Source organism: Triturus cristatus, chromosome 4_2 (assembly GCF_964204655.1).
Source record: "Triturus cristatus chromosome 4_2, aTriCri1.1, whole genome shotgun sequence".
NCBI classification, from domain to species: Eukaryota; Metazoa; Chordata; class Amphibia; order Caudata; family Salamandridae; genus Triturus; species Triturus cristatus.
This window is the reverse complement of record NC_140586.1, coordinates 66388242-66632034: the sequence shown is the minus strand read 5'-3', so window position 1 is coordinate 66632034 and position 243793 is coordinate 66388242. Positions and strand designations below refer to the sequence as shown.

General features: G+C 46.0%; 1 protein-coding gene across 2 annotated transcripts; it reads left to right on the top strand.

Moving 5' to 3' along the window:
* Positions 1–3957: 3957 nt before the first annotated feature.
* RAB3D (RAB3D, member RAS oncogene family) lies at positions 3958–188297 on the top strand. Of its 2 annotated transcripts, none has more exons than XM_085600527.1 (5): positions 3958–4056; positions 94557–94784; positions 127048–127166; positions 172777–172901; positions 186136–187966. In XM_085600527.1, exons 1-5 carry the CDS (start codon positions 3982–3984, stop codon positions 186321–186323), a joined length of 735 nt encoding a protein of 244 aa, XP_085456653.1. In that variant the 5' UTR covers positions 3958–3981; the 3' UTR covers positions 186324–187966. The 2 variants fall into 2 exon arrangements, with proteins under 2 accessions (XP_085456653.1, XP_085456654.1); XM_085600528.1 differs by lacking the exon at positions 3958–4056 and adding an exon at positions 30166–30481 and having other exon boundaries at positions 186136–188297.
* Positions 188298–243793: the final 55496 nt, after the last annotated feature.

Below are 243793 nucleotides of genomic sequence, written 5' to 3'. Positions count from 1 at the left end.
ATAGGTGAAGGAAGCTGGAGTGGTTCTTGACTGGTGCCCTGGCCTGACAGTTATTTTAAAATTATGCACTGCCTAACGTAAGGGTGGTGTGATACAGTGGAATTTATTTTCGTTGTCGTGTGCTGCACTGTTTGACCAATATAGGCCACAGATGAGCATGTCCATTGAACAACAGTCCCACAGTGTCGAGGTCAGCACAGGATATGTCACGTGTTTGAGCAGTCACGACAGGAGCCATGCTTCGCAGACGCCTCACACAAGCACACAATTTGATTAATTTCATTATAGGACCACTCAATGCAAATACAGTTAGGGGCTCAGACTGGGGGAGAGTTCTTTCCCATGATGGGGTTGACTTCTGGAGCCAGCGAGACTATTGAACTTTACCGGCAGTCAGCATCACAGGTCTCGCCGCCCTAACATGTTTCAGTAATGTGCATGGGTAGGTTGGACATGCGCCATATCATTGACGGATTTCGCTCCCACTGTAGTGCCATTTATAGTCTTGGAATGTCACCCACAGGGGCGTGGTCATTATGAAAATGTCATACATAGCATTATGAAACCTTGGCAGCTAGGGATGTAGGCGTCGTGCCTTGGCTCGGTTTGTCTCGCATCAGGGCCAGTTTGGGGTTACTGGCGAGTTGTTTGCTCTACGGCGGAAGCGGGTGCTTCTAGAACAGGGCAAGATGGATTAGGCCAGGCAGCATGTCAAAGGTCTTTTCGGCACTGGCAGAAGGGTGCAGGCAGCGAAGTAGTGCCATCACAGAACATGGATTTGCCAACATTCAGCTAGGAAATGATTAGCAGCAGGAAGGTATTGAACCATGGTGAGCAATTGCTTCTGGGTTCGTGCTCAACGGGAGCAAGGGAATTGCATTTTGTTCCATCAGGGTACGGGGACCGTCTATAGCACCGGATACTAGGGCGGAGCATGGTTGCTCACTTAGCAGCCCGCCCTTGAGTTTGACGAAACATGCACCGTGATGCGAGTATCGTTTCCGGTTAACTTCTCCCGCCCTCCGGCACTGGCTGGCAGCTATGCAGGTTGTGGAAGTGGCCTTCCAACAGGGGCGTGTGGTCCATATGATCGAGGGAAACACCGGGGTAACACCTTTGGGCTCTATTCCGCAGGAGATCATTTGGCTTTCCCAGTAGTCAATTAGAGAAGCATTTTACAAGTTTTTCTCCTCTGTGGTCACCCTGACCTGTCCCTCCCTGGTATACTAGCAATTTTCGGGAGGGCAAGGCTTACAGTTGAGGGTGACTGATGGAATGCGATGGGCGTACTCCAACGGAGCGAAAGAGGAAGCAAGGCGGGCTTGTTATCTCTTACCACCTCCCGCATGGGCACTGCCAGGCAGGAGTGTCTTGTCAAAGGGACTGTTCTGTAGCCATGCAAAGGGAACCTTGGACCATCGCTCATTTTGGTGTAGGTCACTACAGTCAAATCCATGGGAGAGTTTAAAAGGACGGGGGAATTCGTCCTGTTGGTACACGCTGGCCGCCGGCCCGGTTGAGCGTAGTCTTGTTGGCTGGACCTGGGAGAAGCCCGGTACCGGTATGCTATAGGTATAAAGGCCTACCGGGAGCCATGCGCAGTGGCGCAGAGCAAAGAGGTCTTGGCTTCATCAGGATGGTCTTATACACGCCAAGTCCACAGGGTGCCTGGAGGGAGATGAAGGGCACCCCTCTAGTTTAGGTATGGATGTTCTCCGACTAGACCTAGGGGAAACTTTGTCTGCAGCAGGTTTTAAGTACATAGGTCTACCTTGGTGGGGGGCCCTGGTAGTGACGGTGGCCACTCCCAAGGCTGTGGAGGAGTTACAGGGCGATCCAGGGTCTGCACATACCATGGGGTATAGCATGCAGCAGCACCGTGTGGTGCTAAGCCAGGATACCCAGGGATCTTTAGCGTGTCCACTGGAAGACCTACGGCGCCCCGCTAACCGACAGGCGGTTGTGGGTCTGAGCAACCGGGGGCTGCCATGTATGCTCCGCCCACCCATCACGGGGGGGCGTGTGAAGCATGTGGACTGGAGGTCCACGGATGGGAGGGGGGACCCTCCCAACATTTGGTAGACACCAATTGGCGTTGCCATGGTGACTCTAGGCTTATCAGACGGGCAGGCGGCATGGGGCTGGCCTGCCCTGGGATCGCCCGTAAGATAACCCACCGTGTTTGCATATTTATTATGCTAATAAACCTGCAGCAATATTTCTCCACTTACATTCAGTGTCGTGTGTTTTATTTATGTACTTATGTGTGTTGTGATAACTGTTGCCGATATTGGCACTATGTAAGGCTGCCCGGGGGGGGGGTTGCGCAGCGGCCCGCCCCTTTGAGGGCGGCCGCCTTAGTGCCACAGGAAGGCACAGGGGTGGGAGGTCGTGTCCCTGGGTTTGACCAAGGGAGACCCCAGACAGGTAGCTGCTTCCGGCGGGGAGGAGCAAAGGGGGGTACATATGCTGTCCCCGCCCCCTCCTCGCCCTCTTGTCCGCTCGTTCGCCTTGCCCGCCCATCCGCTTACCCGGCATCCGGAGGGACAAAGGGGGGGGCAGGTTTTTCTAACAATTTTCACTTTGTGTTGCAGGAGGAGTTACAGGGCGATCCAGGGTCTGCACATACCAAGGGGTATAGCATGCAGCAGCACCGTGTGGTGCTAAGCCAGGATACCCAGGGATCTTTAGCGTGTCCACTGGAAGACCTACGGCGCCCCGCTAACCGACAGGCGGTTGTGGGTCTGAGCAACCGGGGGCTGCCATGTATGCTCTGCCCACCCATCACGGGGGGGCGTGTGAAGCATGTGGACTGGAGGTCCACGGATGGGAGGGGGGGACCCTCCCAACATTTGGTAGACACCAATTGGCGTTGCCATGGTGACTCTAGGCTTATCAGACGGGCAGGCGGCATGGGGCTGGCCGGCCCTGGGATCGCCCGTAAGATAACCCACCGTGTTTGCATATTTATTATGCTAATAAACCTGCAGCAATATTTCTCCACTTACATTCAGTGTCGTGTGTTTTATTTATGTACTTATGTGTGTTGTGATAACTGTTGCCGATATTGGCACTATGGTTGTTGGCCCCCCCCCAGTGACCACCTCTGCCATGGATTCCCTCACTAGCACCCTTTAACAGTGCCCCTCAAGTCTCCATAACCACTCCATCTCTCTCAGATGCATTTAATTCGTTGTATAGCGCCACTTATACCAGTGTAGGGTGTCTGAGCACTTTACATCACACGCGCACTACACAGAGACAATCAATCATAGGTGTGCAAATCAGTGTATGGGAAATGTTAAATAAGAGAGAGGACTATAAGGTGTAGGAGCCACATGTCTTCCACACTGGTAGACAGTATAGTTTAATAGCTCACTGTCTATGCAAGGATGTTAACTTATTAACTGCAAGTAATAAAAGGATCTCGCAGACAAAAGCAATGACCCACTGATCTATTTATATTATATGCACGTTGTGATCTGCTGGTACAGGTTCTTTGCAGTAGGCACATTAACCATCTGCGCTACCCTACCATGACTGAAAGCTGCCACTAGACAAACCTCCGATCTTTCTGTAGGAAGAAAATGAATGACGGAGTTATCTTTACATTTTTATTGATGGCTGAAAACTGCTGGAGGCCAGAACGCTGGCCGAAGGTGCTTTTAAAACTATTAGATACTTGCAAACACGACGCCCCCACCTAAAGTCAGCGCCCGGTGCGATTGCACCGGTCGCACCGCCCTAGAGCCGGCCCTGGCCAACATGGTGGCCGCTTCGGAAGCGACAGTCTGCCTCTGAAGGTGCCAGCTCAGGAAATGCAGGCCAGCGGAGTTGTCGAAATCGCTTCCAATAAATACGCGTTTTTTTCTTTTCTTTACAAGGGAAACAAAATATTCAGGAAGGAAACGGGCTGATGTGCAATCCGCTTCTTGTGTGTACCCAGCTCCAGGCGGTTGCGGATGGACATTGGACACTGCAATGAGAGAGGCGAGGCTCGAGTCTCTGCACGTCACAGACGACCCCTGGGAAGAGGATGCGCGAGGACCCCACCAGGTAGGTCCGTCCTCGTGCAAAATGGCAGAGAGGGCGAGGGGCGGTAGACGTCACCTCTAATAAGGGACGCTGGGGGCGCGAGACATCGCATCCATTACAAGGGCTGCAAAGAGTTACTAGATAACGATGTTAATAAAACTAGATAGAGGAGCGTTTAGTGGTCTCTCCTAATTTAGGTTATGTCTGCTCAGCCCCCTCTCTAAGCAGCCTGAAGAGGTGTTTGTGAGATAAACATCTAGGTAAACGGTGAGTGAGTGACATCTTTCTACGGGTGTATGTGACCAATTCTGTTTAGGTAGGAGCGTGGAGAGAGAGAGAGAAAATGAGAGAGAGACAACGAGAACGCCTAACCTCTTCTAGGTACGTGGGACTCACTCTAGGGAGGAATGACCCCTAAATAGTAGTTTGATGGAGTTACCTCAGGTTAAGTGTGTGTGGGAATGATATCCTTTATGCACAGGAATGTGAGTGTGATCTCTAGGTAATTGTGTGAGTGGGACCTCTACTTCAACATTGCTCTTTATTCCGTTTTTTTTACAAATAATGGTACAGGAAACGGAGTGTCTCAAGCTGAAACATTCTGGTAAGGGAAGAAGAGAATGGCAACAGTTTGCTGACTGTCTGTGTATCACGATTGCGCAACATACCCGAAGTATGCTTTACTCCTGTGATGACTATGTCACAGCAGCGGCAACGCACTCGTGCCAGGCGTATAGTGTCTCCAGTTGAGCTTAATGAAGAGCAGCAACAATGGAAAGATAACAAACAATTCCAACATCATTCAAGAACAACACTGCTTGCGGACACTGCGCTCCGCGGAGAGATAGAAAGGACCTACAGCCATCACAGGTTCACAGTGCTGCGGCCACAAACAATTTTAGTTGGGGACTCGGTTTGGGGGGGGGGGGGACTGGTGAGGGAGGTTTTGTTTGACTTAGTTTCCAACGGCAGCACAAATGTGTCCTACAGTGTGCATGCCTGTCCTGAGCCCCACCTACTCAAGGCATCGAGAACGTCCACTTCAGCCCTGGCCAAACCTCAGCAGGTCCCCCAAATGCAAACTCATGTCAAGGGCCTTGGGGGACATCCGCACCGTGGCTTAACCCCGTTTGGCCAAGACAAGGACAAGGTCAATAAACTTCATGAAGTATTTGGATCCCTTCGGTCGGGGCGTTAGGCCCAACAAGGTAGACGTTTGATGGACACTGTACACTGCACCCCTTGATTACAACCAAGCCCGACTGCTGGCTTATCTCAACAGCATAGCCGTGCCATTTTGCCAGTCAGCTCTACAACGACCTCCAGTACTTCTTTCCAGTATTGTGATATTACAAGGCACTACCACACCATGTGGTAAAATCCTGACTGCAGGTGCTGGCAGCAATATGGCCAGGTACGGCATAGACCCCCTCTTCCTATATCCACAATCCTTACCGAATGGCCCCTTCTACTGGTGCCAAGGTTACCGCCTCCCATTCACCCCTAAGACGGTAAAACATTTATCACAAGGAATTTTTGGATTAGGGGGTCGTTAAGCCCCCCGGCCGTATTTATTAAAATTATTAATCAAACAATTTTATAGACATGATTTACACAAATAAGCAGAAAACCATTGAATTACAGTGATTACATTGATAGGTACATATGTCTTGTTTGATAACCTTAACATATCTCTAATACAAAGACATTCCTAGCCGAATTTAAACATACCATAATCAAATAATGTTTCTGTTGGAAACGGGTAGCGTGGTGCAGAGCGGGCGGGCCAAACTCCGGAGGAAATGTGCAAAGCATCCACGCAGTACACACAGGCGACACACAAGGCACACTACAAAAAGAGACACTACACCAGTTTAGGTAAAAATAACTTTTGTATTGTCAAAACCACAAGGTGTCAGGTAATCTCTACACTGCGCCAACTGGCGCTCGGTTAAAATGTACAGGGGGGAATTATATACAGGGCAGGGCCAATCGGGCCCCTGCCGGAATGATTGTGACATAGCAGACAGTAAAAAATAAGTCCATCAGCTGCAACCCTGCAAGAAAATCATCATGGCACAACATTAGCAATAGTCCGGGACACCTGGAATAAAAACATCATGGCATTCCCTTATGCATCACCACTATGATTGACTCCTTAGCCGGAGGCAGAAATTAGGGTAGGCAATGCCTTGACTCATCAAAACCTGGCATCTAAAACTAGCGCTGCACAGAGCAAAACAATAGCGCTTCCCCTAGAGCCTTTTAACATAGCGCTGCACATAGCAAGGCGATAGCGCTTTAAAACAGGCATATACACATAGAGCTGCACATAGCAAGGCATTAGCACTTTAAACCATGGCATTCGACATAGCGCTGCACATAGCAACTCAATAGCCCACAGAACCTGGCATATAACCATAGCGCTGCACGTAGCAAGGCTTTAGCGCTCAGAGCATGGCAAATAACATAGCGCTGCACATAGCAATGCAATAGCGCGTTAAAACAGTACATTCACAATAGCGCTGCACAAAGCATGGCAGTGGCGCGTTAAACTAGTGCATCTATCATCGCGCTGCACAAAGCAAGGCAATAGCACTTTAAAACAGGGCATGTGACCTATCACTGCACATATCAAGGCAATAGCGCTTTAAAATATGGCATATAAACATAGCGCTGTACATAGCAAGGCATTAGCGCTTCAAAACAAGGCCTTTAACATAGAGCTGCACATAGCAATGCAATCGCGCGTTAAAACAGTACATTTACCCTAGCGCTGCACAAAGCACGGCAGTAGCGCATTAAAACAGTGCATCTACCATAGCGCGGCACATAGCAAGGCAATAGCGCTTTAAACCATGGCACTTAACATAGCCCTGCACATAGCAATTCAATAGGGCTCGAAATCAGGCCTAGAAACATGGCGCCGCACATAGCAATTGAATAGCGCATGGAATCAGGCCTAGGAACATAGCGCCGCACCTAGCAATCGACTAGCGCTTCAGGGCAGTCCATCATAGCGCCTTGCTCAGTGAATCATGGGCGCTTTAAACAAGGCAGTTCAACGTGGCGCTTTGCTCAGTGACTCCTTGGCCCTGTCAGTTCCCAAGGACTGGGTTGTCGAAGTGTCCACTTGGTGGAGCCCCCCTTCTGGGACTCCAAAGCCCACAATGGCCCCAGCCGTTGCAGCTGCCCACTGGCCTGCGGGGCAGCTGTGCCGAGTGCACCAAGTTCCTACACTGTGGGGGTCCCCTCCGGGACGTGGAAGGGCAGGAAATGCCTCCTCAGCAGGTACAGGCCCCACGGGGCCCTCCAGGCAGCCAACGGGGCGGGCACCGACTGTGTGCCCCGACTTCGCCCCTCCCACTAAGGCAAGGCCGAACCCCACTCACCGGGCTCACTTGAAGGACTTCACCCGGGTTCCCGCCTGGGACCCGGGACTTCGACGATGCTCCCACTTCACGGCTCCACACGGTGCTTCCCTCGGCTTCACCAAGGCCCCCTCCTGGGACCCGGGGCTTTCAGGCACGGTTCGTGGGGCTCTCCTCACCTCCGGGGAGCCCCTCGCCACAGAGCGACGCCTCCGTCGAGCCTTGGGTGTGACGCCAGCGCGGGGTAGGCTCCCGCCTGGCTCTCGCGTCACTCCTTCCCCTTCCGGGTCGCCGCAGGCAGAGCGGCGGCCCGCTCCTCGTCTGCGCCCTGGTCGCGGCGGTGACTTTCGTCAGTTTCTTCTTGTGGGGGTGATACGGGGTAGGCTCCCGTTTTTAAGGGGAGCGTCAATACGGGGTAGGCTCCCGTTGAATCGGCATCATAACTACGGGGTGGGCTCCCGCTGGTATAAAAACACCACGTGGCGGCAAACACACGGGGTGGGCTCCCGATGTGGTGAATAAGCGCCGAGGCAGGTGGCACTCGCGCCGACGGGCGGTATCACGCGGGGTGGGCTCCCGCTGGCGTCGATTCACCATCCATATGGCGACAGCACAGGGGAGTGGCCAGGCAGCGCCCCCCAGCAGAACACAGTCAATTAGGAATGTAGCGCTCACTAGCTATAGCGCACTCCTTCCATGGGCAGCTTGAATATAGCGCTCTCTCCCTGCAGGCAGCTTGTAAATAGCGCTCTCTCTCTGCAGGCAGCTTGTAAATAGCGCTCTCTGGTTCCTGCCCCTTGGTTGAGGGTTTCTTGAGGGGGGGAGTTGCATTGGTGGCTGCAGGCGGACTAATTAGTCTCTGCCTGTCGTCCCTGGGTTCTCCTCTCGCCGGGCCAAATCAGTGGGCAGTTCAGGATCCCTCACTCACTTGAAAGGCAGCACCTAAGCCCTGTCTCTTTCAGAGGCATAGGTCCCTGACTAAACCCTACCGCCTAAAACTCCTGCGAAGGCTTCTCCAGGTCTGCGTTGCCCCAACTATCGCTTTCCCTCGCCCTGGGGACAGTAGAGGGGGGTAGATAGGCTCAGGGCCCAGCACACAGGCCCATGTGGCGGTAACCCCTGGCAGCAGGTCCCCTCTCTCTCAGGTCCACCCTCTGACTGAGCACATGGTAACCCAGCTCCGCCCTTTATACGCCCCTCACCCCACCTTCCAGACAGTGCCAGAAGCTTCTAGAAGCGTCTGGGGAAACTGGCTCTAACTGGCCTAGGGGGAGGGGTAGAGCACCCTGGGTGCCAGGCTTCCCTCCAAAAGCTAGGGTTGCTGGGAAATAACGACTAGACTGTTAACCCAGCTCAGTCAATTGGCACAACCACACAGCCATGGCATCCATTTTAAAAGTTATAAGTTTAAAATGGGGAACTCGGTCTGCGTACTTTATCGCACAGCATATCCCTATTTGAGCCTACGGCAAGGTCAATGACTGGCGCCAGATCCTGATCAAACTATGACCGCCATCCAACCGGAGTGAGCATGCGCAGGGGGCTCGTTCACCGGGAAGGTACTTCCCCCCAATCACTCCTGTATGCTCCGTAGATTATCTCCAAAAGGGGCCCTTGCAGTTATGCGTCGTTTACTTGTGCCCTTGTGTGCGTGCGGGGTGGCCAACCAGCCTACTGGAAAGCGTAGCTCTGCTCCCCCCGCACCCATCCAGCCAACCGGCTGTAACTGCCCCTGGAGTTCCATGAGAGACCACTTGTCCCTCCCCCTTGGGCGACCCCATTCAAGAATGGCACCGCCCTCTAAGGACCTTAAATTTAATGCTCACCAATCATGACCTTATTACCACAGGCCTGCATAGTTGCCCGGCTATCAGGACCCCCCCCCAATGGTCACTGAAAGGTCATGCCCTGTCTCTAAACCCCACTAAACAAGTGAGCTCCGTGTAGAGAGCTCGTACCAGCTGCTTCGTCTCAGGTCTCAGCGCATCCTAGCCGCTCAGATCAGCGAATTCTTCTCCCGCGCTGACCCTCAGATTCTCCGCTGCGTGTGCTTTCTCGCGGGTCTCCCAAAGCCGCTCCCGGTCCCACGCGCCGATCCAGAGAAACCTGAAAGATAAAGCAAAAGTGGTTGTAAAGCCTCAAACGCGAGGCTGCCCAACTCTCCGATGCCGCCGCTCAGCAGTCCGCTATGATGATCCTCAGATCCTCGATGTGCGTGCCGTGGCTGGTCTCCCCCAGAGCCGTTCCTGGTCACACGGCGCCAATCCAAGTGAAACCTGCAAAATACAAGAAAAAAGGATTGTACAGCTCCCCAAACGCGAGGCTGCTAGTCTCCCGATGTCGTGCAAACCAGTTCCGACGACCTGAAAATATAAAGAAGGAAATTAAAATACAGCCTCCTAGTGAGGCTGGGTGGGTCCTGCTGCAGGCTGTGGGAGCGGCGAACAAAGAGGCAGACTCCGCCGCTCTCCAGCCTTTTATTAACCCCAGACAACCCAGGCCATGCCGGTTCTAACCGGCCCCCGACGTTCGTGGGACGCGCGCCCCGGAATTGATTTTTATCACTTCCAGGGCGCGAACTGGACCAACCAATCCGCTAATGAGGTGTGCCCATCGCGTCACTATTGCGAGCAACAGGCCCGCCTCCGTATTGTCATCGGGGGACGGCACGACCGCCATACATGTGGCGTGTCCGATGCTGGCCCCGCTTTTCTAAGACATCCGTCACCCTCCCCCTTGTACATTCCGGCTATGCGCCTGGGAAGAGGCAAGTCTGGTGTAAGTAACTGAACTGTGTCTGTTTTGTGAGACTATGTGAACAAACTTCAACACTCAAGTCCACTGTCTGTCTGGGGTGTCTGTCCAAATATTGTTTCCAGCTGGCCTTCAAGGCCAATGTTGGGGTACCATGTAGGGTCTGCAGTGAGCTATACAGTATAGTGCAAGCTCTCCTCTCCTGTTCATGGGTAAGCAATGACTGGAGTATGGGGGTCACAGGGGATTCTATACCACCAAAACCCTATGTCTGTCTCAACATGGTCACTACCATGTTATACGTTATGATATGACCTGGCCCTGGTCTGAACTCGTCCCGGAGGTCCTTATAAGTGTGAAGGGTCACATGTATGTAGAGTCCACCAATCTCAGACACTCCAGCCTCTAACCAAGGAGTTTTGTGGTGTGTGCTAGTTAAGGATTGGAATGGTGAAGTGGACCAAAACGGCAGGCCTGGTGCATAAAGATGCCTACAGTCTTCAGGGTGTATGTACAGCCGCCAGCAATATCCTGCTGTCTCCCCTAGTTTGTGGGCCCCAGGTCTCCTCCTCCCCATTCCTATCAATCAACGCAACAACCCTGGGACCGGTAGTCTCCCAAACACATTTTTCCTCTCCGGATCTAGCACAGGGCTCCGCCATCGAGTCACCCACTGCAGCTGAGCTGCAGCATAGTCCAGTTCATAATTTGAGGCCCTCAGTCCACCTGTCATGATCAGATCCTGTAGTTTCCTCAAGGCCTTTTGCCTCCTACCAGACCCCCAGCTCAGAAACAATCTTGTCCTGGTCTGTAAAGATCTTCTTAGGGATTTTAACCGGTAGAGCTGAGAAGTAGAGCAGCCTTAGAAGTATTGAGAAGTAAAATCTTAGATATCGCTATCCTCCCCATGGGGGACAGTGGCAGGGAAACCCAGAATTTCACAGACTGCCTTGTTGTAGTAATCAGTCTGCCCAGATTTCCCTCTATTGGGTCAGGATCCATGCAGTACACATTCACCCCCAGGTACTTGAAGGAGTGAGGCCTCAGTTCAGTCCCTTCCAGAGGAAGCTCCGTGTACAACTCCTCAGACGTGGCTCTGAGGGGGAATAGGCACAACTTGCTCCAGTTGATCCTCAACCATGAGTTGTCCAAGAAGTCAGACAGAACTTCAGCACCACTGGGAGTCCCTCCAGGCCCCCTGGGATGTATATGGGGGCTTCATCAGTATGCAGTGAGACTATCTGCTAATGATCTCCTCGACATATCCCCAGTCTACATCTCTTCTGCTCAGTATACATGTCAGTTCCATAGCTATGGCAAAAACGAGGGGAGATAAGGGTCACCCCTGCCTGGTGCCGCTGCTGACTGGCAATTGTTCAGTGATCACCCTGCCAATCTGTACTTATGCCAAGGGTTTTGTATATAACAGCTAAGGCCGTTGTCTAGAGTTAGGGCCTATCCCCAAATCCTCTAAAACTGTCAGGAGGTAGTGGCACCCCAGAGTGCCAGAGGCCTTCTCGATATCTAGAGAAAGTACTATGTGACAAGAATTATTTGCTTGGGCATTGTCTATCAAATTAAACAGGCGTTTGAGGAACTTATTCCTGTCTGGCACAAAGGCATTCTGGTCAGGATGTAGTATCTCAGTCACCATACTGAGAAGCCTGTTCGCAAGTATTTTTCCCGGGATTTGGGATTTTGTAATCCAGGTTGAGCATCACCAGTGAGTTGAATGACTTTACAAAGGGGCATCTGTCCCAGGTTTCGGTAGAACCAGTATGAGTACCTTGCGCAGCGACCCTAGCAGTTTAGAGATGGTATACACTTGAGAAGTTAAGGGGCTAGAGCGGTTCTATATGTTTTGAAGAATTAAGACGGAAACCCATCCATGCCAAGCATTTTATTCTGTACCATCTGGTCAATAGCTTTCCTCACCTCATCCAGAGGCATGGGTTGCTCCAGTGTCGACCTCTGTAGAGGGTTCTTTTGGGGCATGGCTATGCTGCTGAGATAAGCCAACAGTCGGGCTTGGTTGTAATCGAGGGATGCTGTGTTCAGTGTACACTAGTGTTCTACAAATACAGAGTTTATGTGGAGCTGGGTGTTGGTGACAGTTCCCTTGGTGAGTCCAACTACTCCTATTGGTTTCCTTTCAGAGTAATTTCTCAACTGCCAGGCCGACATCTGCCCAGCTTAGTCACCCTCTGCGTGCTGTTACGCCACATACGTTTTGTAGTTCGCCTTTCCCAGCCTCAAAATCTGATCCTTACGTGACTTCCTAAGATCGCTAAGGACCAAGGGTCGGCGGTCCCCTGTGTAAGCCTGATCTCCCTGCGTATTGCATTTTCGGTGTCCAAGATATCTCTGGTAAGGCCTAACTATTGGTGGCGTTTGGTGGGTGTGGCCATGCCCTGCACATTCCACGTCATCACATGATACGCCATTGGCACCAATCTTTGTCTTATTCACATCCAGTAGGAGAATACGTTTCCAGACACAGTATTCATGACCCCATAGGGTGCCAATCCAATAACCCACACAGGGGGCAGCGTAATGGCGGTGGGTGGGGGGAATCAGCAGTAATATTAATCCAAAACGACAAGCCACGAAAGAAGTGGAACAAGAACCGAGAACTAAGAAATGCAATTGTTTTTCCCCATACTCCCACACCCCAGGCGGAGCAGCAACCAGCTACTTGCCATATAGCAACTTCAATCAAGCATGCAGTACAGATGTAATTAGATTTCGTTTCTGTCCCTTCCAAAGCGCAGGGAGTGGTGGGTATGCCACTGTTGGAAGGGGCGATCTCAGGGGGGTTACAGAACACGTTCCTGACCACCCCGTGACCCACCTCTCCCAGGCTCAGGCCGAGCACCGGCGGGGAGGCCCTTCCAGGAAGGGGTCTCATACTTTAGGATCGCACTCGCTGAGCTGGCACTACTTGACAAAGGGACACCACACAGTAGGGTTCAATAAACGGAGATCTTTAGCTAAGATTCTTTGGATCTTTATGATCCGCAAGGTAGTCTTTGGTCAATACAACAAGCTCGGTAATTTCTTGACAAAGGGGATTGGGGTAGCGGGACAGTTCTAGGTTCAGAGTCAATGCCGAGTATCCTTCGCACAGCTCTCAATCCTCGAGCCGGGGGACACGGTACAGGCTTGGGTCCAGCCGGACCAGGGTATTCTCGAGCCGCGACCACGTCCGCAGGGCTCCGGTAGGAAGGAACTGTCAATCGGGAGATCTTCGGGGGGCCGCGATTCACTCGGCCGGCTCAGCTGGTCTTAGAGTTGGGGGGAGCCGCGAGTCTCTCAGCGGGCTCCGATGGTCTTAGAGTCAGGAGGAGCCGCGAGTCTCTCAGCAGGCCCCGATGGTCTTAGGGTCAGGGGGAGCCGCGAGTCTCTCAGCAGGCCCCGGGGTTCGTAGTGTTCTCAGGAGCCGCGACGACGTCAGCAGGGCTCAGATGGTTTCCAAGGATCAGGTAGCGTCCTTCTTTGCAGTTTCGTCGAGCCGCGACCAGGTCCGCAGGGCTCTCTTAGTTCCAGGTCTTCTCTACCCCAGTCCCCTCAGCACCCCCTGTTATACGCCTCATAATCTTTGAAGTCCGGCGTCCACACAGAGAGGGGTCTTGGCTTCTGGGGGCGGTGTTGGGATTTCTTGCCGCTCGGCTGTTTGAACCTTTCAGGTTGGCCTGGGAGGGACTCCAGACACCCAGCATGCGGGGAGCCAGCTCCCTGGGGGTCCGGAGGGCGATCGAAACCCTCTGTTGAGAGGAGGACAGAGGTGTGACAGAGACTACTCCTCCCTGTCTTGCTTGGGGGGGGGTTCCCTCTCCCTTGGCCGGGCATGGCGCGTTCAAAGTCTAGGTTTCGCAGGGGCCCCGGGCCGGCCATCGGGACATCGGGACATGGTGGCCAGGGGTCTTCGGTGGCTACGGGGTGGGAAGGACGGGCGGCTATAACCAGGGACCAGGGGTGGTGTATGGGTTGGGTCTGGGGGCTAGTGGTCAAGGAGGCCCACGCCACGAGGCCGTCAGCGTTGGCGTGGTCAGTACCTGGGCGATGCTCTACGGTGAAGTCCATCCCCTGGAGGGAGATCGACCATCGCAGCAGTTTGGGGTTTTCTCCTCTCATTTGCATCAGCCACCGTAAGGGTCAGTGATCTGTTTGGACTCGGAAGTGGGTTCCGAACAAGTAAGGCCGTAGTTTCTTTAGTGCCCAGACTACTGCGAAGGCCTCTCTCTCAATGGTGCTCCACCGTCGTTCCCGGGGTAGTAGCCTTTGGCTGATGAAGGCTACAGGCTGGTCTAGGCCCTTCTCGTTGAATTGTGAGAGGACGGCCCGATCCCGTGCTCTGAAGCGTCCGTCTGGACTACAAACTCCTTGGAGTAATCGGGGGCTTGGAGCACGGGGGCCGTACACATCGCGGTTTTTAGTGCGTCGAACACCTCTTGGCAAGGGGAGGTCCATTGTACTCTCTTCGGCTGTTTCTTGGAGGTTAGCTCTGTGAGGGGGCCTACTATGCTGCCATAGTTTTTAATGAATCTTCGGTAGTAGCCGGTGAGGCCTAAGAAGGCCCGGACTTCGGTCTGTGTCGTCGGGGGCTCCCAGGCCAAGATGGCGTCGATCTTGGGCTGGAGGGGGGCGACCTGCCCGCTCCCGACCTGGTGTCCCAGGTAAACCACGGAACCTTGTCCAATTTGACATTTGCTGGCTTTGACGGTTAGGCCCGCTTGGCGCAGGGCCATCAGCACCTGTCGGAGGTGCTGTAGGTGTTCGGCCCATTGGGAGCTGAACACCGCAATGCCATCTAGGTACGCGGCGCTGAACTCTTCCAGCCCGGCCAGGACCCTGTTGACCAGCCGCTGGAAGGTGGCCGGGGCATTTTTCATTCCAATGGGCATGACTTGAAAGCGATAGTGCCCATCTGGGGTGGAGAAGGCGGACCGCTCCTTGGCTCCCTCGGTGAGCGCAATTTGCCAGTATCCGCAGGTCAAGTCGAAGGTGCTGAGGTAGTGAGCAGCCCCCAGGCGGTCAATGAGCTCGTCTGCGTGGGGGCTAGGGTGAGCGTCAGCTCGGGTGACCGCATTGAGCCCCTGGTAGTCCACACAGAACCTTAGTTCGGGGGCGACCCCCGGGGCAGCTGCTTTCGGAACCAGTACCACGGGGCTAGCCCATGGACTGTCGGAGGGTTCGACCACCCCTAGGGCTAGCATCTTGGCTACCTCGGCCTGGATGCAGGTCCGGACCCTGTCAGGGACGCGGTAGGCTCTGTGCCGTACTGGCGGGCTGTCTCCGGTATCCACGTCGTGGACACACCAGTCGGTGACCCTGGGGGTGAGGGAGAAGAGGTCTGCGAATTGTCCCAGTAGCTGGCAGCAATCGTTGTATTGTTGGGGGGTGAGGGAGGAGGAAAGTCTCACTCCTTCTATGGAGCCATCCTTTTCTTTCGCGCACAGGAGGTCCGGGAGGGGCTCGGTATCCTCCTCGGCCCCATCGTCGGTGGCCAGGAGCAAACTCAACTCCGTCCTCACGAAGTGAGGTTTGAGGCGGTTCACGTGGAGGACCCGGAGGGGGTTCCGAGGGGACTGGATGTCAACTAAATAAGTGACTTGACTCTTTCGCTCTACGACCTTGAAGGGTCCAGTCCATTTGTCTTGGAGAGCGCATGGTTTCACCGGGGCCATCACCCAGACCTGTTGGCCCGGCTGGAACTCGACCAGAGTGGCATTCTGGTCATACCAGCGCTTCATCTCCTCCTGGCTAGTCTCGAGGTTTGCTTCGGCGAGCTCTCGGAATTTTCGAGTCTGGTTGCGGAGCGCCAGGATGTATCGGAATACATCTTGGGGGAGCCGTCGGGGGGCGGTTTCCCAGCCCTCCTTGACCAGGCTCAGGGGTCCCCGGACGGGGTGCCCGTAGAGCAATTCGAATGGGCTGAACCCCAGGGATTTTTGGGGAACTTCCCGGTATGCGAACAGGAGGCAGGGGAGGAGAACGTCCCACCTGCGACGGAGGGGCTCTTCGAGGCCCATGATCATCCCCTTCAGGGTCCGGTTAAACCGTTCCACTAGACCATTGCCTTGGGGATGGTACGGGGTGGTGAATTTGCACGATACCCCGCATTGCTGCCATAAGGACTTCATCTACTTCGAGATAAAGTTAGTGCAGCGATCACTCACGACCTCGCAAGGGAACCCCACGCGGGAGAATATCCCCATCAAGGCCCGTCCCACCACTGGGGCCGTCACGGTTCGGAGGGGAATGGCCTCGGGGTAGCGGGTGGCATGGTCCACCAGTACGAGGATGAACCGGTGGCCTTGGGTGGTCCTTGGGTCCAGAGGTCCCACGATGTCTATCCCCACCCGCTCGAAGGGGGTACTAACGACGGGGAAGGGTTGTAGTGGCGCTTTGCGCTTTCCGCCACTTTTTCCGCTGGCCTGGCACGTGGGACATGACTTACAGTGGGCTTCGACATTAGTTTGCATCTTGGACCAATAGAAGTGGGTGACTAAGCGATGATAGGTTTTGTCTTGGCCCAAGTGTCCCGCCAGGGGTACATCGTGGGCTAGGCCCAGGAGGAAGTCTCGGAAGCGCAGGGGTACCACCAGTACCCGGGCCGATCCTAGCTCGGCAGACTTCTGCTCACTGTACAGGAGGTCGTTTTCCCAATACACCCAAAGGGTTCCGGACTTGTCGCCCACCGCCTGGGCTTCGGCCTGCTGCTGACGGAGTCCGATGAGGGAAGGGCAGGCAGCTTTTTCTCTGCAGAACTCTTCCTGGAAGGGGCCCCCCTTGGAGTGCCATTGCGCCAACTCGGGCAGGTCACCTAGCTCCGTCATTTGCTCGCAGTTCTGATATAATGGCCCGTTGTCGGGGAGGGGCTCCCCTTCCCAGGGGAGGTCATCGGGCTCGGGTAGCCTATCCCGTCCCTCGGGGATGGCGGCTGGGTTCAGGGTTTGGGCCTCGCCTCCCTCGAGGGGAGGCGATCGGGCTGACATGGAGCGCATGGTGGCGCACACCCATTCGGGTAGGCCCATCATTCCTAGGTGGGCCCTTCGTTCCACCTGTCCCCACAGGGAGCTCTCGAGGTCGTTGCCCAGGAGGCAGTCTACGGGCTGGGAGGTTCGGACGGCCACTCTCAATTTACCGATTACTCCCCCCCCATTCGAAGGGTACCAGGGCCATCCGGCAGAGGCTCTCGGAATTGTCCGAGGATATAACTGGACAGAAGATGTCGGGAAGTATCTGGTCTTCGGCTACCAGGTGGCAGTGGACCGCGGTGACACTCGCCCCGGTGTCACGGAGGGCCTCGACGCGGTGCCCGTTGACCGTCACCTGCTGTCGGTATTTCTTGGTGTTGGCGGGTAAGGCAGTTCCGGGAACCATTTCTCGGTCTCCTAGGGAGACCAGGTCCATGGCTACAGGCTCCCACTCCTCGGTGTCGTCTATCTCCTCCCCTAGGGCCACGGTGGCCATCTGTCGGGCTGGGGGAGCGGTCGCTGCGGCCCGTTGGTACCTGGGACATTGGGGGTCACTGGCGTAGTAACCAGTCTGTTGGCATCGGTAACATGTGATCTTGTCTCGGGGTCCCTGCCTCCCCGGGGGCCCCGTGCTGGCTGGAGGTGGTGCTGGAAAGTGCGGGGGTTGGTTTTTGGGGGGACTATGCTGGGGGCCTGCCTGGAATTCCCTCTGTCTTCCCTGGTTTCCCCCACCCCTCTGGCGGGGAGGTCCCTGACTGTGGCGGCCATAGTCTCCCACGGGGCCCCGGGGGGCCCGGGTGTTCACCCAGCGGTCAGCTTCAACAGCCAGTTTCCGCGGATCTGTGAGCTTGCTGTCGAGGAGGTGCTGGCGTAACTCTACAAAGCAATTCGCGGACAAGTGTTCCCATGCGATCAGGTCGAACAGCTCCTCAAAGGTGGAGACCTTGCTGCCCTTGATCCACCCGTCTAATGCTCGGCTGTAAAAGTTCACGTACTCCACCCACGTAGTACCGGGTATCTTTTTGCAGTCTCGGAATCTTTGCGGGTACATCTCGGGGGTGAGTCTATATCTCGCTAACAGGGCCTCCTTCATGTGGCTGTAAGAATTTAGCACAGTGGAGGGCAGGTCCAGCAGGGTGTCTTTCCCCTCGCTCAGGAACCGGCCCCACAAGCCAGCCCCCCAATACTTCTGTGGGACTCGGTGGGAGGTCATGGCGACCTTGTAGGCCTTGAACCATTGCTGGATGTCGTCGTTCTTGTAATATTCTTTCACCACATCCTTGGGAATGTGGACCTTTGGTTCCACCGGGGGAGAGGTCCCTTGATTCCCCGGGGGTCTGGATTCCTCATTCTTGGCCTTGAACTTGATCTCTTTTAGGCTGCGCTCATGTTCCAGTTGCAGTTTTTTTTCTTCGTGCTCTCGCTGGCGTATCTTCTCTTCAAGTTCCCCTTGTAGGCGTAATTGTTCTACAGCTAACTTTTTCTCTGCTAATTTTAGCTCTCCCTCTATCTTTAGCTTGGCCAGTTCTAGTTCGTGGCTGCGGCTCCTTTCCCGGTTTGCTAGTTCTTCTGGGGATAGGCCACCCTCTGGGACGTTGCTCCTTACCGGGGTGCTTCGAAGCTCGTTCGGCGGCTCCATCCGTCGACCGCCTCCTTCAGTTTGGGGAAGGGAATCTCCGGACTCTACTCTGGCCTTCAATGCTTTCTGGAAATCTTCTTTGGTGCTTAATCCGGTGGTAGCGATTCCAAGGTCTTTGCAAAACTGTTTTAATTCTCGGTGCGTATACTCTTCCAACCGGTCCTCTCGGAACGTAGAACTCGCATTGGTTCCTGTAGTACTCATGGTGGTTCCTTCTTCCATCTTTGTTCGGTAGTGCGTCAGCCGTTTACTGTACGATCTCTAGGTGTCGGCTCGGATCCCATCGCTGCCACCAAATGTTGGAAGGGGCGATCTCAGGGGGGTTACAGAACACGTTCCTGACCACCCCGTGACCCACCTCTCCCAGACTCAGGCCGAGCACCGGCGGGGAGGCCCTTCCAGGAAGGGGTCTCGTACTTTAGGATCACACTCGCTGAGCTGGCACTACTTGACAAAGGGACACCACACAGTAGGGTTCAATAAACGGAGATCTTTAGCTAAGATTCTTTGGATCTTTATGATCCGCAAGGTAGTCTTTGGTCAATACAACAAGCTCGGTAATTTCTTGACAAAGGGGATTGGGGTAGCGGGACAGTTCTTGGTTCAGAGTCAATGCCGAGTATCCTTCGCACAGCTCTCAATCCTCGAGTCGGGGGACACGGTACAGGCTTGGGTCCAGCCGGACCAGGGTATTCTCGAGCTGCGACCACGTCCGCAGGGCTCCGGTAGGAAGGAACTATCAATCGGGAGATCTTCGGGGAGTCGCGATTCACTCGGCCGGCTCAGCTGGTCTTAGAGTTGGGGGGAGCCGCGAGTCTCTCAGCGGGCTCCGATGGTCTTAGAGTCAGGAGGAGCCGCGAGTCTCTCAGCAGGCCCCGATGGTCTTAGGGTCAGGGGGAGCCGCGAGTCTCTCAGCAGGCCCCGGTGTTCGTAGTGTTCTCGGGAGCTGCGACGACGTCAGCAGGGCTCAGATGGTTTCCAAGGATCAGGTAGCCTCCTTCTTTGCAGTTTCGTCGAGCCGCGACCAGGTCCGCAGGGCTCTCTTAGTTGCAGGTCTTCTCTACCCCAGTCCCCTCAGCACCCCCTGTTATACTCCTCATTCTCTTTGAAGTCCGGCGTCCACACAGAGAGGGGTCTTGGCTTCTGGGGGCTGTGTTGGTATTTCCTGCCGCTCGGCTCTTTGATCCTTTCAGGTTGGCCTGGGAGGGACTCCAGACACCCAGCATGCGGGGAGCCAGCTCCCTGGGGGTCCGGAGGGCGATTGAAACCCTCTGTTGAGAGGAGGACAGAGAAGTGACAGAGACTACTCCTCCCTGTCTTGCTTGGGGGGGTTCCCTCTCCCTTGGCCGGGCATGGCGCATTCAGGGTCTAGGTTTCGCTGGGTCCCCGGCCGGCCATCGGGACATCGGGACATGGTGGCCAGGGGTCTTCGGTGGCTACGGGGTGGGAAGGACGGGCGGCTATAACCAGGGACCAGGGGTGGTGTATGGGTTGCTTCTGGGGGCTAGTGGTCAAGGAGGCCCACGCCACGAGGCCGGGCCCCACAGCCACCAATTCCACCTTACTGAGTGAGCGGCATGGTCTCATTCCAACCCCTGTTCGGTGCAGCAATGACAGCATGGCCCTTGGCCCGGTGCCTCTTGTCAGAATCTTACCTCGACTTCAAGGGAGGGGCCGGTGATAGGGTGCCACTCCATGCCGGGAGGTCATGGTCTCAAATCAACGTGTCCACTGACCTTGGGGTCAAGGCAGGACCGGCCCCCGCTTCGGAGTCTGATTTCCCAGTGTCCTCTTCATCTGTATCAGTTATACTGTCATGTTCTGTGCTTGGGTCTCAGGCATCAGAGTCCCAGCTTAATCCATCCATCGTTCAACCTGTATTCCTCTCACAATGTGAAATTGTGAAGAAGAGGGTCTCCCCATCTCCAATTACTTTTGGTTTGGCCACATACAGAAGTGCATATTTCAGCCCCATCTGCCACAGATACCTCTTAACCTAAACATATGTACTTCATAGGCGTTGTACTTTCATTGTGCAATTTAGAAAGATGATAGCAGGATTTCCATTCATCTGCCAGGGGCTCTGCGCTCTTGTACTCTGGAGTATCAAATCCCTGTCTCGATAATTAAAGAGTTGAGCCACCACCAGTCTGGGGGAACTAGCAGTGTTGTGGGCGTCACGAGACACAGTGCGCCCTTTCAATGGGGAAGAAATGGAGGTCCTATCCCGCTTGTACCGTGTCCAGAAGCCATGTGTCTAGGAAAAGTTCCATGCTGGGGTCCTCTCCCAGTTCAGGAAGACCAATGATCCTGCCGTTTTTGCAGCTGGAGCGCAGGACGTTAGGACCCGGACTTATTCTTGTAAAGCCGCCATGTGGGTCTGGAGCTCCTTGACTGTTGGGCATGGCACTATGAGGATGGATTCGTTAGTATCCGCTCTGTTCACCAGCGTTCTGTGATCTGCCTGCCAAAGGCCAACATCCAGTGCCACTACATTGAACCTAGCCTCGAGTGTGACCTTAGAATCATGGATTGCTCAAATGTGTCTGTATTTTCTTCCAGCAAGAAGCCCACTTGTAGCAGGTGGTCTGTGGGACCAGCGGGCCAACCCATAATATCGGACAATCCTCTGTGCACCTCAGGCATTATTGTTTTAGGCTTTATGATAGTGTCAGTCACATGTTGTAAGAAGCCCCACAAGAAAGATCATGTGTGGTCCATCGCCCAAGGGTCAAGCACCGCCATGAATGGGCCAAGCAGTCCTGGCCCCCTATTGTTCTTCATCATAGCCGACAAACCCCTGAACTGTGAGTTCAGTGGTGATGCTGGGCTGTAGGAAAACGTCTTTGTGCAGCGATTGTGGGCGGTCTTAGCTCTGCACCTCTCCAAGTCCCCGAGGAGGAGGGGATCCGCAATTAGATCCAGGTCGCCCTCAGGTTGTGTGGCATGGAATCACTGGGTTTGTCAACCCGTTCTCTAAAGGAGGGATTGTCCATTGTTCTGAGGGTTGGGGGCCAGATTTTCATAGAGGATTTGCACCTCCCAGCATGCTGCCGATCAATGGTCTCTGGTAGTTTCTACGTCCATGCAGGAGATATGCTCTCGTACCCCAGCTCCCTCCTTTAAACCCAGTGTCTTGGCCAAATTGTCCTGCTAAGAATTGATCAGGACTCAAGAGCGTTTAATGTCTGATGTTAAAATGGGCCTGGTTGCCCACCAAAGGTTCCCAGGGAGCTCACTCCCCACCCAATGGGGCTGATTGGGAGGTCCACACCGCCAAAAGGGAACCACGGCAGGAGCCCAAAAACAGAAGTACCTCCTAACTTGGGCGGTCCGAGCAGTTTCAGTGGCCATGCATGTTCATGCACCTCTGGTTCTTGGGTCTGTCACAGGTGGATCGAGGGTCATCTCGTCTCTCCTGCCGGGCCACGTAATCACAGAAGAGTCAGTGGGACCTAGTCCAGGCTCTCCACTGCAGTAAGCTTCACTGCCGCCAGATCCACCACACCCTTAAGCAGGTAGGACCGGCTCTATCTCGCTGCAACCTGGCAGTGCCAACAACGATGACAGCACTACAGCGACAGCTCCTGGCTTCACCCACACTGAGGAGTCAGTCTAGGCCTGTCCATTCGAAAGGCTAATTGCAGTATTCTGAGGGTTGTGCGGAGCTCAGAGTTTATGCGTCTGACATTGTCACCACTTTGAATACGTCCCTCTTGAACCTCTATTTAAGGTTATATAAAATAAAAATAAAACTAAGTGCAAAGGGAGCAGCTCTAAGCAAGGATGCAGGGGTTAACTTCCTCGGCAGAGGCGCTGGAAAAGACCACAAGTTAGAAGCGTGTGTAGCTGGGTTTGGAATGGTTTCTAGGCCGAGGAGTGCTGGAGTGATCTCCATTAGGTTAGGGTGTGTAACAGTGACTGGATCAGGGGTGTAACACAGGCCCCCGCATCCCCCGCAGTGCAGGGGGCACCCAAGCACCAGGGGCCCCCTCAGCACTGCACTTCGGCCAGGGAACTCCTGATAGAGTCCTGAGGGTGCCCCTCCACGTACCTTGAAGGGGGGCCCCCCTCAATTATCGTTACGCCACTGGACTGGATAGATGGGAGAGAGATCTAGCAGGCACAAGTCAGAGTATTTTTAAAGCTAGAGGTGGACTGAGATCTGAACTAGCTTCAGGAGAGTTGGCTCAAGAGTGAGATGTCTGGGCAGGGCCTGGCTGGCACATCTCAGGATGTCTATGGGAAACTCAGGATGCTCTCCTCATCTCGTCTTCTAGAGAGATGCCCTCTGGTCTGGAGGCCCAGACCTCTGTCACTACAGCTTGCCTAAACTACATTTTGTAAGACATAGCCTGGCCAGAGACCCTAGAAGAATGTCCTAAACTCGGACTCTGGCTAGATGAGGTGCAACTAACGGACTTCTTTATGGGAAGATCAGGAGAGTATCCTTTGATAAACCGAGTACTCATCCTAATGGTAGATGGGACTTTGGGATCGGTACTGCATGCAGAGACAGATGTTGGTTACCTGGGACCTTTCCAGTCCGAGACCTCTACTAGAAAGAAGGCTTCTCTTGCTGAGCTTAGTATGGATGTAAGCACTACAAGGGAGCACCAAGTTTCCCATGTTTGTAGTGCCCAGGAGTCATGAATGTCAGTCACCACAGTGGAGCTATATGCAGACATCTCCTAGCTCCCCCATGAATAGACATCTATGTCTACTGAGTACACCTGAATTTGCCCAGTTTTGGGCTAAAATGGGGATTTGGAATATTTTCATTCTTTCCCCTCTTCTGATTCTTGCAGAAGGCTAAGATTTTGTCCTTTCTTGGGAATGTTTTGTTGCAGGTCAGTCTACAAGAGGCTCAAAACGGGCTGTCCCATTTTACTCATCACTATTCCAATAGAATGTTTATCGTTAGGGAATATTTGACACTCTTACTCAGTATTATAGAGACGATGATTCTAAGGTACTGATGAGACGTTTCTGAGGTATTGAGACGACGCCTAATCCATCACCATAATTAATGTGTAAAACACAAGCTGTGGGCATGGGACAGGAGGTCTGGTCAACAGCCCACAGTATGAGGTTTGAGTGCCCTAGTGGAACTATACATAAGCCACATCAAGCTTACTCAAATCTGTAAACCTTACCCCTGCTAACAAATAGTAAAGTGCCTTGGCTTCTTCTTTAAACATGGTTGAATTGGTATACTCGTAATTGATATATTTAATTTGCCTATAAGTCCCTAGTGTATGATACAAAGAATACCCAGGGCTTGAAGCTAAATGCGACCAGTCAATTACAGCACCTATTGTGCCATCCACAACAGTGGCAGTGCAGAGATGGCGTCAGGACTACCCTGTGTAGCTTGAATAGAGGAGTGTAAAATCTGCAATTCAACTTGTCAAAATAAACGCTTTTGACAGGTCGAAACCTCCCTTTTAGATATAAATAAATAACTGCTGTGTAGGCCTTGTAGCCCACAAGGCCGGGCGCATGGTTTTTAAAATTGAGACTAGCCAGGTAGAAAATAATTAAATAACTTTTTTTAACAGTAATACAAATCGAATTCAATTTTCTTTGGTATTTTAATTGTTGCATTTTGTCTTTATTACTGTTTTGGTACTGCATGAATACTCTACACATTGCTTTACGTTAAGCCTGTCTACTCTGTATCAAAACTGCCAAAGGGTTGCACTCAGGTTAATTTAGTGACTTTAGGGGTTCACCCTGGCAAGGTTTGTGACTATTCCTTGAATCACCGACCCCAACTAATAATCCAATTTTTACACTAGAGAGAACAGACTGGAAGGCTGATCAATAAGTATCAACACTGGAAAACCTAAGGCCTGGGTGGACCTGTCATCAACCACGCCACACTGTGAAAAACAAAGAAATGCTGGGTAAAATCCCAGTCAGCCACCCTCCATACGAGCAAAATTCAAGGAGAACTGACAGAGGTCGCGTCAACACCCCAAAGTGCTGGAGACCCCAAAAGGAACTAGGCAGGAGCCCAATGTGTCTCAGTACTGTGGGAGCACAAAGACATCAGGAAGGAGTCTCTATGAACCCTTCTTAGTACTAGGGGAAGCATAAGTGAACTGTGTGACCGGGGTTCTACAAAGGATCATGAAAATAGATGAGGCTCCAGCCTTTGCCATCCGGCTTCACAGCAGAGACTCTGCATGCAGTATAAAACCCATCACAGCTTAGGTGAGAACCATGTGAGAGAAGTGTAGAAAAACTCTTTTTTCACATGATTTTAGTCTTTTTTCTCTGTTAGATACTGCTGGTATTTTGACTTTGCCAATTAAGAAACCACTAACTGGTTTCTCAGTGCCTGTGTTGTTTTTACAGTATACAAGGTCATTGTATTTAGTTTCTCAACTGCAGACACACATCCTGACTGTTGTTGGAAGGAGCAAGCTGCAGAAGGCCTGACTGCCTTGGCATGACCTCACAGAGGTTTATAGTCTTAAGTTGGGGAGGCCCTCCTTGCTAGGCATGTGAGATAGCAAAGGAACGCGTGTCCCGCTCCTATAGTAACGCGTCAAAGAACACAGAGTGGAATGTAGCTCTGGCTATTCTTTCATGGAAGCCTAAGGTCAGGCATCACCACACGAGTTTGTGTCAGACCAGCCATGGTTGTCCATGGGATGAAATTGACGTAATTGAATTTTAAAAAAAATATTGTCAGTGTGACCTTTTGGAAGCTTTGATCTGACCACTCACTCAGAATTTTCGCCATAAGTTAGAGATTGTAGCAAAGCTGCAGAGTAAGAGCACCCCCCCACACATCTGCGAGGTACTATATTGAATGTATGATGTTACATCGCGTTCTTTACACCGCAATACGTCTACAACGCAGTCATTACAACGCAAGTCGTTACAACGACTTGCGCTGGAGGGTGCTGGACTTAGGAATAGTATGATTTACTATTCCAGCTCCAGCCTATATATCATAGGGAAGGTGTTGGAATAGTAAATCATACTATTCCTTAGTGTATAGCGCCATCCAGCGCGTCGTTGTAATGACTTGCGTTGTAATAGCCACGTTGTAAACGTATTGCGGTGTAAAGACCGCGTTGTAACGGATGTCTCCCACTATATCTAATGGTGTTTCAGATTGAAATGTATGACTTTACACATGCATACTTCACTTGTCACCTGCAAGACTGGGATACAGACCCCTTCAGCAGAAGGACCATTGATGGATCTTCTGTGTGGCCTCTTAACCACAGAGCCCAGCCCAGTGAGGCTCACTAAAGAAAGAACACAGCTGAACGTCTAAACCTGAAGGGAAGACAGACAAACATGTGGTATGATACATGGAAGTGCGTGACAGAGTGCAGAACTGTGGGTGAGAATGTTACCCCGCAAGACAAAGAACTGTGTATTTGCAAAAGGATCGGGTGAACTGGTCTCCTGGTAACTCCCAGGGACATAACTGAACACCCAAAGACTTCTTGTAAAGCACTCCAGTTGTGACTGGTCTGGTAATGGACATAGTGAAGGCTGATTCCTTGTTTAAACTTGGAAATGACTGACGGTCCAATTTACACTCATTGCGGAACAAGAGCTCTCCGGTGAAAGATGAGGATGGCGTTGGCACCAAGGACTAACTATGAGATTAAGCACAAAGGGGACTGTCTCCTGGCAAAGCCAGATTTGGGAGGACCAGAGAGACTATGTCTGCTCTGGAAACACAAGCCGGAGACACCCGCAGGGGAAATCTGTGAAGGTTTGGAGACTGTAAATTTTGCTTGCCTGGCAATTCACTCTCATCTAGCCCTCAGCAGTGACTGAAAGCAAGAAGGAGCCTAGAGCTGGAAGTCTTGCTCCATGACTGGAGTGGGAAGAAGCCTCTTGTGGCCACTTGAGAGTACTGTGCAGGAACTTTCATTGACTGCCTATGCAGAATTGAGAAGCAATGTGGAATTGTTTTTACAAAATTGCGGGCCTGATTCACAAACTGCACTTTGTAGTATGCTTTGTGCTACAAAACATACTACAAACTGTAAGATTTGCCTGCACTTATATTTACTCATTTCTCAGCCCTGACTGGAGTGCTGCAGTAAACAAATGATTGACGTAATGCTGAATGAATCAAACATTTACCCGCAGTCAGGAGATCTTGGTTAAATCCATCATTCTTTTGCTCACTAAGCCACCCCAATTTGGACCCAGCCATAAGCAAGTCAGTCTTGACCCTGCTCCTCGTGGGAACAGTCCAGCCCGAACTGCCTATCTGGGTTCTCCCTGGACCGGAAACAAGCATCCTGGGACACGTTTCTGTGTAACACCCCTCATCAGCCAGGCCAGCTTGAATCCAGTGGCACAGCGAGCAAGTGCCTATGTCTGGGCATACCCATCCCACTTACAGTGAAAAGTGCTGCACCAGCAAATGATGGACGGAATGCTAAATGAGTCTCTCCACATGTAAGTATAGATTTTAGTAGTAAATATGGGAGGGACGCTGGGGAGTGGGTGGGAAATGGGGAAGATTTACTATTAAAGGGGATGGGATTAGGGAGGAGTAAAAGGGGTTTAGGGAGGGATTATGGGGGCATTACCAACCCACACAAAAGCCATTAGCTTTACTCTTTGGTGGAGAAATGTAACTTACACTTTTGTAGTAAGTTGCACTCGGAGTTTAGTAAATTAGCACTCGGAGTTTGTGAATACTGAGAGTAGTAAACTTACTACAAAGTGTAAATTTACTCAAAAGTGTAACACCTTAGTGAGTCAGGCCGTATAACTTTGCAGTGATTGATACAATTATTGTCGTTATGACCTTATATTAATCATAAAATACGTTCGATTTCACTAAATTTGTCTGGGAGCTTTACTGAGTGGTTTCTTAATCCAAGTGTGCTGGTACTACTAACCCGTAGAAAACATTCTATGGCGTATCCAAAGGTGAAGAGGTGTGGCGCCGCTGCCAGGGCGACTGACTCCGGAATCTGGGGATCACGGTTCGATCCCCGGCGCCAGTGGCAGATTAGCCCAGCACCATGTGACTCTGGGCAATAGCTTGCTTAATCTTCCCGATGGCCCCCAGCGCCTAGAGACCCTTACGGGTGATTGTTCGCGCTTTACAAATGTGGATTTATTATTATTATTATTATCCTCCCATCTCGGTTTTGCTCTTGTATGAGGTAGACAAGGCTTTCTTAGACAAACAGGGTTTTGCTGACTAGGAGCAAGTTTTGCACATTGGTGGGGGGATGTGTCCCACCCAGCAACCCAGCTTTCTGATACATGTATCTGAGGCATATAAGGCCTACTGTAGCAAGGGAGCCATTGTATGAGTAGACTCTCTCACCTGTGCCATTGCTCACATTGGTACTGATGCAGGCCTCCTGCTAAAGGCATGTTATACTGGCTTGCTGTTAAAGCAACATCCTCTGAAAGCATTCCTAAGGTGAGCTCTGAGACATTCCTCTAAGGTGAGCCCTGAGACAACAGAGGCAGAGATTCAAGTATTTGGGAAAACTGAGATCCATCTATTTGTATTGCATAGACAGTGTCTTTGAACTGCATAGAAAGGCATGCATAGTAGGAAAACATGACCTAATAGAGGCGCCATGATACAGAATCAAGCCCTACTCAGTCAACAAATCTGAGGGCAAAGGGGCAGGTTGCCAGGCGACAGAAAGCATCATGGGGGTGGATTATTGTTTATGGTGCACCCCACAAACTGAATTGTTTCATGGATTACTTCGAAATACGTTTTTGATAACACCCAATTAATGGTTATCATGTTATTGTTCTCTGAAGAAATAAAACGGTTACACATCCACAAACTCCTGGACTGTCTTATTGGCTGGTATTCCATTTCTGGCGCACACTGACAGTGGGATTTCTAAATCTGCAGCAGAAATGGGCAGGATGGTAAAGCGCTCCCCTGTTCTGGTCTTCAGAATAGATATAATGGGGAGTAAAGAGTCTAACGGCGCAGGCCTTCTTGGCTTAGACTGATTCAGCTTTAGTATTATTCCATGTGCTGTCCACATGGTGATACTTTCACAGCACTTTGAGGGTTGTCAAAGCAGGGTGTATCTATGGCAAAGGGATTGGCAGAGTCAGGGAACAATGTTCAACAGCAAGGTGCAGGGGGAAGTCTGATATGGCCTCATGTAAGTCAAAACTTGACCGATTGACTATTTTATATTCTGGATTATGGAACAAAAGCAAATCATGCCACGTGCGGAATGAGGGTGAGTGAGGCTGGTTGCAGGGGTTGGGGAGTGGAAGGTAGATTATGGTTTGTGGCTCTTAGCGGAGGTATCGCACCTTCTAGGCAGTGGTCGGTATGTGAAGTTGTGGGATGGTTGCATATGTATAACAGAGACAAGATGGATATATTTAATGCAGTTGAGGGGGGGGAACAAATGAGACATTTGTGTATTGCTGGTGGGAGTGATCAAGCGGGTGAAGAGTGAGCACTTCCAGTCATGGGGGGGCATGAATGAGCCATGGTGTCCTATGAGAGCCCCATCAGATGCCTTAGAGGCGAGCGGGTGGGCCCCCTGCTGCTACTGACGCTCTGACTCTTACCTGGGAGAGGTTAGATATACCTTGAAATACTGAAGCTAGCGCGGGGAAGAGAGACATCCCCCAGGGGTGCGAGGTGAATGTTCACCAGATTGTGAGAGACAGAAAGGCGGATACAGCTCCTTTATTTAAAGGTTGAAGTCGGGGATACCACACCTTTCCGCAGAAAGTCGGACGACAAGAGACAGCCACTTCACTAGAACTGATCTCCGACCTAGGCACAGGGGGGAGTGGATGTCTCACAAGCACGCTGTGCCCTCTCCCTCCAGAAGTGGAGGGGTGAAAGTCACGCGGGGGGGGGGGGGGGGGGGGGGTAGACACTGCACGATGCCATGGCACAGGCTCGAGGAGAACTGACAATCCAAGCAGGGCCAGCGAGAGCAGGGTCAGAACATGCTCTGGCTGGGCCTGGGGTAGAGAGAAGGCACAAATGCCCCATAACAGGACTTTCTCAGAGGTGGACTGGACCAGGGGCAGAGCGCAATGGTGAAGCAGTTGTGTCAATGCAAGAGAGGACATTGCCCCCCCAATCCCTTGTCGGTAATAAGAATCGGCTACTATTTGTGGTGTTTGTGGACACTCACACTTCTGTGCCCCGGTGCCACTGCTCCTGCTGTACTAGTGAGCACCATGCAGAGGGAAGCCAGCGCCAGCCATGGGTGGAGAGAGGAAGGGGTAGCCCGGGGTGGAAAAGCAGAGGACGTCCCCAGGGGTAGAGAAGAGGGGCAGGAGTCAGCCCGGCGGCAGGTTTGAGCAGTAGGAGGAGGAGGCAGGCCAGCCCCAGAGAGGTAGGCAGGCAGGGCCGGGCCTGCCGAGGAGGGCTGGGCCTGCGGGAACGAGGGCTGGGCCGCGCCGGCTGCCAGCACAGGAGGGCCGCAGTGGGTGGATGCTGCCCAGGGTTGATTGTTGAGGTCTGCTGTGAAAACGACACCCCTCCCCTCTCGCGCTCCTTCCCTCCCTCCTTCTCTCCTGCACTGGGCTTTCTCAGCTAGGAATTAGAGATCGGTAAATAAGCGAGATCCGGGTGTGGGGCGAGAGTCGAGACCTGCGTGCTGAGGGAGAGGCTGAGTCCAGGGAGAGACAGCAGAGAGAGAGGCGGACGTGCCCCCAGCTGCGGCCCGAGACAAGACCCCTGCAAGGTAACATGTCACCGTCCTTCGCGTGGGGGCTGCTACCCACGGCCTCCCCCGCCCTAGCTATCCGTTTGGTTACAAGGTGGAATTTGCTTCATTTCCTGGTATTTGTAGTTTTCTTTAAAACTGTCCTGATCCACAGACGCGGGGTGTATTTTGTGGGTTTGGGTGTTATAGAGACTGGGGCTCAGTTTCGTAAGCTGTTTTGACCGGCTAAGAAGTGCGTTTTTCGTCATTCTGCAGAACAGCTGGCGCTAGTGAGATGCTACAGAGGTGTCGGTGTTTAAATGTAGATGGGGTGGGGTCGGGGGCGGGGTCGGGGGCATCTGTCTTTTATACACAATATCTTAATGAGTTGTCAGCGGGTGCATTTGCGCGTTCAATCTGATTTAACATTTACGAACATATAACAATGTTAACAACACTAGCAGTTAAGTTAGCTCATTGGGTTGAGCGCTTCCGCCGGAGATCACAGTTTAAACTTCAAGTCACAACTTCCAGGACTGGTGTGATAGCTTGAGGGGTTAGTGCGCCCGTAGCGAAGTCTGTGTGTAATTTGGAAGTCATCTGTTCGTTTTATCTGGCGTGCACGCCCATGTGCTTTAAGGTGCGTGCAGCAGACACCTGGGTGATCTGCACATCACGAATCCCGGAAAGCTGGACTCTGCCTGTCATGCCGACTATTTAAAACCAGCACTGCATTTGGTTTCTGCGCGCGCTGTTATAAAATGTTCAATATATTGTTCGCTCTGTTGGATGTTGGGTTTCAGGTTGTGCCCGGGGCTGGGTTTTCTTGTGTGCCTGCCTGGGTGTGGGGAGCAGAGAGGCGGTGCACGTCCAGGAATGCCAGCCGCGGGTAAGGCATACGTGTATTTTCACCGCCTGGTCATAGTTGCTGGCGCACCAGGAACAGCGGCCTGAGCTGTGCCAGAGCCCACCCTAGCTGTCACTTTACAGGGACGGGTACTCACAGGCCGCCCTCTAGGGGAGCGGGTCTTCGCCCACAGACCCTCACCCGGCTGTCATTTGATGAGGTGGGGGCTTTATTCACAGCCCCAGCGTCTCTCTGTGGGGCACGCGCTGCTCCATTAATCCCCCCGCCCTCCACGTTTAATAGGATTGTCCTATGGGTGTAATAGTTTTACAGAGGTGGCCCTCTGCGGCGGGGCGCCCCTACCCAGATTGTACGGGAGATCCCTTCCGCAGCTGCCTCCAGTAAGGGCGGAGAATGTCTAAATGTTTGGGGCTATTTCCAGACACCCCCTTCCCAGGTGCCGCGTGGATCCTGTACCCCTCACAGCGGCCCTCGCTGGCGACGGCCACTGCTGATCATGACCCGTTTAATAGGGGCTGCCCCCAGAAACACCGGCTGGCCTCTACAGGGATGGAGATAGGCCCAGAGCCCCCGGACTGTCCTTTCACGAGGGTGGGTGGCGGGAAGATCTCCTTCACACGGATGTTGCCCCTGGAGGCATCGCTACAGTGAGCCAGCCCCCACAGGGATGGGGCAGCTGGGGTCCCGTATCTCCCCAGATTACACCGAGTGGCGGTGAGCTGTCCACACGCTCTCCTCGGCTGTTGACTGTGGACAGCCACCAGCAGACTCCCCTCCCCCACAGGCAGCTGCCCACTCCCCCCGCATCTCCCCTGCTTGCCCTCCTCGGGGACTGTTCTCCACTGCACTCCTAGGATACGTTCTGAGGGGTGCGGCTTCTCCTCCCTGAGATTCACAGGTCTGTTAGGGGTGAGGTTGATTCCCACAAACCTCCCCTCCTCCAAGGCCGCCCTAAGCTATTGCCTCAGAGCTGGCCTTTTCTCACCTGTCCGCTTCCTCCTGTTTTCCAGTAACAGGTTCTCAACTTTTTATGGGTCCAGGAATGGCAATTTAACATATCCGATTAATTCTGAGTGCCTCTGTAAAAACCCATTTAAACTCTCCCAGACAGCCAGCAAGAGAGGTTAAAAATGATATGGTTTATTAAGTAATGTAACCTATATGATGAAAATTCAGGGTATGTGTAAAAAAACATGTAAGCTCTCCTGAAATGCCAGCGAGAGAGGCCAACAATGATAAAGCGCTGATAACCGATCTGATTAGTACCTGGAGGGAGGAAGGGATTTTTTTTGTACTGGTGAGGCCGAGTTCTGAGCAGCGGTGAACCCTTGTTTATTGGTCGCCACATGCTATGTCGAGTAGCCCCCGTGCTAGCAGTGGTTGGAACTGGAGTGAGCTGTGGATTGGCTGGGTGCCGGACAGTTGCTGGACTCAGGGTTGGTTGGACCCAGTTCTGAGCCCTGACATGATTGTTTGCTGAGCCTGGCGGGACAATATGCTGCACCATGGTTGGACCACAGAATGAGACGTGGCCCAACCCACTGCTGCGCTGTGACTGGATCCGTTGCTGAATGGTGGCTATCGCATGGTCAGCGGGTGGTGGACCTGAGCTGAGGCTTGGCTGGAGTTGCTGTTGATCTGTGGCAGTAGCGGCTGCTGACTCTGACTGGAGCATTACTTAATGGCTTCTACCCAGCTTTGGGGGGAGGGCTACACACTGAGATCAGACACCAGCATTGGCAAAAAGCATCATTTAGACTTTGTATGTCTTGTTGTGAGCTCTTTATAGAGCACTGTCGGAACCCCTTTCAAAGGGCCTCGGGACAAGCCGAAGTTACCGGGCCCAACCGTGGGCTTTGAGGTCTTTTACTCTTGATGTCCCGGGGTCCGCCCACTGTGGGTCCTGAGTAACTGGGCCAAATGCTGCCCAGTTTAGCACTTGACTGTTAGTGGTAGCGCGAGTCAAGCGTTCCAAGGCTCTTCTGATGGAGGTAGGTGTAACACTTACACAGGCTCACAACTCAAAATACAGCCAGTAATAACAATAAGGTGAGTGGTGCGGCATCTGGCCTTTAGGAGTCCATCTGTCAATGCTGCAGAGGACATTTCTAATTTACATCAGTAACACAATAAGTCCAGTTTTTTCAAACTAAGTCTGTACACTTAAATAACGGCGAACACCAGGTTGGGAGTAGACCATAGCACCAGGTCTTTAGAGAGATTACATATCTATGTCAGGACAGAGGCTTGAGGGCTTCCAGGATCTGGGACAGTGAGGTCTGTGCTGATTTTATTAGGGACATTTTGAGACACTGGGTGAAAGCCAGAAGACTGTGGTAGACGCTGAGGAGGAAACATTTCAGGAACCCGGGAGGAGTTCACTGTGGAGTAGGGCTCTTGTGCCCCCTATTGCAGATCTGTCTAAGACTCATGCCAAGTGTGACCCCCTAATGCACTTTTCAGGATTTCCCCGGCACAGTACCTCCGTTAATTTCCAGAATTTCCCCAGTATGTACACCACCTCTAATTTCTAGGCAACCACTGTCACCAATTCCACTACTAAATCCCTTGGGTGGATTGAACCTAGCAAAGACCATAAGCTTACAGTAGGCTCTCCAGAAAGCTAAAAGAGAGCAGGGGGTGAAGGCTAGAAGTTTGAAAGGGAGAAGCAGAGAATGGCTCGCCTGGAACAAGAGGAGCATAGGTGGGAGACACAGGAGGGATGAACCCAGGAACAACATTTGAGAGCGCTGAAAGACAAATTAAGAGAGGAGACGGAAACAAAGGAAAGAGCTGGAGAGGGAAAGGATTGACCAGGAGAAGCATAGAATAGCAGCAGGTGCAACTCCATCAGGGAGGAGCGACTACATTTCCAATATGGGCCAGGTAATGGCTAAGACTCCAAGAGCGCTTGTACATATCTTGGAATGATAGATAGATAGATAGAAATCTTTATTCGTTTTTTCAGACAGAAAGAACCATAAAACAACAATGACAGATAAAAAATAATGCACAAAAGAAAAACTTGATGTACAAAGATAAAATATCCAAGTGTTAAAATATGTATTAAAAACAACAGACACAATTAAGCATATATTATAATAGCAGCAATTCTAGACAGTTAACTCGCCCTGCTGTTTCTGAGTTTTAAGGCAGTTTTTAGAAAACCAGTCAAAAATAATGTACTTTCGGGATTTAACATTTGTAAATAACAAAGGGCTGGTCTAACCTGATTAAAATTCTGTTTTTTTAAAAGGGGCTTTAGATACAACCTCCGGGGTAAATCGTAAAAGGGACAAATAAATAAAAAGTGCACCAAATCCTGCGGAGACTCATTGTCGCAGCCGCAGTTTGGTAACACTTGACCATGATGACAACCCCTTGGAACAGTTAAAAGAAGATGAAAATAGTCCAGCCGGAACCTAATTAACAGGTATCGCTCAAAGCCCGACAAGTGCCATGATAAATAAGGCTCCATTAAAAGTGTAGTTTTCAACATGGCATGTTTTCGAACACTCGGTTTGTTTAATTCCACCTCTTCACGATTCATTTGTCGTGATAAGAAAAAGGTTTTCCTCACAAACTCGACATCAGCAAGTTTAATCGACTCAGGATTAAAAAAAAGTTCTGAGCGCCCCATAACAGAAAAGCAGTCTTTCAGATAGTTTGGAATGGTTTGTGAGCTTTGAAGTTGCAGGCCTTGATAGAGGTGTCTAAGGCAGGTGCCTTATTTGAGTGCTTGTCTTTGAAAGGTACAGCCGTTCTTGGAAGGATGCCTGTGGCAGATCAGATGGACTACAAGAGCACGAAGAAAGCTCTGATTAGACGGCGTGGGATGTACCCAGCTCAGAATCTTCATAGGTTTTGTGATTGCAAGATCGCGGATGGTGTTCCATTTGAAACATGGATTCATGGTATATTGTCTGACTGGAATGAGAGGGTGAGAGGGATAGAGGTCAAGGGCTTTTTCCCTTAACCGTTTGATGGTGACAAAAACTTGCAGTGTTTGCTGATAAGTGGTTAGCTAATAGTTAAGAAAGGGGTAGAGTAGCTTGATTTTAAGCAACAAGGATAGTGAAATACTCCACACACTCGTTCCAGACCCAAGGGTAAAGCCAGGGTACTTCCCAAGGGACCAAAGGAAGGTCCCGGTGAAATGGGAAGGGTAATGATGTGCTAGCTAAGGAGCATCGTGAGAAGGTGGGACAGGAAGGATCTTCCATGTCTAAGTTGTTGATAACAGGTGGGACACTACACAAGAGACTCGGGTGAAAGACCCTGTTCCTCCAGCACCAGTGACAGTTGTTGTGCTTCATTAGGGTGAAAGGAACGGAGGGGGCCCTGTTGCCCTCAATAGAGTTTCTATGGACATCTGGGAGACGGATCCAGATGCTCTGACGTACATTCATCCTAACATGATGGAGTTTGTGTAGGAAGTTAGTATCATTGAGAGGCAGATGCCTGCCCTGAGAGAAATTGGTGCTTCTGGACTGTGGTTGAGAGGAAGTATCTCAAACCTCAGGGAAATTCTCCCTGGTTCAAAGCATACAGGTTTGGTAGCCAGTGGTGAGGACATGGAGAATCTGCTTTTATGGGTTGAGATAGAAATTAATGGCAAGGTGGACATTGTAAATGTCAGGATGAGAAAGAAGGAAGGTGTGGGTTGCCTCTTGGGCAATGATTTGATTACTACTGGCTTGGCGCCAGGACCAGAAGCAGTCTATGTGGCTTGGACAGAAACAGCTGCGTTGACCAGAACACAGGCTGTGCAGCAGTCTCAGAATGAGACAGGGACCGTTCCCAATTTGCAGGACCCAGCACAAGGTTGTTTGCAAGAAAGGGCAGACTTTGGGAAGGCACAGGCTCTGAAGGTCATCACCACTGCATCGCTATTGCTCCAGAGGGAGTGGCAGAGGAGGCTGCCAAAGTGAACCAGGTGCTGAAAGTTGAGCTGTTTCCAGAGCTGCAGGGTTTGCTACCTGCTGGGGGGCTTACCTGAGATGATTTCCGCAAGGCACAATAGGAGGGACTTTGGAAAGCATCCCAGGACCAGGTCAGCAAAGGCATGGTCGGAAATCACAATCTTGGATAAATGGATGGCCTACTTTATAGTGAGCCTTTGGAAGCTGAGCTGCATACTAGCAAGAGGCCAATGGTTCCATTTGTGCACAGGAATTTCTTGTTGTCACTGGCCAACAAAGTGCCCTTGGCAGGACACTTGGGCATCAGAAAAACCCACAATAGGTTGGATCCTCTGTTCTATTGGCAAGGGATGCACAGAGAAACAAAGAGGCTCTGTAGTACCTTTCCCACTTGCAAAGTGAGTGGTAAGTCAGAAGGGAGGACTAAGACACAGTTGGCGCCTCTACCAGTTGGAGGTGTTCTGATTGAATGGGTGGTACGTAGTAGGTTTTTTGCCCCTCCCCTTCTCTGCCAGGCAATAATTATATCTAGTTGAGGTACTAGGCACCCAGGTAACTAACTTTATCTCATAATACGAGAGAGAGAGAGAGATGTGGTAGCAAGCTGGAATGAGCTACCACATCTCCATGGCGTACCACCCACAAACAAATGGTTCGGTGGAGCAGTTCAACAAGACACTGAAGGGCATGATGACAACTTTGCCCGAGAACCTAAGGAACAAGTGGGATCTTCTCCTGCCATATCTCTTGTTCGCCTACAGATTGATTTCTCTAAAGGGAGTAAGGTTCCGGCACCTTGAACTGTATGGACATCCAGTGCGAGGTCCACTCACTCTCATCTGAAAAGGTTGGGATAGGAATCTCATCGTCTCCACAGAAGGATGTGATGGATTATTTGATTAGCCTCCGGATGTTGATGACTCAATACATGAGTCAGACAAATGGAAAACCTTCAGGCAAACCATACGTTTATGAAGGACTGGTATGATCAGAAAGCTACGTTGACTGGGTATCAAAAAGGTCAGGAGGTGTTGACGCTGAGGCCTATTTATCCAAGGGCTTTGGTGGGCAAATGGAGTGGGGCATATAAGGTAACAGAAGATTTCAGATCTCAACTGCTTGGTGGACACGGGTGCCATATAGGAACCAAATAGGGTGTTCCATGTGAACTGGATAAAGTCCCATCTCTGGCGAGATTACACAGTGAATGTCATGGCTTTGGAAGAGGAGGTCGAGGAAGACAGTGAGCTTATTTCTCATCTACTGCACTGTGGGAGGGGTTCTATTAGTCCCTGAGTAAACACCTGAGCAGCAGAGAGAGTGTCAAGAGGAATTGGGGTGGCTTTCCAACCTCTTCTCGCTGGCTCAAAGGTTGACGCCTGTCGGCTTTGAACAATCTTACCTGACCCAAGGACAGCTGGCAACTCCAGTGGACTAGGACACACTTTTTGAGGCTCCTGTCTCCACATGGTAAGGGCCTGTGACTTCTTGCAAACTGCCCCTAATGTCACATCAGCCTCCTCAGTCCCTGGATGACCACCTTGATGTACGTCGTTCCTGCTCTGTTCCGCCAGCGATCGGTATGTGTTTCCAGCAGTTCCATCATTACAATGAGTCAGGGCAATGGCCCTAGCTCCAAAATGTCTCCCTTCCGGGCACATGGGGTCACACACTTCGGCCCAAGTGCAGACCGCAGCTGTGCCTTCAAAGTGCACCCCCCTTCCCGGAACACTGGGGAGGATCAGTTATGGCACACACATAGGAGATTGTCCGACTTTCACTGTGGCCCCTTCCTGGGGAAAAGGGGGGGCTACAACTGACCAGGCACACTCATGGTAATGGCCCAGATTACACTGTGGCCCCTTCCAATACAAGGGGGTCACATATTTTGGCAGAACTGGGCAGACGGCCCACACGTGGGCAACGTTCATTACCAGACTCAACATCTCACACTTTGCTCAGCAGGATTTCTTTGACAGGACCCTCGCTCCCTCCAGGCGCTCTCTCCTCCTCACTGGGCCCACTAGTCTTGTCAGGCAGGTAGACTCTAAGTGTTCCCCTCCTCACAAGGTACTCTGGTCTTGGCTCGCAGGCAGGAGGCTGGTGGTCTTGGCCTATTGGGTGGTGGCCCATCGCCCAGCAGGGAGAATGGTAGACGTTGGTCCCCAGCCCTAGTTCCAGCGGCAAGAAGTTTTGTCAGTCTTCTGTCTCGTAAAAAGATGGTGCTGATCAACCAAGTATGGGACTCATAATATCCATTCGGCTGGGGGAATAAGGGGAGTGGGGGCATCCATCATCGTGCAGGGAGCTTTTCCATCCAAACAAACACAAAGTCACAATTATAGTGTTTTCTTGGCTCTGACCTACTGAGAGTGGTGATGGCTGTTGAGAAAACTAGTCTCTACTACTGTCGCTCTCACCCTCCATGCATTTCCTTCTGCCTGGTTCCTGTGAGAAAGCCTGGAATGATACCCTTTCAATCAACTGGCCAGCCACCAGCTATTTAAAGGTGGCAGGCCTAAGACTGGGGACTGTTTTCTAACTCCAGTGCCCAGAACATTGGTTTTATATTGGTTTACCCGATTCAGTACTTTAATTCTTTGACCTCTGAACTTGCGTTGAAGAGGTCCTTTGTTCTAGTGAATCTCAACGCCAGGGCTAAATTTCAGCCACCTCAGCTAATGCATCTTTCAAGTTAAAAAAGCAGGTGGAATGCCACTAGTGGAGAGACTCTGCCCCTGAGCCTTGCTCTAAGATCAGAGCATTCACTGCCCTGTGTGCCTCAGGAGGATGAGGAGCTCTCAGGAGCATGAACACTACCTGCTCCGCCCAAGTGTATAACTGCATCTTGCAGTCCAGCATTTGGCAAGCTGAGCTCATTTTCATCAGTGCGCATGTTTCAGTTGTTGAACGCGGAATTATCTCATGAGTCTGCATCCTTCTAAGGTCAAAGCCTACCAGACAGTGCAGCTGTCTGCTTTGCTAAAGACATCTTGGAGACATTCAGAAAGCTGACCTAGGAATGCATTCTGCCCGATGCTTACCATTGGCTTTGTGGATTGTAACTCACATTTTCTGGCTTTCTATTTATTGGCTTTATTTGCATTAGGCTGTCCAGCTCGAGTTCGTCCCTCCCGTTGCCCAAACAATGCTTACTCTATTCTTCCACAAACTCGCTTTCTGTAAACAGGCCTTTAAAACTTGTTCTTATCTTGTGCATTCAAAGACAGAGGTCAAATGTCAAGCTTTCTCTTCCAAGGTAGCTTGGTGTTTACTTTTCTTTCTCTGACTTCAAAGTGAGAGAATTAATGTGACAATCCTGCTGAGGATCCATGTAAGAGGAGCGGGTGTAGGAAGAGGTTTTCTGCATTTTTTAGCACACAATAAAAAAATTAAATAAATGAACTGTGCTGATGTTTCAGAATATATCAGAATTAGTACAAATGAAGCACATTTCTTTTGTCATTATGTGTGATAGAAACAAATATTTGAATACGATCTGAACGCATCAAACACTAGGTGATGACATTTGCACACATTATCATTTGTGTGCATTAAAACCTTTTTTTCGGTGCAAATGTAATGGTCATTTCAATTGAAAATGTGTTGTCTGTAATGACAATGCGCTACACACCATGCATACTCCACACTACGCCACTCCATTCCACTCTATGCCCTCTCACTCTATTCCACCCCACTCCATTCTACAACACTCCACGACATTCCCCTCCACTTTACGCCCCTCCACTCTAAGACACTCTACGACACGCGACTCAACATCACTCTTATCTATGCCACTCACTCCTCAACACAATATGCCACTCCACTGTTCGCCCCTCCACTCCACACCACTTTCCCCATTCCACTCTACCCAACTCCATGACACGCGACTTCCCGCCAGTCCATTTATTACACAACACGCCAATACCCCAATCCACTCTACCCCACTTCATTCCAAGCTATCCCACTCCAGTGAACCCCACTCCACTCCACTTCACTACAATGTATCGCAATCTACTCCACTCCAATCTACCCCACTCCAGTCCATCTACCCAACTCAACTTTGCTACAGTCGACCCCAATACACCCCTCTCCAATCTACCCCACTCCACCCCACCCTACTGCAGTCTACCCCACCCCATTCTACCTCACTCCAATAAATCCAATCCGATCCAATCTACCCAACTCCACTCCACCCAATCTACCCCACCCCACCCCACTCCATTCTACCCCACTCCAATTCAATCTACCCCACCCCATTTTACCCACCCACCCCACTCTACCCAACGTCAATCTACCCAACTTCAATCTACCTCACTTCAATCTACCCCGCTCTAACCCAGGCTACCCCACTCCACTGCAATCTGTCCCACTCCACTCCAATCTACAGCACTCCACTCAAATCTGTCCCACTCTGCTCCAATGTACCTCAGTCTACCCCACTCCACTCCACTCTAGCCCAATCCACCCCATTCCAGTCTACTCCAATCCAACTCACTCCACTCCAATCTATCCCATTCCCCTCCAATGTACTCAACTCCACTCCAATCTACCCCACTCCACAATTATCTAACCCTCTCCAATCTACCCCACTGCACTCCAATCTACCACACTCCAAACCACCCAATCTACCCCATTCCACTCCACTCTAATCTACCCTACTCCACTCTACCACTCTCCACTCCACTATACCCAAATCTACACCACTCCATTCCATTATACCCCAATCCAAACTACCACACTTCACTCCATTCTACCCCACCCCACTCTACACCTCCCCAATCTACCCCACTCCAATACAACCCACTCCAATCTACCACACTCCACTTTAATCTACTCCACTCCTCTCCAATCTACCCCAGTCCACTCCTCCCCCACTGCAATCTATCCCACCCCACCCACTCTACCCCACTCCACTCCAATACAACCCACTCCACCCGAGTGTACCCCACTCTACTCCAATCTACCCCGCCCCTAACTACCCCACTCCAGTCATCCCTCTTCAATTTACCCACTAGAATCCCACCCACTCCATTTTAATCTACCCTAATCTAAATTGTCAAATCTACCCCACTCCACTACACACTAATCTACCCTACTACACTACACTCTACCCCACTACACACCACCCTAATCCACCCCACTCCACTCCAATCTACCCCCTCCATTCCACTTTTCACAAATCTATCTCACCTTACTCCAATCTTGACTCCACTCCAATCTATCCAACTCCACTCTACCGCACTCCACTCTACCCCAATGTACCCTACTCCTATCTAGCGCACTCCAATCTACTCCATTCGAATCTACCCCAATCTATTCCAATCCAGTCTACCTCAATCCACCCCAATCTACCCCAGTTCAATCTACCCCACTCCAATCTACCACGCTCAGAGGTGTTTTAAGGCATGGTCAATGTAGGCTCTGGCCTCGGCCCCATCCTTTCAGGGGGCCCCCTGATAGAGCCAGCTCTATGCCGCAGAGTATTGCCTTGAGGATCTTGAATAATTCTTAAACAGATTATTTTAAATACCATTTTCCTTTAACTCACTTTTAACGTGAGTGATGTGTAAACGTCTATCACAGACATTTTACAGACTAATGTGTTTATGTTTCATGCAAAATCCATTAACAATTGTTTCTTTTAGATCACAATATGACCTCACATATGAAAAATGGGAGGGTGTCACAGAGATTATTTGCAATAATATTAGTTTGCTGCTGCTGTGTTACAATATTGAAAACACGTGTCACTATCACAGAATATAAAATGCAAACGCATTTAGAATTTGGACAAATGCTCCTGTGCACAGCCAGTGACCTGGCCAAAGAGAGTATGAAAGAGCTGAAATTGTATCATAAATTCACAGCTGTTCCTAACAGGAGCCCCCAAAATCCTTAAGATGTCCCTGACCACGCTATTCTACCCAACTCCCCCACTCCAACCTACCCCACACTACCCCCACTCCACTCTACGCTAATTTACCCCACTTCACTCTACCCCAGTCTACCCCATTCCATTCTACCCTACTCCAATCTACCCCACACCATTAACTTTTAGCCATGCTGAACAGCAGCCACACTGGTGTACATAATGGCTAAAAAACATTGCTAAAGCCAATAGCTGTCTCATAGGAAGACCAATTGGATTTGCAAATTCTTGTTTCCTTACGAGGCCTAGATTCTCGTAGCAGCCATCTGTCCGAAGGGAATACTAGGATAACACCCTTGCAGGTGCGCCTCTTTGGTTGTGGTCTAGTATACGGGCCCGGTTGTGCTGAGTTCATGACCATTGGTTAATCTCTTTAGGGGCAGCAATGCTCGAGATATTGCAGATACTTTCACAGGCCCCACCACCAGTGGTGTGGCGAGCTTTGGGGACTGTGGCCTTGCCCGCCCCCTTACATTCGGCAAAAGCAGGGGCCGCCACGGGTGGCATAAGGCCTTGCTACGCCACTGGCCTCCACCTATATCCTAGTACGACACATCCCACCCGCGCTAGCTCTGCGGCTGTGGAGGTCCCTTGTGCGGACCCTAGGCCAAAGTACTTTGACGTTCCCATTTTCACGTAAGGTTTCCTTTAAGTTTAAAAACATAAAAAAATAATAACTTTGGCTTAATATGCTTGTCTAAAATTCCTGTGGCCCAGCAGTGACCGTAAAGTAGGTGCGCGTAGTGTTTCTTCAGTTCGGCAGGTTTGCTGGTGATATTTGGGTGTTTTCACAAACCAAGCTTCTAGCACTGATTCTGGTTTCTAAGGGACCTGGCTGTGAACCCACCCAGATACCTGATAGCAGCCCCCTGGTGCAGTTCTTTGCTAATACTCGTGATCACTGAGCCTAAAGTGACACTCTGGAACTTGGGATCCTTCCTCTTGTCTCTGAGTGAATTTCTTTTAGGTATTTCAGTGGACAGAATCACAGTCTAATGACCCTGACGCATTGCCAACAGATTGTCCCTTATAATCAGCATGTCTTTAAACTTGACGTCACCCACAGGCCTCACTCAGTAATAGCATTTATAGTGCCTAGGGGTTGGCAGCATCATAAGCTTTGGGATTCTATCTGAGCCCTGGTGCAAGGACATTCTGTTTTGCTTGTTGAGCCTCATTTATACTTTTACAATAATTACTTTGTAGTGTAAATGACCTATATTTTGTCTAAAGTGTGTGTATATATATATATATATATATATCGGTGGCCATTGCCTGTAGCAAGTGTTATCTGACTGCCTTATGCTGAGTTTCTAGCCCATAAGCATCTCTTAGATGGTTGACTTTTCGCCCTCACTACCCCAAGAGTATCAAGTTCAAATAGTACTCTCTTGCACTTTAGAGCAGTGTGGGAGTACTCAAAGCCCTGGCACGCCATTAGTTTAGCGAACAACTAAGTCGCTGAGCACTTAAAAATATATCATTCGGTGAATTCAGGCACTTACTGTTGCTAATATATCTGTTGTTATATCACTCCCAAATTGATCCAGTGAAAAAAATGCATTCTTTACTGTTCGTCATCATACAGTACGAAGTCCAGTTTAAAGTGTCATAATGTGCATAGTGTAAAGAAGAAAAACAGGGGGTGGCAAGCCACTAAGCTAGGGTTTCACCCACGTCTGAAAGCTTTGTCAAGGTCATGGGGGCTAATCACATACTCGCTTTTATCCCAGCATAGCACATTATTCACAGCTGCCATACATGAACACTGTGACGTCACAGGAAGTTCATAGTACAGCTATATTTCTGCATTCTGGGTGATTGAGTTTCCCACTAGAGTACGTAAGAAATTATCATAAAAGGTACAAACCAGTTAAATGAAAAGTCCTAACCTACACCAATCAAAACAATTTAAAGATAACAAATTCACCCTCATGTTATAACATATATAACTATTAATGCCCCAAACATACCCTGTACAAATCCAGAGTAAAGCAACCATTGTTTGAATGATTCTCACGCCCCTGGAGTGCCATGGGCGACTGTTTGTGAGGCCTGTTCACAGAAGCCGCCTTACTAGTCAGCCTTCTTTCTTAAGCCGTCTGCAGGTGTGCTGAGAGAGGCGGGAGTGCTAAAATTGGTGATTGTCTGCATAGTGCAGGCATAACTACAGAACGGCCCGAGCTCTTTGCTAGGATGTCCTTCAGCCGAACAGCTTTCAGATGAACTAATATATTTACTTTCGGTGCTTCGACAGACCAGGTCAAATATCTGAGTACAGCAGAGTTGAGGGACAACACTTCATGCCCATAAGTCAAGAAATGTACTTCAATTATTAACACAATAAGAATGTTCACCTCAGTCAGCTTTAGTTCCAAGACTCTGTGTTCCATCCAGACTTTGAAGGGAGCCAGGTTTGCCCTGAGTTGGGTTGGATTGTAAGTGGCAGGTGTGTATTATGTGCATCATTCAGAAAGGAGAGTTGAAAAGAGCGAACGTGATCCGCAGTGGAGCGGTGGTGTGGAAGAAACCCCCTGGACGTCCATAGGAGGTGGAAGGGTTCAGAAGGGTACCTCTTCAGGAGCACAATAGGGGTGCCTGTGCCAAACCCCAGGAGTCTTTACGGCTGGACCCTGGAGAAGGAATCGTCGGCGTCCCGCTAGTCCTTCGGGCGGTTGGAAGCCTGAGCAACTGGGGGCTTGCCTTGCAACGCTCCGCCCTAAAAGGGCGTGAGTAAAGTAGTGGACCAGTGTACATGGGATTCAAGGCGTGAATCCTCTCATAACCGGTAGAACCGATTAGATTGGCCACGGTGTAATTTGGCTCTTCAGGCGGGCAGGGCAGCGTAGGTCCGTTATCACTGCCTGCCCTTAGATCGCCTGTAAGTTAACCCACCATTTGCATACTTTTATATGGAATAAACCTGCAACAATCTTTTCCCAACAAAGAATTGTGTATTTATTTATTCCATTGGGCATTCTAACTTTGCAAAGGGTGGGGCGTGTTGCCTATATAGGCACTATGTGTTTACCCTACGTGCATGGGCTGAGATTGCCTAGTGCTCTACCCTTGGCTCCTGAGAACCGGTGCAGGAGTGTCTTTCGGTTACTGAAATGTGTCAGAGAGAAAAGGAGAAGCCAGTGAGGGAGATTTAGGACTGCTGGGAGGAAAGCCCGTGTTTCAGGAGGGCGTGTCCCTTTCTGCTGGTTGCCACATGCATCCTGAGTCATTTGCATTAATCCCATCTTCACTTTCTACGCCCTGACCTTTTCGTAAATCATGTTTCACTGAAGAGTCGGCAAGGTGGGCGTCGGCTGAACACCGGTAACTGTTGGCACAGAGGGTGGATACCGGAAAACAACTCCGCGTGCACGGGTGATCTGTCGTGAAAACCTGGAAACACATTCTACTCTTTCGGATCGCTTAGCAGGTGTTCCTGGAGGCTAGTGTCGTTTTTGCTTCACACATGTTTTTTGCACGGGCCCCGTGCAGTGTCAGAGAACCCATGCAGTGGTGTTTGCTCACACATGGCTTTGCCAGTTTATCACTGGACTGCAGTGACAATGGAGTACCAGGTTCCCCAACGGGGGCGCTCCCTGAGGTCCTTGGAATCCCATTGTCAAGGCAAATCGGTTTCCGTAAGCCTCCGTGGCTCATATTTCAGCGCTCCGCCTTTCAACAGTGTCCAATACTCTGAAGTCATTCAGTGGCCAGTGCTTTCACGGGTTACCCTCTGGTTTGGTCTAGGGTGCTGGAGTAAGGGTCTGTTCTTCAAAGGCGGTTCAGTGTTAAAACGGTTGCTTCTTTATATGACCCGCTTGTTTCCCAGTTTGTGGGCGCGTGTCATTTTCAGTGCTTCTTACACTCCGGGACACAACAGTATAGTTTGCGGTGGTGGTCTCAGAGGAGCATTAGTGCTTCGGATGCAAAGTGACCTCAGGATGCTGCAGGCACGAGGCACCAGGAGACAGAAGGTTCACGTTCTAAGGCGGGGTTCCTGATCCTGCCTGCACAGTCATGGACCAAGCTGTCTTCTGGGGTGCTGGCTTGAACTCTCTTGAGTTAAGAGATGCGCCTTGCCAGCTAATTACTAACCCTGGGCGTATTTCGCGAAGTAGCACTACGCGAAGTGCACTTCGCACTACGCGAGCTACGCGTAGCACTTCGCGAACTGCGTAGTACCCTGTTCGCACTGTGCAAGATGCCGTTTTCAATGATTGCACAGTGCGAACAAACATCCAGCACTGTGCAATCATTGAAAACGGCATCTTGCACAGTGCGAGCTGTAGTTTTCTGCTGCTCGAGTAGATTTTTACTCGAGCGGCAGATTTCTCAACGCGGACTGGTAGTTTCTCATCGCGAGCTGTCGCGAGCATACGCGACCACTCGCAATGAGAAACCTGACCTTCTCGCGTTGAGAATCTCGCCGGGATGTTTATTTTCCATGCTCGCGATCGGCAACTTGATGTTGTTGATCGCGAACAAGGAAAAAGTCTCGCCGGGATGTCATTTTGCTTGCTCGCGGTCGCCAACTTGATGTTGAGGACAGCGAGCAAGCAAAAAATGACCGCTGCACTACGCAATGCTACGCTACGCATGTTTGCACTGTGCTACATGCAATTCGCGTAGTGCGAAGTAGCGCAAACTTCGCAAACTACGCGAGCGTAGCGTAGTGCTTTGCCCAGGCTTACTAATTACCTGAAGAGCTTGTGTAGTTTGTCAGACTTGAAGAATTGCACAAGAATGGGTTGAACTCTATGTTGATGGTTTCATTGCACCATCAGGATTCAGGCAAGCCGGGCCGACGAAGGCTGTGATGCCAGAAACCGGTCCCCGGAAGCTTGTTTCCTTCCCAGTATAAGAATTGGCTTGGTAGTTTGGTTTGCCCTGTTCCCATCATGCACTGGGACAGGTACAGACTAATTTGCATGTAGCCAGGTTCTGAGCTGGGATGGTGCAGTGAGCTAAAAAACGGTGATGGATTAAAACCATGATCTCTTGACTTGGTAAGAGTATTCTGCATCATTCAGAAACTCTGTCCATCACCACCCCCTTTTTCCCAAATCAATGGTTTTATGAGATACTTGTCTCCTCGATGGGCGCTTAATGCTGATGTGAAATATCTGTCTTGTGAGTTATGTTATATGTTATGTTATATGTATTTGTAAATCTCAGTTTGTATAGCAGTATGGCCTCTTGCCTCTTTGGCAGTGAGCATTGGCAACATTACTTCAACTGGGCTGTTTTTAGATCGTTTCTAAACTCCAAGTCGACTGAAATCTTTCAGGCACTCATGAGACGTCCCATTAAATGGAGGCTTGAACGGAGATGTTTTGGGCTCAAGTCTGGTATTGGTTACATTGATGTGTTTGCAGGTACCAGTAACTGGAGGAAGATAGGGGTCGAGATTTACATGAGTTCTGTGCACAAGTTGTAACTAAACACAGGCCCAGTTCGGTAGCAAGTCCGGTGTCAAAAGAATGGGCCTTGAGTTGCGCGACCCCAAGTAGACTTACTCTAGACGTGGCACGTTTCTGTCACCCACAGGCTCTGTTCTTAAAGGCTGGCTTAGGTGTTCAGTTTAGTGAGTTTGTACCATCCAGTGGTGTGCACTCGAAGGGCAAAGCGTGCTGGCCTAAACTTCCTGCTAGGTGAGTTTTTGCCCTCCTTGTGGCAGCTTTTTAAAGGGTGTATAATGCCGGATACTTCTCTCTGCACAGGTAGTTTTGGCCACTCTAGAGTGTTTGAAGTGTGCGCAGTGCTGTATTTCACTTTATGCCTGTGAACAGGACTTTAAGTGGGATGAAAAAACTATGGAGGGGGGGGGGGTTCTCAAAGGGGCATAATGTGCCACCCTACTTTTGCTGTTTCTGTCATGGCATCCAGATATATGATATAACAAGTAACAATATACCTACAACAAGCCGGGATTACTGGCTTTGTCAATGGCTGTTAGTTTCATAAGATACATTAGCTACAGCTATGGCTTCGTTGTATATAATATTGAAAATGCTTCTGAAATGATGAGACTGTGAAAGATCTATAACGAGTCTCTTTGAAGTTCCATGAAAGGCAGTGAAGGGTGGCACTGCTGAAGACTTGAGACTATTTCTTCACCCTGCGAGTGAGGGCAAAAATTAAGAGCCCGATAGGACCCGTTTCGGCACTTGCTTTTTAGAACTGCCAGTGCTGAGACCCGGCAGGACCCGGCCCACTTCAAACCCTGCCTGTGAGGTTTGTGGATTCTTTTGCCCTGCCTTCCGTTTCAAAGCACACTGGGGAGTGTTAGAGTTCCTGGCCCTGGGCTTTGGCCATTCTTGTGTTCCTGACCAGCTTGCAGTCATATATTGAAGTTTCTGCCCTATGAAAGTTCCTCATCCGTCAGTCCTCAAAGGGCATGTTATGTTATGTTACGGGGATTTATATAGCGCGCGATTACCCAAGGGTGTCCTGGCGCTACCCATTATTCCTAAAGGAGGGGACAAAAGCTTTCACACTACCTATTAAACAACCAGGTCTTCAGGCTCTTCCTGAAGGCCAGAAGATCAGGGCACATTCTAACATATGAAATGCTGGTGTGCGCATTGTGCTTTCTGCCATCCTTGTCCTGTCTCTTCGAAGAGCGTGCAATGCTACATTTAACCCCGACTTTGGTTAGTGGCAAAGGGAAGAATTTTGCGGTTTTACTTGTTCCCGAACTGATGCAACGACGAGCCTGAGAACTGGTCCAACCAGTTCACCCTGTGGGCCGATGTGGTGACACCGCGTTCCTTTGCGTGGAACTCTCTTTGTGGTGTCTGCGCCCATGCGAGGCAAGCCATTGATGGGGAGTACATTCCTGGTGTGTCGTGACAGGTAGAAGAGGGAAGAGGCAACCTCCAACGGAAGCCGCTCAAGAGCATCATAAGGGCACCAGTGCCAGGTGCCAAGAGCTGCCTTTTCTATATTGTTTTCTTATTAAGCACAAACCGGTCACCCATCGTCCATGCCAGGGTTCTTTGATACCCTGAGTTAAGCAAACATATTAGACAAAAGAGGTGGGTGATGATGAAGATACAGGGGATCAAAACTTTAATTCAACACCGCAGATGTTAAGTGCTACATAGGGGCATGCTGGTGGACTAGTCCATCTGATGGGCAGTTAGAGCCGGCCCAAGAGAAGGGCTTGCCCTGTTACTGTGCTTCATAGTACATATTTACGCTCAAGGAGCTTCTTTGGAAAACCTCAGGGTGGAAAGGTTTCTTGAGATCAGGTAATTTCAAGGTTGGCTCAGTAGGGATGCAGCACCTGTGGACCTGCAAGATACCACCCAGAGTCTGCGGCTTCATTTGCCATTGAAGAGTTAAAATGTTACTGCTGAACCTGTGGTTCCTTATTGTATTAAACGGAGAGGCCATCGCTCCAGGGTGGGGTTGGCTGCACTGAACCAGAAACCAATGGACTACCTTTAAGGCAGGGTTTATGTGTTATGTTCTCTTTATATGTTCAGGCTTAGCCTGGACTCAGTGTTGCACGCTGATCAGTGTTTTGCCAGACTAATAAACATGATGGTTGAGCTCTACTCAAAGACTCGTTTGTCCGAGTAGACGAACCTCTGATAACATGTACAGTTAGAAATTGACAACTCTGACCACCGCGAGTGAGGCTGGAAGGTCAGATCTTCAGGAAGGCCCGCTGCTGCATCGGTATTGGGGCCGCTCTCATAGTTTTGTGCCAGGCGACTGGTGCCATCTTCTCCTCCACAACAATCGGTATCCAGATCTCTGTTTTGGATCTTTTGGGGCTGAGACCATTTCCTTCATTTAATAATAGAAATGTGCACACACTGTGAAAACTGCTGGGTTCGATGGATCGTTCTCCAGGTGTAGTCGTACACCGGTCATCTGTGCATATTTTGAATCGCAGTGCATGTGGTCTGTTTGTATTGTTTGTGCCAGAGATTGCCTTTTTATTTATTCGTTTTGGAGTTTTATACAGAAATAGCAGGTCTCTGTTTGACCGCTTCAGAGTGGTGGGGCAAAATATGGTGGCCCGTGTCAGTCCATTAATGCAACAGCTGACTCCTCCAGTGGAGGTGTTGTCTTCGAAGCGTTGGTCTCGTGTTGATGACACTAAGCTATTAGAAGGTGTTTCTGAGAGCTCGTAGGCGAGGGGTCCTTCTGGAGATCGTAGATTGTGATTGGACCTTATTTCTCCCAATCAGGATCAATGTGAAGGATCCCTAAGTGGTTCAGTTTTTTGTGTGAGCAATACAAACCAGGGAAGAGTAAAGGAGGTGGAGTTGTAGGCCTGATCTGACATGAATAATTCAAAGACAGCTATAGATAGATGATCCACCCGCCTTCCTTGAACTTGCTTTTGAGTGGTTGGCTATAGATGTTGACCAGCAATGGGGAGGTAGCTTGTGGCACACTGCAGAACACTTTACTGGGAGGGTTTGAGCATCTAAATAGTAATAGTAGTCTTTGGTCCATTTCTTAAACCCTCTCATATCTGCGAGGTAATGGAACTAAGGTCCCTAGTGTACCGGGCTAGGAGGAGTTAGTCTAGGACACATATACAAGCATGCAATTTAAGACCAAAGCACCCCTGTCCTCTTTTTTAAGAGAAGTGCACCTTTCTTACTGGACATTTTAAATAACAGCGACCATGAGACATCTCATGACCTTTCACATCAACGAGGTTTAATGTTAAGTGGGTAGCCTGCTCCTTTGTAATATTGCTTAAGGGCTGCCACCCCACCCGCCATCTTATTTACCAGAAAATACTCTCTGTGACCGAAGGATAATGGCTGGTCGTGGAGCTCTTCTCCTACCTCCACAAAACTTGTTTGCACAGGGACTGCAATGATATGTGGCACGCACCCAGTAATTACTAGGCGTGATAAAGATCGAACCATCAGTTACATTTCGTTACTAGGACATTGATATTTTGGAATGTTACCCATAGCACTAAAGTCCGCATGCTATACCCCGTTACTGAGGAAAAGAACAACTTGCACTCAGTGGCGGCTGCCATGTACCGAGGTCGGTGAGGCAGGGGGGACTAAAAAAAATAAAAATAAAACACTTGCCTTGAGGCGCGGCGCAATGTCTTACTCCACCAGTTGTCTCTCTTCTGCGGGACCCTGCCAACTCCCTTAACCAATCCTGGTGCTGCTCTCACCAACATGAGAGCAGCGCCAGGATTGGTTGGAGCAGCCTCACTCCGCAGTCTCAAGAGCACTGTAGGTGCGCACTTTCTATAACCCAGCTGGATTAGAGAAGTTTAAAATGCTCATGGCTCGCTGGCTGTCAAAAGATGGTGGGCCAAAGAGACATGCGCATTTTAAAGCGCTCAGCTGCCTGCTGCCACTTGGCAGCATTGGCCCCGCCCTGTCCTGTCACTCAGTTCAGGACCGGTCGGTTGCTAAAAAATAAAATGGTAATAAATAAACTGCATTACCATTTTATTTTTCGGCTGTGGTCTGTGGGGCGACACTCCTCTGCTCAAACGGTGGAGCCGCTCCTGCTGCATTGGATACACTCCATATCCTGTGGTGTCCGATTTCACCGGTTGCAATAAATACTGACTACCGCACCCGGGCACTCATGATCAGGCACTTGTGTAAAAGGCCAAGCTGCTATCAGGGAGGATGTAAAACCTGGCATTATGGCACCGAGGTACCCTTGAATTGGACTCCCTCCTTATTGAGGCGCGAGCTTGCCTAGAAGATTGGATCCTAAATAGAGATGATACAAAAGAACAATGACGGCCAATGGGAATCTCTGGATTTGCCTCCTTGGAATGGCTTGACATGGCATGGAGGATGCTGCCACGTGTAGCCTTTGTAAACCTAATGAGCATTTTTTAACGCTAACCCTTATAAATCACAACATTAGAAGCTAACTTACAAAATGACTGCTGTCTTGTTTGCTTAACTTTCGGCTCCACAGCTATATACTTCAGACTGGACTCCTGTTTGCAGAAACAGTGTTATCTTCACTTCTCTAGTGCTGTATAGAGGTATCCAGCTCCACCTCTGGCGCCGCCTGCAGGAATCCAGGGCGCTGCAAGTTCATTGTTCTGAATTCAGAAAGGCATGTCTCTACTGTCTGCAGAAGTCCTGGAGGATCTCTTATACTGCCCGCACCTCGCAGGACGCTGTTCCACCACCATGGGAGCCTACTCTAGCTCCATGCTTTACCCGTAGGAAATGTGCTCCACCTACTTGTACCGAGAGAATGAATCATGCTTCACCTTCTAGTAGTGTCCGTGGAGGTCCTGCTCTACTTCCGTTAGCGAGTGCTCACACCATGCCCCAACCTTGTACTCCTTGGAAGAACTGTGCTCCACTTCATTGTAACTAGGGCATGAATGGCGTACTGCCTCTTTGTACCGAGTGCTTGCCTGAACACGTGAACAAGCCATGCTCCCTCCCCGTGCACTTTCTGCAGGACTTGTGCTGCAACACCTTGTACTACCTGTGTTAACCTTGCTCCACCTCCTAGTACTAAGGAAGCCAACAATTCTGAACTTTCTTGTACCGCCTGCGGGGACCAGGCTGCACCTCATTCTACTTCCTGCCAGAGGAGCACTTTCACTTTTTGAATGCTGCCTAAAAGCTGTTCTCCATTGCCATGTTGAAGCTAAGCAGACAATTTGAAGACATGTGATGGTGCATTTGTTTCTGCCCTGAAGGGCTGCCCACCCCTCAAAAATTGAGACCAGCAGAGGGTGTTGATCTGCAGACGCTTCTTTTTAGAAGCTTGAATGGGCAACTGATGTGCAGCCTGTTTGAGCAGTTGTTTCTTCCTATAGACTATGCAGGCTTCTGTAGGACAGGAATGCGGGAGAGCTGGTGTGGGTGGTAGAAAGGTAAGACTTTGTAGTAGCTTGACACCATGAAGAAAAAAGTTACTTCTTTAGAATCGATATTTCTGCTGGATACATAATCTTCCCTCAGATTCCCTAGCTTATGAAAACTCATTCCTTGCTTCACACTGGTCCAGAGATCTTTCTCCCACAGCAGAAGCTCTCCAGTGCTGCCAACTGGTGCTATGTCGCTCCATCAGCAACTCCGGGTATGATGTCAGCGGAGACTATTAGATCGATGACATCAGTCGCGATATTCATTCTGGGTCCCATTGAGGTGTGCGGTTAGAATCCAAGAGAGCAGTCACAACAACAAATATAGCGCATAATATGTTTGCATACCTTGCAGTCTTATTAGCACTAATTCACCAGGGTAGGAGTAAGGGCTGTGAGGAATCTGTGGTATTGCTAGTATCCTCTAGAATTATCATTGCTAAACGTAAGTAACTTTTTCTACTGTCGTTTAATATCTTCCTGCTGATACCTCAACTTATGATTGGGTCCCAAAGTAGTATAACACTGGGAGGTGAGACTGAGTGTGTTGAAGAAACAGGAGTAGGTAAGAGACCGTGTAATTGATACAAAGACCCCAGCAACCAACAACATCAGATGAAGGGAAAGACTCCGCACCAACAGTGAATGCTTTATTTGAAAACAGTCAACGTTCTGGCAGAACGTTCACGTGCCTTAGTGCGGTGTACGAGTTGTCCACCTAGCACTTAGACAGAACACCACAGAGTGGTTTCGGTTAACCTAGGAAATCATGCAACACAGCTTGGGCAAATTATCCATCGCTGCATGCTTTCGACGTGAGACGGTAGGGCTTGCCAAAAGAAAGAATTCGAACCGGGCAGCTGGACATCAACTTGAATGGGAAAATCATCAAGGAAAGCCAACGTAGGGTTCATTTTCTGCTGAGGATCAATAAACAGAGTGGGACGGAATAAGTAAAGCAAACTTTTCTGAAAATGCTCCACTATTAGCGATCTGGCCAGGGCAGATAGAGCAAGCCAGACACATGAAAGTAGACACACCTGCTATATAGCTTTTGACTGTAGCCACTGCAGGGCCCTGTTTAGCAGGGGACAGTGCAAATCACAGATTCTCGGAAAGGCAAGTCTTAAAGGGGTTGGTGCCTTCCAGTGTGCACTACTGGACAAACTTAGTCCAGCAACCTGCGTCCATGTATTGAGTAGCAGGCTTTCTGGCCACCAACATTACATCTGCAGCCTTATCAGAAAGGCAGAAGCACTCTAGCTGGCACCGTCCAATCTCCATCCAAGCAGTCACAGCATTTGGGGATTGGGGTGGAGGACTTGACCATCCAGATGCAAGAGAAGGTCTGCTCTGCATGGGAGAGGTAGGGTAGGCCAAATTCTGAGGGCCAACAGATTGACATCCTCGTCACCTAGTCCAGTGTGATCAGAATCCGCTGTGTACTATCCCCTGACAGGACTCTTGATGGGGACAGGATCGGCAGAAAATGCGCACAGCAAGTCTTGAGAGCACGTGAACCTGAAGGCATCCAATGAACCATTCAGAGGGAAGTATATTGAGTATAACTGACAACACTGACTGTTTTGGCCATGTCAAAGAGATCCACAAATGGAAAACCAAATCTGGAGAAGATCGCTCCAGGAAGTAGCTCCCACCTGTGGTCCTCCAGCAAGAGACACCTGAAAGTATCTTCCCTTCCATTTAGGGAGGCTGATAGCTGTTGCTGCTGGGAATATTCTTCGTCACTGCACCTACCTCCACTAGCCAGTCTCTTTCCAGCATAGAGTACATGACCCCACCTTACCCCGTCTCTTGGTATAACGGACTGTGGTGGTATATGACAGAATTTGGATGTTGCCTCCCACAATGTAAGGGAGAAAAGCTTTCAGAGGAAAACTGACTTTCTGTAGCTCTAGCACATTCATGTACAGATACTGCTTCGTAAATGGAGCATAGACCCTCGCCGTCCTGTCACCCAGATGAGCACCGCAGCCCAGCAAGGAGGCATCCGTGACCATGTTAGCCTGGAGGACTGGCTGAATGCCCGCTCAAAAGACTGCAATGATCTATCCATCACTGCAGATCCTCATGGACCAACTTGAAGACCTACACCTGAGCCAAGAGCTTTTGCTGGTGTAAGAGCCGTTGCCTCCTTAGACACCACAGGAGAGCTCTCATCCACCATCCATCACAAAAATGAACGGGAGGCAGTCAGGCCTAGGCGCAAGAAATGCAGGATGGGAATTTGAGCTTTAGACAGACACATCAGAATAATTGCCCCAGTATTTGCGAGTCTCTGAAAGGGAAGGGCTTAAGAGGGTTGTGTTGAGCATCGCCCCAATGAAAGTCTTCCTCTTTGTGGGAGCGTTGTGAGACTTCTGGATGCTGATGGCAAACCCCCTGCTGTGTGAAAGAACCATTGTCCGCTGGAGATGTTCCTGGACCAGCCATGGGAACTCTGCCTTCACCAGCCAATCATCCAAATATGGATATACATGGACTCCTGTCCTCTGCAGTGAAGCCGACCTGACCAGAAACACCTCCATGAAGACATCACAGACTGCTTTCAGCCTGATGATGAGGACTGCAAATAGATTGTTGGGAACCCACAATGAGCCTCAAGTAGCACCCGTGGGTGTGGAGAAATGGAAAATAAAAATATACATCCTGGAGATCCAGGGGCCACAATCAACCTCACAAATTGAAGGCAAACTTGGCTCAGTGACAACTTCTTGAATGTGGCCTGCTGGATGAACTGGCTTTGTCCTTCTTGGTCAAAGCTGTGCTCCTCTCTGTTTTCTTCCAGTGGCACCTTTTTTCAGTAACAAACAACAAAGTGATGAAAGGTATTCTTGAGTTAATCTCAATCACTGGCATTCACTCGGAACACATTCCAACCCATCATTTTTCGCCCACTGTTCCATTCTAGAGACTAGATGTTTCCCAATCAGTCTCAGTCTTAGTTCTACTAGTCTTACTTCAATAAGAACAGTCCAGCCTGAACTGCTAAGCGAAGTCCCCTCCAGATGGAAACAAATGTAAGGGACCATAAGCCAGTTTCAGCAAGGACGCCTGCCTCCAAGATCAAGGCGTGAGCTGGCGAGCACAAGGGGTGCTATGGTGGGGAGGATAGAAAATGGGGATTAGCCACAATGTATCAACCAGATCACCCAGTGTTCTGTCGCGATCACCTTCAACTAAGTGATAGACCCGCAGATCCTACTCCCCTCAGGACGATGGTGTTGTGAGGTGGGATGTAGAGGGGTTTGGAAACAACAGTGTCCTTAGATGGTGATGGAGACTAGATTTGCTGCAGCTGTTGACACCTTCCAGATGTGTCCGTGCCTCAAACAGAGTGCTATATTTGCTGTGGCATTTGGACTGACTGAGCCAGTTCCATTGTTTGGGTTGCACAGCCCCCGAATAGCCTGCCATGCCATGGAGGCCAGGCCAAGGGTGCAAGCCATTTCTCTGCTGTTTTTGAAATGTTCCAAGGAGGAGTTGGCCTTCTCATTGAAAAAAAATTCCTTATCAAAGAGCATGAGCATAGTCTGAACATCTCCCGAAAATCCAGTGCAAGAAATCCAAACATTCCGACTCAGCGGGGCAGCCCCAGCATAAACTGAGCAACGATGTCCGAAATGTCAAAGCCCCACTCCGGGATCTGTCTTTAAGATATCTGTTCTACGCCATCACACACCAAGTCAGAGAATGGCTTTGTCATGTGACCTAGCAGACTGGCAATCCTAAATGTCACCAGTTCCCATGAGGCATGGACATATCGGCCCAAAAGGCAGGTGGTATTAGCTGCGTAGAGAGCCAGACCACCGGAGTCAAAACCTTTGCGACCCAAGGTGATAAGCATCTTGGACTCCTGTCCTGATGAGGATAAGAAAGGTGACAGGATATGCTTTAAAGACACAATTTGAACAATCAGAATCACTGGTGATAAAATGTGTGGATTACTTAGAGAAAGCCCATGAACAGCTCATTTCAACCAGTGGTTACTGTGGTTAATCTGGCTTTAGGCTTTGGTTAATATGGTTTTCCACTAGCACTGGTATAATCCCAATACATTTTGCAAATGTTAACATCTAAAAAAAAAGTAGTTATCAATGCAAACAATTGCATCAATTGCCCCCCCCCCCCCACCCAAGGACCTTCAATCCCATACTCTCCTCATCTGCTCACTCCAAATCCCCACTCTCCTTTTTTAGGGTTGAACTTGTAAGCGCATGATCTAGCCCATGCGCCTCGCTTGCAAAACTCTGTAGTTAACAAAAAGGGCTTGGAGACCGCCCGCTGCTCACCATTTGTTGGCTTGCATGGCACTCTTTTTACCACCTCGTCAAGGCAGGACTTAACATCATTTCTGTTCATTTTTGTGGAGCAGGGACCAAGCACTGATTGATTCAACTTAATCAGTCCCTGTCCGCTGCTCCTGACGTGACTGAGGTACTATTTTGTTCTGTTTAACTTATAGTGTCTTGCAAACAGAAGGCATATGACTGGCAAAAACATGCCCAACAGGATAAGCAAAAATGCAAAGATTTATTTTCTATAGTTCACTTTCTTTTATTTTGGCAAGTCTTTTCTCGCTTCGCACTCGCGTTTTCTTTTGTTTTTGCTCGTGGGCGCAGTTCTATGTTGTTTCTTTCTTATATGTAGTTTCTGAAAGCATTCCAAAACAATCTGCCCCACTCTAATCTGCTCCACTCCAATCCAAAACAGTCTGTCCCCACTCCAATCTGCCCCACTCCATTCTAAAACAATTTTCCCCACTCTAATTTGCCGCACTTCAATCCAAAACAATTTACCCCACTCCAATCCAAAACCAAATACCCCACTCAATCCAAAACAATCTGCCGCTCTACAATCTGCCACACTCCAATCCAAAACAATCTTCCCCACTCCAATCTGCCCCGCTCCAATCTGCCCCGTTCCAATCTGCCCCGCTCTTATCTGCCCCACTCCAATCTGTTCCACTCCAATCCAATCCAAAACTATCTGCCCCACTCCAATCCAAAACAATCTGCCCCACTTCAACTCGTTTCTGTTTTTGTGCTTGTACGCACTTTGTTTTTTTATCTTCTACTGTACCTCTCTAACTGGCCATCAGAGTTTTGGAACAGTTAAGCAAAACAGCCCACATGGCAGCCGGTGCGTCATAGTGCCTGAAAACCATCCCAGGGATGGCAGACATCTTGGCTGTTTGATTGAAATGGCTGACCGGCATTTCAGAACAGCGATGTAAAAATAAACAAGCATTCACAAAGCCAATAAGTCGATACTTGCCTTTTAAAGGCAAGACCTATTGGCCTGCCAATGTTTCCTTTACACTTTAGATTAGGTGGACTACTATAAAAGGTTTATACCCTTTCCAAAGCTTGTTCACTCTGCAATTGGTTGATTTTGTGGATCAGTGCGCTAGCACTAGCCTCCCTGTGCCGAGTCTGTGCCTGTTATTACTGCTAGATTTCCTACCACCACCCCATACTCTCTAAATGGGTTTTGGCTTTGGTACAGTCACATCAATAAACACACAGGAGAGAGATCTTTGTTCTGAGTAGGAGAGGCACGACGACCTGCTTCCCACCACAGCTTCCTGCCTTGTTCCACATATACTTTTAGCATCTGTCTGCAGAAAGCTTTAGCTGTCTTTTTTAAGTGCTCATGTTAGCAATAAATAGTTAAAAGTGACAAGTGGAGGCAGGACTCAAGGCAGCTAGGGCTTATTTGGGGATCAAGGGGATGCCTCCCAGATGAGGTTCATGGCTTCTCCCGCTTCTGGTCCCTTTGGTAATTTTGCAGATTGCATGCAGCCCAATTCTCCATAGATGTGGCAAGGGATCATGACTGGATTTTGGATTATATACAGTGCGTCTCCTAGTGGGTTGTGAACAGCAGCAACTGGTGAGTTCATTTATGGGCTTCTGCTTCCCCTCTACCTCCATACCCTTTCTCCCGTTTCCCTTCCCTTTCCCAGATTTCCATTGGGTTTTTAAAGATTTTTGCTTTGTTTTGACGAAAGTGATGTTAATTGTTAAAAAGCATTAGCAAGCCACTATTCCTTGCATAGCTAATGGGAGTGCGGAGTTGTTGGCTTTGCCAATGTTTGTCTGTAGATTATTGTTTTAAAAAGTTAAAGAAAAGCTTTTCAAAATACTGGAGCAAAAACAAACGCATATCTTATGATATCTCAAAACTGTACATTGATATTAGTGTTGTACATTTTTACAAATGCATAGTTTATATTTTCATTCAAATATTTTTCACTAAGGAAACTCTGAACAGATTAAAACAAAATAGGGTCGTGTGAGAATGTAAAGGAAAATGCTTGCCTAAGCCTAATTTACTTTCCACAAGGTTTAGCCTTTGGGTCTTTTTCAGTAGTTTAGGGAGTAGATTTATAGGTTTCCATGAGAAGTGTCATGCTAAGTACACCTTCCACTTTTGGGTGAGTGCTGCAGATGGCCCTTACCCCAGCACCATAAAAGTCTTTGTGGGACAAAGCTTTTTCTTTCATGCAAGATGTAGAAAGCTTGTGATAATGCAAAAACAACTCTCAATTTCTGTTCTCAAACCATACTCCAGCAAAACTCACTCTGTTGCTGTGCTTTTACAGACAAGCAGGGAGCAGTAACACAGGGTGCCAGGGGCTGCAGTGGGTGGAGGGCAGAACAAAAGGAAGAAAGCTAGAAAAAACAAGTGCCCTCAAAGTGCTGAATGAAAAAGAAAACAGTTAGTTCCCTAAATGTGAACAGTGGAAGGATCCAAGTCAGCCAATCAAAAGGATCGTAAAGAGGTTATGGTCCAGGTGAGGGATAAACACAAGAACAGGAAGGCCAGCATTAAATAAGAAGCAAGCAAATGAGAGTTACAAACAAGCAAAACACTGGTATGCAATCAGAGTGCTAAAAAAAAAAGAATATCGGGTGAATTGTTTTTGTATAATTATGAAACATGCTACATTTTACTGGAACTACTATAAAAACGTTTCATGGGAACGTCCTTAAATATTTCCATAACTACAATCACAGAAAAAGTGCATTTTTAAACCTTTGTTTTTTTTAATTAGACGCATTTTAGAGTAATTAGTCGCTTCGAATTCATGTATCTCAAGTATCTCAAGTGTATAATACTTTGAAAAATAATCCTATCACAAAATAAGTGGCTCTGACTTGGGCCTCAAAATTTCCTGCTTGCCCAGAATGTTCCTAAAAGGTGTCAATGTGCGGCTTACAAATGTCACCCAAGTGGTATTCGATGCAACCACTCCTTGGCAGTTCACATTGTCCACTCCTGTGTAGCTCACCTTGTCTACACTGAACGCGTAATGTTGGTAAGACTCTTCTCAGCCTAACCATCGTAATATACGAAAAATAAGTTCTCTTTCTGGCAGTCTAATCAGAGGGGCGAATTAATAAGCAACCTTCAAATCCATACAAGTGGAAGACAGCAGTGTGGGAAACTGGCTTGTATGTAGAGAGATACTGGCTCCAGTACTCTCAATCTCTCACCTGCCTTAAACTGCAAATCGACATCCTAAATTCTCTTCAGCAGTCAGAGGTGAGGCTTATGGCAACGTATGCGATACAAGGAAATTTGGTAACCTCTTCATTCGGGCCTCAAGTCAGTAAGGTATTTCATCGATTACCACTGCCCTTTCTTATAAACGGAATGCTAAACCCGTTGTTGTATCCAGAGTGGTCCCTTTGAACTGAGTACTTCTGGATGACTGCAAGGGTGGAATTCGCTTAATCATTGAGAAACCTGTATGGCGTGCCTATTGTGTCTAGAAATACTCTGGGGCTCGGCTGGGTCTTCTGAGGAACCTGGACATTAATGTTCATGTGAGGCTCTGCCCATGTCCCTGGGAGATCATGATGGGTTATAAGAAATACCTAGACCTTGGCCACGATCTGTGATGTTTTGGTAAGATTAGATGCTAGAGTCCTCTACTGATAATGGTATTCTTGGCCCACAAACTGACATGTGCAAGAGACCATGTAGCTCTGCCAAATATGACATGTCGCTTTCCTGGTTGAAGCTCACGTTTTAGTTCACAGTAACTACATTTCTCCAGAATTGGTATCCTTCATAGATTCACATGTTTGAATCATTTTGTCATGGAGCTGAGTGTCAAACAGTGATAATACAAGAGAAATGAATTACAATTTCTTTGTAGAAACATATAGGAAACATACTTTAGTAACCCATTCACCTGATTAAATAAAACGCGAAATCCAGCCAATGAGATGGTAGCCCACTGAGCTACACTTTCTCAGAGGCAACCATACTTCAGATATTCGTATAGCACAAGGTTGAAAGGATAAAATATCAAGCCTCTGACGGGGAAGTTTGGAGGTTCGCATGTGAATCTATGACAAATACCATCATCAGGAGTGTAGCTATAGTTCAGTAACTTTTTTCTTCCCCAGCCTTGGATCTTTCCTAGATTCATGTGCGTGAATCAAAATATCAGGACGAACAACACTAGTAGCATATTACAGAGCTATTTATCGTTCATGAAATGACATCAATATTTAAACAGTTACCATTAATTGAGGCTTACATCAGTGAAATAGATGTTGAAGGACTGCCTTGCCCACTACTGAATCTCTGGTTGCTTCTGTATTCAGTAAAATATGTGGCAGCTCTTCCAAGTTGCTGTTCGGCACATGTCAGCTAGGGAAACCGCAGAGCGAAACACTGCCAGCTAGGGAAACCGCAGAGCGAAACACTGCCACAGCTGCCACTCTTCTTGCGCAAAGAGCCAATTCCAAGGTGCATAAATTACAACAAGTTTTGAAGTGGCAGGAAGTAATGGTAAATCCAAGCAGTTGTTCCTTGTTTGAAGATGGGTTGTCCTTTCTGTGGAGGGCTGAAAGCAAGAAACAACTGATGAGCTCTACTGAATGTTTTCATTCGTCAAGCTAGAACTTAGATATGCATTTAGAATTGGTATGAAAGATAACCCTGTCCTTCTGGAAATACAAATATAGTTCCTTAGAACGCAAGGTCTGATCCTCATAAACCTTTCTAGCTGATGTGAAAGCCAATAACAGTGCAATTTTCCAGGTGACGTACTTCATGTCAGCCATATTTATCAGCTAAAAAGGTGGTTTCATCAGTTGGCCAAGGACTGTGTTAAGGTCCCACATAAGCAGAGGAGGCCACACAGGCAGAAATGCTTAAAAAAGTCCTTTATCAAAATGTTTGATGAATCTAGTCAACAAAAAGTAAGTTGAATCTGAGGAACTATGACATCTTGAAATTGCATTAGATGGACCCTTATTGAAGTGCGCTTGAGCTTGGACCTGTCCTGTCCAACAGGTATGTTAACACCTAAAGTGCTTCTGAGGTTACTGGATGCAAAGCTTTGAATGGCACCAGATGCTAGACTGCTTGCATTTTGCTTGATAGATTTTAATTGTTGGCAGTGCACAAGCTTCATGTAAAGTAGCTCAAGAATTTGAAAGAATGTCCAGCCGGGAGAATTCCAGGAGCCACACTGATAAACTGATGGATCCCAGTTTGTGGTGGAAAATCTGTCCGATGTTTGTGTCAGTGCCAACTTCCTACAAGAAGCAAGGACTTCCGACAACTGAAGGAGATTGATGAATTTGTATTGACAAGACTATACTGGAGCCAAAAGAGCTCCAGGTCCCCCTCTTGGGGTGCAAGGGCCTACTTGTAGACAGCCATCATTTCTTGTTCTCCGGTGTTGTGAAGGGATCCGGCGCCAGGTGGTTCCATTGATGGAAGATTATCTCGACAAGGCTGAGGTTGAAGCCCCACTCATGACTGCACTTAGTGTTCTGCTGAGTGCACCCACCCATGTGTTGCTGACTCCTGACAAGAGCTCGGCTCCATCATCAGCGAATGGACACCACAAGCCACACTCTATCCAACCCCACTGCATAGAGTCCTCCTGTTGTCTGCAGTGAGAAAGTAATAGATTATAGGAGAACATCGTGCTCAGAAGTGATCTGAAAGTGCAGACTGTACCACTTGTTTGCGAGAGGTTTAGGCTTGTGAAGTCGGAATTCTTTCCTACAATGGAAAAGGCATCCCCACTGCTTTTTCCAGAACATTCTTAGAAGCTGTACATGCTTCACAGCCTATAAGTAGGATAAGGCTACATTGAGCAAAAGGCACAGCATTTGGAAAAGATATAGACATCCTTCTATTGATGACTTCGCAGTTTGGGATAAATTGCCCTTGACAAGCTAGGTGTCTATACTGGGGACATATTTTATGTCCTTTTCTCCTCCAAAATGAGGACCCAGTTTGTAAAGATTCTTGCTACTGACTTGAGGCCGAAGGGCAGCACTGTGAATTGATGGTGGTACTGAGTTACTTCAAAGTGCAGATGCTGTGTTAGGGATTCACTGGGATGTGGAAATACATGTCCTTCAAATCCTCCTTCTGAAGCAGCTGAATGACCTCTCACAGCATGACCATCCTGATGTATTGGTTCCGCAGGTGCCTGTTGGCCTGTTTGAAACATAAGATGGGCCACTGCCTGCTTAACTTCTTCCAAACAAGAAAACCTCAAGAGCAAAAACCTCTATTCTGTTTGTATTTGTTGATCATTGACACTGCCTACTTGAAGAAGCAGCAGATGTTGATGGGTATTCTTCTGGGCCGGGTAGATGGTGATATTTGAGCAAATTTGAGGTAATGCCCATAGTACACTAGAGCTAATGCCCCCTTCTCCTAGGTGAATGCCATCAATTGATCTTCGAAAGTGAAGAGAATTCATTCCACCAGACTTATTGAGGTAGTGAAAGTATGTGAATTGCGTGGGCCTGCAGCATGTCAATGACTGCATGTGGTTTCTTGTCGTTGCATTTGATGCCACCTCTCTTGTGGGGCTGCTACCTGGTGTTGAAGGCGGATAATGAATGTCACTGGGGTGGGTAATAGAAGTGGCAAGAAATATGGTGCCTACTGAGGTTGTTGCAGTTGAAACCTTCTGGTTGATATCCGCCCCGCAAACTGGTATTCTTCTGGCCCTTGTGCCATGGCTAAGAACTGGACACCTCTATCGTAGCATTTGAAATGATCAAGATGTTTAAATGTCAGATTTCTGTCGACTGTAAGGCCTCATTCATATGTCTCCCGCAAAGGTTTTCCTCATCAAAGGACATATCCATAATACAGTGTTGTACCGCATGCCGAAAAGATGTTGAATGCAGCCAGCTCTGGCACAGCAGATCTCTTGTTCCGCCATCTCGGGAAAATGGGTAGAGGCCATATTCGCTGCCCTGTCATTCATAGCCACGAAGGCGTTCCCCCCCCTTCTTGCAGGATGTACTTGGTCTCTTGTCCTCAGGTTACAGATCTAAACAGGTGGCAATGTCCACCCACATCCGCCTGTCATAGAATCCTGCAGTGTTTAGTGCATTTGCCGCTGCGATTGAAACAGCTGCTAGAGTAAACTCTTTTTCCAATACGGCATATCTTCCTTCCCTTACCTCCCTGTTGGGGGAGCTGTACAAGAGGAGATGGGATTGAAGGAGCGACGCTTGCATTGCAACAGAATTTGCTTACGGAAAATCAGTCATTATCAAATTCACTCTGATGCTCAGCATTGGTTGTTACTGATATTGAGACTCTTCTTGATAATAGTCATCATAGGGCTGGTCATAATGGGGTTAACCTTATCTCCCGTGTGACTCCTGTTCTTCAGCCTGTCAGGTTGTTCCTCACTATCACTAGTTTGATCATACTATTCTTTCTCCTTTTCTTCTTCCTTCTTCCTTGTACTTCACGTGAACTGTAGTCTGACTAGATACGGGCCCAAATTGTTCAGAAATTCCCCCTAGGTGTCAACTGTTTCCTTGGGCAGATAAGGAAATATTCTATCTGAGAAGTATCCTGAGGTTTCAAAGATCTCCAAGGTGTATTGTTGGATTTTAAAACCAACTTTGTAAACTGTCCAGGTGAGGTCAGATGACGTAGTTGATGGCTGTTTTATCAATGATGTCATCAGGGAAATCCTGTCGATGGAGGAAGCAGAGATGTAGCTGAAGTCGATGAGGGCACTGTAGTTGATGGTGCATCGATGACAAAATATACAGTGGCTCTGCTGGAAGCAGGTCAGCAGCGACAGCCGGCTTAGTTATTGACAGTAGCAGTAGACGGTGTCCTAGTCAAACTCATGGTTGACTGGCATAAATGGTAACTTGCATTTCCTTTTCGAAATAAGAGACGTCATAGAAGATATTTTGTCAGCCTCTCCTGGTGTCTATTGTACTTTTTATCAGCCTTTTAGGTGGTTCTCCTGTTGTGGAAGACAATTGTCTCCCAGACTTTGCCTTGTCAGACTGTTCACCTCTCTCCAGATGCCCCTTGAGGGATTTGTCTCAGGGGAAGCATCTCCACATGATGATGGTAGCTCGGTTGCTTTCTTCTTCTGCAGCCACCTCAGAGCCCAACGCTCCTGATCATTGATTGGTTTTGTGGAAAAATTCAAGCATATTTAGCAGTCTTCAGTTTTCTATATCCGCGATAGAGAAAGTAAATCCAGTCCAAATTAGGGTGATTAACATGTAGCCTCTTTTATTACCAGCCGTACAAGACCCGAATAAGCCTTTCTTGAATTCTGCAAAAATTATAGAAAATTTGAATATCCGGTGAACCAAATTCCAGGTACAAGAGCCCTGAAATAAAAAGATGTAGAAAACCAGTGGAAATTGATGAAAACTGGACTAAAGAGTAAACCGGTTCTGAGCAGATACCTGATACAGATTCTCTTCCACATGATGTAGTTGAAAATGTGAAGTATTGTAGTGTATGGGGCAGAAGAGTTCAGTGACTTCACCTCATTGGCTGGACTTCAGATCTTTTCGAATGAAGTGGGTAGGTTACTATAAACAATGTTTTCTATGTGTTTCTATGGAAACCTGACTTTACATCTTATTGATTATGTGAGACTCCCAGCTCCAGGGTAGGGAATGATTTAAGGATGTAAATCTGTGCGAGACTCAATGCTGGTGATCTGTGACGTTCATCTAGACACATTATGCATTCTGCCTCTTCTTTACTGCAAATATCAGAAAAGAAACGTTACCTTTGGCTTCTTTTTAGGTTAAGTGGATCAGAAAAGTGGTTTTTGAAATCTTGTAGCCAAACTGAAGGAAGCACCCCAAATTCAGAAGGGTTTTTGTGAGCTGAATGATGCTGCCGTCACTGGGGAGGTTTACTGTGCTATTTGAAAAGGGGCCTTAGAGCTGCCGCCCCTTCAAAGAATCATCCATCTAGCTAAACTCATAGCTTGTGGTGGTGTTCCTCACTTGTGGTAGCGAATTCCTGTATGGTATGGGCGAATGGATAAAAGATAGAAGGGCAATGAGGTGAGGAGGAAATCATGGTCAAAACCTGGCCATGAGATGTCCATCTAGCACAGGATAATGTTTTTTTATACAAAGTATAAATGATGATAAAGGAAAATGTTGACCTTAAGCACAACCAGTCACAAGCCAAGATGAGGTGGCCACCTCTAGCAGTGGGTTCCAATGTGTTAAAATAAATAGCAAAGGGTGTCCACGTGACAGGGCTGGCGGGGGCTGCAAACCTGCTATCCTAGTGGAGAAGGAACATTCCTCCATGAGCTCCAATCAAATTACAAGGTGGTCTTTTCATACGTGCTCTGGCACAAGGAGGGTGTATTTGACATGCAGGTCTGAGACAGGCAGCACTCACCTGACCGCCGCGTCAGGCTGAACGGCTGCAGCTCTACCTACTCACCGTCCAGCACTGACGTGCTTCCTGTATGGGATCTGCAGACCTGTGTGCCTCATCCGTGACAGCAGATCACTCCGGGATAGAATCTCCTGGCACCAGGTAGCTCGAGCCTCAGACCCCTGGTCTGATTCTGTTTACATTCTTGTTCACAAGGGGCTTTTGGACAGCTCAGGGCTCCAAGCCCTTCTGAGTCAGAGACCACTGCAGATCGCCCTTGGGCTGCCTGGAGTCACAGCAGTCTCATCCCTAGCGGCCAATGGCAGTGCCATGAACCTCATGGGACCCCACACTTTTCTGGATAAAGAATACCAAGTGGCTGTCCTTTGTGTAATAGTTGCCATAAGATAACACAGACACACCATAGCGCCGCTCTTGTTGTTGTGGCATCGTATCCCCTTGAGTTTTTTGCATAGCACCTTTTTATTTTTTAAGGAAGTAGTAAAGGGAGGACTGACCTGGGCCCGAAGAAGAGTGGAGCACCTTACGTGGTAGCATGCAGTATCACAAGGTACCTGCAGGACTGCTTACATGCCATGAGCATGGCGTGTTACTCTAGGGTAAACTGCGAATGGAGGAAGGAGTCAGTCCTAGGTTCACTTTGAGGTCTTTTCTGGATCACTTTTATGCATAAGAGCAGGTCTTTTCGAAGTCTTGGGGGTTTAGGTGGAGACCGCTTGGTTCTGTGTGCATTCTTATTTCGTTTTATGGATCTTGGTTACAGCAAGGGAGGGACTATGCATGTGCTTCTATTACTAGATGGTTTGAGTTTGCTCCCCAGGTTGTATTGTGCAGTATTGTAACATTGGTATAGTGCTTTACATCCCTGTCGAAACACCAAAGCGCTTTCAGGTGAGCAAGTAAAACAATTCTTTAAGAGGAAGTAGAGAGATACTGTGGCATTTGCTTTCACTTGCCCTCACTGGTCATGTGGATAAGCCGCACATTGTTGGAAATTTCACGCGTTTGTGTGCTCAGAGATCTATAGAAGAAGTGTTTGGGGAAGTGTGATTTGCAGGCATTTAAGCATGTAGTAATGCAGAGAGTGATCTAGGTGTGAAGAGTTTAGGTGTTGTGCTTGATGTCTGAAGGGGGCTCCAAACATGCCAGGGCACACTTTTGCATTCAGGTGGTTGTCGCAGGGATTGGGTAACTCGTTGAGTATGTTAAAGGTCTCCGCTGACTCATGTTGGCGGGCTGTGGTGTTGAAGATTGGAGGAATCGCAATAGTTTGATATATTGTGCTATCTTCGGGGGCACTCAATGTTGAGACTTGCAATGTTTTGATTGCATTGGACTGGGTAGAACAGAGCTGAAAGCACGACCCTCCTCCCAGGTGTCATTTATTGGTGTGATGGGTTGATCAAACAGATATAAAGTTGATATGGGCTGGAAGCTGGAGGCTCTGTAATAGCTCCTTTAATTTTTCAAACATTAAGATGGAGTTGATTAGCCCAGTTATGCGTCAAAGAAACCCCACATGAGCTGGGATAGTCTAGTGTTTGATGACGATGCCATGCTTGAACCGATATAGCTTATCCGTCCGCACGTACAGATCAGGTTTATATTTAATCTGAAACAGTATTCATTTATCTGAAGGGTTTTCTGTAGCATCGTGATCCTCATTTTGCATCCACTTAGAATCAATTTACCATGCGGCTGTACATTCTTTGGTCACTGTGGAAAAGGTAAGCATTTTGACTTAGCTCGTTCGGTCTAAGAGTAGGGTTATATAGTGCTTAGTTATATGCATGGTACATTGTGTGGCAGAAACATTTTGAATCATTATTCTCTTCATCATGCACTATCAGCCCTGAGGTCTGGGTGGTTTGATAGGTTCCCTTTTGAGCTTCTTCATGAAAAGTGTGTCATTGGACGGCAATCTTGCAGATATGATTAAGGCATAACAGAGTCCGCTGTCATGCACTCCCTGGGATCTACTTTTGTTTTCTTTTATTTTAATATGGAAAATGTGGTGCTGTTCTTTGGTGGGTGTAATGGAGAGCCTACTCCAGCATGTAACCAGCCAGAATACCTAATGTATTGTGCATAAGACTGGATTTAATCGTGGCCTCCGCCAGAAGCCGTTGAGTGATTATCCGGTGCGATTAAAGTGATGGTGTTTCTTCCAGTACAAGGTGAGCTTTTTAGGTAGACCTGCGAAGATCACATTGCACTAGTCTAATTGTAAATTCAATTCCCATTCAGAGGATCTTCTTCAATGTTCATAAAAACTGAATATCTCAGTCAAGGTGCACAATGATTTTTGGTATTTCTCACACAAAATGAGTCAGTGTTTATTAATTTAATGAAGAGGAGTGATCTTGGGTTTGAGGTAAGGAATTTTCCCCTTGCCTTGCTGCAGAGGAAAGAATGAATCAGGACTTGAAGAGTCTGAGAGGAGATACATGCAGTGTTCATCAGTAATTTCCCAAACTCAGGGGGTTATTTGGGAATTTGCGGACAATGCTTAACGATGCCCATACAGCTGAATCATATACTCTGCTGCCCTGACGGACGACTGCTTGCCATATTTAGAGATATTCACCAGTCTGGCGGGGATCTCTGTCGGCAGAGGGCCACCTGCACAGCAGCCCTGCTGAAGCCGTAATTTTACCCACTGTACACCATGTCACATGCAGCCACTCACCTAACATTTTTTGTTTTTCAAAAACAAACTCCAAAAGTGGGAGTTTTATTTGAAAAAACACAAATCTAATGAACCTAACATCCTGGACGTTTTCTCCCAGGATGTGGGTGGCATTGTTATTTTTTTAGTTTGTTCAAGCACACGAGGCTTTTCCTGGCAGTACCTAACAGGGAAAAAGTATGCCAGAATGTCCACCCTAAATAGAGTGGACGGTCTGATACTATGGCCAGATGTCTGTAGGTCCTTCGGTCTAAGGTTGCCCCCGGCAGAGCCAGCAGAGTTGTGCCGATTGAAACATGACGGGTTGGCTGACTTTGAGTAAAGCGGACCAATCAGGAGTGTGGCCCACAGGGTACTCCAATAGATTTGTGGCAGACTATCCTGTTTGCCAAACTTTAAATAACTATAAATCTTTAACTAACTAACCATTCTGAGCTCGTGCAGTTCTTGATGGCTACTGGAAGCCAATAGTAACAGTTAACATATATGAAGCGAACAAAGTAAGTCCGGCACCTATATTGGGGTATGGCAAACATATGTTTAGGAAGATTATGGAATCTATTCTTAGGAACTTGATTGTTAAACATTGGGATAAAGACAGACGCAATCAGATTTATTCACATGGAAAAAGGCTTACAGTGTGTTTAGTGTTTTTGCGATTATAAGGCTTATGGAGCTAAGAAACCGGCTGTACATAAATATTGAGCTGATGAACTAAACTTTCTCTGCACCTAACTGACACATAGTCAGACAACCTATACCATGATTTACAGAACCCATTTGTCTGGACTTTTCCACATGAGTAATTCTTCATTAAAGAAGGAGAAAGGACAAGTGTGGGTGTTACAAGGCTTATGGTAAGGTACACACAGCCTCATAAACGCCAACAAAGTCCTGGGGTTTTGACTTTTCGCACAGATTTTTCATGATATTTCCCACATTAAAAACAGAAAACGTAATTGCACAGAACACCAGACTACGTGCAGTTTTCTGCTTAGAAAAGGGAATGAAACTCCCCTGTATTGTATTCAGTGGGCTGTGCAGTCGAGGGATCTGAATTCATAAATTCTCGTTCCCAGAGACCCAGAAACCGAATTTGCAGATTTCCACTAACACAAGTCCAGCTACTACTGCAGATAAGGACACATTCCAATGAATAGGTTTATGGCAGTGGGGCCGATGAGGGCAGAAGGTGGGTTTTACAGGATGTTTGGGGTGGCAACTCTAACTCTGAACAGGACGCACCACAGAAGGGAGTGAACATTTATGGAGGGCATTTTGGAGATATGTAAATAGCGTATTGAAATTCTTTCCTTTCTCTCTCCTAATGATAGGACCATGAGGAAGTGATTAATATAGCAGCTCCTAATTGATTTAGAGACTCGACCTTTGAGTTCTTTCCAAATTTATATTATATAGATTAATAATATTAAATGCATCCTTTTCTGCTGACAGGATAGTCTATCCGAATGCCTCTCGCAGCACAAGTTGGTCTGGCCCAATCCATGTTTTTATATTCAGTCCACCTTTGGCCTCTTTACCAGTTCCCCAAATCATTACGATATGAGCAGACACTTCTGTTACTGCACATGTTGGAATTATGACTTGTGGGGATTTTATCACAGTTGGTAAATATCATGTGTGATAAAATCTGCATCCTCTGGATACATTTCAGCAGGTCAACTTGCCGAAATTCACTGAGGGAAGTATTCCTGGAAAATACTGAGACGTAGATTTTGATCCGGTAAGCACCAAAATCTGCGTGTTAAGGCTTCTTGAGCGGCACCGCTGGGTCTACAACTCCTGTCATCCTCCTGGTTTTTTTCACACCCTTAAAAGCGTGACACAGCCCCGCAGCCCGTGTAGCCGCCAACGAGCCTGAAATTGACTGCAGAGAGGGGGAGAGAGCGATGCCTGCTTTTGATCCGCACTGCTGGGAACTACAACGCCCATCATCCTCCTGGTTTTCTTCAAGTGCTTAAGAGCACAACACAGGCCCGCGGCGTGGGATGCACACGGGGACGTGCCCGGGTCAAGGGTGGGCCCGTCTAAACCAGTCGGAGCCCGATGGAGGCTGGGCTGGGCCCCATCTCTTAACATGTGGACCTCTTCATCACATCCTAAGACTGCAAAATTGAAATGGGAAAAAAAAGGTAACCTCACCAGGTCCTGCGGGGGGGAGGGGGGTTTATATCTATGCTAGATTATTTTTGGGTGAAAGCGACAACTGCTGTATCTAATGAGATAGCCTTGACGGAAAGAAGATTATCGCTGGGAGTGGCTAGTAGTACGAAGGGGGCCACATGGTATCAGAAAATCTGCTGTCAGTGAAGGAAATGCCAGACGTTGCTTCTGACCCCCCCACTATGGACCTACTTGCCTCACCTAATTCTACGCCTAAAATATTAACTCTGCCAGCTAAGAAAGCTCTTGCTAAGAGGAAAAGAGATACCACAAGAGAAGCTTTGTCCATCAAACCAAAAAATAGTACGGCATCACCCAAACAGCTTGCTGCAGACTGCCAAATTGAATCACAAGATTTGACTAGTGCAAAGCCCACCTTGATTTTGGACGATTTAAGAGACAAACTAACACTTCTATTACAATCTGTAATGTCACGTCTGGCCGCAATAGAGTGCATGATGAAAGAGATGTTAAATAACAAGGCAGGTTTAAAGACAGCGGAGTCTGATAGAAGCCAATCACCCACAATGCCACTCAAACCTTCTATAGCCAGAGCACGAGATCATGACAAGGGTCCAACCGTGGCAGAAGGGTTAAAACTGACCGCTATTTTTAATCCACCAAAGGGAGTAAATCTAGGCCATGGTATTTCCACTACAGCATGGGGCCCCTAGGCCTTAAGCTTAACCCAAGCCCCAGTGGTTGAGTATGCCATTTGCAGAGAATCGCAGAGGGGGGCTAGTGACGAAAGATCTTCTGAAAATTGTAGAGCGATGCCTTTGAAGCACCACTCAAGGATGGATATGCAGGGCAGATCAAACTACCCCCATTATCTAAACCGTTCTCCTGCCGGGTTTTCTTTTTTTTCTAATTATGGTAAACGTTCCGGTGATGAATGAATTAGAAATTGTACTCATTCAAAAATAGAAATGCTCTAAATATCCTTCTAATAATCTGGCAGTTAGAAATTTGAAATCAGATCGACTTGAATCATGCTCAAATCATTCCGACCTTTTAAAGGGCAGGGTACACCTCATCAATTGATCATATAGTAACATCTACCAACTTTGAATGTGACCCCAATAAGATAAAGATCAAGATGACAGAGTTCAGTGATCACGTGATCATTTGAATTACTCTCCCATGGAAAGATCCAAAAATAAAAAAGCGTGGTACAATTACTCCTAAACCTGTCGTAGCAACAAGAAATGGATACATCCTAGGATAGGATAAAGTAGACAAAAGGAACCTATTTATTAATATCATATCAAATAATTATAATGAGGTCTTGATGTGTCTAGAGCCGATTACAAGTAGTATTCAGGTAACCCATGCATTTGGCAAGATCTTAGATAGTATTAAACTACAATTATCCCATCCAATACCCGTAAGGGACCAACATCAAAACCGAAGGTTGAGAAAAACTGCTCTGAGGCTACTGCCAACCTCCAAAAAGCTTTTAAAATTAAGCCTAGGGATAAGGATTGCATTAAAACTCTTGGGGCCATATTAAAAACAACTAGAGAAAACAGAAAAAAAAACAGTTAAGAAATGAGGCGTGGGAGAAATTAAGGCTAGCCTCACATAGTAATGACAGCAAAGCTTTCTGGAAAGTGATCAATACCCCCTCCTTCAAGATGAGGGTGGCCCATCGCTGGGCATACCTATAGAGGAGGAAACATGGGTTAATCACTTTGAGAGCATCTTCTAAAAGAAAGGTAAAGATACCTCATATGTATTGTATGAAGCTCCGAGGGATATTCTCCAGTTGAATTTTAAAATGGAAGAGATATATCTCACCTTGTCACAATCGTCGAGTTTAAAGGCAGCAGGCTCAGACAGGGGTACCTGTGGATATCTTTCTTGTTAATAAATTGCTATGGGTTCCCCTCCTTACTTTAGTATTCAGCGTAATCATTTAAACAGGCCCCCTTCCTTCTTGGAAACAATCTTTAATCATCCCGGTATTTAAGAAAGGAGAAAGATCGGATCTAACGAATTACCGTCCTATTGCTTTCATAGGTAGTACAGCTAAATTAATTGTACGATTATTATTAAATAGACTGGAAGACTGGGTGGCTGAAAATAAGATCCTTGCAGATGTTCAGTACGGATTTCGGAAGGGCAGGGATACAGTGGATCAGTGCTCTAACCTAGCCTTGTTAGTGGCAAAATACTCGATAGCTAAACAAATTCACCTCTGTATGGCCTTCATGGACTTATGAGTTGCATTTGACTGCATGGCCCATAACAAATTGTGGTCCATCATGGAGGCGATGGGTGTGGATGCCGCAATAATCAGTTTTATTAACCAACTTTATTCAGGAGCTACAGCGATGGTCTGTTATGGAAAACAGGGGAAATGCACCAAACCTTTTACATTTTTAAAAGGAGTAAGACTAGGCTCTGTCCTTGCGCCCTTTCTATTTTCATTGTATACAAATAGATTAAATGAGGCCCTGGCTGAAAAAAGCAAAGATATCCCTTACGCAGTTTCAACTCAACTTCCCATCCTGCTACATGCGGATGGCGCAGTCTTGCTGGCGAGAACTCCACGGTCCCTACAAAATTGTATTACGACTTATGTGACCTTCATGATTGACGTGGATCTATATGTTAATAAAAAAAAGTCCTTTATTATGATGATAGGTGGCGAGAATAAAAAGAAAGCACCTTTCCAGAGAGAAGGTAGGAAAATTGAGCACATGGATATTTTCTCAAATTTAGGTATCCTTTTGGATTCCAAATTAAGATGGAATAAGATGTTGACATGTAGAGCGAGCCACGTGACAAAAAGTATAGCCGCAGTCTTCAGATTCGCCAAACATTTAGGCAATCAGCTTATACAGGAAATGGTCAAAATTTACTTGGCAAAGACAATAACTGTGGCTACATATGGGGCCGCAATCTGGGGTACAGCTCAAGTTGAGATTTTACAAACGATAGAGGATAGGTTTGCTAAAAGGTTATTGTCCGTCCCAGGTACCTGTTCCAACCTTATTTCTCATAAAGAAATAGGTTTACCTTTTATAACGATATTATTAAAATGGGCCCATTATTATTGTAGCTGTCAATTTGGAAAAGGAAAACGGTGCACTTAACTCTGGTCATAAAATACATTATGAATCTAGAGCACACCCTTAAAATCCCATGGTAATCTTATGTTAGAGATACACTTTCTTTTTTGGGATCGGTGGATCTTTATAAAAACCCAACCCATTGTGAATCTTTTCCAAAATTAAGATTAAAGGAACTCCTAATGGCCAAAAGCTCACAAGTCAGTGTGGACAGAAATAAAGAAAAAAGTACAATAATTGCTTATCATGCTTTACCCCCTGTGTCATACGGGTCTTCCTCCTATCTTGTGTTTGTTGAAAATCCACGTCATCGATACATTTTGACACGATTCCTCCTAAACTATGTTTCTTTGATGTTGGGTTATCCAACAAATTCATGTTCATTGAATCAGCTTTTGGTGTGCCCATGTGATGCCAAATCAAAGCAGTCGATCGTACATATATTATTTAATTGCTCGCTCTATGCGAGGGAGAGGCAAACGTTTATTGTTCCACTACTAAGGAAATTCACCCTGCAAAACTGCATGGAAGCACTTCTAGTTCTCCAACAACTAGAAATCCCTTACCTTTGTTTTGTGACTGCTTTCTTTTTACAGGCGGCTATAAAAACCCGAGGGGTTGTTACTTCCCCTGCAGATTAAAGGTAGATAAACAAAATCAATTGAGTGTTACAGGGCAATACTATAGTCCAGTTCTTTATGTATCTTGTTTTTTTTTTCTGGTCATTATGGGGGGTGGTGAATGTCCATTGACAGAATGATAGGATAGGCTGTAACCATAAATGATGACTACCTATAGAAGTGCACTATTGATAATACAGTTTCAAGGTGTAAAGTTTGGTAAGAATTTTTTACGAATTTGATTGTGAATGAATTGACTTTAACGAGGATTGGCACAGTTTTTAGGATATTTTATACCTTGTACAGCATTATTTCAAGCTTTATGTTTTAACTCTAATTTATTATATATTACTATGCGTTTTTATGCATTTTTAATGCGCAATTAAGTTTAGAATTGAATTGATTATGAATTACCTTCCTGCACCAGGATAGCAAAACTATATGATCTTTTTCTTTTTCCTATTCCGAAGAAGGCCCTGCTAATAATTACAAGAGGCCAAAACTGCACAGACGTTCATGAAAACACAAATGTTAACAGACCTATTTTTGTATTTTTGGAAGTTGAGGATCACAATGAAACAGATGAAGGTTTATTCAGGGACATCATACACATACAGATCTGAGTGGCTAGTTTGAATCGGTTTTTACATAGGTATGGTGTGTTCCCAACATGGGAGGGAGAGTATTTAAGTCAAGAAATTGATGAACTAATGGCAAGTGATCTTTATATGTATAGAAGATTACCATTTTTGTCATTTTAATGACTTTTTAATTTTTTTTTTTACAAAAACTGTAAATAAACAGGTTGCATGTGATAATCGCTGTTTGGAAGTGGCGTGTTAAGGGTGTCCCTTCCAAATAGGGAATCTGAATGGTATGTACTAATGTAATGCGACCAAAATGCGCTCGCAAAACATTCTCACTTTACCACTAATCAAAAGTTGATGGTAACTCATTCGCAAATGAGAAGGGGTCCCCTTGGGATGCCTACCCCTTTGAGAATGTGTGTGTTTTTTTTTTTTTTGTTTTTTTTTAATAGGAGGCTGTGATCCCATGGACCACTGCCCACTCTTGAAAAAAAAAAAGCAAATTAAACTGTTCATTTTTCTTTTTGAACAGATCCCGTTTTCCTATGTGGACAATGTTTTAATTTTTTTTTTGCTTTAGATAAAAGAAATAACAACATGGTGGTCGGCCGACCCAAGCAGGCCACCATCCCTTTGATGGCAGTGAATCATAGTGGGCCACAAATTGTGACCTACCTCATTATTATTAAATAGGTAGGTCTACTTGCAACACACTAGGAATAGCTAACATGGAATTCAGGGCCAGATTTCACTTTAGTACATCAGTAATAGCAATTACCAAATAACAATTTGCAAAAAATCGCTATTTGGTGATCTCAATTACTAATATTTGTACATTTAGCCCTAAATTCTAATATTGCACCAGAAGATGACTAGCTTCAAGACTGTAAATAAATGGTGGAAGAGTATAGTAATTTCATACTAATGTGGATCCATGGTCCTTTAAATGAGGATTGTCCTTGGTTACACTTTGTAATTTACACGAGTACACCATGTTTTAAAAAAAAAATCTTATAAAAGTCCAAGTACAGGCGGAAGATGACCATAAGTAAGAGACTTAATGCCTGGGCTTTTCAGAGACATTTTATATATTTCCACCCAGAAGGACATTTGTTTTTCTTACGCGTCATTTTAATTGGTCATTAATAATGTAAATAAATTGACAAAAACTTAAAGTTTGGGTATGAGGATGAATATTTAAAGACAAAGGTAGAGTGGCTTCTGAGTGGCATGATTTGTGAAAGGTATTCTAAATGGTTCAATATTGAGTCTGTTCCTTTCCAACATATTAATAAAGGATTTTTTTTCCAAAACATATTTTATTTGTATTTCTAGCCACATTTGGTCCACAGGGATGATCATACATGGGTAATAGTTATAATATACAAATATGGCACAATTTACTTTTAAATGCGTATATTTAAACAAACAGTAACAAACATGTGTACTAAATCGTGCTATGTCCACAAGATGGATCCCTATGTGTTCCCATTCACATCTGGTTATCATCTGGTATATGCATTTCAAATTAGCATTATGTAGGGTTTATGGTTTGTGTCTAGTGGTAGGGGTGGCAGCAGTATGCCTCAGTAATCTGCACAACAGTGCCATATCTTGGTGTGTTTTAGAGGGCACCCTTGGGCAATGAATACTGGGCATTCCAGGCCCATACAAAAATCCATCTCTTGTTTCCAGACTCCTGTCAGTGGAGGGGTAGGTGCCTTCCAGAGTCGGGCTATTTCTCTCTTGGCTAGGATGAGGCCCAGGAAGAGGAGATGGCGCTTATATTTACTGCCCCAATTTCGTCTGTAATGTGCTGGAGGGCAATTTTTTTTTTAATAGACTTTATTTTCCAAATAAGGAATGCAAATTACATAGCATTGCAAACAATAACAGTACAAATAGAAAACGTTACCCCTAACAGTTCAACCACAGTAGAAGTTACGTTAGCAGTCCATGTGATGGTGTCGCACGTCCCCCCCGCTCCTTCTCCTGTTCGTCACCCGCCCAAACTCCCTTTTCATGCATAAAGGCATAGCAAATAACTTTTCCACACAGTGAGAGCTACTTGAGCACGTTCTCTCCCAATTGGTATCTGCAGAAGAGTCTTCAGAGTCCAAGAACCGCCTCCCTCATCCTACTCCCTCCGCAGGGCCGGCCTTAGGCAAGTGCAAGCTGTGCACCTGCACAGGGCCGCCAAACCCCAGGGGCTGCCACGAGGAATCGGATACTGTACATATTTGTGGCAGCCCCTGGCAGGGATTTGGCACATGAACGACTGAGGCGTGCTAAGTTGGATGGACTTTTCAATTAGTTGCACTCATGCGAATATCTTGTTTTGTTTTTTCTCTGGAACCGAGGGCGTATAGATTCTATAAGTGAAGGCCGTCTGTACAAGTTCCATTTTTTTATTTATTTGGGGGATTACATAGGGCTGAACACTCAGTGTGAAGTAGCGCTTTACAATGAAGATGGCGGACATAAAAAGAATCGCTTTAAAAGAATACTGCCCCGACATACAATTACAACGAGCAAGTAGATGCAACAGAGGAACATGCGAGCAAGTATACACTGCGACCATCTTTTCACATAATCTAAGTGGGGGTGCCAGTTTGGGGTTTCTGTAAACTGAGAAGCGGGTGGGCGCCGAAGTTTTTCCATCGTGTTATTTAACAAGTGAGCATGACATCACACCCGTTCTACTGTCTCCCTGTTTCTCTTGGGGTTGCAGGTCAGGCGCTGTCATTTGTAACATGGACATCTTAATGACCAACGGGACCAGAGAAACACCTTTCTGAGCTCTGCCCCGCCCGGACCCCCTCTTCCGGGGCCCCCTACCTACGCTCCCTGCACAGGGCCCCCATGAGCCTAGAGCCGCCCCTGCCCTCCGGCACTATGCCATTATCTGTCTGGGTGGCGGAAGCCTGCTGAACGGCAGCTAAGTAGTTCCTTAGCGGCCCCCAAATATCTCTAGGGCGTGATGTCGATGGCATGAGGCTGGCATAGGTCTCAGCGTTGATGTTGCAATACACTAAGCTGTTTAGCCAGTCTTGTAATTTAGGAGCGGTTTTCTTGCCCCAGTGGATAGCAATTTCTCTTTTAGCCAGTAGTAGCCCCAACAATGCCAACCTCCTAACTTTTGGGGAGATCTGTACCGTGTATCCCAGTAGCGCAATCTCAGGGAGAGGGTTGAGCGGAAGGCCGATCATCTTCCCTAGTGTTGTGTGCACAGCCGACCAGTAGGCCTCTAATCGGGGGCAGGACCAAGCCAAATGTATGAAGTCAGCGTGTGAGGTGGTGCCTTTTAAACATGTATGTGGCCTAGTGGCGTCAATCCTGTGTGCCATGTCAGGTGTGAAGTAGGCGCGGCAAAGAAATTTAAAGTGGAGCAGTTTATGGCGGCTATTCAGTGAATTTTCCTTAGTTGCTTTACAACATTTTGCCCATTGATCACCTGTTATAGGCCCCCCTATATCCGTTTCCCAGGCTTGTCGAATTTTGGAGACATTCACGGGTATTAGCTCGGCACAGGCCCTGTACATTTTGGAGATGAGGCAAGTTCCTTTCGGATTCTCTATGACCAGAGTGAGTGGGGGGAAAGAGACTGGATCAATGGGGAATGTGGAGATTTCGGCCCACAGCGCCAATCTCATTCGGGTCATAAGAAAACGAGTCATGAAGCTGCAATCAGTGAACCTGGGGTCTTCGTCCAGTGAGAAAATATGTCCTCCCGGGAAAAGATCCCCCCACCTTGACAATATCCAATGCGGTCAATGCGTGCTGTACTAGGCCCTCCCCAGTGATCGGGAACCATCTGGCGTTAGGCAGTGGCAGAGCGGAAGAGTATAGGGCCATGGCTCCCGTGCGTTTCTTCAACTTGCCCCACGCCCAAGAAGTGGTGGACACTGTCTGAATGTCGTATCTATCTCGTGGGAAGCCCCTGGGTAAGAATTCGGCCAATTTGTCAGGGAGTACCAAATCAGCCTCAAGCCTCAGGAACGGAATGCGTGCATCCGGATGGAACCAGGCGAACGCATAACAACACTGCGCCACTAAATAATACATTTGGAAAACCGGAACATTGTACCCTCCTCTGTCGTACGGTAGGGTCAGGATAGACCAGCGGATGTGCGTCCGTTTCCCGCCCCAAATCAAGTGAACAATGTGTGTTTGCAAAGTGCGAAAGAAGCCGTCCGTGAGGGGTATTGGGATATTATTAAATAAGATATAAAAACTTAGGGAGGACCACCATTTCAGTATAGCCACTCGGCCCGCCAAAGACAATGGCAACCTCAGCCATTTGTCGACTTGATCTTCTAGCGTTTGGACAGCCTGCCCATAGTTTAGGCGGATGATGTGAGTAGTATCAAGATGGATGTGTATTCCCAAATATTTCACCGAATCGTGGCACCACTCGAGGGGGAATTCACAGTCCCATTGGACCGTGCTCGCAGTTAGTGGGAATATGACGGATTTGTGCCAGTTTATTCCCAGCTCTGAAAATCTGCCAAAGCGGATAATTTCCCGGATGAGAGGCGACGTGTTGAGGTGTGGCTCCCGGACGTAGAGAATGGTGCCGTCTGCATAGAGGGAAGCCAGGAGTGGGCCCTTATTGAACTGCAGGCCCCTTTTTAAGTGGCGCTCTTGAAAATGCCTGATTAGTGGGTCCATGGCTAATATGAACAGGAGTGGGGACAATGGGCATCCCTGCCTGGTCCCTCGTGAGAGCCAAAATGGTCTGGACAGGGCGCCATTCAAGCGAAGGCGCGCCGTTGGGCTATGATAAAGTAGGGCCACCGTGGCAATGAAACCGAAGGGCAGTCCCATACGCTGCATTACCTCAACGAGGAAGGGCCACTCCAAGGAGTCGAATGCTTTCTCTGCTTCGAGTAATACTGCCGCCACAGGGATGTCCCGTTGTATTCTGTGCATCACCGCAAATAATGTACGGAGATTCAGAGATGTCGAGCGGCGTGGGACAAATCCCGATTGCACCGGGGAGATAATGTATTCTATCAGCTGAGACAGCCTATTTGCGAGTACTTTCGCCAAGATTTTGTAGTCAAGATTCAATAAGGACAAAGGCCTATGCGAGCCGCACTGCCTGTGGTCTTTGCTGGGTTTCGGGAGAAGTACTATTACTGCTTCACTCAGTGTGGGAGGGAAAATTTGAGACTCAAATGATTCCGCATATACCTCAATCAGCTGCGGGCCAAAATGTCTTTGAATTCCTTGTAGAAGTCCCCCATGAAGCCATCAAGGTCTGGGGAGCTAGAGCCCCGTAGGATGTCAATGGCCAGGGTGACGTCCGCAACGGAGATCGGTACTGCCATGAAGTCTTGCATGTGTTTCTCCAAATAAACCAACGCAATTTCTTCTAGGTAGTCTGCCTGAGCCTTGCTGTCGGGATCCTCCCTGGAGGTGTACAGTGTTGTGTAATAGTCTAGGAAGTCTTCTCTAATAGCGGAAGTAGTGGTAAGAGTCTCGTCGTTCACAGAATGAAGTTCAGTGATGTATGTTTTGCTGTACGGTGGCCGCAACATTTGTGCTAGCACCCTTCCTGGCCGCTCTCCCTCTCCATACCGCCGGGCCGTGTGGTATTTCCCCAGGTATAGTATCTGCCGGTCTGCAGTGTCCCTGTATTGGGACAAAAGGGTGAGTCTCTTCGCTTGGTAATCCGAATCCGGGGAACTTGATGCCCTGGAGTCTAATGTGGCAATGTCTCGCTCTATGCGGGTAAGCGTGTTGCGGATATCCCCAAGAACTCTCGCCTGCTTAGAGATGCACACTCCTCTAATGACAGCTTTAAAGCCCTCCCACAGTACTGCCATGGTATCTACCGAGCCAGTGTTAAGCTCGAAATAGTCCTCTATAGCTTTGCGCACTTCTGCCTTGAACAAGTCATCTTGCAGGGCCCTGCCCGGGAAACGTCATTGCCTTTCATACCCTTCGGGGCGTGGGGTTTTTAAATGCAGCGCTATCGGGGAGTGATCAGAATATGTGCTAGTGAGCGTGATGTGGGAGTCAAACCAGTCTGTAACCATGGGAGAGAGCAGCCAATAGTCAATCCTGGTCCAGGTACTGTGTTGGCCAGAATGGTGGGTGTATTTAGTGGTGTTTGGATTATGGTGACGCCAAATGTCGACAAGTGTAAATTGCTCGCAGAGGTCCCTCAGGGCCTGCCTCGCCCTCTGTTTAGTGTCAGGGGCATGAGAAGTGCAGTCTAGCGTGGGGTCGATGAGTAAGTTGAGGTCGCCGCCCAGTAGCAAGTGTGAAGGCACGTGTTTTGCGATCTGGGCGCTCAGGTTGTGAAAAAATTCAGGGGCATCTACATTCGGAGCGTAAACGTTAACTAAGGTGACTCTATGGCCATGGAGGGCACCCGTGACCACTAGATACCGTCCAGCCGAATCTCGGGTCACCTCGCTGAGGCTAAAGGGGAGTCTCTTGTGAATTAAGATTGCCGTGCCCCTGGCGTAGTTGCTGTAATTTGCAAAAAACCTATGTGTGCCCCAGCTGGCGCCAAATCGGGCAGTGTCCGAGGGTGGAAGGTGCGTCTCCTGTAAATATACTATGTCAACGTTGTGTCTGAGAAGATAGTGAAGTACCTACCGCCACTTGCGGGTGTTTTTGAGGCCTCTAACATTCCAAGTCATCAGGGTGTTGGGCGAGGGCCCCTGACCGTTACCTAACCGTGCCATCGGGGTAAAGTGAATACATTCTCCTGTCAGAACTGTGGTGCATTTCGAACATCTCTAGCAATCTAAACAAAAGTGTGTACAACAATAACTGAAGTGTGCAAACCCCCATCCCCCCTCCACCCCCCACCCAGCCGCCTTCTAACCCAAAGGAGGCCAACCCTCAGTGAACATTCGAACCCGGGTGGCGTATAGACCACCCGGATAAATAGTGCGACCCAGGTAACGGGTCCCATTGCATAGAAGAATCAACTCAGTGGATACACCACGGGGGGGGGCAGCAGGAGATCAAACCAGCCATGTGTCGTACCTAAGTAAAAAGCAGAAAATGTCCCCAATATGTTGCTGCGGTAGCGTGATTGCAGTCCAATACGTCACCCAGTTCCAGGGTTGGAAAAGAGCTCTGCACTAGCATCGGAGCTGCTGTGAGGTGGGGAAGCGAGAGCTCCCCTCATCGTGGTCTGCGAATTTCTCTGTCTATATGTGCGACAATAGTCTTGCGCCTCTGCCGGGCTGTCGAATATGCGGGATCTGCCACCCACATCCACCTTGAGTCTTGCCGGATACAGCATGCCATATTTGAGTCCAAGGTTGCGTAACATTGCCTTCACCCCCTGGAATTTACGGCGGGCCTCCTGTACCATCGGTGTAAAGTCCGGATAAAAGGACAACCTTGACCCCTGCCATTCTACATCGCTGCGCTCTCTCGCCATCCTTAGCGCAGTGTCTCGATCCCTAAAATTTAGGAGACGGGCCACGAGGGATCGAGGAGGGAGGCCCGGGTTAGGTCTGGGACCCAGCGATCTGTGGGCCCTCTCTACTACAAACCCAGGTGTGAAGGCCTCGCTGCCAAAGAGCTCCGTGAGTAGCTTTTCTACAATAGGTCCATCCGGCCCATGGCCGTTGTCTCCGGAACCCCCATGATGCGGACGTTGTTGCGGCGTCCGCGCGCTTCCAAATCCTCGTTTTTAATGCCCACTTCTTTGAGTAGCCGTTCCGCCTGTTCCAGCCGTTTCAGTGATTGCGCGGTCCCGTCCTCAATATCCGATATCCTAGCTTCCACCACATCTAATCGTCTGTCGTGTACCTGTATTTTGGCGCCCAGAGATGAGATGGTCTTGTCCAGGGTGTCAAAGCGGGAGTCCAGGGCCTTAAAGCCAGCCTTCATTTCAAGCAGCAGCAAAGCCACAGATGCTTTCGAGGTTGCAGGCAGGACTGCGGTATTCGTGTTGTTAGCCATCTCTGATGTATGCGACGATGTGCCCTCAGCCACTTTTCCAAATGGGAGGGTCCTCTGCCTTGGATCCCTGCGTCCCATAACGCAGCAGCGGCGCTAATGGAGAGGCAGCGCTGGCTGGGGCAGCGGACTGACGTCTCCATCTTCCAACAAACACAGGCAGCAAAGGTCCAGCAGGCACCATGGGTACCCTAGATGTCCGGACCACCTTGACGTGCTAGTGGCAGAAGATGGTCGCACGAGCACACAAAGTGGTGAGTCCCGCCCAAGCAGGGGGCTATGTAGGGTCTCAGGAGGAGCGTCAGAGTGTCACGCAGGCCAATGGTAAGAATGTGGTACGAGGGCGCTAGGTGTCAGCACAGATCTGCATTTGAGTAATGTTGGCGCTCTGTGGGCAGTGATAGAGCACGCGGCGATCACAGGCCGCAGAAATAACCAGCCCAGGCAATGCAATCAGGGCAAAGCCCCGCAGTCCTCAGCGAGTGTGCGCTGGTCAATCTCCAGTCGGATCGCGCCTCGCTGTGCGCGCCCCCCCTCCGCCTCCGAAAAGGGTGTCCGGCCGACATCCGAGCCCCCGATCGCCGCAACGTGTGGGCCCTGTCCCCGTACATGTTCGGGGCGTTCACTCTAGGGACGCGGGGCCGGGACTGCGGCCAGACAAGCGTGGTGGGTGTAAGGAAAGGCTGGGCAGCTGGAATGGCACCAGCGCAGGCTCGACACACATCCACAGGATCCTCCGCCATGGAAACCGCCCGGCTCACAGGGCGGGGCAACGCAGGGCCTCTCCCCGCAGCTTCAGAGGCGCCGCAACTCCTGCCGAGGAGCAGATCGGTGAGTCGCAATTAGTTCGGCGGATACATCGCCTCCTCCGCTGTCCGCTGCCGTGACTTCAGCGCCCCGGTTCACTCGTTATGTGGGGGAAATGGCCGACTGGCCTGGCCGATCCCCGCAGCTTCTCTACCGAGCGGCCATCTTAGCTGCCGGCTTGGCCACGCCCCCCCCCCCCCCCCAGGAGGGCTAATTTCAGGGACATACGCAGATCCTAAGCCAGGACCTTGGCTAAACCTGATAGGAGTCTTCGCCAGAATCTAGCTAGCGCGCAACAAGACCAAATCATATGTAGGAGTGTGCTATCTGCAGCTTTGCAGTGCAGGTAGGTGTGGGAGGGCACCAGGCCTGACCGTCATAGTCTATATTGTGTGTAGTATGTAAATTGAATGAGGTGTAGGCGTGATGGGATGGCTGCACTGGGAGGGGACTCCAGGGCCTCAGTCCAATCATCCTCTTCAATTGGACCAATTTCTTTGTGCCATGTCTCTCGGAGGACGGTAAATGAGGTTTGACTGTTTGTGATGAGGGTTTGATGAATTTTAGTGATTTTGTGGTTGAGCAGCTCTCCCATAAATAGCTTACCTTCGAGGGGATTAAATTCTGGTAGTATCTCTAGGTCTTTGATGCATGGAGCCAGGTCATATCTGGATTGCAGGGTACTTACAAAACTGTGTATGGGGCATATTGAATGTGGTTTGCAGTTCCTGAAAAGATTTAAGTGTCTTCCTGGTATGACCGCCCTCAATCTGGATATACCGATATTGTCCCAGAACCCAATCAACGTGGCCATCTGAGGAAGAAGGCCGTTGCACCATAAGGGGGTTTCCTGTGTTAGTCTATCCCACCTCCCCATTCGTAGCAGCAATTGTTTCCAAACCCTAAGACTACTCTTGTCGCAGGTGGTAATGCCAGAACCTAGGATTCATTATAAAGGTATGTATGAATAGAGGTGTCTCCTTTTGTCAATCGTTCGACCGCGTAAGCTGGATCGTCTCTAGCGCTGTACCGCCACTCATTTAGTATTTGCAGGTGCACCGCCTCATGATAAGACTGTATATCGGCCGCTGCAAGACCGCCACAGTATGTAAACTGATAACATGTGCGTGGTGCTACTCTTCTGGCGTTACAACAAACAAATGATGGACGGAATGCTGACAATGCAGACATTCTCCCCCAGTCAAGAGATCTGGGTTAAATCCATCGTTCTTTTGCCCACTACGCCACCCCAGTTTAGACATGGCCATATGCAAATCAGTCTTGACCCTGTGCCTCATGGGAACAGTCCAGCCCGAACTGCCAAGCCATGTCTTCCCTGGACCGGAATCAAGCATCCTAGGACCGGTTTCTGGCTATCAGCCGTCATCAGCCAGGATAGCTCGACTCCAGTGGCGCAGTGAGCACGGGTCCCACGTCTGGGAATACCCATCCCACTTAGGGCGAAAAGCGTTACAACAAACAAATGATGGACGGAATGCTGACAATGCAGACATTCTCCCCCAGTCAAGAGATCTGGGTTAAATCCATCGTTCTTTTGCCCACTACGCCACCCCAGTTTAGACATGGCCATATGCAAATCAGTCTTGACCCTGTGCCTCATGGGAACAGTCCAGCCCGAACTGCCAAGCCATGTCTTCCCTGGACCGGAATCAAGCATCCTAGGACCGGTTTCTGGCTATCAGCCGTCATCAGCCAGGATAGCTTGACTCCAGTGGCGCAGTGAGGACGGGTCCCACGTCTGGGAATACCCATCCCACTTAGGGCGAAAAGCGTTACAACAAACAAATGATGGACGGCATTTGCATATGGCCATGTCTAAACTGGGGTGGTGTAGTGGGCAAAAGAACGATGGATTTAACCCAGATCTCTTGACTGGGGGAGAATGTCTGCATTGTCAGCATTCCGTCCATCATTTGTTTGTTGTAACGCTTTTCGCCCTAAGTGGGATGGGTATTCCCAGACGTGGGACCCGTGCTCACTACGCCACTGGAGTCAAGCTATCCTGGCTGATGACGGCTGATAGCCAGAAACCGGTCCTAGGATGCTTGATTCCGGTCCAGGGAAGACATGGCTTGGCAGTTCGGGCTGGACTGTTCCCATGAGGCACAGGGTCAAGACTGATTTGCATATGGCCATGTCTAAACTGGGGTGGTGTAGTGGGCAAAAGAACGATGGATTTAACCTAGATCTCTTGACTGGGGGAGAATGTCTGCATTGTCAGCATTCCGTCCATCATTTGTTTGTTGTAACGCTTTTCGCCCTAAGTGGGATGGGTATTCCCAGACGTGGGACCCGTGCTCACTACGCCACTGGAGTCAAGCTATCCTGGCTGATGACGGCTGATAGCCAGAAACCTGTCCTAGGATGCTTGATTCCGGTCCAGGGAAGACATGGCTTGGCAGTTCGGGCCGGACTGTTCCCATGAGGCACAGGGTCAAGACTGATTTGCATATGGCCATGTCTAAACTGGGGTGGTGTCGTTGGCAAAGGAACGATGGATTTAACCCAGATCTCTTGACTGGGGGAGAATGTCTGCATTGTCAGCATTCCGTCCATCATTTGTTTGTTGTAACACTCTTCTGGCGTCACCTCCATAATAAATTACTTAGTATGGCATTGATTTGCCGAAACCATGTGACCAGGCTCGGGTATGGGTCGGTTTGCAACTGATACAGTAGACTGGGCAGAGAGACCATTTTGAAGATGGTGGAGCGGCCAAGAAGGGTAAGAGGTAACTGAGCCCACGATTTTGCTTCTGTCTACACCCATTCCGTCAATGGAGCGAGTTCGTGTTGCCACACAATGAACTGCGAGCCGGACAAGAAGACACCTAGGTATTGTATGGCCTTCTGTGGCAATAGTAAGTTCCTTCGCCCATGTTCCTACTACCTGCATGCCCAGCAGTGGCAGTAAACCTCGTTTACCACGCATGCGATACAACGCATGCCATTACAATGCGATCATTAAAACAACCTCGTTGTTATATCGCATACCATTACAACGCAAGTCGGAACAAAAGACTTGCTGTAGGGGGCAGAAGATGTTGGATTTAAAATCCAACACCTTCCCTACCGTTGCACAATCTGGAGTTGGAATAGTAGATGATACTATTCCAAAATGTAGCGCCCCCCACAGCAAGTCGTTGTAATGATTTGCGCTGTAATGTTATTCGCTATAACAACTCGGTTGTTGTAATGACCGCGTTTTAATGGCGTGCGTTATAAACGCAAGCGATGTAACGTGGCCTATTCAGCAGTGGCTAGAGGACTGATTTCTTAGTATTCATGTTGAGGCTAGATGTCTCTTCGAACACCCCCCATTATGCGGAGGAGTCTTTGCCTGATATATGGGAGTCGGTTATGGAGAATAAAATATCATCTGTATATATTGCGATCCTGTCTCAAAGCCCCGCACCTGGGTGTCCATCCTCACTCATGCCACCAGTGGCTCCATTGCTAATGCAAAGAGTTACAGCGATGGGGGGAGCCTTGGCGGGTGCCTCTATGAATGAAAAAGCGAGGAGAGACCTAGCCAGCTGCTCGTACTGCAGCTGTAAGATCTGTATATAATAAGCTGATGTAGGGTAAGAACCTTGGCCCAAAATGTAGCCGTCGCAGGAGCATGAGGAGATATGTCCAGCTGACAGAGTCGAAGGCCTTATGGATATCGACCAGTAGTAAGGCGTCCGGGGCTCCCAGGCGATCAGCAGCAGCCATGGCATTGTGGGCACGTCTGATATTGTGGTGTGTAGTGCACTGTGGCATAAAGCCAGCTTCATCCACGTGGACTAGGTCCGTTATGTAGGGCATAAGTCTATTCGCTAACACCTTGGCAACCTATTTGGCTTTCAGGTTTAGGAGGGAGATCGGGCAGTATGAGGAGTGGAGTTCCAAGGGATGACCCGATTTGAAAAGCGCCACTACCTCGGCGTTCTCCAGTCATAAGGGAGTCAACCCTCCTGTCCTTCAGTCTGCAATGCTTCCAAATAGGGGGCCGCTAATTGTGGCATGTACATTTAAAAAAAGTTTGCATGGAAAGCGATAGGGCCAGGGGCTTTACCCGGGCAAAGCTTGGCAACGGCCACTGTGAATTCTTCAATTCTGAGTGGAGCATCAAGCTGCACTCTAGCAGTGTCTGTCAGGGCCCCTCGGAGGAAGATCATCGATAAATATTTCAATAGTGGCTGCTGGCAGTCTATATTGCTCTGTATATTGCTGTCTTTAGTAGTTGGCGAAACTGCATGCAATTAATGTGGGTTCTATCAGGATGTCCCTGTTAGGGCCCCTAAAACAGGGTATGTGGGTTGACTGTGTGGCTTGTTGTCATCACCTATGCAGTAGTTTGCTGAATTTGTCCCCCCATTGGTAGATTCGGCTTGTAGATGTGAGCCAAATCGTCTTTGTTTCCTCCATTAACTCTCCATTGTATTATTGTTGCGTGTGAACAGTTTGACGCCGCGACAATGCTCCTGCTTCCCACCGCCCCTGCCAGTCCAAGGTCAATATCTAGGCATCTATTTGTATGAGTTTCTCACGCTGTTGTTTAATTTTGTATGCGCAGAGGGAGATATTTACTCCGCGGAGTCGGTTTCAGGCCTCCCAGAGGATCCCAGCTGAAGCCACTGTCTCAGAGTTTGAGTCAAAGTACTCTGTTAGGGCCCGATGAATGTGTGTTCGATAGTGCTGATCATGTAGGTGCCATGAGGACATGCGCCAGTGAAGAGGGGGCTGACTCAGCCCCATCCGAAGGCTAAGTGATATCGGTGCATGATTTGAGAGGCCCTTGGGTAGTATCTCCGTGCCCAATACTCTGACTTATGAACCTGCGAGAAGAATGTGTAGCCCTGTTCAGTTAGATGGAGTATGTACCATGCATCCCTCCTTCCCATACCTTCAGACAGGTCCGGTAAGTGTGGTTCCCATGCATTCCCTGGTCCCCAGGGGGTCGCCATCTGTCTTGTTGTGGGTGCATTGCATCATTCCAGCCCCCGCAATGGCCATTAGTCCTCCTGGTATATCTAACCAGATGGTCATTAGTTGTTCAATAACGGGCTGGGCCAGGGGTGTGGGTGCATACAACCTACCCAAGGCCTCCTCTCCATATATGGTGTCTGCCACAATAACATATCTCATATCACCAAGATGCAGCATAACTATGCTGCATACCCATTCGCACAACTTCGGAAAAATACGTTGCAAGCTTTTCAACTTTTCATTCATTTTATTCAGGGATATTCGCATGTAATCCAACTTGACTTTATTTGTACACGATAAAACTGTCCAAATATCCTTATGCTTCATGTAAAATAGTTGTGCCAATCCAGGCCTCTTGCTACTTCATGTCAGAACATTTAATTCATGAATTGCAGCACACATCATACTCCCAATGCATTTCGGGCATCCTTTCTTGCCCTTCGTCAGGGGAAGCTGTTTAAATAAAATAAAGCCCATGTTACTCTTCCACATTTCTACTCCATGATATAAATTCAAATTTACATACTGTAATCCCAATCTACGTGAATGTCCTTTTCGAGCAACTAACGCAATCACTAACCCTCAAACCCCTTCTAACTATGTCCAGAGTTTATTCGACGCGGTAACCTCCCCCTCTCCAACCTCGCTGTTAAACCTGCAAAAACTGTACCCGCGTTGTTAAATAAACACTCAACCGCCCCAGTGCATTAAATGTAACCTCAAAATTAATAAAGCCCTATTCCCAACTATCCAACGAAAATTAAATGTCTATATTCTGTTCCTGTGCCCTTTGGCAAAAAGCCTTCACGGTTTACTGAATTCTAATTTACCTGTTTAAGGACGTTGCTCGCATCTGCTCTGTGTTCTCTCTTTTGCCGAATGCTCAAACAGCCCTAACGTTGCTCTATGCGCTATTTAAACTATTCCTTTCGCGCCACTTCTACCCGTGACGTACATTGACTCGCCCTGAGATTACTCAATCAGAAACCATCAATCCGTTCACCCTTGCTTCCCAGCCCTGTTCTTCCATCCCACTCTCAACTCCTACAGATCCCATAATCCTTCACAACGGAACAGATTTGTGCTTCCAAATAGAACGTGAAAAGTTTAGCTTACAAAATATAAACACCACCAGTTTGACATAAAATCTAAACTGCCATCATATAATACAAGCAACTGAAAAATATCCATTTTGCTTTAAACCAACTTGCAAATGTCCGAGTGATTACAGTGAAGTGTTCCGATGTAGAAACCCTTGCGTGAGGAAGAAAATTTCACAAGTCCTTTTTATTTCTTCATGAATGGTAGCAGCTTTAATCGTCAAGATGTTAAGATATTCAACTTTTCATCATTTGTATCCAGTTCAATGTCGTGTGCAACACAGCTTGTGAGGCAAGAATTTCATTTCTGATGCACATGAGGAAAGCCGTTGCACACCTATTCATCAGTTTACTCTTATTTTGGATTGTTATTCCTTTTTATTAGGGGAGGGCGGAATTTGCGAAATTCACTTTCGCAAATTATCGCGAAAATGTTAAAAATCTCCGTAAACACGCGGAAATATCGCGAAGATGCGGAAGTTTTTTCCCCACCCGTTCGCGGTATTTTCTGCGTGGTCGCGGCTCGCCAACTTACGCATGCGGTTGCTCGCGGGCGCGGCCATCTTGTTTTCACTTGTCTCGCGGTGCATGATCGCGAGAAGAAAGACGTGATCGCGCGACGCATGACGTTACTGTGGGCGCGAACTGTCGCGAGACAGCGCAAATGGCTACCAACAATCCAACATCTCGTGGAGAACGCGACCGGATCGGGAAAACTTGTAGGCGAACGCGGGGATTCAGGTAAGGCGATCGCGCGCACGCGAGAATGTATTATTTTACAGCGCGAGCAAGAAACAAATTATCGCTAAGCTGCGGAATGCGGAAATTTTGACATTTTTGCGCTTTCCGCGGAACGCGAAAATGCTAAATTATCGCAATTTCCACGAACGGAACGGAATTTTGGCCCTGGCCTACTTTTTATGCGTGCAGTCTGGGATCGTGCCTCGCCTCATTGCACGTACAATAATTCATATCAGCAAGATGCAGCATAACTATGCTGCATACCCATTCGCACAGCTTCGGATGCCCGAAATGCATTGAGAGTATGATGTGTGCTGCAATTCATGAATTAAATGTCCTGACATGAAGTAGTAAGAGGCCTGGATTGGCACAACTATTTTACGTGAAGCATAAGGATATTTGGGCAGTTTTATCGTGTGCGAATAAAGTCAAGTTGGATTACATGCGAATATCCCTGAATAAAATGAATGAAAGCTTGCAACGTATTTTTCCGAAGCTGTGCGAATGGGTATGCAGCATAGTTAGGCTGCATCTTGCGGATATGAATTATTGTACGTGCAATGATGCAAGGCATGATCCCAGACTGCACGCATAAAAAGGAATAACAATGCAAAATAAGAGTAAATTGATGAATATGTGTGCAACGGCTTTCCTCGTGTGCATCAACAATAACATATCTGCCATGTGTATCTATTTAGGATTGTGTAAATTGGAAAGGGATTCTACGGCGTATCAAGAGCGCTATGCCTCTGGAGCCCCTTGTGAATCCAGAGTAATATACAAGATCATAGCCGAATCTGGAAAAACATGGGACCTTAGTTCCCATAAGATGTGTTTCTTAGAGCATTAGGACATCTGCACCTAAGCGCTTGGCCTGTTGGAGCACCACTCCCCATTTGACTTTATCTAGAACGCCTCTGAAATTCCAGCTGATGATATGGAGCTTGCCCTGTGAGATACCAGAATTACTGTCCATTAACTGGGTATGATGTGCACGTTGGGAGGTTGCAATTGGTGTGTGATCACCAGGAAGAGAGCAACAGTGATGGTTATGTGGGACATAGCTTGCAGAACAAGTAAACATTTCCCATTTCCACCGACCACCCCAATACCTCAGGAACGTTGAAGTATCTATCACGGAGGGCAAGTCAAGCCTACCCCAACCGGGTTTGGTGACAGCGCCTCTCCAAAGGATCACCCAAAATCAACTCGCGAATATAGCGTTTCTCTTAGTGTTCAGGTAATGTCTTATTTAGGAGCATAGCCTTAATATAGATACCCATCCATATGCTGTTAGAAGAAAGATAAAAAAGATATCAAGTTTAATTGTCAAAGGAACGTGCCTGAAGTTGACAATTATTCCAAATCGTTTAGGAAGGTATAGATCGATCTTCGTTGTGAGCCCGTGAACCCCACTAAGATCCCGACCTGTGGCGCTGCTTTCCTTTATGTTTGGATTGTTGGCATAGAGTGTCGCCAGTGGAGGAGTCTGACTCAAATGGTGGTGGGGTGTGGGACTTCACATGTATTTCTTCATCAGTGCGCTGGCTGGGAAGTAGGCCCTCGACCGTGCAGAGCATTAATGTCTGATAGGGCCTCTACATACCTTGGGAAGGTCAACCACCAACGCCTTCAGCAGAAAATGAGGTCGGATGGGGGATCCGCAGCCCAAAAACTGCCTCGGGACCTGGCACAACCGCCTCCGCAAGTGAGAGCACCCCCACACCGCCTAGTGGGCACCTTACCTTTAGGTAGATCACAGATGTAGTCTTCAGTGGCCAATTCTCGCCAATCACAGCCACCCGGAGACATACCTATGCAGGAGTGTGGCACTTGCCACCAAACTGCCAGGCCCACAGGCTTCGTAATAGGGCCTGTAGGTGCCGTCTTTCTTTCTGTAGCTATTGTGAGTTTGAACTACACCTATGTTGATTGTCAGCGGAGCCCACGGACAAAGCCCAGGGCAGGGATGACCAGATCAGGGCCCCCGCTGTCCTGCCTCTAGTTGAACTACACCTATGTTGATTGTCAACGGAGCCCACGGACAGAGCCCAGGGCAGGGATGGCCAGATCAGCGCCTGCGCAGTCCCACCTCTAGTTATTTGGTTCCACGGCTGGCATCCTCCATATGCAGGGTGTGCTCCAGCGGGCTCAAGCCAAAGGGGACAGCAGGGTACCTCTACGAGGAGTCCGTGGAGGCCGAGTGGTGCCGCTCCATCCGCTGGAACACACCACTTCTCTTCCGGCGATGCACGGCAGCCATGGCTCACGTCCGCTCAGATCTCAGCTCTGGCGGGCTATGGCCCAAGTCCCAGGAGCGGCCAGCCCCGTATAGTACGGCGGTCCCTGAGGATAGTTCGATTCTGGCAGGCCACAGCCGGGAACCCCACCGAGTGGTAAGTGGGTCACCGTTGGGGGGGGGGGCGGTTGCCAAGCACAAGCCACCAAGTCTGCTAGGCCGCAGGTAGGCCCCTACTCCAGGCCCGGCACGTCTCTGTCGCTGTTCACTGTGGTGTCTGGGTTTCCCTGCACAGCATCCCTGGTTTCGCCTCACTACTCCATGCCGCAGTGCTCCGAGGACGGATGGGATGTGAGTTTGGCGAAAGGTAAAGATTGGGCAGGATATCGGGAGGATATGTGATTGGGCTACCAGAGCTTGTCTAGCATACATCCGCCATGTCGGATTGCCAGTTTAATAAATGTATTTGATGCAAATGTGTGAAGTAATGCATCAAATTTGCTGATAATGGAAAACTGAGTAGGATGAAGGGTGGGGAAACAGTGTTGGATGAGCATCAATGGCAATAAACGTGTGTTCATGGATTTGGGTCACAATAATACAAAGGCCAAGTAACTAAGCTTGTGGTACTTGAAAGTACATCCTGAAAGGATCTAGTAGTACTGGTAAACAGCAAGCTAAATACCTGTGCACAATACCATACTGTGACTATTAAATCAGGGTATGTAAACAGCTGTATAGAAAGGTCATTTTAGCTACATGCAAATTCTTTCATGATGATACTGCCATTCTGTTGAGCTACTTGTGCAGAGTGGGCGTGTCCTAAGCAACAATGTTATCTTTTTTTGACACAGATGGCATCTGCAAACGACTCACGGCAGACTCCCAAGGATGCAGCGGATCAGAACTTTGACTACATGTTCAAGCTGCTGATCATCGGGAACAGTAGCGTAGGCAAGACATCCTTCCTCTTCCGCTACGCCGACGATTCTTTCACCTCTGCCTTTGTCAGCACTGTCGGCATTGACTTCAAAGTGAAAACTGTCTACAGGAATGAAAAGAGAGTAAAGCTGCAGATATGGGTGAGCAAAAAAGCTGTGATTTTTATGTCACAACATTGAATTATCAGCAAATCCAGTCCAGCCTTCTGTCCTTCAGAGGTCAGAAAGTTGAGTACGATCAAGCACTCCATTATAAGGTGCTTGAGAATACTGCTTTGGTAGTCACACAAAAAGGCCAGAGGGGAGTGTTTAAAAGACTAAATGTGCATCCCTCCACAACAACCAAATCAAAGCGCAAACAGATGCACAAGGTCTTAGAAACCAATTCATTTTAATGTCTTCAAATATGTCTTGATGTTCTGCGTCTGTCAACAACAACTTGTATTTAGGACGAAGACCCACACCCACACTTAGGTGGCATGCTTCATCATAGGTTCCCTCCTCACACCACAGACTGACATTTCTGGTGTCGGCTACAACTCCCTCCAAAATGAAAAGGAGGGGCTCTTGGAGTGTTTTATAATATGACTGAGGTGCCTAAGTGGGCAAGGGGTGTGTGTGGTTGAGGTGTGCAGAGTAGTGTAGTGAATTTAAAGTGATGAAACTAATAAATAGCTTTATTAAGAGCTAAGAGGGGGTGAGTACCTTCAACCCAATCGAAAAAAAGGTATCAATATGTATCTGCCCATCAACTGACCTTATAAGGAGGTTCTAGGCATTCTTCAGCACCAGGTAGTCAGTCTCTTATGAAATAAAATCTCGTACCAGGAGGAGTGTCAGTCCAAAAAGTTGCTCAAAAATCTCTAATGTGAGGGAGAGCGTGCGCAATAGGCAGAGTAAAGGCCGCTTACCTGCTATGGTCTGCTGGTTAAAAAGACTTTATTGTCAGAGTGAGTAGACTTTATTTCATGCCATGTAAAACTGTGAGAATGTTTAGACACAAAGCTTCCACTGCCTTCATTTAAAACCTTACTGAAGGTACGGTTGACATCTTGGGATGCACGTATAGATACAGTCCTTCCATTAATGTTACTCAGTTAAGACTCTTCTTGTTTACATTAGTCTTCTTGATGACTTGTGACTCATAATTTCTCTTTGTCCTTCTTTGTGTCATGTAACTTTTTAGCCTTCATCTGGTCTGTCAGTAAAGGCTAGAGTTGAGGCCATGCACTTGTCTTTTGCGGGTGAGCATAGAGAAATGAAAAGAGCATTTGTAAAATATTTTCACTCATGTGTTTTTGCAATGATCTCAACATATACTACTGTTGTGGGTGTACGAGTTTTCTGGTGCTGTGCATGGAATACACCACTTAATATCTGTTCACTCAATTTGTGCGGCGCTCTTGAGTGGGAGATACACCCCGCTCCACCCGATTATCAATCCAATGATTGAAACAAAAATCAACCCAATTCAAGGCACACGCATAACCCAATCCCAACTGTAGTTCGTAGTTATCTTGTAATCAAACAACAATGCTGTAATTCTTGTTCTTCTCTTTGTCCTTTTATTTCTTTATAGCCTTGCGCCAACGCGTTTCGTCGCAGCTGGAGTGTATCCCTTACGACTTCCTCAGGGCTTCTAGGCTTTGGGTGCTAAACTCAAGGTACCCTCCTGGTATCGTGTACAAAAAGGAGGATTAATCCAGCCCGCTTTTGTGCTCCAATCGAAAAACTGTTCCTTTACTATTAGTAAGCTGTGAGATTCCAAACAAGATATCCACAAGTGAATGTACCGTATTTGGTACTCCACACGTCCTTCTTCCCACAATAGACTGTTGCTGTGCGGAGAAACTGATCCCTTCCTCCCAATCCCGGGTCTTGATGCCGTGAGTATATCCGGCTCCTAAAATAAAACGTGTCGCATTTATTTATCCTCCTTTTTGTACACGATAACAGGAGGGTACCTTGAGTTTAGCACCCAAAGCCTAGAAGCCCTCAGGAAGTCGTAAGGGATACACTCCTGCTGCGACGAAACGCGTTGGCTATAAAGAAATAAAAGAACAAAGAGAAGAACAAGAATTACAGCATCGTTGTTTGATTACAAGATAACTACGAACTACAGTTGGGATTGTGTTATGCGTGTGCCTTGAATTGGGTTGATTAATGATCTCAACATGCATGATAATTACACGCATTGGTTTGCATTGTGAGCACAAGATCACTAATTAATGATACATAATGTTTACATGTGTCATTTTGCTTTGATCTAGTATGCATAATGTTTCTCTGTCACCGGTCTTTCACATTTTTACAGGTGTTGACGGTGGACAATTACCACACAACCGTGTGTCATTGTCTGTATTATTTGAAAAGTATTCCTTTTTTTTCCCTCATTTTATCACATTGCTGGGTGACTACCTGATAGACTGGGCCTGAAGAATGCCCATAACCTCTATGTAGAGCCCTTTGATAGGCAGAAACATGTTGACTTCTTTTTTAGAGTAGAGCCTGCGAGCGCATGCGCTCGTTTGCGACACTGTTGTATTCAATAAAGGATTTGCAGCCCGTTTATTGCTTACCATTTGATGACTCCATTTTCAGTCTTCTTTACTGCCTCCTAACTGGCAAGCGAAGCCCAAACGTCAGTTCAGTTTGCCTCGGTGGAGCAGGGACCATGCACAGATTAATCAAACTTAATCAGTGCCCTTACACTGCTCAAGACGTGAATCAGATAGTATTTCTTTGTCTCCTCCCCTCCCTTTGACAGTGCTTTTCTCACCTGGCTCTGCTGGTGCTTAAGCTTTTAGCATAGTAACTCGTAAATGCTGTAAAGTGACATGATCAGACCTACCAGAGCCGTGATACCTGTGCCAAAGATACTGAATACTGATGAAGAAGGCCCGCTGGCCTTTCAACAACAAAACATGCTTAAAAATCTAATGTTGGCCACTGAACAGTCTGTGATGTCATACTCCTCTGACGTTAGTAAACACAACACGGGTATGTTTTGAAGCAAATGGCAGGTTGTAAGACCTCCTGGCCTATACATATCGCCTTGATCCCAACGCGCTGCTCTGACTGCCTTTAACAATATGGGTTGCCTGCTGGGGGCAGCATGACAGTACATACCTGTGAGCCCTAAATAATGGACTGCATGATTGACAGTATATGCTTGATTAGAAGGATGTAAAGCATAGCGGGCCTGCCGGCATTCGTACACCTTTTAGACTATTGGAGATCTCCGCAGTGGATGCAGTAGTCCACTGAGCTATCTTACTAACTAAGATATCATTGATGTGTTCCTGCATATGCCTCCTCTCTTTTTGGTAGAAATAATACAGCGCATGGGATTTTTTTTTAATCACTCTTTCACGATGTGCCTCCCACAAGTGTTGATGAACGGGCACATATAGTTCCTCGTCCGTGTTCCAAAATCTCTTAGAAGTATGCTCCAGTGGTTGGCTGGCTGGCAGGTGATGCACATTTTGGCATTTAAACGCTACCCTCTGGCCTTTTTGTGTGACTATTCAAATTATTATTTGGACAGCAGTACAGGGTGTTCTGACTTGTAGTTTCACTTTCCCGTTATACGAATGAGCGATTTCCCAGCGTGCACAGAATGAATAAATACTAAAGCTATGCTGAATAGACTGCACATTAAAACTGTACTGGCCCGCGTCTAACACGGGAACCGTTGACGTCTCTACTTCAGAATTCACGTTTCCGCGTAGCAGATACGTGACATCGCAGTGTTGGTTTTAATAAGGGGCTACAATTGTTGTCTGCAGCTATAAATTATATGTACCTTTTTGAAGTACCAGGGGACCAGACTGTTGTTTTGGGGGAACTGCTTGCCATTTATATAACCCTCCCACCCTACAATGACAAGGTTAGCAGGGCAGAAGGTAATGCAGTAGAACACGAGAGAGTTGTCACCGAAACGAGCAGGTGCGATTTCACACTATTGACCGTGGGTTATTTCTCGGCAAGGAAGGAGTCTCGAGGCCTCGCTGCGTGGAATCCCCGCCACTCCCTCCTGAGCTGCCACGCTGCGCCGCTGGGCGGGGCCTCGCCAAACCCACCCACATAGCTAACAATGAGCGTGTTTGTTTTCACCTCGGGTGGGGGCGCGAGCTCTCCCACTGAGTCACCGGGGAATTAGTTGTACTGTGACATGTATGGGACCCGCTGCTTGCTTAGAGCTTGCGGCTGTCATTCCTTAGGTGAAACCGGTTTTGAAATTCCTACAGTGACGGGGCACAACCTTAACAACCAGGAAGGAGTCCGAGACTGCCCGCATTTTTGATTTCTTTGAGTTTTGCACAGTGCTCCTTTCGGTTGCTTAAGAGCATTGTAGGAGGAAAAGAAATGCAGGTTAGAGTGAGCTTTGCCGGGGGACACGGAGCTCTTGGAGCTCTGACACATGACTGACGAGTCGGTTCAATGACACAATATCGAGAACACAGATATCGTGATGCATAAATGTCGTGTCAAAAATATCGATTAAAATATCGTTACCTATGCCTATAAAGGTAAGTCCAAAAATATCGTAACACAAATATCGTATCGTACTAATATAGTTAAAAAGTAAAAAATATCGATTTTTAACAGAAATATATAGTATAAAATAGTCAATATTACATATTTAAATTTATTACATAACTATACTGTAAAATGCATAAATGTAAGTAACATTTTATACTATATAAATATATATTTAAATGAACATACACATAAATATATATGTTTGAATACTTCTATATACATAACATAAACAAATCACATTTATTTTTTGTTTTTTTAAAATTTACTAATGCAAAACACAAATATAAATAAAATATTTAACAAATTAAATGAAAAAATCCATTTCCCAAAAATAATTAATAGATATATACAAAATTATATTAAATATCAAAATACTATAAAATTAAACAACTAAACAAATAATATTACATATATTTAAATAATATTAAAAAACTAGTTACATCTCTGAAAAATAGATATACTATTTCTACTTCAATGTACACAACAGTAGGGAAAGCCCTGGACTCTGAAGGGATTAAAATTTACTATTCCCACCCCAGACGGAAAACAGTGGGAAAAGCATTAGACACTAGGGTGGTAAAATTTAGTATTCCCACTCCAGTCTATGCAACAGTAGGGAAAGCGTTTGAAACCGGAGGAGTAAAATTTACTATTCCTACTCCAGACAGTGCAACAGTAGGGAAAGTGTTGGACACCAAAGGGGTAAAATGTACTATTCCCACTTCAATCTGTGCAACAGTAAGGAAAGCGTTGGACACCGGAGCAGAACAAATTACTATTCCCACTCCAGTCTGTGAAGCAGTAGGGAAAGTTTTGGACACCAGAGGAGTAAAATTTACTATTCCCACTCCAGTCTGTGCAACAGCAGGTAAAAGTTTGGACACGGAAGGGCTAAACTCTACTATTCCCAATCCAGTCTGTGCAACAGTAGACAAAGCATTGGACTCCGAAGGGGTAAAAATTACTATTCCCACTCCAGTCCGTGCAACAGAAGAGAAAGTGTTGGACACCGGAGGGGTAAAATTTACTATTCCCACCCCAGTCTGGGACACAATAGGGAAAGCATTAGAATCCGGAGGGGTAAAATTTACCATCCCCACTCCAGTCTGTGTAACAGTAGGGAAAGCGTTGAACACTAGAGGGGTCAAATTTACTATTCCCACTCTAGTCTGTGCAACAGTGGGGAGAGCGTTGGACTCCGGAGGGGTAAGATTTACTATTCCCACTCCAGTCTGTGTAACAGTAGGGAGAGCCTTAAACTCCGGAGGAGAAAAATGTACTATTCCCACTCCATTTCGTGTAGCAGTAGAAAAAGAGTAGTTTGCTTTAAACAAATAACATATTTTAACAACTCTATTAACTAACCAAAAATATAAAAAAAATATATAAAATGTAATGTCCGAATTAAAAAAATAAACAAATTACATAATTTTTAACATTTTTAATAATTATCAATTAAAACAAATATTAATGTAATTAAAATGCACACTATATTCCCACAAACATAACAGCCAACAATTAAAATGTAATCGAAATAAAAAAGTATAACACAATTAACATATTGGGTAATAAATTGAACAATTATTAATAAATGATTTTTTTTTTTAATGTATTACTTAACTTTCACCTTATTCTCCTACAAACACAAGAAAGCACACCTAAAATATAAAATACAAATTACATTATTAAATAATTTACAAAAGTATCAATACATTACATATTTCAATAACCATTAATATTTAATTAATTATTACTTAACTTCTCATCCTATTGACCTACAGACTAAACAACCCACACCTAAAGTGGAGCTTAAAAAATATAATTATAGAATTTACACAAATAACAATTAAATAATTTATAAAAAATGTATAATTAATTATTAATAAATTAGTTCTTAATTAACTTCCCACCCTTTACCCCTACAAACCCTACAACCCTGCACCTAAAGTATAGCTTACAATATTGAATAATTACACAATTTACATAATGAATTAGTAATTAAATTTTTTATAATAAATCAATATTTAATTATTAATAAATATTACTTAATTAGCTTCCCACCCCTACAAACCCAACAACCTGCACCTAAAATATAACCTAAAAAACATATTAATTACATAATTAATTCTTAATTAAAAAATAATAATTTTTATAATTATTTATCTTCCCAGCCTGTACCCCTACAAACTTCACTAACCGCTAGGACACTATAAATTACAATTAATTACATTTGAAAATGGCTACAAATTGCAAACTATATTAAAGAACATTAACAACAGTTATCAATATTTTTGTAAACAATATTTATGCATCAGAATATTTCTGTATCACAATATTAAAACTCGATATTTGTGTGACCCATATTTTTTACTCCATATTTTGTCCAAACACTGACTCCTGTGTACCAAGTGATGGGGTGGTTGCTGTGCAAGGTGTGTGCTACTACAGGCCAGTGCATTCTAATGGTTAAAGCATATCTGAAAAGTTCCCAAATCATTATCGCGCTGTGACAGTAAAGAACACGTGACCTAGGCGGATGTCTGGTTAACAAAGGTCTCTGTTTCCATTTTTCTCTGTAGTACAAGAGCCTAATCTAAAGAAGTTTTGAAAATGAGCTCATGATTTGGACATGCACAAGGCTAGTACCCCCCTCCCCGCCCCACCTATATCATGTTTCCCACAGTGTTATGTTCTCTCCCTGCGACCCCAGCTCAAAGACTGTAGCATCTCCCTTATCCAGTCCAGGTATACTGCTAAACCAACAGCACAGAGGGCATGCACATCCTAGCTAGATGACCCAGTGGCATCAAAGAGTGGAGAGCCATCAATCGGTTGCCAAACAATCACTAACCTGGCCAGAGCATAACATCACTATACACCTAAATATGTGCACATATGTATACAGAGTAATAATAATATCTCTAAGCACTGTAAAAAGCAGGTGTTGATTTTACCCAATTGAGTAGTACTCTTTCCCCCGACCTTGAGAGGATGGAAGGTTGCATTGGTCTTCCCAGGATTCCAAGATTTGACCTGCTGGATAGAACAGCTGTAAGTGGCAGTTGATTCACCTAGTGTGGGATCTTGCAAGCATATAAGCTGGATTGGTCTACTGACTTTAAGAATAATACCATGAGCCATTGCCCTTAGTTGGAGTACATCCGGATGCTGAAATCCCCAAAACAGCATACGTTTATTAGCTGATTGGCATCAATGAGATCCTCATTTCAAAGTTTCAAAGACTACAAAGACATCCCTAACACTAAAAAAAATCCCTGCGTTCATGACAATGTCTTGGATTTCTTGTAGAGCTACATAAGTAGACTCTCTAACTGATGAGGCATTTCACTAGACCAATACTCATAATATATTGATGTTGCAGATATACTATAGCATTTCGGATCCCCTCATAACGATTCATAAGATACCAACTAAAAGAATTATCAACAAGCCTTGGCAAAGCCAATAGACCTTGTCTATGCAAGAGTTAACGACTTTGCCAGTGTGTTTTAACCGTGTTGCAGAGCATGGCTAAAAGTTATCATAAAGCTCTGTGACGCAGCCAGAGATGGCCACATCATAGCACTTTTTTTGTTATGGCCGGTGGGGGTGGGCAGCATGAACAACAGGAGGGAGGGTGGAAAGGAAGGGGCCATATGGACAACGACAGGGAGGGTAGCTTAACATTGATGGTGTATATACTGTAAAGTGCAATAGCATGCATTTATTTCTATAACAATTAAAGTGGACAAGTGGGGGTGGGGAACAGGCAACACAGACCACAAGGGGGGGATGAGCGGGTAAGAAGCAACACGGACAAGGATGACAAGGGAATAATAAAAAATAAGAAAATACTACCTAAATTACAGCGCGATCAGCGGTAGGACAGCAATCAAGCTGAAGCAATCAGTACTTGATCCTTGCTCCAGCCGAAAGAAGAGGCAGTAAAGCCGGCTGGCGCAGGCCAATTAGAAGGTAGAAAATAAGAGTCAGAATGAAGCCAACACATGGGCAGGCTGCTGGCCCTTTGTTGCATACAATATTTCTCATAAGCGATAGCGCATGCACTATCGCAGGTGAGTCCTAAAACAGGACAAGGATTTGAAGGAGTGCGGTCTGTCATTTGTGAAGTTTAAAAGATACTAGGGAATGCACAAATATTTGGCATAGTAATAAACACCATATTAACCTTTTCACCTATGGAGCAGACAATAACTTGGAGGAAAGGTGAGCCATGGCCCAGGAAGCACAGGAGAAAACAAGAGAGAAATACCAATATTATTGAGCATTCACTTCCAAGACTCCTTGCCTCCTGAAGGACAAACATTGATCCTTTTCATGCTATCAATCTGAATCTCCCTTTCAGCGTGAACACGTGTGTTATAAAGTTTCTTATGAAGTTTGCATTTATTGTTTCTTGAAGCCTTTGATGGCCTCTTTTCCAGACCTCTAATTGTTTTCCCAAAATTGTGTGGTTCTGGAGTCCCCTACAGGTTTCATTTGAAGGCAGATTTGTAATTTCTTGGTACAGGTATGTTCCCTGCATGGTGATCCAGCATGTTCTCCTACCCGGAGTGCCCAACTGCATATATTTCTGGTATCCTGACTTTTTTTTTTGGCCCTGGCGTCACACTTATCTAGCTTGTGTGCATAGGCCTATGCCTGTTCCTGGCAATGCTAGGTCCAGGGCCTGTCCTGTAACCTGGAGGGACACACAAAACATGCCCTCTTAGTGAATCAAGGACTATAGTGCCTTTCCTGGGGTTAGCACCTAACACGATGGCAGCAGTATATCCTATTTTGTGATCATGTATAGTTAACCAGACCTTTTAATCTTTGTGAGTGAGGGAGTAGCCTTATGTCTCCGCTTGTGTAAAGTTATGCTGCTGGTGGAACCCAGAATCTTGTGCTGACAATCTGTGTGTATGTCTAGTACATGTGCACTAGTACATGTGCATGTATAATATGCAAGTAATGCAGGTGTGGTATTAGGACTTTCTGTGTGTGTGCATCAATCTGAGTACAGAGTACAACGTATGTGACAGCTTGCATAGGCAGTGGAAGTGTGTTGCCTGCATGCCTGTCGCTGAAAGGTGAAAATCCAGGCACTTAAGTAAGCAGGAGGGACACCTGGCTACCTTTGGAACATTTACAACAGGCAATTGATTAGTTCTTTCTAAGCACTGTCATCTGGTTGGTGGTAGGTATGAGGGTTGTGACTGCAGTTTCTGTTGTGCAAGGTGAGGACGTCTCTAGGCCAGGACTGCCCCTTTGTTGGTCTCTCATTGCTGTTTCATGGAGGCTGCTGATAGCCGGGTGCAGAAACCTCACAGTTCAGTGTGTCCATGTTGGGCATGCTACAGCTTGGAGACAGTTCCTGTGCTACCTGCCGCAAGAAGTATTACTTTACACCAATGGTCTTCAAACTTTTTAATGCTGTGTCCGCTCTTGTGTAAAACAATTTCATGTGGCCCCCTGAATGACAAACCAATTTTATCACATATATCCTATAAAAATTGGAAGCTCTGAACATATTTAACAAGCCAAACATTGGAGTTATGTTCAGTTATTCCTTTTAAAAATGCACGCAATCAGATACTTGCCTATCAACAGTCTCTTGGCAGCCAGGTTTACCTAGAAGTGTAAAAGTATCCACAATGTGATCCTCTATCAGACATAGAGGGGAGGTTTTTGAGAGTTTTTTGCCTTCCACACACAAGCTTTGACACCATGCTTTCCCAGCATGGTACTGGTGGCCCATTACCGAGTGGCTCGCTGCCAATCTGTTTTCTTTTGCAGTTTTCATGTTGTCTCGCTTCCCCAGGAGCATAATAAATGCTGCTCTTGGCCGGAGCCAGGTGCCCTCGCTAGAATCCATCAAGCACCATTCCTAAGGGGGCCTGCCCCAAAGTCAGAAGACCTTTGCTTTACACAAAGGCGGTTTATGGAGAGCAGCTGGAGAAGGACAGCTTGAAAGAGAACCATCCTAAACAGGCTCTGAGCTGTGCTGCAACTAGCTTGCATGAGCTTCGGCCCAGGCTGGGCTTCTATTGCCTTGATGGATGCATTGGTTTGGCTTGGGCGGCTACTACCTTGCCGACGGCTTGATTGCGATGCAAGTGCCTTGCCGTGCATATGCACTGACCCAGAAGCGGGCTGCAACTGCCAATGACACCAGTCCGCAGCGCCAGAGCTTGCAGAGTGGCATCCGTCTATCCAGGGAGGCCAATCAAGCCAAAGTCGCAAACTGAACCCATCCTTCTCCCAAGACCACAGCAGAGAAAGCAAGCGAGCAGGACAGACGTCCGCCTATGATCGGATTGAGGCTGTTCCAATGTGATACAGCGATTGCTAGGACTTTAATACACTTTTTCTTCCTAGTACAACAAGAACAAAAGTGAACTGGTTACACATTTGAACTTCTGGGGAACGCAATCTGCACCTGACCCTAATCCCTGCTCCTGCCAAAGTTTGCTGAGGAGCTGTTCTAAATAGGGTCATCTGGGTGGGAGAAAGCACAGTGAGGGAGAAGGGGTGTAGCACCCTCAGGGGAATCGTGAATCTGGGAATTACCCTGTACTCTTAAACTGGATTGTGCAGTATGTAATGCTGCTGGTAATTAAAAGTACTTTATTTTACAAAAAGGCAAGTTCTGTGCTGGATATCAAGTTTGTGTGTCTGCTGGTTAATTGTTGAGTTCTGTGCTGTTGCCCCCCCCCCCGACCCCCCAACACTACCTCGCTAAGGAACCTGTGATTGTTTGCCCTCGCTACTTTGAGAGTTCAGTCCAGAAAAGGTAGTACTTAGCTCCGTATTCAGTGGCATAGCAGGTCGGACCCCAGGACACCAGTGGCAAACGATTTCAGTCACCATGGTTGGGGCACAGTTGTCCCTGTCCGCCCTATGCCCTGCCCATAAGAGGTATGAAATAAGTGTTGTTCTTTTCCTAGTCCACCTAGGATGATAGAGCAGATGCTTCAAGCTGGTGATGCAGGAGGGGCTTTTAATTATTGCTTGGCTCCAAGGCAACTGACACACAAACATATGTTGGTATTTTTAATTTGTAGGTCTCTCGTTCCTTTGTAAGGCCCATGCAAAGTGTGTTTTGCTGTCTTTGGGCATGATGAGCAGGAATCTTCTCAAGCTCAATGCCACCAGGACAGACATTCAAATTCGAGCTGGAAAGTTCAGTGTTAAGCAGCTTTTTATCTTTCCTAGACGGGCCCTTCACCATCACCTGCATCAAAATTCTTGGATTTTGTTTTTATAGAGGTGCTTTTAGATGAAATAGATGAATTCATTTCTGTCTTATTGCCTTTGACCAAATGAGGGTTTTGAAAAAGATTCTTCTATTTCTGCTCTGTTCTTTGTGAGGACAAGCGGCAGAAGCGTGTATCCCTTCAAGCTTAGACAAGGCCAACATCTGTTACTTACAGCTGTCTGTTGTGAGGATTTAGAATTTGTAGACTGACCAGAATATGGCAGCAAGACTTTTCTGTGTCTTACATGCATTTGAGAATGTTCCAGAGCCTCAAAGGGACCTCCTATGACTTTCTTTTGCTCATAAATTCCAGTTTAAGCTGTGCTGTAACCTACTCTCTTCAGTGACTCAATGACAATTTATGCGACTAGCCTTGAGCGTCCTGCTTTTTTTTTTTACTGGAGTCGGCTGCATCGACTCTAGAATCCATTGTTTTGCTGTATCCCATCATCTACGTTCTGAATATTAGCATCTATTGATGATTCCCTGCTTTAAGTGTGCGCAACTTAGAGGCAGGGCTTGCCTAGTTGTGGCCCTGCAGCTCAGACTCAGTCATAGAGCTTCCTTCATTAGATTGCGAACCATGGTTTCTCCAGTACAGCTCTCAAGGGCCATTTGTTCTGCTACATTTTTTTACCTTGTTTGCTCCACACTTTTTAGGTTTCACCCGAGACAGCCACATGCGCAGTCTATCTATCGTTAATAAAAAAACGCTTAAAACAGGCTTAGAGCTCGTCCTTTACTTACCACTGGTTGGCTTCCCCATCACTCTTGCTTCCTAGCTTCTGATTGGTCAGGACCTTCTGCTCCTCCCTCCTGAGGTTTCAGTGTTGCCTCTTCCGTGGAGCATGGGCCTAGTACAGCTTCTGCCTGCGTTCAGCGTCCTTCCACTGGGCACACGCCCCTGCATGTATGTTTTTTATTACTTTTTGCTTGCACTTTCAAAGAATGCATGTGTCTGCAGTCCGCCTCCCTCCCCCACCACTCCCTCATGTTGTTTGTCCCTCCGCCCACTGCCATTATGTTGATGCTTCCTCCCTTTTCCCCACATCTCCTTCGTGTTGCTTGTCCCCCCACCCACCTCCCCCTGTTGATTGTTGGTGCTTCAGCCCTCCTCGTTTGCAATTCCCTCATGTTGCTGTGCTACACGGCTTAAAGTAATTATTTTTTAAAGCACTATGAGGCTACAGTGTAACATCAGAATGAGTAATTCAGCCCTTCCTCACTTGTGGGTGCTTGCTCACAGTGTAAACAAATGAGGCCTATTCAACTTTAATTACTTTTCAGAAGGGCTAACAATATGTGAGAAATATGATGCACCCTTGAGTTACCAATATCGTCCTGAGCTTTTAAACGTCCATATAAGTTTTTTTCATTTCAACTATGTTAAACTTGTCTTAAATTTTTTTTGACAAAGCCAATAGACATTGCATAGACGAAACCTATTAGCTTTGCCAATTCTTGTTTAGTTCAAGCGCCAAGATGGTCTTGGATAAACGTGCTGACGATTATGTAACTCGCTCATGGCTCATTTAATGTGGCAATCTCCAGATGAGAATAATTTGGCAGTGTGTTAGAACAGCATTCGACTCCCAGAAGGTCGTACTCAGAGACAGTAATGTGGCTGAATGTCAACACTAATTCTCCAGCACTGGTGCCTTACCATTTACGAGGTAAGACTGAAATTGATGTCTCCTTGTTTAAAGTCCTTTCACATATGCAAACAAATGATGGTCCCTCCCTGCAGATTATATATACACAGTGCTGTATTTACTCTAGCATATTTAGCTAAATCAATATGTTTTTACACAATTTGTGTAAGTGACGCAGAAGATTCGTTAAAAAAGGAATCCGAGTAAGAGAGGGGAAGGCAAGTTATGGGGGAGAGGGGCAATCCCTGGAATTGCTCCAGTTTGTCCTCATTTGGCCATTTGCTTCTTTTTTTTAATAATGCTTTTAAGATCTGAATGTGTTACATGAAATGTGTGTGCCACGTTATCTTCAGCTAATGTACCTTTATGGACGTGATCTTCATATGTTTGCGTTTCATGTTATTTGCAACAGAATTATCCTGACACCCTCTCCCTCACACACACAGACTACTGTTCTATGTACCCCACTTCATATGTCAGCTGAAGCAACATGTTCCAGAGGAAACACACATGTCCTCTCGGGTTGCCAGGGCCTGTATATTTATCCAAATCACCAAGTTCTAGTACTTCAGGAGCTTGTCTACTAAAACGACATGTTTTGGTTTAAGAACCATGTTTTCATTCTGGGCTTCAAGATGGACGCTGATAGGGTTCCATGAGTTATAAAAGACAGGTTGAGCAAATCCATGTATGGAAGACGCCTTGCCCACTTTCTGTCAGTTAGAATAATTGTGACTTTGGAAAGCCTGAACTTCTAGATCACTCTGTGGATAAGCGAGAGATTTGAAAAAGTGAAAAGAAATGTCTTGCACTAGCTGGTCCTGCATACCTCCTCCTTATATCCCTGAGGACTGAAAGCGGATGCCAGGTTTGAACATGTTTTATTTTCCTTTGGTGTAGTACCTTCATGTCGCGATCATTCCCAAAGGCAGGGACGCTCTTCATGAGTTCTATAAAGAGTCTCTGTCGTTTGATTCTGGAGACTAACTGTGGTGCGGTGCCCATTGCTCGAGAAGTTGTGCTTCCCGAGATAACCATTGCTCGAGAAGTTGTGCTTCCCGAGATAACATGATGTATTTTGTTTGGTCTCTTGCTGCATTGCTATGTGAAGCAGCCATGATGTGGTTTCTCAAAATTTTGACTGACGTATGAAAATAGGTGGAGTGCGGACTTCAGGGCTCGTTTTTACTGTGTGGCAGTACAACTGACCGCTTTATCAAAGTCCCATAAAATGGCATACCTAACACCTTTGGTCGGTGGTCCTACCATAACCTTGAAAGGTCTAATCAAGAGTCCTTTCTCAGGGATCCTCTTGTAGCTATACAGAAGAAATTGCTGTCTGCTGCATCAGGTGCTACTCTCTTCATTTAGTTTAAGTTGCCTCAGAATTTTTCAATGAGTGTTTAAGATTCTTTAGATTTTCATTGAGTATCCATTCCAGGAGCATTTTCCCTTATGTTAGATTTCAGTCATATGTGGATACGGTAGTCTTCCCCGTACCTGTCCTAATGCTTACTTACACATTGCTGAAAAACAAAGGAGGGAGTGAAGAGGTGCATTAAAGTCGTGGACTCAGCCTCCTCTACAAGTTATGAAAAAACAAAGTCCACTCTAAATCAAAACCGTACTATCCTTACAAAAAGTGACTAAATCAGGGAGAAATATTGGGTTTCCTAAATAGGAAAAACAACATGTGTTCTATAGTAACCTGCGAGGAAACTGCCCATTACAGTACTTCTTTCTCCATTTCCCCATTTGTATTAATACCAGCTATAGGGAGTATTAAAGTTTAGTTTCCATGCAGCCAGGTATTTTTTAACTCACTTATTTCCTGACCCTTCCACTCTCACTTCAAACACATAATATCACTTCACTAGTAAGTGCTCCCAGGTCTCCGTCGGTCGTAGCACACCCCATCCCGCAGCGGGGCGGGAAGAACCGGATGATGAAGCATGCCACCAAGGGACCTTTTGGTGGGTGAGGGTTATTTTAGAACACATGTTGTTTTTCCTAGTTAGGAAACCCAATATTTCTCCCTAATTTAGTCACTTTTTGTAAGGGTAGTACGGTTTTGATTTAGAGTGGACTTTCTTTGTTTTTTCTTTACTCACACATTGGCCACCACATTCCTGTGAGGTCAATGTAAATCTACAGTTTGATTGGTGGGGACACAAGCTGATGCTGGGCTCAACCAATAAGAACTACATCTTCGAACCATTTTAGCAGCACTAGTCGAGTCACATACCCACAGGCGGTCGCTCCTCCCACGCTGCGCTGCCGCTCGCGTGCCTGCTGCTGCTACCTACTGCCTGACCGCTGCCGCTGATTTGCCGAGATCACCGCTCACCTCTTCTCCGCCGCTGCCCTCCGCATCTTCTCAGGTTCCGCCTTCCGCCCGCAGCCTGCCGCCTCTGCCCCCTGCTCCTCACCTGCTCACTGGCCCCGCTGCCCCGGTCACTTCCATTGCCGTTTTCCCGCCGCTGCCCCCGTAGTCCCGCCTCCCCTACTCGCCCATTGGCCACCCCGCTCCCGCCTGACCCTCCCTCCCGGCTCCTTACTTATGACGCCCCCTCAGCGACCGCGCGCAGCGGGAGCACCTAATGTGCGCCAAAGGTAAGCCCGTCTGCGCCCGTCCGCGCCTGGACCGCGCCCAGCGCCAGACCCCCTGGTCCCCGCGTCCGCCACCCCCCTCGGAGGACCTACGCTGCCGCCACACTCATCGCGCTCAACACCGCCCAAGGCCCCGGATGCCACCGAGCATCCCCGCAACGCACCCATGGACCCTTCGCCTGCAGATCCTGCAACTTCTCCTGCCTGCGCACCTGCACCGCGCCCACCAAGACGGACAGCAGCAACCACCTCAAGTGCATCCTGATCAACACCTGCGCCGTCCACCGACATGCCGTGGAACTCTGGAACCTCATCGACACCGCCGCTCCTGACGTCGCCTTTCTAACGGAAACCTGGATGAACGCCTCCTCAGCCCCCGACATCGCCATAGCCATCCCGGACGGCTACAAAATCATCAGGAGGGATCGCGTCAACCAGACCGGAGGAGGAATCGCCATCGTACACAGACACCATTCGCATCTCGACTGACTCCATCGACGCATTCAACGCCGCTGAGTACCTGCACTTCCAGATCCACACCGACCCAAAGACTACCCTCAGAGGCACCCTCATCTACAGACCCCCGGGGCCGCGCACACAGTTCTGCGATGACATCACGGACTTCATCAGCCCGCACGCCCTCCCCTCCACCGACTACATCCTCCTAGGGGACCTCAACTTCCACCTGGAGAACACCAGCGACCGCAACACCACCGCCCTGCTGGACAACCTCGCCAACCTCGGACTCAGGCAACTGGTCGACACCCCCACGCACTACGTCGGCCACACGCTCGACCCGATCTTCTCGTCCAGCAAACACATCACCTTCCACCACTCCACCGGACTTCACTGGACCGACCACAGCTGCGTTCACTTCAGCTTCAGGAAGAACACGGTCCACCACCACCCGAAGCAGGTTCCCCACAGAAACTGGAGCAAGATCACTGACGACCAGCTTACCTCTTCCCTCAGCCAGAACCCACCTGTCAGCACAACGGACCCCAACGCAGCAGCCCGCAACCTCTCACAGTGGCTGACCACCTGTGCCGACGACCTCGCACGACTGAAGAAACCAAGCACCAAGCCCAGAAGCAAGAAAGCCCCCTGGTTCACCGACGCACTCAAGGACTCCAAGAAGAACTGCCGTACCCTCGAGAAGGCCTGGCTCCTCAACAGGACCGCCGACAACATGACCGTCCTCAAACTCGCAACCCGCAGACATCACCAACTCATCCGCACCACCAAGAAGAAATCCTTGAGGGAACGACTGGACAACAACGCCCACGACAGTAAGGAGCTCTTCAACATCGTCAAGGAGTTCTCCAACCCCAGCTCCGGTAGCAACGACATCACTCCTTCACAGGACCTCTGCGACTCCCTCGCCTCGTACTTCCACCGCAAGATTGCCGACATCCACTAGAGCTTCGGCACTCCACCCCCGCACCCATCGGTGGAACTTACGCACCCCGCCGTCACTCTCCAGGATTGGACCAAGGTGACTCCCGAGGACACGGCCCGCATGATGAACACCATCCACTCCGGATCTCCGACAGACCCATGCCCCCACCATGTCTTCAACAAGGCAGCCTCCACCATCGCACCCCACCTCCGTGACATCATCAACATCTCCTTCGACACAGCCACCTTCCCAGAGAGCTGGAAGCACGCCGAGCTCAGCGCACTGCTGAAGAAACCAACAGCGGACCCAACCGACCTCAAGAACTTCCACCCAATCTCGCTCCTTCCCTACCCTGCCAAAGTCGTCGAGAAGATCGTCAACAAGCAACTGTCCGCATTCCTCGATACGAACGGATCTCTCGACCCATCGCAATCTGGTTTCCGAGCCAACCACAGCACCGAGACCGCCCTCATCGCAGCCACCGACGACATCCGAGCCCTGCTCGACAACGGGGAAACAACGACCCTCATCCTCCTGGACCTCTCCGCAGCATTTGACACTGTCTGCCACCGCACCCTAGTCCAACGCCTCAACATCACCGGTATCCAAGGAAAGGCTCTGGAATGGATCCCCTCGTACCTCGCCGGAAGAACACAGAGAGTTCGCCTCCCTCCATTCCGATCTGAGGCCACCGGAGTCATCTGCGGCGTCCCGCAAGGATTGTCGCTCAGCCCCACCCTCTTCAACGTCTACATGAAACCCCTCGCGGCCATCGCACGCCAACACAACCTCAACATCATCTCCTACGCCGATGACACCCAGCTGATCCTCTCCCTCTCCCTCTCCCTCACCAGTGACCCCGACACCGCCAGAACCAACCTACACGAAGGGATGAAAGGCGTCGCCGAGTGGATGAACATAAGCCGCCTGAAACTTAACACGGACAAGACAGAAGTCCTCATCCTTGGACCATCACCCTCTGCAGGGGACGACTCCTGGTGGCCCCCAGCCCTAGGCACCGCACCAAAACCAATGGACCATGCACGCAACCTGGGCTTCATCCTGGACTCCTCCCTATCGATGACCAGACAAGTCAACGCCCTCTCCTCATCCTGCTTCCATACCCTCCGCATGCTCCACAAGATCTTCCGATGGATCCCGACCGAGACCAGGAAGAAGGTCACCCAGGCCCTCGTCACCAGCAGACTAGACTACGGGAACACCCTCTACGCCGGAACGACAGCCAAGCTTCAGAAACGACTTCAGCGCATCCAGAACGCCTCCGCCCGACTCATCCTAGACGTCCCCCGACGCAGCCTCATCTCGAGCCACCTGAGAGACCTGCACTGGCTCCCTGTCAACAAGAGGATCACGTTCAGACTCCTCACCCACGCACACAAATCTCTCCACGACCTGGGCCCAAGATACCTCAACGACCGCCTCACCTTCTACACGCCCACCCGCCAGCTACGATCCGCATGCCTCGCCCTCGCGGTCGTCCCTTGCATCCAGAGAGCCACCTCCGGAGGAAGATCCTTCTCCTACCTGGCGGCCAAGACATGGAACTCTCTGCCCATCCACCTTCGGCTGACCCAGGACCACCTCGCTTTCAGGAAACAGCTCAAGACATGGCTGTTCGAGCAGTAGCAGACCCCCCTCCCCAAGCGCCTTCAGACCCCTCCGGGTGAGTAGTGCGCGATATAAATGTCTTGATTGATTGATTGATACGTAAAAGGGCTCCATGGCATTTTGACTGTTCCTTGGCTCCTCTAATCTTCCGATGTGGTTTGCGTGTCAGCAGCGTAAGCCTGTGCTACAGTTGGTGATCATAGTAACCCATTTTGCCACTGAGTCACTGTAGAGAGTAGGTGACAGCACTGCTTTTTGTGCCACACTACCTGAGATGCACGTAGCCTCGGAGAAAAGGACTGCAGTTTCGCCTGCTTGATTAGCGAAGAAAGACCTGAAAAACTAGAGGGCTGCCCACCGAATCGTTCGGAAGACTCACCGATGAAAGGACTATTTTGGTTGTTCATTCTGCAGGGTGCATCACGTAAGAGGAGAATCCCTGCTATTGGATGTTTTGCCCTAACGCTCACAGGGGTAGTTTCGTTCCATCTATGCGGACATGAGCCTACTTGGAAGTTGACTAGTTGGTTGGTGGTTGTTCTGGGATTTTTGTTAGGGAGCCAGAGATAGGCCTGAGGTTTGCCATTATAGCATGTTTAAGTCATAAGGACAGGTGTGGCATACATAAAACTGTTGGATAGCCCTGCAACTGGGCGATGTTGATAATAATGAGCCTTGGCATGCATAGGGCTGTTGCTATAGGCCTGTTATAGAGGGTGTTGATAATTGTCCAACATGACATACTCTGGGCTGTTGCAGAAGGCCTACTATACATGGAGTAGGTAATACTGTAACTCTATATGTCCAGGATTTTCAGACTCGAATTGCCATAAACAGATGTTGTAGGTCAGCTTGGCACATAAGCTTCCTATATGACGTGTGTAAGACGGTGAGGTGATATAATCCGGCTTGTAATGTGCATGGTTTTTAGAATAGGTCTCAGATAGAATGTTGATAATGCTTATGCTTTGTATGCACAAAGCTTTTGGACTAACTAGTCTTGCCTTTAAAGTGTTCAGTCTTTTTGAGAGCCATTATGCACCCGGCTCTTGGAATAGGACTTTCCCAGAGCGTGCCTAATGGTTGTAGGTCTGATATTTGTTGGCCACTTGAGAAAGGCCTGCCACAGAAGGTGTTGCTATTGCAGCGATCTGCAATATTGTAATAGCCCTGCCTCAGAAGGTGTTGCTATCACAGTAATCTGCAATATTGTAATAGCCCTGCCACAGAAGGTGTTGCTATCGCAGCGATCTGCAATATTGTAATAGCCCTGCCACAGAACGTGTTGCTGTTGCAGTGATCTGCAATATTGTAATAGCCCTGCCACAGAAGGTGATGCTATCGCAGCGATCTGCAATATTGTAGCAGCCCTGCCACAGAACGTGTTGCTATTGCAGCGATCTGAGATATTGTAATTGCCCTGCCTCAGAAGGTGTTGCTATCGCAGGGATCTGCGATATTGTAATAGCCCTGCCACAGAAGGTGTTGCTATCACAGCGATCTGTGATATTGTAATAGCCCTGCCACAGAAGGTGTTGCTAACAGGAATCTCCCTGTGCTTCGAGCTGTTGTAAGAGCCCTTCCATAGAAGGCTTTGATGCAGTTTGGCTGGAGAGAGGGAGGTCTCCCGAAGTTGTGAGACTGGTTAAAAAGTGGTAAGGCTGCATAGCGCACCTTTGTGTTACTTTGGGAAACTATCGATGCAAATCGTGATGTGTCGGATAGAAAATCCCATCAGGTTTGACTTGCGAAAGTAATGCACACCCGGCGCAAAGCGTTAGTAAACCCGGGCCTCATCTCTTATACAAACAGTATCTGAAGTGCACTTCTTTCATATTTTGCTGTCACGCTTCCAAGAAAACTAGAGGGCTGCCCACCGAATCGTTCGGAAGACTCACCGATGAAAGGACTATTTTGGTTGTTCATTCTGCAGGGTGCATCACGTAAGAGGAGAATCCCTGCTATTGGATGTTTTGCCCTAACGCTCACAGGGGTAGTTTCGTTCCATCTATGCGGACATGAGCCTACTTGGAAGTTGACTAGTTGGTTGGTGGTTGTTCTGGGATTTTTGTTAGGGAGCCAGAGATAGGCCTGAGGTTTGCCATTATAGCATGTTTAAGTCATAAGGACAGGTGTGGCATACATAAAACTGTTGGATAGCCCTGCAACTGGGCGATGTTGATAATAATGAGCCTTGGCATGCATAGGGCTGTTGCTATAGGCCTGTTATAGAGGGTGTTGATAATTGTCCAACATGACATACTCTGGGCTGTTGCAGAAGGCCTACTATACATGGAGTAGGTAATACTGTAACTCTATATGTCCAGGATTTTCAGACTCGAATTGCCATAAACAGATGTTGTAGGTCAGCTTGGCACATAAGCTTCCTATATGACGTGTGTAAGACGGTGAGGTGATATAATCCGGCTTGTAATGTGCATGGTTTTTAGAATAGGTCTCAGATAGAATGTTGATAATGCTTATGCTTTGTATGCACAAAGCTTTTGGACTAACTAGTCTTGCCTTTAAAGTGTTCAGTCTTTTTGAGAGCCATTATGCACCCGGCTCTTGGAATAGGACTTTCCCAGAGCGTGCCTAATGGTTGTAGGTCTGATATTTGTTGGCCACTTGAGAAAGGCCTGCCACAGAAGGTGTTGCTATTGCAGCGATCTGCAATATTGTAATAGCCCTGCCTCAGAAGGTGTTGCTATCACAGTAATCTGCAATATTGTAATAGCCCTGCCACAGAAGGTGTTGCTATCGCAGTGATCTGCAATATTGTAATAGCCCTGCCACAGAAGGTGTTGCTATCACAGTGATCTGCAATATTGTAATAGCCCTGCCACAGAAGGTGTGGTTTCACAGTGATCTGCAATATTGTAATAGCCCTGCCACAAAAGGTGTTGCTATCGCAGCGATCTGCAATATTGTAATAGCCCTGCCACAGAAGGTGTTGCTATCGCAGCGATCTGCGATATTGTAATAGCCCTGCCACAGAAGATGTTGCTATCGTAGCGATCTGAGATATTGTAATAGCCCGGCCACAGAAGGTGTTGCTATCGCAGCGATCTGCAATATTGTAATAGCCCTGCCACAGAAGGTGTGGTATCACAGTGATCTACCGTATTGTAATAGCCCTGCCACAGAAGGTGTGGTATCGCAGTGATCTGCAATATTGTAATAGCCCTGCGACAGAACGTGTTGCTATCGCAGTGATCTGCAATATTGTAATAGCCCTGCCACAGAAGGTGTGGTATCACAGTGATCTGCAATATTGTAATAGCCCTGCCACAGAAGGTGTGGTATCACAGTGATCTGCAATATTGTAATAGCCCTGCCACAGAAGGTGTTGCTATCGCAGTGATCTGCAATATTGTAATAGCCCTGCCACAGAAGGTGTTGCTATTATAGTGATCTGCAATATTGTAATAGCCCTGCCACAGAAGGTGTGGTATCACAGTGATCTGCAATATAGTAATAGACCTGCCACAGAAGGTGTTGCTATTACAGTGATCTACAGATTTGTAATAGCCCTGCCACAGAAGGTGTTGTATAGCCCTGCCACAGAAGGTGTTGCTATTACAGTGATCTGCAATATTGTAATAGCCCTGCCACAGAAGGTGTTGCTATCACAGTGATCTGCAATATTGTAATAGCCCTGCCACAGAAGGTGTGGTATCGCAGTGATCTGCAATATTGTAATAGCCCTGCCACAGAAGGTGTGGTATCACAGTGATCTGCAATACTGTCATAGCCCTGCCACAGAAGGTGTGGTATCACAGTGATCTGCAATATTGTAATAGCCCTGCCACAGAACGTGTTGCTATCGCAGTGATCTGCAATATTGTAATAGCCCTACCACAGAGGGTGTGGTATCACAGTGATCTGCAATATTGTAATAGCCCTGCCACAGAAGGTGTTGCTATTGCAGCGATCTGCAATATTGTAATAGCCCTGCCACAGAAGGTGTTGCTATCGTAGCGATCTGCGATATTGAAATAGACCTGCCACAGAAGGTGTGGTATCACAGTGATCTGCAATATTGTAATAGCCCTGCCACAGAAGGTGTGGTATCACAGTGATCTACAATATTGTAATAGCCCTGCCACAGAAGGTGTGGTATCGCAGTGATCAGCAATATTGTAATAGCCCTGCCACAGAACGTGTTGCTATTGCATCGATCTGCAATATTGTAATAGCCCTGCCACAGAAGGTGTTGCTATCGCAGCGATCTGCAATATTGTAATAGCCCTGCCACAGAACGTGTTGCTGTTGCAGTGATCTGCAATATTGTAATAGCCCTGCCACAGAAGGTGATGCTATCGCAGCGATCTGCAATATTGTAGCAGCCCTGCCACAGAACGTGTTGCTATTGCAGCGATCTGAGATATTGTAATAGCCCGGCCTCAGAAGGTGTTGCTATCGCAGCGATCTGCTATATTGTAATAGCCCTGCCACAGAAGGTGTTGCTATCGCAGCGATCTGCAATATTGTAATAGCCCTGCCACAGAACGTGTTGCTGTTGCAGTGATCTGCAATATTGTAATAGCCCTGCCACAGAAGGTGATGCTATCGCAGCGATCTGCAATATTGTAGCAGCCCTGCCACAGAACGTGTTGCTATTGCAGTGATCTGCAATATTGTAATAGCCCTGCCACAGAACGTGTTGCTGTTGCAGTGATCTGCAATATTGTAATAGCCCTGCCACAGAAGGTGATGCTATCGCAGCGATCTGCAATATTGTAGCAGCCCTGCCACAGAACGTGTTGCTATTGCAGTGATCTGAGATATTGTAATAGCCCTGCCACAGAAGGTGTTGCTATTGCAGCGATCTGCGATATTGTAATATCCCGGCCACAGAAGGTGTTGCTATCGCAGCGATCTGTGATATTGTAATAGCCCGGCCACAGAAGGTGTTGCAATCGCAGCGATCTGTGATATTGTAATAGCCCGGCCATAGAAGGTGTTGCTATCGCAGTGATCTACGATATTGTAATAGCCCGGCCACAGAAGGTGTTGCTATCGCAGTGATCTGCGATATTGTAATAGCCCTGCCACAGAAGGTGTTGCTAACAGGAATCTCCCTGCGCATAGAGCTGTTGTAAGAGCCCTTCCATAGAAGGCTCTGATGCAGTTTGGCTGGAGAGAGGGAGGTCTCCCGAAGTTGTGAGACTGGTTAAAAAGTGGTAAGGCTGCATAGCGCACCTTTGTGTTACTTTGGGAAACTATCGATGCAAATCGTGATGTGTCGGATAGAAAATCCCATCAGGTTTGACTTGCGAAAGTAATGCACACCCGGCGCAAAGCGTTAGTAAACCCGGGCCTCATCTCTTATACAAACAGTATCTGAAGTGCACTTCTTTCATATTTTGCTGTCACGCTTCCAAGAAAAGGCTCAGACAGGAAGGTTCTCAATGTCAGTGATTTAACAGGAGGAGGAGGGCTGTTGTGTCTGCAAACCAACTCCGCCTCTTCTAATTCTGTCCTTGATGCTATGTGCAGCGAGTTTGATATTCTAGGAGTGTAATGTCCTTCGAAAAGTCAGAAATCTTGGCTGGAACATGAAGTCATTTATTTCAGTCACCCGGAGAATCGATACACTCTGCGCTCCAGTTTCGTCCTTGTGGGGTTACAGGCCTGTGTACACCGAGATCTGGACTGCAGAGGCTGAATTTCCAACAGGTTTACACTTCCAGCCTCGTGCAGGCGGGGGTCGGGTGGTGGTTCAGCGCACCGTCACCTCGAACAGATGGAGCTGTTTGTGAATGCGTGATCAGCAGAGGCGGCTGGTAATATAAAAGCCTCCGTGACAGCGCCGGGATCTGCGCCACTGATGCAACCTGCTCCAGGCCAATTTCCGTTTTCCATAGGAACAGGACGTGCCTCGCTGGGGATGTGACGGTCGCTCTACAGACCAGGGGACCTGAAGCCTGCCAAAGGACGCTGCTTCGCTTCCGTCTTACTGCTTCCTTGGGCTAGACTGCCTACAATCGCCCCACCTCTAGGAGACCCCCAGTAGCATCACCTCTCCAACGTTATCCTACTTTTCAAAAACTCCCATTTCAGAAACTCCTGGGCACAAGTCAGGGGTACACGGGGATAGAGTAGACCACGTCCACCCACTGTGTCACAGGGTGGACGCCGTCTCCCTTGCCAAGAAGTTGGGCCCCATAAAATATGCTGAATTGTCCCGGTGTCATTTTCCGACACCAGGACGCATTCAGCAGCAACTTCAAGTTTGTCCTTCCCAGCAGCAACGTGAAAGCAGGGAGGGAGCTTTTAAAAAATGTTTTCTACCTCCAGGTAGGCCCAAGACAAAGGCCAAATTTAAGTGGCCATCAGCTCTCCTTTTTCCCCAGCGCGATCCTGGCTGGGATCTATCTGGAGCCTCGCGCCTAGATGCCATAGAGGGGGAACTAAGGCACACACCATGTACTTCACAAGTACTTAAGAGAAACTACGATTGGAGGCAAGCTTTTGACTTTGTTTAATCTCTGTAAATAAAAATATGCTTGCGCTGTAAGACTGTCATACGATCTACTGGAGTATGTACACAAATAACATTTTAAAAACCACTCATTTTGTAATTTCTTTTATAGCGCTACTCATCCCAATGTAGGGTGTCAGAGCCCTTTACATCATATGTGTACACATTATACATTGAAAATAAAAAATACAAGTGTGTCAATCAATGTACAGGATGTGTTACATAAGACAATGTAGGTTACAACGTGTACTAATCAGACTCCATGATGTCACTTGCATACATCCTTACTTTCTCAGTCCCGCCGTTTCCTTTTTTAGGACTTGTGCCCTGAGAAACTCCACATTTCAGAAAATTTTCTGTGCCAATTAAGAGAATTCATAAGGTCTTAGAGGTGACAGGCTCTGTATCCTTGAACTGATTCCCGAGCCCATCAAGCTCAAGAGATGTCATGCCCTATGTCGCAATACTACAACCTGGACCTATATGTGAGAGAGTCTGTTTCTGTGTTTCATTTGCAGGAGCCTATCAAACCTTAGGTGACAGGCTTTCTATGCTTCTACCAATACTCTGGACGCATACCAAGCCGTAGAGGCGACGAGCTTTGTATTCCAATAGCAGTCACTAGGGCCCATCCAGACTTTCGCCTTATTAGTGCACGGGTTACTCTGCCTCAAATGTGACAAAGTGCTTTGTTGGTCACACCTTCTCCATTATGAGTGGGGCAAACTCCTGTGATTCTGCCAGCGGAGCCTCCACTGACTCCACCATTGGAAACCATTGATCGAGAGCCTGTCGGACACTGACGGACCCCAGACCATCTGCCCTATTTAGGGTGGATCTTCCAATTACATTTTTTTTACTGTATGGTATTGCAAGGAAAAGTCTAGCGGTTCCGTAAAGGAAATAAGAGAGTCATACAAATTACCCACACACTGGTGAGAATCTCCTTGGGCGTTATGCCATGTGTTTTTTCAAACAAACTCCTGTTTGTTTTTTGCTGAGTTGCCACACAAGTCATCACAAAGGCTCCTGTGAAGAACTGTAAATATGGCGAGCGGTCATCTTGTAGAATTTCGGATGTTATGACCTCCACCAACCTGGTGGGATGGCAATCTGCCCTCCAACCCCTACATGAGCCTGTTAGTTGTGATGTACTCTGTACCCTTGACTCCGTTCATGCTTGGAGGTGGCAGGTTCCATACCACTGCACCAGTCCCTGAGCCCATAATGAGCATATTTGCCTCTCTCTGCGCATTCGGGGTAGCAGTGCCCCGCTAAACCCTGCCTTTTTTTGAATGCCCCCGAAATCCACCTAGTGTCAGCACGTCCCAACCGCAAGACCTGCCATTTTGGAGGAATTGTAATGACTAATCTCCATCCAAAGACTCTTTGGAACCCTGCACTTGAACAGGTGAAAAGCACCTCACGTGGGCCATTAGGCCTCTCGCAGTCGGCCTGGTGCTTCCAATGGGGGCGCGCGCCAGCAGGAGCCCAGTGTCCCCAGCTGTTTGCCGTAGACCCGAGACGCTGCGCAGCACGGTTGCCAGAGTAACTGAGATCCGCATCTCTCGGCCCTGACATAAAAGCTCAGCTATTAACAGCTCCCTGGACGGACGTCACATCCCGCATTAGTATTCTGCGCAAACACTGCCCACGTCAGAACACGCTGCTATTTTCCACAATAACAATAAAATGGGGAAGCAATCTTACGAAAACACATTAGCTCGGTTTATATAGTACCACTATTTAATTGAACGGAACAAAAATACCGTACCTGCATGGTCAAAACCTCCTGCAAGTGAAAGAAACAGCGTGTACGCCGGAAAAACTACAAGTTGCTCACCACAGTGACTCTTATTTTTAAAAGCCTTATCTACTTTACCCAGGCAAACAGGCATGTCTTGTGGGTTGGACAGTGGTCCGAAGCATGCTTTGCACAAAATACAAACGCTTTTAAAGGGACTAACAGCATGAAGACTTTGCCTAGTCTCGCGCTCCCGAAACATCCATCTTTTCTCTGTGTAATACCGGGAGAAAGGGGATTGGTGGGCATTTGTCTGGATCTAGAGGGACGAAAGACAAACTGATATTGCAATTATTAACTTTTAGTTTCCTTTTCATGTTCAGACGCAAGCAACAGTTTTAAAGCCTTTATGCAATTACCAACTTTTACTTACTTTTATGCTTAGAGCAAGTAACAGTTTTAAAGCCCTAATTATCAGTGCTGGGAAGGGGATGATAGTCCGCTAATTTAACCAAAGATATTTTCCAAGTTGGCTTCCCCAAAGTGTTTTCTGAACACAAGGTCTAAGCAAACACGAGGAGATGATGGACGGAGTGCTGAAACTTTTCAGACACTCACACCGAGTCACAGATCTGGGTTGAATCCATCATCATTCTTTAGCTCATTTTGCCACCCCATTTCAGACACAGCTATATGCAAATCAGTCTTGACCCTGTACCTCATGGGAACAGTCCAGCCCGTACTGCCAAGCCATGGCTTCACTAGACCAGAAACAAGCATCCTGGGACCGGTTTCTGGGTAACACCCTTCATCAGCCTGGCTAGCTTGAATCCAGTGGCAAAGTGAGCAAGGGACCCACGTCTGGGCATACCCTGCCAACTTAGGGCGAACAAAGCAAACACAAGGAGATGATGGACAGAGTGCTGAAACTTTTCAGACACTCACCCCCAATCACAGATTTGGGTTGAATCCATCATCATTCTTTAGCTCACTTTGCCACCCCAGTTCGGACACAGCTATATGCAAATCAGTTTTGACCCTGTGCCTCATGGGAACAGTCCAGCCTGAACTGTCAAGCCATGTCTTCACTGGACCGGAAACGAGCATCCTGGGACTGGTTTCTGGGTAACACCCTTCTTCAGCCAGGCTAGCTTGAATCCAGTGGCAAAGTGAGCAAGGCACCCACGTCTGGGCATAACCTTCCAACTTAGGGCGAACAAAGCAAACACAAGGAGATGATGGACAGAGTGCTGAAACATTTCAGACACTCACCCCCAGTCACAGATCTACACAAGGGCTAGCCCACAAAGCTGCTTCCCAGATCACATTTTGTTGGGTGGGCACCAAAGCTCTTTTGGCCATGACCACATGAGCATGAACCGTCTGAGGAGGAACCCTCCTTGACACTAGCCTTTCTGAGCCAAGGCCAGTAAGTCTAGCTAAAAGTGTATCTGAACTATGAATGACTTCCTCCATTCTTTTAAGACGAGGTTTTACACTGGTAGAAGAGCCGGGCATCAAATTAGAAATCATGAGTGTGGATACAGTAAGACGCTCAAGCCAACGGCTCGTATGAAAAATAACTCAAATATTTAGTTATCTTGACTTTTTGTTTGCAAAATAAGCTGTTTAGGTTTCACTCTTAGAGTAATAAACGATATCCATGGATTAGCTTACACACAGTTTCTAACTCTTGTAAAACTTTAAGTGTTAAAGCATGTGACCACGCCAAACATTTGAAAACAAAGAAAGCACGTATCTTGACGTGGTGGTGCAGTGGTTAAATTTAGTTTTTTTTATTGCAAACGTACCCCACAAACAGAAGAAGAAAAGGAAACATGTTTCCGCCTGCATCTAGTGCGATAAATAAAAAATATATCCATTGAGGACGATTTTAATAGATCTCTATAGGCGCTTCATAGAAGGCAGGAGTATTTAGCACAGGTATAGAAACCTTTCTAATTTACTTCACATCACAGCAAAAAAGGATTATTATCAGTGTAAAGAGAAATTATTATTGACTTCAAATTACTGTAAAAACGAAAAGACGACGGGAGGAATGCTTATAGGCTATACCCGTTGGTAGCATTCCAGCTCTCTGCAATAAACAACAATGTGAGCATTGGAATGCTTGAATTATTCCCAGGCACTGGTGATTGGTTGGGCCGCATTTCAGTCCATCATTGTTTGCCCAACGTGCCACTCTAAACATATGTCCGCCCAGTGCTTAATTTGTAAAATGTTGAGTGCCGGGGCTCTGACCAGGAGGCCACTGCAGCTTGCACCACCCATTGCCCTTGACATCGCTGCCAAAACAACTACTAACCATCTCTCTCGCATGTAAATGTGACAGTTCAGATTATTTCAGGTCCCCAAAGATAAAGGAATGGCTGGGGAGGCAGGTATCAGCAATTTTAATGTATATTGTATTCCTAAACTACCGCTGTTCTGCTCATCTCTAATTTTGATGAGCAGCGCCACCATGTGGTGGACTGTTCTATGTATGGTGTTGACAATTAAGTGCCGGTGCCAAGCACCAGAAACCAATTAAGTGCCGGGGCTTAGCACCGGAAAGCCCCGGCTCAAATTAAGCACTGGGTCCGCCTCATGCAAATCAGTACTGACCCTGCTCCTCTTTGGAACAGTCCATCCCAAACTGCCAGGCAAGGCACACGCAACCCATACCAATTTCACCCTATTTGAGCTTTACCAGGAAGGTGTAGCTTGAGTCTTACGGCACAGTGGGCATTGGACCCACATCTAGGCTTAAATGTGGCACTTAGATCATCAACTACAACAAAAAATAAGGTGATGTTTGGGATGCTTAGATTAATCCCTGCCACTGACCGTCCCTCAGGCCCTCCTTTTACTCCATCATTTTTTACCCACCATGCCTCTGTAGACAGAGGGCCGCCTTATGCAAATTAGAGAAGACTCTGCTCCACATGGCAGAAATCTATGCCAAAATGTAGGCAAGGTCATCTTCAGATGGGAACTGGAGCAACCCTGACCAGTTTTGGCCTTGTTAGGCCTCATCAATCATCATCAGCTGACTGGACTACACAAAGCCCTCTACATAGGAATTGCTGCTTCCATGCTAAAGAGACTTCAGACCATGCAGAAGCCAGAAGCCAGACTTACCCTTGGCCTACCCCAACGAACCCATAACACACCCCACCTCAGTCAACTCCACTGGCTCCCTGTACAGAAGAGATGCAAATTTAAGCTGCTGAGCCACACACACAATGCTCTACTCAACCAAGGACCCACCTAAATTAACCATCGCCTGAACTTCCACCAACCTCCAAGAAGACGACACTCTGCCTAACTTTCACTTGCCCATACTCCCTGCATCTACCGAAGCAGAAGTGGAGGACGCTTCTTCGCCCAATTAATAGTTAAGACCTGGAACAGCTTACCCACGCACCTCCAGACCATCACCTCCCTCCCTGATTCCGAAAGGCCCAAAAGACCTGGCTGTTCAAATAAGCCTTCGTGACCTGCAAGCTCCTGTATACCCTATTGCGTGATTAGCTACGCTTTATAAATCCTGATTGATTGATCAGTGAGGTACTGCTTGAATCCTGTGACACAAAAAAGAAACCCACATTTGCTCATAAATTGCCCAACTGTATTATTAAATCGAATGGTGGAAGGGAAGCCTCTAAAGTGAAGGCTTTCTCCTTGTGAAGAAGTCATACATTTTCACACCCACAGTCACCACCACATCTACCACCACCACATTCACCACTACAACCTTAATATTGAAACAGACATAATCTCAGCAGGGACATAACTCATAAGTCAGTGACTCTCAGATACTGACTGAAAACTATCCTCCCACAAATACACCTAGGCAGAACCCCTAATATCTAACCAGACATCTCACTGATCTACTGATGATCAGTGATACAGCGATCAGCCACTCTCCCTTGGTACTTCCTCATTCAGCGTTCTCTGTTACATGGACCAAGACTGACTATGATTAAATCATACTCCAGGACAGGAACCAATGGAGTCTGGTAGATAAAAATAACTAAGCTGTTTATAGAAATGTATAAATGTAACACTTGTACTATAGTTAATCACAATAGCACCCTGACCGAAATCGACAGAGATGCCGATAGAGGCTGACAGTGGTACAGGGAAACAAGAAACCTGAGCCAGGGAGATAACATTGCCTGCTCTCTGATGTGGAGACATTCTAGGACAGAAAGTCAAAGATGAGGGAGTCGGTGACACTGTGCCATTTTGTCCCAAACTACCAAGCAAAAATCAAAGTAAATGGCCTATGGAAGCAACAGCATCAAGAGACCGAGACCTTTGGCTACTGAAGACTTACTCCTCCAACTTCACATACATGGGTCCCGGTGTTGGTCATCACACATGATTTTCCCAACCAAGACCTTTCCACAAGAAAACCATTACCCTGCTGCAGAAGCGCCAGCCACCACTACAGACTACTCCATAACAAACCAATCACTGGAGAGTAAGTATCCAACATACTTCACTTACAGGAGTTGAGGTTAGTTGCAATAGCCATCCCGCTTATGTACGTAAATCCACGATTGGCAAAGTTCACTCAGCGAATCTAAGACAGGCAGCTGCGCCTAACCTGTGCCGAAGGTAGAAAGTATGATGTACAAAAACCACTGATAATAATATTACACTATCAAACCATACAGGTCCTGTTGTTTTTGGGGAGAACATTGAGCAACCTTTATCTACCGGATTATTGAAAGGATCTGAGTAGTCCTGTTTCTTCCTGGTCTTCCCACACAGATCATTAAATCAGTTGAAGTGACTCATCTGATTCCAGACCAATAAATAGTCACATATTTGTAATATTTCAGGTAACCTAATGGGAAGTCACGTAACTGAGAGTCAACAAGCCAAGCCTTTAAAATGGCTTGATTTTGGAAATGTTTATGGGAGAAGACTCCCCAAAACATGTCCGGAGACGATGTAATTACCTATGCGTTAATAAAACTGACGAAACCCTTTTACTCTCTGATCTTGAAAACCAGAGCACTGTGTTCTTGTTGTCCTGACCTGTTCTCCTCTTCCTTCCCTAAAGGACACTGCTGGTCAGGAGCGATACCGGACGATCACAACTGCCTACTATCGAGGGGCCATGGGCTTCCTGCTGATGTATGACATTACCAACCAGGACTCCTTTGGAGCAGTGCAGGATTGGTAAGTTCAACTAGTGTAGTTTACTGCTGCAATGGAAAGGTTTTAGGGAACGTGAGCATTCTAAACCATACAGATGTTATCTCAGTTACTGAGTCTTTGAAAGGTTTACCAAGTAGGCTTTCAGAATTTTATTAATATGGGTTTGGGTCCAAGTAAAGGACACTGCAGGACATACGACTGCTTACTAAATCAATCTCAAATCTTTATTCGAATAATTATTTATCCATAAAAACTATTTTAAAATAGATAGCATAGAAGAATCCTCATAAATACATTGTAAAAAGTAATATAAAAATAGGATAGTTTATACAATTAATACAGTCATTGCCTTAGCCCAATTAATATTCAATGTTACGCTATGCATAAATATATAAGCTAAAATACCAAGGTAATCCATTAAATAACTATCCATTTCTTAAGAACAGTTGTACCAACTTACTCATAAACAGGTTCTTGCCTTGAAGAGATAGATTGGCAGTCACACCTAGATATTTCCCAGGTGGATTTTGATGCATGTTTCTGGTGCCTAGTACATAGATATCATCAAACAAGGCTAGGACTACCTCAGAGAGTGTTTCTAGGGAATGGAAATCTATGCAGCTTTCTGGGATCATAGATGATATACATTCAATCAGATGTACCACTACATGAGCTGTGGATGAACACAGTGCTCTATTTACAAGAATGGAGAGGTATCAGGAGAACAAATGGGATGCAGTCTGGATTCAGGCCCAACCCCAGACAGAAACAGCACTCATCTTCACCAGAGATGACATTCGCATGATCCTTGAAAGAGGGGATAAGGCAGCCAACATTCTTCTGGACCTCTCTGCAGCATTTATTTATTTATTTATTTATAAAGTTTTATATAGCGCAAACTTGATCCCGAAGGATATCAGAGCGCTTTACAGTTTGAGGGAAAGCATTTGACACAGTTTTACACCCCATCCTCATCAGGCGCCTGCACAAGATTGGCAGCCAAGGACCAGCTCTCCACTGGATCTGTTCATTCTTAACGGATAGAACACAAGCAGTCCGCCTGGCTCCCTACTCCTCAAAAGGCCACAAACGTATCTACAGATTGCCTTAAGGTCCATCCCTCAGCCTTACCCTTTTCAATGATCCTTATGGCCAATGTCATCCTCGCACACAATATCAACATGCTCTCCTACGCTGACGACACACAACTCATACTCTCCCTCTCGGATAAGACCCCCAACACAAGAAACAAGTTCACTGCCTGCATGACCAAAGTTGATAACTGGATGAAACCACACTGTTTCAAGCTCAACACAGATAGGACAGAAATAGTGATCTTCAGCAAGAACACCTTATCATGGGATTACAGCTGTTTGCCAGCCATACTTGGACCCATGCCCAGCACCTACGCCAGGAAGCTTGGAATAATCATCAATAGCAAACTGAACCCAACTGCACAAGTGAATGCCAACACTTCATCCTGCTTCCAGAACCTGAAGATGCTTAGGGAGATCTTCAAATGGAACCCAGGAAACACTAAAAAAACTGTCACTTAGGCCCTAGTCCCCAGCAAGTGGGACTATGGGAACAACCAGTATGCTGGAATCACCAAACAAGTAACTAGAAGACTACAAACCATCCAGCACTCGGCAGCCAGATTTATCCTCAACCTGACACACAAAACTCAAATCATACCACACCTCAGGGAGCTCCACTGGCTCCCGATACACAAACATACTAATTTCAAACTCCTTGCACATACATTTAAGGCACAAAACAGCTTAGGCCACACCTACCAGAACAGTTGCATCTCCTTCTACCCGCCACCCTGGCACCTCTGCACTGCAAGACTTCTACTCGCAAACATTCCACGCATAAACAGAACCAGATCAGGAGGACATAACTCCTAAAGCGTGGAATGGTATCCCGCTCCATATCAGAGTCTCTTCTCGCTTCTCAAATTCAGCAAGAAGCTGAAGAACTGGCTTTTTAATTAATCAACCTTTCATAGGCAGGGCTAGGCACACACACCTGCTCAGCACCAGGATACCTTCGCTTGTGGTAGTGTGCTTTACAGATACACATAACAACACATTGAGGAGACAACTTCAGTACTCAATAACAAAGGATAACACATTTTAGGTATACAAGTTAAACATTATGAAGGAGCAGGGCTGTGCGATTAAAAGAGTAGTGGGTTGGGGTGGGAGGTGTGTGGTAGATCACCATCAAAAGCAGAATTTCTACACCAATAAAGCGACAAATAAGTTCGGTGACCTGCAAGAGAGGTAATGGAAAAGAGATTGATGTTACAGACTGTTTACAACAGAAAGAGGGTTTGAGGATGGTGAAGTTGATTTTTCGAGATGCTGAGAAGGAACATGGTGAACTGCTCCACACAATATGTTGGAAATTGCCCACTGCCACTTCACATCAAGACAAGTTGGGATAGTCGTCAACTGTTTCGGGTCAGATATACATAATGTAAGTATTTGAACTATATCAAGTGGAATCCTGCAGTTCTCGAACCCCGTCAGAGCCACTGCCCATTCAACATCGTCTAATCTCCCAAGGTCACCTCGCTTGGCTCTTGTAGTACTGGGAAGGAGTCTGAAGTGTTAATTAGCTGTAATCAAATTTGCTTCATGGGGACTGTATTCAGGTAGGTCAGTGATTATGACCAAGGATGGCAGGAGGGCATGTAGGTATCTATACAACTGGGCTTATTCCAACCCTAACTCTTCTTGTAACTCAATACCACTCACAACCTGACTCACGGAGGTGATACTCAAGGAGTCCCTAACTCGGAAGCCCTCTAGTTATGAGACAGCGGGACAAAAGGGCTCCAAGCCACAGGGGTGTCTCACCAGTCAATCTCCCTTCCCACTGGAGATCCCTGAGCTCCGAATTCCACATTTTCAAGGCAGCATTTATCAAAGACGGTCATGCTGTGAAAGCCTACCCCCATAAATATAGCGAAGGGGGGAATGCTTAGTCATTATGAACAAATAGATGGGACCCTCTTTAGTATGATAATACATCGACCTTCGCCAACCCCTCATCCTATGCTGATTTGCAGCATTTATTGTTAGCCACTCGTTGGAGCCCTCCCCACCACATGAGCACAGTAAGGGTAGAGGTAAATGATGCTAAGGTTGTCTTGGCTATATAATATGGGTAGTTTTGTATTGTGTATAAAACCCTGGGGAGAGTGATCATTTTCAACAGTGCTACACTTCCCAAAAAAGGATAGCTGCAATGAAGACAATCGCTCCGAATCCCTTCCCATTGCCACTAACAAAAAGGTAAGATTGTCAGCTCTGGTCTGTGTAACCATGATCCGAATATGAATGGCAGAATCTCAGGGTTGCCACAGTTATGCCTGCTTGACATGCTCATTCCACGGTCCGCCCAGATGATCTCAGAGGAAATAATCTTGTTTGAAATCAATTGAGCCTGGAATACGACCCAGTGATATAGAGGTTATCCATAATGCCAATGTATATTTATAGGTCATCTGCGTATAAAGATAATCTTCATAGCTGTCAGACCATTTAAAGCCCAGTGCATGCTGGTCATCGCAGGCGTGGTAAACCAGGCGCTCCACCACTAAAGTGAATAGCAGGTTTGACAAGGGACATCCTTGCTCCGTCACCCATTGAAGAGCAAAAGGAGCTGATAAAGCTCCTCCAGTTCTCACTCGAGCGTGTGATCTATCATATACCAGTTCAAATTATGATAAGTAATACAGGCCGAAACCAACGTGTACAAGCAATGGGAATAGATAGACCCATGACATACAATCGAAGGCCTTCTCAAAGTCTATGAGCATCACGGCTAATAGCTAACCTAGCTGTTCAGCAGCCATGAGTGCTTTTGCAATCGAAGGATATTATGACACATAGATCTACGTGGCATGAAGCTGCTCTGGTCTTTATGAATGAAGTCAGTAATGATCGTGGTCAGTCGTGTTGCAGGTTTTTTGGTTTCACAATCAGTGATACATGTCTGTATGTTGAATAGAGATGTGCAGTGCTGTCTGCTTTAAGGATAGTGCCAATATGGGACCTGTCCAAGTCCACTGGGAGATGACTGGTCTCCTGAACTTTGTTGTAGAGATTTAATAGGGGTTATGTAAGGATATCAGATTGGCATCAAAAGAACTCTATAGCGAGCCTGTTAGGGCCTGGACTCTTTCCCGTGGATAGTTGTGAGATATAGCTACTGCGCCCTCAACAACAGTGATCGGCTGGTCGACTCTGTGGTGTTGGTCAGTAGTTAATTGTGGTGACTGAACAGCTGAAATATATGTTTCAATCTTCGCCATTGAGCAAACCTATGTATTAGCATAGAGCGCTTCATAACAAGCAATGAATGTATTTGCCATCCCCTCAGGTGTTGTATGTGTAATACCTGACTCATCCTCAATATGTGTCATGTGTCGATTTCAATCAGGGTGTTGGCTCAGCCTATGAAGTAGTTTGCATGTATTATTGCCATGGTTTTAGATCCAGCACTGGGATGCTTTCCAAAGTTTCTTGGCTTCGTTGATTTGAAGTTGTTTGAGTACCAACGTGGCACATAAAGCACCTCCTCTGAGAGCCCTGTCAGATGTTTATGCTCAGCGGTCCGCACTGCCTGATCAAGAGTGGCCATCTCTTCAAGCTTTTTCCATTTCTTGTGAGCCAGTTTTGAGATCACTGTTCTCTTTGTCAACGCACTTTGCGCTGTCCATAGTATCGCCTCAAAACCCCCGGAGCCAGTGTTTTTCTGAAAAAAGTTTGTTGAGGCCTTTTGTATTGCCTCTCGGAAAGGCTGTTGGGCCAACCAACAAGCTCTTAGGTGTCAAAGTACTGAAAAGAGTAGGAGGTCTTAATTAATGTGTAATTCCAAGTTGACTTGGTCTGAAAGACACAGTGCATGTAAAATATTTTAAATATGCATGGCAGATGAGCGCTGGGGACCACATAATAATCAAGCTGGGAAAGGGTCTTGTATACCCCTTACAGGAAGGTATTACCACCTGCCACATGATGGAAATGACGCCAGACATCGCTGAGGCCCAGCACCTCAGCAAACTGCCCCAATAGGTTTACCAAGGGCAGAGTTTGTGGTGTTGCTCCAGCCCGATTGAGGGCAATATTCATTAGGCCATTGAAATCATCACCAATATTAGTGAGTCCCGAGGGGCCTTAGAGCATAGCCTCACTGAGACCTGTGAAGAGTCACTGAATGCGATGGAGATGAGGCATATTCTGAGCAAAGAACAATTGGGGGGGGCCCATAATGACCACGCCACCAAACAATACCACCACATGTTATAGAGATGAGCTCGGTCCACTATAAAAGTGAGGCACATGTGAATCATAATAGCCACCACTCTGGAACCCCTGTGAAATCTCATATGGTATTGGTAGGTTGAGTTAAAGCCATATCTCCAACCAGGCACCGACAATACTTCCATATGAGGTGTGTCTTTTGAAGAAGGAGCATGCCTGTGCCTTGTTGTTTAGCTCATCTGAGGATGGCTCCTCTCTTGACCTTGTTAAGAAGCCCATTGAAATTTCAGGTTGGGCCATCAGAGTGGGGCGTCAGTATTTTGGGATGTCATGACTAGAGGCTAAATAAAGAGGCACAGGAGTGGACAGGGTCAAAGTATAGTTGCACTGTGGAACAAGATGCGTTAACGAACACAACAACGTATAACTATCCCTGTGCTCCTTCCCATATTTCAAATACTAAAGTACCTGTCATATAAAAAGATGGCTGATGCCCCTTCACAAGATGAGGTGGATACTTACACTCCGTCTAGGATATCGCAGCAAAGCAATGGAAAAACATATGAACCAGCCACGAAAAACAAGTTGAACATAACGGGTAGGCAAAAGGAATACACAGCCAGTGCCCATACGATCTCGAGCACAAAACAGCATTTAACCACTTGTGTTCGACCATCGTGCATGGCTAAATAGGGGACCTGGGGTGCCCCGAGACGGGCGACAATGTTTATAGAGTGGAGGCTTAAAAACCCAGTGTGTCATATGTGGTCACTAAGGACTGGTCCACTAGTAGAGATTGTGGCACGAGGACTGTTTATGTCAAGTGAGAGTAGCGTCCTGTTTCGAGCCTGGTTGGGGCGATGGTGAAGCACTTTGTTGAATCAATTGTCCGGGGGAACCAATCCCTCTGCACGGCCTTTGTTAGTCATGTTGGGTCTTTGTGCATCCAGAGGGCCAGAGCGTCGCCCGGCACACCACCCAACGTGGCGGGATCTCTTCCGCCAACAGATATCGTGGCAGTGTATCACCGCAGAAGAGTCAGTTTCTGGACTCTGTTTCTGACACAGTGGTCAGCCCTATCAGTACGAAAAACTAGGTCTTGCTCCCGTAAATTCAAGAATCTGGCATTAAGAAGGCTGCTAAAGGGTCCCAGGGGAGGAGGGGGTCTCAGCCCACAGGCCTGATAAGCGTGCTCCAAAACAAGACAGCGAGACAACTACCGTGCCACCACAAAGGTCCCTAGGCAGGTCATTAAAAATCAGCTGGGTTCAATCTCTCTACCCCCTCTGGAAAACCCACAAATCTCAGGTTAGTACAGCAGGAGTGGCCCTCCGTATCCTGCATTCGCAGATGGAGGGTATGTGACTCAGTGGACACCGAAGTAACAACAGTTTTAAGCTCCTTGACAGAATCATGAAGCCCCAAAATTCTTCCTTCCGGCTCAGTGACCCTCTCAACAGCATTACGGAGGTACTGTCAGAGTGAAGAGACATCAGTTCTGACCTCACCAATCTTCATCTCAAGTGTAGGTTTGGAGTAACTTCCGGCCTGTAGAATATCAGCAGGGGAGGATTGGTCAGGCTGAGGTGCAGCTAGCGCCCCCCAGTGCCACATCCATACACGTCAGTGTAATATATTTATTAATCTTTTACTGTGTGGAGACCGACTCCAACCTTTCTTTCCCACCAGCATGTTCACCTCCCAGTGGTCTATCTTCTAGGGTCAAATGTAGGGTGCTCAGAGACAGGGGTAGTAAGATATCAGATTGCAATCAACAGTTGGGTGTCCCCACAACACCTTGTGCGAAGGGGGAAGACCTTCTTCACACCACATCCATCTTTCCTTGTGAGCACTAGCCTCCCTAGCCACCCCTGTTACGTGTATCCAGAGCGAAAGCGAATCAGCTGACCACATTGGACAGGCACAGTCTTCCTGAAGCGTTTGTCATCCATCACAGTACTGCAGGATTCACCAAGGTGGTAAAGAGCAGGTGGGAGATGAAGGTAATTGGGAGAGGGAGAGACACTAACACTAATTGCCTTCTATCAGGGGCAGTAGATCTATTTTCCCTCACAGTCCGCCATGGTTGAATCCCTCTGATGCTGCAAGCAGGGAGCGACCTGCAAAAGAGCCTAGAGCTGTACAGAAGGCCAATAATATTAACATTGAAGGAGCATCCTAGTCCTAGCGCCTGGAACCCGGTCGCCAGTCCGCTAGTAAAATTTAATAGGCGCTAGTCCATCCCTTCATCTGTAAAGGGCAGCAAGCAACTGTATCTGTAATTCAGGACAGTAATTAAAGTTTTACTTCCCACGTAGCCACCTAGTCTGCAGTGTCAGAGCCCCAGGGTTCTGAGCTGGGTCTCCCAAGATTTTCACCATGGCAGTGCACCAATCTGCCTCCCCAGTGCGTACCCAGGAAAGTTCTCCCTTTAGGCATCGGCTGGAGGTCTGTTGGGAAGCGTCCACCATGTTGGTTGCCTGGCCACGCCCTTAAGATCTTGTAGTTCTGGTCTCTCTCTTGAATGTAAAATGATTTGTCTTGTTTGAGTATTGTGGCTAGGCAGTCTCTTTCCAGGAAAGGCTCAGTATTTTGTGAAGAGAACATTTAAAAGGTGTCAGTCAGCAGAAACCTGATGTGCCAGCAAATGTTTAGGATGGGGTGGAGAATGATGACTTTGCCCAGTGGATACGGGGAGGAATGTGTTCTGATGGCTGGGGATATACTGAGTCGTTACTTCCGTCGTAGGTTCTTGTCTTGACTATAGGCATTCCTAGTAGTCCGCTGTCCTCCCCAGCTACTCTCTTCATAAACTTCAATGTGTTCAAATCATTAATGGTAGAGCAGGACTTAACCTCAGGATATTCTATTCCATTCCTAACACATTCATTACCTTTGTTGGTTTCCCATACAACAGTGCATTTGCTTTAAGGTTCCTTACATATTCCATCATGCAGTGTATGTGATGTTCCCCATTTTTCTTCTGAACATCCGCCCTAATCTTCTGCTTGCACCTCATGTTCCTTTCATGTTCTGCAGTAGTAGTGACAAGTTAACTGAGGGGTTGTCCTTCTTGGTGTCGGCTACTATTGCTTGGAGTGCCAAGTTTACTAAAAAAAACCTTATCATACATTACTATGTGTACTGCTTTTACAAAAGAAGGCTTAATTCTTGTGCTGTAGAATTCTTAAATATCCACTCTTTATAGTCCGTTTCAAAACGTTATCTGTGGAGGCGGGTTGTTGAATTTCAGGGAGTAACTTCCCTTGATTGCGCATAACCATATGACATACGCAAGTTTCTCCCACAACTCTTAAATGTGCTTGCCTCTTTACCACCAATTAGGGTCCACTGACTCTGGGGAGGACTGGTGGATGGAGAGTTTTTTCAGGGTTTTGGCTGGCCGAATGCATGATTTCCCTTCCTCTGGCTCTGGAATGTTTGATACTGGCTGACGCTGAGGCCACTTCCTGATGTCAGTGTGGGATTGACACTCCTGTAGGTCGCTGCACTCGTGTTGTCTCTCTGGCAGTGAACCTTCACTGTCCTATACGTATGGCTTTGGTGATGCCCACTTCATCCTTAGGCCGCTCTGAGGCTCACTCTGCTCTTAATTGCAAAGAAGACCCGTCAGGTGGAAGTAAAAGGTCAAAGTCGACAATGAGTCTCACAACCAAACAGAAATTCCCATTGGCACTGAAGATTTTGGATCTGAAGTTGTCTGTGCCGAGCCAGCTATCCTTAGTGCCAAAGATTTTGCCAGAGGACGACATTACTTGCAAGAAAGAACAAAGTTGCTGGGTTGGGTTTCTGGAAAACACAATAGATGTATCATCAGAACCAAATTCAATGAAATCGACTGACGGACACCTCTGAAAGCAGTTAGTAAGCCCTTCAGGGTCTCACCATCAGCAGAGAAACAAAGCATGGATTCCTAATTATTGGTATTTTTTGCGTCCCCAGACTAGTTATGTCCCGCCTGAGCCAGCGCATGCGCTGCCTCAAGCGAGACATTTAGTAAGCGGGTTTTGAAAGTGCTACCCAGAGGCTGCCACCCACCAGCTTGCTGTTACGCGCACAAGCGCGCGCGATGTGCACAGCTGCCATCTGGCTTTAAAGCGCCGGTGCCGCGCTTTTGCAGCAATCGCGGCACCGGAGCTTTACCTTTAACCATGAGTAAAGCGCCGGTGCCGCGATTGCTGCAAAAGTAAACAAATAGATAAAAACATATATTTCTTTACTTTTGATATAATCGCGGCACCCGTGGTAAAGCGCCGGTGCCGCGAATATATCAAAAGTAAAGAAATAGATGTTTTTTTCTATTTCTTTACTTTTTCAGCAATCGCAGCGCCTTGGTTAAAGGTAAAGCGCCGGTGCCGCAAAATCCTCTACCACCACACACCACGGAATGGATGCCCTTTTCCCTCGCGGGATACCGACATCTCCGGGTAAGATGCGGGCAACCCAGCAACACCTTTATAGTCGCTTAATACCCAACAACCTTGTTATAGGACCTTGACTTCTCTCTCTCACCCGCCTCCCACCTCCCAACCCCTAGAACCAAAAGACAGGTGCAAGTACTCCAACAACTGTCCAACTGGAGCCTTACCCTCATGCGAGTTCTATGGACATACCTTCAGCACTTGGTTTAATGATCCTCCTTGAACCATGTTGCTTCTGTCTCATTGAAAGCCCGGGCGTCTGGCGAAATATGTGGCCCAGCAACTCACCATCCTCAGCTGCGTACTATTCTTGTCTCCCAGGATCTCCCTTCGGCCTTACCTTTCAGTCGAACGTTGTGCTCAATGTTTAGTTCCCTGATTTTTCTGTGTCACCAGTCAAAGTTCCCTAGTGTCTCTTAATGATGACTGTAAACATGCTTTTATATCGTCCTTTACTCTCTTAAATATAGCAATTTCAGAAAGCTGCAAGTAAATCTTATTTCTTTTACTTAATACTAGTAGTGCCAGCCTCTGAACCAATCCAAAGTTAACCGCTTTTTTCCCCTAATGAAATAAGAGACACTGCTCCTGATGGAAAAGCAGATTAGCTTGTTCTCTACACACAATACATGCACTCTCTCCTTTATAACAGTACAGACCAACCTGACCTATCCTTGCAATAAACACACACATATCGAGATCTGGATGCATCGAAGATTTCTAGTTGAAAGCAGTTTGTCGTTTTGCAAGGACCAAAAAAAGATCTATGAATTTACTAATCGATTTGCCTGCGTTGGATCGTGGCCTTGAGTGTCAAAAACATGATGCAGTCGGAAATATTGTTCTTGATTTTGAACATGTAACCATACTCCAGCCACCTCTGAGAGCACTCACCAACACAGTCTCCCATCTATTCTCGTTGATCAGTATATTTCTTTCTTGGTCCAATCCAGCGTCCCTGAAAAGTATGCAGGTTTTCCATATTGTAAAGAAGCCTCCTCATAGGCTCTGACCAGTACCTTCCATTTCCCTCTTTTGGAGATTCAACCTTCCTGGTGAAGTTGCTGTACTGATCTCGTGTAAATATCTTCATAGATGTGTGCTCATAAATTGTATTGTATCGCCTCTGTAGTTAGACCTTAGACTGTTTCTCAGTGGAAAAACAGTTTTCATTGCTGTTAGTAATGACCTGAGAACCAAATAGCAGCACTGATACTGGGTGTAGCCAAGATGAAGGCCAGGGACATCAGGACCACAGAGTTCCATTGTGCACAGGGGTCTCATTAACACATTTTATAACCTCCAGTCACAAATTCGTCATAGATTTACAGATTAGAGTTTGCAGTAATTCAACAGATCCAGGGTGGAAGGCAGTTGCTGGTGTCTGAGGTCTGAGCGACGGACTATACTGCAGAGGTACTGGCGGCAGCCGGACAACATGCAGGATGACTGCTTTCCACAGTAGGAGTTCCTGTGGCTGAGCGCACTGCGCTCTCGAAATCCCAGTGGCAATATGGCACGTCCTTGTTAATTTTTTTGGCACGGGCGCCAAACGCATTTGCAATGCAATAAGTCTCGCATTTACTAGTGTTTAAGCTTTTGGCGTTGTAAATGACAATGTTTTTCATTTATTTGTTTTAAAAACAACCCATAAATAAAAGGCATTGTCATTTACAATGCCAATAACTCAAACTCTCGTAAATGCGAGACCTATTGCATTGCAAATGCTTGTTTTTTAAAAGTGACCAATACAGATTTCCTCTGGATAACAGTGGGTGAAAGATAGGGCACCATGTGTGGGTTAATAACATTGATATTCAAACTTCCTAACAGAGTTTAACTCTTGGAGGACGGAACGATGTAAATAAACCTGTATCTTAAAAGGAAGTCTGTTAATGTCGCGCTCAAACTAAAAACTCAACCTTTTCGGTGTGTGAGGTAACTAGTTCAGTTTAGACCAGCGCCTTGACATAACGAGCAAAATATGAAGCACTCTTTATATGTATCCTAACATACTCAGCACAATATTTGGAGAAGTTCATGGTGGGGTATTGCAGACAGTAGCTTCAGTTTGATTTTGGTGAGTCTGAGGCGTGGTCATGCCCCGTCAGAGTTTTCTCGGTCACAGCATCTTGAGCACACAGTTTATATTTGCAAGTTGGTTTAAAAAGATTAGCGACATATAATTTAGCTGTAATATTAGGGGTGGTTTCACAACTCCCCTTCGTATTATAGCATATACTATTTGAGACCCTCACCATTTGCCATTTGAACCTCCTGAGACATCTCCATGTTTGCAGAATAATTGTTACTGCTTGGGGCATGGGTTCGGGTTGTCTTCTGTATGTATCCTGGGCTGCTTGTTATATTATATTAGATCCTAAAATCCACTGGAGTGCTTTACAAAAGATTTCATCGTGATGCGTTTTTTTAGGTTGGACGCCAGCTGGCCAGTCTGAATGATTTTGTGCCTATTGTATTTTGAAAGGGTGTGGGGAAGATGGTGCAATCAATTTTTTTTTTTATTATGCAGTGGCCTCGATTATTTCAAATCTACTTGTTTGCTCATTTGAAGACATTGGAACACTTTCGGGGCAAATGTTTGGTATAAGACAATGATTACCCATTTTTGGGTCTCGCCTGACCCAGGGCATGCGCTGGTCTGGCGAGACATTTTGTGAGGGCTCCAAAAAGTGCTACCAGGCCAGCCTAGACCTATAGTGCATGTGCGCGGGCGCGCGCGTTGCGCTTTACCGCGATTACTTTCACTTTCGCTTTGATGTTTGCTCGCAATCGCGATCACTTTTGATGTTCTCCGATAGGCTTGAATAGATTGCAGCAGTTAAAACAAGCATTGTAGGTCTCGCTTTTGGGACCTTATAAGTGTTTAGTTATGCAACTGTTGCATGGCTAAACACTTATAAGGTCCCAAAGGCGAGACCTATTGGCTATGCCAATGCTTGTTTCATTGGTGTTGGAGCTCTGCCAACGAATTGGGCAACGGTAATATGTTTGAGTGTTTATCTGATTCACCGAACACCGTGTTTTTCTGCTACTGATGGAAGGAAACTTTGCTTCCTTTATGTATTTTTACAATTTGTGCTGTTGATTTCGATCCTGTAAGAAATTAGCTTATTAGTTGAGGTACACAGGGGGTAAACACCCACCTCAAGAAGTAACTACGATCCTTGTCAGGGTGAACCCTCAAAGTTACTAATTTAACCTGAACTCACCCCTCTGGTAGCTATGGCACAGAGCAGACAGGCTTAATTTAGAGGCAATGTGTTAAGTATGTATGCAGTACTAAAACAGTAATAAAGACAATATGCAGAAAAATAAAAATCCCAAAACAATTTTTAAAAAAACGAGTTAAGTTTATTAAACAAAATGACAGCAGGATAACAAAATTCCAATAAGGGGAACCGGAGATATGATTTGTTTTTAACTTTTAGGAAGAAACAGCACCAAGAAGCACAGAGTGCACATAATGATCAAGGGTCATTTACATTGGGACCAAGGCACAATTTAACACTGATAGCGATGGAGCATGAGTCAGATACATTAACTAGGTTTATCCTGGTTGAAGATTTAACTTTAGTCAATTTAGTTCCAATTCAATTGTGTGTGTGTGTGGGGATTGTGCTACGGTAATACTGGTGTCCGCGCATATCTAACACTAAAATTCCATTTCAGACAGTCGCTGTACCTCCAACAAACTCAGATAAAATCAAAGCTGAGCTTTCAGCAACCAGACTGAGGATGCACACAAAGTGTCTAGGCACTCTGGTTCCCTCTTTTGAAGCGTGCCCCAGAATGCTTTGCAAACCCAGCAGACCTTTCAAACAGACTGTGACACTGCAATGTCCCACTATGTTTGTGGTCTGTTAGACTGGCAGGACAAAAGAAGGACCCTAATCAAATGTCAGCTACCATTTACTTGGGACGTGAGGGATCTCTTTGATGTGTGGCTTAAGAGTCATATGAAAAACCCCAGGAGACCTGTCCAGCAGGATGTGACATCCAAGCAGGGCTTGAACACTAATATCAAAGGGGAGGCTCCCAGCCCCCTCTGCACAATCTGACATGTTAACAGGGGCCATCGCTGCTCATTCAGTTCAGCCTAGTGTTTTGGTCCTGGGAGCAAGTTCACACCTCATTCATGCTCATTTAAATTCCAGTTACTGGCTGGTCGAAGTGAGAGAACAAAATGCAGATTTAGCTTTCAGGGATGTCAGGGAGGGCAAAAGTAACTCTTTGATAGTTACCTTTCTGTAATATTTAGAACAAATCTGACTTCAGCATTGAATTGGATTTTTAGCAACTATTTAAAAATTGTTCATTTTTCTAGCTAGTCCCACTCCTGAGATACAGGATTAGTATTTAATATTGCATCCCAGTTTTTTCTTACGGAACAGCCAAACCTGCTACAGCGAAAATAGCTTTGAGGTGCAAGTCACTGCCAGGGTATGTTTAACTTTAACCGTTATATGCCCTACTTTTCAATATCATACTCCCAGCCTTAATAGTCAGTAAGACTTATTTAGGGGTGACTTATACGTATTTAAAAAGACGTTTTAGGCCTGTGAAAAGGGATTGTTTTAACAGGTCGAATTTGAAGTTCAAACCTGCACAGCCAAGCCTGCAGTCTTGTTTGCACTGTCACTGCACTGAGTGGCACAATGTGTGATGCAGCCCACTTGTGACATTTAACTTACAGGCCCTGGGTAAACTGTGGGTACCACATACTAGGGACTTATATGTAAGTTAAATATGTCAGTCAGAAGTATATTAATTTTACCGTGTTGAAAGGAGGAGCGTAAATACTTTATCACAGGGGGTAAAGTGCACAGAGCTCTATAGCTAGCAGAAATAGGGTTCAGCAAAAAAATTTGGGTGAACCTGCAGAAAGAGCATATTTCTGACAGATGCCTATTTCTTTTTTCATCTGTTCACTCAGAGATGAAGTGATAGATAGCAGCGGTGGCAGGGAAGCCCTCTGGGATACAGTGCACAGCATTTTGTGCCTGTAGCACTCGACATGATTTATACTGAATAGCTGCCAACAGTTGAGAAAGGAAGTGCTCCAGTCCAAAGCAGTTCCTGATATTCCAGTGTGCTGGCTCGGCATTTGTATCACATGTAGGATTTGGGGTCTTACGTAGTTTCATCCCCTCCTATGAGCCTAAAGCCAGCTTAGGAAACATGGAGCAGGTTGAGTTGTTCAGTGTAATCCTCAAGTTGTTTTAAGACTTGCCAACCAAGTTAGGATTTTATTCAGAGAAGAGAGGTTTGAGCCTGTCTGCAGTTGGCTAGGATGTAGTCCTTGGCCATGGTTTTGTGCATGAGTGGGGTCATAGTTGTCTACTTTGTAGGACCTGCTACACTCCACTAAAAAGGGATTGGGTTTTGAGATTTGTACTGTCTGTAGCAATACCACAGAATCTTCTTACTGCATGATGTTGGGTAATGAGCCCCAACTCTAAGCATATTTGGCTTCTCCAAGCCTCTAAAGAATGTACGTGTCACTTCATAATCAGCGACCACGCGCCTGAAGTTCTACATGGCAGAGAAGTTAAAATGTGTGATCAGCCTGTGACAATCAATCTCCAACGGGGCAGTCAGAGTATCACTTGGCTGTTTATTATTTTACCTGCTCATTTACTCATATGTAGGGGATTACATCGTAACCTATGATAATTTAAATAAAATTACTGGAAAACATGAGCCTGCACTCTCTAATGCAAAGTAAGACTATGTTCGGGATTGTCATGCCTAGGGTCTTTCAAAAGAGCGCTGAAAACAAATTATAATAGGAGGCCTTCGATTATAAACCCTTCCACCAGGACTGCTCCCCTGACCACAGATAATAACTGGGGGGCTTCACCCTACTTAAATATTCAGCACAGTCCCAAATGTGACTAAGAAAGATTGGAACAAATAAACTTACACCAACACATGCCATGTGTGTCCATACACGTCGATTTTTACATGTCTTCTAGTGCTACAAAGTGTCCGCATGATGCAAAAGAATTAAACAAATTCCCTCCTTGTAGCTAAGCATGGAAGGGGCCATTCATTCCTATCAGCACAAGCACAGAGAAATGATCGGTTACTCCTCAGTGGCCCAACCACCTAACAATGTCATCCCCCGCTCAAGCCTCTGGCACATGACAGAACAGTCCTTCAAATCCAAATCAAAGTACAAGAGCCTATCATTTCACAGCTCCACTTCCACATGTCAAAAACATACCCATCTTTCCATAATCACAATGCAGATCAAAGCTCTCCACACATCCAGAGTACAGTGCCTGCAGCTGCCACTTGTCAACTGCGACAACTCTCCAGGAACATTGCAGGAGCAGGACCGGTCGCTTACTGCTCGTACGACAATCATGATTATTCCCTCCTCATACCCCATGCACAGTGAAGTACCTGTCCCACCTCATACCCAAAGCATGATGCATCAGGATCTCCACATGCTCCAAGCACTGTGAAGCACCAGTCCTGCCTCAAGCCCTAAGCACAGTGTAGCACTAGTCCCTTCGCATACCCCTAACACAGTGAGTCACTATTCCCTTATCATCCCCCAAGCGCAGGCTAGTCGTACAAGCCTCACACCATAAGGGCACTGCAGCAGCCATGTGACGAGGCTGTATCCCGCCACCCTTTACCTCTTCATTTGTTCCCATGGACGCTGCCAACTCCTTCACAACACCAGGTAAGAAGCATGACAGAAGAAGTGTGACAAGCATCGGAATCTATTTCCCAGGTTACTGCAATCTGGTGGCAGGATGGATGTAGGGCATTAGGCACCCAACAGGAGCACAACTCCCACAACTTCTAACTGCAGAAGGATGTTGGAAAAGGCAGAATCATTTACTGGCATAAAAGAGAAGGTGCTGGGACACATGTCAGATCAGAAGGACCTTGTTGACAACATGGCAGATCCCAAAGATGGCAACAGAAGACTCCAAAAGGCAAGATCAGTGAGGCAAAGGAGAATGAGTGGCACCGGAGAAACCCCAGAGAAGGAAGAACCACCCCTGAACACATGGGCAGTCACAGCTGCCAGGAAGAGCTGGGCTCCTTCCCCTGCCTCTGCCACACAGGGGCTGGTGGAGGAGATAGAGTGATGCTGGTGGCAGGCACACACAGTTGTTGTGCTTTTTTGCTATAAATCTCGACACTAAGCATTGAGATGTGTGGACGTTGTAAAATGAAAATTTCTAATTCACGCCAAGACACTTCAGAGGAGACTCTTGTTGGGCACGGAGAACAGAACACCTGAAATAATACACCTTCATATGGTGAGAGATTTCTATTTTTCTTGTCGTCTATTTTTCAGTCTAATTCCTTACTAGACTTCGTCGTCTCAACCTTCCTGGGGCTGGAAACAACATAGGGCGAGACCTGAAAGTTCCTTCAGAGGCAGACCATAGATACTACAAGCACTAGAAATCCAAGTGACCCCCTCTTTCCCAAAAGTCTAATGACGTAGACCTTAATTGAAATACGTAATGTCTGAACAGACCTCCCTCAAGTTTTCCCTTCCTTCACCACTCGCGCTTTCACATTGCTCGTACCCGCCACAAGGATAGAGTGGTAACTCTTCACACCCATAGCAGAGTGCATGTCTAAACCCTCCCTATAACCAGAACATCATGCAAGGAGCAGTCATTCATCTGCTTCCCAAACACATAGCAAGCAGGACCTGCCACTCACTTCTCTTACTCACCGCATGTTGAAGGTCACCCAACCCCAGTAAAGTTCCAGAACATAATCCTCAGCTCCACCCCAACCATGTGTGAGATGTGTGAGGTTGCGAATGTTGAATGATGAAGATATTTAGAGAGTGCTCCACCTGCTGGATTCCTTGGCTGGTTATGGAGTCAAATGGAATGAACTTCGAGAGAGCTCAAAAAAGCTTTGCAGCAATTAATAAGGTGCGGTGAAAAATCATGCACCTTCAAGCATGGCAAACAGCCATCTGCCTTTAATGGCGAAGACCACCAGGGGGTTCCTGGAGAATAGAGATTGAACATCTTCTATAAACATACATAGCCGGAGCTGATGCAGCAGAGTTTACCAGCTCTTGTCACTCACATACACACAACTCTCATTTGGGCCCATATACATTCATACACTCAATGAGCTAGCAAATATCCGCTGGTCATCAATTTTGATGTACCTTAGCGACCTGTTACACCAGTATCATTACCATTCCCTGTCTCCTTAAGTAATGTACTTTGTCGATAGATCTAGTTGTAGATTAGAATAGGGAGGAAATAATAACTCATTAACCTTTTATTTTAAAGAACCACAGACTCATTAGGAGTTTTAAAGATTTATCTGGATTCATAATTTTGTGAGTCAAATCAGAATACACGTATATACACCAAAATTCTCCATCAGGAAAATAGTAGAGTTAGCTGAGAATCAATTCACAGTAATTAAATTCTCATGATGACAGTACCCGAGGAGAGAGAGAACAGAGAGCAAATATGGAGCATTACCCTCAGACTATAGTTACCTAGAATGGTGTGAGGACCTGGACATCCGAGCATCAAAGATTCAGGACAGGTTCAGGACCGGGAAGGTGACCTCTTCTACTGCAACACCAGCGTTACACCCCTCTCCGGCTCGGGCTCATCTGGATACCTTCCTAGATGTGCCTCCTCGATTATTCCGCGATTCTTCACTAGTGTTGGATTCTTCAATCAGCTTGCAGCGATTTCGGCAGCATCTCAGCATAGCATCAGCATGTGCAGCATTAAGTGTTTCTAACTAACTAAATTTACCTCTGTTATACCAATTCGAGTGTATGATCCACCCCCAAATGTTTCAATTCTCTGTACACCCCTCAATTTGATTGGGCCAGGCAGTGGGGTGAGGACATCACACCATATTAAGTGCAATAACCTTCTTTAGTTCTATTGTCTAATTTCCCGCCCCTTAATTTTAATATCCACAAGCTTTATTTCCACAAGTATTTCATATGTGGATCGATAAATTTGAAGTACAATGTTTTGGCTTCTTCCTTTTGCAGGTTCAAGAGTTTAGTTTCCCAAGTCCTTGCTGGGCACATGTTCTTGGCAGAAGTTCAATGACATCACTAGTTTCAGAATAAGGATGCAGTGCGCATGTGTAGTTGTCAGTTGTAAAGTCAAAGAAAAAACATGTTAGAATCCAAAATTAAATGAATTCACTGTATACCACTTACTTCTACTCTAACCCCATTTACTTAATATCTCTTTTGCATTAATAACTTAGTAAAACTTGCACAGGTTAGTTTCAGCACAGCATGTGCGTTAATGCGAGGGTTTCAAGCGGCCATGTTAAAAGCTATTGCGCAGCTGCAAAGATTTCCCACCAAGCGACAGAAACGTCATTACTACGCAGATGCAGTAGACGCATGCACAGAAGAGTTCCCGCGTTTTCGGAGGCCATTTTAAGAACACTCGGGTTACTGGTTAGTAAAGCACATAGAAAAGCTTCCCCTAGATACAGTATGTAAAATGTGGTGCAACATTAGTACCCACAAACATGTTGGTTACAGTGTTACAGGTTATTCGAGAGGATTGCATACGAGCAAGTCTCTTTTTATACGAAACCTTGCTCCATCAGAGCCTGTGATGAGACAGCGAATGGCATGGACCTCCTTAAACTAAATTCTCAGTCTAACCAGCGACCTATGAAGAGAACAACGGGTTTCTGCGACGTGATCTTATTTCTTAAATTGTTTAATCAGATGTAATGCATGGTTCCACATTTTTTGTAGTTGTTGAGGCGGGAAATTCCTCTTCATGGTGCCTCATGCCTCAGGGCAAGGGGCCCTTTTGCTGAGTTCCCAACTGAGTGTATCTGGTATTCTGGATTTTGATTTTGGCTCTGGCATCTTTTCTATCCTGCTTGTGACCTGGAGGGGCGCACCCTCATTGACAGCCAGTGGACTACTGGTGGTTGCCACGACCACGAGTCTACGTACTGGCTTTATAATTGTATTTGCAGAGCTGCATAAACCTGCAAAAGTGCCCCTTCTTCACACTTCCAGCCCCCCTCTGCAGATTTTGCCACCATTCCGTCATTCCATGTGTGTGTTGCCACATGGCTACTGTCTTAAGGCTCGAGAAGCAACTAATGTAAGAACCACGGAGGCTGCTTTTGTGCAGGAAAAGGGTGGTTCTCTTTATATTGTGAAGGCATCCAATATCGGAATTTGTATATACTTTGCCTTTAGTGTGGTCTTATAGCGCTGTCAACTAACGTACTTTAAAAAAAGGTTATTATTGGACCCGAGAACAAAGTCTGTTTATAAGGCTGTAGGTGTGGAGGCAACTGAACTTCTTTGTGTCAAGCTGAACTTTCCCAAACAGGAGCATGCAATCCTCTGGGTCACCTCCTGTAAATAAAATATGCTCAGTCATACTGATCCTTCACTGTACTCATTCACAACAAAAGGAGCTCATAGCTGCTGTTCATATTTTATTTTCCCTTTTCGTCAGACAATTGCATTCTCTTTCTCATCAAAAATACACTGCATTTAGCAATTTGATTAAAAAGGTGACAATGAAAACAGTTTGGACTGTTGTATGCTTGATTCAGCACAGTCCTTCAGCACTGACATTCAACATATAGGTCTGCCAATGTGACATGCACCAACACTGCAGTCTAGTACGGTGGCAGTTGCTGCAAATCCGCAAATGTAGGGCAGGGTGAGGGGGGGTTGGGGATTGAAAATAAAATAAAAAGACTTACCTGCCGCTTCTGCTGACGATGCTGGCCTCATTGGTGCTCCTATCTTACCGACAGTCCATGGGCTACAAAGCACAGGCTCCTCACCCAGTCCAGACGCTGCTCTAATGCAATGCCTAGCATGAGAGAAGCGCCAGGATTGGCCTGAGCGGGCTGGTCTGGATCTCACTGAGGCACAGGGAGCCTGTGCCTTTTCTCCGCCTGGCTGTGCAGCACAGCTGGGTTATAGAAACATAAGTGCGCATGTCGTTTTGTCCTTATAAGACGGCCGGCCAAACCGACATGCGCACTTACAGTGCCCATCACTACTCCTTCCTGCCGTGGCTAAGCCCTGCCCTAGACTCCATCTTTCGGCTTAGTCAGACAGTGATAAATAAAATTATAATAACATGCTTTTATTATCATTTTATGTATCATCAGCTGTCTCTGAGCAGTGAGGTGATGCTCCTCTGAAATTGTGGAGGAGCAGCTCCTAGTCTAGTAATGGGGCCAGTATACGTCTCTGAAAATGCTCCTCAGTCTTATGCTACAGCACCCGTTTCCCTGCGGGAGAAGAATCTAGGCGGTGAGCCAAAGCTGGCCTGACAGCATTCTGCATAATGAAGGAGCTGATGTAACAAGGTATGAGCATGAACAATATATCAAATGTATATTTTCCTACTTACATATACCTTGCATGTTTAATTAAATGCAGATAAAGAAAGTGACAGTATGTCTAGTAGACTTGATGGGTCTTTTAATGCATTGACTTGAGCTTTGCCGCGTCAAGCCAAGCCAAACCCGTGGCTCGGCTCTTGATTTTTCTCCCTATGAATTTGGTGGCTTGCACGCCTCAACTGGGACCCACACAGAGCTCTACATGGGTGCTTCATCCCTATAGGTCATACCTCTACTTTTTCGTTAGTGGGAAAAGCACTGTGGCTCTGGTACCCCACCACAGGACAGACCGCACAAACCTTAACCATTCAGGCAATGGAACCTAGATAAGTAAATACAATGCCGTTGCATCTTCATCCCCCCTGGAACCGCGGAGAGCTCGATGATAGCACTATCCATTCTCCCCATTCAATGCTTATCAGGTGTACATGACAAGACCAGTGAGAGTCTGAGGGACTCCTCCATTTTGCAAGTCTGGGCTTGAGCCAGCTTTAGCCGTCTCGCCAGCCTCATAATTTCCAAAAATGTCTTAATAACGATACATAAATATATACATACAGGAGCTTTCTGTCGGTCCCCTTATTCAAGTGATATTTATGTTTCACTTCCACCCACCACTTTATGGAGCATGAGGTAATAAGCCAGCACATTTCATCCATTGGCTTCCTTGCACTGTGACTCACAGCATTTTGCCTGATCACGTGTGCACAACTGCAAGAAAAGAAGTTCTCATCAATGTCGCGGTTAGTGTGTCTGAATTGCTATGCGACCTTTTTACTTGTGTGTTTTTGCCATTTTTTTTGCATACTGCATGTTTGCAAAATAATCAAAATAAATAAATTATGCACGGTTGTCAGGCCAAACCTGTTGGCTTTGCCAGTGCTTATTATCTAAGATATTGCCTTGGAGGACGCTTTAGCTGTCTCGCCAAATGGTTTTCCCAAAGAATCCACACAATCAATAGGAGTGAGTGAGGAGGGGTTGTAAGGAGGGTTACTTCAGTACTCCGGGAAATACATAATCTACAACAAGAAGGGAGGAAGCCTCCTGAATATAGCTAGTACCCTCAAATAGAGAGAGAAGTGCTCCTGTTTTGTAGTCTACTCTCACCCACATATTTCTATGTGGCATGCTTCATCATTGAGTCCTTGCCCGGTGCAACTATAGGCATCAGGCAGGCTCAACCCTACTTTTGGAGGGAGCACTTTGATCTTGTAATGGAATATCTCGGAAAGGATTAACATTGCTTTGGTTGATACCCTGATTGATTAGATTTCTTCTTAGAGCACCCTTAGCTGATTTAACTCTGCAAGGGGACGTGCATGGAGTACTAGCCACTCCCAGGTCCACTAGACGACATGTTACAGCCACTGGGGTCATCCAGCTTTCATCAGGACCATCAAGATTCCTAATGACGATAATACTAAGCGTGTTAAGTGTATAACATAGTCTATTAATGTACACACACAATGACAAACCAAATTTGGGATTTCCAATAATGGGCTTTAAAAAACAGGTGGTTACTTTTATATTTTGTAGTAAAGTTATTACTGTTGGCTGATCACCATTTAAAAGTGTATATTTACTACAAAGTGTGCACTTAAATGTCTTTTAACCCCTGAAACAGGGTGTGAAGTCAAATTTACAAGTGTGAAGTTTCTACTGTTAACTTTCCACACTTGGGCCGAGACCTCCGCCACAAGGACGGATATCTTCCTGGGGGAAAGAATATGGAAATTAAAAAAGTTTAGTAAAATGTATATAAAATTATTTTTATGTTAAATATTAATCAACATTTACTTTTATATATTCATTTTAATTGTAGGACAAAATAAAAAAAATCTGCAGGACTATTAACTTAGTTTGGAATTAATTATTGAATTAATTTAAAGATATTACATTAAAATTATTTTGTAAAAAATTGTTCATATTCATAATTCATTAAAATGACTGAAAGTTATATATGCAATAAATGTAATTTAATGTAATTATTTTTGAAAAAATGTAAGTTATATTTATTTTTGTACATACAATTATATTTGCACATCCTATTAACACCTTCACACATGAAATTGACATACACGTAAAGTGGAAAACAAGTATACTACTCAAGTCTTTCTTAATAAGCTGGCCCGCCTGAATTATGTGAGAGAGGAGGACCAAATTATGCGAAAGGGTTGACTAAATTATGCGGAAACAAAACACATATACAGTATAATGCCGCACTTTATTTTTCTAGTATTACATCATTCTTTTGTCATCTGTACACATGTAAACGCTGTATGGGCAAATGTTTCACCTCATTAGTTCCAGATTAATGCCTAAACATAGCAATAAGCAATTTAAAAGTGGCCAGTTAATATTTGTGAAGGGCTTTTCATTGCACTGCTTACCTTTTAGTAACCTCTGATCGGTTTTAGCTGGAAGCACTTTCTTTTTGCTAGTTAAAATCAGCAGATTAGGCAGCAGATGATGGATTACAGGGCAAATGGGTGAAATCCATAATTAAGTGGAAAACACATTACTGCATCATTCCAGTGACTCTGATTACAAGTAGCAAATCGCATTATGTAATTATTTTATTAATTGGAAAATATTTTTAAAAAACTCCCGCTAACCCTCACCTCCTCCAGCAGTATATAAATATTGCTGCATGACTGCAGTTCATACAGGCCTATCTCCCAGTTGAATTTTGAAGACAAGGTGCTGGCCAAAGTCATAGCCAACCGTATAGGCCCAGTCATTAAATCCCTTATACACCCGGACCAATCTGGTTTCATGCCACACAGAAGTACCATGGTCAACTTGCGCCACCTGTATGGAGTGATGCAGATGACTCAGCCGATACACCGGCCGCACTACTGTCCCTTGACGGGAAGATGGCGTTTGACAGTATTGAATGGACATATCTGTTTGCTGTTCTAGACAAAATTGGGTTTGGCCCTAATATACAACAATGGATACTGGTCCGAAGGCACGCGTTGGTGTCAATGGCAACATTTCTAGAGCCTTTGCGCTTTATCGGGGCACCCGGCAGGGATGTCCGCTATCCCAATGCTCTTTGCACTGGCACTGGAGCCACTGGCTGTGTGGATACGGGGGGACCCAATAGTGAGAGGAATAGACCTGGGGGTGGCTTGGAGGAGCGTATATCTTTCTATGAGGATGACATCTTGTTGTATGCCCACAACCCCGACAAATGTTTCATCGCCTCATAAACATTATACAATCCTTCGGTACTTACTCAGGATATTGTGTCAACTGGGATAAGTCCCTGGTGTTCTCATTGGTGGGAGAGCTACCGCCCCTATCGTCGGCATGTTCAGAGCTGATCCCTAGGGAAACGTTTAAGTACTTGGGTCTCTGGATCACCAAGAATGAGGACGAATTCATGCGGCTAAATGTACAAGCACAGTTGGCCCGATTGCGGGAAGATATCGCACATTGGAGGCGCCTCCCCGTCTCCCTGATGGGTAGGGCGGTCATTTTTAAAATGATGGCCCTCCTACGCCTATTGTATATAGTCCAGAACACCCCGTACCTGATCCCAGAGACGTTTTTTCGTTCCATTAAATCTGAGCAGCGTCTATTGCTATGGGGGGGAAGTAGCCCCAGAATCGCTCTTAAAAAACTTCTGAGAGGAGTATACGACAGGGGCCTCGCTGTTCCTGACATACAGAAGTATTACTGGGCGTCTCAACTAGTCAATATCAATAGGTGGGCCTTCTCGCCACTAGAGGAACCAGCGTACAGGGTAGACCGCTTGGCATTCGGAAATAATAGCTACTTGACAGAGCTTTATCGGAAATGGAGGGGTAATATGCTTCTCCCGGTACATACCGGAACGGTGTCGGAAGTCTGGCGTAAGGCAACCAAAATGACTGGGTGGGCACATAAACTTACGGAAAAAACTCCTCTTTGGGAGGGTGGACAATTGGGTGAATTGACACGACTAACGGGCTTCCAGAAATGGAGCCTAATAGGGATTGACCGTCTTGGGGACGTCTGGAAGGCCTGAAAAATGGTGGACTTTGATACCTTGCTGAGCCAGTTTCAAATGGGGAGGGGAAGTATCTGCGGTACCGACAGCTGCGCCATGCGCTTCATTGCCATCTCCATGAAGGTACCCAGCTACCTGACTTCTTGCCACTCGAGTACCGCCTACTCCTAGATCCCATGATTGATAAGGCCATTTCACCGGCATACCGGAAACTGATCAACAACACCCCAGACTGTTTGGGCCCACAGCGGGAGGCATAGGAGTCTGATGTGGGTCTCTTAGAGGACGACGATTGGGCTGAGGGATTACAGACCCCGGGAAATAGCTATAAGAGCAAGATTCCGGCTGATTCAGCTCCGTATTCTCCATAGATCCTATGCTTCTCAAATAGCTAACGTCCGAATGGGCACTTGCGAGACTGACGAATGTGTGCGGGGGTGTGGTGAGACAGGGTCCTTTTGTCATATACTGTGATCCTGCCCTAGGATCCAAACATACTGGGAGGTATAACATGAGTAATGATGAACATGGTGGGCGAGGACGTCCCGCTTCAGCCAAGGTGGCTCATTCTGGGTGCGACTGGCGAAACGATGTGGCCGCAATTGGCCAAGACCTGGCTAGCTCTGGCGGGAGGGGTGGCCAAGAGGAACATCACCCGAGCATGGGGGGCAGGGTCACCCTCCACACTCGCAGCCTGGAAGAAAGATCTTGACTGGTGCTACTGGGCAGAACGAGTGAGCTACCAGAGCCGGGGATGCTCACGGAAAGGTGAAAAGATATGGGGTGCCTGGGCCAAGTACAGAAGTTATAGTTGAAGGCCGGAGGGAGCAGGGTGCACTGACATGGGAAAATTGATGCCACAAACTCTGTCAAGGGAAGGTTGTTGTTGCACAGTGGGCGCCTATGGGGGGGGGGGGGGGGGGGGGGAGGGTCACGTCGTGCACTGTGAATCCTGAATTGCATGTCTCTCGAAATCTGCTGTTATGAACCGACAATGTACTGAAGCTTGTTTGTGTTCAATAAAAAGACTTAAAAAAAAAATATATATGGCTGCATGCTGACAGGGATGCTGTCCTTTAGTAGTAGGCTTCTGGTCATTCACTTTAAGTTCTTAGAGTGGGCATACTACACAACATTGAAACTTTAGAAATATGGTCTGCGAACGGACTCAAGGTATATACTTTGTGGATTACAAGACAAATACACAAATGAATAAATATTGGATTTAATTCAGAAACCAATATAAAAAATTTTTTTAAAAAAATGTTTTCTTTTAATGGGAGGGTTGGAGCTTTTCTAAATCCAACTGAGGCCACTCATCCTCCAAAATATGTTATGTTTGATGTACTTGAACCACACCCTCAAATAAATCTGAGGATCCTAACTTAATTTTTAGCTTTCAATTTAAAATTCCTTCACATTTACAAAACATTTTAAAATTTAAAATTTTCACATTTATATACAATTTATTAATCCGTTAATATGATTTATTTTCTAAGTAGTAATCATGGACCCCCTAAGTAGGCTTCGAGACCCCCAGGGGTCCCCTGACCACAGGTTAAGTACCGCTGCTTTAGCCTTTAGATGGTTTGTGGCCATAGTGCTGTTGCTGTCTACTAGGCTAGTGTAATATTATTGGGACAGAGGAAGGAATGGAGGACATCTCTTATATATTGTAATGAGCACATCGAATCCTATATGGAGGTACTGCCGCCTACCTTCAAACCTGGAGACACACTAGAGCCACTCAGATTATTTCTTCTGTCTGACCACTCTTAGAGGCGCCCTCCTATATCCCTTTTAGTTATGACATAATGCATTTACGAAGTAATCTTGGAGGTGGGCTGCTCAATTCTTTAATTAGGTAGTGTGATTCCACATCGCACACACTTCTTTTGTGCTGAGATAATAACATAACTCGTGTGAATATTGTTCAGGACATGCTGCCCCTGGTGTTGCATTCTTTTCCGGAGTTTTATATAGCGCAAAGTTGACCTGAAGTTATTGGGTATCAGAGAGCTTTACATGAGCACCAGTTGTGTTATATAAGGACACATTCATTCATTTTTGTTAGGCATGGGGAGATTAAGTGTTTTGCCCAGAATCACGTGATGCTGAGCGTCGTTGCCGAGACTCGAACCCAGTTTCCCAGATTTAAGGTCGACCGCCCGAGCCGTTAGGACACATCATCTCCCTTGCGACATGGACTTGAGCAGAGAGTTGTCTCCATGGACCACAACGACTTGTACTGAACCAAATGTGTGTGAATGATAATGACGCGTCTACTTTATACCCTTCTTTTTCTTTTTCCCCTTTATTCCATTCTTGTATTGAGGCGCACATTTTTTCTTTGAAAATCCAATCAAAAATACACTGTGAATCTATGAACGATACAATGTTGGAGCTATTCACTTTATCACCACGCACATGCGCCATGATAGTATTTTTGCCTCCATTGACTGTACCCCACATTTCAAGTGCTCCTGACATCCAGTTTGTACCCGGTTTGTGTGGGGAACTGTTGTTTTGTGCTAGACCGTCATGGTTTGCGTGGCAGTCTTTTACAATATTGATGCTGTCAAACGCTGCAGCCAATCAGTCACCTGCGATTGGGCAGCCAGTCCAGCATCAGCCACAGCGGTGCCCAATGAGGATCATGTTGCCAGCGCCACGGAAGGCTCCCAGAACAGATTCTCCTTTCTGTCACCATCAAAATAAGGCACTGCAAAGTTGGGGTTGAGAAGAGGGTGGCTTCAGCCACTTTTGAAGCAGAAGTCCTGTTACAAACCTTGCCTAAATCTAAATGTGGGGAAGTGTCTGTAAGCAGCGACGTCAGTCAGGTCTGCCAAGAGGGCAATTGTACAATTTCGATGAAAGAGCATAGTCGGACAGGTCTGCCAAGATGTCACTTGTACCAGATCGACTCATGGCTGGTCCAGGCTAACGAACAACGGACTAGAACGTTTTGCCCTACAAAAGTAAAAGGCGTTGGAATGAAGATCCCATATGCAGGTGATGCACCCTGTATCCTATAGCTCTGTCCTTTTTCAGCTCTCTGGACAATGACGTTCTTGTCCTTATCTTGTTTATTCCCTGCCCTGTTGGATATTTTTATTGTGGTCTTTTTTTCCTTTGGAAATTCTTCAAAGACTGTTGTGCACTATCTGAGCCCTCCTTACGCCTTTAACAACCGTCTACAATCAATTCTGTGTCCTTCGCTACTCCATGCTCCTGACCTTTATTATGTCAGTGGTGCTTGATCACCCCTGGCTTTATTGTTTGCTCTGTGACTCACTTGTTCTTTAGGAACATTTCCACCTCAAAATTGTGAAGAGCTCCTAGTGCTGCTGGCTGGTCCATACTTTTAATACTACAACATCATCAATGCAGATCCATGACCACAGCGACAAATGCAACTCCACAACGACATTATACCTAGATGACACTTGACTAGGTGGCATAGACACAGAAATTGTATCCTGATATGCACGGTGAGTCGATTCCTGATGTCCAGTGTTCTTGTGGATGGACAGTAGGACACTGCCCCGCAAGTTTCATTCATTAACGCTTGCTTCAAGCGACCCATTACTGTCATTCTTTGCAAAGCATCTTTCAGCCGATTGAAGGTAGCAGGGCTCTGGAATGGATCCCAGTACAGGCATTGCTCCATTACCAATTTGAGAAGGTACAGAAGCAGCCTATGAAAAGATTGGTTACATCAGACTGAGAAATGGCTAGGATCCCATTATGAGGATTGCTTCAAAGGAACAGGTTCTTTAACAAGAACTGAAAGGTAGGAGTCTAAAAGTGTATATTCTGCAAATGAGCAATTTTAAATGGCTGCGGAAGTGCTGGCTGCTTCATCGAACATTGATCAATAAATACTCTAGCTGGTTCGCTCCACGTCACGCTAGGACAATGCCATGTATCAAGTTTACAAATCATTGATATATGGTTTATTTGTCTTGGGGTTTTATTTATAAAAACAAAATGGCAAGTTTCAGAATGCACCTATTTGTTTAATGAAAGCATGCAGCACTAACTGCTCCTCCCTTCGCCATTACTGTGAAATTGCCAACAGAGGCATTAATATCTACGTTGCAGGCTACAGAAGCCTCTCAGAACTCACTTCGAACCTCAGACCACAATTCCAAACTATCTGAAGCATGCATCACTTCCTTGCAGCAGGGAAGCTCTCTAACCATTGACCACGAGCCATTTGACTTTCTCACATCTGTGAAATGTGGCCAACAAAGCAGAGACACGCATTGTAGAAACTAATAGGTCGCCCCTTTAAAAGGTGATTTCCAGTGAATTGGTGTTGCCAGTGTTCGTTTGCAAAGGCAAAAACAAAAAAATCCAAAATGTCTGCAGGTGCCGTTTTGAAATGTTTTTTTCTTAAAGAGAAAACCATTCCAAGATGGCCACCAGTACATCACGAGCGCATGCACACTCACGTTCATCTATCTTGGAAAGTTTTTTTTTAAGAAGGAAAACATTCCAAGATAGCCACCGCAGTGTGTGCATGCACGATCAGTGCCACCATTTTTTAAGTTTGTTCTCAGATAGTCAACTGCATACATGAAAATACAATCCAAGCTCTTATCAACTCCCTTTTTTAGAGCTTTGTCTCCAAATTATCTCTGTCCACCAAAATATGACATTCAAATACCATTGGAAGCTCCTCTATCATTGCTATAGCTGACAATCACAACACACACCTCTTCCTCTCCTCGCCCTCTCTAATCTCTTTTATCTCTCCCCTTTGCTTGCTTGTTCTCTCTCCTTTCTCTCTCTGTCTGGTCTGTTCTCACCCCTCTCTTCTGTCCACTTATTTTCTCTCTCCGTTCTCTTCCCTCTCCTCTGTATTCACTTCTCCCTCCATTCTTTCACTATCTCTTCTATCTCGCCCTCAACACTTTCCACAGAGACGGCTCCTTCCCTATCAATCAATCAATCTCTAGGGCAGGGAAGGAGTGGCTTGCCCACTGCTGAGGGCGCTGAAAGTTTGGTCGGCCCTCTGGGGCCGACCAAACCAGCCATGCGCACTCTGCCCTTTCTCCATGTAGAAAATGGCCTCCCCATAGGCGCCTGGCTGATCGGCGTCCTTACCAATCACAACGTTGCCATTGCTGTGTTGTAATTGGCTTAGGGGAGGGGAGGCTGGCTGCTTTCTGTTTCTCAGGTGAGGAGCAGAGATGACACGGGACCCGGGAAGGTACGTTTATTTTATTTTTAAATTAACTACTCCCGTGCGCGACCATACTCCCGCCCCCCTGCGAGTCATGCCGTCCGCGACTGCTCTACCATCTGTAGAATTCCTTAACCTCGTCCCACCAGTAAAATAGCCACCGTGGCTCTCTTCGAGCATGGGTTTCAGATTGCAACATCTTAACTTTCCCACTTTCATTCTTCGCTAGAAACAGAAACCTAAATGGCCTATGTAAAACCTACTGAAAAACACAACACACGACCTAAATTACAGCCTTAGATCTAACACTGCCTACTCTAACTAGCTGCATATGCGGTTCACTGCTGTGGGGAACTTTCATTTCACAAATTAGAAACCCTGGAGGCAAACATTCCAATCTAATCTTAATACATGTTTGCCAAAGAATACAGGCACACGCGTAGGTTGCTGCGCCATTTATCCTCTTTCACCTTTAGAAGATTTCGACTCTATCTATTTTTTTTTCTATAAAAGCATTTATAAAGCGCACGTATACCGGCGGTTTCTTGGCGCTGTAGCTAGTGGGGACTGAGGGTTAAGAGCAGGGAGAGAGGGATGGGCATTTATTCAAGGGATTTTGTGAATAGGTAGGTTTTAAGACTTTTACGGAATTGGGGATAGAGGGTGATGGCACGGAGATGAAGGGGAAGGGAATTCCAAAGGATTGGTGCTAGAATGGCAAATTTGGAGCCGCCCCACTTCTTTCTCCGGAAGCGAGGGATGGTGAGGAGGAACTGAGAAGAAGAACGTAGGTCCCTAGAGGGGACATAGGGGACAATCTCAGAGGAGATGAAGGCAGGTGCCAGGTCCAATCGGGCCAGGAAAGTGATGGATGCGAGTTTGAATTGAATTCTAGCCCGCACTGGGAGCCAGTGGAGAGATTTCAGGAGTGGGGTGGAGTGGTGGAATTTGGGAAGGTTGAAGGCTAGGCGGGCCGCCTGGTTTTGGATCTGTTGTAGGCGGCGCAAACTGTATGCAGGAATACCGGCATACAGAGCGTTCCCGTAGTCCAGGCGGGACACCACCATGGCCAGAATAATAAGTTTGAGAGCGGAAAAAGTAAAGAAGCGGGACACCTTGCGGATAGTGCGCAGTGAAAGGAAAGAGGAAGATACCACAGAGCTAACCTGGGAGTGGAGGGTGAGTTGGGAATTGAGCTTGATGCCTAGTGTTTTAACAGAGGAGGAGGGGACAGGAGGAGAACCAAGAGAGGGAGGCCAGCAAAGGGGGGACCAGGGGCTGGATGAGCCGCCCGTCAAAACCAACTCGGTTTTGTCCGGGTTAAGTTTGAGGTGATTGTGGCCCATCCAGTCCCTGATGTGAAGCATGACAGTTTGAAAGTTGAGGACAGCAGAAGGAGAGGAGAGATCAAAGACCAGCTGGAGGTCATCCGCATAGTTAAATACGGCGACCTCCATCTGTTGGAGAGAGAAGATAAGAGGGGCGATATATAGATTAAACAAAAGAGGGGAGAGAGATGAACCTTGAGGAACCCCGCACTGGACTTTCCGGAAGTCCGCTGTAAAGTCACCCAGGCGAACAGCCTGGGTGCGGTCGCTCAGGAAGGAGGACAACCAGACCAAGGCAGTCCCCTCGATCCCCACCGCCCTGACACGGGAAAGTAGGATGTTGTGGTCCACCGTATCAAAGGCGGCTGAGAGGTCGAGGAGCACAAGGGCCTGGTGATGATTGGTGTCCATACCCTCCCTGAGGGTGTCGAGGACCGACATGACCACGGACTCCGTGGAGTGTGCGGGGCGGAAACCAGCTTGGCGGGGGGCAAGGGCTCCATGTTTCTCCACAAAGGAGCTCAGAGCGTAGGTGACGTGGCGCTCGAGCACCTTAGCTAGAAATGGCAGGAGGGAGATGGGGCGGAAATTGGCAGGGACAAGAGGATCTGCCCCAGGTTTTTTCAAGATGGGCACAATTACCGCAGCCTTCAATGGGCTAGGAACTATGCCTTGCGCGAGGGAGCAATTGAGGAGGTGAAGGGGGGGATCTGGACAGGAGACAAAGATGTGGCGGAGGATATGGGCAGGACAGGGATCAAGAGGGGAGCCAGATTTGATCAGAGGCACCAATGTAGTCAGGTTTTCCCGGGTGATAGGGGGAAAGGTGGTTAGTTTGCCTTTGGGAGGGGGACATTGGGGATCCAAAAAAGAAGGGGAAGGTGGGGGGATGTTGGCCTTAATGGTGATAATTTTCTGGATGAAATAATTATTAAGAGAAAGACAGAGATCATTTGACGGGGCAGGTTTAAGCGTAGTTCTGTCCGAGAATGCCAGGTTGTGAACGATGGAGAAGATCTCCTTAGGCTGGTTCTCCGCTGTTAGGATTTTGGAGGAGAAATAAGCTGTTTTGGCCTCCAGGATGCTTTTTTTGTACTGGTTAAGGATATTGATATATTCCAGTTTCAAAGTGGGGCAGTAGTTTCTCCTCCAAGCCCGCTCTGCGCGGCGAACTATAAGTTTGGTGGCTTTAAGCTCTTGGTTAAACCACCGGTTGGCGTCTTTGTCGCGTTTAGAGGTGATGCGCTTGAGCGGGGCAACGGAGTCGCAGCTGCGGGAGAGCCACTGGTCTATAGCGTCAGCCTGGGAGACGGTGGTGAGGCCCTGAAGAGGCGGGAGAGAATCAGCAAGGAGAGAGGAGAGATTCTCAAGATTGACCCGGCCCCATGATCGGACCCAGGTGTTTTTGGGTCGGGGGGGCATAGCTGGGGGAAGGATAGGAAGGAGAAATGAAATCAAATGATGGTCGGACCAGGTGCAAGGGGAGATAGATAAGGAATCCACAGGGCAGTTCAGGGACCAGATTTGGTCAAGCTGGTGACCCTTGATGTGAGTGGGGGAGTGAACATGGGGAGTGAAGTTAAGGGAGAGGAGGGTTTCGGAAAAATCCTTAGATGACAGGCATTCGGCAGGATCGGAAGGCCAGAAGTTAAAGTCGCCGAGGACCAGTATGGAGGAGTTGTTGATTGCAATGGTGGCCAAGACCTCCAAAAAATCTGGGAGAAACTGCAGGGGGGACTGAGGAGGACGATAAGTAAGGAAACAGGTGAGAGGAGGGGAGGTGGATACTGTGCGAATCACCAGGAATTCGGTGGTAGCAATGTTAGGTAGAGGGAGAATTTGAAAAGGGAAATCGGTGCGTGCGATGACTGCCACGCCGCCCCCGGCTCTGCCCGAAGGGCGGTCAGCCCTGAGGGCGTAGTAGGAGGCTGGAAGGGTGGATAGGAGAGCAGGGAGGGAGTCATCGCAGAACCAGGTCTCGGTTAAGAAGAGGAGGTCTGGGGCCTGTAAGTCCAGCAAAACCGAGAGTTCATGCGAGTGGGCAACAGCAGAACGGGTGTTGAGGTAGAAAGCTGTGATGGTTTTAAGGTTTGGCGGAGGAGCAGGCCTACAGGTCGTAGGCAGGGTGTCCAGGATAGGAGGAGGGTAAGGGAGGGGAGAGAGGGAGGCAATGCCAAGAGCAGAGATGCGAGAGCTGGTACTGATCGTGATGGGCCAGGGGCCCTGGTAGCTGCGAAGTAGGTCCGGGCTGTAGGTGATGGGTGGGGCAGAGTGTAAGGCCCCTAGTCCCGGCCGGTCGCGGACGGGCGCAGACGGGCTTGCCTTAGGCGCGCCTTCGGCGCGCAATCGTCGCGCCCGCTGCGCTCGTCCGCTGCGCTTCCTACCGAGACACATCTTTATGGTCGTGAGGCGGGGAGTTGAAAGGGGCGTGGCCAACAGAGTGGGCGTGTCTGTGGCGCGCCTCGCGCTCGAGAATGGCGTCTGGAGGTGAGGGGTCGTTGCAGCGAGGAGCGCTGTTCAAAGAGAAGCCCAGAAGTGCAGGTAGGAGGGGAGGTGATAAAAACACGTTATCACAGTTTTAAAATGTTAAAAGACAAGGTTATGCATTCTCCCGGCTTCCGCCTCAGGAGTCCAATAGCTAATGAAGCGCCTCGCTTCAGCGCTCGCTATATATACACAAGAGGTCGAGGGGGCGTGGCCAACAGAGTGGGCGTGTCTGTGGCGCGCCTCGCGCTCGAGAATGGCGTCTGGAGGTGAGGGGTCGTTGCAGCGAGGAGCGCTGTTCAAAGAGAAGCCCAGAAGTGCAGGTAGGAGGGGAGGTGATAAAAACACGTTATCACAGTTTTAAAATGTTAAAAGACAAGGTTATGCATTCTCCCGGCTTCCGCCTCAGGAGTCCAATAGCTAATGAAGCGCCTCGCTTCAGCGCTCGCTATATATACACAAGAGGTCGAGGGGGCGTGGCCAACAGAGTGGGCGTGTCTGTGGCGCGCCTCGCGCTCGAGAATGGCGTCTGGAGGTGAGGGGTCGTTGCAGCGAGGAGCGCTGTTCAAAGAGAAGCCCAGAAGTGCAGGTAGGAGGGGAGGTGATAAAAACACGTTATCACAGTTTTAAAATGTTAAAAGACAAGGTTATGCATTCTCCCGGCTTCCGCCTCAGGAGTCCAATAGCTAAATTTAATCTATGATCTATGATCTATGAAACCTAACATACAACGTACACCACTCAGAAACTGGAAATAATGGCCTGGGCTAGATCGCCATCTTCATTTCTTGTGGCACCCATATGATTTTCCTATTTCATTACTGCTCCCCGTTCCCCTTTACTGCTGAAAGTGTACCCCAGCTCACTTGGGCTTCTCATCTATTCATTTAGACTAACATTCTATAAGAATGCACATAGTTAAATTGTCAAAAATGATCAATTGTGAAAGAAAGCGTTAGAAAAGTTGTGTGCAAAATGAAATGCAGCTTCTGACACTCTGCAAAAGTTAAATGGCCACCTTACACCTGTTGACTACCATTTTCAGGCTCGCAAGAGGTCTTCTCTCCTAATAACTGCTTATGGATGAGAGAGCTGTGAGTTGTTTTCAGAAAGCACAAAAATCAATGGGGACTACTCACATACTACAAAATGCTATTCACTAACCTATGTGCCTAGGACTCTGCCTCTCCTCTCTTTAACATGTGGGGATCACGTGTGCCTATGTTTTACTAGTAAATATTTGAGGGATGGAGTAGTCGCTGAAGAATGGGTGCAACTTACTACCCAAATGGGAAAGGTTTAGGGAAGAGTAAGGATGGGTTTAGGCAGGGCTAAGGAGTGGTTTAGGGAGAGTCATGCATTCACCCACAAAAAGTAAGCCCATTCCTATTCACAAATTGAGCTTCTAAAGATATTGGGTCACATGTATCAAGCAATTTCGCGCTCGCAAACAGGCCGATTCACAGAATCGGCCCATTTGCGAACGCAAAAAAGGTTTTTCCTATGTATCAAATCCTATTTTGCTATTCGATAACCTGTTACCGAATCGCAAAATGAGTTTGCGATTCGGTATTTGGAAGGGGCGTGTTTAGGGCGTCCCTTTCAAATACCGAATCGCAGCGGTATGCATGAATGTTTTGTGACCGTGAATGCAGTCGCAAAACATTTGCATTTTACCACCAACTTCAAGTTGGTGGTAACTCATTCGCAAATGAGAAGGGGTCCCCAAGGAACCCCTTCCCCTTTGGGAATGGTGGTGAAAACGTTTTTTGAGAGTAGGCAGTGGTGCCATGGACTACTGCTTGCTCTTAAAAACTGAAAAGAAAACTTTTCATTTTTCTTTTTTAAACTCAACCTGTTTTCCTTTCATGAAAACGGGCTGCATTAAAAAATATATATATATTTGCATTATTGAAAAGCAGTCATGAACATAGTGGTCTGCTGACCCCAGCAGGCCACCATCCCAGTGATTTTAGCGATTCCTAGGGGGTTGCAAATTGCAACCTACCTCAGTAATATTCATGAGGCAGGTCGATTTGCGACCCCCTAGGAATCACTAAATGAAACTCTTGGAATTTCATACATCAGGAATAGCGATTTACCTAATTGCGGTTTGTGGGAAATCGCAATTAGGTAATCTCTATACCTAATGTTGATACATGTGGCCCATTATGGCCAAAAATGATTCAAAATATTTGTAAATGTACTCTGGCTCATACTTGCAGTATGTCCACCATGACACTTGATCAACCACTGACACTGTAACACCCTCCCATAGAAAATATTGGCGCCAGAGACCTAAAATAACGACTTTTTAAAAGTAGATATACATTTAATTTAATGCTAACAATGACATATATGCACTTAAATACATTTGAGTTTATTAAAAATAATTAATTTGACAGGTTTTTTAAAATGTATAAATCAATGTAACTTTAAATTCCACTGCAGAGGTCACTGAAGGGCAATGTAGATCTGACTCTTCCCAGGTGGATACGGGTCCCAATCTTATTGCTATCTGCCCTGGTCATAGAGCCACTGGCTGTGAAACTGCGACTCCTGGGAGCACAGTGGGAAATACCAACCCATGGCATGCTGCACATAGTGTCCCTATACGGACTGGATACTCTGCTCTGCATTAAAGACGCGCAAACAGATCTTTCCTCTCGTAGGGAGCTCTTGGAGGGCTTTTCTGTAATCTCAGGACTGCATGTGAAGTGGTCCAAATCTTGCATCTTTTCTTTCACATCAGGATATGTTATACCTCCACACATACAGTTGGACAAGAGATTGTAGCACAAGGTCATGTCATTCAGAGATCTGGAAATTAATGAATATCATTTTTTTAAGGGACATAGGGATGTCAACTTAGGGAGAGCGCCCCATGTGTTGCGGGCACAATTCATACTGGGTTTCCTTGTCCTAGTGGTGATGCACTGAGTAGCGTTGGTTAAGTTGGGGGCACTTCTGGGCTTATTGTATCATTTTGCCAACCTCTCGTTACCTCACCCCTCCCTAGTTGCTTTTTTTGAAGACCTCTATCAAATGCTCAGAGAAACTGTATGAAATGGATGTATATACCAAGCCACTCTTTCCACCCTTAGGCTCCTTGTAGAATCTGGAGGCCTCGGCCTCCCTGACTTTGAACAATATTATTTAGCGGCACAGCTTTAATGGGTGGCCTGATGGCTAGCAGGTCATTCCTGGTCAGAATAAGGTTTTAGCACCTTGAATTATAGAGACGGATTCTTTCACACTTTGAATCTCTCTACTAGACGCCCACAGTCTCGCCCCCCCCCATTGCAATGTACAGCCTTGCATGTCTTTGGCACCCCCAAATTCTCATGGTTCAAGTAGCTTCTTATGCTCCCCACTATTCCCCTACTTGGACTACCAACTTGGAATAGCTGGATCCTTCCTGCCCGGCTAATTTACAGGCTGAAAGAGGTCTATCCAAGATATCTGAATTATTTACTAATAATGAATCGATGGAGTTCAAAACATTAATGACTGATTACGAGATACACCCTGGCCACTTCCTCTCTTCCATACAAACCAAGCAAGTGCTTTAGATTTATTTAGAATTTTACCCCTGCAGCCCACTACGCTCGAAGTGTATCAGGCACTGTTGACCATGGGGGATGGTCGTAGTCTGATTAAAGGGTTCTACAGAGCACATTTACAACACAGTGATCAGAATAGGACTTCTCTTAGCTCGAAGTGGGAATCTGATTGTTCACGACCATTTTATGATGCCAAATGGCAAAGGGCATTGCGATACCCACATATAATGTCGCAATACATCCAGTTCCAGCATCATGAACAGAGCATACAGGACATGGAAATATATTAGCAGGATATACCCTGGTGCGAATCCGGATTGTCCCCGCTGCCATGAATCAGACGCTAATCTGCCCCATATGCCATGGACTTGTGGTTCTTTAGCCCATTACAGGACTAAAATGACAGAGATATTTTCCCTCACAAAAGGCTGACCCCTGGTCAATTCTCTAGACTCCATAATACTGAGGTCTCGTCCCTCGGCCCAAAACTGACACAGCTGCAAACAAGTTTATCAATTTAGCACTACTTTTGGTCCAAAGGAGCATTATGATAAGAGCCCCTTTTCTCCCGCAATAGAGACCTGGGGTAGAGTCTTATATTTTTGACAGATATCTGAGAGTGCCCAACTTTACAGAGAGGAGCAGGCAGGCTTGATGAAGCATTTTATGGCAGAGGCATGGAATTTACTGATGGAAGAAGTTAAATCCCTTCATTACTCCACCACTTAAATTACTTTAATATTTTTACTATACTAATTCACCACTAATCCTTTATGGGTTCCGGAGTAGCGTGCTACTTATCGAAAAAGCACTTTGACGCCGTGTCAGTGGTAGTAATCGTATATAAATGCAATTACAATACAATACTAAAGTTATTCCCTTGGCTATATTCTTTCATTTTAATTAAAGCTGTGAATGGCCTATTTAAGACAGACGTCGCGGACGTAAGGGGCTATATTGTTGATATTCTTGAGCGCATTGATATGACGCAATGTTTATATAGACTGCTGGAGGAGTCGAGGGTCAGTGGGAGTTTTGAGTTCATCTTTTCCAATGAAGAAAGTGAGTGCACATTGTCATTTGCATTTTGCAATTCTGTGTGTTCTGTTTAGTTATCAACTAGCCGAATTTGCCATATACTCCATCACCTACTGCATAATCGGCTGATTTTAACAAACAAATTGTTTCTATCTCAAACCGATCACAAGTTACTAAAATGACAGAAAAGCTTTTTGTTTTTCAATGAAAAGCCCTTCAAACATATTGACTAGTCAATTTTAAGTTGCTTATTCCTTTGTTTGGGCGTTAATCTGGATCTAATGAGGTGAATAATTTGCCCAGACAGTGTTAACGTGGGTACAAATGACAAAATAATGAAGTACTACTATCAAAAGATGAGCTGCATAATTTGTGTTTTGTTGCCACTTAATTTGGTCAATGCTGCCTCATACTTTGGTTCTTCCCTGCCGTATAATTCCAGTGGCCCTGCTTATTATGTAAGACTTGCTAAGTTTTCTGTTCCACGTTACTTGTAAAGGAATTTCATGTATAAAGGTGGCTATAGGATTTGCCAATGAAAATATATTTAAAAACAGCATTAATGTAACTTTCATTTTTGCAAAAATAATTACAATAATTTACATGACGCACATTTATGCAGTTTAAAAAAAAAGGTAAAATAAAAAATGACGCATTAGTCCATATTTAATGTAAGATAAATTTGGCTGGAAACACCAATATAATAAACTCTATATTAAAGGAAAATCTTCAGGGAAAATGTAGCCGCTGATATACTGTGCACTAACAGAGCCAAAATGGCACTGCACATTTAAGAATTGCAGAAGCTGCCACCCTTCTCATCGTACAATACAGTGTCTGTGAGGCCGTTCGCTTTGACACATTAAAGTGTAAGGATCAGTGCTCTTAAATCATTCCTGCTCAGATCTCTGGAACAGAGAATTAAGAGGGTTCTTTAAGGATTGTAGAGAATACCCATGACAGTGAAGTAAGATTACATGTAAGTGTCTTTCCCTTCATTATCATAGAATTCTCTCTAACATCCATAAATAGTTAAACTACAATTATCAAGATAAGTAAAGCCCACCCCAGAGGCGGGTCAAAATAATAGGTGGAAAGAGCTAATGTCTAAGCAAATAGATAGGTTGTAAATTCTGGTATCAAAATCAGTACAGTATTACTTAGCGAAGGTATAAAATGATTTGCAAGTTGTTGCTCTGCAGATTTCTGGGACATGAACATTTAACACAGCTGTAGTGGCTTTTCGTCAGGTGAAATGTATCTTGGGGCATTCCCAGTAATGTAATGTTAGAGTTATGTATATTAGCACCCTACGTAAAATGTTTGTAAGCTGCCCAGCCAATCAGACTGCTCTTCTTGCAGGCTACAGCTGTCATTACAGGTAGAGAAGGAGCCTTCAGTGGCTGCCAGCTCCTATCGTCCCCCGGGGGTGGTGCTTGAGCCCTGTTTAACTCGCTTTTTAGGTCGAGCCTAGCGCAGCACGCATGCGCTGCACTATGGGGAGGCCTCTTGGAATCACTCCAGACTTCCCCGAAACCGTGTGGTTTTTCAACTTCCACACATTCTATTGGCTTTTGCGTGTGGCTTTCAAAAATGAAAGCACGCAATTGGCCAATGGCGGGTGCATGTCCCACTTTTTCTCTAAATGCTCACTCCGATGGCCTCCAGCTGTCGGGAGCAAGCTGCGGCGCGCAGGCTGCCAGCTGCATTCCTCCCTTGCCGTGGATCATGTTACAAATTAAAAATAGCGCGGTCGCTTTCACTTTTGCGCGCCTGCTTGTCTTCCACACTTGTCTGTGGTTCAATTTCATGTTCACTCCTTTATATGTTTCTCGCACTTTTTAATTTGTCACGCTATCTCCCATTGGTTTATTTGATTGCAAGTTATTTATTTAAAAGTCGTTGTCTAAAAAGGCAGCGCACCTCTGCAAGGGAGGCATAGTCATGTCAGCTTAGCAGACCGCCGCACTTATGGAGCATTATCGGTGTGTATACCATGGACACTATGCTTCCAATTCCGGAGCATTACAGGTGTGTATACCATGGCACACTATACTTCCACTTCCGGAGCATTACCAGTGCGTATACCATGGCACACTAGGCTTTTACTGCCGGAGCATTACCCGTGTGTATACCATGGACACGACGCTTCCATTTCTGGAGCATTACCAGTGTGTATACCATGGCACAGTACGCTTCACTTCCGGAGCATTACCAGTGTGTATACCATGGACACTATGCTTCCACTTCTGGAGCATTACCAGTGTGTATACCATGGCACACTAGGCTTTTACTTCTGGAGCATTACCGGTGTGCATACCATAGCACACTACGCTTCCACTTCCAATTACTGGAAATGCTCCACTTCCAGAGCATTACCGGTGTGTTTACCATGGCACACTACGCTTCCAGTTCTGGAGCATTACCGGTGTGTATACCATGGCATACTATGCTTCCACTTCTGGAGCATTACCGGTGTGTATACCATGGACACTATGCTTCCAATTCCAGAGCACTACCAGTGTATACCATGGTAAACTAGACTTTTATTTCCGGAGTACTACCGGTGTGTATACCATGGCACACTACACTTCCACTTCTGGAGCATTACCGGTGTGTTCACCATGGCACACTAGGCTTCCACTTCCGGAGCATTACCGGTTTATACCACAGCACACTAGGCTTTTACTTCCGGAGTATTACCGGTGTGTTTACCATGGCACACTATGCTTCCTATTCCGGTGCATTACCGATAAATACCATGGTACACTAGGCTTTTAATTCCAGAGCATTACCGGTGTGTTTACCATGGCACACTACGCTTTCACTTCTGGAGCATTACTGCTGTGCATACCATGGCACACTACGCTTCTACTTTTGGAGCATTACCGGTGTGTTTACCATAGCACACTACGCTTCCACTTCAGATTATTAAAAATGCCCCACTTCCGAAGAATTACCGGTGTGTTTACCATGGCACACTACATTTCCATTTCTAGAGCATTACCGTTGTGTTTATCATGGCACATTACATTTCCACTTCCGGAACATTACCTGTGTGTTTACCATGGCACACTATGCTTCTGAAGCATTACCGGTGTGCATACCATAGCACACTACGCTTCCACTTCCGATTACTGGAAATGCTCCACTTCCATAGCATTACCGGTGTGTTTACCATGGCACACTACGCTTCCAGTTCTGGAGCATTACCGGTGTGTATACCATGGCATACTACGCTTCCACTTCCGGAGCATTACCGGTCTGTATACCATGGACACTATGCTTCCAATTCCAGAGTATTACCAGTGTATACCATGGTACACTAGACTTTTAATTCCGGAGTACTACCGATGTGTATACCATGGCACACTACACTTCCACTTCTGGAGCATTAATGGTATGTATACCATGGCACACTACGCCTCAACTTTTGGAGCATTACCGGTGTGTTTACCATGGCACACTATGCTTCCTATTCCGGAGCATTACCGATGTATACCATGGTACACTAGGCTTTTACTTCCAGAGTATTGCCGGTGTGTTTACCATGGCACACTATGCCTCCACTTCTAGAGCATTACCGGTATGTATACCATGGCACACTACGCTTCTACTTTTGGAGCATTGCCGGTGTGTTTACCATGGCACACTACGCTTCCAGTTCCAGAGCATTACCAGTGTGTATACCATGGACACTATGCTTTCAATTCCGGAGCATTACCGGTGTATACCAATGTACAATAGGCTTTTACTTCCTGAGTATTACCGGTGTGTATATCATGGCACACTAGGCATTTACTTCTGGAGAATTCCCCATGTGTATACCATGGCACATTATGCTTCCACTTCTGGAGCATTACCGGTGTGTATACCATAGACACTATGCTTCCAATTCCGGAGCATTACCGGTGTATACCCTGGTACACTAGGCTTTTACTTCCGGAGTATTACCGGTGTGTATACCATGGCACACTATGCTTCCACTTCTGGAGCATTACCAGTGTGTATACCATGGCACATTACGCTTCTACTTTTGGAGCATTTTCGTTGTGTATACCTTGGCCACTATGCTTTCAATTCTGGAGCATTACCGGTGTGTATACCATGGTACCCTGCGCTTTCACTTCCGGTGCATTACCGGTGCGTATACCATGGACACTATGCTTCCAATTCCGGAGCATTACCGGTGTATCCCATGGTACACTAGGCTTTTACTTTTGGATAGGTTCCTACTGTGTGAGAGGGTAATAATCGGGCCACTGGAATTATGTGGCAGGGGAGGGCAAAATAAGCAGCAAGGTTGAGTAAATTATGTAGCAAGAAAAGGCAAATTACGAGTCACAATGCCACACATTTTGTGACGGTATTACTTCATTATTTTGCCATTTTGTATACATGCTAACACTGTCTGAGCATTTGATTCACCTCATTAGTACCAGTGTAACACCCAAATATAGCAATAAGCAGCAGATAGGTGATTAGTCAGGCTTGTAAAGGGCTTTCAGCAGCGCTACAAGGAAATGCATGGGTTCTCGGATTTCCACTTCTGGCAGCGCCACATACTTCAGTCCGCGTTAAACTAGGATAGGCCCACGTGATGTGGCATTACATTAAACAAATCTGTGCCTGGGCCACAGGGTGAACACCGAGGAGGAAAGATTGCAGGCTTTCTCCCCTGGTCTGTTTCCTGTTGTGAATAGATTCCATTTTGTGTGGGGCATCTGCTTTTGGTGAATACCATTCCTGTGGACGAGTGCCTTCTCCGGGTTCTTAGGTCTTCACGATCTGGCTAGGGAGCAGGCTTATGCGTGGCCCTGTGGCACATTTTAAGTCATGACTATGGCCACTGCAAAATATTCTAAAGGAAAACATCACAAAGTTATTGAAACATATCTTTTAAAGAGCTTACATAATCGTAGCACAATAAAAATAACTCAGCTCTTCAATAAAAAGGCATTAAATGGAATCATGTTATGTGTTCTGGAGTATTAATGTTCTTTCCAAATTAGTTATGAGATTTAATTAAAAAAACGTAATTTATGAATTTCAATTTTTTGTTATATAATGTTATAGCCTGCTTGCATAGCGAACACATTCATATGAGTTACCATGCTACAAAATCACTACGGATAACAGAAATATTTGCAGAGTGCAACACAAATGCTCAAATAATAATACAACATTTGGGGGGAAAGATCGGGCCCTGAGATGTACAGTACCTTATAGGGTGCCCTACTGCCTTTTAATGTTTGTTCCTTGCTATCTCGTATTCAGCCTGACAAATCCCAATCATTTTTATTTTCTCAGTAGATTCATTTCTAAAGGAATATCATTAAATAAAAAGATATATGTGGTACTCAGCATTGTAATCTCAAAGTCTGTTATGATATATACACACACATACATCCCACCAACAAAACATCATATCACAACTCACCACTACATTGCACACCATGCCAGTGCTCTTACGTCACTACACTAAGCAAAACTTGCACACAAACATTACAGTACTAAACTCAGCAGCTACATTGCTCTACAAAATACCTTAAAAACATTGCCAATATCTCTGGCTAAACACTTACAAGGTCCCAAAGGTGAGACTTATTGGCTATGCCAATGCTTGTTTATTGTTCAATGTCTGACTCCTCAAGGGCTCAATCGCCTCTTCAGCAGCCCAGCTCTGTTTATTTTAAGAAAGCCAGTCTCTTAGTGGGGCTGTGCCGTACCCTCTCCATCCTCCAGTTAAAAGAAATGTAAGCCCTAACAGCCTTGGTACGCTTTAAAAAATATATATATAAACTTAAATGTTAGTTTATTTTTTTACTGGGCATTAGGGAGTACTTTTCCTTTAAGTGAAGGAAGGAAAGTGGTTAGAACAGAGCAGCGAGGAAGGATGCATCGTTTCAATGAGAGTCGAACAATGCGTTTGATCAAAGCAGTACTGCTTGGCCGCTTTGCGAAAGTATCCCCACATGGTCGATTAAAATCGAGAAATGGCTGCTCCTTATCAATTATGACCAGCAGTGTGAGGATTAATGATACCAGCAATTCCCCATTATATCCTCTGGCAACCTGAACCTGCAGAAACTGGATCACACTGATTTCAGATGTCCCATACTTGACCGATATAGTTGAAATGCGTCCTGATGGTGAGCCTATATTTATAATGGATCAAAAGCTGTCAACATATAATACTGGTCTGGCCATATTTTATTAATTTGTATCATGTGGGTACTTTTGACTTGTGATACATATAGTTCTACTTTATGCTCAAATGGGAAACAGCCTTTACAATGTAAGTGTTACAATGCATGCCATTACAACGCATGTCGTTACAACGTGAAAGTCTTGTTGCAGGGTGTAGAAGGTGTTAGAGTTAACTCCTACTGTTGCACACCCTGGAGTTGGAATAGTAAATTATACTATTCCAACTTCCAGCGCACCTCCGACAGCAAGTCAGGGTAACGGTATGCAATGTAACGGCATGTGTTGTAATGGCATGCGTTGTCACGTCATACATTCTGCTTAAATATCATGATTGGTTGAGCAACAAGCAGCACAGCGTTTCCGCCCCACTGAAAGGCTAATTTGTTGCATTCCTTAAAGCAATTAAAAGCTTTAGTGATATTATATGATATTATATCTTGATGGTTATTAACCCTATTCAATAAATAAATAAATGAAAATGCAATATGCAGTGTAACCCACCCAGTGATCTTCTGCTCACGAATTGCCGTGCGCTTTAATTATAAACCATAGTTATAATAATGTAGCGTAGACCAGGTTTGCAGCGCTAGACCTTCTTGGGAAGAGGCTGTTTGTTTGTGCCTTGTGCTAGGAAGAGATTCTTGAAGAATTTGATAATATTCCCTTGTCTCTCCTGGATATGCGCAGGGCGACTCAGATCAAGACCTACTCGTGGGACAACGCCCAAGTGATATTGGTCGGCAACAAGTGTGACCTGGAGGACGATCGTCTAATTCCTACTGAGGATGGGAAGAGGTTGGCAGATGAACTAGGTGCGGCAACTATGCATGATACATTGTGTTTTTTTCATGTGAATGCAGACTCGGAGTAAAGTGGAACACAGTGGCAAAGTGCCGGCATACAACAAGCATGTGGGGTATATAACACTGGGTCTGCACTTCCTTTCCACTAATGCTAACTGTCAATGCTTATGTATACTCTTACTGGGCTACTCACCTACACCAGTACCACCAGTACCATCCATGCCTTGCAGGCTATAGTAGCCCGGGCGTTGTTGGTGATGTAGCAGGCCAGCCGATGTATAAAGAAGCAGGCGAACGACCCCTATTTCTAGTTACCCATTTGTAGTAACCAAATAAATGGCAGGCTGTGGATGTGAACTTGTTGTATAGGAATAATATGTTACATCAGGCTTATTGTGTGATTGTTTCCTTTTCCCTTGTTAAAGACACAGAGGCGAGTATTATGCTTTTATTTTTTGCTTTAATTCAATAGAAGACAGGTAATTAAATGGTTAACAGACAGTAAAGAAAAAACTACGCATCCCAGCAGGACTGGGAGATGAGCTACATATGGAGGTCCACACAGGTGATGCATTCGGGTCTCTAAAAAAAGACCCCTCAATCGTTGTCCTTCCTCTTTCTTAATGCGTAAAGCAGGCCATCCAGGTACCAAAGGAATAATGATGAAGAAGATGCTGATAAACAGAAGAAAAGCCGTTCAAATCTGTGACAGTTGGTCCTTATCATCAATTCGGTTGGGGAAACATTGAGGAACCGCAATAAGACACAGGCAGTAAAAATCACAATGAGGGTGGGTGAAAAAAAACACTATTTAGAGTGGCGGGATAATACTTGCCTCTGTGTCTTTCGTAAAATTTGGATTTTCCTACATGTTTAATTGGAAAATCCGCATTTTATGTCAAGGCTGGAGGCTCGTATTCTGCTTATTTTAAAGCGAATCAACTACTGCAAAAGATGCATCAGTAATTGGTTTGTCATAAAATGTTTTGAACATAGAATCCAAAGACCAGTCATCTGCTCCCAGGATATCCTCCATGGATGCTCTTGAGAAAAAGCTTTAAAAGTCATGGCCTCAAGAAGAATGAGGGCCAAAAATTGAAATATCAATGCTGTTTTGGGAATGACAAAAGACACACAATTGATGGACGGAATGCAGAACAAATCAAAACATTCACCCCCAGTCAGGAAATCTGGGTTAAATCCATCATTCTTTTGCTCACCATGCCACCCCAGTTTAGACCTGGCCATATGCAAATCAGTGTTGACCCTGTGCCTCATGGGAACAGTCCAGCCCAAACTGCCAAGCCAAGTCCTCCCTGGACCGGAAACAAGCATCCTAGGACCGGTTTCGGGGTATCAGCCCTCTTCAGCCAGGCAGCTTGATTCCAGTAGCACAGTGAGCCTAGGACCCACATCTGGGCATACCTGGTGCACTTGGGGCGAGAAAGCAAAAGACACACAATTGATGGACGGAATGCAGAACAAATCAATCAAAACATTCACCCCCAGTCAAGAGATGTGGGTTAAATCCATCATTCTTTTGCTCACCATGCCACCCCAGTTTAGACCTGGCCATATGCAAATCAGTGTTGACCCTGTGCCTCATGGGAACAGTCCAGCCCGAAAAGAGGGCCGTGTAGCAGACCCCCTTCCTGCGGAGATAAGCCATCTCCAATCATGGCACTGACAGCGTCAGTAATCCTGCTAGCAGTTAGTCCTGCTGAAGTCACTGGTCCCAGTAAAAATAGAAACAGGGCCCTTTGAAAAAGATTTCTTTAAAGGTTTAGTGAGAAAATGAACCTTCTAAGAATCAGTGCTTTTATTTGGTGTATTGCAAGGAAGAGTGCTACTACCACCAGTGAGGGTCTGGGACAGAATTGCTTCATGGACACTCCTGCGATGTCCTAGACAAAAGATTGCATGGAGGAATTCACAGCTGTGAAAACAGAAGAACTTTTGAATTGTTTCAAATTTGATTTTAAAATCTCCTCATTTGTGTCTATTTCTTTATCGGCAATTCGTTTTGCCATTTGTTTTTATAATTGTAATCACCACTTGCCAGTAGATGGCAGCAAAGGCACAGGACACGATAATATCATCTGACAGAGGAATGTTTTGCAGTCTGTGTATATAACCAGTATAGAAAAACTCCAAAACCAACTCAATGAAGGAAACTGATCTTTTTGAATAATGGTAATGTTGAAAAAGACACTTGAGACTCCTCAAACAGGACTTGACTAGTGTCCCGAAGGCGCCAGCAAAAAACATACGGGCGCAACTGCACTAACGAAAATCCCTGACAGGCTGACAAGCTGCACACCGGTCAGTACTAGCTTCGGAGGGAGCAGTTATGCAAGTGCGGTGCGCACCGCATGAAAGGCAGCAGGCTCGTAAAACCGCCCATCAATCATGTTACCATTTATGAAATGAGAAGTGGTGTGAAATAAAAAATGCAAACACGATAAAAACATACAACCAAGCTAGAATTATTATTATTAAACCTTTTATTTTGGCACAAAGCCATAACAAGTTACAATCACAGAAATATATAATTCCTTATCAATTTCAGTAATAAGCACATCGTACACACATCCTATTTACTTTAGGTTAAAATCAACAATGGTTAAAAATGAATGTTAGATTAAAACAGTACTACTGATCCCAACACTAAAAAGATTGACCAAATGGACAGATATTCTTCATGGGGGGTATACGTTCATATATGGGTGAAACAAGTTAACAAACGGATCAGGTATATAGTAAAGCCTACGATACCGACAGTACTAAAGAACGGCGTATACAGAAATAAAACAATGCGTAAGCCTTCTGTGCCTTTTACTGCGGGCTGGATATCCTGGGAGGCAAATTGTCTATGGTCTTCTTCCTCTGGTTCCAGGCACAGAGCAAGTAACGCGATACTGCCAGTGCAGGTAATTCCCTAGTGTCGCTCTTAAGGAGCCTTAGTGCTTCCCTGCAATGTCTCACACCCATAGAGTTTAATGCCGCTATCAGCCATCTGTTTCGCAGATTTCTATATTGAGGGCAGAAGAACATAAAGGGTTCTACAGTTTCTGCGATTGTAGGGCAATTTGGGCAAGACATGAAATCTGAGTGTTACTTGTCCCATTTCGTTGTACAAGTTCTCAGGTGGAATATTCCACACCTGAATTGGACATATAGACCTTTAGAATGACGTGGATACATGCGGTCCATGTAGGGCTCTAAACTAGGAGTACATTTATGAAGAAGGAACTGACCGGTTATGGTATTTTCCTCAAATAACTTTCAGGTTTGCAATAAAGTTTCCACCCAGAACCGAGTTTTCACTCCAAGGGCGTCGCTTTTGGAGATCTGCCCCTGGGTGTTTCATTTTTTATTCATGCCGATTCTATGGGATATGACTTTTATCGCCCTCAGCCAAGGTGTACTTAAGTCCCTGTCAAGGGAAACTAGCTCTTTCACACAATCCCTATAGGTTGCTAGTTCCCTAGTAGACCACACTCTAATTTCAAATAATAGGGGTTTGAGTTGAGCCCCCTAATGTACGGGGTTGAGGCTAGATCAAGTCTTAATGGGCGTAATAGGGGAACTTGGAGGGAGAATAAAGAAACCCTTATAAACCTATTTTCAAGTATTGTCAACACCTCTGCTTGTGCATGGCCCCAAATTTCAGCTCCATATGTCGCTGATGTTACTGCTGTTGCTCTGTGTATTGAAATAACCAGCGACAGAGCGCCTCCCGAAGCAGCCCTGTATTTTCTACCTATAGTAGAGGTTTTCATTTGGAGAATGGATTTGCTTTTCTCCAATTGGCGACCCCATGTCTGGTTCTCACTCAATCTTACTCCCAGAGAATCAAAATAAGGGACCTTTTCAAGGTCCCCCTCTATGTGCACATTTCCTCTATAGGTTCTGTGGGAATTATTGGTCATATCCTTTGACTTTGAGGAATTTAGTTTGAGTCCTCTTTCCTCACAGAATGAGATAAAGGTGTTTAGTTCCGCTTGCAGCCCCATTGGTGTGCACGAAATTAGCAAGGTGTCAACCGCAACATCAAAATAAGCGTTGGCACACCTGCTAATTTAGGGGCGTCATGCTTGCAATCTATCAGTTTGCCTACAGCTCCATTAATGTAACGACTGAATAGAGTCGGGACGAGGACACACCCTTGTATCACCCCTTGAATAATTTCGATCATGTCTGAGAGAGCCCCTATGTTGTTCCACCTGACCTTAGCATAGGTGCTAGCATGTAAGACTCTCAGTATCCTTAATAGGTCTGGAGAGATATCATATCCATCTAATACCTCCCATGAAGTTTCCCTTGAGACTAGGTCGAATGCCGCCCTCAGATCTATGAAGGTGGTGTATAGATGGTCACACTCCAAGCTAGTAATTATCTATGTCGAAACATAATATTATTAAATAAAGGTAATGTGATGAAAACAAAAAGGACTTCTTTGGCTGACTGCTAGGTGCAAGAAACAGGAAGGACAAGGATTGAGGGGATTATAGAGATGTAACACCTAAGTGGCCTCCATCTGTAGTTCATCACCCATGCCTGCCGCAATGCGTAGTTTTTGTTTTACCAACTTGTTAACTATTTAATTACCTGTCTGCTATTGAATTAAACAAACACAAGGAGATGATGGACGGAGCACTGAAACTTTTCAGACACTCACCCCAGTCACAGATCTGGATTGAATCCATCATCGTCCTTTAGCTCACTTTGCCACCCCATTTCAGACTCCGTCATATGCAAATCCGTCGTTACCCTGTTTCTCATGGGAACAGTCCAGCCCAAACTGCCAAGCCAGGTCTTCCCTGAACCAGAAACAAGCATCCTGGGACTGGTTTCGGGGTAACACCCTTCATCAGCCAGGCTAGCTTGAATCCAGTGGCAAAGTGAGCAAGGGACCTATTGAATTAAAACAGTAAAGAAAAGCATACTATGAGCCCCTGGGTTTGACATAAAATGTAGTCAACCCCGCCGCATAATTTGGTCCTAATGTGATGCACCAGGATATTTTGGCAATCACACATGGTGAGGCTAAGTGTACATTCACTGCTGATGCTGTGGATCTTCTTACTCTTCTTAAATGGGGAAAGCCTTGGTAGTATGATGGTTACGGGTGGATGTTGGGTTTCATGTCCATTCCATCTCGGTTCGATCATCATGGGGTTTGGATTCCCAGTGGTGGCACTCACTGCGTTTACAGTGTCCTCAGCAGGCGGATCCTGGCTCTGGTATCAGCTATGCATTCCCAGTCTCTGATTGCTCTAGGTGTGCTGAGGCAGGAGCTGGGTTGTATTGACACTGAAGTGTTCCTGAATGACTTCCTTGGCTCTTCTTTCCAGGTATGTATTGATTCATGGCTTCAGCATTTGGGGGTTCGCCTGGTTCCTTCCAGTGTCTGCCTGGGAGTGGTGCCTGGTCCATGGTTTGTCGGCACCTTCACATTTTTCTCATGGTCAAGGTCTGCTGTTCTCGCAGGATTCCCTGTGGCCTTAGGACTGTCAGCTTGTCCCTAGGTGCTAGATTTTCTCTATGCCACTTTTGGGTGGTTATGGTGGTACACAGTGCTCTGCTTTTACCTACTTTCATTTCTCAGGACGGAGTGTGTCCATTGCTTCAGATGGGGCATGGGTTGTTCGTAGGGGTTGGTCTTACTGGCATCCCTTTGATCTCCAGGTCTAGTCTTTTCTCCGCCACTGGGCTTCAGGGTGGTTCTTTTGTTACATGCCTGTTCCCTATAGTATTCTCTGTACTTTTTTTTTAGTGGTTAGAGTTACCTCTTGGCTTGTTTTTCTTTAATGTTTTGCTGTTTCATGCCTGAGTTAGTTTCTTATGTGGCTCTCTCCCTTCGGAGGTGCTGTTGGCTGTCCTAGTGTTAGGTTACTCTTCTTCTGTGAGCACTGCATTTTTATAGTTGGTTCTGACTCTTTCCTTGGTGGTTCTTGGGGTCAGGTCTGATATATGTTGGGGTACATCCTCCCACTGGAGATGAAGACGAATGAGGCAGGAGAATGGACTGATTTACGAAGTAGTAGGAGAAGTAGCAAGCTTCCTGGACAGTGAATGGCAATTCCAACACATGATACGTTTCCATATTATCTGTTTTGGAGTAAATATAGGGTTCACTAACTACCAAGCATTCCTTTTCCACAGGAAAAGACAACAACCACTGCTAACAGATCACCTCACCCACCACAAGAATATACTTCTGGAAGGAAATGCTACCTACTTGCAATCCCAGTTCTCCATAACGGCACGAACATTGAATAGTCCTGCCCATGTGTGAGATAAATAAAGTTACTTACCTTAAATTGTCCAGAGTTGGTATCATTCATAGAAATCTATGCTTAATTTTTCCCCTGTTGTCAGGCTGGGAATCCTTGCTTATCCGTGTTAAAGCAAAAGACACACTATTGATGGACGGAATGCAGAACAAATCAAAACATTCCCCCCCAGTCAAGAGATCTTGGTTAAATCCATCATTCTTTTGCTCACCATGCCACCCCAGTTTAAACCTGGCCATATTAAAACGTGTTAAAACAGCAATGGGAGTCCATAAATACTAACCAACTCACACAAAAAGCCAAAGGCTATTTATATTATTCAATCTGATTTGTGACCCAAACTCGGGTTAAGGGGAATGAGAAGCAATGAGCTCAACTTTTCCCATGATCTGAAAATGATAGATTTAGGGAGCTCAACACAAGGAAATCATTTCTGAAAACCCCATTAAAGGGAAGGAGTATGGGCCAGAAGTAAACCTATGAATGATGCCAAGAGGGTAGAACTGTGGTTCAAGGTAACGTTTTCTTCCGCTTTGCAGTCACATGCCTGCAATAAAACTTGCCTTCTGAACGTTTTCATGTGGCGGGACAGGTTCAAGAGATTGTCCTTGAACTACGTCTTTCTGGCCCTGAATGCGAGGGATTGGTTGGCATGCTTGGATCTGCATGTCACCTATTTCCACCCACATACATTACATGAGGTTCACAGTAGGCTCCCAGAAACATCAGTTCACAGTCTTGCCAAATGGGCAAAACAACTACACCATGCATCTTTATGAAAACGTGGAAAATTGTGTCATCTTCACTGAGATACTCAGAAATGAACAAGTTACTTACCTTCGGTAACACTCTTTCTAGAGGATACTCTATCTAACTGCAGATTCCTCACCTTGTGAATATTCCCCATGTGTTAGACTGTATCTGAAAACTTTAAAGCAGTACTCCTGCACAACAGTAGGGGGAGTCATGCCACTCCATGCCAACATTGTTCTGCTCTGAAAGTAACAAACAGAGTCGCATAGAAGAAGCACCATCCGAGCGTGCTGACATCAGTTACTTTCTGGGCTGTCCACTCTCACAAAAGCAGAGCCTATCGGCAGATTGGCATGTCCAGTGTGCACATCTCTAACCTTGGTACCTTTTAAGATGCAATAGACTTCAGGTCCCAGAAACAAGGAGGTGGGAGGGTCAGTGAGGAATGTATGGTTAGATAAAGTATCCACCAGAAAGAGAATACGGACGATAAATAACTTGTTATTCTGATGGCTACTTCTAACCGCAGATTCCTCTTTTTGTGAATATATGCAATAGCAATACTTCCCAAGTGGTGGCTCGGTGAACAAGCTCTGCAGGACTGAGTGGGCAAAATGCTCATCTGGACTGACCAGCACTGTTGAGGTCTAAAAGGAGCACTGCAAACTGAAAAATGGTCCTGGCCCACTGTGAACTGCAGAAAGGGCATGTGGGCCTGCAGGCAGGGATGTGGAAATAAGCATCCTGCAGGTCCAACTCTAACATTCATTCTCCAGGGCAAACAGAACCTGGGCTATTGTGAGCATTTTAAATGTGTCCATTCACAGGAAGGTGTTCATAGGACAGAGATCCAAAATTGTTTGGCGCCAGGAAGTAACTGGAGTGACACCGAGTTCTTGCCTCTGATGCTGAAACCCTCTCTATGGCTCCTTTGACCCAGAAGGGCCTGCACTTTTTTTTGCTTCAAGACAGACAGATAGTCCTCCATCAGCCACTCTGATGGTGGAGGAAGGTATGGTGGGATGGAAAGGAATGAGAGGATGTAGCTCCAATGGATAATTTGGAGGACCCACTTGTCCGAAGTAATTGCTTGCCACGCTTGGAGGAAATTATGGATCCTGTCTCCCACAGGATGGCTGAGCATCGGGAAGCACATTCTAAAGGGGATTTGTAGTTGCAGCAGCTAGGGAAGCTGCATGTTGTCCCTGAAGTCCTTGGTGCTGTCTTTGTGTACTGCAACTTCAGCCACGAAAGGGCTGAGGGGTCTGCTGGGCTGGTGTTGTAGGTATTGGAAAACACTGCCATAGCCACAGAGAGTGTGAAATAGGTGGTGCAATTGTCTAGCCAGGGCAGACAGAACCAAGCAGTGTGATGTGTCCCTACTGTCTTTGAACAATTCCAGGGCTGAATCTGCTTTTTCACCAAAAGGGGAAAGCAGTCGAAAGGCATGTCCATTAAGGTTGACTAGACATCCCTGAGAAGCCTGAGGGCCTCCTACAGGCATGGTGCTGGAGTGCAATGCTTGTGCCAACTGCCTCATCTAGACAGTGGTGTCCACACAACAACCAATCACAAAATGTGTTGCTTCATGGCTGTCCTGGAATGCTTGGGTCAAATATGCCCAAAGGTTGTCTGGTATCGCTGGCAAAACTTAGACCACTATGCCCCAAAGTGCATGGGAATAGCAGGCTAGGGAGCTGTGCCCCCTTCTTTGGCTATATTGCAAAAGTAACTGGTGCAGGTCTTGAAACCGGAACCAGTGTAGATCCCAAAGTGGGTTCAGAAGGCACAGATGGCGTCAAGAGGGGACCTGCTGGCAGAAGTCTGACTGGAGCCCCTTGTGAATGCCTGGGGTCCAAATGCAGGCCAGAGGGTAAAGTGCCAAAAAGATGCAGCATGGCATCATGAAAGGCCTTAGCTTCCTCAGCATCACCGATTGACCTGGAAATTTAGGTTGTTTTGGGATCAAACTCAGAATCTGCTCTGATGGAGATTGGGAGAGAGACCGAGAGGCACATTGACACCCTCATGCCTCTCTGGAGTTTGAGTGGTGGAAGCGACTGAATCCCGTTTGGACTTCTGCTTCTTTATGGACTTACCTAATGACTTCGACAATGACGATGATCAGCTGCTGGATAGATTTCATGATGGGAATTGGACCTTCCTTTTGATTTTGACCAGTCATGGTGTGGAATTTTTCTGTTTGGCGACGTAATGTACAGTTTGCAGTCCCGTATGGCCTATCATCTGGGCGCAGTCGTCGCAGGCCCTGTAGTCATGTTCCGAACCCACGCACCAGAGACAGACTTTGTGGGTATCTGTTTGTAAAAGACCCTACAAAGCTTCAACCCAACCGTTTTGGGATGTGGTATTTCCTTTGAACACCAGATTTGTATCAATTTTGGAGAAAGAAGTCTCGAACAAGACCAAGGAGCAGCTCTGGATTTGCCTCTGAAAGTTTGAAAAGAATGAAGTGACATCAGCATGCATGCGTGGCACTTATATTGTGCTCTGTTGATCACTTCCGGAGTAGAATGACATCACCATGGAGCCCCATGATCCCAACTATTGCCATACAGGAGTACTCCTTTAAAGCTTCCAGATCCGTCTGATGCCTGGGGAATATTCACCAGGTAAACAATCTGCAGTTAGAAATATCCATTAGCACTATTCATTTCCATACCTGGATGATTGGCTAGTGAAAGCGTAGTCTCGGACACTGCTCGAAGAACATCTTCAGTGAATGATGGCTCCTTTCACAATTTGGGCTTCATTTGCAAAACCCAAAATTCATCTCTCTCCAACAAAGAGGTCAACTTTTATTGGAGTAGTGCTGGATCACGGAAAGTTGGGTAATGAATCTGAGGTTTCTCACTCAAAGACATAAATGCTAGTTCTGTATGTTTTACATCTACTTTTGCTTGGTGGATTCGGTTTATGCTGCATGTTAGATGGAGGATGAGGGCCTTCCAGTGGTGCTTGGTTGTGTTGGACAGCACGATCACCGCCCCTTATATCAATAAACCTTGGTGATGCGAGGTCATAGACCCAGTGTTGAGAGGCAATTCACCTCTGGCCTTGGTTGCAGTGATGGGTAATTTTTCCAGTGACCGCTTACCTTGAAGGTACCCTCAGTGGAAGAACAGTTGCTCTCCATCACCTCTCATTGGAGAACCACAAGTAGAAACTACTGCTCGAAAGTGACAGAGGTGACCTCCTCCAGATTGGTGTTTCCATAGGTGGGTCTCATTGCCACAGCCCAGAACAGAGTGTCTTCAGTTTTATGCCACACACTTGTCTCTGAATGGTTCCCTAGGGGATGTCTTAAGATTCACCTGTTCTCAGGACCTGCTGTATGCAATTCCACTGATTATGCTGCTGTTGAAATTCCTGTGGAAGTACCCAGCACTGTTGGTCGGAATTGCCCCAGATTAGGTGAGGAGGACTTGGTACGCTGCTTTGTTGGCATTCACCATTCATCCACCTATCACACTTCTGCAGAGGGCAGACCTGCTTTGGCAGGCTGGTCAGGTGCTCCGCCTTAAACCTCAAACGCTGTGGCTGCACAGGTGAAGATTAAACAGCTGGAATAATTTTGTTTTTCTGGTTTTTCGGATAAAATTGCAGATGCCAATAACCTGCTAGGAAATCCACCTACATGGGTGCAGGAACACATTTGTTCACAGGTGAAGGTCGGAAGGCCAAGATCCATTTAAATACCACTTCTCCAGTGTTTTGCGTTTCATTTTGTCTGTTTTACGACAAGCGTTTGCGGTGGATGCAGTTAGGGGCTATTTGGCTCCCTTGTCTGCCTTAATTTGACTTGCCGACCAATCATCTGTGTTTTTGATCGGCATCAGAGGCATGTATTCTGAAAGATTTTCTTTCCTGCGACTCCGTTATTTGTTGTTCAGTGAGATTGGAATATTGTTTTGACTTTCTCAATGGCATCTCCATTCGAGCCGATACACAGTTGTCTGGTTCAGCTCGTAATCTGAAGAAACTATTGCTGGTGGCAATGTATCCAGCCTGTAGGCTTGGAAAGCTTCAGGCCATCTCAGCTCGTCCACCCTTCATGGTTTTCAACCCATATAATGTGTTCTGTTGTACTGACCCAGCTTTCCTGCCCAAACCAGAGCTGCCTTTCAAATGAGCCAATCCGTTACTCTTCAGTCCTTCTTTCCCAGAGGAGGAGAGGCTACGGAGACTGGATCCCAGACATTAAGTCAGTCGCGCTCAACAGGACCAATCAAATGATAAGCTCTTGTAGGTTACACTGGCGCTATTATGATGGCTATGCTGTCACCAACCACACCATTTCTTGTTGGGCCATCCTCCCCATCAAACTGTTTAAGCCTTGGCCAAGAAGAACTGTCCAGAGGGTATTCATGCCCAGTCCACCAGGGCTGTGGCTGTTTGCACGCCTCTTTTTAGAGAAGCTCCAGTGGCTGATATCTGCCGGGCGCCTGTGGTCCCCTCTGAATACTTTTGCCAAGCACTGCTCACCCACAGCTCAGGCAGGAAGTGATGGGAACTGTGTTGTAAGACTTCCTTGGTTAATTAGCACTACTCAATCCCACCCTTGCAGGAAGGTGTTGCATTGGCATCCATTCACAAGCAGTGGCGGCCGGCAAAGGTAAGAGCAGTGAGGTGGGGGTCGGGCGTGGTGGGGGTCGGGGAAGTCGGCATGCGACGGGATAATTTAAATCAAATAAAAAAATTTAAAAAAACACTTCCCTTGTGCTCGCCTCATTGCTGCCTGGTGATGCGGGGCACGCAAGGTTAGTGGCTTTATTTTTTTGGGATTTAATTTAACTTATCCCGTCGTATGGCGACTTACCAGCCCCCCGCCCCTGCCTCACCACATCGCTCTTACCTGTGCTGACCGCAACTGTTCACAAGGTGAGTAATCTGCAGAAAGAATCATGCTCCAGTATATAAATGTATTTACCTTTAACAATATATCGAGTGGATTCAGAATTCTCACTACCCTCCCTCCTCCCCTGTGAGTTTGTGATGAGGTAAAAAGTTCCCAAGGTAAGCAAACCGGTCATGTGCTGTATTTGTCACTCGTTGATGTTCCCTTGATTCAACTCTGCGTGCCCCACTGGGATACTGATGCCAGGGGGCCAAATATAGTACCAGCATTGAGCCACCTGGTGGCGCTGAAGAGTTATTTCTCCTGAAATATTGTTACAACAGGTATATACATTTTTTTCTTTCCGGTTGGAGGAGTTTGCATCACAAATGTGAAAGGATATAGTCTTCCTTTACTTTTAATAATGTGCATATAGCCTCCCTTCATTTGTCTCAGACCTCTATGATATAACATACACATTAAGTGACAGCTCCTTACTGTTTGTTGCTGACAGTATGAATTATGTGTTAGAATTGGATGGCTCTTGGCTGAAACTTTGTCTTGCTAGAAGAGCTAAAATAAAGAGGATTGGACACATCTGTAAAATAGAGGGGTTGGAATTTATAGGTAAAGTGAGAGACGATGATGAGGAAAGGGTAGGTCGAGGTACAGAAGAGTGTAGGAGTAGAAGGAAAACAAGCATTGGTAATGCATCGTTTTCGCCTATTTAATGAACAAAGAGCTGTTTTCATCAATCATAGTCTGGGAGAAGGAAGAGCTCCCTGACAGATAACACAGGAGTGGCGCAGCGGCCAGAGCTGCTGACTCGAGACCTAGGGGTCCTGGTTTGAGTCTCAGCAGCAGCGTGCAACATCCTGTGATTCTATGTAAACCACTTAGTTTCTTAGGGTGATAAATTGTTATATAAATATGCTGTAAGTGTAAAAGGCAAAACGTTATGGAAATCTAGTTCCACCAAAGCGGATTTTAACAGTATTTTGGCGGTGGGAAACTGATAAGAGAAGCAGATGAGGAACAAGTGTTGGCAAATGCAGGAAAACATTCTACAGCCAATAGAAATGGCGGAGAGGTAAGTAAGTGCCAGGCACAGGAACCAATGAGATGCCAGGAAAGTTTAAGTTTATATTAAAAACAATAGATTTCTCAAGCACAGTGCAAGTGCTTGCAGGCGAAACCTAAAAAGGGAAAGTCCAGGGGCCAGGAGTATCATACGGATGAGAAATTGTTTTTACACCATGTGAGAAGAATTAAATTGGTTAATCCCAGCCACCCTTATAGAGATATTTATGACTTTTCTTTCCTTTTCTTGAAGGTTTTGAATTTTTCGAAGCGAGTGCCAAGGAAAACATCAACGTCAAGCAAGTCTTCGAGCGCCTGGTGGACATCATCTGCGAGAAGATGAACGAGAGCCTAGATGGCCACCCTTCACCCACCAGCAACAACAAGAGCACGGTCCTCAGCGAGAACCCCCCCTCGTCACAGAGTGGCTGCGCCTGTTAGGGGTGCGAATGCTGCTGAGTACTGTCGCGGTCTGTACTACTGAAGCCAAAGCAAGGGAGGAGAAAGACTATGGGCTCTGGAGAGGATTATAACGAACCAAGGTCAACCTTCAAACCAACTGGTTTAAGTCAAGCAGTAAAACTTGGGGGTCTGCCTCCCAATCACAATAGCAGTGTTTGGTGGGATGAAATCACCAGGCCTCGTGCCCTGAATCTTAGCAGGTATTAGTTTCCAGCATGCAGTGTTTCTGAGGCCCACTCTTGCTTCTTTTAGACCTGACCATTCCATCACTACAATGCACCGTGTTGCTATTTTCCACCACAGAGCTGTACTTTCTATGTATGGAAATAATGGGCGCCTTCTTTCATTGGGAGGGTGAGGCCTGAGGATTTCGCAAAGGCAGACCCTAGTTTGGTAAATGAAGGTACAAAGGGGGGGCAGAAGACGTCCAGGCGCTCCTGTCAGTGGCTGTGAAGACACCCTGGTGCTGCATGTTTACAAGTATTACAGTCCTGCAGAAGTGCCAGTTTATGGTCCTATGAATACAAGTGCCAGTACTCGTGCCCTCACAGTGCCACCCTGCTCGAGCAGTGGTCTCAGCCCTGCCTTCTGCCTTCCCCCTAAACACTCCCCCAAACATAGCATGTGCCTCATAAAACCAATATGGCATTCCAAATCCATTCAGCACTCCGTGGTTCATTGCCTGTGATCCTGTCTCTTCGTCCTTTCTCTCACACCGTGACTTTACTGAAGCTCCTGCTCCACACTCTCTCAGGGCGCGGTCTGAGCTCCCTTCCCTCCCTTCCCTCCCAGAGACTGGTGCCCAGGAACACTGCTAGAGGTTCAAGGTGCAGGCCAGGGGCTGTGTTGTTAATCTGCCACATCCATTTTGGATGTTGAGAAAATCTCCCTTCCCCTTTATCTGTGCAGATGGTCATAGAGATGAGGGGGTTCATATCAGAGGGGAGCACTGTGTGTGGAGCAGGTACACTTTACCGCAACTCGTTTTTCACTTTTTTTGGGACTGGCCTACAGCAGTGTCACTAAATGCACTAAGCCTGCATGACCTGTTTCACCGCCTCCACTCTCTGACTCAGTGCATGGGGAGCACCTTTTATCTCTGACCTCAGTTACTATTCGAAGTGTTTCCTCACTTTCTTTCCCTGCAGCAAGGCATGTCAACATTGGTGTGCCCTAAGGGTTCTCTCTTTTTTTTTTTTTTTTTTAAAGTAAACTTTAAATCCAAGTGGCACCCTCTCCACGATCTGCATTCAAAAGGCAAATTATTGGTAAAACACTGGGCTTTCTTTTCATCTTGAACTCTGCAGCTGAGTGCCTGGCTGTGACGCACGTTCGTGCACGTGCTTGCATTGGAGCCACTTCCTTCCGGTGGTGCTGCAGCCAGCTGTGCCTAGCTTTACAAGACAGTGGCATATACTGTAACGTCCTCCACGGTTCATCCTAAACAAATGATTGGCTCATGCCTGTCAGCCCTTAAAGGAGCCACATAAATATGCGGCGATGCATGACCATTTGATTTGTCTGGGCTTTGGATTTTTAGTATGACCCCTCTACACCACTTCCTACACACCCCATAGGCCTTGGCTAGGTCACTTTATCTAATAAAAAGATTGGCACTTGAAGTCTCTGTAGCATCTCTGAGCTCTAACTATAGCAGCATCATCCTGACCCAAGCACCCGAAGGAAGACACTTTTCCTGCTGATCTCATTAAACTACAATTGTCGAATTTTACTGACGAGGCAGTGTACCCACTAACGTACTATGAAGTGTGAAGGGGCAAAAGATTCTCATCTGATGGGCAGTGGTACATGCTGGCAGGAGTTATAGCTGAAAGCCTTCCGTTAGTGGCTGCTAGTTTTCACCTAGTGGGAAAATCAACCTTATTTGAAGTAAATATTTAAATAGAAATAGAGAGTACACTTTCTTGCGCTCTGTGTATTATTCCTGCAAGCCCCCACCCAGTAAGTCACCATTCTGGAGTCTGTTCCAGAAACGTAAGCATGCTTACACACCTAACGAGGGTTCATGTGCAATATTGTTTATGGCTTAGTTTGAAGACGTTGCTTGGTTGAAAAGTTTCAGAATTGGGTTTCGTCCTTGAAAGTTAGAGTTTAGCAGTGGCCTTCGCATACCTCCTGAAGGAGAGAAGCGCTGTATGTTGCATGTCTGCATGAGTCCGGTTGGAACTTGGAATGCAAGCTTTGTATCGATACCTGGGCTCTTTCGGTACAAAATATGCTGTGGTCGAACTAAACTGCCCTCCCAGTCTTTGACTTTCATGGTGGAGCAGTTCACACCCAACAGAGCGGTTGTGAGGACATGCTTCAAGGAGCCGCCACCATGGCATGTTTTCTGAGGTTATTGCCACGTGACTGGGACCTTTGCCTTTCAGAATCGAGCAGAAGGTTTTCCAAATGTTCACTTTAGATCATTAGGTCTGTCGTCTTTCGCGACATACTACTTACAGCTGCTTGCAGGCACACTCAGCTGAGGCTCAAAACAACTGTGTCTAGACAAATTAAATAACAGAGTACCTATCATAAAACTTGGTATCTAAAGCTCAAAAGAGACTTTTCTGTTCTATCATCCGTGAGTGACCCAAAGGAGTAATAATGTAGCACTCTGTTCCCATCTCTTAAACCTAGGCGTATTCCTGGTCGCCCCATTTATGAATGTAAAAACAAACTTCAATTTTTGGCGGACTACCTTTGTCAACCATTCTGCTGTCGCTGTCATTGAAGGGAGACTGATAACTCGGAATACTACTAAGGAATCTAAATAACATAAAGTCAGGATTCTCAATGCTGAGTGAAAACATTGGCACTCCAAGTACAGACGAGGGAAAAGATATGTCCAAATGAAAATGTCGTGTCAACCTTTGGCAGCTGGTGATCTTTGAAAGCGGTGGGCTTCATACCAGCCAAGAGTTTACCACATTTAAAAAGAAATGGCCTCACTCATACTCATTCCCTCTCACATTTACTCTCTTTCCCTTGACACTCACCACCTCACATTCTCACTCCCTCTCTTACTAATACAAAAACATACTCGTACTCACTGGATCTCTTTCTTACTCACTGACACACTCACACGCTCACTGACTGGGCCCTGGCCCAAGTGCACTTACTTGCACCATTGATAGCTATATCTGACTCACTTTCACTCCCTCACACAACTTCCAATCAATCACTCATACTGGCACACTAATACTGCTTCCCTCACTTCCTCCTACTCAGTTTTTTATTTATTCGTACATACTCTCAAACTAACATTTTCACTCTCTTTCACTCTCATTGACACTCTCCAACACTCTCACTCAATCCCATTCACTCCCAATCACTCACAAACATATACAATCATAGAGATTTTTTTTTTTTTTACCTACCTTGCTTACTTAGCTGACAACTCAAGCGCTCCTCGGCACCAACAAGCAGGAATCTGCCTCTGGGAAATTAAACCAGTAAGCCATGATTCCCAAAGAGGAGCAAGACAGAGCAGCAAGGGCAGGATTGAAAAGGGGAAGACCCACCTCAGTCCCTCTTCCAACTTCTTGATAAAACTAGAAGCACAGCCCTATAAGAAGCTGGGATATGGCGGGGGATCCTGGCCCTGCTGCTCTGTTTGGCTTTTCAGTGGCTTAATGGATCCACTGATGTGTGCCCTGACAGCCACATTTTAGCAAATATGCTAAGGCATGCACAGTATGTCTGCTACATAAAATGTATTGTACCTGTGAGAGGGGATCGTAGTTGAACTACACCCCTCAGACATGCGCAATCCAAACATCCAGCTGCAGAGTGTTTTAGTGTGTAGCTGGATCATGCCCCAGCCAGGCTGGGGGCGGTGACCTGAAGACCCTGATAAGGAGCCACCACTTATGTCAACCAGCGGCGGCCGGCACAGGTAAGCGCAGTGGGCGGTGGGGTGGGGCCGGGTGCGGCAAGGGGGGGAGCCGACAGACGACGGAATAGGTATTATTACTTTCTTTAACTATACCTATTCCGTCGTCTGTTGACTTACCTCCCTCCCGCCTCACCCCACCGCATTTGCCTGTGCCGGCTGCCGCTGGTTTCAACTAAGGCCCTCATCAGTGCGTTCTGTGTGAATCCAAGGTCAAGTTTCCAGCAAGGTTAGCATAGACATGAAATACTGTATCTTGTTCTCAAGCCACTTTGTGATACTATGGAAGGCACAACTTGGCTATTTAAAATGTCTAATGTTTTTAACCTTGAAACAATATACACTGGATGTACTTTAGCTTCTTCATGATGAGCTAGTTGTTTTAAATTGCTGATATCATTGTGCAAGCCAGGAACAGACTGCCTCATTTTGTTCCTTGGAAGCCGGTAAGCAAGGAACTAATCCTTCATCTCGTGACACTTGCAAGAAACTAGAATGTCAACTGTCTTATCCTTGTCAGAGAAAGGGGAGAACATAAAAAAAAAAATTCAGTCGGAAAGACTAGTGAAGGTCAGAAAGTGCTGGTGAAAGTGCAGAGTGTTTGATATTTTTTTTTTTGCCCACACTTCGCCCCATTGGCCACTGCTTTTTTATAGTTGGCTCACTCTTGGTGCTTCACCTACAACAAAAAGTAACTTATAGAACAATACACAAGATGGTGTATAGTGAGCTACCACCTTGACATGATTATGCTAGTTTGTATTCCTCTCCTAGGGACCTATGGGATAGGACTAGTGTCGACAAGGTAGAAAACAGATCCCACATAGCTTCTGCTATTACCAACTTGTTGGGGCTGTGACCAATTTTTGAGACCATGTCCGCTAATACAGAGTGTCTATTTTTGTCAGGCATTATTATCACAACGAGGTTCAACTGAGAAAAAAAATCTTCTTTTCTGGCTTTGAGACAAAGGTCCAGCAGCAGGCAGTTAAGAGAGCAATTCTCTACTGCAATATCCAAAAATTGGGTAAATATGTTTGGGGAAGTGCCTTAACGTGGACAGAATCATCTAACAATATGAATCCCCATGCTTTAGAATTTATGGATATTAGACTCATGCAAGAACTACCTGGAAATAAGATGGCTCCCACACTCCATTTCTGTGTTCATTATACAAAACAAAACTTGTAAGATGGATGTCAGTTAAATGATAGATGGTCTGTTTCTGGAGACCAAATGATCTATGATATAAATTTGTGATCTAAAGGAAAGCTCTTCTATGCGAGGCCTGCTTTGTAATATGCAATCCGCTCATGTCCAATTTTTCATCCTGTAACACTGTGTGACTTAAGAGACACTTTCTTACCAAAGACCTGGACCCTAATGCTCTGTGTAATCTGAACACAACTCTGTTGTGTAAACATGTGGGTTGTACACTGTGGTAGCTAAGCCAACATCTAATATTGAAGACTCGGTACCATTGAATTTGTGCATCTCGCAAGCCGCTCTACCGTCGAACATTTCAGCCTATATGCTGGGAAGTGAGGGATAACTGTGCTGTTCACACCAGACCCTGTAAAACCTCAATTCCCCTTGAGCAACTCAAATGTTTCACATTGCCTGCTGTCTGTCCGTACTCAAACTATCTGCATGACATTTAGAAAAGCAACCCATTGCCCTGTAAGGGTAGAATCTATGCATCCTGAGTAGTAGTGCATCTCTGACCATGCATTATTATTGCTCTTGACCTTGCTGCCTAAGACCAGAGTCTGTTGAATCTGTCAATACCAACATATCGTTTTTTGTCTAAAGATCTATGAGAACTTTGTGACCTCCTGCCTCTGTTATGCTGTGGGCTGCAAAATGTGTGATCAGAAGGGTGTGAAACTTGAACATAGGTTTCTGTAACTTGAAACTTAGTGCAAATTGTGATTTTCAGGTGAATATGGTATTGGCAAAATTTACGCTAAAACATCAAAAGCCAAGGCCAGTATATCGAACTGCTAATGGACAACCATCATTAATGTTTAAATATTGACTAGATACCCCAAGCAGTGCCAAAATGTGTCTTCTGGTTATCAGGAAGCCCAGGCACATAGTAGCACTTTACTCTCCAGGTACACGCCCACCACATTGAAAAACTACTCTATACCACTGTGTGTTGCTGCTGATGTTTTTACAGGTCTGTCTGCAGCATGAAATGCTGTTTTGCCTCAATCCAATTCTGTGCATAATGCCTGAAACTGTATATGTTTACATGACTGGCGAATTGCGATAATTTCCTACATCTTGTAGAAAAGAATCTATTGTGCTATGAAACGTATCTGCACCATGTTTAGATGCTTCATTACACTTCAGTGAACAACAGCCAGTGAAAGCGTCCCATTGCACGTTTATCCAGTTAACTGCCTTGGTAGGTAGGACAGTGGGAAGTGGTGTACTGCACTGTCTTGCTACATAAGCCCAGCCATTACAAATGACTGGTGCTTCACAGTGAATGCCCCGGTTACATATCAGTAATCTTCATTACTCCGAGTGTAGTCTTGCTCGCCACATTACTGACGTTGTGAACAACAACCCATATGGCGAGGAAGACTTCCTAGTAGGTAATGCCCCGGTTACTTACCGGTAATCTTCATTACTCCGAGTGTAGTCTTCCTTGCCACATTATTGACGTAGTGAACAACAACCCATGTGGCGAGGAAGACTTACGAGTAGGCAATGCTTCGGTTACTTACCGGTAATCTTTATTACTTGGAGTGTAGTCTTCCTAGCCACATTACTGACGTAGTGAACAACAAGCCATGTGGCGAGGAAGATTTACGAGTAGGTAATGCCCCGGTTACTTACCGGTAGTCTTTATTACTCCGAATGTAGTCTTCCTCGCCAAATAGGTTGTTGTTCACTACGTCAGTAATGTGGCGAGGAAAACTTACAAGAAGTTAATGGTAGCTCGCCACCTGATGGAATCATATTTCTGTCTGGAGTTGTTTTTTCTCTTGGACCAACACACCTTGTTGCACAGTGTATTCACAGTAAGCCTAGTTACAAGCGCATGGTTTTCCTGAAAGCAAACGCCATCTTTGCCAGTAGCGTGCCCAGTAGCATGCTGACTCGTTCTACAAACTTGCCTATTTCTGAGTACCGTAAATTGGCTGCTCTTGCGATGTGCCTTCACCATTTTTTGTTACTGATTTGTGTTTATGTTTTAAAGATATGTCTGTTTGACTCCTAAAGGTGATCATGTATAATAGCATACATTTCGTTTCCATTGTGTGAAGTGTCAAATATAAGTAAAATAAATTTTGCTAATATCTAGAACAGCAATGATGTGTTGTTTTTGTTCAGGGGACAGTGCCAGTGTTCTTCTGAATCGCTGCCAGAGGCTATAAACTTTGTGAAGCTGAAAAGTTTGTTAACTTTGCCCTACAAAGTATTTTTGATAGAGTTTTCTTACATTTAAAGTAGGTTCTACGTGGTAAATAAAGTGGAATGTTATGGGTAATTTTATGTCAGTGGGCGTGCATGTAGATGATGCTGTGGCTACGTCTAATTAATATTTAAGAGGTTAAGAATGTCTCAATTTTTCTAGAAATACAGAGAGCAATGACAGCAAATGTTATTATTGATTCAAAGATTGATTACTGCAATGTTGTGTTGGTGATACATTAATGTGTCAGACTTATCAGGGCAGAGCTTAGAGCCCCCCCTGCAAGCTGAGGGGGTAGCCACTGAAAAGGTAGTCTTTCATGACAGATGCTGCAATGAGCCTTGTGAACTGATTCTAATTGGAACTCTTTACATTTTAAATAACTAAATTGAGTTCCCTACTGATAACACTCGTGTAAAGTTCTGCTAATCTCTAACACACTTGCACTAGTAACAAAACTCTTTGGGGCGTATTTACATGCCCCTTGCGTGTAGCTGGTGCGTTATTATTAATATGGGGAAAAGTGCCGCACCTGCGGCTCAAGGGGCTTGTAAATTAGCCCCTTTGTGTTTTGATATTATTGTTGCTGAGACCCATGGGATCCATTTGGGTTGCCTCTGGTTGAGCATGGCACAAGATAAAGGGTGGATACAGCTTCGCCAGGCAGTGAAAGTGTATTGCCTGCATTCCCATAGGAGGGGGTGGCAGATCAAAGTGAAGAAGACTGGAGATAGGGCTACTTTTATAAATTCTATGAGGACCTTTTAGCGAGGGATTGCGGGCTAGTCCTTCCATTTGGTGGATGTTAGGGAGGGAGATGAGTCAGCAGATTCTGTTGTTAAAGATGAGGACATTTCTAGGCAGGCCTTGCCCTTTTGTCAGTCCCTGACTACTAAATCAGGAAGGCTGATGTTAATAAGAGAAAATCAAAGGTGATCGTACTAGAAAGAGGAAACAGACAGTGTTGTCCCCTCTCCCCACTGCTCTTTGCATTAATGATGGAACCCATGGTGCTATGGATAATGAAGGACCCAGTCTTGAGGGGACTGCGGAGGGCATGGGACTGGGAGGATCGAATCTCCTTGTATGCAGATGATATACTATTGTCTCTGGCATCACCGAGAGCCTCCATAAATAGACCACTGCATATTTTGACGAATTTTGGCAAATACTCCAGATATAAAATAAGTTGGTCCAAATCAGTCATTTATGTATCAAGAGGAGGCTTCCCTAGGTTGTCCAGAGGATATGTTATAACAGAGGCGAAAGAAGGCTTTAAATACCTTTGCATCTACGTTCCCAAAGATGCAGCTCTGTATTATGAACGTAACCTCCTGCCTCCTCTGCAAAGACTCAAGAGTGATGTTCAGCACTGGAGATCCCTCCCACTGTCCCTATTGGGGCGAGCCGCAATGTTAAAGATTATGGCATTGCACGATTCTTGTATATACTGCAAAACTCTCCGGTTCCAGTACATGTAGACTACTTAAAGTTTAGAGAGCACACAGAGGGAACTGTTGTGGGAAGGAAAACCACTACGAATAGCGACCCACAGGGGGGATGGTATGATGGCGGCATAGGACTCCCTGACATCGAGATATTACTGGGCGGCACAATTAGCACCAATTAACCAATGTATATATAGAACCAATGATGACCCTGGCTACAGAATGGATAGGTGGCTTCTCCCAGAGGGGAACTACTCTAGGGTACACTATACAAACCCGGCGAAAACAAAATTAACAGGCCCGACCAAACATGCAGTACAAATATGGCATACAGTGAATTACAGTATGGGATGGAAGGGGAAAATAGCGCAAGCAACTCCTATGGGATGCAGATAAATTAGGCAACCTGAGAAATTCATAGGGCTTTGTTGCATGGGATTTGATTGGGATTTCCCATGTGGGCGATCTGTGGAAAAAAGGTGGGGTGATTCCCTTTACCCAGTTGCAAAAAGAACATGAAATGGCCGAGACAGAAAAGATATTTGCAAATCCAGCACGTGCTACAAGCAGTCATTCCAAGGGGCCAGTCGCTTCCTGAGTCCCCCCCCCCCCTCGAACATAGGGTCCTAACAGAATATATGTCCAGGAAAGCGGTCTCAATGATATACAGGAAACTGATCAATAACATGCCTGACCCCATTTTGCCAAATGTTGGAAGAGCAAGGTGAGAAGGAAGGAACAATCACATGTTAAAGAACAACCACAGGTTAAAGAAATCATGTATCAGGTAGACGGCCTTAAAGCCAATCACCCCTCTCATGTAGTTTGTATTGAAGGTATTGAGATTGAGATGAAGTTCAACTCATGCTCACATCTCACTATGATCAGCAAGGACACATTTGAAGAGTATTTTAGAGAGAAAGTTACTCTCCTGAAAAATGATGTCTTTCCTGTTGGTTATGGTGGTTCATCGATTAACATGCTGGGTTATTTCCTTGCTTTTATCGAAATGAGTGGATGATTGACTGCTGGAAAAGTATATGTTGCCAAGAAAGGAGACACTTTTAGGGTGGCCTCATCAATGTTTGCTTGGTGTTCTTCTTAATCCCAATGCTGTGCCACAAGTCCAATTTTAGATGGTTGACGATCTTGTTGCTGACTGAACGTTTTGCCGGTGTTTTCAAAGATGAATTGGAGTGTCTGAAGGGATACAAACATCATATTAAGTTGAGAGAGGGTGCTGTTCCCATCGTTGCCAAGGTTAGGAGGGTCCCCTTGAATGAGCAAGCCAGAGTACAGAAAGAGATTAGCGTTTGGTTGACATGGGTGTCATTGAGCCTGTTGAGGCTATTGAGTGGTTGGCTCCGATAGTCATTGCGAAGAAGGCCAGTGGAGAAATACGCCTCTGTATTGATTTACACTCACTCAACAAGGAGGTAGTTGTGGATAGGTTTCCCCTACCTAACATTGATGAGATGGTTGGCACTTTAGCCAGTGCTAAGTACTTCACCACCCTTGACCTAGCATCTGCCTACCATCAGGTGGAGTTGGATGAGTCATCGCAGGATTTGACAGCCTTTGACACCCATGGCAACTTTTAAATTCCGAAGGGTGCCATTTGGGCTTGTTTCAGCTGCATCTGTTTTTCAACGGATTATGTATAACGTTCTTAAAGGTCTTTCAGGTGTGAAGTGCTATCAGGATGATTTGTTGACTTATGGTAGAACTAAGGCTGAGCATTTCTCAAGGGTTTGTGCTGTTTTGGAATTTCTGAGGAACGCTGGTTTGATGCTTAAGAAGGAGAAATGCAAGTTTGCTGTGGAAGAAGTAAACTATCTGGGTCATTCCATCTCTGAGCAGGGTGTTTTTCCAAAGAAGGAACTGGTTAGCACTATTGTGAACTTTAATGAGCCTTGTAACAAGGAGGAGTTATTGTCAATTTTAGACATGGTCTAATTTTATTGTAAGTTCATTCCAGGGTATGCAGACAAAACACATAGTCTTAGAAGATTAACGGGAAAGAATGTGGTCTTTGAATGAAGTACGGAGTGTGCCAGTGAATTTGTCTTCATCAAGGAAGATTTGATGGGAAGCACCTTCCTTACAAGCTTTTGTGCCAGGTCATGAGACTCTCATCTTGACCGATGCTAGTGGTAAGGGTGTTGGAGCGGTGTTGCTGCAAAGGAGTTGTGGAGTTGAGCACTTGATTGCTTGCGCTTCAAGATGTTTCAGGGGCTCAGAATTGAACTACTCGGAAATCAAGAAATAGTCATTGGCCATCTTTTGGGCTTTGAGGAAGTTCAAGAATTTGATTTGGGGTACTAAGGTGAATGTTCGCTTGGACCATATGCCCTTGTAAGAAGTGTTTTCTAAAAAAGGATTAGATTCTATTTCATCTAGGATAAGGAAGTGGATCATTTCACTCCAAGAGTTTGACTTTGTTGTGGATTATATTCCAGTAGTGATCAACAATGCCACTGATTGCTTATCCCGTTTTGTTGATGTCAAGGAGAATGATTTGGATGAGGAGTGTCAGGTTGATGATGTGATCAATGTCTGGGAGGTTAGGTTGGGTGCCGTTGATGAGACTGAGTGGAGAACTGAGGTTGGCAAGGATCTTGAGAATTCTAAAGTTATTGAGTTGCTGTTAGGAAAAAACAAACCTCTTGAAAAACCCTGGTTCTTTGGTTTGTGGGGAGTTATCAGTCATGGATGGTGTGCTTGTTCATGGTACCAAGCTTATCCCACCGTTAGGTGTTCAGAGTAAGCTTCTCAATCTTGCTTACGTTGGTCATCTAGGCATTGTAAAGACTAAAGAGTACTTGAGGATTCAATTTTGGTGGCCTGGAATGGATAAGGAGGTTGAGAGGATGGTTCGGGATTGCCTTGAGTGTTGCTCTAGTGATAACATTTTGTAACACAAGCAGATGCCCATGGTCTGCAGGAAGTTACCTGAACATCCCTGGGATGAGATTGCCATTGAAATTGTTGGACCCTTGCATGGTGTGAGTGATACCCTCTATTTGATTGTGGTTTTGGATCTTTTTTCGAGATGGATTGAAGTAAGTTCTGTCAAGGATATTTCGTCGGCTAGTTTTTTTTTTAGAAGACCTTTTCAAGAGGGAAAGCTATCCCATTTGTTTTCTGTCTGATAATGGGCCTCAGTTTAGTTCTTCTGAATTACAGTCCTTTTTTAAAGCTTGTGGCATTATTCACAAGAGAAGCTCTGTTTACCATCCAGAAACCAATAGGACTGTAGAGAGGGTGAACAAGACCCTCAAAGAAAGCATTCAATTGGCTAGGGTGAGTAATTTAAATTGGAAAGCTGTCCTACAAGACAGGGTGCCTGCTTATCGCATGTCACCTCACACGACAACAGGAAGAAGTCCCTTTGAGTTGTTCAAAGGTAGGGCCTCAAACTCTAAGTTGTGTCCAGGATGGATGTGTTTAAGCAAAGGTCTGAAAGACAATTGTTCAGGCGAATGGAGACGAGAGAGCTGGATAAACAGTTGGCAAGGAAACTGTACTTTGATGATAAGAAGTGTGTTCAAAACAATGATGTGAAGGTGGGTGACTATGTTAAAATTAGAGCTCCTGTTGGTTGTCAACCATGGTCAAAGTATAACAATGTCAGAAAAGTTGTTAAGATTTCCAAGAATGCTGTAAAGACTATTGATGGTAGGATTTGGAATAAGAACAGAGTTGTTTTACCAGAATTACCAGAGGGAGAGGGAGCTGGAGTGGACATTGAGCAGCCAGCATTAGCAGACGCTCCAGAGAAGTCTGCATCTACTGTTATCTGTGAATCTTCCAAATCCTTAGTCTTTTCCACAGCCTCAAGCCCTGCAGTGCTATCATCAATTATGACGGAACCAGGTGCCTCTGCTAATAATCGGGAACGGATAGGAGAGGAGCCCTCACTGTCCAGTATTATGCAAGCATTGTACGTTCAGAGAGCAGAAGCTCAGGAGTATTAGCAATAGGCCAAAGCTGATAGTAGCAAAATTAAGCAAGCTCTGGTGGAGGTAACATCTAAGGTCAGCCAGCTTTCTTCTGAAGTCATTGACCTACAGCAATGAGTGGCTGCCGTGGAAGAATCCAACACGTATACAGTCAATCTCGTAAAAACACAGGACTCTCAAATGGTGCTAATGCAATCTAAGATTGAAGATCTTGAAAATCATCAGAGATTCCAGAATTTATGGATTTTTGGCATTCCAGAAGGAAGGGAAGGCAACGACCCGTGGGCCTTTATTATTAATCTCTTCCAAAAAGCCTTTCTGGACTTAGCAGTCTGGGATATGGACACTCAAGTTCAACGAGCACACAGATTGCCATTGTCAATTACCCAGGGTAGTTAGTCAAAATCCAACTTTGCTCGACCTATCCTTGTGTTTCTGGGTAGTTTTCTCTTACGTCAAGCTATATTTCAAGGCGCGTCCATCGGCACCAGTTAAGGTGGATGCAATGTCTATCTTTGTGCGTTCTGACCTGTGTAAGGTAACAATGGACAAACGGTGGAAGCTTCGCCAACTAATGGACCCTCTTAAAAATGTGTGTTCACAGGTGTTTTTGCAGGAGCCGGCTCACCTTAAGATTATAAAGGATGGGCGACAACATTTTTTTTTTTTTATGAACACGATGCTAAACAATTCTTGTCAAAATGGCAAACAACTGGCTAGGAATGATCCTAATGCAGCAATTATTGTACTTTAAGAGAGGCCGCACTTGTGAAAAAAGTTTTTGTGTTGATCTGAAATTTCTACGTGATTCTTTAACCTGTTGCTTTTTCCTCACAGTTATGAGAGAATTATATTGGGAGGTTAAGCCGGGCAGGGTACGGTGTGGGTCACGGGGGTCGTTGGGGGACAGAGAGGGCGCCTTCAGTATGCTGTCATTCTGGAACAGCAAGGAAGGGGCCGATTCCATTTTGTAAGTACAGGGGCGGTGGAAGGGAGGGAAGGGGAGGAGGGTCTTGGGAGGGGGGGTAAAAAGCCACAATCTAATTAATTTCACATGGGCAGAGCACTGGGGAGAGGGGCACGTAATCAGGGTGCCGATGACTGGACCGGGTTCGTAAGTACTACTCAATGTCGGAATTTAAATGTATGTGCTGGAATGTAGTGGGACTCAATCAAGCTGGGAAGCGACAGTTAGTAACGGAAGAGCTGCGTGTATTTAAGCCCCATATATTAGGGCTTGCGGAAACGCATATTGCATATAAGGATAGAGCTCTGTTAAAACAACTGGGATACGATATTATTGTATGCACGTTGCAAACAATTTCTATTCGAGGGGTGGCTTTATTAAAGTCTAGGAGATGTAGGGCTGGTGTCCTTCGGTCACTTGTTGACTCCAAAGGGAGATAAGCAATTTCTCAAATGATGATCTATGGGCGTAAGGTTACAATATGTATGGGTGTATGGCCCGAATATTGATTGACCGGATTTTTTATTTCATCTGAGCTACTGGAGTGGTCTGGCGCAATGATCGTGATGGGAGATTTCAACTGTATTCTTGACAGAAAGATTGATACTACTAATACTACTGCCCGTGCTAGAATGTGTAAGACCAGGGCTGCTATCTTAGAACTTCTCTTCTTACATCAGTTGGAGGATTCTTGGAGGAGGTTATTTCCAAATGTACCAGGTTATAAATTTTATTCATCACAACATAAACATTATTCGTGGATTGACATGATATTTGCTAATAATACTATATTGGAAAATGCATTTGTGGTAGTATGCCCTAAAATCACATCCGTTCATAATCCGGTTATGTTAACAGTGCAGTTGCAGTCTAGTGCTCAGGAACCAATTAGGGAATTTACTTTTTCTAGACACTTCCTCCGTAATTTGGAATATGTGGAGTTCATGCAAACTGTACTTGAGGAGTATATCGATAATAATTGGGGCTCAGCCCTAATTGCAATAGTATGGGATTGTCTGAAAGCTTATGTAAGGGGGGCAACGTTGCAATATATTACTAAACAAAATTGGCAGGGCTTTTGTCAGCTGGAACAAAAGCTTTGTCTAGATTTGGAGCATCAGCATGCTACAGTATTGCCTTAAAGGACGCGGGTGGACCACTGATTTATCAACAGGCTGTGGTGGCAATAGCTAAGCTAAAGAGAAGGTTGAGGGATAAAGCCGCAAATAATTATCATAAGTTCAGAGCTAAACAATATGAATACGGCGAAAGGGTGGGCCGACTGCTGGCTGACCAAATTGCAGATCAAAGGGCTAAATCTCATGTTAAATCAATTAAAGAAGTGGACGATTTGGTTTACACTATGTCTAAGGACATAGTAGAACAATTTAGGTTATTCTATGCCGATATATGGCGATTCGGTTTGCTATAACTAACAAATCATCATAGATTATATACAGGAGTGCGCAATGCCAGTTTTGGATTCTTCGCTCTCCGAGCCTCTGCAAAAAGATGTTGGTGTGAGGGAAATTGAGGAAGCAATTAATGCTTTGCCTGCTGGCAAGGCAGCTGGCAAGGATAAGATCCCGCTCAAATTCCTTAAAACTTTTAAAACCAGACTGATCTCCATCTTCCTTGCGTTATGTAATGTAATCATGTAAGGCGAAGACATTCCCTCTTCTTGGAACGCTACTAATATTGTTGTTTTTCCTAAAAAGGGGAAACCCATAGATGACATGAGCTCTTACCGGCCTAAAGCATTGATTAAGCTGATGCTAAACTTTTTTCTAAAATTCTTGCTTCTAGACTGGCCCCTGTCATACATTTATTAGTCTTGGAGCAGCAACACAGCTTTATTCCCGGAAGAGACACGGCTGCGCATATCAACACGGCGATTGCAGCATTTGATGTCTTGGGTCAATTGGGCCAGCAGTTGGGGATGTTGATGTTGGATGCCGAGAAGGCCTTTGACCGAGTAACTTGGGGAGCTTTATGGGCAAGAATGTCTTCAATAGGTCTTGGTCAAAGGTTCATCTCGGCAGTACAGAAGCTGTATAGGAGCCCAACAGCTGCAATCAAACTTAATGGTCATTTCTCAACTGTTTTCTTAGATCATTTAGATCAAAGGGGTACGTGGCAGGGTTGTCCGCTATCCCTTTTATTGTTTGCTATTTATATTGAGCCTTTTATCAAGCACTTATTGTCTAATGCTGATATCTTTCCGATTACTTTAAATGGGATGGATTTAAAACTAACCGCATATGCGTACGATATCGCTGTTTTCTCGACTAAGCCAGTTAATGCTTTGGTTGCGGTAACCCATGAAGCATGGCGATTTGGCTCTTTTTCCGGGGTATAATTTAAATTTGAATAAGACACAGACAATGCTGAATTTTCAACTTGAAATGCCTCCAGCAACCCTAGTGGTTACAAGGACGGAAATTTATTTGGGAGTCTGTCTTAGTAGCCAAGTCAACGATATCATTGCATTGAATTATGAACCACTGCTGAAGAAAGTAGTGGCAAAATTGTGATGCTGGCCTCGGCTACCCCTTAGCATATATGGGAGGTGTAACGTTGTTAAAATGAACGTTCTCCTGAAGTTTTTGTATTTTTTCGCACAATCCCATTAAGGGTACCACTGACATTTTTTAAACATCTTGACAGTGCTGTTCGTAGCTTTATTTGGGGATACTGGTGCGCCAGGAGAGCTATCCGATATATAAAAGTATCATATAAGCAAGGCGGTTTCAAACTTCCAGATTTTAATTGTATTTCTGGGCTGCATTCACTGGGCGCATGCAGAGCTTACTTAAAGGACCTGAAATTAGTGCTAGCTGGCTCTCATACCAGTTGGCTTGTGGACTCAGTACTGGGTGTCTATTGTACAAAACATCTGACCCTAACTACTACAAGCGGGTACGATTCAAGGTAGTTAGGGACATTACTAATATATGGCATGAAATTTGTAAGGTATATGCAATACCTGACTTACACGTATATAATGCGTTATGGGGGAATCCCTTGCTGCCTAATATATTCCATAATCACGCTGGGAAAGAATGGCAACATAAGGGTGTGACGCAGGTGGGTCATTTATATGACGGACAGGGATTCTGATCTTATTTATTTTTGAAAGAAGAATTTGGTTTGTGACAAACTCACTTCTATAAGTATTTACAAGTCAGGGATTATTTTATTTGTGGTCGGGGACTGTTAGAGCTAATTAGTCCTTCTGAGGTTTTGTCTTGTCTGTATTTTTTTGGTACTACTGGATGAGGAATTATAGGCAAAACCCATCAGAAACTTATAGCAGTGGTCAGTGACGATGGCATACAGATAGCGGCAGACAGATTTTCAACTGTAATATACATGGAAACTATAGACTCCGCAGTAAAATCAGTCAATTTGAAGCTTCAGCAATATAGAACTATATTTATGCTTTACTATACTCCAGAGCGAATTTCTAAATGGGCTAATAATTTAACTGCCACTAAATCATACTGCCCGAAATGCCAACAATTTGCTGCAGATTTAAGTCATATGTTTATTACATGTCCAATGTTGAAGGAGTTTTGGTCCAATATAACTCTTGCAACTTGGGTTGGCTATGACAATCCAGTCTCCGTGATAGAGTTGGTACTGGGAATATTTTGAGAGTGGGGTTGTCTTACGAAACCCTTCGCTTCCATTATCTCGGCTTGTGCTCGCCTGTGTATTGCCCGCTCTTGGATTCAAAGTACGAGTCCAAGTATTAATGAATTTTGGGTCTTACTAAGGGAAATTTATTAAATGGAAATAGCGTTGGCTAAAGGTAGAGGCCCTCGGTGTTGGTTAAAATTTAAAAGGATATGGTCTCGTCTCCAATAGGATTAAGGATTTAAAGTCTTATCTTAATTTTTCTTCCTTGTGGTGCTTGTAATTGGATATTTGCATAATGTTTCTCTGTTTTTTTTCTGTGCCCCTATGTGCTCTACAAACGATTATTGGTATTTTGTTTCCGAATTCTTTTCTGATATGATGTATTTATGTATGTGGCTATAAAATAAAAAATTAATAAAAAAATAAAAAGACTGTGTTGGTCAATTCTAATCCAATTTTAGCTGCCAGTCAAAGAAGTTGCACTCGCTCTTATTCCTCAACTAGTCATGATGATTCCTCACCATCAAGGGTACATTCCTTGCCTTCTAGTGTTAGAGAGAGGAGTCAGAGGGTGCATAGACTACCTTTGTATATGAAGGACTATGTTTGTTAAGTTTCCCTTTCTTCATTCTTCTCTTCCTTTGATTTTCACTCTCGCATTTATATTTTTTCATCTTTCGTTTGTTGTAAAGAGGGAAGATGTGTGATATTGTACCTGCATCCGTGTGGAACCTTACTATGGTTACTATGTGTTCTAATTAGAACCTCCCTATGTAATGGGGGTTCTAAGTTTGTCAGTTACTTACCAGCTGCTGATGGGTGAGGTGAATAAACCAGACCAGAGCTTAACTTGTTGAGAGTCAGTATCTTCTTTATGTGGTGAACACCACAGAGTGCTCCACAGATCACTCGCAGCTGTGCTATACAACCAGGCATGGTTTCTTCAGGACAGTCAGTTTCCCAGAAGTGAGAGGACATCACCTCACGTCTGCATAACTTTCTGGAGAAGCTAAGGGTCTGCTTGAGCCAAGACGCTTGCCTTTCGGGGCATAGCTATGACGAATACCTATGTAATGTGTCCTCGCCGAGCTCCATCCACCAGGTGGCTTTCCCCCACCTAACTTTGGCAACAATGGGAGTTGAAGGGCGTGAGAAGTTACAACCTGCACCAAACTGCATTTAGGGAATGTTCCCGACCTTGGACTACTATCACAGGAAACATGGCCCAACAGGGAAAGAGCTTAGCGGTCTACCAGAACTGCCTAGGGCCTGTGAGCACCGCTGCAAGCTAGAGTCCACCATTGGCGCACAGAGCCCACAACGCCTGCTTTATAATTCGGCTGCACAAGACCAAGCTGAGTGGGACACCTCTATGGAGGCAGCAGCCTGACGCGAATGCCAGGGATAATTGTGGAGACTGAAGGCTTGCCTTTAAGAGGTTAGTTGCAATTCTCCTCTAATGTATCCACCCCGAAAATTACCAGTGGGGCCTTTGTAACTCATCCGCCAGCAACCTAGCCCGGAATCATATTTGGAACTTATGTAACTTTTTCAAATCAAACTCAAGGATTGGTGTAGCAGTACATTGCATACTCAAGTGCCCCAATTTTCTACAATAGGCTTTATTGGGGTCGCAGGGGATAAAATCTCGACCGGCAAACCAAAAACAGCCAGAGAATAAAATATTTTTAAAACTCTTGGGGAAGCAAACCCCAATCCAGAGGGGCAGCAGGGTCTGACAAGGGCGATCTTCTGAGTCCTTATGGCTTGGAAAAAAATTAAGGTGATGATATGACCGCTTCAGCCACCAGAAGGTAAATCCATCTAATGACTGGGGAATATTGCAATGACTTGCATTCCCTGCAGCAAGATTTTCGTAAGTCTATTTTGAAACTCAGTCACTCGGTCCAAAGAGTGGAGGCCAGGGTTTATCACCATGAGGTCGCAGTCACAGAAGGGTCTCACGAAAGGGACAAGATAGAGATCAGAGAAGAAAAGCTCAAAAGTAGAAGCCAATTTCTTACTGACACTCTGGAATATAGTGAAAATAGATTTTGCCAAACAACCTAAGACTCAGAGGAATACCAGAGTCAATAGGAGACAATGACTTTGAACAATATGTACAAGACTTGTTCTCCTACCTAATGGACGACCCTACTACAACCTTGCAAATTGAACTAGATTGCATGCACTGGGTCTTTAACACATCTCAAATTAAGAACAAACTTATGTGCTGATAAGACTTCATTACTTTGAAAAGAAAAAAAAGGTGTTCCTTAAATTAGCCATATGAAAGGACATAACTGTGTTTAGAGGGCCAGTAATTGCCTTCTTCCAAGACATCTCTGCTATGACATTGGAAAGATGGAAGGCTTTAAAACTTGTGACAGATCACCTTTAAGTCAAACAAATACCGTATTGGTGGGGTATCCCTTTCATTTACGTTTTCAACTGAGCAACAAACTGATATTCTCCTCAATTTGCAGGATGCTCAAGGGGACCCGGAAGCAACGTCTAAGTCTTGGCCCTGACAATGCTTATGAAAAGCAAGATGCAGAGAAGTCTTAAGACAACCCCAACATAATTCTAGAGAAACCAAAGATGACCCCATCACCCTTTAGACACCATGCAATTGGCCCTTCGGAGTGGGTTGTGAGTGTGCTGTATAAATCATAGTGAACTCCTGTTGTTTTTATTCTCATATTCTAAATAAAGCTGGTGTGGGCAATGAGACCACATGCCTGGATGGGTAAGGGCATTAGCCCCCACCATTACTGTAACATTTTTTTCTTTTTCTTCCTGTATCCCTGATTAACACTAGTTTATCAGCTAAGTTCTATCTTCAAGCACAGGTACATTTTTGAGTCGTATCTTTTGAATTGTTGCCTATGTTTATTTTCTTGGTTTTTGATGTTTTTGTTGATATTTTTTTGAAACAAAAAGTTAGATTGGTCAACACTGAACATTTAAACCCATGACTGGATGTAGGAAAGTAGGATCTGCTTTCCTGTTTACCCCCACTTTTTGCTTGGTGTCAGTCTGTTTCTGACCTAGTCTGACTGGGATTCTGTTAATCAGGACCCCAGTCACTGTGCTTCCTCCCTAAATTGACCACGGTAAGTACTTCTGCACATCCCCAATTGGATACTGGTGTACCCTTGTAAGTGCCTCGTATATGATACTGAGGTACCCAGGGCATAGGTACACCAGGGGTCTCCCATGGGCTACAGCATGTATTGTGTCACCCATGGGAGTCCACTTAAACTGTGACTACAGGCCTGCCAATGCAGCCTGTGTGAGTGGGTGCTTGCACCTCTCATGACAGATCTAAGTTTCCTTATATCTGAGCTCACTACACTTAAAACCTATAAGTCCCCCCTAAGGCAGGCCTTTCAATCCTTAAGGCAGGGTGCTGGGTTCCAAGTGTGAAGGCGCCCCTGCATGAGCAGGACACCCCTACAACCTTGGAGTTGATTTTGCAGGCTTTTGTAAGTGCGGTCAGTCATTTTGATATATATAGTGGACATCAAGTCATAACGAGATGTCTAACTATATAGTGGCTGCACCAAAACTGGTCCTGTTTGGTATCAAACATGTTGAAATCATACCCCAACACCGATTCTAGTGCTGGAATTATGATCCCATGTACCCCCCTGTACTCCCGGTAACATTCTTTCATAGTGTGACAGCAAGCAAGTGCTGCTGCCAACCACAGACACGATTCTGCCATCCTGCTGCTGAGCCAAAGTCGAAAAAAAAATCACGCTTTTTATCTCCAATAAATATTTAGGAACGTGCGGGTTAAATTCCACAGCCCTGTGAATGGCTTCCACTGCATTCATTTCGGCTGTGCTGAACCCTCGCCTGGAGGCGGTTTCTGGAGAGAATCTATCTGAAAGGAGCACAATAGGTGTCCTGTTACAGGGAGGTGTGACCATCTCCCAGACAGGACTTAGTGTACTGGGCTGGGGTGGGGGCGCTTACCAGCACCACTAGACTGCTTTGAAGGGCAACATTTGGTACCCTCCTTGCATACTCCAGTTTGAGCCAGTTCAGGGAGCCGTTGGCTCCCGCTCTGGCATGAAACTGGAAAAAGGACATGTGAGTATCCTCCCCTCTGTCCAGCCCTCCTCTGGGAGGGACCCTTGAGTCGTTCTAACCCTGTCCCTAGGATACTTAAGGGCTTACCTGTGCGTGGCTCTTCAAATTCATCATGGGACAAGACTCAAGCCTGAAACGACATCACTCTTCAACCGTCTGGGTACTTGGACTTTGCCTGAAACTGAGACTGCACCAAGGAAGACTCCTACTGCTCCTGGTCTTGCTGTTCTGCAAGTCTTCTTCATCGTCTGTACTTCTTTCAGGATCTTCACCAGACTTGTGGTCATCAAGGACACCCAAAGTAATCTCCCTTGGAGTGAAGGAGTCACTTCCCTTCATCTGCAGGCACCGCAACAAAGCTGACTGGTCTGCTGATCCTGACGTCCCATGGACTTTGAAAGGCTCAGCAACACAGGTGGTGGTCCTGCAGCTACCTTGAGGCCTGACCTGTCCTCTCTGTTATTTTGAGGCCAGTTTCCCTCGGCAGAACCACTGGGACCATACCCCTGTGCGCCATTGCCAAGACTTGTTGACTTTGCATTCCAGAGAGATCTTCAGGCTACAAGAAGCTCCAGCCTCCAGCATCTTTTCCTGCCAAGTACAGCATCCTCACCACATCCTCTGTACCATGGGCCTTCATTCTTGATGAGCTGCTTGAGGTCCTCTTGCGACTCCTGCGCCTTCAGCCTGTGGATCCTCTTGAGGGTCTTCTTGTACTCCAGTGGGCTCCCCTGTTTGCTTGGGCCTGCTCTGACTCCCCTGCTTGTGGAGAGTCCCTTGGACCTTGCTGCTCCCTACGTTGATTCTTCTTCACTTTCCATGCCAGTTGCAGCTGCCAAGGCTGGTTGGTAGTCCCACCAGACACTGACACCCTGGTTCTTGACATTGGACGTGGGACAGCTCGTGGAGACCTTTTGGGTTTCTTCAACGTCTCCTGGTCCTCACAGCTGCATCAACAAGGACATCGTCATCACACCTGAACCATCCGACATCGGTGGGCATTCTCTTCCGTGCCTCATGGTCACCTCCGAGTGGCGTGGATTCTGTTCCCTCTGCTTAAAGGTTCTCCTCTTGAAGAATCCATCTTTGGATTCCACCAGACTGTTGCACAGACTTCTTCAGCAGCATTCTTCGAAGTCCTCAGTTGTGGTCTACAGTGGTTTCTGACGTCACTTCCCATCTTTGCACCTGGGTTTCCAGGTGTGGGTATCCTGGTTGCTGGGGTATCCACGATTGGGGTGACTCTCCAACCTTCTGTTTTCCATGGAGTTTCTTCAGGGTCCACTGGGAAGGGTTCATCTTCTTAAAGACTGCAATTGCGACTTACCTGTTGACTTCTATTGAGCACACTGATGTGTTTCCACTCCGCACACAGGCTCTGTGGGGTTCCTGGGTCCTTCCCTTGGGTGGTCCCTTGTGTCCCCAGCTTCTCTGAGTCTTCTGGTCCAAGTCCTGACTCCATCAGCAATTTGCTTCCCTCTTTTTTAGTGTATGGTTTGGTCTCCCCCTGGAGACCACTGTATTTTGTGCTACTTACCGTATTACAATTGAAGTATTGTTGTGTATTTGTGTTGATATCTCCGAGTAGGAGATATACCAATGGACTAGTGAGTGTTGTGTAATAAAAAGACATATTTTTATAAATACACTGCGTGATTCTTTTTCATTTAACCTACACTACGTGATTAAACTGGTAAAACAAGCTGCTTAAGACCACTAAAATCACCATAAGAATTGCCTGGATTAGTGCAAGATGCATCACTTGAGTAAGTGTGCACCATGTACTAGGCCAGCCTCCTACACTGGAGTTGAGACGCCCTAACGTCTGATACTGAAGACAGTTAGATAAGAGCCTTTTTATCCATGTTATCTCTTGAAAAGACAAGGCTATACATTGATTAATGACTCAACCAGTTGATCGTCCTCTGTTGATCTTTACGCAGAATGTTCAAGTTTTTAACTCCCCAATAAAATATAGGGCAATGATGAAGTGGCTATATACCAAAGGGATTGATGCTGTCCTGCAACAGGAGGCATACCTTGTGGCTGGTGATGTCAAAATGTTAAAGTCTATATATTTTCCTATTCAATTCAACTCACGAGCAAAAACCAAGTCAGAAGGTGTGGCTATCTTAATAAGGTCAGGAGTTCCATTCCAGCAGGGGGTCTGTATGTAGGAATAATGAAGGTAGGGTGGTGGGAATGCAGGGCATTCTCTTTGGCAGGCAATACTCTCTGGTCAGTCTATGGCCCTACTAAGAGTAAAGGCACTTGTTGCACCTGGTTTTTCCCCTATGTGTCAAAGCATATGACCGACGACTTGTTCATATGAGGGAATTTTAATTTCACCCCTGAATCAAACATGGATACCACGTGTGTATCCCTCACTTATTCATAGATGGCTTCATGGTACTGACCCTGATCAATATTTGGAGATCCCAAAATGTGGGGGACAGGGATTCTACATATTCTAATGTTGATAGGTCTTACTCGCAGATAGATTTCATTTTGGTTTCTTCCAGGATTGCACCATTCATCCTTTCATCGTCCATAGGCACCCAAGTGCCGTCAGACGATGCGCCAGGAAGCAGAGAGGTAGAGACTTTTCCTCACTAGCACACACTCCAAAACTATGGAAAATTTATGAACTGGCATTCTATGACCCAGTTCTTATGGCAAAAATTAAAGAGGTGGTAAAAGGTTTTAGCAAGGAGAATGTTACAGACGAACTCTCCTGGTCAGTGATATTGGACGCAGCAAAGACCATAATTAGGGAAGAATTGATACAGCACACTCCCTCTTTTGTTAGAATGCCAAGAAAAAAGGGAGCTAGAAATGGGAATAACCGATTTAGAATCTGAACATAAGAACTCTGGTTCCAGAAACTTTAAAGAGCCTTAATAAAAGCTAGAGGCAAATTGGAGGCCCTCTTAACTAGAGATGCAGCCCAGAAATTATTAGCAGTAAAACAGTCCTACTATGAGAAAAGTGATCACACTGACTGGCTAATTTGCCTACAAAATTATTCAACACCGTATTAGCACCTATATCCATGGGGTGAAATATGAGAGTCAAATCCAGACATCCAACCATAGGTTATGGAAGTTTTCTCTTCCTTTAGTTGCATTCTCTATCAGACTAATCCAGGTTAATCCCATGTTCTAGCACAATATTTGGCTGACACACTCTTCGGGAATATCCCACAGGATCTTAGAGAAGAAATGGAAGCTGCGATGTCAGTCAAAAAGGTGCAGTGTGTTACATAAACATTTCCTCCTAATTAAGTTCAAGCCCCGGATGGGTAACCCAATTCCTTTTACAAGGCTTTTGTGCATGTTCTGTCCCCTTTAATGGCCAAGATCTTCAACTCCTTCAGTAAGATGCAGTCAGTCATCCCAAATGTAGAAGGGGCCCTATTGACTCCCCTGTTGAAACCAGGAAAGGATCCTCAAAAAACACAGATTTTAAAACTTTTACAAAACTTCTTACACACGAATAAAGAATCTTTTACCCCTGCCTCAGCTCACTGTTTAAAGACGGTTTTATCAAAGATCAACAAACAAGCAATAACATTAAATTCGCCCTCAACGTAATAAACAAAGACAATACGAAAGAATTCTACTACTCCTCTTGCTCAACATGTATGAGGCATTTGATAGGAAACCCTGGAGAAGATGGGCCTGGGCCCCCACATACAGACATTAATCTTGGCTACTTTTGATGGCCACCAGTTTACTTGAAGATTAGATCTCACTTGTCAAATCCGATTATGTTATGTAGGGGCATGATACAAGGCTGCCCTATGTTACTGTCCCTCTTTGCTCTTTCTATGGAACTCTTTTTCCAGAAAGTGCATGTAAAACAGAAAATAAGGGGAATCCACTCAAGATTAGGCCCGGGCGGTAAACTCCGCTCCGCTCGCAGAATTTGCAAAATTCGGTGACCCTGCGCTCTGCAGAGGAAGGCGGAGTTCCTGAATCCTGACTTTTGGGTGCAAAGCGAGCGTAAGAGTCTTGGGCCATTTGCGAGCACGTGCAAGACTACTCGCACCACTAGCGAGCTCCACCAGACTTCGCGCTCACTTGCATGGCTTCCAGCTGCAACAGCGTCAATCTATTGCTGATTGCGACCACAAACTGAGCGGCCGAGCAGCTTTTCTACTGGAGATGGATCTGAGAGGCATTTGGAGTGGATTTTCTTTTCAAACTGGCCGTTGTTTTTTTTTGTTGAAGAAGCCTTTTTTAAACTTTATTTTTCAAATATGAAGGAAGTGCCCCAGAGACTCCAACTTCCTGTTCCTGTCCAGCAGTCTCTTCCCGGTGCTTTGTCCTGGACACTTTTGATTGGGATTTGGAGCTGGAAGGATCACTCTCAATGTCTGATGCAAATAAGTTCCATTGGATTTGAGGAATTTGTATTTGAGATTTCACAAGCAAGTTGAAAAACTAGTGTATAAGAGTGTTTATTTAATTTTTCTTCTTTTATAATGGAAACATGTTGCACAGTTTATTACATTATCTCCATGTTTTGTTTAATGAATGTGCAATATTGATTTAATTCACTATATGGCCTAGTCTTCCAATAGGCCTTCCAGCCAGTAGGCCCAGTACTAGTCATGGATGCATGAAACAACTGTTTCTGTGGTGTTTGTTGAATTTGAAACATCATTTAGACCATGTATGGCATTGGATTAAATTGCTAAATATGTTTTTGCGGATATTTCAAGTTTTTTTCTGCAAACAGTGTGTAGGTGAGGTAATTTTATTTGATGCTGTCCCAGCGAGAAAGGCCAAATTTACATATCCTCCCTGCGTCACAGACCTGTCGTCACACTAACTCATTCACACACGCATCCATTGGTGGGGCCCATAACACCAACACTCATACGTCTCACTTTGAGTCTGCACACAGGAGGAAAGAAGCGCTGGACATGTGGGGGGGTACCTTATTACCTATAGAAAGAAATAATTACAGTATTTACAGTATTTACATATTATACATCTGCACTTATAGAATCCTAACTTTAACATCAAGGCACTCCACCACTTGGTGCATGGACCAATTAGTTGGACTGGTTGATGGTGATTTAGAACCAGCTAAAACACATTTAAAATCTCAGAATCTTTAATCAATACCCTTTAAAGAATCACAAACTCGTTTTCTGTTAATAAATGTTTAGTTTTATCTAATTAAATCCATCCTCATTGGCATAATCGGCATTATAATCAATCAGAATTTCAATAACATGGGCATAAATGAGTATGACAATTATATTTCCTAATTTCTGATTTTGACAACCATTCTCCCGCAACCTATCTGCCCCGCATAAATCAAATCCCTTCGGGTGTGACCCTCCAATCGAGTGCAGGCTACGACCCAAATCAGTCTGGAGAAAAGTTCTTTTGGCTCGGCACAACACAGTCCCAAAGATCTCCAGGGACCCGACGATCGTGCAAACAAATCGGTCAACGGGGATTCGGATCACACTCCTGGAACGCAACAACAACTACTCTTCTACTAACGCCCCTTTTATAATAAACTTTGGGTAACATGCTACATTTGCTGAATTGGGAATGACTGTGATTGGCTAAGCCACCAAATTTTGCAATATCGGAGGTGATTCGCAGAGTTCCTTGGTTCTCATGGGACCGAAGATGTCATCCCATGGTTTTTCCCTCAGGTATCTTTCTTTGCATCTTAATTCTCCTCTCTTCCACCATGTCCAAGAAAGTATTTTCTTCCTTCTTCATACTTCATGTAAGATTATTCCTAAACACTGCCTCTAAAGTCAATTCTCTAGTTTCTAAGAAATATTCACCTAAAACTTTACCAGGTTTTATCTTATTCAATTCAGGAACTACAGGTACTTGTGAGAAAATGTTATCTCCGAGAAACAGTATTCTAATTTCCCTGTTATGTAAAACAAACTTGCTAACACACTACAGTTTATTCCATAGGTCACAGAAAGGTGGTGATATGTAACACCTTCTGACACCGATGCAGGTAATTGCATGCAAACATAACAATCCCTAACGTCCATGGTTTTTACATATTCATAACTTTGAGAAAACGTTGTTAAAAAAATCAGTTATAGACCTATCCTTATGTAAGTTAGTCCTGTCTATTAATCTAGTTCTATGAGTATCATGAATCTTTTCAATATTAGTCTTATTCTCCATATGACCCTCTACCATTTTGAACCTTACTTTAAATGAAATTATTAAAGCCAATACACTCCACAGAAGCATTAGTAATCCTATACAACAACAACCACACACTTTGCACCATCTTCAAAGGAGCACACACGTAGATTTTCTACCTTCTGTGTTTGCCATTTCGGAAATGATCATGGTCTTTTGACTTAGCCTCGTCTACTCACAACTAGCTTTTGTCTAAACCAAGGATCTGAGCACCTACTTGGTTCTTTTCGGTTATATGTCTTATCCAGTAATTCAATCTCTCTGCAAACCTCTTCTTGTCGCTTCAGTCTGGCATTTGATCGTCCTTTGCTTTGTTTTCACAATCTTGGTTCAGAATTTCCTGAACATCCGTCTCTTCTCCAATATCAGAAAAGATAACTCTCAGGATTTCCGAATCTTCTTCCTCCTCAACCACTTCCGGTATAGCCACTCCTAGACTTTCTTGGCTGTCTGCTTCCTCTTGTACTTCAGGAAGTGCCATATATGTCCATTCCGGTGACTTATACTTCTGGTTGGGTTTCTTCATTTGTTTTTCCTTCTTCAAATGTGTCTGATCAGTGTCTTCAGGTTTTTCTTGGCTAGACACCTCATTCACTTGTTCTGCTTTAGATGACTTCACTCGGGTCAATCGATACCTCAGTCTCTTTATTTGGTTTGGCCAAATTTCCTCATTTGTTGGCCTTTTCAACTTACTTCCCTTTTCACCTCTTTCGGCTTTCCAAGCTCTCTTTCTCAGGACTCGTCCCTCTGGTATCTCTCCTTCACTATCCTCGGATTCGGGGGTCAGTGTGACTTTTACCTTCTGTCAATATTTCTTCCACAACTTCCTGTTCCCTATCTATAGTTGTCCCTCCTCGTGTTTCTTCCACGCAATCTTCCTGCTGACTAACTGTCCCTTCTTCTACCTGGATGTGTGGTTTCCCTACACCTCCTCGGGGGTCTTCCGCAACAATCTTACCCTCACGCTCTGTATCTAATTCCTCACCTTCTACTTCTATGACCTCAGGTGGAATTTCTCTTGTACTTGCATGTGGAGCTTCTTTATCATGAATTTCCTTGACAGTCTCTTCAACATTCTCCTTGACATTTTCCTGTATTTTCTCTTGTTCATTATCTGACTCTGAGTTAGTATCAGAGATCTCCAATCGCCTTCTTAATGGCAAATTCTCTGGTTTTGTAACTTGACCTGGTTCCAACTCTCCCCTTCTCGGAGTTGGTCTTGCTCTTGTTTCTTCTGAGTCTGACTCGGAACTGGTTTCGGATTCTCCAAAATATTCTTCTTCAGGTCTACTCTCTGGACTAGGGATTCGTAGAGTATGACTCGCATGAATCCAATTCTTTACCCTGGTACGTTTCACAGCCGTCGTTGTGGTCAAAATCACTTGACGCAGTTTTCCCCAACGTGGGACCAGACAATTTCTTCTTCTATGTACTTTGATTCTTACCCAGTCTCCTGGACTCAAATCATGAGCAGACTTCTTTTCAAGAGTGGTTGCATCCGATCCAACCTGATGAAACACAGAATTAACGGAATCAACCAACCCCTTGCAATAATCCAACACAAAGTCATCAGATATAGACAGTAGTTTGTTGACAGGAATGAAAACATGTCTCATCGCTCTACCCATAATAATTTCATGGGGACTCAGTCCTGTATTCCTATCAGGGATAGATCTAATAGTCATGAGCACTAGAGGCAAGACATCAGGCCATTTTGACCCTGTGGCCAAACACATTTTTCCCAATCTGTTTTTAATGGTGTCATTCACTTGTTCCACTACTCCAGAAGCCTCTGGACAGTAGGCACAAGGCAGTTTCTGTTGTACATTCAATGCTTCACAAAAAATTTTATGATTTAATTCTTAAAATGCTTTCCTCTATCTGACTCGATCGTAACTGGGAAACCAAATCTAGGAATAAGTTCCCTCAATAGGAGTTTTGCTACCGTAACCCCATCACTCCTTCTGGTCGGGTACGCCTCTACCCACCGTGAAAACAGACAAACAACCACTAAGACATTTCTTAGCCGATTACATGGGGGCATTTCAATGAAATCAATCTGCATTCTAGTGAAAGGACCTCCTTCCCATCCTATCGTTCCCAAACTCACCACTGTCTTTCTTCCTGGATTGTATTGCTGACATGTGAGACATCTCTGACAAAGGCTCTCCGATACACGCCGAAACTTGGCATTATACCATGTCTGTTTGAAAAGTCTGAACATAGCATCTCTTCCTGCATGTGCCTGTCCATGGTACATCCGTGCCATGGTAGAGACCATGCTATCAGGCATGACTGGTCTTCCATCCCGATAAACCCAAACTCGGTCTGACTCTCGGGGTGTGCATCCTGATTTTATCCACTGTTTCTTTTCCTCATCTCCTGCCTCTTCCTGCAACTGTCTCAACTCTTCCCACGTATTTACAGTGTTAGTAAAAACTAAGGGACATAAGTTCATTTCCTTTTCCCTGTTCCGGTTGACCGAATTCTGATTGCGCGCACAATATTGCGCTATGTCGTTTGCGAACTCGTTTCCCGCCGACACATAGTCAGCAGTCTTCGAGTAGGCAGCACAATTTACCACTGCCAATTGCTTAGGCAGCTGTATCGCCTCAAGGAACTTCCCGACCACTTCAGCATTCATTATAGGAGTCCCACTCGATGTCAAGAACCCCCTTTGGGACCATATTTGCACAAAGTCATGTACCACTCCGAAGCCATACTGACTATCAGTAATCACAGTGACTTTCAGATTCTTTCCCAATTTGCATGCTCTTGTTAACGCAAATAGTTCAGCAACCTGAGCTGATCTCACTCCTTTCAAACAAGACGCTTCCAATACAGCCGCTACAGTACATACTGCGTATGCTGCACTCAAAATCCCTTCATCTGTTCTCAAACACGACCCATCCACAAACATCACATAGTCACTTTCTTTCAGAGGCACATCTTTTATGTCCGGACGCGGCTTGGTGCAAAAGTCAAGCACTTCCAAACAATCATGATCCACGTCATCTTTTACTTCCACATTTTCAGCATCACGCAACAATGTTGAGGGGTTTACATTGAGACACCTCACAAGGCTCACATTCGTGGCACCCAAAATGACTTTCTCATACTTAGTTAGATGACTATGCGTCATAAATTGGGTGCGGCTCCTTGTTAAAAGGATCGCCACATCATGCGGTACAAACACTCTCGCAGGATATCCCATCACAATTCCTTCCAGTTCCAGTCTCTTACAGGTAGCAGCCACTGCTTTCAAACAACCAGGCAATGCCACAGCTACATGATCTAATACAGCCGAAAAATATGCAGTTGGTCTTCTCAATTTTCCATGTTTCTGTACTAACACAGAAAGTGCACATCCATCTCTCTCTCACTGCAATAGAGCTCAAATTCCTTTTTATAGTCAGGCATTCCGAGAGCTGGGGCTTCACACAAACTCTCTTAATTGTTTAAAAACCTTCAACTCTTCCTTGTTCAATTCAAGGGGGTCTTTCACATCACTCTTCGTCAATCGCACCAAAGGTTTTGCAATTAGTGAAAAGTTGCTGATCCACTGACGGCAATATCCAACCATTTCATTCTCACTTCTCTTTGAGTCATTGGTGCTCTCATTCCTTTTATTATTCTGATCCTGTCTGTTGTCACTTTCCTCAAACCTCTCACAATTTTATGGCCTAAATATTGTACTTCCTTTTTGCAAAATTGTAATTTCGATGGGGACACTTTAAGTCCTCCATCTGCCAAATAATTTAACAATGCAACTGTATCTACCACACTGGCTTCTCCGGTTCTTGATGCCACCAGTAGGTCATCGATGTACTGGACTAGTACTGAACTTTCGGGCATTTTTAAATCTTCCAGGGATTTCTTTAGAATCTGATATCAATGGACTTTCTGTATACCCCTGTGGGATTCGGCACCATGCCAAGGTACGGTCACCGAATCGGAACACAAAAATCTGTTGGCTGTCAGGGTGCAATGGAATGGAAAAGAAAGCATGACACAGGTCGATGACCGCGTACCATTCTGCATCATGAGGAATCTGGTATAGGATCACTGAAGGATTTGGCACTATGGGACAGCATGGTACAACAATTTTATTCACTTTTCTCAGGTCTTGCGCTATTCTGAAGGTTCCGTTTTTTCAGACCCATGATTGGTGAATTACATGGACTGCTCATTATTTCTCTCAAAATACCCTATTCAATCATTTTGTCTATGATGGGAGTCACTCCTGCAATTATTTCGGGGGTCAATTTATACTGGGGAATATTTGGGTAACTTATTCCTTCCTTTACAGTTATTTTTACAGGGTCTACATTTCTCATCAATCCCATATCTTCTCCTGTGAAATCCCATACCTCAGGTTTCACTGTTTTCTTTAATTCCTGAGGCAACTCCTCTGGGTCAAATACAGCAAATGCCTCAGTAACCTCGGGTTCCATATAGGCTATGGTCATTTTATACAGTACATCCTCATCAGGAGTTTCGAAAGCTATGCCATCCGGAGTACAGAAAATCGTGCAATTCATTTTACACAACAAATCTCTCCCTAACAGATTTACAGGACTGGTATCGCACACAACAAAGCGGTGCATGTCAGAAAATGTTCCTATTTTAACTTTAACTGTCTCAGTAAGGTATGATTTTATCTGTCGGTTTGAGACTCCAACTACTTGGAATGTGTCATCCGAGAGAGGAAGATTTTTAACAGTTTAACAAGTAGCACCAGTATCTACTAGGAAAGTAATATTTTCATCATTTATCTTTCCGTCTACAAACGGGCCTGTCTGGTCTACTTCGAGAGTTGCGCCAAGTACGCACTCTTCTTCCTCTCCTCGGCACCGTCAATAACTCTCTTCTGACTCACTCTCATCGCGTTGCAGCCAATACTGCGAAACAGCACTAGCGCGCAGTAGCTTTGTTACCTGTTCCTCGGTGTAGAATCCTGTATCATTACTGTATCTCTGAGGGTTTACGCTCTGTGGAAAAGGTGGCTTTGGCACCTGACACTGTTGGGCAACAAACTGCTGCTGTCGCTGTGGTTGACAACTCACCTCATTCTGCACCTGTGGATTCAATGATGCATTATCGCCATTAGTACTTGGGGGCAATTTACACTCGGATTTCCAATACCCTACCTTTCCGCAGTTATGACATGGCCACTTCTTTTTGGCTTCATCTAAACTAATCTGTCCCTTTCCCTTTCCAAAATTAGGTTTTAGTTTTACATGGCCCATGCCATTTGCTTGTTCAATCAGTTGGGCTTCCTGTCTTTCTGCTACCTTAACCTAAGCCCACATGGCCTTCTCTTTTAGCTTGCGTTGCTTTGCTTCAATTTCGTCACTAAAATATTTTGCATGTCTCAGTACTTCATCTATCTTTTTATTTTGCCAATCTACTGTATGCTGTTTAATCATTTTGCTGACCTCAGGTCTCAACCCATACACAAGTCGATATACAAAATGACTTAAATCCTTCTCACTCAGTTTCTCATCACCACTGTATTGCTTAAAAGCTAATAGTAATCTCTCATAATAGGCATGTACAGATTCCTTTACTTCCTGGTGAGTTCTATCAATTTTCACCCAATCCGTTTCTCTCGGAGGCACTTTATTGTTCAAATAGGTGATTACCTGCTCATACTTTCTCATTACTTCTGGATCAGGGGCACCTGTTTTAGGATCCCTAGGATACTCTTGAATGGGCCAACCGACTGTAATTTTACATTCTGCCCATCGGTCCGCCGGCACAATTATATCGAACAGACCATTCAAATCTATCCACAGTACTTTTGATAATTTAACAAATCTTTCTACTTGTCGGTACCACTCCACCGGCTTTTCCCTTAGCTGGGGAAAATCATTTGTAAATGATAAAATGTCCTGTCTAGTCCATGGGACGTGCACATAACCCCCTCCTGGGATCTCCCTCATGGGACATTCGGTTACCGCTGTCTCCTTTTCTCTTACTGGGAATGCTGAAAAGGTCTTATCTGTTGCCTCATCTCTTTTCCGAAACCACTTACTTTTCCACCTATCTACATCACCCCATTTCCTTAGTAAGGCAATCAGTTCTTTAATTTGAGTTAACCTTCCCCAGTATTTACATTTTTAATATCCTTTTCAGAGAAATCCACCCTATATGGTTTCTGTAGTGTCCTTATTTTTTCAAAGTTGATACCCATTTAGCTCACTGTCTCCTCTAGTTTCTCATGCAAACGTCTCGCTCTCCAAGTTATACTTTTACAAAGAAACATTAACTCCTCGTCCTGATATGCTTTTAATTTTTCAGTTGGAATGGTTCCTACTATTAATTCTTCTAGTGTTATTTTTAACTTTGCCACATCTAAAGGTTGAGGTTCTGTATCGTTTCGCTGTAAACTCCTTAACCAGTCACTCAAGTCATCTGAAGTGGGACCTACAGGAATGGTTTAATTTCTTATGCGCTCTATACTTCTTTCTGGGGTCTCTGGTGCTGATTCTGTTGTCATCAGCGTTTTACTTGCTGGGCTTTGATTCATGGTTAGATTTTTAGGAGTACTTAGTCCTGAGGTTCCTACTAATTTTCCCCACGGGTTTTCTCCCGAATTTCTTTTTTCTGTCTCAATTGGTTTATTACTACGGTACGGAACAGTCAAACAGTGCTCGCTATCCTTCTGTTGATCAAAGACAGGCATCACTGGTCCTATAGTTACAGGAACAGTTACGGCTTCCATATTTTTGGTTAATTCCCTAATTTTCTCAGTTAGTTCCAAAAAAGTCCTAGCTAATTCAGCTGAATTTTCATTTACCATCCTAACGGGTTGTGAGGTTTCAGACTTTCTAAAGGGATAATTTTTCCCTAAATCCGGGGGCGTTTGCTCAAAAGTTTTATTCCGTGGTGCTTCTTTTAATGGCGCACTCGGCGTCAGCAATGTGGAGTTTGGTTTATACGGGGAGGATTTTTATAAAACATGTCTTCAAGCACATCATCCTCCGACTCATTCACACCATACTTGTAGCCTTCTGACCCTGTATTTTTTCTCTTCTCTGTACATTTTCTACCACTGGTCTCTTCCGCGTTTCTTAACGGGAACATTCCATCGGCCATGTTTGCACTCCGCCATCTCCTCATCCTATCATCATGACTTTCCTGTCCACACGGTCTACCAAACATGTAATGATACCTTCCGCCACTCCTCTGTCGTTCTCTTTCATACATCTCATCTTCCCATTCCGTTAAAGCTACAAACTGAGTGGGTCTAGGTCTCGGTTCTAATCTCATCATCTTTTCTCTTAAGTTCCTTTATACAGCTAAATTGAATGAACCACTTTCTGGAAATGCTAGAACTCCATCATCTTTGGTATACTTTGCCCAATTATCTAGCCAGATACATGTATGATACCCATATTTTGCTACCATGAAGGATGCGGGTGATTTGGTTGGAGGAAGTAACTGTTCCCTCTCTAGTCACAATCGGCTTATCCTTTTAAAATAAACTCTTGATCTTCCCAAACCATTACTTTTTCTCTTTCTCAGGTGGATCATAGTACATAATTTTCTTATTCTGCAATCTTGACTTGCTAGACTTCTTGAATCACTCCTCTACGACTATTCTGTTTGCTGTCCAATCGCAGCGTGACTCACACTAATGCACCAATCAGGAGCATCTTCTATGTCGCTATGTAATTCTCCAATCCCTGCGCAACTCACACTAACGCACCAATCAGGAGCGTCTACGTCACACTGGAATTCTCCAATCCTAGCGCGGCATACACCGATGCACCAATCCGTGGAACTTTGTCTGTAGACGGCTGGCCAATCCCAGCGTGGTCTTTTTGACGTCCGCTTTTCTCGCTACTCCGGCTCCTGCTGACCCCTCCTTTACAAAAATGTATTGGCAACCTTTCTCTTACGTTCTCTTCAATCAAACCTTTGTTAGTTACGACATAAAATCACCACCATTACCTGTTCCGCTAAACCAAAGAGATAGTTTTGTCCAATTATACAAGAATTCCGTATTTCTCGAGAGCAGCGCTTACCTCTGCCCTTCCACAGAATTGTTCCGTTTCGCCGATAAAGTAGCACTTCCCTCTACCTTACCCTTCTAACAAGCAAAAAGGCTAACTGTTTCTCTGTGGATAATACACATGTGGAGACTACACTGCTCCTGAGAATTAAGGCCAGAGTTATATGAGAGAACCTATTGCTATTGCATTCGTGCACATTCACACAGAATATGTCCCTAACGATAACACACGTCGATGTTACTAACTCAAAACCAGACAATGCGTTGTGCGACTTCACTTGCCACACGTTTTCCCCGTGTACCTACAGGGCAACAAGACAATACACTGTGCGACTTCACTTGCCACACATTTTCCCTGTGTACCTACAGGGCATCCAACTTCGTACATCACGGAAGTCTTCAAAACAACATAGACCGCGACGCGACTCAACATTGAATGTTAGAACATAAATCAACAATCAATCAAATCATCCACCATCCACCATCAATAATCAATAATCAATAATCACCAAACCAATACAATAAAACCAGCACTAATCACCAAACTAGCCAAAAATAACCATCACTCTGCTACCAGAAAACTGCTCCAGCGAGAAAGGCCAAATTTACATAGCCTCCCTGCGTCACAGACCCGTCGTCACACTAACTCATTCACACACGCATCCATTGGTGGGGCCCATAACACCAACACTCATACGTCTCACTTCGAGTCTGCACACAGGAGGAAAGAAGCGCTGGACATGTGGGGGGGGGGTACCTTATTACCTATAGAAAGAAATATTTACAGTATTTACATATTATACATCTGCACTTATAGAATCCTAACTTTAACATCAAGGCACTCCACCACTTGGTCGATGGACCAATTAGTTGAACTGGTTGATGGTGATTTAGAACCAGCCATTTAAAGTCTCAGAATCTTTATTCAATACCCTTTAAAGAATCACAAACTCGTTTTCTGTTAATAAATGTTTAGTTTTATCTAATTAAATCCATCCTCATTGGCATAATCGGCATTATATTCAGAATTTCAATAACATGGGCATAAATCAGTATGACAATTATATTTACCTAATTTCTGATTTTGACGACCATTCTCCCGCAACCTATCAGCCCTGCATAAATCAAATCTCTTCGGGTGTGACCCTCCAATCGAATGCAGGCTACGACCCAAATCAGTCTAGAGAAAAGTTGTTTTGGCTCGGCACAACACAATCTCAAAGATCTCCGGGGACCCGACAATCGTGCAAACAAATCCGTCAACGGGGATTCGGATCACACTCCTGGAACGCAACAACAACTACTTTTCTACTAACCCCCCCTTTTATAATAAACTTTGGGTAACATGCTACATTTCCTGAATTGGGAATGACTGTGATTGGCTAAGCCACCACATTTTTCAATATCGGAGGTGATTTGCACAGTTTCTTGGTTCTCATGTGACCGAAGATGTCATCTCATGGTTTGGACAGTTCTCATGCGAAAGGGTCCAAAGTATCAATACACTGGCCTCTAAGGACAGGCTTCCTTTGTCCTCTCTGTCATTCACACTAGTTGAGTTCTGGCAGCCCTCCATGTTCCTATTCTTGGCGAGGAACACTGTGCCCTGGTCAGAGGATGCCAGGAGATCTTCAGAGCCATCCGAGTCTGCGCAGTAGACATCGCGCTCACATGACGGTGGCCACTTCCGAACACCATTTTGAATATCATGGCCTAGTAGGCCCAATGCCAACTTAAGCGAAAAAAACATAAAGAGTAATTAATATACCGAAATGAAGATTATAATGTTTAAACCCACACTAATCCCTTTATATATTAGTATTTTCCTAGCTTATAGCAACATTTAAAGCAATAATACTCACTATTTCGTCCCACCAGGAACGCAAAACATCACAAAGCAACATAAATCATGCGATTACTATCACAACACTCTCTATAGTTAATATGCGTACCACAGTTAGTCATTAAAATTATTTGCCATGCACTTTAGCATTTAGTCCCTCGTGTATAGCGAGTTTATCAAGGTGTAATATTGGTTAATGTCAACACTCCAAACAGTTAATACAAGTTAGTAGTTAGAAAGTTACGTAATTAGTATTTTATCATGCAGAATAGAGAAGGTATACAAAATTTTGTTTTTACCTGCTCCACCAATGCCATTGGAGAATGTGTGTTGTTGTAAAATTTCTTAGTCCAGTTAATTTTCGTTTTTGGCATTGCTGAATTAATGCTCTTTTTCTGTGTTACCAGTATATGTCTCCTTTGTCTGGCCAGGGTGTGAGTGTGTTTGCCATTGGCAACCATTTGTCTTTATTCCTCATGCCATGTGGCCAGGGGCTACTTTGTATAGTCAGTGCCCATAGGCCTGCATGTGCTTTTGTTTCCCAGGCCTCCTACTTTTTGGTATGACCATGTGGCTGGCCTGCCATTTTGCGTAGGCAGCCAGTGTGCTTTTGCCATAGGCTTGCATGTATTCTGTGTTGTGGCCATGCCTCCTTGCTTGCTGTTTTATCATGTGGTCGGTGGTCATTTTTAATAGGCAGCCACTGTGCTTTTGCCATAGGCCTACATGTGTTCTTTGTTTTCCAGGCCTCCTGATTTTTGTTGTGACATGTGGCTGGCGGCCATGTTGTGTAGGCAGCCAGTGTGCTTTTGCCATAGGCCGGCATGTCTTCTTTGTTATGGCCATGCTTCCTTGCTTAGTGTTGTTGTTGTTGATGACCATGCGGCACTGGCTGGCAGCCCTTTGTGCGTCCAGGCAATGTGGCCCTTTGCCATAGGCTTGCATGGATGGTTGAGATAGCAGTCTAATAATGTATATGCTTTAGAGTAATTTCACTTATTTATTTTCAAAAATAGATTTTTTATTTTTAGTTTTTTTAAATTTCATTTTAATTTTTTAATTTTAATTTGTTTTATTTATTTTTGAATTTCATTTTTTTAAATGTATTTGGTTTTTTAATTTAGCTTTTTTATTTAGATTGTTTTAAATATCCTTTTTGTTCCCTATTTTCTTAACATCTGGAATCAACCCTATGTCTGCTATAGGTGCACAGCAGCATTCATTGTCTAAGGATTATTCTATTGTCACCTGCACTGCCATGAGTGCCACATCCCAACGTGATGCACATAAAGCAAACAGTTACATCTATATGTTGTTGTTGTTGTTGCTCTTTCTTATTTTCCTGAGTGTAGACCATGAAAGTATATTTAGGTGTGGTTTTACGAATGGACAGTTTACACTGTATTGCTAATTATTTATAATAACTTAAGTAACCACACCAAATGATATTGGTTTTGTACTACTTCTTCAACTGCAACAATGCCATGTTTCACTGATGTTCTTCTTGCTTGTTTGTTTGTAGGTGAACAAGAGAAGAGACATCTCTCACAGTACTGCCAGACAGAAGGCCTGTGCACGACCTGACGCGTGACTGACTACGCAACACCAGCATCTCTTTAGTTGGTGAAGCTAAGTGCCACTGCCAACTGACAGCTTCAATATGGCCCCAAAGAAAGGTGCTGACAAGAAAGTGGCCAGCGAGGAGGAGAAGAGGCAAATTTCCACCACTGGAGTGCCAACCAGAACATTTTTCAGCAAACTTGTGTCTGCTGCACCGGTCTCTGGCGAGCAAGCTGAAAGCAGAACTCCTGCATCAACAGCAACCCCCCCAACCTAAGCCCAGGGCCATGTCTGTCAGTGAGGCAGCCACTGCAATCATGTCGATTAGTAGTGACATTGAATTGAATTCATCCCTTTCGCAAAGTAGCACACACTCGTTTCAGAAAACAGAGCAAAGTGGACAGCAGCCGCAACCACAGCCAGCAATAGTACATTTGCCTGATGCTGGAGCAGCACAGGAGGTTGAGCTTCCTTCCGAGCAAGAAGTTGAACCTCCTCTTTTAGAATCATTGGCTAGCAGATCTCCAGCAAGGATAAGAAAGGGTACTACTACTCCACCACTTTCTCCAAGCACCACTTATGATAATAGGGAGATGAAGTGGACCCCGGCAGAGTTCAGGAGACAACAGGAGAGGCAAAGGTAAAAAAAAGTTTCTGAAAGGCTTAGACTTATAGAAGGGTATGATGAGAAGGATGACTATGACGAGGCAGTCATGGTGGAAGGTGACACAGAGGAGTCTGACATTGCTATTCAACCTGCCAAGAGGGATGTGGCACAGGTAGCACTGCCACCAGCTCCCATATTTGCAAAGCCCCTGCTGAGACCTCTACCAACTCACACCTTATGAGAAGCAGTGAGAGATACCCACCTACCTCCAGTCCTTCTTTAGTCATTGGCAGTGACACAGTAAAACTTTACACTTCCCCAGTTGGCGACTTTTTTATGGTTAGCAAAGAGGGGAAGCACATTGCAGTATGCAGAATTTGCAGCACAATTGTTTGTTGAGGTAAGCCTGGTACAAATTATGGTACTGGAGGCCAAATGACCCATATGAAAAAAATACCACACAATCAAGTGGGAGGAGCACCTTAAAAACATTGCTCTACATGGTCACGGTGGTGAGTAGAGCCATGGAACATCAGCTACAAGTCCAATCACAGTGGAAGGTGATGATGATCAGAAAGAAGAGGGTGACATCTTCACGCAAAACAGCTCTGGCCCCAGCAGTGTTTCAGCATATTCATCCACCTCTACGACTTCACAATGGCACAAGATTTGGAGTAAGATGGAGACACCACAACATACAGTGACTGCTCCACAATGACGCACATTGAGTCTACCACTACCGTCTACTTCTCAAAAGACGCCTGTGTCAGTGGCCCCAGAAAAGAAAAAAATCCAGGATACTATTACAGGCAGGTTTAGGCAGGAGGGGCCTATGAGCATAACCACCAACCGCATAGTTGTATAATTGGAAGCTGGCAAAAAAGTTAGCGCTGGATTTCCTCCCTTTGTCTTTTGTGGAAGGAGTTTGATTCTTAGAATTTGTGGCAGCCGTCTGCCCAAAATGGAAGGTATCAAGTAGGACCTATTTTGCCAGAGTTGATGTTCCAGCACTGCATCACGATGTACTGCAGTTGGTTGGACAAACTTTGCAGAAAAGTGTTGTTCACACCATCCACCTGACGACAGACATGTGGACCAGTTGTCAGGCAACTGATTATATGTTCATCACTGCACACTCTCTCTTTTGCAGGGGTGAAGCAAAAGATATATTGAGGTCTTAACCCTGAAGGAAGTTTTAAGAGCGTTCGGCGGCATGCAACAGTGGCCATGTTCATCATGGAGGAATCACACAAAGCTGGAACGGCTGGAACTTCAAGTCCCACCCCACAGTTCTGGGGTGCCGCCTTCAACTTCCAGAGATGGACCGTCTTGTCTCACAGCAGCTAACAACACCATCAACCAGAACACTGGCAACAACAGCAACAGAAGGACCTGACCCAACCTCTGCATTGTATTGGTTTCAATCAGTAGGGCTCAAGTCCAGTGTAGAGGCGATGACAAAAGAGGTTGAGCAAGTGGCAGCACTAATGACTATCCACAGGATGATCCAGGAGTATTGAATGATCCAAAAGAGGTCAATGTGAATCAAAATCCATTGATGTATTGGTATGGAAAGATGCAACAATGGCCAAAGCTCATCTGACTGGCAATAAAGTATCTGGCTTTTCCTGTCGCCAGTGTATCTGCTGAATATGTGTTTAGTGCAGCTGGTGTAGTTGTTATAGTGAGATGGACCAGTCTCTCACCTCAAAACTTGGAGAAATTGACTATGATCAAGATGAACCAACATTTTATACCATACAATTACACCGTTCCTGAAACAGCCGCACGGGAGGAGGAGAAGGGTGATTTGTCCGAAATTGAATCAAATGTGTTAGCTGACCAACTTCTGGGTGAACTACCTAAGTTTGAGAACGAACTCTACTTCCCGGACCAAGTATGCCAGTGGCCCTATTGAACTTTTTAAATATTTCTCATTGAACTTAGTTCTATCATCACAAAAAAATGAGCTAGTGGAACATTATTATTTTCGTACCAGATTTAAACTGCACCACCTATATTTTAGCCACATATATTGCAGTTGGACCGGTGTGCATTGAAGAAGCCTCCATAATTCCTTCATGACATTGGGGACAAGGCCTGCCCCACTGGCATGCCTTTTGGCTATCTCCTTTTGCATCACTTAGCACTAGAATGTCTGCCCCAGAAGATTGTCTATTAACTAGAAGACTGCCTTCCAATGCCAAATTCCAATGTGTTGCCTGTATCAACAATAAGTACCTAAACTATACGTGCTTGGATTTGAATAGGTAACTTCAACTATTGCAATGGTGAATGACTGATTGTGTGAGTGATGATGATGATTCATGTGGTGGCAGACAGTGAGGGAGGGTGTTGAACTGTAACTGTAATGTGTGAACTTGCCTGAGATAGTTGATTTGCAATGTTTGGGGCATGAGTGACGGGTGATGATTTTGTCCCTGGAGGGGATTGGCCTTCAAAAACTTACTTAGTGAAAATTAATTAACCTGTATGGTCCACTCCTATGATCCTTCAGTTTCTTTCATCATCTAGGATGGCTAACCCAGACAATTGTTTGATTGTCAAGAATGCCAAATTCCAATCTGCTGCTTGCATTTAAGGGGAGATAGTGTATGTACCACTGTGCTTGGATTGGAACAGGTAACCACTGCACCAATAAGTGATCAGATTATCAAGAGACTGTGAGTGGCGATTGATGCGGAGGCTGACACTGAGGGAGGGTGTGTTGAACTTTAATACTGGAAATTTCTTGAGATGATAATTGATTTGCTATGTTTGGAGCCTGAGTGATGGATGATCATTTTGTTCCCTGGAGGCGATCGACCCTTTTACACTTAGCCAGAGTTAATTACAGGGTCCTTTCCTTTTTTCTTGTTCTTCAGAGTCCAGAAAAGTCACTTTAGGAAACAAACAAAAACATATGCAAAATACTGCAATTCTGTTTCTCTACTTGTTCTTCAACAGCAGTGCACTACACGTCCATCTTGCCTGGGTCATGATGACTGGTCTGGGTCAGTGTTACTCGGAGTCAGGAATCAGGAGGAGGATGGACGAACTCAGGGCGGGAACTGGGGGACTATCTCATCAACAGCTATAAGCAAGATGGTATTGACTTCTGATCAAAGGTAAACCAAGAGTCTGGGGCCTAGTACTCAGCTATGTGGAATAGAGAGAAGTGCGTTTATGAAATGCTGCTGTACGTGTGTTGGACTCGTGGCATAAGTAAAACTCTGAGACACCTATTTTGGTTTGTTTGCTCTGCTTCTGAGTCTTCCTGACGCCTCATGAAGCCTGCCTTCCTTTTGTCCTTCTCATTGACTCTAAAATACAGTTTCTCTTTTACAATCCGCAGGCCTCGTTCTAGTCTCCTGCACAAACAAAAGGCGAAAGCTGAGCTCAACAACACTCCTGCTTACCCACCAGACCAGTGCAGACAGGAAACAAAGAGTGGACATTCCAGGGGAGAATGCAGATGCACCACCTAATTTTGCATTACAGTATAATTTTTCTTTTAACAATTATATTTGTAGAACTGGGTGGGTGGGTCCACTCCCCAACCTAGAAGACAGAATAATTTTAGATATCTGATAACTTGGGTCTCAAGGGCAGATGGACTGTTTGCAATGCTTTTATCTGAACTCTGTCATACTCATTCCTTTGTTTCTTTCCAAAACAGATTGATGACGAATGATGTGCTGCTGCTCATTGCCCAGATGAATGTTGTTGTCAAGGCAACAATACACTCTTACCTGTTTTTAGGTGTACTGTTGGTTTTGCAGAGACGTAATGGACCAACTTCCCTCAACCCTACTTATTAACTTGTGAGTTACAAAATCACCTCAAGCTAAACAATAGATATTAGCGAGGAGGGCCGGATACTGGATGCTGGTGGGCTCTTGTTGTCGACCTGCGAGGCAACAAATAAAACTAACTTAATATATATAGTTTGTTTTCTTCAATAAATGCTAATTCCTGACTTTGTAATTCTTTCTTTTTAAATTTCAATGGGATTTCTTACATGCGAGCTCAAGTACACGTGCGAAGCATCCTAGTACTTCTTGTGATGGTGAAGGTGATTTTCAGTGATAATTTTAGGAAGGAGGTTATGTGCCAATTCCTTAAGATGGGGCTTCACATGCTTCTTCTCTTTAAAGTAAAAGGTACATATGTTACTTTTTAGCACTATCACTAAGATCAAAACACCACAGTTGTTTAGTACTTTCCTTTTAAAAGTGTTGCGTTCTAAATGGTACTCACTTTTGAAGTTGCCCCAAACATGTTTCATCACTTTTCATCACTAAATGAGAAAACAAAAACAAATACACAACAAAAGCAAAATAACAATATTCTTTTGCGCAATTCATAACATCTCAATTTGTTGCTGACCTTAAAGTAATTCACGTTAACTCTGAAAGCAAATTAGTCTTTTCCTTATCAAAGAAAAGTGTGTCCAAAAATTGTCTCTTTTCAATCCCTTGCGTTAGTTACATAAATCTGTCTTGCGAAGGGCGCCTTAAATGAAAGAAGTAGACTTAGCTTTCTTTTTCTTTTGTCTTTCAGGTGAAAATGCTGGAAGATTTAAGAAGTCGTCTCCCCAGAAGCCGTGAAGATCATCTTTGTGAAGACTAGCATCAGGAACCCTGCTGCGCCGGATATCAGGTGAGTAATCACAAAGAGAACCTTCTGTGGGAACAAGAGGAAGGCCAAGCACTTTCTGGAACCTGGGTGTGGCCTTATATAGAAGCGCCACACCCAAAATGGCTGCCACGTAGGAGGCACGTCCAACGTGACGTGAGGAGTGGCCCTAGTTCAACATTCGGCATCTAACAGTAAGCACTGTTTCTCTGCCGGCATTGGGGCAGCGCTTGAGGCCAGGGCAGCGCTTGAGGCCAGAAAACAAGCGTATTTGCATTACGCTAAAAGTTTTAAAAAAATTAGTGATTACAAATGTTCAAAAATACTCCTATTATATCCAAAATAATACGTACTACAAAGAGCTTCACAACATGATCTTTGGTTGAATATCACACTATAAATTTCACACTATAAATATTAGCATAAGAATGTCACCAAACACCATTAACATATGATACTTCAAAGGTGGTGCTGGTTGCACTGGAAAGGGGTGGGTTTTTATATGTGGATCTCTCTGTCTTCATTGGAATCAGAGTAGATAGAGGAATCACGACAGTTGTCCTTGTGTAGTGTTTGTCTTTGTCAAACCTTTCCCAAATCCCCCTTCCCATCCATTCATCAAACCTCTAACCCTCTTCCCCTGGGCTGTGTAATTTATTGAGGTGTGGCTTAATTTACACCATCAATAGATCATACACTTGGTGGAGCGGATGTGGTGAAATCAACACCAACTTACTGCAGGATCTTCTAAGCAAACCCCCAAACTGACCACATTTACCAACCCACGAATGAAAAGTGATGTATATTTTAGATTTAGAATGAAGAACATCAGTTGGTAGCATCATCATTCAGGCCTTGTGTTGCGTAACCGTAAATGCCCAAGTTTGTCCACTTCAGACTTTGAGTCCATTTATTATAACTCAAGGATTTCACAAATAATACTACTACCTCCCCATTACCCAAAATGTACTAGTATTGCCAATTTCTGTATTTTAGCACTATCAGACATTCTAGTTGTGTCATTATGTAATACTGAGGTGTCAATTCTGAGTAAAGCCTTGATAAAATATGTAGGAGAGTAGGATCTGCTTCACATGGGTACCCCTACTCTTTGCTGGTGTTTCACTGTTTTTCGACCTTAGTCTGGCTGTGGCCCTGCTAATCAGGACCCCAGCCTAGCTGCTTCCTCTCTAAAATGGTTTCCATGTACATTAGGTACATCTCTAATTGGATTCTGGAGTGCCTTATCAGTCCCTAGTATATGGTATACTCTGTACCCAAGACATAGGTACCTCAGAGGCCTACCAGGGGCTGAAGCATGTATTATGCCTCCCCTGGGAAGCACTCCAAAATGACACCACAGGTCCGCTACTGCAGCCTGAGTAATGTGGTGCCTACACCCCTTACTGTGGTATAGGCTACCTATATCACTACCATTGCACACACATATAAAACCTGTAAGTCACTCCTATGGCAGGCCTTGACAATCCTGAAGGCACAGTGCTTGGTTTTTATGTGAGAGGGTGCCCCTGCATGAGCAGAGCCCTTCTGCAGCGTTCAGAGTACCTCCTCTGATGCTGTTTGTGGTGCAGCCTGACCATATACTCTTAAGTGCATTATAACCTCACAGAAAATGCTAACTTTGGACTGGCTGTACGGAAACAGTTCTGGTGGCGGAGGTGGCATTCCACCCTTCTAGAGGGAGAGACATGTTCACACTGGTCTACCCGGTAAAGACTTTCTAAAGCCCTGGCATCACAAAATGGATGCCACTGCCACAGACACGGGTCTGGCCTCCTGCTGCTGACCGAATCTCTGGCAGGGGAGGCCTGGACAATAGGTTTCCTGTCCCAGGGAGGTGTAACCACCTCCCCAGACAGGCAGATGTGTATTGGGGCTGGGCGGGAGCACTCTGGTGCTTTGAAGTCCTGCACTGGGGGCACACTTGGTGTCCCTGTGCATATTCCAGTTCAAACCGGTTGCAGGGGCTACCTGCCCCTGCTCTAGTGCGAAACTGGACAAAGGAAATGGGTGTAACCACCCCTCTTTCCAATTCGACTTTCTATTTTCGCTAGAAGACTGAAGAAATCTCCCTTGGGGTCAAGGAGTAACTTCCCTGCTTGGCAGGCACCCAAGAAGCAACTGTCCGGTCTGCAACTCTGAAGCTCCCGCCGGATGCCAAAGTCTTTGCATCACCAGAGGTAGATTTCCAGACTTCCCCAAGGCTACCCTGAATCCACAGCAAAGCTGAGGCCTGTGGCTATCGTGGGTGACGTTAACCGTGACCACTGGACATGTGAACTTTTGCCGGTACATCATCTTCCTGGTCTTCCTTGATGTTATGCTTTGGGCTCTGAGTAGCCCCAGCCGTGGGTACCTACTGCACTGAAGATTTCTGGCCTCCACTCCATGAGTGACCCGTAGGCCAGTTTCCAGTGCGACTGCTTGAGGCTCCTTCGCGATCGCTAGCCCGTTGGCTAGTGGGTCCCCACGAAGGCAACTCCTTTTCTGCTTGAGCTTTCCTGGTTGGCCCAGATGTGCCTTGACTTACCCTTGCTGAGTGAGTCCCCCAGACCTTGCTGGTCTGCTCCAACGTCTTTCTTCTATTTCCACTTGACTTGCTATTGCCAAGGCTTGTTGGGTCCATTCTGGTCGCCGACACCGCAGCACTCGGCAGACTTTGTTGGGCAGCTCGAATCCAGCTCCTGGTCATCGTCGACGCCTCCTGGACCTCGTGGCTGAAGAGTCAAGACACCCGTCAACTCACCTGAAGCACCCGACATCTGTGGGCATTGGACTATCGTGCCCCTGGTCACTGGCAAGTGACCCAGACTCTGTCCCCTCAGGTTCCTTTCATCCTCAACCCAGGCTTGGATCTCTTCGGACACTTCTCCTCTTCACGGCAGCAGCACTTCTTTGCCTGCTTCTATTGAAAACGACGCCGCGACCCGACACCATTTGACACCTATGCACCCGGCTTCCATGGGTGAGGTAACTCGAGTACTCCTTTGCTCCTGTGGGTGTTGGCCCTAGACACCTCTAGGTCCAAAAGGGTTTGCTTGCAGTCATCCTCTAAGTGTCCTTAAACTCTTCATTTCCAACCACGACTTTCACCATAGAAGATAACAGCGATTCGCGGCTGTGGTCTCACACTGCACGCATCCCCCGTGGGTCCCCTGTGTCACTGCCTTGGGTGGTTCCTTGTGATTCAAGCTCTTCTACAGGCTCTAGGCCTTGTGTTCTTATACCACTTTATTGGTATATGGTTTGGTACGCCCCTAGGGCCCAAACGTGTATTTGTGCTTTTACTGTTGAATACTGACTTGTAACTTAAGTACTTCGAACTCTAGCCTCATAAAGAGACTAGAGGGGTGTGTTTTATCTTAAATACATATATTTCAAATATATACCTGATGTGGTTGTCCTTTCATTTGGTCATTCAAGAGATTATAGATTGGTAAAACAAGCTGCTTTACATTCCTTCAAGACTTAGCCTGAAGGCTGCTCTCCATAGCTACCACTAGGATAGCTTTCAATAAAGGTTGTCTTTAACCTATCACCATAAGGGGTTCTTTGGACAGATACAGGGTGCCCACTATAACTAGTTGGCAGCATATATCAGGTCAACATCTCACAAAATATAACCCACTAACTCAGTTTTTGTATTTCCATTTAGTTGTCTATGATGGATAATCAATCATTCAGATTAATCCTACAGTTGGAGCTCACCTGGGTGGAACTGGAAGTGGGACCTCGCTTGTGAAGTTGTGATGCCTTCCCTGTTATTGCTTCATCTATATTCAGAGAACAAGTATGGATGAAACTGAACTAGTTAATTTAGTATAGTAAATTCGTAACTAACTGCTACTATTGTTTATCCAGGTTGTTGTAGAGTAGACAATACATAGGCCAGCATTCCCCCTAATGTTTAAGATAGTTAGAGAAGTATAACTCTATAGCTAAGCGCTACACTCTCTCTTACAAGCACATTAACAGGCTGCATAAAACTAGCTGAAGGCAGCAGTGCAAAGTAAAACAAACGACTTTGTGCATACATTTAGATAAACTATAAATTCCCCTTTATTTTCTTTTACAAAGAAACCCACTCTCTCCACCCACACAACATACCCACCCCTCTCCCCAAACAAAACTGACCCAAGCCCCAAAGCCCCAAAAGTCAAAATGTCCAGGTAAAGTCACTCCCAACTCCCAGTCCCATCCCACCCTCTCCCCCCAGCCCCAACAAACAAGTCCCTCCCATCAAAATAAATTTTTTTTAAAAGAGCTAAAAGAGGGCGTTGTGTATGTTGGTCCGGTGCTGGTCCAGGCTCTGCTCCATCAGCCAGCCCTCAATGTTGCCCAGCTGCTGCAGGATGCGGTGCATCAATGGCCTGTTGTCAGTGTGGGAGGGTGTGACAGCAGTTGGCTGGTGGCAGCATTGACTATGAGATAGCAGGGAGGCTGGAGGCTGAGGGGGACCGGCTGTACTGGGCCCTGGCTGATGTGGGTTTACTTCCTTCTCCTCTTCTTCCAGGACCACCAGCTGCCGGTACTCTTGCTGGATACGCTCCAGCCTCCTCTGCCGCAAATGGGCCACTATCTCCTGCCTGGTGGGTGGTTCGGTTGGACCAACGGGAGCAGCTATATTGAGAAAAACAAAAAAGACAAATTGTAAATAATACTTTGTGCAAACAATTGTTTAAAATTATTGGTTCACACAGTAGCAGTTTATTGCTGGTCCCCTAGGACCATTGGAATTTGATGTGATTATGATTAGGTTAGTCACAAGGCCAATTTTATGTTTTACCCATTCATGCCTTGCATAACAAGCATCGACTGTATGGCAGGAAAGTATTAAAATGTAGAATACCACTGGATTAAAAAATGATGATTTGATAATTTTTTTCTTCTAAAGGCTTTCCAAGTAACTATAAACACCCACTTTGAGTTGAAAAATAAATTACCTCTCATTAATGAGTACGGCATTATGCACTAAATGGAGTGCAAGTTGTGTGTTGTGCAAAAAAAATATTGAAGCCTTGCACATTGCTAGCCAGCGCATCGGGCAGTTTGCTACTCTCTGCAGCTGGGACAGCTGTAGTTGACAGTTATCTATTTTTAATTCCAATGGCACTATTCTTCTCTAAATGCATTTCCCTTTCATTCCTGACTCCAAAGAGGCAGATGAATAATAAATAAGATACCATGTCACACACCTCATGTATGAAATGTGGATATGCCATAAGTAGACATTGGGTAAAATGAATCTGATGGATGCACAACAGGTAAAGGAGTGGGCTATATAGATTGTATTTGGCACATTTGTCACTGTGTATTCCATATGCTGAACTTGACATCAAATCATGCCCATACTCCCACTTTACTCTGTGGCCTCGCCCATCACCACATATTTCCAACAAATTAATTCGCTGGGCAGTAAACACGGAAAGGAAACTTGATTTACTCTACTGCTGGGGGTAGGGTAAAGGGATTAGACATGTAGGGTAGAGCTTTTTTGATATAGAATAGAGGGGCCACTACACTGATTATCGACTCAGCTTCTTTGGCTTATTCAGTCACTGTACAAGTCAAAAGGGAAAATCTGAACAGGTGTAAAATAAATCTGTTATGGCAAACCATGGAATATATTCTGGAATCACTTCACTGCACATGGTTATAAAAGGAAATGTGGCAATGCCAAGAATGGACTTTCCAATTTGGTAGGCTGGTATGTAAGAACTTATGAAAAAGAAAGTAGTGAATTACTAAGAGGTGGCTGAGTGGGCGAAGGGAAAGGACACACCTTGTGTTTTTGGTTTGTAATGCATCGAAAACATTTAAATGCCGCTTTAACTGAAGCAGAAGCACTTTGCATAGCCAAAACTGCAATCACAAATTGACCCATACTGCACTTTGATCTTAGGTGGCAAAAATGTCATGGGTGGAGAGAGGGGATGGCAGAACGATGGATGGAAATACATCTGGTTCACTTAACAAATACTGGGAGTCAAGGGAGTAGAATAAAGAAAAAAATATCCCACACTTAGAACTATAGTTTTGAATAATAACTCTCATAAGCCAAGTATGCAAAGTAGGTGAGCAGCATTCTCCTCATGAGAAGGCTGCCTTGCTTAGTCATCCAAACAATCAAAATATGCATTCATCCTTTCATTCTATTTCACCCATTTGCTCCATGATTAAGCCTTAATTTCTCTCATCCAGGCTTTCACCAAAATTTCCAATCAATTGTCCATCCATTCAATGTCCACCCTTTCTTCAAACCATCTGTTAGCCCTGCCATCACTTTACCCAGCCACACACACCCTTTCACCCACCCATGCTTTCACTCATATACCATTTCTTTTCTTTTATCCTTATGTTTTTCATGTTTCCCTCAAGCCATCAATGCTCATTATGTGAGCTTTTGCTGAGTTGCAGATAGAAGAGGCCATAAAAACTCAAACACTGCTGCAGCTGGTACAGCTGGAGGGGTTCACTGCACGGTCATATGTTAATGATGATGCCCTGGTACTAGCTAGGGAGTATAGTAATTCCCCAAAAATCCTGAAGCGGCACTGGAGCCGGCATCACTGGTGTTCTGTGTGGGTAGAATAAAACATACATATTGTAGATGCCAGATACGCCACCCCAAATACAACTGCAATACAGCACTACAGTTAGCACTGCAATCCTTTCTAACAAAAATATCACTCTGGGCATTTGATTGGTTCACAAAGTTAGACAAGCCAGGGATGGAATAATGGTCAATAAAAGAGATTTGGTGTTGGTTGGCAAATGCAATGGGAGTGGGACCTCATACTTTTTTTCCAGACATGCTGCACTGTCATGGAAAACTGCTGGTATACTGTATAAATGAACCAGACAGCAGAAAACTACCTGGGTTGTGGGGTCCATGATGAGCATGGCCACTCTCTTGTGAACTCAACTGTGTTAGAGCATCATCAGGAAAAAAAAAGAATCCTCAACAAACATACAGGGTGAATTTTATTTATAATACTAGTTTACTTGGGCCTGCAATCTTCACGATAGACAGCACCAAAATGCCGAATACCACAAGATTCTACCCTAAGTCCATAACAATCAAAAAACCCAACATTAGGAAAATAATAATAATAAATAATAGGACTTACTGGGGTCAGTAGAGCCCTCGGCAGTGACATTGGTGGTAGGCTCCGGCTGACCAGCTTCCCTCGGACCCTCGACAGTGTTCCTCTTCTTCCCCTTGGGTGCTGACGTAAGAAATGAAGAAGATAAAAAAGATAGATTAGTGATTCTGTTAATAATCTCAACAAACTTTTTTTTATTGCAAACGCAGTCACATTGTACTTCTCTAAAACAGATCGCTTATAATAGTACTAGATCCGACTCAAGACTATCGACTATTGTTGAGCTGCCCATACTAATCCCGAAATCCGTATTCCAAATTTCGTTAACAAAGACTACATTTGGAACAAATGTATTGCAGTGAATGATCTTTGTTCTATTCCCATTTCTCAACCTCCTTGATGAACCAACTTAGTCTCCCTTTTTTGCAATACATAGATGCATACTACACATCGCTGTGAAATAAATAACTTTGAACTGTACAAGCTACATAAACAAAGTCACAGAGAGAACGCGCTACTCATTGATTCACAGGTGAACAGTCTGCAACGGCTTCTTAATTAATCAGACAACGCAAGTGCCAATGATGAGTATGATTAGGTAGTGCTGAGCACCTGCCTAGCAGAAACTAGAAACTGGATCACACAATAATATACCAGTGTAAACTAAACCTAACATATCTCCGAGTGTGAGCAGCATGCTATTCGGATGCAGAATCTTGACGCCTAGCAGGTCCTGTTCACGGTCCAGAATGTCCACCCAGCAGTGTGTCAGCTGCTGGGCAGAGCGCCGAACCTGGCTAGTGCGACGCATGCCCCAGGGCACCATCCCCCCGCACCACAGGTGCTCCCGCAGGGGGTTTACCGGGCCTGCTGCCAGCATGTAGGGGAGGGGCACTACAGAAAAAGCGAGTGCTCCCTCCTACTCCTCTCCAAAGATCACCCAGAGTTGCACAAATGGGCGGTTCCGCCACCTGCAAGGAAGATGTCACTCTGCCATGGCGCAGGGGGTGGTAGAAAGAAGAAAAGAAAGAAAAGGAAAGAGAAAGGAAAGTAGAAAGAAATAAAGAAGTAAGAGAAAATAAAGTCAAAAAGTCACGAAAAACATGAAAAAAAATTCAAAAAACATAAAATACACAAACACAAAGACACACACTAATATACAAAATACAAATTAGGGGTAGATAAGTTTTAAAGAAGGAGGATTACAGAGATAAAAGAGAGATTAAGATTTAGGCCTAGCACTATAACAGAAAGCAGAAAAACAAGATGGCTGCCTCCATGCGGACCGTGTTTTGCTGTTTACATGAGATTTAGAACGCGATGACTGACTTGAGAACCGCGTGGTGCCATTTGATTTGCTCTCTATTTGGAGTGTGAGGAAGCATTCCATGTTCCCATCGCAAACTCTGCCCGATGGCGGAACTCAGCGTAGCACGGCATAGTTTTATTGTGACTCTGCGAACTCTGCCAGACCTATTCAAGATCTGGGGAAATTAAACTAGCCCTTTTTGCTGATGATATTTTATGGTTTTAACTGAGCCAGCCACTTCCCTTCCAGCACTGTTACAGGAATTAAGTTGTAAGCATGTCAGCAGGGCAATCCTTAGGAAATAACACAGAGATACGGATTCGCCTTGTCACAGATGGGTATAATTTACATAAGAATGACACTCAATTCTATGCTATCAAACCTATATGATTGCAATATTCTCCCTTTGCTGAACACCATGTATAAAACTGTATATAGGTGGCGGAAGCTGGAAATATCCTGGTTGGGACGGACTAACTGTGCCAAATTAAATTTCATGCCAAGACTACTCTACAGCTGTTGGACCTTGCCCATCAAATTTCCCATGGATCATTTAAAACTGATGCAAAAAAAGGAACTCAACTTTATCTGGGAGAATAAACCCCCTCAAATGACTAAACCATTGTTACATAAATCCCCACTGAAAGAGGGATTGGGTGTCCCCGAAATTCACAGATACTTCTTAGCAACATAAATCGCTCCAGCTATGGCTTGGAGATCCGCTGGGTGTGACAAGCCATGTTGCAAGTTAGAGCAAGAAGTATTTAAGATACCTCTCTTCGATCAGTTATAGCTCCCTCCAAGCGTGCACAAAGTACAAGGACAATTAAGAGTATCCACATTCACTACTCTACATTACTGAACAAAAGTTGGCAGTACCCAGTGAGAGGTAATCCTGACACTGTCCCAGGGTTGACATGGGTTTCCGAAGTTGGGTGGAAGGTAGAGATGTATGTCTAGGACAGTTTTTTTAGGGGTCAAACAGCCTTTACAACAAGGTTTTTACCAAGTTGTGACTTTATCATATATTTTTAAGCATGCATGCTTTTGCAACCGATACCTTTACCATGCAATTAAGGTAACGTGGGTGGTGTGGGGGAGTCTCCCCTCACAAAAAACATTGTTTTTAAATCAGTAAACATTGTGCGGTAATGGCATCCGTTGTAAAAACATACACCTTGTAAAACAATGCATGGTAAAAAAAGGCATGGTTAAGGCTTGCGACTGATTTCCCTACGTTGTTCCATCGTACAACCCTTTTTGAGGGGGATGCACTGAAGAGTCGGGAACAATGTATGAACAACTTTAAATTACGGCATACTGATATATGTAGATTAGCTCAGCTGGTACATTGAAGCATAGAGTTCACTTAGAAAGTAAGGGGCAGTAGAGTATCCCAAAATCGAAGAGAAGTATTTAGAGGGCAAAAGAGCCCATACTGTTTCTCAAACTCTCCAAGGCATTATAAAAGACTAGTCCATTCCATACCCTACCCTACGATATACGCAATTATGGCCTGATGATTTAAATCCTACAAAATCATACTCAGGTGTTTTTTTTTACCACAGTCCAGTTCTGGGTGATCAATGGGACATCATACACATGTTGATGAAGTTGGAGGGGTTGTGGTGAGAGGGAGTCATATGTACATATGTGGTAGACCTGTGTAATGATCACTAACTGTTGGTCTGAGGTTAGCAATATTACTAAAGACATTACTAGTGTTACGCTACAGATTGACCCAATAATATTCCTATTGGACCCTATTAACGAGGAAGGTACTTACCCTCTTTTCTTAGCTAGTGGAAAACTGATTACTCAATTACTACTAGCAGCTCGTCTAACAATAGTCCCAAAATTAAAGGCTCCTGAAGCATCAGGTATAATGAAGTAGTAGACCAAAGTATGGAACTTTCTTGCTACTGAAAAGTTAACTGCAACTTTATGAGACTGCATTAATTCTTTTGACAAAATATTGACCCTTTTGTCATGTTTGTTAAAAGAACACAGATGTCTAGCAGACCACAGGGACTCCTGGAATTGATGTTAGTGGGGAGGTTATTCCCTGGGCAGCCACAGTCCTCTAATTGAATAGTAAAAGTCCAGGTAATACATGGCTTGGACTGTGAAGTTAAGATTTACAATGTTTTTGTTGAGGAGAGAAAACACCGCTTGGTACCAACTGTTAACGATCCTGCCCCCCTTATCAAACCTGAACTTGTTGTATGTATGTAGACGTGTTCTCACCATGATGATAAAGTTGAGGTTGTCTCCCACTGTCTAATAATTGTGATACTTACTTGTGACTGATCCTAAATAAAGTTATCAAAAAACGAAAAAGAAGCATCCTGTATGTTCATAGAGGGAAGCAGAATGTCCAGGGGCAGAGGCCCAACTGTGCTCCTGGTGTGTGAAACTCTCAGAATAACATGGCTTACATTTTGGAGTGTGCCTACTTCCGACCCATGCTTAGAGGGGCACCCAGCTGTAGAGAGCCATCCGGGCTCTCCTCTACAATGTTGCCACCACATGCACTCCTTTGGGCGGGCGCGTCCCGAGGAGATAAATAAACGGTGGAAGACTGCTCGGGGTCTTCCAGCCACACCATTAAAGCAGTGTGAGCGTCCCATTTGTTTTGGGGACCTGGGTAGGACCTGGACCTTTAATCGAGCCACTTTACACTGGCGACGAGGCCGGTGCTTAACCCATGCCTCGCCAACTCATCGGAACATGTTGGAGCTGACTCCACTCGGTGCCAGGCATACCACTCAGTGGGATGTCCTGTCGAATGCCGTTTTCCCCGGAGTGTGTCAGACCAGCAGGATGCACCTCCTCTTCCAGGTCTCCCACAGAGATGAAGAACAGGTGTTCCTGCCGCGCCACATGTGTGGCCCGAGCAGAGCGCGTCGAGAACAGCCGCCGGTGAGGAGCCAGCAGCCCCACCTGAATTTCCCCCAATAAGACCACGCCGGTTGAGAGCGGCCTGAGCGAGTGACATAGGACCGCCTGGAGCCACGCTAGGCCCCACTGGTCACATGCACGTGCCGATGTGCAGGAACACTGCTAAGAGACCCAAAGACTCCTGCAGCCTGTAATTTTATGTAGCCAAAACAGGGAAAAGAGGGTAGCACAGCCAGCCTCAAGGTGCACACAGTCCGAGAGTCAAGCACATGCAGGAGAGGGGTCAAAACGCTAAAGACAATGAAAAAAAATATATATATATACAGCCCAAAGGGTGCCTACACCCTCCCCCCCAACTGCATCCATCCAAGCTGCATGGAAAAAAAGGAAAAAGGGGGACATCAAGGAAGCGGATCAACCGCCAGCGCGCCCAGGCAGAATTAACCCCACAGAACACAGAAACTCGTCATAAACATGCAACCCCAGGCAGGGGCAGCCGACCCATAGGTGGGAGTGGCAGCCACATGCTGCAGCGCCACCTCAATTCCACAACCACGCTGCAATAACCCCACTACCTCCTTTTAGCAAAATCGCCGACCCTGCGACAGTGGCCTCACGCTGGAAGGCCTGGCTAGGGCGCCTCAAGCATTATTTCAGGGGCACGAGAGAGACAGACGGTGAAGAGATCCCTGCTAATATACTATGGAGGAGGAGAGCTCTATGACCTGTTTGAGACACTCCCAAACACAGGGAACAAGGATGACTATGAGGCTGCGGTCGTACGCTAAATCAACAAATTGACCCCCAGCTCAACCCAGACTTTGAGCGGTTCAAACTAGGGCAGGCAAAGTAGTCCGAAACTGAGTCAGTGGACATGTTTGATGCACGACTAAGGCAGCTCACAAGTACCTGCACATTCGTGGCCCAAAGAGAGGAGATAAGGACCCAGATCTTCAAGGGGTACCGATCAGTGGTACTCAAGCGGCTAATCCTCAGACAACCCGGGATGTCACTGGATGCCATCCTCGTTCTCACCCCATCTCACGAGCTGCCAGACGCTCGAGCAGATGAAATGGAAGCCGCCCTCAACAGAGGCGCCTCCGTGTTGCATGCCACCCGGAATGTCCAGGTTAAGGAAGAGAGGGTTGAAGCCGTTTACAAGCGCCCAAACCTGACGCGCAACACCACCAAGGCCCAGACTGGGGGAGCCTGCGGGAACTGCGGAGCCAAACACCCCCCAACTGGCCCCTGTTTTGCAAAAGGGAAAGTCTGTTCCCGGTGTGGGAAGCAAAATCACTTTGCGAAAGTATGTAGGAGCGGCAGATCCCGGCCAACCTTCACCAAACCACGTGGAGTCACTCCAAACATCCGTCAGATGTCAATCGACGACCATCACGCCTAGAAAGAGAACACGCCACAGGGGTGCTGTTTTGACATAGAAGACGATGATGACTACGTGTTCATCATGCCATTTGTAAGCCGCTCTGACAAGCAAAGGCGGCCTCCCCCATGTGCTCCGTCAAAGGGCCGGGTCCACTATTCATGCGCTGATTGACACAGGGGCGTCCATGAACGTCATGGACTCAGAGCAATAAGAGAGACTGTCACCACGGTCCCCACACACTCCCACAAAAGCAAGAATATACACCTACGGTGGAACACACCCACTCCCCTTAAGAGGGGCAATTGAGGTAGAAGTCACCAGCGATAGGCACACGACGAGGGCGAAGTTCCACATCACTACATCACTGAAGGGAAGAAAGGAACTCCCCTCATCTACCACATGCCTGGGC

Excerpts from the sequence above, each read along its gene's own strand:
- RAB3D (XM_085600527.1), top strand. The coding sequence starts at position 3,982 with ATGAGAGAGGCGAGGCTCGAGTCTCTGCACGTCACAGACGACCCCTGG. Across the intron at positions 94,785-127,047 it reads GAGTAAAGCTGCAGATATGG|GACACTGCTGGTCAGGAGCG; the intron begins GTGAGCAAAAAA and ends CCTTCCCTAAAG. Across the intron at positions 172,902-186,135 it reads GAGGTTGGCAGATGAACTAG|GTTTTGAATTTTTCGAAGCG; the intron begins GTGCGGCAACTA and ends CTTTTCTTGAAG.